Below are 288358 nucleotides of genomic sequence, written 5' to 3'. Positions count from 1 at the left end.
GGTGCTGATGGATTGAAGTGAGCCAACACAGGCGGACGGGTGAGGTGGGCAATAAGAGCGGCGAAGGCGGCCGAGTGTTCGTGGCCCCAGGAAAAGGAGACCTCTTTTTTCAGAAGCTGCGTGAGTGGACGGGCGATTTCCGCGAAGTTTGGTACAAATCGCCGGAAGTATGAGCAAAGTCCGAGGAAGCTACGCACGTCGCTGCTAGATTTCGGTGGAGGAAAACCACTTACAGCGTGAATTTTGTCGGGGTCCGGCTGTATGCCGTGGGTGTTCACCAAATGTCCGAGGATCTTGAGTTCCCGGCGACCAAAGCTACACTTCTTGGAGTTCAACTGAAGGCCAGCTCGTCGGAAGACGCCAAGAATAGCCGAAAGACGATGGAGGTGGCCCTCAAAGGTTGATGAAAATACGATGACGTCATCGAGGTAGCACAGACATGTGGTCCATTTGAACCCGCGTAGTAAGGAGTCCATCATGCGCTCGAAGGTCGCAGGGGCATTGCATAAGCCGAAAGGCATCACCTTGAATTGGTAGAGTCCATCCGGGGTGACAAAAGCCGTCTTCTCACGATCTCGTTCGTCAACAGAGATCTGCCAATATCCAGAACGGAGATCGATGGAGGAGAAGTAGTTGGCACCATGCAGGCAGTCGAGGGCGTCATCGATCCTAGGAAGAGGGTACACGTCTTTCTTTGTTATCTTGTTGAGGTGTCGATAATCTACGCAAAACCTCCAGCTGTTGTCTTTCTTTTTGACAAGTACTACCGGAGACGCCCAGGGGCTGCTCGATGGCTCAATAATGTTGCTGGCCAACATTTTGTCCACTTCTTCCTGAATGATATGGCGTTCTGAAAGAGCAACTCTGTAAGGCCGTCGGTGAACAGGGCGGGCATCTCCAGTATCTATGCGATGTGTGACGACGGACGTTTGGCCCAGGGATCCGTGACCGAAATCAAAAATGTCGCTGTACGACCGCAAAAGGCTGGCAAGGGCACTGGCATATTCGGGACGCAGGTCAGAGGCAACCATGGCTGAGATGCGGTCCTTCGGACTATGTGACGAGGCAGGCTGGGCAGGTACCTCGACGCGACGGTCGGACAGCACTGCAGAAATAGTAAATGTGGACAAAGGTGACAGCTCGGCAAGGCAAATGCCCTCCGGGAGAACTTGCAAGGACATGCTGAAGTTGAGTACGGGAATGTAGGTGAGGTTGTTCTCGACGTGTACAATGTTATGAGGTAGGGCGATGTTGTGCTGTAGAGTGACGTCGGTGATGGGGTTGACAACGTAGTCGCCGTCAGGAAGGGAGGGAAAAGGTGACATGGGCACGTATACTGCCGCCTCGGGAGGTAGGCGAGTAAATGTACTGGAGCGGAGGCGAGGCTGGGAATGGTCAGCACTAGGGTCGTGAACACAATGGGGCAGGGCTAGGCGCAGAAGTCCGGAGGAACAGTCGATGAGAGCGGAATGGGCTGTTAAAAAGTCTAGGCCTAAAATGACGTCTTGAGGACAAGTAGTAAGCACGGCGAATAGCACAGGTACGTGGTGGCCGGCGATGCTAACGCGCGCAGTGCACATTCCGATGATGGCAGCAGTGTTTCCGTCAGCAACACGAACTGTAGAGGTGTTAGCGGGCGTAAGAACTTTTTTGAGGCGCTGGCGGAACGACGAACTAAGGACTGAAATATGGGCTCCAGTGTCAATGAGAGCGGGCACAGGGACTCTATCTACGAGGACATTGATCAGGTTGCGGCGTGGTGCGATGGTCGAGACACAGTTGGCTGTCCGGGTCGGTAACGCAGCGTCACGTCCGGGCGCTGCGTCGCCTAGTTTCCCGAGTAGGGGTCTTGGTAAGTTGGGGACAAGCTGCGGCGAGGAGTAGGTGATCGGGAACGGTGGGCCTGTGGCGATGGCGAACGGCTAGGACGACGGACTTGCTCAATGTTTTCGGCACGATGCTGTGCTGGGGTGACAGAAACGCGCCGCGGTGCATAATAGTCATGACGGACAGGGCCGTAGTAGGGGTGAGAGGGGGGAGCCGGGCGGCTGCGACAATAGCGGGACGTATGGCCAGCCCGACAACAGACGAAGCAAATAGGCCTGTTGTCAGACGTGCGCCACTCCGCAGGATTGCGGGTGGTGTAGCGCGGTGTGTAGGGCGGTGTGTAGGGCGGGGTTGTCGTAGCAGCAGCAACCACTGGAACTGGCTGTGGTGCAGGGGGTGGCGTGGTAGGATTGCAAACGAGGCCCACATTCGCGAATTCTTGGCGGACAACAGCCTGTATCATAGCTATTGTTGCCTCTGCAGGAGGTGTTGTAAGTGGAACAGGAGTCAAGGCCTCGATTTCCCTGCGGACGATGGTAGTGGATTAAGGTGGGAGACATCACGTGTTTGATCGGTTTTTTCCCCCTTTAAGTGGGCGGTTTTTCTATAATGATAATGATGACGGTGTCCTCAGGCTTAATAGCACATACCCACGGCGGGGGATTGGCCAGGGTCTCTGGCCACGGGTACTCTGGCTTCTTTATCGTCGTCGCAGACATAAGCCTGCTCATTGATTTTAATGTTGTCGTACAGAAGTGATACTTTTTCACCCCTGTCTCTGTTGTCTTTGCTGCTATCCCAAAGTTTTTTTCGAATGCCACGCACACGTAAAGAAAAATCTTCGCCGACCAAAACACCGGAATTCTTTAGTTTGTAATAATTTTTCATTATATTTGCCTTGTCTCTGAAACTTTGCAACTTCAGAATAAGTGCTCGTGTGCTGTTTTCTGCTTTGGTGCCTAGGCGGTGCATTCTCTCTGTTCCCGAAATTCTGACACCAAGGGTACCGTTAAATTTCTTTGTGATTTTTGAATTGAGGTCTTCGGTTTTCTCGTCCTCTTCTTCCGTAATTCCGTAAAAAATTAAGTTTGATCTTCTACTTCTATTTTCAAGGTCATCAACCTGAAGAGCTAGTCTACTGAAGATATTTCCAAATGTCTCTATTTTATCCTCAACACCAGTGATTCTGCCTTCGAGGTGAACCAACGTGTCTAACATCATATGAATGCCTTCCAGAGATTCGTTTATAGCCTTGTTGTCATTTTTTAGTTGAGCTATTTCACCAGCCAGTTTGCGGATTTCAGTCAGGACTTCCTGCATGTTAGGCCCGGGGTTACTTTCCACATCCCAAGCAAGTACCTCAAAGAGGCTATGCTGTCGCAAATAATTGTATACACTTCGCCTGGGAAAAGCAGCACCACAAGAAAAATGTCGCTACTTCTGTAACATTTGCCAAACCACTTTCTCACCTGGAGCAAGAAGATGAAAGAATTACTCGACATGTTCACTGCGATGCCTCCATGCCCAATGCCGTTGTTGGTCGCATCGCGCATTTTATAGGTGTGTGGTGACGATGGCTATGGGAAAGCCGCTGTGCCTCCGAGCGGAGCGTAGACCAGTCGATCCAGCCGCCCAAGAAATGCAGCGGGACCCGGCTCGTTCAGCGGGGCTTTGCAGCACTCGGTACATTGCGGAGCAAGCGGTGCTGCTGCGGTATGGTTGATTGTCCGGGTGTCGTTCACGAAATGGTCGCAAGAAATGAGGAGACCAAGCGCCTGTGTCAAGAAGATGAAAGCATTACGCGACATGTTCACTGCGGTGCCACCATGCCCAATATACATGGGTGTACTTTAAAATACAAACATACATAGATTCGCAAGATTGCGTCTGAGAGCGTGGGACCAAGTTATAATTTCATTGAGCATGCGCTTCAGTGAGTGTGGTGCGGTGGTGATGTAAAGCACTCTGCAGGGTTCTGAACTGACCGAAGCGTGCTAAGTGAGTATGATTGATAAGGGCTCCAAATCGCCGATGTGTATTTCAGCAAGCACATGCTTCGTATGCCAATATTTTGATGTTAGAAGGTGTCTTGGCAAGTGATTTAATAAAACCGAGCGTGAATAAAGCGTCGGCCATGGGTTTTGTGATGCGATGAGCCCAAGTTAGTTTGTTACTCTAGTGATTCCAAGGCAGCGGTAAGATTGCACCTGCCAAACGCATTTTCAATATAAATACTACGGGCACGTTAAATTGGAATGCTTACATGAGACTTATATTAAGGCGGAAGCCTTTAATGTCTGATCGTTGTAAGCAGCAGTTGTCGACAGAAAATGTCACGCTTTTCAATTGGTGGAAACGGTAGTGACGTCACAGTGCGCGAATTTCAAACGGGGCCAATTGCACTTTGGCTAGTAACCATACAACCAATTGAAGGGATCGTATAGTGATGCTCCAAGTAAGTGGGACTGAGCTTAGTTAATTGCTTAATTACCCAATTAGCCTAATTAGCTTTACTAGTCAGGCCATATAAATAAATAAAAGCGATTAAGAAATTGGTCGAGCTCAGGAATCGAACCCCGGTCTTCGGCGTGAGAGACGAGCACGCTATCCACTCCGCCATGCCAGCTCTTTTTTTTTTGTCTTTATTGCCTGTTTTGACAGATTACAACAGATCATAAACAGATGTTTTGCGCTGCACACTCAAACAACAAGAACGGACATGTGTTTCACTCGTGTGAGAAAATCAAAACTTTCTCAGGGAACACAACTCTCCCATCAACTCGATAACTTCATCTCCAAAACATAGCTCCTTGTACACTTCACGTAGCTTAAATATGCTTTCTTTGAAGTAATCGCGGACAGAACGCGCATCTTCATCACAGTGTCGTACAGCCATCCTGCTTCGCCAAATACTGTGCAGGCCAAGCAGGAAAATTACATCATATTTATAAAGATCCGGCTCTATGTCCAGGAATCGTATCCCATACGGCGTTAGGGGTAAGTCTTTCTTTATTGTACGCTGGAGCACGTCCCAAAAGAGCAGCGCATCCCAGCAATCAATAAAAACGTGTTCTATTGACTCTGGTTTGCGACACAACAAGCAGTCAGCACCCCATGGTAGAAACAATCCCTTTTCCTCCATCCATGTTTTAACCGGCAACGTCCCAGTGTGTAACTTGAAGAAGAACGTCTTCACACCCGCTGGCACCAACATTTTTCGTACTCTTTTTAAAACATTTCCTGCTTGGCCTCCACTATACATAGATCGATAGATTGGCTCCGGGAAGACAGAGTCGAGCAAATCTTTTAACAATTTCTTACGCGTAACATTAGAAAGATATTCCAAACTGAAGCGCGCATTCAGAAACCGGAAAGCAAAGACCACTTCTTTCAAAAACCTACTTGCACTGTATCTCATCCCGTCCACACTGGAAATAACATAGTTTGGCAAAGCCGAAGAAAGCCTCACTTGAATAAATGTCCGCAGGAAAGGGTCGCGTTGATCTCGAAGAAACAGAAATCTTGACACCACCTGCCTCAGGTACAAGTGTGGCAAGGAAAGACCCCCTTTTCTCAAACGCAGAAATAAATTATCACGTTTAGTCCTCTCCCATGAGGACTGCCAAACAAAAACTGCGAAGAGACGATGAAACTTTTGAATGCTAAGTCGAGAGCATGAAAGGACCTGCAACAAATAGCACACTTTTGAAACCAGATATACATTGCATATGTTTGCGCGCGTGAATACAGACAGTTCCTTCCCCGACCATTTCTGTGCACGCGTGGAGAGTTCTTGAATTTTCTCCTTCCAAAAGTCATCGTTATCTCGATACTTGTCAAGAGGTACACCTAGGTATTTGGAAGGAACATGTGACCATTTTACACTTGCATGAAACAAAGGCGCTGATGCCCAATTCCCATGCCAAAGGCCCGTACACTTGTCCAGGTTAACAACGCTATTGGTTACATCACAAAATCTACGAACAACCGACATCGCATGTTCTATGCTGCTGTGGTCACTACAGAAAACTGCCACATCATCGGCATAAGCCAATACTTTAATTTCACATGCTTCCAGTTCGAAACCACGAATACAGCTGTTATTTATTACATTTCGGCAAAGTGGCTCCAGGTACAGAGCGAAAAGTAGCGGTGACATTGGGCAGCCTTGCCGCACGGATGCTCTAACGGCAATTCTGTCTGTGAGCTCTCGGTTAACAACCAGATTCGTGGTACAGTTGCTATAGGCCATTTTAACCCCTTTTAAAATAACTTCTCCAACACAGACATGTTCAAGGATTTTAAAAAGAATGTCATGACATACACGGTCAAATGCCTTCTCTAAATCAATTTGCAACATTGCGACTCGCCTAAAGTCAGCGTCACAGCATTCCAGTATACTCCGAGTGACATGAACATTCGTAAAGATGGTCCGCCCTTGAATTCCACACGTCTGGTGGGGGCCAACCAAGATGTCCATAACTGATTGTAAACGTTTGGCTAATACTTTCATAAAAATTTTATAATCAACATTAGTAAGCGTTATCGGCCGATAACCTGTAACTTGCTTAAGCTGAGCAGGATTGTCAGTTTTCGGTATAAGTACTGTATGTGCACGAGAAAACGACGGTGGTAAAATACCAGTTCTAAATGACTCTTCATAAACGCGTTGCAAAATGAGAGCAGTTTCACTTTTGAACGCCTTATAAAATTCTGCTGTTATCCCGTCAGTACCTGGCGATTTCCCCAAGTGAAGCTCATCAATAGCGCATTCCAATTCCGCTGTTGATAAGTCGGCAGACAGGATGTCAGTGTCTTCACTGGTCAGTCGGGGTAATAGACTTAAAAATTCATCCTGAAAGGCCTGTACATCTGCCGATTTGGAAGCGAACAAATCACGGTAATGCTCACTGAAAACCTCCCTTATCGCCTTGGGATTGTCTGTCAGAATGCCTTTGTTTTCAATTTCTACGATATCTTTTCTTCTAGCGTATCTTTTTTCTGTCGTCAAATTTCGCCTACTGGGCATATCATCTGCCAGCAAGCGATCTGCTCGTGCACGAATTGCAGCTCCCTGAAACAATGTCGCACCGATAACCTCAAGCTTTGCTTTAACTTCGCTGATAAGGTCACTGTATAGTCCCGGAGCTCTATTTTCCTCTGTAATTAATTCTTTCAACATCTGTTTTAGGTTCTTCTGTTTCGCTTTCTCAGCGTGCTTGATTTCTACGGACCTTTCAATAGCCCTCATTTTGACATCAATTTTGAATTCCTCCCACTTTTCTGCCCAACTTTTTGCATAATTCAACTGAACTTCTTCTAACACGTTCTTTGTTTCTAAAACAAACGAATCGTCCTTTAGTAACTTTGCATTCAGTTTCCACAAGTCCCAGCTGAATTTCGCTTGAGGTGTCACATTCCTGCCAATGGTGAATATGACACAACAGTGATCGCTAAACGTAACCGGTTCGACGATGTAGTTATCGCAAATAGCCGCCAGCTCAAGGGAAACGTAAGCTCTATCTAGCCTAGCATGACTACACCCTTGAAAATGTGTATAATGACGCCTCATTCCGCCCTTTGCAAACTGGGCTACGTCTTGAAGTGAATACTTTTCAATGTTTTCTTTCAAGAAAACAGCACTTTCGCTTTCGGTGACTGTTGAGCCTGATCGGTCATCTGCACTGAGAACACAATTGAAATCCCCTAAAAGAATGACAAGTCTATTGCATTCCAGATACGCACATAGTTCCTGGAAAAACAAAAGTCGTTCACGGGGTTTCGTAGGAGCATACACACAGATAACTCTCAAATATTCCTCCCCGTACAACAGATCACAGAGCACAAACCTTCCCCTCGTGCAATACACCACTGCTTGTTCCTCGATATTAAGACTGTTCTTAATTAACAGAACACAGCCCGCTGATGTCCCCACTGCATGACTAGCACGCACGTTATATCGCGGCTTGAACTGCGCAACCATAGCGTCTGTCGCGCTCGCACTCTCTACCTTTGTTTCTTGTACTGCAAGAATGTCCAGGTCTTTCTCATAGAGCAGGCGCCTTAGCTGACATTGTTTACGTCTAGCTGCTAGTCCACGCACGTTTAACGTGCCGCATTTTAAATTTGACGGAAGACAAGCCATGCTGAAATCCTGAGCACAAAAAGGTACAAGTCCCTTACCAGGCGTACGCCTTACCCTCCGAGAAGGGGCGATTAATCAGCGCTCCTTGCGCTGCGCACGGGAGACGCGGACGATGAACGACACTCAGGCACATACTTCCCCTTGGCCCCGGTGGGTCTGAGCCACTGGCGCTCAAGGCGTTGCGACCTGACCTCGGTGGAAGGTTGTGAAGGGGACGGCAACACCGTCTTGGCACGCTTAGCCGGACCGAAGGTGTCATGTGATGCCCTTTCATCCTCGACTGGCTCCGCTTCGGCGTTCATGGCAGACGCCTGGTCACTCATCGGCGGCGTTTCAGTCGCGTTGCTCAAAGCTCGTTGTTTGTTCGGCGTCTTGCTCGAAGTTTCCATGTTTCCGTTGGAGACGCTTCCCTGTTCCCCAGACGCACTCTTCTTTGGACGGTCATCAGGGGCCGCCGTTTCAGCTTCCTCAACCTCCATGATATCCTCTTTATCATCACAGTCCTCTGAGGCCGCCCCTATCACACTGGCGTACGTACGTATGCAGTCCTCACGGACATGACCAAAGGCTCGGCACTTAGTGCAGCGAGGCGTCTGGCAGTCGCGGCGGATATGCCCGCGTCTGCGACATCGGAGACAAACAGGCGCCCTACCGGGCACAACCACAAGGACGGAGCCCCCGTAGAATTTGAAAAGATGCGGTAGCTCCTCCGCCGCGACTCCCTCTTTAAGCACCATTCGAGCGACACGTGTTGTCTACTCCGCCGATTCAAATCCTGGAACACTCCATTCCTCATGCTGAATTTCCATCACTTCCCCAAACTCGCTCAGGGCCTTCCGTAGGGTCTCACTGGGTATGTGAAATGGCACCCAGTGAATCTTCACCTTGATCTCCTTTCGACAGGGATCAATAATGGCACAGTAACCGCCTTTCACACTCAGGCCCCCGGCCGCAAGTACAGTGTCCTTCGCCTCCTGGGTGCGGAACCTCACGAGCCAGAGGTGGCTCATCTGGTAAGCGCCAATGCCGCTGACATCCCTAAGGACGCCGGCATCTTCTAATGGTTGACGAAAGTCCTCTATTCGATACGGACGCTTCGAGGTATCACCGTGCAAGAAAACACACAAACGCATACCTTCGTCAGCCGGCAGTGACGGTAGCAGAAAGCGATAACCAGGAGGTGGTCCAGACACCGATTCATCCCGACCAACAAAGGCCGTTGCGACACCTCGCCTGGAGCGAGCCATTTCTGCGTCCGTCTAGCAGGGCAGCCAGAAGCAGAATCCCGCCATGCCAGCTCGATGGTTTGGAATGAACAAAGGCGCGTCTAGTGAATACGGTGTCTTCACTCACTCTCATCCTCCTCCATTCCCTTCCGGCGAGGTTTACGTGCCCACCGACAAATGACAAACAGATACATTTCCTTTCCTCAAAAGCCAATTTACCGACGAGCTAGGCGTAGAACCGAATGGGCGATGGCGTTCTATGGACTCCTTGGCAGCGTTGCAAGACGCTGTCGCGTTCCACTCTTAGGGGCGAAGCTTAACATCTTAACCACACCTCAGTGACCACACTTTAGGTCAAAAAAGTGCCCCCCTGAATTTTGACGGGTGTCCACCGAGATATGTGAGACAGTTCCTGCGTAATTTCCTTTCCTCAAATACAATTTTCGTTTTCTTCATTACGGCTCCTCTTTATCTTCTTTCACTCCCACCTCCCTTCCTCTACGGCGCGGTTCAGGTGTCCACCGAGATGACAGAGAATTACTGCGCCGTTTCCTTTCCTCAAAAAGCGTTGCGTTCAAAGGGCAAGGCATCGCGCCGAACGGGTGGTGGTGTTCCGTGGACTCCCTGGCAGCGCTACAACGCGCTGTCGCGTTCCACTCCTAAAGGCGAAGCTTAAGCGTCATTAATTAGCAGTTAATTAGTATTCAGGCATTAATCAGTAATTAACAATTAATTAGTGATTTGCCATCACTTAGTAATTAGTACTCAAATATATGTGACGCCACCAGTGCCACAGAAACAGCGAAGGTGGTGCGGAAAACGCTTCCGCCTCTACCCACTTTAGACAGTCAAAGTGCCCCCTGAATTTTTGTGTTACTTAGTATTCAGTTCCAACATCCACAATGCACACCAGTTTTGAAAGAGCTTTAGATTGGTTTGGAAGGCAGCTTCATCTTCTTTAGTACTTATACGCCGGTAAATAACGCAGACGTCGGCGAAGAGACGGTGGAGGATGAGATGTCAGAGGGGAGGTCATTAGTCAAAATCAATTCAATTCAAGTTTATTTGCATCTATACATGTACAGATGACGGGAGTGCAGACAAAAAGCCAAATGGATTTGGCTTGACGGGGTCTGTACCCCCTACAGAAATAGCACTATGCACAATAAAGAGAACGCAAAGATACAATAATGGATAAACGAAAAAAAAAAGTATTAGTGAACATTCTATAACATTATATGCTATAACAGAAATACATACGGCGAAAAAAAAAACAATGATAGAATGCTGAAAGGATTTAAAAAGCAGAAAGCATAAAGCATAAAATTATACAAATAAAATAGCTTTGAAATTCACAAACATAAATAATAAGTTACTAACAAGCAAAGAAAATTGGTTAGACATTCATGGCGTCAGTGTATACTACAGAAAAGCAAACAAAACAAAAAAACGAATCCACAATGAGCCCATAAAAGGAGAGCTACGTTGTTATTAAGTTTCTAATGAGTTTAACAAAGATGGCAGTGTGTGGCGTAACATTTGTTGACCGTAGTTAGTGCGCGTTTTAGGAACGTACCATGTTTCTCTGTGACGTGTGTTGTAAATGTTAGAACTCATTGTCAATAGAGATAAATGCTCGAAGAATTTGGTGTTCTGTTTTTTCGCTGTAGTGAAACGCTTGAGTAAAATACTACGATATATGGAGGTAACCGGCTGTAAGTTAAGGGCACTGAAAAGAGGCTGCGTATGAGCGTCATATGAGGAATTAGCGATAGCGCGCACTGCTTTCTTCTGCAAAAGATAAAGCTTTGTGATGTTAGACATTGTGGTGTTTCCCCACACTAAATGGCAGTAATTCAGATGGGACAGGAAGAGACAGTTGTAAAGCAGCTTTTTCACGCTCAAGGGAAGAAAAAATCGAAGTTTCGTTAGTATCCCCACAACACGAGCGATTTTGTTAGCAACTGAGTCTGTACAAAGATTCCAAAGTAAGTTCTCTTGAAATACGACCCCGAGGCACTTAATGGATGGCCCAATGTTGATAACTGAGGAACCCATTTGCAAATGGCCGTCAATGTGGACATTTTTGTTTTTAGGTTGAAAAAGTACAGCCTTTGTCTTGCTTTTATTTATAGACAGTGAATTCAATGAACTCCATCGATTGAGTTCGCTTAAAGCAGCGTTCGCAAGAGCCAACAGGTCCCTTGCACAACCAGATGTAAAAAACAGACTAGTGTCGTCAGCGTATATGATGAATTGGGCAGTGGTGTCAATATTTACTATGTCGTTAATGTAAATATTAAATAACAAAGGTCCAAGAATGCTTCCTTGAGGTACACCAGAATGAATGGGTAAGTTATCTGAAAGACAGTTATTTATTGAAACCCTCTGACACCTGAACTGCAGATAGCTTTTGATTAAGCTAAGGAATGGGCCCCTGAAACCATAAATTTCAAGTTTTGTTAGCAGTGTGGTGTGATTAATTGGGTCAAAGGCCTTTGAAAAATCGATGAAAATGCCTAGTGTCACAAAATTTTGCTCAAATGCTTGTAATATTAGTTCCTTTTGTGTTAGTAGAGCTAACTCTGTCGAACGACCCTTTCGGAAACCGAACTGACAGTCAGTAAGGATATTGTGTTTTTCGCAGAAAGCGGTCATTCTGAGTGTTATTAATTTTTCTAGGCATTTTGAAAATACAGGTAAAATGGATATTGGTCTGTAGTTAGACATGTTGTTTCTATCACCGGCTTTGAAGAGCACTGTAACCCTTGCGAGTTGCATGCGCTTAGGAAATATACTGTTTACAAAGCACAAATTATACACATGCTCAAGAACTGGACATATCAGATCTAAAACGTGTTTTACGGGGCGTATTTGCAGGTCATCAATATCGCAGCTTTTACTGTTTCGCAGAGCGGAGAACGTGAGACAAATTTCTTCGGCGCTAGTTGGATGCAGAAAAGCACTATCGCAAGTTTTGGAATTGACGTACTCTGCGGAGCGAGGATCGTGCAAACTATTCACTAGGGACACAAAATAATTATTAAAAGCGTTTGCTAAATGCGCGCCTGATGAAAGTTCCCCATTAATGATCAATTCTCGTACGCCCTCTGGATGCTGACGTCCAATGTTAAGCACTGCGCTAAGGTTTCTCCACGTGATGTCCGTCCGCTTTACAGCTTCAGGATCAAACAACCTATGAAGGTAATCTTTCTTAGCTTGTCTGAGGGTTGCAGTTAACTTATTCCGAAATTTCTTAAATTCGGATAGATGGCACGTGTCTCTTGTGTCCAAAAAACGTTTGAATAGAGCATCTTTTTGCTTGATTAGTTTCAGAAGTGCACTGGTTATCCAAGGTTTTCTAGCTTTTCTAGGCTTCAGTGTTTTAGGGTGAAAAGATTCCGAGTAAGCCTTTTTGAAAAGACACAGAAATGACTCGTACGCGGCGTCTGCGTCAGACTGATTGTACACGTCGAGCCAATTTATTTTTGATATTCTTGTATAGAAATCCTCGAGTGTAGCTGGATTAATATCTTGGATAGTGATCGGGGGACACTGCTTTGGCTCTTTACTCGAGACATACGATTCCAAGAGTAGAAATACTGGCAAATGATCGCTAATATGAGCGCTGATTACTCCGGAGTTAATAGTTCGAGATTCACTGTTTATAATGAAAACATCAAGCAAACTTTCACAGTCCTTGCTAATGCGAGTTGGAGCAGTAATTGTGTTGAAACATGCATTAGCTTCTAAAAGTCGAGTGAAATCAGTACTCAGCTGCGTTTCGTTCAACATGTTAATATTTATATCGCCGCCCAAGACGAGTTCATACCTGTTTTCATTTATCCAGGATAAGAAGTTTCCATAAATGTGAAAAAGTTTGCAACGTTCCCGCCTGGAGGGCGATATAAAACAGAAAATATGCTTTTGTTGTGAACGACAGTCAAGATTTCAAAGTCCGCTGTAACCGCCGTAAACTCGTCGATTTTTTCACACTGAAAATTCTCCCTGGCCATGAAAAGTACGCCTCCACCGTTCCTGACTGAGCGATTTAAATAGTGTCTTGTGTAACCTGGGATCTGTATAACTTCGTGGTCGTATCGGTACCATGTTTCACAAAGCATAATAACATCAAATGAAAAGCCAAAACATGAAAACAAGGCACACAGCTCATCAGACTTATTGCGCGCTGACTGAGTGTTCAACAGGAAGAAAGATTTGCATGGCTTTTCATGATAAATTTTAGTCACATCCGCAGGGTTCACCGATTTGCCAGCCATTGACGGGAATGGCTGTTGGCAAATTGCTCGGAATCCTAGTTCCTCACTTCATCTTATCGATGTCCGCAACGCAAGATATGCGCAGCACATTCGACGTGTCTGTCTTGCGCGCGAAAATTTTGCCGCCCTTTGTCCACGCGTACTTCCATTCTTTTGATTTCTTTCGCTCCACAACTTGTCCAAGAAGTTTCTTCAAGGCGGGGCAAAGGTGCTCATTAATAAATACCGGGGGAGAACTGGAACCATCAGCACTCTGGTAACCAAAATCAGAGGTATAAATTCGATTTTTCCTGGCCTTTTCAATCACCGCTTCCCGTTTCGCACGAGAGCGGAACTGCACGACAATGTTAGGGCATCCTTTGTCTTTCCTTGGCACACGATGACACATTTCTACATCGGAATCAGAAATGGGTTCGCTTATGACGTCTCCTAGTTTGCTCAAGATTGAAGGTACGTTCTCGTCGTCGCTGACCGGAACGCCTTTAATCTCAATGTTCCGGTTCCTCGAGTACTGTTCTTGGTTTGTCACCCGGTCTTCAAGATCAGATAGTTGTTGTTTCAGTCCTGTGCATTCCTGTGATAGCTCGGCATTTTCTTTCTTTAGCGCTGAGTTTTGCTTTTCTAGTTTTGCGCAGCGCTCAGCCAAAGCGTCAAACTGTTCACTAAAGAAATCAACGGATTTTTTCAGTTCTTTATATTCCTTTCGAAGCTCTTTCTCTAGTGCACTGCGCATATCTCGCATTTCCTGTTTAAAATCTTTCAACAGCTTTGTCACTTCAGTAGGCATTTCAAATTAGCAGTTCAGCAAACACGTACAAGAGCTTGGCAGCAGCGGCAGAAAGAAAAAAAAAAGAAAAATTGGTTACAAATGATTGCACAAACCTGTGTGTAAGATGCGCAGATTTAGGGAACCGGTCGGTACAGCCGCTGCTGCCAAATGACGATCAGCTGCGAGGTGCAGTCCTTTTGTAGTCGGTGCCTCTTTACGGCAGCCAATCCTGGTCCACGGCTCGCTGACGTCACACTGGAGGCCACGACAGTTTATAGATGAGCGGCGATACGTGCGATAGTCGGAGATGCGGCACGTGCAACGGTGATCCGCCGAAGATGCAGACCAAAGCCACCGGGAAAGCGGGTGGTGTCCTGTGTGTAAGATGCGCAGATTTAGGGAACCGGTCGGTACAGCCGCTGCTGCCAAATGACGATCAGCTGCGAGGTGCAGTCCTTTTGTAGTCGGTGCCTCTTTACGGCAGCCAATCCTGGTCCACGGCTCGCTGACGTCACACTGGAGGCCACGACAGTTTATAGATGAGCGGCGATACGTGCGACAGTCGGAGATGCGGCACGTGCAACGGTGATCCGCCGAAGATGCAGACCAAAGCCACCGGGAAAGCGGGTGGTGTCCTGTGTGTAAGATGCGCAGATTTAGGGAACTGGTCGGTACAGCCGCTGCTGCTGTCAAGAAAAGAAGAAGGCCTAGCACGGATCCCTGTAGTACTCTGCAAGTTAAGCGAGCAGTTTTGAATGAAGACCGCTTGTTACGGTGAAATAAGAGCGAGCGGTAAGGAAGTTGTTAATCCTGGCTAAAATATGTGAGCGCAGACAAAAATCTGAAAATTCCCACATGAGAAGTTCGTGAAAGACATGGTTGAACTATTTAAAAATCTATATAAATAACATCGGTTTATGCAAAGAGCAAGTTTTGTTGGCAAGTGCATGGTAAGCACAAATAATTGCGATCACATGAGTAACCCCGACGAAAGCCATGCTGTGATTCACATGAACAACTCTTGCGGAAGCAATGGTGACTCTTGAAGAAGGAGGAGTTAGAAATGAGGCAAGGTGCATTATGACAATCTGTCATATTTCCACGTACGCTTGGAGGACGACGAAGTGTTTTTAGAAAGACGATAACGCTGCGTTGCATCGTTGTGATATTTTCTTAGCGGTTCAGCTGTCTGAGGCCTTCAGAGATTGGCCTCGCTGAATTTCTTTGTCATTACTTACCAACTGGTGGAGGTACGGGGATCCATCGTCATCGAGGACCCTGGAGATTGCCGACTTCTGCACGTTTTGGTCGTCGGCCGTGGGGACCTGGAATCCACCGCCCGGTTGACCTGAACCGACCAGCCCGAACACAAAACACGACGACCAGGACCAGACGCGCTAGGACCCGATGACGACAAGAACCAAGACGGCACCCCTGCCCAAGCTGTCCGGTGAGTCCATAAGCCTTGATCTTCTGCTCTTGGAGACCGATTGCTGAACCTGAAGCTCCGGGCCAACCGTTCACCAGATCATCTCAGTCATCTTGATCGCAAGCCTTTCGTCTTCTATCCGTTAGGCCGCGCTCGCCGTCACGTCAACTTTGAAAATTCAAGCAATCGACGCGGACGATCGCTCGGTGGCCCAGGCTACTGTTATGAAGGAGACAAAACAACAGGCAGTGGCGCGGGACGGAGCGTTCATGCTTGGTCCCCAGCCATTAGAACTCATATTTCATCTTTCATCATGTCGTCCTGCTGCTTGGCTTGCCACCTCCTAGCACACCTTTTCCATCACGTAGCAGTAAGTTCAAGGAATGTACAGGAATACTGAAGGATATAATTCGGTTAATAGAGGGTCGCTCCGGTTGCCTGCTTTGTATACAGGAACAACTTTGTTTAGTTTCCAGTGATTAGGTATTGAGTCGTTAGGAAGAGATTGATGAAATTTAGTTTTTCAGGTGCGACGAGACATATTTTTTGTATCGTTCAGTATCTTGAGTGCTGATGTTGTCTGGCTCCTCGGCAGGACATGAATTAAGTTTGTCTCCCGGCATTGAGTGTCGTGCGGTGCGGTGCGAAATGCATCTCGCCGGCATTGTCGACGATGCAATTAAAAGGGTATCAAGCTCAATTGAGAGGAAATGCTAGACGGGCCGTCGACGCAGCGAAGAAAGAGATCGCCGAGAAACTTGGTACCTAGCTTTACAAGTAAACCTCCTAACGCAAAGATAATCCTTCAAAAACATTTCAATAATCCCGCAGAAAGCGAGCGCCTCTCCAAAATTCTCAGTACACCCCCTCACGTAGTCTACAGACAACCTAAAAACATTCCAAACATTCTAATACACTCAAAAACATATAACCACCTGAGGTTGGGGTGCCGACTGTGTGGAAAAAGTAGATTCCAGGCCTGCAAACATCAACAAACATCAAGCTGTGCAATAAGCACTGCTTCGGGCTCTAAGTAGATAGCCAATGGCAGCTTTCATTGTGATTCCTCTAACGTTATCTCCCTCCGAGAATGCTGTGTGTGCAGTTCATAGGGCAGACGGTTAACTCTCTACGCACTCACTTTAATAACCACCGCGTTCATACTATCTCTACCCAGCCACCCCATATCGAAACACATTAACGAGAAAAAAACACATTTGACGCATTTAAATTAACAGTCTTACAGGGTGGCTTCAACCATACCCGAGAACGGGAGCAGCGCGAGTCGTACTTTATAAGTTCGGAACAATAGCCCAAGCATTAACGAAAGCCTGGGCGTATTGTCTTTCATCCGCCTCTTGCAATGCTAGTGCTAATATTCCGAGTCCTGGCTTGACATGCCTCGGCCGTTCCTCCTCAGTCGAATCCTTTTCAAGCTCTCCCACACGTTTACACAGATTTCTTCATCCCACACCACACTCTTCCCTTTCCCAGCCGAACACCTTGACAAGCTCGGCACAATCAAGGAACGCTCGCTTAAACACAGTGGCCTAACTGTACTTTTCTGCCCTAAAGTCGCGTATGTTTCCGCTTTATTTGTTTGTGCAGGCCTGTGCGTGGGTGCACATTTAAAGCCCGCGTGTCTAGTTATAGTTATATTCTACTGTGCCGCCTCGACTCATTTTGCCGAAGGAGTTCTGTATGGCGGAGGAGCTCCACCGTTTCCATATTTGTTTTATTTTCTTTACTCGTTTACGTCAGCAACACGCGAGTGCATGTCAATATTCTGTGCTCCTGTCCCTCTCTGATTCCGTGCACGTTGCTGCCGCTGTGTCGCGACTCAGGTTGGCGTCCATTGTTACGTCCCGCTGCTCTTTTTTTCCTCCCTTTTTATTCTTTCTTTTCGCTTTGCTCGCGACCACTATGTGTGCGGCGGGCGTACATGCTTAATCTCCCCTCCTCGTTTTTTTATCTTCTGTTTTTTCTTTTTCTTTTGAGCCGTTCTTCTTTCCCGCATCGTTGCTTGTTGTTTTGGTTCATGTCTCGGACGCCTGAACAAATGCTAATTCCTTGAGAAGCAATAACCGTGTAAATCCAGTCTTGAGAAAGAACAGGCTCTGTCCGAAGTGTCGACTAGTAATAAATGTTTACATAAATCAAGCGGTTCCCCATTGCGCATATATATATATATATATATATATATATATATAGTCACCAGAAATTGAAAAACATAACAGGATTCATTTCACGACGTTTCGGCCGGAGGACAGCCTTTTTCGAGCGTGGTACTCCAGCCGGAACGTCGTGAATTAAATCCTGTTATATTTTTCAATTTCGAGTGACTTTATCATATATTGATCAATGAGCTGCCAAGAAATCAGTTTTGATTATATATATAGGAGGGGGTGAAGCTCGGATGGATCTGGTAGAACATAAACGTAATTGTTTGATTTGAAGCAGCGCAAGGCCAAAAGCCAAAGAAGAGAGCAGAGAAAGAAACGGACGACACAGCGCTGAACTAACAACTGACCTTTATTTGGCACGCGGCACGTATAAATACATTCAGGCACCAAAAAGAAAACAAAACAAAGAGCTCATTCATGCACTGGGATTCTGCACGCCAACACAAGCTAAGATGTGCGATTCAGAAAGCGAAGTTCTTTTTGAGATAAAGACACTGAAGGAGCGCTTACACAAGTGTCACCATACGTCTTGATGTTCGAATCCTCGATTATTTCACGGCACAGCTTGTCTCTGTTCCTATCCAAAACTCTGCAAGATTCAAACTGTGGGGTGCACTCGCACTCACGGCAGTGCATGCTGAGGTTACGGGACTCTTTATTATCAACATTGTTGCGGTGCTGCCTAAGCCTATCATTTAAGCACTGTCCTGTCTGACCAATATAAAACCTATTACAAGTGAGAGGAATAGAATACACGACATTTTTTTGACACTTCACGAATTTGCACTCATGATTCTTCGGGCAAACGGGGATAGTTTTACCTGGATTGTTGACACGCATGCACAAGCTTGATAACTTACTGGGGGCAGAAAAAACAACATCCACTCCGACTCTTTTTCCAACACTTTTCAAATTATGTGATATCTTGTGGATATAGGGGATGGCTGCTACTGGCTTACTTGTTTGACATTCAGGACTCGGGGAGCATTTCAGTTTCTTCAACAAAACATCGGCCACAGAAGAAAGAACATGAAGCGGATAGCCACAAGCAGTAAGCCTCTCTACCTGGTTACTAAAGCTGCGTGCGGTTTTATGTTGACAGGATTTTGTAAGTGCGCTCCTGAAGCTTGACATGACAATTCCTCTTTTAACAAGCTTCGAGTGCGCGGAACTATATGGTAGCAACGGTTTATTAGCCCTAGGCTCGAAAGACCAGCACACGCTGCAAGGTGAAAACTGCAGGCTCAAGTCTAGAAATCTGATTGTGTCCTCTACAGGAACTTCATGAGTTACTTCCAAAGGGGCAAGAACATCAGAAAATACACCTCGAACATTGGACACTTCCCTACTAAAGGCTTCGCGGTCACAGGTGAGCAAAACTAGATAGTCATCCACAAAGCGAGAAACTGCTGCAACAGCTGTGCCATTTAAGCGGTTATTTAGTTCTCTGTCATGCATAGCTAAAAAGAAATCACTCAAAATTGGGGCAATGAAGGAACCTATACAAATGCCCTTCTTCTGAATAAAAATTCGACCTTCCCACTCTGTATACGTGGATTCAAGGTAGGCTAATCACAATTTTAAAAAGTTCTCCACCGACATGCCGGCTGCGTTCTGAAAGCGAACGGCACCATAATTGTCACTGACGTCCCTGATGCACAAAAGGAGACTGTCATGCGGAATGGAGTAGTACAGGTCCTTTACGTCGATAGAAAAAGCACACAGTTGCTTGTCATGGTAGTAGTCTAGGGTGCTAATCACGTCAAGGGAATTATTAACCTGGAAGGGATCATCAACTGTAGTTTTGTTAGCTCTTCTTTCAGAAACTGTCCTAAACATTTTTGCCAAGAACCTTTCTCGGAAACAATAACGCGGAACGGCACGTCAGTTTTATGTGTCTTAACAGTAAAAAACATGGTCAAGCTGGGCTTTTTACAGTTATTTATAGACGTAAACAGCTTGTCTAAGTTATTCTGGTTACAAAACTTTTTTACCTTGCATTTAGACTTCGCAAGGCTTGTTTTTCTCCCCTCCTTACACACAGACTGGACGGCATCCATTCCTTTTCCGTTGAAACTATCCATAGACAGAACGACAAAACCCCCTTCCTTATCCGCTTGAGTGGCGCCCTGCTTCCGGCCCATGTACGTCAATTGCTCGATCTTGGCCCAAAGTTCGCCGTTGAGCCCCGAAAAAGTGCACCAGAGCTTCTTGCTATGGTAAGGCATATTTCCGGATATGCTCCACCTCCTGAGGTCAGCAGATGCATCTCAGAAGGTGTCGATGTTCTCTCCCGCCCTAGAAATCATTCTAAGAAGCTACCCATCAATAAGTCTGTGGACTACCTACGTGACAATTCTTTGGTCCTGCTCACTGCGGATAAGGAAGGGGGTTTTGTCGTTCTGTCTAAGGATAGTTTCAACGAAAAAGCAATGGATGCCGTCCAGTCTGTGTGTAAGGAGGGCAGAAAAACAAGTCTTGCGAAGTCTAAATGCAAGGTAAAAAAGTTGTGCAAGCAGAATAACTTAGACAAGCTGTTTACATCTATAAATAACTGTAAAAAGCCCAGCTTGACCATGTTTTTTACTGTTAAGACACATAAAACTGACGTGCCGTTCCGCGTTATTGTTTCCGAGAAAGGTTCTTGGCAAAAATGTTTAGGACAGTTTCTGAAAGAAAAGCTAACAAAACTACCAGTTGACGATCCCTTCCAGGTTAATAATTCCCTTGACGTGATTAGCACCCTAGACTACTACCATGACAAGCAACTGTGTACTTTTTCTATCGACGTAAAGGACCTGTACTACTCCATTCCGCATGACAGTCTCCTTTTGTGCATCAGGGACGTCATTGACAATTATGGTGCCGTTCGATTTCAGAACGCAGCCGGCATGTCGGTGGAGAACTTTTTAGAATTGTTATTAGCCTACCTTGAATCCACGTATAGAGAGTGGGAAGGTCGAATTTTTATTCAGAAGAAGGGCATTTGTATAGGTTCCTGCATTGCCCTAATTTTGAGTGATTTCGTTTTAGCTATGCATGACAGAGAACTAAATAACCGCTTAAATGGCACAGCTGTTGCAGCACTTTCTCGCTTTGTGGATGACTATCTAGTTTTGCTCACCTGTGACCGCGAAGCCTTTAGTAGGGAAGTGTCCAATATTCGAGGTGTATTTTCTGATGTTCTTGCCCCTTTGGAAGTAACTCATGAAGTTCCTGTAGAGGACACAATCAGATTTCTAGACTTGAGCCTGCAGTTTTCACCTTGCAGCGTGTGCTGGTCTTTCGAGCCTAGGGCTAATAAACCGTTGCTACCATATAGTTCCGCGCACTCGAAGCTTGTTAAAAGAGGAATTGTCATGTCAAGCTTCAGGAGCGCACTTACAAAATCCTGTCAACATAAAACCGCACGCAGCTTTAGTAACCAGGTAGAGAGGCTTACTGGTTGTGGCTATCCGCTTCATGTTCTTTCTTCTGTGGCCGATGTTTTGTTGAAGAAACTGAAATGCTCCCCGAGTCCTGAATGTCAAACAAGTAAGCCAGTAGCAGCCATTCCCTATATCCACAAGATATCACATAATTTGAAAAGTGTTGGAAAAAGAGTCGGAGTGGATGTTGTTTTTTCTGCCCCCAGTAAGTTATCAAGCTTGTGCATGCGTGTCAACAATCCAGGTAAAACTATCCCCGTTTGCCCGAAGAATCATGAGTGCAAATTCGTGAAGTGTCAAAAAAATGTCGTGTATTCTATTCCTCTCACTTGTAATAGGTTTTATATTGGTCAGACAGGACAGTGCTTAAATGATAGGCTTAGGCAGCACCGCAACAATGTTGATAATAAAGAGTCCCGTAACCTCAGCATGCACTGCCGTGAGTGCGAGTGCACCCCACAGTTTGAATCTTGCAGAGTTGTGGATAGGAACAGAGACAAGCTGTGCCGTGAAATAATCGAGGCTTCGAACATCAAGACGTATGGTGACACATGTGTAAGCGCTCCATCAGTGTCTTTATCTCAAAAAGAACTTCGCTTTCTGAATCGCACATCTTAGCTTGTGTTGGCGTGCAGAATCCCAGTGCATGAATGAGCTCTTTGCTTTGTTTTCTTTTTGGTGCCTGAATGTATTTATACGTGCAGCGTGCCAAATAAATGTCAGTTGTTAGTTCAGCGCTGTGTCGTCCGTTTCTTTCTCTGCTCTCTTCTTTGGCTTTTGGCCTTGCGCTGCTTCAAATCAAACAATGTATAACCAACTCGCCCATCAGCTTGTGCTTTCAAGCTTCATTTATAAACGTAATTGAGTTGATACACAGTAGAAAAACAACTGTCTTTATTCTAACGTTTCGACCAGGGTATGGCCTTCGTCAGAGTGATATAATAAAGGCAAAATACATGGTTTATTAGTGCACGTATGCTGGGAGGGAACCTTCTGGTTGGCGGCTCACAGCGGCAAACACCTCAGCATAAATCGGCAGCGAATGGTATATGCAATCAACTAAGCACAGTCAAATATGATTAAATGAACGTAGAGGATGACTGCAATCACATTGTGTAAAGAAATGGAGATTTTTGTTCATGCGCTTAAATGCACTAGAAAAGGCGATAAAACAAAAATAAAATAATCAGGCAGATGAGAGCATAGATGAATACCTTTTTGGATTAAACAACGCCTGTTGTGAACGGGTGTGGTACAAAGAGGTGATGCCGTTTCAGAGATAAGAAATACACTAAGAAAAGGCAGCGCTAACCGGACAAAAGTGGACAAAGATGATGAATGTAGATGAAACATGGCATGATACTATAAAGTATTGCGTTTATGACGATAGACAAGTTAGCTTCCCAACATTTTCATTCAGACGAGAAGCAACGGCATTAAAGTTGTGTATAAGGAATGATTCACGAATTTCGCGTCCATAGTGGGTCTCTTGATGTCTGATTCCAGTAAAGTTACTTTAATTTTTCCGAAAGGGTGCTTAGTTTTATTCACATTTTCAGAGATAGGAAGATTAGGCACTGCATTGCAATGAGCTTTGTGATTATTAAAACGATATCTGAAGGGTGTTTCTGTTTGGCCAATATACTGAATTTCGCAGACTGAACATTCAACCATGTAGATTACGTTGCTGGTATCACGTGAGTAGTTTGCCCGAATTTTCACCTTAAAGTTCGATGCAGAGCTGGAAGCCGTTACTGATGTCGTCATCTGCTCGCACACTTTGCAACACGATTTATTACATGGATGACAGCCCATTGATATATTTGGGCCTGTTTTAGAAGTAGTAAAAATGTCACTGAGGTTTTTGCCACGGCGGTAGACGACCCGGGGAGCTTCTTGAAAAATGTACTTGAGTCGATCACTTTGCATGAGAATGACATGGTGTTTTTTCAAAATGCCCGCGACGTTTGGATACGATGCTGAGTGGGTTAGTACCAGGTTGATTTGCAATTTATGGGATGGTTGGTTATCTCCTTTTACGAGTTCCTGACGGTCAAGAAGGCCTGCGCGTTCTATAGCATCGTTTATTAGCCGCGCTGGGTATTTCCGTTAAGTTAGGGCGTTTTGGAGGTTGGTACAGTTTCTTTCGAAGTCGAGCTCGTCAGAACATATTCGTTTAAAGCGGACGGCTTGTCCATATGGATGCTAGTCTTCCAGTGTTTAAGGTGGCTGCTTTCGAAATGTAAGTATTGAGGTCTATCGCTGGGTTTCCGGTATAAATCTAAGTTTGCCATTCTTTACTGAAACTGTCACATCCAGGAAACTAATTGTGGTTGGCGAGTAAGAATGCGAGAAATTGATGACCTCATGCGCGTTATTAAAACTAGAGATGAATCATAGAAAGCGTTAAAGTGTTCCGGTTTGTGGATGACTTTTTAGTGGTCTTTAATCACCTTGACGGTATTTATGACTCTGCTGTGCAAGAGCTACTTGCTGTTTTTAGTAAAACCCTTAACCCACTAATAATCACATATGAAGAAATGAACGAAGGCACGATACGCTTCCTCGATATCAAGCTGTCACTGGCGTCTGATGGGACATTTTGGATGTACCAGCCTAGAGGTAACAAAGGTTTGCTTCCGTTCAGCTCTGCACATTCAAAATTAGTGAAGAGGGCAATCGTGAGGTTATGTTTTCAAAATGCGTTGAAGAAATCTTGCCCAGAATTAGTCAAAGAAAGTTTTGAGCAGCAGGTGGTGAGGCTAAGGGAAGCAGGCTATCCGGATCAGGTTTTAGTGTCGGTGGCAAAAAGCATGCTCAAGAAATTTGGGAAAAAGGGTACGGTGCCTAGCAAGGAGGGAGAAAAACAAAAGGAGAAAACGGTGGTGATTCCGTACATTCATGGGGTGTCCCATAATCTTAAAAGAATTGGTTCGAAGGTAAAAACTAGGGTCGTTTTTTCAGCCCCGGACAAATTGGAAAACTTATGCAAAATAGTAACGTACCCAGAAAGAAAAACTAAGGGGTGTAAAAAGAAACACCAAGTCCCCATGGTCGCATGCGCAGAAGGAGTGGTATACAGGTTGCCGCTTACATGTGGCAAAGCATATGTAGGCCAAACGGGGCGATGTTTGAATGAGCGGCTCCGGGAACATCGGAAGAACATGGAACGGAAGGGCGATGGGAATTTGGTGGTTCATTGTCAAGAGTGTAAATGTGTACCTTCCTATAACGAGACGAAGATAGTAAGCAGGAACCGTGACCAAACGGCGCGTGAAATAATTGAAGCCATGAGCATAGCGGACAGTGGGGATGCATGCGTGAGTAGCACGTCCCTTTCACTACTATCAAAGGAAAGGGCATTTTTGCAAAAGGGAAGGTAGGACTGGACATGTGACGAGACAGTTTGTCGATTTTTTATCATCCGGGTGTTACCATCTTCCATTTTATCAGCTGCTGGTGTGCATAAAGAGCAGTGTTTCCCGAATAAAGATTCAGTTGTAAGTCCAGCGCTATGTGTGTGTGTCTATCTTTCAGTCCGTGTCTTTTAAGCGCAGGTATATTTCAATAGAATCATAGAAGTTCAGCTTCACCATGCAGCCAGATAAGAAACATGTCAATGAACCTTTTATAGTAGAAGGGTGTTAATAGATGTGTACCAAGGAACTGGCCTTCTGATACACCCTATAGATATGTTGGCATAGTTGGGACCAATCCGTGATGCCCATCGATGTCCCGTTTATCTTAGCATAGTGTGTACTATCAAATTCGAAGTTGTTAAGTTGGAGTATTAATTTCAAAAGCATGGCTAGCTTAGGACCATCAACGTTAGAACTAAAGTTTTGCTTCTCGTAAACCTGCACAGCTGCCCGGATGCCATCGAAGTGGGGGATTTTAGTATAAAGCGACGCAACATCAAGGGTTACAAGCAAGGCCCCATAAGGGATGTTGATGTCGGCTATATCAGACAGGAAATGTGTTGTGTCCTTTGTGAAGGACTGAAATGTAGCAGGAATTTTATTGATGAGGGTGTCCACGTAGCTTGACAGTCTTTCAGTTACGGTTCCCATTCCGGAAATGATTGGTCGGCCAGGGTTGTTAAGTTTGTAAACTTTGGGCAATAAGTAAAATCTCTCTGGTACAGGGCTCAGTGGAACTATTCAATTGACTGTTCTTTTATCAAGTTTATTACCCAGAATGAGACTGGATAAGCTTTCTTCCAAAACAATTTTAAACTGAGCAGTTGGATCGCTGTCTAGGAGCCGGTAAAATGAACTATCTGCGAGCTGCCTTTCGGCTTCAGCGACGTAATCAGTTTTGTTCATCACCACCATGGCACCAACCTTGTCAGTGGGCTTTATAACAATGTCAGTTTGAGAAGCTAGTCTTTTTATTGCTGCGGTTTCTTTTCCGGAAAGATTGAGACGAAAATTCTTTTTAGTATTATGTGCTTCTAGTCAAGGCAATTTTCTCTCTGAGTTGGGGGTGTCCAGTGATTTTGCGACGGCAAATTTTCATCTCGTTTGGGATCTTGTGGTCGGTCATAGAAGCACTGTAAGTCTTTAAACAGTTGAAACTCATTAAATCCACCGGACACGGGGCAGAAATTTAGGCCATGCGACAGTGCACTCTCGTCGTCAAGGGTCAAAGTGAAGTTTGAAAGATTGATAACTGAGTCTTGAAACTGGGTTGGCAGTGGCTCCGGAGGCTGTCAATGTGTGGAAAGAACAATTTTGTCACGCGAAAGCTTTCTGGATATGATAGCGTTTATCTCGGCGCACTTTTTGTCTTTGTAGACTTCAAGGGCGTTGAGTTCTTCGGAAGACGCATTAGAGTGGTTGAGCAATTGCTTTTCTCTATTAGTGAATTCAGGTTTGATTGGTGGTGATCGTATTCCAAAGCAGCCGTTGCTGAAATGCTTTCCCACCTTGCAGCGTTGCTGCTAGACAGTTTGGACGTTGTTGGTTTGACATTAACGCGGAGACCACGCGTAGCAGTGGAGGACACTGCATAACTTTTTAAAGCATTAGCTTGAAGTTGCGAATGAATACGTTTTTTACCACTTTTTCTAACGCGTAGAAATTTGTCCGAGAATGTGGGGCCAACAGTTGTGTCAAGAAGGGAATTTCTTAGTCAACAGACGGATTTTCTCACGGTGTTCGGGCGTTCATTTCGTAGGTTGTAGTTGTCCTCGGCCAACACGAGGTGGACTGGAGTAGGAACGGACATAGCGTTTGTTCTGGAAGCTTTTGCTCTAGAAGTGGAGGCTCAAGAGCCACGAGTATTGCGATCCTGAGGGTTCGAACACGGCGTAGTGTAGTCCCGAAAGCCAGGATGTTGGACATTGGAAACACTAGCACCTTGGTCCCGAGAACCGGAGCTTTGGGCGTCGAAAACTCGAGGGTTAGAAGCATGAGAGTCTTTAGCTGATTTGCTGGGAGCAGGAAGGGCACAATCGGATGGAAGCAGAGCTGCGTCGGCGGGGCCCGAGTAGCCAGAAGGATGGGCGTCATCAGCAGGAATGCCGCAAGATGAAGTGTCGGCAGCAGGAGCGTCAGGAACGGTGATGCCGAGAGCGCGAGCGTCCAAGGCAAGAGCATCGGTAGGCGGGACGTCGTGGGCTCGAGTTTCGAGAGCAGCAGCGCCGGGAACAGCAGCGTCGGAAGGAACAGCGCCGAGAGCAAGGACGTCGGCAAAAGAAACCTCAGGCACTGCGGGAAGAAGTACGCCAGGAGGGCGGTCGCACAGAACGCACAGAAATGGGACATCACACGCACTATGGCTAGAAGCTGGGCCACCAGCAGCAGGGACGTCGGCAATGGAGGCGCTGGCAGCACGAGCGTTAATAACGATACACGATTCAGCGAATTGGGGGCCCAAACGGCTTGGGGCCCCAAGAGAATTGCCGGCCACAAGTTCGCATGCGCAGAACCCAAGCCAATCTTGGGCTTTTGCGTTCGCGTTAACCCAAGTCACAAAAGTCGAAAACTAGCGTGGGCCCCCAAGACGTCTCGGGTCACCCTCGCGAGTGACGAGAAATCGCGAAATCACCGTACAGAACATGATCGCAGAACAAACGTGCTGTCCTTCGACTGCTTTTTGCCATTTTACACAGGTGAAGTCGCAGTTTTAAAGTGAATAACCAAAAAAACACTATTTACGAGCACTTGGCTGCCATTGGCTTTGCTTGACTTAAAATCGTTTCTGAATTCGTAGTACTAACAAAACGATTACGCTTATGAGATTTTGTCGCTCACTCTTCTTGCTCAAAAATGCATTCTGTTCGTTTTCACTTGCAAGAAAAGGTTATCTTTTTTATTCCTTTCGAGCACCTTTTTGTTTCCTTTTCAGGAGGACACAGGGGCACAATAAAAGACACAGACATAGAAGTAGACAAGGACGAGCGCTCGTCCCTGTCTACTTTTATGTCCGTGTCTTTTATTGCGCCCCTGTGTCCTCCTGAAAAGTTATGAAACAACACGCCCAAATGCAAGTAGTTCTGACCTTTTTATTTTACCCACTGCGGCGTAACGTAACGAGCGCTCCACCCAACGTTTGACTCAATTCTCAAAATCTGCTGCTCCTCTAAACCCAAGGGCAACAACGCAACGCGGCTTGGGGGCCCAGAGTCTTGGGTCCCCAATTCTAAAACTCTGTAATAACAAGCTCGGTGGTCCCGTTGAAGAAGTACTGCATGGGTGACAAAGTAACAAACTCTTCACTCCAGTTGCTTTTGCTCCATTAAAAAAATTCTCAGGAGACTCGTCCACCATTTTGACTTGAAAGCAGCCATACTAAATGCGTACCTACCTTCCAACAGGGCTTAAGAACTATCGGTATAATTACTGCTCTGAAATACCAGTCAGTACATATAGTTTTAAATTTAATCTAAAATTATAAGCAACTCGATGAATAACAAGCATTGAACAGGAATTAAAAACACCAGCATTTTTAAAAAATATACCTCAGAATAAACACGAGACATCCACTCTTCTCCAGCGGTTCTTGAGATTTGTGCAGCAGCAAACTAGGCTCTCTTTCAGGCACATTTGCACGCAGAAATTGGGTTTAACTTGATGTTTAAAAATCTTTTTGGGGTGCAAAAAGTGTGAGAAACCAGGTTTTACCCAAAAATGAAGGGTCCTATACATTGCATCACAAGCCCAGAAACGCGCTCTTAATTAATAAAGACTCCGGCCTCTTCCATAAACAAGACTGAATTATCGGCCTGATAGTATGGCATGCTGAAAAATTTTTGCCAGCCAACGAAGACGCAAACACAAGAGAGAACCGCACAGGACAAGGGCTGGTAAAAGCCTTAGTTCTGTGTGGTTCTGTCTTGCGTATGCTTCTTCTTTGATACGATTTCAGCAGCGCGAACACGGTTAGGAAAAGACAGAAGGCGGACAGGACAGAGCGCTGAATTATCAACTTTATTTTAAGAATGCCCAAGGCACCGCTCTTAAATACACACGCCACAGAACACGCCCACCTGGGGGATTTATCTAAGCACAACACAATCAGAGCGCGAACGAGTAAATTATCACTTTTTCCCCGGGTTATCAAGGAGACAACGAGCATGAGTGCTAACAAAGAAAAGACTAAAAACCAGTGAAAGACATGTAAAAAGCATGGAAGAACAGGGCTGAGGGTGCATGAAGGTTTGAAGAAAACACAAGCCTAAAAAAGCTAAAACAACACGATGGGATAACAAAGCCGAGGAAGCGGAGGTTGTTAGATGAAATGGCGAAAACAACTGCTAAAAAGGTTAACTAAGGATGAACGCCAACAACTAACACGGCTAAAACGTTAGAAACCATGTAAAGGATGCCACTAAAACCGGGTGAAATCAAATAAAACCAGAGAGAAAGGCGACTTCTTTTTCGGAAAGGGAGAATGAAGGAGTGCTAACACAACCTACCCTAGACTTCCTGATGTAGGCAGCCTCGACAATTTCGCGCGTCAACTGGTTTTTATGCTTTTTTAGCACAGATGTTTCTTTGAAACGGGGAACACATTTCTTTTTGCTATCACATCCCTGACAGTGGGCGGGTGGATTTCGTTGTGAGGAACCTGATAAATCGTTGCTGTGCTCCATTAACCTTTTGTTGAGGCATCTTCCCGTTTGGCCTATGTAGGCCTTGCCACAGGTCAACGGAATCCTATACACAACACCCTCTTCGCAAGCAACAAAGGGATTCCGGTGCCGTACAGCACAGCCTGTTCTCTTTTTTGTCTTGTTGACTTTGTTGCAGAGGCTCGAGAGGCGCGACGGGGCGGCAAAAACGACTTCTACGCCTGCTTTTTTACCGATTTTCTTGAGATTGTGCGACAATTGGTGAAGATATGGAATGACAGCAACCCTTTTTTCCCGGTGCTGCGTTTCGTCCGAGTTACTACGTCCGCACTTCAAGCTTTTCAGGAGTTTTTCCGCTACCGATGTGAGGAGGGGCTGCGGGTATCCCGAATGCGTTAGCCTAATAACTTGGCGGGAAAAACTGTCTGTCAAAAAGTGCTCACAGGATTTTGTGAGAGAACTTATGAAGGTTGATCTCACAATGTTTCTTTTTACCAGTTTCGAGTGAGCTGAATCGTAAGGGAGGATGGGCTTGTTGGCTCTTGGATCAAAAGACCAGCACACGTGATCTTTTGAGAAAACTAGCTGTAGCTCTAGAAACCGAATTGCGTTTTTTCCGGCCATTCATGCGTAAGTTCGAGGGGTGAAACCGTATCCGAAAAAACTTGAAGAACTTTGGCTGCTTCTGAAGTGAAAACATCACTGTTGCAATCTAACAAGACCAGGTAATCATCAACGTAACGGAAAATTTTAAGAGCACGTGAGTTTTAAAGCTTGTCATCTAAAAAAAATTCAGGACAAAGTTGATGACTTGGAAAATCGCTCAAGGCGGTCGAACCTGTTGTTTTTTGGCATCGATGATTCAGGTACATCTGAGACTTGGGAAGACTCTGAGCGGTAGGTTAGAGAATTTTGCACGGATAAACTTGGTATTACTGTCACTTCAGTTGCCAGAGCACACCGCTTAGGGCGTCTTTCGACGGACAAGAAACGTCCTATTATTGCCAAATTTTATAATGATAAAGAAGTCGAATCTGTCATTAGTCTTGGCTACAAACTAAAGAATACCAATTTTAGCATATCACGCGACTACTCTGAGGCTGTTCGTGATAAGCGCCGTAAACTGTGGCAGTTTTCCAAGACGATAAAGAAGGAGGGGGACCGGGTTCGTTTGTATTTTAATAAGCTTCATGTAAACGACGACGTTTATCTCTGGGACACTACTGGCAACCGGGCTGTGCGTCTAAGTGAGCCTTCTACCAATTGACAACATTCAAATCATCATGGTGCTTCCGATCGTGCACTGCCAATCTTGCCGGGACCGAAGTGTTTAGATAACATTTGCTTCCTGTATACTAACATCAGAAGCGTTACAGCGAAAAGTGATGCCCTCTCCTCCCTCATCGACTCCTCTGGAACCTCGTTAATAGCATTAACTGAAACGTGGCTAACCGATTATACCTCAGATGATGACATCGTTTCATGCGAATCATGCTTTAAATTTTTTCGGTGCGACAGGAAGAACAGAAGAGGAGGTGGTGTGCTTCTTGCGATTAAGCAACGGCTGATATCTATACCAATCGTTGCTTCTACTTTTCTCGAGTGTGTATTCGTATCCTTGAAATGTACTGCTACGAGCATTATTGCTGGTGTGTTGTATCGTCCACCCGACCTGTGTGATGGCTTTGCAGATGAATTTTTTCGCTTACTGGCCGATGTGTGCACGCGCTTTCCAAATTCTGTCCTAATAATGTCTAGCGACTTTAATTTCCCTGGTATCAATTGGGAAACACTATCTGTTTCTCCAAGTGATAAGAATGCGCATGCTTTTCTACAGACTTGTCTTGATTTTCACCTAACTCAGCTCATTACACAGCCCACGCGATCATCAGGTACCACTGCAAACATTCTCGACTTGATTACAACCAATAATCCCGATGCTTGTTCTAAAATAATTCACCTTAATGGTCTTTCTGACCATGATATTATTACTGGGTGCATCAATGGCAGAATTATCGAAAGAAAAACTACCACCAAGATAATCAGGTGTTAGAGCAGAGCTAATTTTGACCAAATGAACCATGAATTAACCTCTTTTTCTGGGCGGTTCTTGGCTGAATCTTCCTTCCGTTCCATTGAACAGAACTGGATAGTGTTTAAAACTACTCTAATTAACCTCATTACAAAATACATTCCGGTTATCACAATTAAGTGCAGCAAAAGTGCGCCCTGGTTCAGTGGGCGGCTGCGAAGAGCTAATAATAAGAAAAAACGTTTGTATAGGCAGGCAGTTGCTAACAACCAATTAAACACATGGAAAAAATACAAACAAAGTGATGAAAATTACCAAAAAATGCTTAAAGCTACCCGTCGCCAGTTTTATAGTGGTGTTTTGCCCACCATGCTATCAAATAACCCCCGTAGGTTTTGGAGCGTAATTAACTCTCATTCGCGTGCTGATTCTTTTTTGACAAATTCTAATGGCGCCCAGCTGGACGATGTCCATTCTGCTCAGCTCTTCAACAATGCCTTCTCATCTGTTTTCACTCAAGAAGTCATCACTACCTCTCCAGTTCTCGACCCATTTCATGATTATTCTATGCCCCCAATAGTCATTGGAGAACGTGGTATTCTTTCTTTGTTAAATAATCTTAAAATTACCACAAGCATGAATTCACTGGGCTTTAACAATATAATACTAAAAACATATCTCGCAGTATTTTCCAAGTTTTGTCTGCACTTTTATCTGTCTTTATCATCTGGCTCCATCCCTCACGACTGGCGTATAGCCAAAGTAATTCCAATTTTCAAATCTGGCGTCCGCTCTGATCCTCTAAACTATAGACCCATTTCATTGACTTGCACCTTCTCCAAGCTCCTTGAACACGTCCTACACACTCAGATCATTCATTATCTTGAAGATCATAACATCATCTTTAAATATTGTGGGAATCCTGGCTTTCCGCCGTTGCCTTTGCGCGGCTGTGCCGGCTTCCTGCGTTGTTTCTCCTCTTTCCCTTGCTCCCGCCTCAGGCGGTGGAGAGGCGCTGGGTGACTAATCACTGTCATTTGGCCACAGCTCCGCCCCGGCTCACCAACGTCCTTTGCCATTGGCGCCTTTTGGCGGGAATTCGGGACCCGCTACGGGCGGCCGGGCACTGCGCGACCGTCCGAGCGGGGCCCAGAGGGAGGGATCCCTCCGAGACAGCGTAAGGTGCGTACGCTACTGTTTGTCCGTGCCGGCCTTTGTTGTTCGGACCAGTGCTTACTCGAGCTCGCCCGCACGTGTCCTCTGACCTGCAGCGGCTCGAGCCTGTCCAGCGGGGTCCAGCGACCTCCGACAGGCGTACCTTGTGTTGTTTGCCCACTCTCTCTCGCAACCGGCCCAACGGCCGACACGAGAGCGAGATCACAGCACTGCCGCGGGGACATTCTCCTGCAGCGGCGTGCTAGCGGCGCGCATTGCTCGAGTCGCTTCGTGCGCGCAGCGGAGCCTTGCTCCTCGCGCGCCCCCGGGACGGGGTGACGATTGAGTGTGTGTGTACTGCTGAAGGACGACGTGAATAAATGTCTCCTTTGTGAACTTGGAGGCCTATTTCTTTGCGGCGAATCGCTCTCCTCCCAGCGGAGGTTGAGTGCGCCGCATCGGTGTCCCAGTGTGTGTGTGGTGACGGCTGATCGGGGCCCTTGGCTCGCGCGAAGCTCGAACCCGCGGTGGGTGGTGGCCTGTGTCCACGTAGAAACCCACAATATCAGCACGGTTTTCGCAAGGGCTTTTCTTGCGACACAGAGCTCGCCGCATTTACTAACGACTTATTTACTTCTTCGGATGCACCAATTCAAGTCGATGCTTTGTTTTTATATTTTTCAAAGGCATTCGATCGGGTTCCACACCATCGACTACTTCTCAAGCTATCGCATCTTAATATTCACCCTCAGGTACTAGCATGGATTAAAGACTTCCTTTCATCTCGCGTTCAGTTCACTTCTGTTAATGGTTCTAACTCTACATTGGCGCATGTCACTTCTGGTGTGCCCCAGGGAAGTGTGCTTGGTCCCCTTCTCTTTCTAATATTTATTAATGACTTACCAAATTGCATTTCTTCACAAATTAGACTGTTTGCTGACGACTGTGTTGTGTACCGAACCATTACAAACGACTCTGACCGACAATCTTTACAAACTGACCTCGATTCTATTAACACTTGGTGCCAGCAGTGGCTTATGACCCTAAATCCCTCTAAGACAAAGCTCGTCTCCTTTACTAGAAATTCTTATCGCATCCCAACCACATACCCTCTTAATGACATAACAGTTGAAACAACTTCCACTTACAAGTATCTAGGAGTTTACCTTCAATCAGACTTAACCTGGAACTATCATATTAACTTCATTCTAGCAGCTGCTAACCGTTCTCTTGGCCTTTTAAAACGTAACCTTCGAATGCTCCGGCACACGTGCGTAAACTTGATTATATTACACTAATTCGACCTAAAATTGAGTACGCTTCCGCCATATGGGACCCAGATCAAGCCTACATCAAAGATAACATAGAAGCCCTGCAAAACCGTGCTGCTCGTTTCATTTATTCCGACTACTCACGTTTTACTAGCGTCACGGCGTTAAAAGCTCGTGCTGGTCTTGACAGCCTTTCCCATCGTCGTAAACTTTCCCGGTTAACACTTTTTCACAAAATTTACCATCATCCTTTGCTTCACGACGATTTCTTTCACTTACCCACAGCAGTGTTTCCACGCCGTGACCATCCATTCAAGATCAAGCGCATCACATGTCACACTTCAAGTTTTGCCAAATCATTCATACCCAAAACCATTATTGATTGGAACCGGCTGCCTTCCACAATCGCAACTGAAACTAACGCGACATCATTTCATGAACTTTTAAAAAATCAAAGCGATGTGTAGTTTTCTTCTAGTTCTGTTCTGTTCACCGTAATGTGTTTGAGTTTCGCTTTTCGTTCTGTTTATTCCGATGTTTTTATTTTTTTGTTTTGTTTTTTTTGCGTCTTGTTGTTCCGCCACATTTCGATTGTTGCTGACTACCAGTTATTGCTCTCTTCTTGCTTCTTTTTTGCCCTGTTAATCATGTTAAATGTTCTTTTTATGTATACAATTTGTCCTTTTTACCACCCCCTATGTAATACCCTCGTAAAAGAGGGCCTTTAGGGGTATCTTGAAATAAATAAATGAGACCTGTCGTGCATAGCTAAGAAAAGATCGCTCAAAATGGGGGCAATGCATGAGCCTATACAGATCCCCTGCTTCTGGATAATCCGGGAGCCGTTCCACTCGGTTACTGTTGATTTCAGGTAGGTAAAAAGCAGCCCAAAACCGTCCACAGTAATGCCGAATGCATTTTGAAAGGATACCACGCCGTGACTGTCAATGGCGTCACGCACACATCTTATGAGGACGTCATGAGGTATGGAATAGAACAGGTCTTTAACATCGATGGAAAAGCCATTCAACGCCTTTGTCCTATTTTCATGCAGAAACCTAACAACCTCTTGGGCGTTTTTAGCACGGAGCGGGTCGCTGATCGGGAGCTTCTTGAGAAAGCCCTGAAGAAATTTGGCAACTTCTTTCTGCCAGGTCATCTTCTCCGACACCATCACACGCAAAGGGCAACCGGTCTTATGTGTTTTAGCTGTAAAGAAAATTTCCAGACTGCCATTCTTCTTTCCTTCTATTTTGCGTGAAAGGCTATCTAAACTAAGACTTTGACATAGCCTCCTTGCGTTATTCCTGAGTTTTGATTCGGAGACACTGCATATTTTAAAATTACTGTTAACAGCTTCTGCGGCCTTGCTCATAAACACGCGTTTCGGAAGAACGGCGAACCCTCCTTCATTATCGGCGGTTAGCAATGACAGATTTTTCTTCTGTAAGTAGGAAACGGTTTTCTTAATTCGGAATCTGTGCTTTTCGGTGCTGCAGCGCGTGACTAGGTCCACTCCGTCCGCGAGACAACGGTCCTCTTCCGCCTCTGGGGCTAGGCTGGAGACTTGCCTGACCATGGTCAGCATCTCTGGCGCTGTCCTCCTAGGTTCCATGGCGAACTTGGGTCCATGGCTAAGGAAACGCTGGACTTCCCCTGGGATGCTCGCACCTCCCACGAGGTGGACGGGATCCCCGGTCGTCTTCCTGCTTCGAGGCACGAGGGCGCGCAGGCTCGGAAGTACCTGCTGCCACATCCACTCTGTCGTGCTGCTGACCAGCGTCGCAACTTCTCTCCACCTCCTTGCTGCTGCTGCTGCTGCTGGGGATGACGGCGAAGCAAACGCCAAAAGCCGCAGGTGTTCCCTATGGAGGCTTGCCTGATGCTGCCATTCCGACCGCAAGATTTTGCACAGGCGGGAAGCGTGGCCGGCTGTGGGCTGGAAGCCACCGAACAGCTTCAGAAGTTCAGGCGGAAGAAACTTCCGTCTGATGCAGAAGCCGAGAGTCCTTGCCTGGCAGGAGGATGCCGCGGCGAGGTGTACAAGGTAGCTACGGTCAGCTTGAAGAAGGACAGGGCCCGTTGAACGAGAAATGAACGAGAAACGTTGAACGAGAAGCGAGAAACCGTGTTCGCGCTGCTCAAATCGTATGGATTCCCACCAACTAGCCCGCCAGATTGTGTTATTCTTCTTTGTTTGGCAAAAAAAAAATTCTTCCATAAGTATCTAATTTGCCTGTCCTCCATAAACTGCAGGGTCCCTATAAGGTACCAATAAAATTTCACTGCTCCATTTGGCTAGGCCTCCCACTGCCCTTCTCCAACTCTTCGAATCCTTTTGCACTAGCAGATCATCAGCTGCTGCTTGCATTACTTTCGCTTTAGCACCTCACTTTCCAGGCGAAAACAGCTGGATAGTGTATTTTAAAGAAATTTGTGCCGCATGGAAGTGGCTTGTAGCATGACGAATAGGTGTAAAAATTGCCTAGTGAATTTGCGATGCCACAACGACAGCTGCAGCTATCATTTCACGGAGCAGCACAACGTCCTTCATTTTTAAAGTGGCGAAGTGTTCAGCACACTGTTTAAAACAAGAGTGCAAAGAGAAGAGTGTTATGTTGCATGAAAAGAAAGAACTTACAAGCACACTGAACTTTGCAAGAATGACCAGTGGAAATTACAAAACCCTGCCATCATTGCTTTACAAAACCCTACAATTACAAAATTACAAAACAAAATTCCAAATTTACAATTACAAAACCCTGCCATCATCTTTGCCAGCTAACAAAATCCAGAAATCTTCAAATACTTTGGACGATTAACACCAGCTGCCATACATTTATCTGAAGACAGTGGATTTTACTTTAAGCCAAATTTGATTAAATCAGTATCTCACAATATTAGGCGAAAGTAATTGCAGTGAAGATTTACAGTGTATTGTAGTGAATCAGTGCCTCATACAGGCGGTTATGGAAACAAATGTGAGCTTATGAGGTTCGTATCCGCATGAGGTTGCCCAATGTATGTACGTAAGGGAAAAATTTGCCTTGAAAAGATTTTTACCGCTGCAGGTCACAGCACTTCTGCGCCAGGTAGCAGATTACATAAGGAGTCTGCATAGATAGGACAACAAGTAATGTCAGAATTTTTGAATACAGAACTTACTAGCCAGGCCATAGCTTTCCAAGCTTCAAATATCTGTGCACAATACTATACGGCAGATACAGCTAGCAAGGCAATCGAGAGAGACAAAGTTCTGTAATGAAATAAAAAACAATACTTTGCTGGCATTTAAAAACCCTCATCTGCTACTCAGCGTGGGGAAGGAAATAAGACGGAAATACGAAGAAAAAGAGGTGTAGAAAATTGTTAAACTTTAGAAAATAATTATAAATTTGCACAAATTTCAGAAACTGTTTAGTCATAATTTGGCTTGGTTTTATGGGGTTTGACGCCTCAAAGCAGTGCAGGTTATGCAGGACGTGTAAGTGAAGGACTCCGGACAGTTCGATCCCGAGGTTCTTTAAGCGTGCTACCATCAAGCAGTACCTGAGCCACTAGCATTTTATCTTCATCGAAATGCAACCACCATGGCTGGAATCGATCCTGCGTCTTTCGGGTCAGCAGCCGAGCACCATAACCACTCAGCCATTGCGACGGCTCGCATTTAGGCTGACATGCATCAATGTGATGACTAACGGGGTTGACAAAGTTCCTTCAGAGAGAGTGTGCATGGATGAGAAGGAGTTTTGTCTAGCTCAGCAATGCCATCTAATTAGACATAAAAATTCATTAGATATGGTGCCTATGGCATGTTAAGGGGCTTAAAAGAAAGCAATATGCCCATAAAATGAAGGCAAGAAGAGCCTGCTGTCGGCAACCACTCAACTACCCAAAATGACAGGCAGCTTCCTTTAAAAATGGATGTCCTGCCCATTTTCATTCATGACTTCAGCTGTCATTTTAATTCACATTGATTATTAACCCATCTCAGCATTAGCCGTACGTTTTTTTTTTCAGTGGTTCACTGCAATATTCTCAATTTTTAGCCTTATCGTGTACAACCCTTTGCCCGGCAGCTTTGCAGAGGCCAAGAAGTTTATAATTTTTCTTTTTGAGCATACTGAGAGGTGCTGTTCGTATCTTCTGCATGCCGTCCTAAAGTATAACACCCCATCCTTATTCTCCCAACCATTTCTCTCAAATGCTCTATGAGCATGAGCTGGCTAAGATGTACTCCGTTGCCACTTCCAGCAACCCACTGCCTATCGCAAAATGTTCTTCCCTCACCAGATTGATGAATATTCCTTTAGCTCTCTTCATTTCCGCACTGAGTATTTATGGTCTCAATCATGAACTGCACTTCCTCGCCGCTTATTCTATCACAATAACACGAAATCAAACGTACTAAGCTTCATAAGCCTTCGCACTTCCCAAATCAACCCACTGGTAGACAGAGAGGGTCACCTCATCTAGCATCGTCACATCTCATTCATTGTAGGTGCGCTTTGCAAAGTAACCAACCGTTTATTTCAGGTCACTGCGGCCAAAACTGCACTTGTGACTTGTTTCACAGGCTAGGATTTAAGAATTTGCTTTCTACAGTCATCATCACACAGAGTACTCACTAGGCCTTCTAGTCACGGAAGGAGGCTGGCATCGACTTCACTTTAAGGATGTGGTGGTTATCCCTCATCATTGTCGACGGGCGAACATGTGCACTGCAGTACATTCCTCTTTCTGCTCGACGTACAGATAAAGCAGAGAGAGGCGTCTCAGTTTGTCTTCTCATCGGTGAAATTTTTCGCTCGTCAACTGATCTGCCAAAGCCTGGCTGGGCGACTATCCAAGTCTCGTTGGTGTCACTCGTTAGAAAGCTTTTCACACCACTTAACACCTGGCCATCGTTAGCGCTGCTTAGCCAGTCTAGACTTACCACAGAGGGCTTCATAGCGTTAAAGACTGGGGCAAAGCAAACAGGTTCTGAAAAATAGCCCATTGTCCACATCGGCATCATCGGCAAACACTGACGGTCAACAGGTAATTTTGATCACGCTCTAGTCACTTAATACGGGAGAAAGGTTGAAGCGGTTCCTGGACCAACAGTTAAAATCATATGTTCCAGTCGGCACCTTTTACTGAAACTTGCTAGAATGTATCTGCTTATGGGCAGTAAAGAAACCAAAATTGTTAATTTTTAAATTTTTACGCCTCTGCTCCTTTAAATAGCGGCAACAGCAAAGCCACTTAGGCTGACAAGAGATAAAAAAAGATGCCGAGAAGAGATAAACAGTACCACAATAAAAAACAGGGTGGATTCCAAGAAGAGGTGAATGCATCAATGGGTGGCAGTCAGGTGGCCAAATGAGATTAGGAAATCTGTAGAGGAAGATTGGTAGCAGCTGGCACAGGAGAAGGTAAACTGCAGATCAGCTTGGAAAGCATTTTTCTGCATTGATTTTAACGGCAGGTCCCCACGACAAACAAAATCAACTCGAGGAGCGGGGCTGCGCTTCATGTGACACAATTAATAGCCACTGCGAATGGCACCAGCGCGGCGGACTGCGCTAGCGGAAATGGAGACACATTTTTCCTCATCGTTGAGAGGTAGTCTGCGGCACTTTTAACGAGCAAAGCCCTCAAGTACGACAACAATGGCGCTCTTAGTCTTACTGGCATGAGGGCCCTCGTGATTGTTCAAGTCCCATGTTTGTTTTGCGTCCAATGTGTTAATTGCGAGCTATGCTGCCTACAACGGGGGGGGGGGGGTCGCAATTAACATCGCCATTATTTCCTTGTGGCCGTTCAAACAGTACAGCGTACATTTTATAGCATGCTTAACGACTACGGCAAAAGCGTACTTTACCCCACTACTATCCGTTGCTACTTAATCAGTTTGACGTTGATAAAAGATCGCGGCTCTAGATGGGTACCACGCTGGCCATGGCGGCTGTATTTCATCGGAGAGGAAGTGCAAGGTAACCTAGCTGTAAAATATGAGTGCACGTTAAAAGGCCCCATGTGGTTGATTTTATTCCGCAGCACTTAACTGGGGACAAAAATTATCGCGGACCACCACCTGCTCATGGAAACTTTCTGGTAGCTTGCTTGATTCCTGAAGGTTTCAGTAAAGATCAAGATTTTGTGCTTGGTTTTATGAGGCTTAACTTTCCACATTGTCTCAGGCTGTGAGGGCCCCGTAGTGGAGAGCTCTGGATGAATTCGGCCACCTGAGGTTCTTTAACATGCACTGACACTGCACAGGATATAAGCCTCTAACATTTCGGCTCCATCGAAAGGAGACCGCCGCAGCCGAGACCTACGTGGATCATTCTAGTCAGCAGCCGAGCACTGCAACCAGTCAGCTATCTACTAGGCTGCAAGGGCATATGTCCTGTTATGTAAAGACTAGATAGATATACAAGCAAAGATAGCTACACAATGTGCAAATTAAGATGATTAAGCAAAGGCTGTATTTTAAGTGCAAAACCTTCAGGTGCGATATGGTACAGCATAGTAGACGGCTCTCCAATAATTTGTTCTTATTCAGATGATATGCTTACACTGCATGTGACGCAGTCATTTTTTGCCTTTAAACATAAATACTACTAGATGCAAGCGTGAGGTTGACTGTGCAATTGGGGAGCCACTTAGCTATGTTTCATACATTTCATTATGAAATCCCTGCATGAACTAGCAGTTCAAGAAAAAACATTACCATTTTCATGTGTGCTGAACGCCACCATTCCCTCAAGAAGCACTAAAATTCATGCCCAAAGTTTGGCATCAGGTTATTTCTGTCCTTTATTGAAAAAACAGGGCGAAGCGGTGTAACGGTGGTATTATTAACTTAGACAAAATTTTTACTTCGTGAGTACGAAATTGATAAGAAGCTTAAAAACTTCAGTGACAAGCTAATCTCGCCCAAAAAGCACTGTTTGAAAAAGTGACAAACTATTATCATCACTGGATATATTGGTAAACTTGACAAAACTGTTTGTGAAGGAAATTCACAAAGTTTTATTTGCCCATACGGCCAACAAGTTTTAAAATATGGACTCTGGTCCCTGTTTCAATCCTTCTGGGGATTGGCGCCATATAAGAGTCAAGTGTCACTTTAAAAAGTGTCACTTTAAAAAGTGACACTTGGTCCGGAAAACTCTGGTAGGCCAATCGGCATCTGGGTACGAAACACCTCTAACTCATAATGCGTCTAGTCTGTTTCTGGACCCGGCTGGGAACCTCAGGTGTGCCATAGCAACAGCCAACACACCACATCCACCATGTACAGCCTTTGTCAAAAGTAACCAGGCTGCATGGTTTGCTTCTAGCTTGTATATTGGAGCCCTTGTGGCATTCCTGAAGATCGAAACATGCTGGAAGGTAAGAAAACCCCGGTCCTAACCTTTAACGACCATTTCAGCTTCAGGGAAGGGCTCCACTGTACGAGTTAGAAGCAAACCATGCAGCCTGGTTACTTTTGACAAAGACTGTACATAAGCCGCGACGACAGTCCATGCTGTAGGACCGCTCCGCCACGTGCGTTTGCACAACGATCACTGCGGCTGGCCAAACCGCGACACAAAAAGTTAGTGCTGTTCGTCCACGCGGTGCCTGCCATAACATGGAAGCCGATAACCTAACGTCCGCACCTTGTGATGGACTCTGGCAACACAAAACACCGAGAAACAGCCTACAATGGCACCGAAACGCATGCAAACCGCTTAGCCGTCTCCGCAAGCGAATGGCCACTGCTACTCAGCGCCCCCGCGCCGCTGCGGTCGGGGTATGTACAAGAGGGCGAACACGATCTGGGCGCGCTCTCTGCCGCGGCGGGCGGGCAGTGTCAACACCTAAAATATTCTTACACCGCAACAAATCATCAGGGAACTTCAGCATCCTTCACAGTCCCCTACGGTTCTTGGACACTCTGACGAAAATGTCGAGACACAAATGCATAAGACGCAAGCACGATGGGCCTAAGCAGCGATTTCGCTCAGAAAAATAATGTTCTAGAGAAAGCAATCACGCAAGCTAGCCGTTCGTTTTCAACGACGGCCGAGAAGGAATGCCTTGCCGTAATCTGTGTGAAATCAAAATTTCGTGCATACTTGTTTCGATGACCACCATTGAAGGTTGTCAGCGACAGGCACAAACTGTGCTGTCTTGCCAGTTTGAAGGACCCCTCTGGCCGCCTCGCTCGTTGGGACCTGTCTCTCTAAGAGTTTGACGTCATCGTATTCCACAAGTTTGGCGGGCGGCACTGCGACGCACACTGCCTGTCACGAGTCCGCGTCGACGCGTCCCCGAAAGACGGCGATGGGGACGTGTTTCTGCAATCGTTAAGCGCCAGCGACTTCGCGCAACTGCAGCATTCGGACGCTGACTTTTCTAGAACCTGGAAGGCAAGACCACATATACCTCGGAGTGTTCCAATTGCCGTCCCTTTTACAATACGACGTGCTCGTGAAGAAGAACGGCGCACATAAGACCGCATACGTGGCTGTGCCTAAAAGCCTTCGGAACATTCAGCAAGCTTTCCACGAGGAGCCGACAGCAAAACCTCCGAGATCACACGCACGCTCCGCCGAAACCAAGACAAGTATTACTAGTCGCAGCTATGCGCTGGTGTCTCCCGTTACGTCCGGCCTTCAAGAAGCGCCCCTGCGTAGGGTGCTTCCGGAAGGTGAAGGCTTCGCACACTTACAAACAATAGGTTCCCTGTGGAAAGAGGACTATGCTGCTAACGCAGTTAAACAAACCCCGTTTACTCTTTTTCTTGCCGAGTTTGCCGACTTAAGGAGCATGGCATAAACGTAATCCATTACTTTTTATTTGGTTTTATTTTCAGCGCTGCGCAACGTGTCTCCGCACTATTGGCCACGACGGATGGATGGATGGATAGGAGCGCCCCCTTTGAAACGGGGTGGTGGCAACAGCCACCATGCTCAGCTTTTCTTTATTAAATTTTTGGTTTACTGTGTTGGTAATTCTCATTAAGATTCCCCATTATCTTTACCTACTGTTTCCTACAATTCTAACCTTATGCCACATCTCTGATTTTCAGCCACCAATCCTCCAATCACTTTTGCTACTTCCACTGCAGATTTATTTACATGACCATTGTTATCTTTAAACCCTAGGGCCTCAGAAAGAGTGACTGTGCGTGCATCAATATCCGGATGGATACCATCACATTTGATTATGAGGTGTTCAATTGTTTCCATAGATCTACCGCACACTGCACATGTGCCATCTTCTTCGTTACATTTCTTTTTGTAGCTGCGCGTTCTAAGACACCCTGACCTAGCTTCAATAAGCACGGCAATGCCTCTTGAGTTATCATAGAAAAATTCTTTCCTGATCTGCCTTTTCCAGTATCGATATAGTTCTACACTATGTTTCTTGTCCATTGAATTCATCCAATTTTAAGTTCTGGGTTTTTAACCTGTCGTTTAATGCTCTTTGTTTCTCCGTCCTCATGACCGGCATACTTACTGGTTAGTTTTCTAGTTCTTTTCCGCCACTGTGAGTCAACGCTCTTTCTGTATAAATATTTAAATACCTTAGCTGCCCGCCTGTTCTCGTCGAATTTCCTCAGGCGTCCTTCATATAATATTTTACTCTTAGCTTCCCGTGCTTCCAACGATGCCCAGCCCATATCCCCTTGTACTGCCTCGTTTGTGGTTTTGCCGTGGGCACCTAGTGCTAATCTTCCAACAGCTCTCTGATTTACGTCTCATCTCGACTGAACTTCTGCCCTTAGGCACAGAACCGGATTGCCGAAATTAAGTCCCGGCACCATTATTCCTTTTCAAATACCTCTTAGTACTTCATATTTCTTGTACCCCCATAATGCCCTATGTTTCATTATCGCGGCGTCTCTTCGTCCTTTTGCCCTTAGGGAACTGTTCATGCTTTTCCGTGTATATCTGCCCTTCGCTTAGCCATATCCCGAGGTATTTCTATTCGGCCACTTTGGGTATTTCGTGGCCTTGTATTGTAAGCACCTGATCAGTCGTATCGTTAAAAATCATCACAACTGATTTAGTTGCGCTAAAACTGAATCATAGAGCGTCTTCTTCGTCTCCACAGCAATTAGCCAAAGGTTGTAAGTCTTCCTGGCTCTCTGCTAACAGTACAATATCGTCCGCATACGGCGAAGTGGCCAGGCGACGATCGCTAACTATGCGACTTGTTTTCATCGTACAGGCGCTGTTCCTGTCCATCAGCGGAGCGCTATCACCGCCCCAGGCTTCTTCGTCGGCAGCAACTGACTTTATCGACAAGTATGCTGGGAATCTTACCATCACCACGAGCGCTACCATTCGTGCGACCAATCAAGGCTTCGTCACGTCATCGGGTACAAACTGTATAAAAGAAGCACCACACCCGACTTCAGTCAATGGGCACGGCGAAGTGGCCAGGCGACGATCGCTAACTATGCGACTTGTTTTCATCGTACAGGTCAGTTATAGCTTCTCAATCCGTAGTGATGATAGATTTTTTATTATTCTGCCGTGCCCTCACACCTGTTTAGAAATTGCATATGAGTGTTTTTGTTCTTGTAGACTTGTTCTGTGTGGGGATGTTGAGGAAAACCCGGGACCATCTGTCGAGGAAATGCTTCAGACGCTAGTGAATGGCCAACAGGCCATCAGAACTGATATTGCTGACTTCATAACTCGCCTTGAAACCACAGAAAAGAGGGTTACAAGCATTGAGGTTAGGCTGGCTAATCTGGAACAGAAATCCGAAATTATTCCTAACACGACCAGCACCACTTCTTATGTCCAAATTATTATTGATAAAATGCAAAAAACTCAACAGATAGAATACAAAAAGCTGGTCGACTTGGAAAATCGTAGCCGGAAGCCTAACCTTACTGTTTTTGGCGTTGAAGGCAGTTCTGATGAATCAGAATCGTCCTTGCGCAGTAAGGTTATGAAAGAAATATTTGAAGATAAGCTCAATGTAAAATGCACGTCCATTAGCCGCATTTACAGATTAGGGAAACCTTCACCCAAAAGACCGATTAGTGTGCGCTTTGAAGATTACAAGGAAAAAGAGGCTGTTCGACGTAATGCTCGAAAGCTAAAGGGATCAAGCATGTCGGTCCAAAATGACTACTGCACAGAGACGCTCCGAAAGCGGAAGCTTCTCTGGGAAAGCGCCAAGAGCGAAAAAGATAAAGGGAAGAAAGTGAACCTATTTTATAATAAACTTCGCGTTGACGACGTCTTCTATGTATGGGATGACAACACGATGTCCCGCCTGGCGCTACCGAAGAAGGCAGCTGCCTTGCCTGATAGCTAGGAAACAAAGTTGAGTGAGTTACGCATGGTTTCTTTGAACGCTAGAAGCATAGCAAACAAAACAGACGCTTTGGAGACACTTCTGATTTCGTGCGATCCCCATATTTGCGTGATCAAAGAGACCTGGCTGCACGACGATATAAATGATGAAATCGTACCACCGGGGTATCACCTGTATCGGCGTGATAGAGGCGCGCGTGGTGGCGGTGTAGCAGTTGTTACGAAGGAATGTGTTGATGTTACTGTCTGTGAACAAATTGCTGCGCACGAAAGTCTCTTGTTGAAACTTTGCCTTTTCGGAGTGAATTTTTTTCTGTGTGCGGTATATCGTGCTCCGGACGCTGATGAATTTTTCTTGGACCGTTTATACGACCACCTCCAAGGGTTTGGCGGAAGGAATGTTGTCATCACGGGGGATTTTAACCTACCATCGATTCACTGGAGCTCCTTGAATTATGGAATTTCTAGGTCAGCAGATGCAGTGCTAGATATGATGTTTTATTTGAACTCAGAACAGCGTGTTCGTGAATTCACTCGTGGCACTGCGATTCTCGATCTCTTATTCACCACTGAGTTGTTTCATAGTTCTGAGGTTTCAGTAGAAGAAGGAATTTCTGACCACAAGTTGATATTTTTGAGGTGGCTATCACAAAATCACACTCGGCAGAAAAAATACAATGAGTAGCAAAAGATTTTTCCAGGGCTGATGATGTTACAATCATTCCTTACTTGGATATCCAGTTTGACAACGTGGTCAATAATGTTGAATTTTCCTGGAAAAAGTTTTGCGGCCCCATCAAATTTTGCGTTAATAACTATGTACCCTCAAGAAATCTTCGTAGCCGACGCTTCACTCCCTGGATTACCCGTGACATTATCCATACCAAGCGTAAGATGAAGCGACTAAGGAGGCACCACTACACGACAGCTACACGCTTCCATGAACTAAGGCAAGAGTTATTGGCAAAGGTTAGGGAATGTAGAAGTAATTACTTTGGTCATCGTCTTACTGCCTTCATTAAGAGCGATGCCAGAAAATTCTGGGGTCACCTAAACGAAAGCAAAAAGGAAATTAAGAAAATTAAAATCTGAGATGCAACAATATCTGATCCCCCTGAAATCGCCGAACATTTCAACGGTTACTTCCAGAGTGTATTCACTGCCGCAGAAGAATTCAGGGTTCACAGTACACACTCAGCAGGCGCGGATGATCTCGTGGTTTCTAGGGAAGGGGTCCCAGCTATGCTTTTAAAACACGATACTAAAAAACCTTCTGGACCTGACGATATACCGAATTCTTTTCTGCGACGGTACGCGGAACAACTATCTCCATTCTTGACAGATATCTTCAACTTATCACTTGCCACAAGGGAAATACCACATGACTGGAGGAAAGCACGTGTGGTTCCCATTTACAAAAATGTTGATCGTTTATCTGTGTCAGATTACCGCCCCATTTCAATTACGTGTACGTGCTGTAAGCTCTTAGAACACGTCATTGCCACCTACATCAGATATTTCTTAGAAAGCCGCAACCTTCTATCACAGTATCAGTACGGTTTTGGGAAGCACATGCCAACTGTTACCGAACTTGTTTGTACTGTTCATGATTTCGCACAAGCTCTTGACATGAATGGCCAGCTAGATGTGCTGCTTTTAGACTTCTCGAAGGCCTTCGATAAAGTGCGGCATGGAAAGTTGCTGTACAAATTGGAATGCATTGGTCTTCCTTCCTGCGTTTTGCAGTGGATTTCCGCGTACCTTAGAGATAGGCAGCAGTTTGTTCAAATTATGAATTGCTCGTCAAAAACGCTGTCTGTGACTTCTGGTCTCCCCCGAGGCAGCGTCTTGGGGCCGCTATTGTTTTTGATATACATCAATGATTTGTCTGATGTCGTTCATGGTGGCGTTGCTATCCGATTGTTCGCGGATGATTGTGTGCTTTTTAAGAACATGACAGCACCAAATGACGATACAATATTACAAGCAAACCTAGAGGCTATTCATGAGTGGTGCATTCGATGGGGAATGCAACTAAATGCACAAAAAACAGTTCTGTTGCGAGTTACAAGTAAGAAAAATATCAGCACCTATTCTTACTTGCTTAACATCAATATTATAACAGAAGTGGACACACATAAATATCTTGGTGTGACGCTAACAAATAAACTAACTTGGTATCCGCACATATCCGCCATTTGTTCTTCCGCTATTAGTAAGCTGTGGTCCCTAAAGAGGAAACTTAAAGGTGCACCTGTCGAAGTTAAGCTATTAGCTTATTATGCCTGCATTAGAGCCAAGCTCGAATATGCCTCTACTGTATGGGATCCGCACAATAAGAAGGACATATTGCAGCTGGAGTGAGTCCAAAGAAAGGCTGTCCGGGTTATTTTTAGCAAATATAAAAGGCACGATTCTCTTTCCTTATTGATGCGGCAACATAGTATAGAAACATTGGAATCCCGTCGAATAATTAGTCGGCTCGCTTTTTTGCATAACTGCGTCTCAGGTACACTGAGGTTAAACATGCCAGACTGTGTTAAGCCACATTGCACCAGGAAAACTCGACACACACACCCTCACTCCTTGGCTCCAATTTTTGCACGAACCAATACCTATAAGCATAGTTTTTTTCCCAGGACTACCAGTGAATGGAATTCCCTGCCTTCGCACACTTTCGCAGCCAATGCCTTTGTTAAAGAACTGGAGCATCAATTCTTGCGCTGTTAATTGTACTTCGCTCGTTATGAATTTTTTGTGTGAAATTTGTTTCTGAACAGCTGTATCCTTGTTATATGTGTACTCATGTTTTTGCCGCGGATGCCCCTCCTGCCTGGGTCATGTATATGTATGGTCTGCAGTATCTGCAAATAAATAAATAAATAAAATAACCCGGGAGTCGCTTCTCAACTACATTTCCGCCTAATCTGGGCGACAGATTATAACCTAGATTACTTTCTTCTAGCCTTTTTTCAATATTTATCACGTAAAGCATGAACAGCAGCGGTAATAGAGGACAACTTCGCCTTAATCCTCTGTGCACCCCCACAGCTGTAGTACTTTTTTCCCTTCCCACGTAATTTCAACTTCAATATCTCGGTAGATTTCCTGTAGAAAATCAATTACCTCATGACCGATACCTAAATCTTTCAATATGCTCCACAGGAGTTCCCTGTTCACGTTGTCGTATGCACCGCTTATGTCCAGAAAGGCTAAAAACAGAGGTCTATTTTCCGCCTTAGCTATTTCTATGTATTGGGTAAGCACGAAAAGGCTATCATCTAAGCGCCTACTCCTTCTGAACCCATTCTGATGTTCTCCGAGTATCGATTACCTTATACCCATGACTGCATTTTTAATTTCACCACCTGCATTGCCAGCCTGTACATAATAGATGTTATCGTAATCGGACGGAAGGAATTTATGTTCATCTTATCTCCTTTCCCTTTATAAATCAAATTCATTTTACTCTGTCTCCAGCTCTGCGGAATTTGCTGATTTGTTATGGCTGTCTCCAATGCTTTTATCAGCGCTTCCTTGCTTCTTGGGCCAAGTTCATTAATCAGCTTAATTAGAATTTCGTCTAACCCTGCGGGTGTGGTTTTAGGAATATTCGCTTCCGCCTTTTCCCAGTTAAGACTAGTCTTGTTCTAAGCTGTTCTCTATTGTGCTGTCCTGTGTTGCCGCCTCACTTTGGGAGATTACCCCATTGTCGTTGCTAAAAGACGCAGCTATAAATGACGTAATGTAGTTCACAGCATCATCTCCCTCTAAACATTTTCCCTCAGCATCTATAATCTGTTCCTGCGTTCTTTGATTTGTTTTTCCCAACCAGCTTATATGGCTCCAGAATTTTCTTGGCCCCCTTTTATTTGTCTCGCGAACTTCAGCCAGCCATTTATCAGAGTACTGCTTCATTTTAGACTGGACGAGGACCTGAATTTGCTCTTTCTTTTCTCGATAAGATTCCCATTTTTCGCCTATTTCCTCTTCAGATAACTGCGCCCTCTTTGCTTCTCTGTGTTCCCTTGAAGCCACCCGTCGTTGTTCGGTTGGTTTGGTTTGGTTTATGGGGTTTAACGTCCCAAAGCGACTAAGGCTATGAGAGACGCCGTAGTGGAGGGCTGCGGAAATTTCGACCTCCTGGGGTTCTTTAACGTGCACTGACATCGCACAGTACACGGGCCTCTAGAATTTCTCCTCCAAAGAAATTCCAGCCGCCGCGGCCGGGATCGAACCCGCGTCTTTTGGGTCAGCAGCCGAGCACCATAGCCGCTGAGCCACCGCGGCGGCCCGTCGTTGTTCGATGACCTCCTTAATTTCCATATTCCACCAGCTTCGTGGCTTCCTCTTTCCTTTCGAGCGGTTTACTCCTTTCACATGTTTCATTTTTGTAGCGATGAGCAGTTCCAAGTGATTATAATCCCACTTTTCCATGGGGCGTTTCTCGATTACTTCTTCTATATCGGCTGATATTAGCGCTATTTGTTCATCGTTTAGTTTTGCTTTGTCTTTTTGACTTCGCTGCATTTATCTTTTGACTAGGGCTCCCAACTGTAGACTAATACGTTTATGATCACTTCCTAGGCTGTACTTCCCCTCTTCGTCTATTTTCATTATTGCGAGCTTGCTATAGATGCCCTGCGACATTAGACAGTAGTCAATGGTTGTTTGCCTGTTACGGGATTCCCACGTGATTTGTTCCTCACATTTAGTTTCTCTATCGACAACAACTAGGTTGTGCCGCTCACACAAGTCTAGCATTACCTTCCCGTTACAATCTGTGTATCCATCCTGATCCTCGATGTCTCCGTTCATGTCTCCAAGCAAAATAATATCGACACCGTCTCCAATCTGCTTTATATCGTCATTGAGGCACTTAACTAGATCCTTGTTTTTTTGCCTGCATTTGTCCCCGGTCCCTAAATAAACTACCCCTAGCCATGTCCTTTTGCCAGCAATTGTACCTGATACCCAGACATGTTCTTTGCAAGTTGATTTTATTCTTTGCCAATTTGTTCCTTGATGTATCAGCATACCTGCTCCTCCTCCCTTCTCCGTTGTTGTTCTGTCGCACCCTTCCCAGACATAGCCATCGATTAAATGTGGATGGCTAAAAAGCTCTCATCTGCTGTAGGTGCCTTATTTCGAACCCGTAACCTCCTTCCGATGTCCATTAGACTACAAGTTTACCACGCACTGTTCCGTTCACACCTTAACTATTGCTCACTAGTATGGGGAACGACTTCGTCTAGAAAAAAAAGCCATGCGTTGCATAAACAATGTGCCATATTTACATCCTTCAGCCGCGCTATTTCGTCAGCATCATGTCATTAATATTGAATCTCTTTATAGTTACCGCCTCCTCTACCACTTTTATTTTGCTAACGAAATGTATAAAGAATTCCTTCTCTCACTCTCAGGTGCAATGTTGCGCTTTAATATTTCGAAAACACGTGCCCCTGAAAAATGGCTGATTCCACACCACCGATCTAATTACCTTCTCCACTCATTAAGCTTTACAGTGCCAGTGTTACTAAATCAGATGAGTCTATCTAGTTTTAATAACGCTCGAATAACCCGTAAGGTTTTGCGTTCAATGTTTCTGGAGTGACCCGTGTTTGCTGTTTCTGGCGTAAAATGGTAACTTGCTCAATAAAAACATACACATGGTAGTTTAACCTCTCATATGTGCAATTATCGTTTTTTTTTGCAGTTTTGTGTGCATGTTAACCCTGGCTTTTGTATAACATCTCAATATCTTTTTTGATTCATTTACTTCACCTCTTATTTTTGTAAATCTGTGATAAAATGTGTGTGACCGTGTGTAATAGCAATCGATATCTTGTGTGTAATCTTTTTTGTACCGCTGTCACTGCAGTCTGCCGCCGGCTTCCAGGCCTCGTCAAGCTGTTACTACAGCTTTTTGCCTGGGAGACCGTCAACGTTGTAAAAATGTTGAAATAAAGGTGATTTGATCTTCTAGATCCCTCAAATGTGTCTCGCATAGAGCGTACACACATACTGCTTCGTCCTTTAACTGTTGTTCTATTTCTAGCCATTTCGCTCTCTTTCTACCCTTTCAATGTTTATGTAACTGGTCCCGGCGTTAAATTTCTTTTTCGTAGTTTTTTTTCTGGGCCTCCTAGTGACTATTTTGTTGGGCTCAGCCACCATTGTTACATTTACTACTTCGCTTCTACCTACCCCTACGCCCTAAGCCACCGTGGAGCCCCTAAAAAAGCTACCGCTCGGCCTCCCAGGCGCCAGCCTATCTCTTCTCCTACCCTTCCACTGAAATTGATGCCATCTCGTCCAAAGCCTCTGCCCAAACCTGCTCTGTGCACTTCCCTTGTTTATGCCTACCACCTCAAAGCCTTTCTCGAGGCCTAACTGCCTTATCTATCGATTAAGATTCACAACGCTGTTAGCAACCTCTACATTGCTTCCTTGTACCTCCGGCACTGTACACACCACGATCTGCGCTTGCCGTGCTATCGCCCTTATACCGTCAACTCCCTCAGCTCATCTTTTCCCTACTTTTGCGTCGTTACCATTCAGGACATCATTTAGCCCTGCCGCTACCACTACCAAGTTACGCCTTGCAACATTCTTGGAAAGTTCACTTTTTGTCGCTCTCAGAACATCGTCCAATGTCCTTCCTGGAAACACCCCCACTGCTACCCGTCTATCACCCTTCACACGGTCCAGAATAGCTCTTTTGCAGCGCCTCATGTCTGAGTCACCAGCGATAAGCACTAGCGTACTCTGCCCCTCCCTTCTATCTTCCGGATCTTGCTGCCTCTTATCAGCGACTGTGACCTCATTTCCTGGAATTAGCTCGTTCCCCTTCTCTCCCTCGCCTCTAGACTTCCTAGCTGCCACCTGTGTGCAGTTGTTCCTGTCTGAACATGTCTGGCTTACTTGCTTATCGCTGTCCATGCCACTGCAAGCCCCATCCACGTGACTGGCGCTAGAATGCCCGCCATTGTGGCTTCCAATGGCGGTGTCAGCCGTTTTTTTGCTCCAACTGACAAAGCTGTTCTTGAATCTTGCGCTTCTCTGCCCTCTCTATCTGTAACTCTGTTTCTAGAGCATCCATCCTTAGCACTAGTTTGCGGTTCGCCTGTTCAGCCCTGTCCAGGCGTCCACCTAATACGCAGAATTTGCGCATAAAATCGGCGCCTTCGGCTTCCTCCACTGAATCGAACCGCGTTTCTTTTAAATTCACCGACGCCTCACACTCCATACATCTAACCTTCAGTAGCTTAACCATCTTAGCAACACTTGATTATTGCTTCCACCAAATGCTAAGACAGGCTCAAGACAAAAACACATGAAAACACGTGCACAAATAAAATAAAATTCTGCCTACCGCGAGTGCCGATCGATCACTTAGAAAAAAAAAGCTATCTCTCTAAAAGTTAACGCACAAAAAAACACTGAAACAACTGCCGGTCAAATATTCCCGGCCGAATATAGGTCAGTGACCTAAATTCTATTCCTTAACCTGCACTTGCCCTAACAGCCTAAAAAAACTAAACACACTTTTAAAAATATTAAAGGAAAGTACTCATCTATTTTACGCAGTCGCTCTCGCAGTCGGTCCGGTCCCGGTCTCCACGCGTGATCCGAAGAGCACCTAAACCTACGTCCGCACAGCACGGCTCGAGCCCGAAATCGAGCAGAGTCGCCACCTCGCGGCGCAGTGACGAACCCTATATAGTGTGTACGCTCGCTCGCATCCTCTGTTAGCCAGCAGTGTTTACGTGCGCGCGTACGGCAGACATTCCTCGTGTCGTTTGTTTCGCGGTTTTAGTGCACTGCTATTTAAATGTATGCTTCTTAAGCTGTAATGAAGACAATAATTAGTTATATCCACAACGGAATGCCGTTTCACGACATCCTCCGTCAGCGGCACTGCAGGTTGCCGCGGGGCGTCTGAAACACAGTGACGATGACGTTAAGCTCCGTGTCGAACCACAACGAAAAGGTCGCTGCCATCCGTACAGCTTATCGCAACCACCCTGCAATTGTACATTGCCGTGAGCATGTTCGAACTGGCCATTTTATGTCCTCCGCCATCTGCATGATCAAGTTGTTTTCTCTGCTAGCTATGTTAATCGGTTTCGTAAGGCGTAAGACCGCGTGTTTTTTCAGGCAGCTGGGTCATGGCGGAAAGTACCTGCGCCCCTGCGTGGGCTCCGCAAATGCTAGCACAGCAACTGATGTGCCGTCCCGAAGTTCGTCGTGTCTCTGCCCAGTGGAGCGCCTCTCGTGGAAGGCAGGCACAGCGGCGTCGCCATTGGGATAGAGTGGAGGGAGTGGTGGTGGAAAACATTTATGTACAGGTATAATACAGGAGGTTATGCATGAGCTGACCCAGTGGGGCCAGCCCTTACAATTACTAGGTGGAGGTCCCTAGTTCGGGACCCCAGTGGCATCGGCCGCCGCCCAGGCTCGCCCGACCAAGGCCCGTTGGGCCTGCAGGTCAGAGCAGCCGAGCAGGGTCGCCTCCCAGTCCTCCCGGGTTGGGTTGGGGTGACGGGGGATAGCAGGGTTGGAGGTGCAGGCCCACACCATGTGGTAGATGTCCGAAGACTTCTCCGCACAGTGCGGACAGCTGTCCGAGAAAGAACGGTCGAAGTGTTTCAGAGCTGCCGGGCACAGCAAAGTATTAGTATACAGGCGGAGCAGAAGCCGCTCCTCCGCCTTTGACAGACCTTTACACGGGCGGGGATAAAGACCATGGCCAGATTGATAGAGTAAAACGATGTCTTTGAAGGTGTAAGCTGGAATAAATTCGAGTTCCTGATCGTCAGGGTCGGAGGGGAATGTCCGGTGAGAGAGCGCGCGGGCGGCGGCGTCAGCTGCCTCATTTCCCTCAAGGCCCATGTGAGCGGGAGCCCAAACGATACGCCGGTGCGCGGGGTCACCGGTGTAGACGCTGTTTTGAAGAATGCGGTAGGCTAGATACGGTATGTAGAAAACCAGCGAAAAGGACGCATTCACAAGGAGGAGAAGTACACAGGACAACGCTGGAAACACAACTGAAAATTCTTTACTTCGCCAACATCAGAACAGGGCGCACATGCGCGAGAGCACCACAAATGCTATCAAAACAGCAAAACACAAAACTGATTAAGCGAGCGAAGAAACATGTGGCAACCAATGTCCCATTCATGAAAGTGTACTTTTTTGCCGTGAACCTGACAGAGCTGTCGCTGACGCATTCAGTCCCTAACTGCTTGATTTTAAAAGCTTCTAAGATTTCTCGTTCTGTCTGTGTTTTGCCGTGACCGATGATTTTGACATTATGGAACAGAGGGGTGCAGTCTTTGCAGTGGTTGCAGTGTCTTGGAAGATTTGCTGTGTTGCCTGGCTGCAGCGAAGTGCGGTGCTGCCTCATACGGTCGTCCTCGCAATAGAAACGAGGACGTCCTCGTTTCTATTGCTGAGACCTTGACCAGTAAATTTAAGTCACAGTACAAAAGAGATGAAACGCCTAGTGAGGAATCCAGACCTGCTGTAATGCCATACCTGCATAAAGTCTCACATAACGTTAAGAAGGCAGCCAAGAAATACGGTGTTAAGGTAGTCTTTTCTGCGCCCACCAAACTATCGTAGCTTTGTTCACATATCTCAAAAATCAGCACAAAAAAGAAATGTAATGTTAAACACCAGAGCATGTTCACCAAATGCACAACCGATGTTGTTTACTCGCTCCCACTGTCCTGTGGTAAGGCCTACATAGGTCAAACGGGTCAATGCGTCAACGACCGTATGAGGCAGCACCGCACTTCGCTGCAGCCAGGCAACACAGCAAATCTTCCAAGACACTGCAACCACTGCAAAGACTGCACCCCTCTGTTCCATAATGTCAAAATCATCGGCCGCGGCAAAACACAGATAGAACGAGAAATCTTAGAAGCTTTTAAAATCAAGCAGTTAGGGACTGAATGCGTCAGCGACAGCTCTGTCAGGTTCACGGCAAAAGAGTACACCTTCACGAATGGGACATAGGTTGCCACATGTTTCTTCGCTCGCTTAATCAGTTTCGTGTTTTGCTGTTTTGATAGCATTTGTGGTGCTCTCGCGCATGTGCGCCCTGTTCTGATGTTGGCGAAGTAAAGAATTTTCAGTTGTGTTTCCAGCGTTGTCCTATGTACTTCTCCTCCTTGTGAATGCGTCCTTTTCGCTGGTTTTCTACATACCATGCACCAACTGGCCCAACAAGCTACGCTTCTTCAATGCTAGATACGGTACCCAGCCCTGCTCGACGTTCCGACATGCCTCTCGCGAGACGGAAATAATTGTTTTTGAATTGGAATCAGATGCAGCCAACGCAATGGCGACCTCCTCCGCGTGTGTTATGTCACGGGCTCGGAAAATAAGGCCGTTCACTGTTTTGGATTGGTGGATGACTGCGGCTGTGTACCATCCCCCATGGTGGGGGCCTGAGGCATCCACGCAGAATACGCCGGGTTTCGTGTGTTGCCACAGTGGCACTTCACGAGGCGAAATGCACCCGCTGACTGTCAGTCACCCTAAGTTTTCCTCTCTGACAGCCGCACAACATACCACGTCTGGGGCACAGCCACTGGCGCTCACAATGATTCAAAAAGGCAAAGGAAAACAAAACTGCTTTTAGGGAAATGTGGCGCAATAAATATATCACGTTCCTGACCGGGGTACATGAAACACGCGCAACAAAACGTGAGAAAATCACAAAATCGGGGTTATGTGGTTGCGTGGCAGTCCCGTTTTCGCGCTTCTTTTACGCAGCATTTGCCAATTTTACGCTTTTCTGTGCTCAATCGAAACATTGTAAGAATTATATCACTCACCCATTGCAGGGGGCACGTTTTCTTCGGCAGAAAACACTCTGTAAACTTGTAAGCGAATTATCGCGGGGTATTTTTCAGCGGGCGCCGATCTACACTATAGTGGAGCGACGGTGCCGTCACCAATAGGTCGATCTCGCGGATAATAAATCGGCATCAGTAGCATAGAGAAAGAAGAATAAAGAGAGGACACTATGCAAAAACTTACCTCAGGAAGTACGTCACGACTACGCAAGCGTCTAGTATTCTCACCAAACGCCAGAGTACGCAAACGTTATAAGCAATGTTCTCATTATCAAGCAGGCAAACTTATTCTTACTAAATAAATACCTTATCCTTCAACGCTACTCTTTCGACATGTATATTAAGATGCAATCTACTAAAAAACGTTCCGGAGTTTCTTTATTATTTTTTTTACCGCCGCCTGCCCGGTCATCTGTGCGTGATTGTGAGCATCGGCTACGTCGGCGTTGCTGTGTTTCAGAAACAACTTCTCTCGTGTTGGACAGCAGGTGATACATAATTCTTACAGAAGTTATGCTTGAAAGCACTGATATAAATAGTCACCACAAGCAACTGTTGTGTTTTTACATCGCAGTCAGCTGTTCACATACCGCGTAAGACGCGCGGTGGCCATGTGGGTGGTTTGTTTACAAAAGTAAGGGAGTGGTATAAGGGAGGCGTGGGAGCCCAGCGCACGAATAAATACAACATTGACTCATTGCGCAGTGCAGTTTTATGCTAAATTCCTACGCAGTCATCAAACCTTGGGCCTGTTTATTACTGTGACAAATGCTGATATATTGGTTTGCTCGTGTTGAAGCGAAGCGCATTGCACGCCGCATCCCGTATCCTTCCGCAGGCGTGACGTGGCGCGTATTTAAAATCCTTAAAGGGCTCGTATTTGTAGGTTTCGTATATAGAGTATTGCGCATTTTTATCGAGAAAATTTTCAAAATTTTCTTGCCTCAACCGCTGGCTCGTTTGCGGTGAAACTGCAGAGAAAGCTTGCGTATTATGCTAACTTTTGTATCGTAGCAAGTTTGAGAACAGTACTTGCTTCGTACCGCATAATAGTCTGCGTCGAGATCGGCGAACCGAAACCCACCAACACCAAGAGGGTTTCAGATTGGGCTAGTTGGTAGTTAACATGGTCACACAGAACTGCGCTTTTGAAAAGACTTTGGACAACACAGGCACGGTTGCGAACCAGTGTTTGTGTCGTCCCTGTGTCGTCTACAGTTGAACACCGAGTTTTTGATGGATGGATGGATGGATGGATGGATGGATGGATGGATGGATGGATGGATGGATGGATGGATGGATGGATGGATGGATGGATGGACGGATGGACGGATGGACGGATGGACGGATGGACGGATGGACGGATGGACGGACGGATGGATGGATGGATGGATGGATGGATGGATGGATCGATGGATGGACGGATGGACGGATGGACGGATGGACGGATGGACGGATGGATGGATGGATGGATGGATGGATGGATGGATGGATGGACGGATGGACGGATGGACGGATGGACGGATGGATGGATGGATGGATGGATGGATGGATGGATGGATGGATGGATGGATGGATGGATGGATGGATGGACGGATGGATGGATGGACGGATGGACGGATGGACGGATGGATGGATGGATGGATGGATGGATGGATGGATGGATGGATGGATGGATGGATGGATGGACGGACGGACGGACGGACGGACGGACGGACGGACGGATGGACGGATGGACGGACGGACGGACGGACGGACGGACGGATGGATGGATGCATGCATGGACGGACGGACGGACGGAATAGGAGCTCCCCCTTTGAAACAGGGTGGTGGCAATTGCCACCATGCTCAGCATTTCTTTCTTTATTTTTTTTAAGTATGTTGTCAATTCTCATTAAGATTCACCATCATCTTTACCTACGGTTTCCTACACTTCTAATCTTATGCCACATCTCTGCTTTCAAGCCACGAATCCTCCAATCGGTTTTTGCTAACTTCTACTGCAGGTTTATTTACATGACGTTTGTTATCTTTAAACCCCAGGGCCTCAGGAAGAGTGACTGTGCCTGCATCGACATCCGGATGCATACCATCACATTTGAGTATAAGGTGTTCAATTGTTTCCACAGATCTACCACACACTGCACATGTGTCATCTTCGTTAAATTTCTCTTTGCAGCAGCGCGTTCTAAGACACCCTGACCTACCTTCAAACAGTAGGGCACTGCCTCTTGAGTTGTCATAGAAAAATTCTTTCCTGATCTGCCTTTTCCAGTATCAATATAGTTCTACACTATGTTTCTTTTCCACTGAATTAATCCAATTTTTAACTTCCGCGTTTTTAACCTGTCGTTCAATGCTCTTTCTTCGTCCTCATGACCGGCATACTTACTGGTTAGTTTTCTAGTTCTTTTCCGCCACGGTGAATCAAGGCTCTTTCTGTATAAATATTTAAATACCTTAGCTGCCCACCTGTTACCGTCCAATTTGCTCAGGCGTTCTTCATATAGTATTTTGCTCTTAGCTTCCCGTGCTTCGAACGATGTCCAGCCCATATCCCCTTGTACTGCCTCGTTTGTGGTTTTGCGGTGGGTACCTAGTGCTAATCTCCCAACAGCTCTCTGATTTACGTCTCATCTCGACTGAACTTCTGCCCTTAAGCACAGAACCGCAATGCCGAAGGTAAGTCCCGGCACCATTATTTCTTTCCAAATGCCTCTTAGTACTTCATTTTTGTTGTACCCCCATAATGCCCTATGTTTCATTATCCCCCTGTCTCTTTGTCCTTTTGCCCTAATAGCCTGTTCATGCTTTTCCCTGTATATCTGCCCTTCGTTTAGCCATATCCCGAGGTATTTGTATTCGGCCACTTTGGGTATTTCGTGGCCTTGTATTTTAAGCACCGGATCAGTTGTATCGGTGAAAATCGTCTCCACAGCAATACTGAAAGGCGGCAGTAGCGCCATCTGTTTTCTGCAGTGGAAAGCGTCAGAAAGCGCCGAGGCGGACGTTGCAAGGAGCGCGGGCCCTTTGAATACACCGTTCCGGCATTTGCGTTGTCTTTAGTATTTACAAGTACAGCACAGTAAAACCAATTGCAGGTTCATCTGCCATCATTTACCCAATCAAAGCGATATACACACATTAGACCCGCAGAACAGCTGTTCCTCTCGCTGAACGTTCCGTGGTCGGAGAGCAAGGTGTAAGCTGTTGAAAGAAACATTAGTAATTTATTGGCACTGCACGACATTCGGTCTTGTGTACTTCCCTTCCTTGTGAACGTGTCTGCTTAGTGCTGTTATAAGAATTATCTGCCAAAAGTTGGCTTGTGCTTCTACATGGCTGATAAGAAAGCAAAAGATGTTCAGGGTGCAAGGCAATCATTCCTCAAAGTGGCCGCCTGCAGCGTCTATGCATCGCCTCAGGGTGCCGGTGTATTCGTTGAACACTGCAGCTCTCATGTCGTCGCTTATTGTGTCGAACTTCTATTATCCGTACCCCTAAAGACCCTCAAAAGTGCGAAGGCTTCCAGCCCTGCAGACGTGGGATGTGATATATCCCCATACGAAAAAATCGTATGGTGTCAAATCTGGGGATCGCGGTGGCCAAGGCATATTGGATGACCCCATCCACCGGCCCGGAAATTGCTCCTTGGGCCATTTCCTAACTGCGGCTGCGTAGTGTGCTGGGGCGTCATCTTGTTGGAAGGTGCCTACCTGCATACTGTACTGCAGCAGCTCCGGCAGAAATTTTTCTTTCAACAGGCGCTGATAGGAGTCGGCGGTCCTCAAAGAAGAACGGGCCGACCACTCCATTTCGTCAAATTGCAAACCAGACATCAGTGCGTGGTGAGTGCGGGTTGCTTTTCGCCCAGAAACACGTGCACTGTCGGTTCACTTGGTCGTCCAGGTGAAAAACAGCCTCGTCAATGAACAGAAAAAAATCGAGGCCCTGTGTCCTCCTGAAAAGTTATGAACCAACACGCCCAAATACAAGTACTTCTGAGGCCTCCAGAACCTGCTGCCACCCTCAGCTGCTCTTAGCGGCAGATTGAAAGCCGCTGGGCTTTGTCTGCGGGGCTTAAGTTCTAGTTTACGCGCACCCTGTACAGACGCCACCCTTGGTTTTTAAGTACTCGGCTCACCGTCGGTGGGGCTACGCCGAACATGAGCCCAGCGCGGGTGCAGGTCGTACGAGGGTTGGTTTCAAAGACTCCCTCAAGCCCGCATCACCGATTCCGCGCTGTGTCTATCTTTTCTTAGTTGCCTAGTCACGCATTCGGTGTCTTCAAACTCCTGGCGCCGTTTCCGAACGGCTGCATGAGACGGTGGCCGCCACCGAAACCTCGCCGTAAATTGTTTGCGGACATAGTGAATGGAGTTTGTCTCAATTAGCCACACCACTTCCGCCGCTTTCTCTTTTGCACTGTAAGTTGGCATACCGCACCTCAACACACCACAGCACAGTGAAACAGAGAGGTGAGAACAAGAGCGGAGAATAAAAAGTTTGCCCATCGTAACGATATTGAACAAGAAAAACACAGCTCAGGACTTCGCGACGTCGTCCTCCGATGCTTTAGGAGAGTCACGGGTTAATGACATCCTAGTCGAAATTAAGAGGAAGAAGTGGGCTTGGGCAGGGCATGTAATGCGAAGGCAAGATAACCGCTTGTCCTTAAGGGTAACGGAGTGGATTCCAAGGGAAGGCAAGCGTAGGAGGTGGCGGCAGAAAGTTAGGTGGGCGGATGAGATTAAGAAATTTGCGGTAATACAGTGGCAGCAACTGGCTAAAGAGATGGTTAACTGGAGAGACATGGGAGAGGCCTTTGCCCTGCAGTGGGCGTAGTCAGGCTGATCGTGATGATGACGAAAACAGACGATATAAGCTGAATTGGATAAACTCACTCGACCGAAAAAAAAAGAGGGCAAACAATGTTTTTTTTTTATGTAAAAGCCTCGTTAAAATAGTTGTTTCTGGCATTTTCCCCCGCTCAGTTGGCCTAAAATGTTCCAACCGCTTCAGTTGAACGAGATGAAACGGCTGGAACGGCGTATTCAAAGGGCCCGCGCTTAGTGATAAGCTGGCCTCGGCGCTCTCTGACGCTTTCCACTGTAGGAAACAGATGGCGGTACTGCCTCCCTTCCGCTAAAGCCCCTAAATAAACTAAAAGTAGCGACATCTCCTCCCTCCTCCTCCTATGTCGGCGCTCCTTCTCTCGGCTTCTCCCGGGCGCCGACGGTGGCGGCACCTAGGCCGGGAGCAGCTAGCAGACGCTCCCAACCGTCGCCTTTTGGCGCCCGGCAGACCGCGCGCCCAAATGAACTTTGTGTTGCGTTTTGTGACTTGGCTTCGGTCAAAATGACATCATGAAATGAGAGATTGAAAAGTCAGTTACTGTAATAACTGCCCAGACCAACGTTGGATTGCTTTTTAGAAACTTCTTGTTCTTCGATCGCTTTGACTGCGGAGCACACGTTGTAAGTGGCGCGCGCGAGCGAGTTCGCGGCACTAGAGCGACTACCATCGCTCGACGAGTGGCTTTCTCGTCGCTCGCGCTTTGGCGCGCAGCGATGATTTTTATTGCATTTTCTGCCTCCGATTCGGCCGCATTGAGGTTGTGGCGTGGGAGATACAAAGAACGAAAAAAAAATATAGAGCGGGACCTTTCATAGCTGAAAAAAGAGTACACAAATGTTAACACGTCACCACTCCGCATTAAAAGCCATGAGGAGCTTTTCCAATGTCCAACTTTGGAAATGGCTAGATCATTGCGCGCATCCCTGCGTTAGTGATTCCTTTGACACCACCTATCCACGTTACATAGCTCCACGCAGCGTGATTTTCGCAGGAATTCGCGGCAGCGACGATGGCCTAAACCCAAAATGGCTGAAACTATGTTTTACAGACGTCCTTGCTTGCATTCTCAAGAATTATCTACGCAGATATCGAGTATTCAAGCGACAGGTGCGTTAATGTGCCTAGGCACAGTAACGCCCGATTTCGGTTTAGAACCCTGCTTGAAAAATACGTTGAGCAATGCGCGCAACATGAAAGCTAGACCTTAATCGCAAGCAGCATGAGCAGCAGGAGCTTCAACAGCAAGTACCACACCATTGGTGTCGAGTTGGTGAGCGAAGGAGTGCAACTGTAACAAAACAAATACGTCTAGCGATGCGTTCAACATGAAAGCTAAACCTGCACCGCGAGCAGCATGAGCAGAGTAGGGTCAAACAGCGAGTACCACCCCTTTAGTATCGAGTTCGTGAGCCCAGGAGTCCAGCTGCAGCAACACAAATACGGCAAGCAATGCGCGCAACATCAAGCCTAGACCTGCATAGCGAGCAACGTAAACGGCGGGGCTCAAACAACATGCGAACGAGCCCCACTGAAACCAAGCCGACACGCCACGCAATGCGAGCAACATTAAACCTGCACTTCAGCAAAGCTTTCGTACCCGCTAGCGAGCGAGTCTATTTAAAATCATGCCAAACGGCATTTAGTGCGAAGAAAGACTGCAGCCGCTGGCGCTTCACACAAAATCATCCGAAAAAACACGACTGACAACTGAAAAACGAGCACTTATCTCACAAAGACGCGAATCCACAACATTATCGAAGTTTGCCCGGCCGATCCTGTGCAGCCAAACCTTTCGGCGAGCCGCGTTGCTTTTTCCGGAAGGAATTACAAAAAATCCTTTGCCACTGCCTCCTCGGTTGTTGCATCCATACGCGCAACAAAAGCTCGGCATCGCCGCAACACGTAGACGCCGTCAAAGATGAAAAAAAAACGCTTCCCGCCAAAACTGTTGCACAGAAAGAAAACGAAGCGCGACTCACAGCCCCGGCAATGGCGCCGGCGTCTGCTGCGGAGGCAAAAAGCGCGCGCTAACACGTGACTACGGCGCCTCGGCCAATGGGAGGCTCGATTCTCCGGCGGCGCGCCAGGAGAGGAGGAGTGTCGGAAAGTTCAAAGCTTTTCGCTACTTTTGTTTCATTTAGGGGCTTTACCTTCCGCGAAAAACCGGTGTTTTGGGTTTCGGTTCGCCGATCTCGACGCACAAGATCACGCTTTTGCATCATGCACGGCTCAACCAAGTACCGTTCTCAAATTTGCTACGATGCAAAAGTTACCATAATACGCAAGCTGTCTGTGCAAGTTCACCGCAAACGTATCAGCGGTTCAGGCAAGAACATTTTTGATAGTGTTCACGATAAAAATGCACAATACTATCGTTTAACTGCGCCTGCGTTCAACTAGTATTTAGACTCAAAATGTGCTGCGTGTATTTGTGTGGCGGCGATTTTGTATTTTGGCGCGATTTTCTGTTACATTGTGTAAGATCGTGCCTCGTACACGACCTCGCCGGCTCTCCCCTTTGTACTTCCCGCGTGGCTCGCACAGTGCAGCGAGCAACGGACGGACGGACGGACGGACGGACGGACGGACGGACGGACGGACGGACGGACGGACGGACGGACGGACGGACGGACGGACGGACGGACGGACGGACGGACGGACGGACGGACGGACGGACGGACGGACGGACGGACGGACGGACGGACGGACGGACGGACGGACGGACGGACGGACGGACGGACGGACGGACGGACGGACGGACGGACGGACGGACGGACGGACGGACGGACGGACGGACGGACGGACGGACGGACGGACGGACGGACGGACGGACGGACGGACGGACGGACGGACGGACGGACGGACGGACGGACGGACGGACGGACGGACGGACGGACGGACGGACGGACGGACGGACGGACGGACGGACGGACGGACGGACGGACGGACGGACGGACGGACGGACGGACGGACGGACGGACGGACGGACGGACGGACGGACGGACGGACGGACGGACGGACGGACGGACGGACGGACGGACGGACGGACGGACGGACGGACGGACGGACGGACGGACGGACGGACGGACGGACGGACGGACGGACGGACGGACGGACGGACGGACGGACGGACGGACGGACGGACGGACGGACGGACGGACGGACGGACGGACGGACGGACGGACGGACGGACGGACGGACGGACGGACGGACGGACGGACGGACGGACGGCCGGACGGACGGCCGGACGGACGGCCGGACGGACGGCCGGACGGAAGGATGGACGGAAGGATGGACGGAAGGATGGACGGAAGGATGGACGGAAGGATGGACGGAAGGATGGACGGAAGGATGGACGGAAGGATGGACGGAAGGATGGACGGAAGGATGGACGGAAGGATGGACGGAAGGATGGACGGAAGGATGGACGGAAGGATGGACGGAAGGATGGACGGAAGGATGGACGGAAGGATGGACGGAAGGATGGACGGAAGGATGGACGGAAGGATGGACGGAAGGATGGACGGAAGGATGGACGGAAGGATGGACGGAAGGATGGACGGAAGGATGGACGGAAGGATGGACGGAAGGATGGACGGAAGGATGGACGGAAGGATGGACGGAAGGATGGACGGAAGGATGGACGGAAGGATGGACGGAAGGATGGACGGAAGGATGGACGGAAGGATGGACGGAAGGATGGACGGACGGAAGGACGGACGGAAGGACGGACGGAAGGACGGACGGAAGGATGGACGGAAGGATGGACGGAAGGATGGACGGAAGGATGGACGGAAGGATGGACGGAAGGATGGACGGAAGGATGGACGGAAGGATGGACGGAAGGATGGACGGAAGGATGGACGGAAGGATGGACGGAAGGATGGACGGATGGATGGACGGATGGATGGACGGATGGATGGACGGATGGATGGACGGATGGATGGACGGACGGATGGACGGACGGACGGACGGACGGACGGACGGACGGACGGACGGACGGACGGACGGACGGACGGACGGACGGACGGACGGACGGATGGATAGGAGCGCCCCCTTTGAAACGGGGTGGTGGCAATTGCGTCTATGCCCAGCTTTTCTTTCTTTATTTTTTTTTGTTTACTGTGTTGGAAATTCTCATTAAGATTCGCCATCATCTTTACGTGCGGTTTCCTACAATTCTAACCTTACGCCACATCTCTGCTTTTCAGCCACCAATCCTCCAATCGCTTTTTGCTAACTTCCACTGCAGATTTATTTACATGACCATTGTTGTCTTTAAACCCTAGGGCCTCAGAAAGAGTGACTGTGCCTGCATCAATATCCGGATGGATACCATCACATTTGATTATGAGGTGTTCAATTGTTTCCACAGATCTACCGCACACTGCACATGTGCCATCTTCTTCGTTACATTTCTTTTTGTAGCTGCGCGTTCTAAGACACCCTGACCTAGCTTCAATAAGCACGGCAATGCCTCTTGAGTTATCATAGAAAAATTCTTTCCTGATCTGCCTTTTCCAGTATCGATATAGTTCTACACTATGTTTCTTTTCCATTGAATTCATCCAATTTTTAACTTCCGCGTTTTTAATCTGTCGTTTAATGCTATTTTTTCCTCCGTCGTCATGACCGGCATACTTACTGGTTAGTTTTCTAGTTCTTTTCCGCCACTGTGAGTCAACGCTCTTTCTGTATAAATATTTAAATACCTTAGCTGCCCACCTGTTATCGTCCAATTTCCTCAGGCGTTCTTCATATAGTTCTCTTAGCTTCCCGTGCTTCGAACGATGCCCAGCCCATATGCCCTTGTACTGCCTCGTTTGTGGTTTTGCCGTGTGTACCTAGTGCTAATCTCCCAACAGCTCTCTCATTTACGTCCAACATCGATTGAACTTCTGCCCTTAAGAACTGCATAGCCGAGAGTAAGTCCCGGCACCATTATTCCTTTCCAAATACCTCTTAGTACTTCATATTTGTTGTACCCCCATAATGCCCTATGTTTCATTTTCCACGCGTCTCTTCGTCCTTATCCCCTAAGAGCCTGTTCATGCTTTTCCGTGTATATCTGCCCTTCGTTTAGCCATATCCCGAGGTATTTGTATTCGGCCACTTTGGGTATTTCGTGGCCTTGTATTGTAAGCACCTGATCAGTTGTGTCGTTAAAAATCATCACACCTGATTTAGTTGCGCTAAAACTGAATCCTAGAGCGTGTCCTTCGTCTCGACAACAATTAACTAAAGTTTGTAAATCTTCCTGGCTATCTGCTAACAGTACAATATCGTCTGCGTACATTAAACCCGGGAGTCGCTGTTCAACTACATTTCCGCCTAATCTGTACGACAGATTACAACCTAGATTACTTTCTTCTAGCCTTAATTCTTTCCATATTTATCACGTAAAGCGTGAACAGCAGCTGTGATAGAGGACAATCTTGTTTTAATCATTTGTGCACCCCCACAGTTGTGGTACTTTTTTTTTTCCCATGTATTTTCAATTTCATTATCTCGGTAGATTTCCTGTAGAATATCAATTACCTCATGACCGATACCTAAATCTTTCAATATGCTCCACAGGAGTTCTCTGTTCACGTTATCGTATGCATCGCTTATGTCCAGAAAGGCTAAAAACAGAGGTCTGTTTTCCGTCTTAGCTATTTCTACGCATTGGGTAAGCATGAACATGCTATCATCTAAGCGCCTACCCCTTCTGAACTCATTCTGAAGTTCTCCGAGTATCCGAGTACCTTCTACCCATGACTACGTTTTTAATTTCACCGCCTGCATTGCCAGCCTGTACATAACAGATGTTATCGTAATCGGACGGAAGGATTTTATGTTCATCTTATCTCCTTTCCCTTTATAAATCAATTTCATTTTACTCTGTCTCCAGCTGTGCGGAATTTGCTGATTGGTTATGACTGTCTCCAAAGCTTTTATCAGCGCTTCCTTTCTTCTTGGGCCAAGTTCATTAATCAGCTTAATTGGAATTTCGTCTATCCCTACGGTTTTAGGAATATTCGCTTCCGCCTTTTCCCAGTTAAGACTAGTCAGTTTTACCTGTTCTCTATTGTGCTGTCCTGTACTGCCGCCTCACTTGGGGAGATTACCCCATTGTCGTTGCTAAAAGACGCAGCTATAAATGACGTAAGGTAGTTCACAGCATCGTCTCCCTCTAAACATCTTCCCTCAGCATCTATAATCTGTTCCTGCGTTCTTTGATTTGTTTTTCCCACCCAGCTTATATGGTTCCAAAACTTTCTTGACCCCCCCTTTATTTGCCTCGCGAACTTCAGCCAGCCATTTATCAGAGGACTGCTTCATTTTAGCCTGGACTAGGACCTGAACTACATTACCGGCATGGGGAGGACGTCCTCTGGAACGTAGATGTGACGCCTCGTGCAGAGGGCGCGCGTATGGCGTGGCCTTGCCGTCCCGAAAGGGGTGGTCTCCCCCCCACCGCGACGGATCACAGGACTGATCCGCTGACTGATACCGTTGTAGCCATGCGGGGAGGTAAAGAAAGGTCTTCCGGTCGGACGCAGCACGCGAGTGTGGCGGCCCCTGAGGCAGTTATGCACGTGCATGCACTTAGAGAGGAAAAGTGCATTCTTGGGGGAAGGCGAAGGTGTTGCGTGGAGGGCGTTTTATGAATGTTTTCTTGATTTGTTTGTTTTATTTATTCGAGCCCTGGTTTCGACCCTATGCCCAACCCACAGGTCCGTGGCTACTGCGAAATTAAGTAGCGATTGGTTGATCAAAGACTGGGGCGGGTCAAGAGAAATGACCGCCCCAGCGCCTTTGTTTATGTAAGTAATAAAAACGGGAGGAAAAGCCAGGAATAGCAGTCCCAACCAGGCTCCGTGCTTAGCACGTACAGAAAACTTCTAGGCTCTAACCGAGACCGCCGGTCGATGAGTAAGATTTTCCCGAAGTTGTATCTCTGTGTGAGATGAGTGCCTTCTAAGTTGCAGTACTTGAAACGTCTGTGTGACTTCATGCTTCTGTAACCGAGTTTGCCTTGTATATACTCTGTAAATATAATGTCTCGTTCGTACCTTCTGCTTCTGGACTCCTGTGCTTCAAACACCACCGAACTACTCACGTTTGGAGGAGGCTCAACCCCCCCCCCCCCCGAAGAAACGCAAACGAACCTGAAGAAAAGCAAAGAATTTACTTATTGAAAACAATTCTAGCGTACTTATGACACGCTATATTGGTTTGGTTATTCAGAATAGCGCATGCATGTATTACCATCCTTCAGAACATGGTGTCATGCCACCCAGCGGCCCTTCCTACGGCAGCTACTGCTCTGTGTTGTGGTGCCAGAACAACGGCAGAACACACAAGAAGCCAGGAACTAGTTTCTTCCCTATACCACGGGACAGCAGTTGCGATGAGTTTTCTTATGTATTGGATTTATTTACACTTACTATTTGCGCGGTAAGGGTGAAAACAAAAGTCCCCCGCCGCGGTGGCTCAGTGGTTACGGCGCTCGGCTGCTGTCCCGAAAGACGCGGGTTCGATCCCGGCTGCGGCGGTTGAATTTCTTGAAGGCGAAATTCTGGAGGTCCGTGTGCTGTGCGATGTCAGTGCACGTTAAAGAACCCCAGGTGTTCGAAATTTCCGGAGCCCTTCACTACGGCGTCTCTCATAGCCTCAGTCGCTTTGGGACGTTAAACCCCAATAAACCAAACCAAACTGAACCAAAAGTCGTTTATTCACATTTATAGCGCTAGCTTCATAAGAGAAAGGATTGGGCGAAACGGCTTCTTCATTTGAGTTTCAATTATCGTAAATTATTACCATTGCGAGTTACTAAATATTGTAACGATTATTTTAGAATGCTTGCAGAGGCCGAACGACTAACCAATTTTTCTTTAGATAAGCCTTAAAAGAAGTGGCGAAAAGGACAAGTAAGCAGGGCTCTCAATATTGACGTTGCTTGAGAGGTATTATTTCAATCGGTGCAGGTGCTCATTCAAGACAACCTCAAGGAAGCAAAGTTATGCTTTTTGGTCAGTGCCTGTCACGGTGTAAGAAATATTTCTTACACCGTGGTGCCTATCATAAGCTTGCTGCGGTCCCCGTAGTTATTTATTCCTTAAAGTGTGGCTGTATTAACTGCCTCTGGTACAAACATCTTGTGGAACCAAGTGCAAGAATATTATTCCAGCAATTACGCTTGCGCTAGGGACATCATCTCCATTGACGGATGACAGCAACTGTGCCGTACACTGGAAGAGCCGATCATCTGAGAAAGCCGGCCAGCCTACTGTATGCAACATACAGGGTTTGCAGTGACCATTTCACTGCTAAAAATTTCATGCATCGTGGCCACACAGAGCTCACAAAGCTGGGAGTGCCTAGTGTTTTCGCAGTTGCACAGTGCAAATGTTTGGCAGGAAATCAGTTCTCTGCAATGGCTGTAGCCTGTATAAAATAAGTTTCGACAGTTTGTTCTGAAGGTGTTCAGCCCACCGACTAACGACACTGGCTTTTAAAAAAATCCTCGATTTTATTCTGGGAGGGGGGCGGGGGCTGTTACATTTCTTGCAGCAAGGAATATCTATCATGACTTGAGCAGTGAACTTTAGCACCTTTACTGTGAAAGACTCTGCAGCGCTACCTCGCCTTTACCTGAAGACTGCCTGCACCTCACAGCACTCTAATATTTTACTTTCAGTTATTAAAAATCCCGCAAATTGCTTGTTTGGGAACTGGTGGTTTTCACTTTATTTTGTGGCAGCTACTAAGAAGAGCATGCGAAATCGAATTTTATTTTTTTATATATGAGCTATGGAATTTGCACAAACAAAAATATTTTCAGGTCTCTCTGGCGTGACTTGTCTTCTTCCCGTGACTGCAGAACTTGCATCTCGAGGTAGCTTCAGTTTTTTGTTTTATGACTGGCAATGACTAATTGCTGATGATTGCTTTCTGCAGGATTCCCAGAAGAGTCTTCGAGCGGCGGCTCCTACGTATTGGAATGCCCTGATGTCCACAGTGAGTGCAGATCTCAGATTTGTTTTTGTTTTTGTTTTTCGTAACAAAGTGAGAGATGATCAAACCTCTGTAGGCGGCAGCTCCTCCGTGACTGGTGAGGGGCCTTCTGCGGGCTTGCTGGAGGAATGCTTGTCCAGAAGTTCACCAGTGACAGAAGAGGTTTCTTTGATAGCTGAGTTCGTGGTGTTTACCTTTATTTCACAGATTTTACTGTGTGGCATATGCTATTGAGTGAATTGAGCTGCGCGCGTGTCACGGGCGCGCACCCGTTCGTTGCTTTGCGGCAGCCGCTATCGCCGCTCTCTCTCCGTCTCTTTCCCCCTTCCCCCACGTTTAGCACGCCTATAAGGAGGCACCCAGCTTTGTAAATAAACGAGGTTCGTCTTTCCTTGCTGACCAGCGTGGCTTCTGCACTTGGAGCGCCTCAGGGCCACCGTGGCGATGAAACATACTGCTGTAGTAACTTCTTCAGGCGGCGTGCAAGATTCTTCTGGCAGCAGTATTCAAGGGACTGAACAGACTACAGAGGACACCTTTCAGGACCAGTTCAGCAGCAGCTCCCTGAGAGAACGTCCTACTGCACATGGTAAATATGGATTTACTGTAGCTGTTTCTTATGCAATATTTTCCATTCGCAACAAGTAAATTAAGCTGTTTTTAAAAGGACTCTGCATGTTCAAGAACGCAAGGTCAGTAAGTGCTCTGAAGAATGCTTTCATTTAATTTGTGCTTTTCTCTCACAAGAGGAATGGTGTCGCATTTTTAATTATAATTACGCTTTTTTGCCTATAAAAAATGTGTATAGTGCTTCTTATTAGGAACCCTAAGCGGGAAAGGCTAGGGAAATGCACAAAAATTTCGTCACACCACAGGCACATGTGCAGTCATGTACAAATGTTTGCGCGATGCGAATTCGCGGAAAAAAATTTATGGCGGCGAGGTCAAACATAGTACATCACTGAAATGCAGGGGAACAACAGGAGACATGCGCGCTTCGTGAGCTGCAAAAATACAATCTGCCTGTCTAAGGAGGCAACGCAGAAATAATTTTGATTTTGTTTGAGAATCTGTATCCCGGGAAATTTTGGCCATAACTGTACTCTGGTCCTGCTCAGCGTTACTTTATGTGTTGCTTAGTCACTTTTGCGTGCCCACCGCTGGTTCAGGAAGGACCATGCGCACCTGAAATCACACTGTTATTGTAGAATTATCAACCATTGCTCTCCGATTGACTATGTGGCACTTCTTAACACCATTGAGTGACTATGCCCACAGCTCCTTTCAAATAGAGCAGATACAATGGAACTGCGCTTGCAATATTTAACATGAGTAGGCTTGTTTCAAAGCAGTGTCTACGACGAAGCTATTAAAACATCCTATATCCATTATACCCTTGATTTAGATTGGTCATAAATAATTCAGCGCAGTGCTCGTACGAGATGATTTGCTGTTCGCTCTTATATCATTATTTTTTTTCTGCTGCAGCACTTTCGATCATGCCTAAGACCAGTTCTCCATCAAAGAACACAAACGGACCATTAAACCTTTTTCAAGCCAAGATAGCAAGCCAGCGGAAAACTATCAGAATACTGAAGAGACAGTGGTGGAAGGCTCCGTCATCGGTCTTAAAAGCCCTTGGCGTTATCCAGCCGTACAAAGACTGTACAAATTTCTTTTCACCACCACCGAAATTATACTCCGGCTACTTATAAAGTTCACGATACTGCCATTATTTCCACTAACTCTTTTAAGTATCTTGGTGCTAACCTCACTAGTAGTTGAGTTTGCGGGCCGCCGGGCAGTGGGCCATCTGCGCATCGCCCCGGGCGCCGCTGACTTGTCCCATGTCTTCAGATTTTCGAAGCGGCTGTTCGCGTGGTCCTCACCCCGGCGAACGCCGCCTGGCCGTTCGAAAACAAACCGAGCAAACCCTCCGCTCAGAGGGCTGCCGACCCAAAAAGTAAAAGTAGCAACGGCAGCGAGAGGTGCCGGAATGGGACCTGCTCTGCGGACAGTGTGTGCTCGTCGCGCGCCCCGGCGCATTGTCTGGGTTAAGTTTTAGGGCGTTTCGAGAGCGGCGTCGAACAGTGTCAACGAAAGCTTCGAGGACACTTGAGGGGAAGCTTGCGTGGGAGGCAGCTGGGTGCACGTGCGAAAGGTCGTGCTGCTAGGTGGCGGGTAATGAGTTGTGCTCACTCTGCTTCTGGCCAGGGGGGTCAGATTCTACCCTGTATCTGTGTTTGGAGCCACAGCTGGTGGAAGTTGTGCTTTTGTGTATTTTGTTGTCTTGTCAGTGTGTTTTTAGGGTTTGTGGAAAAGCGCAAAAGCGCGATCGGCTTCTTGAAAGGAATGCGGCCCTCGAGAGCAAACAAGCTCCTGGGTACAGGCATGTCATTGATCTGTTCAATTGTAGAGAAAATTCTCCAATTGGTTCTAAGAAGCTCATTTCTGATTGGACACCAAAATGGTCCCCAGAATGCTGGGGAAATGGATTCAAGGAGGCGTTTTGGCGCCAAAAGGAGAGACTTGGGTAGAGGGCTCTTGGTGGAGAGCCGGAGTCGCAAGAGTACGGACAGGGCCAAGCTTCGCGCTGGCCACGTTCCGAAGAACGAGGAGCCGCTACGCGTAGCGCGCGTTAAGTCGGTCAGGCAGGACAGAGCTTTGTAGGGCCGAGCTTTGGCCTGACGTTCCTGATCGTTCTTGATGATAGCGACCACCCTGGTCGATCTGTATAAGTGTAAACAGTGCGTAAATAAACCAAACCGTATATTCCTGCAAAGAAGCCCGTCTACGTCGCATCTCCCTCCTGCAACGTGTCGCGCCCAAACGAACCCCCATCTCCACCACCTGAGAAGGACCTGAACTCAAGTCTAACTCTAGTGACTTATAATGGTCTTGCCCCATTAACAACATAATAAATCCATCTAATCGAGCAGTTGGCTATCTCCGTCGTAGCATGCGCATGGCACCTTCTTCATTAAAATTACTAACTTATAAAACACTTGTTCGACCTAAACGTGAATACGCTTGCGCAATATTTGACCCCCATCAGTCTAACCTTATCTCACCCCTTGAATCTGTTCAGAATCGCGCCACTCGCTTTGTTATTTCAAACGACTCGCGATACTCTAGCATATCCGCTTTAAAGTTCCAACTACTAATTCCTTCTCTCGCTTCCCTTCGCTGAATTTCACGTCTCTGCCTTTATCACAGGTTTTTCCACTGTTCGCCCCGTGACAGTCAGCTCATTCTATCAGTGCGTCGAACACCCCGCACAAGTCATCCTAAGAGTGCCATCCCGCATCCTGCCTGCACTACTACATTCCAAAAGTCATTTTTTGCGCACATAGTTTGTGACTGGAATGTCCTTCACTGCGGCTTACCGCTAATCCCTGATCCTGCCCATTTCAAAAATGCCATCGAGGTAGCCATGTCATCGTCATGATTACCACGTAACATTCATTGTTAACCGCCGTTCTTGTGCCCTCCCCTCATGTAATGTCCCGCCAGGGACCCTTGAGGTTGAAATAAAAAAATAAAATATATACGTGTGTCATTGAGGAAGTTTTCAAACTTCTCTCTGCACATGTTTGTTTGAGTCGAAAAAGGAAAAGCAAGCCGGTTCCACTGTGGTCAAAGAAATTTGCCCTGTACTTAAACTTTCGTGGCCCGCCAGCGCACCGATTTCTGGCTCCATATTTTTTCTCTTGTCACCCAGCGTTCATTAAGAAGATGGCTAGCTAATGTTCAGATACCAGGGATCATTCCTGCCATCATTCCTTCAATAGGAGCAAGTACTAAAACTTGGAACGAGCGTTACCAAGTTTGTTCCCTAATTTTTCACGAAATAGCGCTAAAAAATATATGCTATATTGTTATACAGGATGTTGTCCACGGTTTTACTGACGATGATATTGACCGCACTTCGACCATTGCTGACAGGGCTATGGTTGTTCTCCTCGATGGTGTTTCCAGAAGGTGGGTCCAGCTGGTAGCCTTTACTATAGGGCACACGTCAACACCATCATCTATCATACGCAGTGTGCTGGTGTCACTCATTTCGGAGCTTGAATAGTCAACTACAGTGAAAGCTGTAATTTGTGACCAAGGCCCTTCAAATTTCAGTCTCGCTAATCGGCTAGGTATTACTATTGAAAAGCCTTTTGTTGAAGTTGGCGGTAGATGGGCGTATTTCATCGTGAATGTACCACATTTAATAAAAACAACATGCAATAATGTCCAAGCACACAAGCTGCGCACCGGGGACGACATTGTTGACTGGTCACACATTGTCAGCCTTTACGAATCCACACATGAGTAGCGATTGTGGTTGGCTGCAAAGTGAACAGAAAGGCACATCCTTAATAGACCCTTTGCAAGTATGAAGGTCAGCAGAGCAGCGCAGGTTCTCAGTGTGTCGGTCTCCATTGCAATCATGGCGATGGTGCATTCAGATGAGCTCCCTGCTTCACCCATGGCTACGGCACAATTTTGTTACCGCATGGACCAGCTTTTCGATTCTCTGAATATCTTGAGTACGAAAAAAAATCCTGCAGAAGCTCCACCATGCAATTCAGAAGTTGGATTCCGAGTTGACTGACCTGCTTCGAGGCCAACTTCTTTGGATTGCATCATGGAAGTTTTACGGCAGACGTCAGCCGGAAACAATTATTTGTTCTCAGATTAAAATTGAGGCTGTTTGTCAGCTCTGGGATGACATCTAGAAAAGTGCGGCTTTGAATACCTGCTCACGCGTAGACTCCAACAGGATCCCCTTGAAAATATATTTGGTCACACCAGACAGAAACAAGGTTGTAACACAAACCCCAATGTGCCACAACTTATTTCCGGTCTGAATCATATCTGCATCAGAAAGCTGTTCAAGCTAACCGAACATGGAAATATGGAGGACGATGGTGTGACCTTCTTCATGAGCTTTCGCCATTCTCCCCCAATAGTGAATCTCTTGTTAGCAATGAGGAGCGTGCGCAGCCTGCACTTTCCCTCGTTGAACAACCTTTTTGAACTTGCAAGTGATGTTCATTCTCACATCATTGATGACTATGCAGCTTATTATGTGGGTGGTGTTCTGATGAAACTGTTTGTTGGGAACTCAGCTAACGCTTAAGTAGAAAGTGAGGCCACTGCGCATCTCCCAAAAGTCCCTGATGTTTTGTATCGCCATTTGTCGCAAGTTGGCGATTTTCACCCTGTTCTGCTGAGTGTCACCAGAGGTTTGCGAAAATGGTTTGCAGAGTCCTTTTGTGCTGGCATGTGCGTTTCGTACACCGAAACTTAGATAAGGTTCGGTTTCAATCTTCGGTTTCTTGTGCGCAACATGTCAAGTTTAAAGGTTAGAAAGTGCTTTGCACAAACATACACCTTCTCCGAAGAGCCAGAACACTACGGTGGTTTTCTTGAAGTGATTTTCATTACCTCGAAAATATTATACAACGCAAATCTTGTGTGCATTTTTTTAAATATGAAGCATTTACATGTGAACTGTGGGTATGTGGTGAATGTAGGTTGATCGCTATGTGCGCTTCAGCTCAAGTCACGCATTGCTGGCAAGGCCACTTGGGATGTTGGAATGTTTTCAGATGGATTATAAACAGCGTTGTCAGCATCATAATTTAATGTGGGCACGTTTCATCTAGTTACTATTCCCATGGTCGAGATTTGCGTCGACCTCGTAACTTATCGTCAAACTTTTTGAAATGATTCTCAAACTTGCAGCCTATAGTGGTGCTCTGGAGGTTGTCCCCTATTACGACTCATTGCTTAAGAAAGAGAACACAGTATACACAGCCTTTGTCAGAAGTAAAGAGCACAAAGAGTTGGCTTCTCAACCGTGAAGTGGCGTTCTTGTCGCATTAATTAAGATCCTAACTTTCCGGAGGTGTGAGCACTACAGTTCCTTTCGCCTTCATGATATATGCATCGCTGAAAATGACTGACAAGCCACACAATATTCTAAAGGGGGTACATAAGAGAGGCAAACACTCTGCCGGTGTTGTAGCCCCGTTTATTTTCACTTTGTGCGTCAGTTGCAAAGCACTACCATTTGAGGACATCCAGCTTTTTTTTCTGCAAGCACTAAATATGTGTTGACTATCTGCCTTTTGTCTTCTGTGTTAATACTTTCAGATTTGCCTATGTTAAGGAACGTGGTTTTTTCCTATCTAGCTTTTCTGTACCATGCTGGCCTCGATTTGCATCAAGACTTTATGTGCTCATGCTTTATTTTGGCCTCAAAAAGACAGTTTCCTCAACTAAATACTGCATGTTTAATGGCCACTTGCTCCCAACAGGAGACATGGGCACCAGACAGCAAGAGCCCTTGGTGGTTCATGAATCCATACCTGCCTGTTTTACTGTTCAGTTGTCTGTACAGCTTACAGTCAAATAATTTCGGTAAGATGAAATTCGCACAAGGGATTAAGCTGGACAGATCTGTCCACCTCGGGCCACAGCCAAACGTGGGTCGAAATTTGCGCCAGTGAAACCGAAACAAGAAGTGTGTGCCCGTTCCTTTCACCAACCGCTTGCTGCGCTAAAATCGATTGGGTGGCGCATAAGCAATTTTAAATTCTCTGCAGTGAAACCGATACAAGAAGTGTGGGCCAGTTGCTTCATCTAGCTGCTTTAGCTTCAGCCGGCGCTAGGTGCCTTGAAATGGTTTTAAGCACGCAAGCAATTCGAAATTCGCGCCAGCGTAACCGAAACAGGAAGTGTGGGCCAGTTGCTCTCACCAACAGCTAGGTGCGCTAGAATCGATTGGGCCGCTGGGGTCCGTGGGAGTGTCCTCTCTTATTCGCTCTTTCTCTATGCCAGCAGGTTTCAGTGGAGCCAACAGTAGGTTTCAATAAACCAAGGGGTGATTTTCAGTGCAGTAGCATACTACCCGCATTTAGCAAAAGCCCGATGTGTGAAGCCGAGAGGTTGCTCGGAAAAAGCAACCTCCAGTCCATTCATGGCCATCCAGTCCATGGCGCATCACTTAACTGCTGCACCAGGAGTGGTGTCAGGAATCCAGGAGGACAATAAATGCGAAGTAGAGAATGACTAATAGCGCACAATAGGGCATAACCGACTAACCCGCTATTGCCTAACTACGCAAGTCAACCGCCTTTTTTGTTGCTAAATTCATACTTGTGATGCCACGATCAAAAAGGAGTCAGTGATCATCATTTGAAGGTAAATTACGACACAACCCAGCCTCAGGGATCTGCCCGGAAAAGTGCCCTGATGCACGACAGATAGCTGGCGAACACGGTCGGTGGTTTCGACACCTGTTTTTCGTTTTACCTGCACTCACCGTGAGCCATCGCGTGGATGAGGTCTGTCCAAAGTCACCGATCGAAGTCACCAGGCGAGGAGTAATCAGAGAACGAAGTGAGCGGCCGCGATGCTTCGAAGAATGTCAGGAGGAGGGGAAATAAAGGTACGCTGACGTGGACATACAGACAGAAAGAAGGTCGAGAGAGCGCAGCAAAAATCCCCTCTGCTGGCGGCCGCCGAAACTAGAAAACCGAAAACTAGCACGTGCAGATGGCGCAGCAGCTACAGGGATAGGCAATGCGTAGCACTATGGTGAGGAGGACGCTCACAGAACTTTCGAGGCTTGAGGTCATCGTAAGACAAGAACCAGTTGTGCTCGTCTCCGAGCGAGAAGCTGAGAAGCCGTAAGGACGCCGCACAATCGTTTTTTGGGGCATATGCGAATGCACCCTGCACTCGCATGGCATCCCTGCATCTGCATGGGCCGAACAATGGGGCGGACGGCCGCATGCGTCTCGCGCACAGAGTGTGCACGAAACTGATGAACTTCAGCTTTCGGCCGTATGAACGCAGGCGACCGACGAGTAGTATTGTAGCTTTTGGCTGCTGACCTGTGACGTGCCAGGCCCATCCTTCTAAATTTTAGCTGTGGTAAACGGAGCGGGAAATCAGGCCTAGATGGTGGTAGCTATGTTGAGAGCGAATTCAAACATCGCCGCGTGCAAAAGCGGCGAACGACAGTTTCCCTCAAAGGTCTCGGTCTGCACTCATTTCATAGAGCGGCCTTCAAACCTACACGAAACGTACGCAATGGTGGTGTCACGATGTGTTTATTTGGAGCCATTTGTGACCGTGTTCTTAATTCCCGCGATGATTTTCACGATTAAAGAAGGAACTGTTCTCGGTCAATTTCCTGTGCATGTAGTGAGCTTCACAGCACAGCGACAAGTGTGACTGTGGTGTTTACCGTCGGAATTGGTGCTTTTTCGTCGAAGTTAGTGGAATCGACGGCATTTATATGTTACGTTCGAAAAAGTCACTGCGCCTGCATTTTTTTTTTTCCCGAATGCTGAAAGGAACCTCGATCTATACAACTCGTCGCATTTGTTGTGATGGCTGCAGTGATAGCGGAGGCAATAGGTCCTTCCTACGACGTATCCATCACCGATATGGATCGGGGTTCGTCTACTTACGGTGTTTTAGAAGTGCCGTAAGTGCGACAGGACCTTTCTGAAAGGTGTGTTTTGCGTGCGCGAAGTGATCTCCGCCGCAAAGTCAAATCCAGGCCCAGATATGACAGAAAAGGAAATGCTGCAGCAGCTACTCTTGGGCCAAAGCACCCTGGCGTCGTCTGTGAACGACATTCTGGCAAAACAGGGTTCTTTTGAAGAAAAGATCGATAGCTTTACAGATAGGATTAAAAGTCTTGAAAATGAGGTAGCAACGATCAATACTTTAAAAACGGAATTGCAGGATCTGTAGACGACTGTAACTAAAATGGAAGGCACCATTTGATACTTGTTAAATAAAACAGATGACCTGGAAAACAGGAGCCCTAGGAACAATCTACTTATTTTCGCAATAAAAGAAGAGAATGAAGAATCAGAAGCAGAGCTTAGGGAGAAAATAACAAAAGCAATTTTTGACGAGAAGTTAGGAGTGGCAATAAACAGTATAGAAAGGTGCCACAGAATAGGTATGAAATCAACAAAGAATTGCCATGTCATCATAAAATTGAGTGACTACCGAGAAAAGGCTTCAATAATGAAGGCATGCCCGAAGTTGAAAGGCACAGATTTTTCGGTTAGTGAAGACTTCTCAAAAAGAATTGACCCCGCCGCGCTGACTCAGTGGTTATGGTGCTCGGCTACTGAACCGAAAGACGCGGGTTCGATCCCGGCCGCGGCGGTTGAATTTCTTTGGAGGAGAAATTTTAGAGGCCCGTGTACTGTGCGATGTCAGTGCACGTTAAAGAACCCCAGGTGGTCGAAATTTGCGGAGCTCTCCACTACGGCGTCTCTCATAGCCTTAGTCGCTTTGAGACGGTAAACCCATAAACCAACCAAACCAACCAATCAAAAAGAATTCGTGACGTCAGAAAAAAGTTATGGGAAAGCGCATCTCGGGAAAAGAGCAATGGTGCCAAGGTTAAGCTTGTGTTTGACAAGCTTAACATTGACGGTAACATGTTCGGATGGGATAATGCAAGAAACACTCGGTATAAAATGCCGAGGAATAAAAAGTGACACCAACAAGGGAACAGTCCGGTTTTCAAAATTCTTAACATAAACTGTCGCAGCGTCGTAAACAAAGCTGAAGAACTTGAAGGCATGCTGTTCTCACATGACGCGGATGTTGCCATACTTACCGAGACCTGGCTAAGCAATGAAATATTTGACAGTGAATTTGAACATAAATATTATAAAGTTTTTCGTAGTGGCCATGACAGAAGAGGTGGAGGAGTGGCAATTTTAATGAAATCATCATTGCAACTTTTCAGGATGCCTTATGCTCAAGGCATTGAAGCCATATTTTGCAAAACATACATCAACAGGGTTCGCTTTGTTCTTGGTGTTTTTTACAGGCCTCCCAACTCTTCTGTTACGGTCTTTTAAAACTTAAGAGCATATTTACAATGCCATGTAAAAAAGAGACGATAGACTAACACTGGCTGGTGATTTGAACTTGCCTAATATTGACTGGCACATCTTTTCATCATACTCTGCCCATAATGCTGATACTGTAATGCCCGACATTATGTTCACATTTGACCTGCTGAACGTAGTAAATAATTTTACGAGAATGCAAGGAGTCGCGGGATCAATTCTAGATCTATTTTTTGTCAGTGGTGCCATCCGCAATTTCGTAGCCTGTGAAGTCACAAACGGAATATCCGATCACAAAGCTGTGCGGCTGAGCTTGTCAAATTTGTACCCAGATTGTCAAAGTAGCGTGCAATTTTTTCCCAATTTTTCGCGTGGGGAAGACGAATCTATTCTGGATATGCTTGATTCATTTTATGAGAATTTTAGGAATAGCACTCATAGTGTGAATGACCTATGGCTTACACTTAAATCGTCTCCCAGATTAGATCGTCTCCCATTGTATTGCCCGCTTCGTTCCCAAAATTGCAAAAAAGTGTGTGTACCGAAATCCTTGGATTTCTCGGGAGACGTTACGCTTGCAGCGAAGGCTTAAAAGGTTAAAAAGGAAATCAAGCAGAAATTCATCATTAAAACCAATTGTAGAAGCAATTTCAGAGGAACTTAAGCAGAAAATAATTTGCGACAAAGAAAAATATTACGGAACTCTCCTGCCCTCGTTTATTAAAACGTCTCCTGAGTGATTCTGGCGCCAAATCACGCCCAAATCTTCTTCCACGAACGACTTCATAGTAGACGGCAAATGTGTGCGTGATAAGGCTGTTTGTTCTGCGTTCAAGAAATTTTTTCAGTCAGTATTCACAGAGGACAATGGATGCCTGCCCAACTTTTCTGCGGCCCTCCCTGCCATATCTGATGTAATTTCAGAGGCTGGTGTTTGTAACTTGCTTTTGAACCTTGATGTCAAAAAATCAGCAGGTCCCGATAACATACCATACACTTTTTTGAAGCGCTATGCGTAGTGGTGCGCAAAGTATTTGGCAGTGATATTCAACAGATCTTTACATGACGGTTCTTTACTAGATGACTGGAGGACAGCCTTGATTAAACCTCTGCACAAAACCGGAAAAAAAGCACACATCGAGAATTACCGACCCATATCTCTAACGTCGACATCGTGTAAAATTTTAGAACATATAATTCATAAACATATATTAGGTTTCTTCGAAGAGCACAAAGTACTTACCGATTTCCAGCATGGTTGCAGGCGTGGGTTTTCTACAAGTACACAGTTAGTTGAAACTGTGCATGACTTTGCTCAGTCGATTAACCAGGGTAAGCAAACAGACGCAATATTCATGGATTTCCGCAAAGCATTCGATAAGGTGTCACATAACTAATTCATAAATTATGTTATTACATTAAAAACGACATGATACTTCCATGGACTACAGCTTATCTCTCGAACAGATGTCAGTTCGTCACTCTGAACAATATTTCTTCTAGCAGTGTCCGGGTTATGTCTGGCATCCCCCAGGGATCTGTTTTGGTACCACTCTTATTTCTTTTGTTTATTAATGACATTGTGGCAGATCATTGAGTCTGCGTGAAGCTGTACGCGAATAACTGTATCCTGTATCAAATGGTGTCTTCAGTTGACGACCAGGTGCGTCTAAATAATGACCTGGCGAAGGTGGTTGCGTGGTGCAACAAATGGCAGATGTGCATTAATTTTGAAAAAACCGCCTTCATGAAAATTACAAACAAGAAAATGCCTCTTCATTTTGTGTACGGTACTAACAGCATATCATTACTAGAAGTGACAGAGTATAAGTATTTGGGCCCATGGATTACTAACTACCTTTCATGGCCAAAACACATAGACGCTGTAGTAGCAAACTCAATGCGGAAACTACTTTTCTTGAGGCGCTCGCTAAAGTCATCCCCACCTAGTGTTCGTCTATTGGCGTATAATTACCTCATCCGTCCGTCACTACAATATGCCGTAATCATTTGGGACCCTTTCACCTCAACAAACATTCAGAAATTAGAGCGAATACGGCATAAAGTAGCTAGATTTGTTTTTAACTGATATGGCCGTGCATCTGTAAGTGAGCTCGAGAGGGGAAGTGGGTTACCCCCCCGTCGTTGAGCGGAATCGTGTTTATCGGTAAAAGTTATTCTTCCAGCTTATAAAAGGACATTATAAAGTTGATACCTCTAATTATTTTTCTTACTCCCAAGGTTATAACACGAGACAAAGGCATGCACTAACAATAACCCCTTTGAACGGGCGAAATAACTGCTTCAAATATTCTTTTTTTCCGAGGACAATTACTGATTGGAGCAAACTTAATAGCGAGACTGTTAATCAAAATTCTTTACTGCTGTTTGAAAAGTGCCTGCAAATGTTGTGATTTGTGTGTGTTTATATGCTTGTATTTTGTTTTGTCCCACCCTGCTATGATCTGTACAAGATCGCAGTATCTATAAATGAACAAATAAATAAATAAATAAATAAATAAATAAATAAATAAATAAATAAATAAATAAATAAATAAATAAATAAATAAATAAATAAATAAATAAATAAATAAATAAATAAAATTCCGCGACTACAGAAGCGGCGCCGCCATACTGCTGCTTGCTGCTCGATCCATAAAGTGCATTTTGCGATGGTGGGTCGGATTGCGGTGGTGTGCCGGTGGCACGATGTGACGTTATGAAAAAGATCTTTGAGCATGGCAGCTGCCACTTCAGATGCATCTGCTTTCTTTTATTTCCTACCGGCGATGCAGGCTTGCATCTGCAATAAATATTTGTGTGGAGAATTGGATGAACCTAACTTCCTTGCACTTGATCATTGGTTGAGCCAACCGTTTGGGGTGTGGCGTGCTATGAGAAGATGAGGAGCTCTGTGCACGAAGAATCATTATCGCCACTCCGTGAACGGTGTTCCATAATGTACAAAATACCTATGGGCCAACTCGGGCATCTATTTTTCATGAGCATTTCACTTGATGTGATGCCGAAGGAAAATAGTGGAGCTCGAAAGGGTTGAGATTTGGGCGAGTTGGTAGGAATTCAGACTGGTGTGGCACCACGACGACAGGGACGAAGACGGCAATGTGGCACCCGACAAGCTCTCAAAACTCCGCCACATTGTAAACAACAGCAATTAAAGGAAGGTAGGCTGTGATAAGAAGCACCAGAAAGGTTTTGTACCATGTAGCAGACACTGCTGTGTACAGGTTCCGCTATCATGTGGCAAGCATTACACGGGGCAGACCGGTCATTGCCTTAACGACCGGCTGCGGGAACATAGCAACAACGTGAGCAGCGCATCCCGTCACCTTGGCATTCATTGCAGAGACTGCACAGAAGAAAGCAAAAAGAACAAGCAAGTGCCGTGTTATCCAAATTTCAGTCAGTGCCGCGTGCTGTGAGATAATAGAACAAAAATCCCGCGTGAAATCATGAAGCCCATGAAATTCATACATACAAAGATGAACGCGTAAGTGCTGCCTTAATAGCTCTGCCTGCAAAAGAACGGCGTTTTCTTGATGACAGTAGAAAAGCGTGCGCAAATGGTCTTGTGTCACTGTAGCCCTTGCTCAGGAACTGTCATTCTCGATATTTTGTGTATCTGTGTTTTTCTCATTTGAGATTGGTTGCCACTGTATTTAAGAAATGAAAATCGCCTCAATAAAACCACTTGTAAGTTCAGCGCCGTGTCTGTTACCTCGTCTCGTCCTTTGTCCCTTGCGCTGCGAAAAATAACGTTGAAGAACTCCCGGTGGTCTAAATTAATCCGGAGCCTTCTACTACGGCGTCCCTCATTCTCCACGTATCGCTCCTCCTTTCAAAAGTCTGTGTTCTTACCAGCGGTTACAACCTTAGCAAGGGGCACAATCTGTTTTTTAATGGTTCCTTTTCTTGTCAGCTTAATTGCTTTGGTTGAATATTTGCTATGCTTTATGGAATAATTTCTGCAGAAGTTGGCGCGCTTAACAACTCTCTCAAGTAATTTAATTTTCGTTCAGCTGTGAAGCCAAGGTGCAACCGCATTACAAATGTGTTGAATTTTCAGGAGCGTTTGACCGGGACAGCTCTCGCGGCTCCACTCTGTTGTTGCTCTCCCTTTGTTCGATTCGGTTTTCACTCTACCATCTATGCTATTCTCTTGCGTATAAATTTTTTTTAGCCGCCGCGGTGGCTCAGTGGTTATGGTGCTCGGCTGCTGACCCGAAATACGCGGGTTCGATCCCGGCCAAGGCGGTTGAATTTTTTTGGAGGAGAAATTCTAGAGGCCCGTGTACTGTGCGATGTCAGTGCACGTTAAAGAACCCCAGGTGGTCGAAATTTCCGGAGCCCTCTACTACGGCGTCTCTCATAGCCTGAGTCGCTTTGGGACGTTAAACCCCATAAACCAAACCAAACCATAAAATTTTTTTTGTTTCTCCAAAGTCGTCATTATCCTTCGGGCTAATGACAATCAGAAGACCGGGCCCTAACGGCAACGAGACGGCCTGAGCTCGCTACGCAACAGCAAGCGAGAAGAAAAGTAAAAAAACCTCTAATGAGGGGTGACCGGTATGCGCGGTCAACTTTGTTGAGTCGGCCGGAGGGGGCGTTTTTCATTGGCGCCTGCAGCGCCCCCTTCCGAAGCTGCGGTCCCCTATAGCAGATGAAGCGGTAAGTCCAGCCTGGTCACCTTAGGCGAAGAGAATGCGTTCTGCCACTTGCAGAGACTTATCTTCAACTAGACAGTAATGAGCTTTGCAAAACAATGCCAGCTTGTGGGGCGGCATTAATTAGGAATCAGTGCTGAAGTCTCACCACACTAAAGGCAGGAGTAGAAAGCCCTTAATTTTCTCACTGATCACTGCGTATAAAGTTCGGTAATGAAGCGAAAGCAGCTGGGGGTGGAAGAAATGATAGTTTTTCGGGGTCGATCTTTATCTGTTTTAATGAATTCAAGGAACAATGTTCTTCTCAAGGTGTGGCTCGAAGGACACACATTGTCATTCATTTTTCTGGTTGCTTCCTCTTCTCTACCACCATGCAATGTGGCTGATGTCAGGAAGGATTTGACACGCAGCCAGCTCTGTAAGGATAGTCGCAAACCATATACTTTTCATTGAAATGCAAATTTGCAGGGCATTTTTTGACATATGGAACAGAGTTGGAACAGTGGACAAATAGGTTGCAGTTCTCAGGGTGCCGAAAAAGACCGAAGGTCGACTTGCACACGGGCGCTTTTGTTATTTCCTCTGCCTCGACTTGAGGGACGGACGTTGAGGGTTCAGTTTTAGCACTCGTCGTGGACGGTGGAAGCGAAATGCGGCGAGTATCGGCAATGCTACTTGAGGTGGCGGGCGGTGTTGAAACTGTTGACGCAATGGTCACGTCTTCTTCCAAATTTTTGTGTGTAGGAACGAGCAGCGCATCATGGTTTGTTAAATTTGAGGCGCGCTCACTGTGCGGCCTTGGAGAATTTCTTTTCAATTCCATCGTACTCGGTGCAGTAACATGCACTCGATGAGAGTGTTCAGAAATAACTGTAGTGCTTAAGTTCTTTCCCGTTCCTTCTGCCTCATTCCCAGGAGGCAGCTGAGACTGGTCTGTAGCTAACAGAAGCAGGGCATCAGTGACCTTCGATGAAGATGTTTTGCCGTCGCCCGATGAATAGGTTCCTCCATTAAGTGCAGTACCAAACCTCTGGGCGGCATTTGTTGATGTAACGTTCTCAATGCCTCCGAGCGAACTCGGCTGCGTGAAGGGACGAGTCTCATCCGGGCCAGATACCGAAGGCGGCAGGCTCAAGATATCTTCGGGTGCTGCAGAAGTTGTGGTTTGGTCACTAGAGGAGTCGTTCGATGGATGCATTTCCGAATGCGTTGCAGCGTTGGCCTGCTTGGACGACAGAGTGGATAAATGCATGGTAAGTAATGGGTTTCTGGCCAGGCTGCGCCCAGAAGACTTGGAAAGATGCAGTTCTAGTGACTGATGATTCAGCGACAAGTCATTGTCTCCAATAACTTCCTCTCTGTGTAAAGACGCATTATCATTTTGTAGCTCAGCTATGGTCCCGTGCAGAAGCTCTATTTCAGCTGTAGTGCTTGTCGCGAAGAGAGCACTCGCTTCTGTATAGTTACCGGAAACATAAGACGGTGCTTGTTTACTTGAGTTAATTTCTGAGGCGGGAAAAAATGAGGAATTGTTGGAATTAGAAATTTTTGCCGGTATTGTGGCAGAAAATTCTGTACTAGTAAAATTTTCGTAAACACCAGTCGATTCGTTGACCCTAACGTACTGGCCGAAATCTGCATCAGAGGGATGAGTTTGGTTCTTATGTGAAGGCAGTAACGTGTCTGGGGACGTTGCGGTAGAGAGCAGTTGAGCTGTATTCACGCCGTATGTCGGGAATCCAGCCACGTTAATTGAGGCTTCCTCATTAGATGGTGCGGTGAGGCTGGAGTCCTCAGTATGATTTTCGGGCAATGCGAATGTGGTTCCGTCTACGTGAGGCCACGAGGTATCAGTATTGCGAGCGCTGTCTGAACGTTCTACGCCTAATATCTGTGTAGAAAACCTGCCATCTAGTGAAAAAGTTTTTTGAGTGGCTTCGGTAACTCTGTCTGTTGCCTTCTCATCTAAAAACTGTTTTGTCACTTCTGAATCCTTTGGTGCTGTAAACTCTGTCTGGTCTACTGTATTTCGTTCAGAAAAAATTGGTTCGACTGATCCCTCGGTCAGAATAGTTAACGATGAACTGTCACTCGTCGAATATACCGCAGGTTTTACAGTCGAAACGATCAGGGAACTTAAGCTATGCACTTCAGTGTGCCTGTTGTGAACATTTTCTGTTGAACGGGAAACGGTTTCATGGGTGTCGCTAGCTGTAGTTTCTGTTTGTTTAGCTTGGCGGTCCTTTTCACGTTCCGCCTCTTTACGGGGAGCATTGCCCGGAAGCAGCAGCTCCGCTTCCATGCTGTCACTGATGTCAGTCGTCAAAGGTGCTTCCGGTTGCGGTAGGGAAGGGGTCGAGATCAAGGAAGGGAAGGGTTTGCTCACAGAAGTTAAGACTAGCGTAGCCACTGTGCCGGTTTCTGTTTGCGCAGATGGAAGATCTTTCAACCTCAGCTGAGTGGGTGGCGTCGCCTCGTGTTCCCAAATAGTGACATCTGTGGACGCTAAACTGACTTCATTTTGGGCAGCCAAGTCAATATAACTTGAAGGCGATGTGATTCCCTCAGTGAAGGACGCTGCTGTAGCGTGGGTATAAGATGAAGTTTCTTTGTGTTCAGTGTCACTGGCTTCTGTCGAGTACGAGGAAGGGTAGGCTTTGCTAACAGAAGTTAAAACTGGCGAAGGCAGCGTAGCTGTTTGTGCTTGCGTCAACGGAAGGTCTGCTGGCTCTTTCAACCGCTGCTGAGTGGGGGAAGTCGCTCCGTGGTTCAGAATTTTCATGTACGTGAATGCTAAGCCGGTTTCACTTCGGGCATCCAAGTCAGTGTAACTTGCAGGAGATGCGGTTGCCCCAGTAAAGGGCGCTACCGTGGCGTGAGTATACGATCCTTCCCAAGCGGAACTTGTTTCGGATGGAAGGTCGCCCACATCTGTCGATATAAAGGAAGGGAACGGTTTTCTAGGGGAAGTTAAAGCTGGCGAAGGCTCTGTAGCGATTTCCGTTTGCGCGACGGAAAGGTCCGCCCCCGCCAGCGTCTGCTTAGTAGGTGAGGTCGCCCCGTGCTCACTAACAGTCACGTACGCGGCCGCTAAATCGGTTTCATTTCTGGTAGCCAAGCGAGGATAACTTCCAGTAGAATTAGTTCTCTCGGTACTGGGGGGTAGCGTGGCGTGAGTGGCTTCTTGCACCCAAGAAGAACTTGTTTTGTATCCAAGGTCATTTGGATCTGTGAATGATGGAGAGTCCGGAGGGGTTGCTTGCAGTAAAGCTTCGCTTGCTTTGACGAATACCGTTGAGGACGCTAATGCAGGCGTGATCGGAAATGATCGAGACACGAGATCTGGGCCAGACGAACTGGTTTCCGTATTCATTTTCGCAGCCGTAGCTGTCCCTGAAGTGCTTTCTGGTGCCACAGATGACATCTTGTCAGCTATCATTGACGAACTTTTCGTTTGGGTTCGGAAAGTACCCAGCACTGTCAGCTTCTCAAGTAATTGTACAGTAGGCTGCGCGAGCTCAGGTGACGACGTTATCTCAGGCGCTTCATCATGGGGCTTTTTCAAGACTGTGGCCGAAGTGTATTCCTCGTTGGCATTAATAACTGGCGGCTGTACTGAGCTTGGGTTCAATAAATCGATAAGTGACCTTTCTTGCGAGCGCCCGTGTTCTGAAACCTGTGGAGCCGAGGAGAGTCTGAAATTTTGAACCGTTGTACCATGCTCTACTTTTACGTCGATGTTCTTGCCAAAAGATTCTTCGTGTTCTTCATCATCCTTGGGTGGCATCCAAAAGGCATTCTTTCTCTTCGTTGTACCTGTAGTGGAGAAAGGAAAAGAAGCATATGCGGCTCAGTTCTTGACATGGGACTCAAAAAGGCTGGTCCGACTGCGTACATTTTGCCCATTAAATTGCAACCATCCGTGCCGTTACGAAAAAAAAAAAACCATGGTGTTTTGAAAGGTAATAGCCAATTGTTATTTATCTGACGGCAGTCAAAAACTGACGCGATCCGAAAATATTTTTCTTACGTTAGCGGAAGTACTTCTTGCAGCTACTGAAATGATAATTTCAATGCAGCAGTCCGCACAAGCACCGTCTTCAAGCACAAGTATTGCTACGACGATCAAGCAAGGTTTTAGTTCCACTTTATCTTGAAGGACTTGGAATAGGGTAGCGACCACAGTTCCTCGATGTCTAATCTGCATAGAGTCGAATTTCAACCAGGCATCTCACGGCACCTCACGCTGATGGCGACTCGCAAGAATGAACACGCTAAACGTAGAAATGTGTACACAGACGACGGCAAACAGAGTGTGACTTCCATTCTACCTGTAATTTTAATTCGGCATAATGTGATGTTTGCCCAACCGAAGAATCATTCGATCTAAGCTTACCGGCTTCGCGCATAAGTCAGAGAAAGATGATTGCCATTAGCGGCCGAGAGGACTGGAGTGGTGGTGGTGAAAACATCTATTAGGCCATAAAGAGACCGGAGGTATTCTTGTATCAGAGCGTAAGGAGCCGGTCCTTACAAGCACTAGGTGGAGGCTCCTAGTTCGGGACCCCAGTGGCAGCGGCCGCCGCACTGGCACGCCCGACTAAGGCTTGTTGGGCCTGTAAGTCGTGGCAGCCGAGCATGATCGCCTCCCAATCCTCTCAGGAATGGGGGGGAATGGCCAGGTTTGAGGGGCAGGCCTACACCTTGTGATAGGCGTCCGAAGACACCACTACACAGTACGGGCAGCTGCCGCTAAAGCAGGGGTCAAAATGTTTTAGGGCTGTCGGGCAGAGGAAAATATTGGTGAGAAGGTGGAGAAAGAACCGCTAATCAACCTTCTTGAGGCCTTTAAATGGGCAGGAGTAAAGCCAATGACTCTATTGATAATACCTGAGCAGGGTGTGTTGCTGGGAAAGTTAGTTTGACATCTTGAACATGCAGCGCTGACAGACGAGGGACGAAGTAGAGACGACACACACACGGCGCTGAACTAACAACTTTAATTTCGAAGGAGGGCGATGAGCACGTTTTATACCGCACCCAAAACCCGTGATTCTAAGGCACATGTGCAAGTCAACGCAACTAACAATAAAACCAAAGAAAACAGGGTAAGCGCGCAGGCGCGCATTGACCCACACAGTACAGAGGCAAAAAAACCCAAGAAGGATTCAGTCATACTGGTCGCCCAGGTGCCAGGTACACCCCTGAGGACACAAACAGCAAAGATCGGCAGTGAAGGGGGCAGGGGGAAAGACATAATAACAACACTTGGTGAAAAAGAGAGCTTACACGGGCCGGGAGTCCTGTGCAGCTTGGTGATGACCGAGGTAAAAAGATAAAAACGATAAGATGCAAAAGGCAAGGACCCTACAGACGTGTAAAGACGCTCATAAAGGGAATGAAGTGAAAGGGTGGTTGAAAAGGGGGAAGAATTGATAGTCTAAAAGCATGCGATGAAAGCCAACCGAACAAACACGGCCTAGCAAGATGCGATGCAAGCCAACAAGGAAAACGGCTAAAACGTGGGGACGAGGGTAAACCATAAAATCGACCTAAAAGAACGAAGATGGCTAAGGCTAAGAGAGGAATGAAAGCTAGAATAAAAGTATAGAAGTAGTGTCCCCAAAAATTAAAAGAGAATTGGCGAAAGAGCTGGGGGGTGACAGTGACCCGTGTAAGGAACCAAGGCACCAAATTACAGTGACTGGGAAAGGAACGCAAACTCCTTTTCCAACAGCGCTACTGAGGGCATACTGACGCAAACGTCTTCTTGCTTGTTGATGAAACCTGCCTCAATTATTTCCCGAGTGAGTTGGTTGCTGCTCTTTGCGAGAATTTTTGTGTTTTTTAAACATCGGAGGGCGCTGGCGACAAGGACTGCAGTCACGAACGTGGACGGCTAAGTTGCTGGAATTAGCTTTGTGTTCGTGCAATCTCTTATTAATACATCGACCAGTCTGGCCGATGTATTCCCTGCCGCAAGACAAAGGGAAACGAGCGGATCGCCCTCCTTCGAAATTAAAGTTGTTAGTTCAGCGCCGTGTGTATGTCGTCTCTCCTTCGTCCCTCGTCTGTCAGCGCTGCATGTTCAGGACTGATAATGCGTTGTAACATCTTTGAAAGTATAGACCGGATTATAATCGGGCTTCTGATCGGGTGGGGCGGAGAAAACAGACCGGTGAGAGAGCGCGCGGACGGCTGCGTCTGCTGCCTCGTTTCCTGCCAACCCCTGATGACCAGGGGCCCATATAAGGTAACAGTGTGCGGGGTCCGTATCCCGTATGCAATTTTGATAGATTCGATAAGCTAGGAAGGGAGTGCAGCCTTGTCCGACGCTCCGACGGGCCCCTCGCGGTGCCGGTGATTATGTGTTTTGAACCGGAAAGTGAGGACGCGAGGGTGATCGCGGCCTCTTATGCGTATGTCGCACTGCGGCTTTCTAAAGGTGGGGTCGTTAATTGTGTTGTTGTGAACTACCGCGGCCGTGCACCATCCCCCGTGGGGAGGGCCAGAGGCGTCCACGCAGTATGCATCTGTTCTGTGGCCATAATGTCGGGCTAGGGCTTCCGTTCGTGCCAGGCGCCGACCATTATGGTCTTCGTCTGACATGTTGGCTGGAAGAGGCCGCACGTGGAGGGCGCGTCTGCACAGTTATGGGATGCGAAACCTGTCTTTCATTGGAGGGGTGTGTTGGATATGGAGTCGAGCAAGAAGGCGGCGACCCGACTCCGTTAGCGACAATATTAAAATACCGTTGGCAAATCACGGCTCTAACTAGGCCCAGAGTTCTCAATGAGTATCTGATATTGGCTGGACCACCCACTACCGCATCCAATGATGGTTCTAGTTGTCCGTGGCTTTTCCAGTACTGGCTGTGCCATCATAAAATCCTGGCTGTCATGGGCCATGTAACCAGAGTTCCCCCACTCTTTGCAAGAATTGGCTATGCTCTTTTAAGAAAGCTGTCTATATTGGCCTAGCGTTGTCATGACACATCGAGTGTTAAAAGTATGCTGGCAAACGACGGTCAACCTCCTGCCATTTGCTAAAATGACATGACAACTCTCAATATTGTTACAGCAGAGAGCTACAGTTTATATAATTTTTGGAACCCGTAAGAAGTGACTTGAGCTCTCTATAAGAGATGTGAGACGTGAATAAATATGTCCCATCTCAGCTTAATCATAATTGGCATGTATACGTTGCCAAAGTAATGTTTTACGTTGATCATCAAGATCAAAACTCGAGCGGTCAGTGGACTGTGCTTATTCCACCACAGAGAAACCGGTCTGTTGAATAAGACCGACGACGACACCATCCAGACCAACGACTCCGAGTAAAGAATTCTATCGATAATACTCGGTAACTAGGAGCGGCTGCACTAATCACTAAATTTTCCTTCAAGAGGCCCCGTAAATTTAGTAATTAAAGTGTGCAATGTCGTGACCCAGTGGTCATGATTCGTGTAATTAAATCTGGCCTATAGAAGCCAGTAATCAACAAAGTATATTCTTTGTTTGAGAAGGGCTTAGACAAAGCTCACGCTGTTGCCTTTGTCGGATTTCTGGGCATAATGGCCCGCCTCTTTTTCAACAAACATTATGCATTTGAAACCTTTTTTTGCACGCTTTCCTCGAGCGAATGTCTGGAAACCAGCCCAAAGGTGCCTTCCACAAATATCAAATAAGTTTTTTTGATTAATTTTTTAATTAAAAAAAAACACTTTTTTTATTCACTCTAGAAATTCACTGCCGCAGTGAGCAGCGGGATTCTGCTTCATGGAGATCGGCAAACAAACGTAATAGCTTAGTGCAAGTGCATTCGCTAAACCGCATTTGTGCGCAGTTTTAGCAACGTCCAGAAACGAAGCAGTCGCCTCGTAATTTAGAATACGTTGCGCACGTGCGAAATATTAGGCCGGATATTAGGCCGGAAAGCAATCCCGAAGCTCCATGTTTTTCACTTCAAAGTTCCTGGGCGCCGAACTTGATGCTTTTCCTGCGGATTCGTAACAATACTTTGACGCTTCCGCGTTTGACTCATTCTCCAAAACATTTCAAACCCCTTTCACATGTTATCGCCCCAGTCCCCTGTCCCCTTAAGTCCAATATCCCTCCACCTCTTCTCCGGGCCGCGCTCTTTTTCATGTAGTGCTCTAACCCCCACCCCGCGAAGCATTACTTTTTCTTTTTGATTTCACTCACTTTTTCGAAGCTGTTTTCATTCGCGCAGTTAGGCACTTCGCCGTTCGTTCATTCTCTCACGATCTCCACTTCTCCACCTCTCAGCTGGAGGCTTTTTCACGAGACTACAAAATCTGTGTAAATGATAATGACTCTTTTGACGTACATGTGGAACAGATGCTAGAACTTGTGCATTTTATTTGAATAAAAAAAGAGCTCGCAATTTAGAGATACGAGCTATGATATGAAAAGAAAAGAATAAATTAACTTGCTATCAATATTACATTATTTGCTTTCGTCGCATTAAATATGTTTACTGGGGGTGCGACACGGCGCAGTAAAATAAAAATGAACCATTTGGTACAAGGCAAGTTTGGTAAACTAAATTCCAGTTTAGCAAACAAGAGAGGGGGGATGAGGGGATCGTTATAAATATGAGAGAAGCCAACAGCCACAGAAACCAAGGGACAGGAGGAATTTTTAATTAATTTACTTATTTTGTGCTGTTGTTCGATTTAGAATATTACTGAATATGTACCGCTTAAAGGTAATTGATTAGAAAAGCAGAAGAAAAACAACCACATGCCGCCGGTGGGATCCGAACCCACGACCTCCGAATTTCGCGTCCGGTGCTCTACCGCTGGGCTACGGCGACGGCTGTCAATTCTTCTGCTTTCGGGGATATTTATGTTTTACAAATAACCTAACCTTCTAGAGTGTTCACCAGCGCCACCTACGCTCTTAAGTGGCAGACGTAGCACGTCCTGAGTTACCGCTGATGTGACGTATAACGTCATCGAACGGCGAGAGTGGAAGCTGTGTGAGAACCCTCTTATGCTTCCTATGGCCTCAAGGCTGCCAGAACCGAGACCCTTGCTAAGCAATTAAGCAAACAAGAGAGGGGGGATGAGGGGCTCGTTTTAAATATGAGAGAAGCCAACAGCCACAGAAACCAAGGGACAGGAGGAATTTTTAATTAATTTATTTATTTTGTGCTGTTGTTCGATTTAGAATATTACTGAATATGTATCGCTTAAAGGTAATTGATTAGAAAAGCTGAAGAAAAAACAACCACATGCCGCACAAATTCCAGTTTGTGCGACTAATGTGGTGTTAGTTCGTAAGCATAAATTAAAGTCTATCCTGCAAAATATGTTGCGGGTGTCTTCACGAAGACTGTGTGTCACAAAACTAAGTGTTATTTAATCATTTTTGTTTTTGTCTTGTGACGGCCATAATTAGGCTCATCATGACATCATGCATCTGTTTTCAGGGTCCACGCATCTCGAGGCCATTGTGCCAGAGCTGGACGAGGAACTTGTTTGAATGCAGTGCAACAATCGTCTTGCAAGAGGAGTGCAACTATTCCTTCCGATGTATGTCTTAGCCGTGCCGCAGCAGCTTGCCGAGCTGCGTTGTCCAACCTGAATAATAGGCAAGCAGCAAACCTGAAAATAAATGATTTTCGTACAGCCTCTGCCGCCATGTTCTTGAGCTCTCCTTTTCTTTGCTCCCCAGGATGGCTGGTGGTAGCGCAAGTCACCCTGTGTGCGCTAGAAGCGTGATCAGGGTGATGTCATCGGCGTGCAGGGCATACTGCATGCTGGTGACACCACTCAGCTGGGCCAGCAGGTGCATCATAGCCAGATTGAAGAGCAGCAGGGAAAGTGCCGCGCATTGGGGGTTCCCCGCCTGCCGAGTAGGTAAGGACCATGTTCTCTATCTTGGATATCAGGAGTGGCAGGCCCATTTTGTAGCGAGAGCTACACTACGCCAGCCTCTTCGCGAGGTCAGCGTGGCTGCGCGCTGAGCCGTGGCACCACGGGCAAGGCATCGCGCCTAACAGTCGATGACGTTCCTCCGTAAACTTGAAAATTGGTTTTTGAAGAAAGAGAATGCGCAGTAACTGTCTAATATATCTCTATGGACACCCGAAAGGCGCCACTGAGGAAGGGATAAACAGTGAGATCAAAGAAATGGTTTATGGTTTATGGGGGTTAAACGTCCCAAAGCGGCTCAGGCTATGGAGACGCCGTAGTGAAGGGCTCCGGCATATTAGACCACCTCGGGTTCTTTAACGTGCACTGACATCACACAGTACACGGGCATCTAGAATTTAGCCTCCATCGAAATTCTAGCCGCCCACCTCGTCAGTTGTGCGCATGCGCGTAGTGCCGTCTGAGATGCGGCGTGTATATACAGGGTGTTTCACCTAAGACTTTCTGCAATTTTAAAAAATAAGCTATTTGAATTAGATGCGCGCTTTTTCTGGCATAGCATTGTCAGTGGTGTAGTACATCATAATGCAGCTAAGACGTGCTAACTAGCAGGCTTGTTAACCAATATTTAATAGTTAACTTTTAAACTATTACCGTCGGGCTCCTTAATTATTGAGAGGCATGTAGCCCACCGTAAGTAATGTCCATATCCGTTTTTAGAATTTCGAAAACGCGGTTACTCTTGGCGCTGTGGCCCAACAAATTTCGCCTACATCGCGCCAAAATACATGCGGTTTGAGAAGCTTGCAGGCAAAGCAACCTCTCCAGTGAACCTAACTCGTCGAGATAGCCAAAATTTGTTGGGCCACAGCGCCGAGGATAATCGCGTTCTCGAAATTCTAAAAACGGATATGGACATTACTTACGGTGTGCTACATGCCTCTCAATAATTAAGGAGCCCAACGGTAATAGTTTAAAAGTTAACGATTAAATATTGATTAACAAGCCTGCTAGTTAGCACGTCTTAGCTGCATTATGATCTACTACACCACTGACAATGCTATGCAAGAAAAAGCGCGCATCTAATTAAAATAGCTTATTTTTTAAAATTGCAGAAAGTCTTAGGTGAAACACCCTGTATATCGCAACAAGACGGAGCCTGTGGCAGAAATGGACTGCTCGGAGCATGCTAGGGCTCGTCGTAAGAACGAATGCAAAAGGAGGCGGCGAGCCGAGCAGACCGAGAAAGAGCACGCTAAGTGTCTCGATAAGCGACGTAAGGACGACGCGGCTAGACGGGTCCGCTTAGCCGACGACAGTGCATCCGCGACTACAGTCGACGATGAATCGAGTTCTGCGTCTCTCAAAGAAGCTAGACTTAGGAACTGGAACGAATGCAAGAAGAAGCGGCGAGCTGATGAAAGTGCGGAAGAACGTGCTAAGAGTCTCGAAAAGAGGCGGAAGAGCGATATGGCTAGGAACGCACGCCTAGCCGCCGGTGGTGAATCCACGACGGCTCACTACTTCACTGACCACCGGAGCGTCTTCATTGATATAAAAACAATAAAGTTCAAGCCGTTACGTAAACCGTGTGTCTTACTTTCAAGCGAAACCTAAGCGTACCCGGGGGTATGTACTACCTCTCTCAACTCTCCCAGATTTAACGAGAGATAAACCAGAGCCAATTTTTGACGGTTCACAGTCGACTGCTCGGTTGTGAGCCTCACTGGACCATTTGGCCGCCTATGCTCTCACATGCGCACTCGGCCTTCTTCTGCTTGCGGCTTCGTGTTCGATCTCGTTCCAGGCACACTACAGGGACTTCAAGGCCCGCTTGCACGAATCAGATGGTGTAGTTTCTAGTGACGTCTTATTCGTTGTCCAAACCCTACTGACGGGTCATTCCACGAGAAATCAAACTGGCCAAATATTTGAGAATTTATAATATTCTTGATTATTTTATATGTTGTGGACACATTATTCAGCAGGCAAACGGTGAATTTGTTTCGTCAAAATGATAATATTTCAGGAGAAAAAAAATCATAAAGACATTAGGGCCGAGGCATCGGTTTCATGCAGAGCTCAATTTCGCAAATTGGCAATGACGTAATAACGTAGATATGAATGCCATGGTGCATCTATTTTTTGTTCTAAACGCACCGGTGAGACGGCATATGTGAGGCGTACTTCCGGCATTATGAGAACAAATAAAAACTGCGCAAAAAGGACGGGACATCGGGCAGAGTGGCCGCTGCGTCAATATTAGATTATTAGAGCATGCAAATTCCTTAGATGATTCAAGGGGGCAGCATCTGCCTAAGCATTGTAACACTTGCAAGCGTGATGACAAAGATTGTAATCCGCTTTTCGACAGGACGAAGGCTATCGGACGCTCGAGGGATAAGAAAGAACGGGAAATTATCGAAGCCTTGGAAATCGCGAGCTTAGGGCCTGAAAAATGTGTTAGCGATGTTTCAGTACCCCTGTACAGCAAGGAGTTGGAGTTAAGCAAAGCCGAGGTAAGCATTGTTACATCACGAGTTGGAGTTCTCTGATTTCACGAGATGAGTGTGGCTTTTGTTGTTGTGGTTGGTGCGCATGCGCTTTGCTGTTGAAGGAAAGAGGAGTTGGTGGAATAAATCAGTTGTTAGTCTGCGTTTGTCCCGTGTGGTTCTCTTTCTCTTCTCCCGTCCTTTTTGCGCAGTTATTATTTGTTCTCATAATGTCGTACGAACTAGCCCCTTACCGCACCCTTCTAGATTTTACTTCCGGCATTTTGTGGAGGTTGTCGCTTACTGGAAAAAATTTCGAATATCGCACAAGTCTCAAACGAAGCTATCTTCAATAATTTTTTCCTCCGCTAATATGAAGCATATCTCCTTCAAATTTTTCAGATAGATAAGCATTCAGGTGTTACAAAAGCGTACCGGCTTTCGTTGTTATGTAGTGCATGGAAGTACAAGAAGTATTACCCTAAATCTGTCATTTTTTAATTTTAAAGTGTATAGCAGTGTTTATCATAAATGAAAGGAAAGAAACACCATCCCCCATTTTTCTTAGAACTCCTGGGACAACGCTATAGAACGCAGCCAAAAAGATTATGAAAAACAATTGGCTGTGGTTTGACCAATGGCCATTCCGAGTAGCATTGCGGAAGCAACGGCGCGGCAATCGCAGCGGCGGCGGCACCTCTGAGTCACCCGCATAGCGGAGGAGTCGGCGGTAGTGATGCAAAACTATCGGAAAATTGACTATCGATAGTATCGGTAGTTTTTTTGGAACTATCGATAGTGTAAAAAACTATCGATAGTGCTACTATCGATAGACTATCGATATTATTATGATAGTCTACTATCGATAGTATTAATATCGATAGCGGTACTATCGATAGTACTACTATCGATAGTACCGCTATTGATAGCAAGACTATCCATAGTGAGACTGTCGATGGTAAGACGGTAACAACATTGATATTATGCATTTGTTGGCCAGCGATATAACCAAAACGTTTGCGATACTTGATTGGTTTCACGGTCCCAAACAGACTCAAGCTATAACGGGGGCTGCAGTGCAGGTCTCTGGGTAAATTTCAACCAGCTGTGGTTCTTAAACGTGCACTGGGACAGTTCGGAAAAATACCTGGAACTGCATCCCATGAAACAACAAACAGCACAAGTTGCGCTGGCTTACACGACACTTAATTTTAAAGTGTATAGCAGACTTTGGCAGCAGCAGCGGACACGCGCAAAAGCAATTGAAGCTACTATCTACCATTTTTCAGCACTTCCAGTGACGCATCGGCGCGTGTCATCGCGCGAGGATACCGGCTACGGGCGTGGCTGTCATCTGTGTACCGTGAGCGACACCTGGTCCGCTGTTTTCCTGTGGCTACGCAGAGCGTCTTTCCTGACACTTTGGCAGCAGCAGCGGACACGCGCACAAGCAATTGAAGCTACTATCTACCATTTTTCAGCACTTCCAGTGACGCATCGGCGCGTGTCATCGCGCGAGGATACCGGCTACGGGCGTGGCTGTCATCTGTGTACCGTGAGCGACACCTGGTCCGCTGTTTTCCTGTGGCTACGCAGAGCGTCTTTCCTGACACTTTGGCAGCAGCAGCGGACACGCGCACAAGCAATTGAAGCTACTATCTACCATTTTTCAGGTACTGGACGTTGGCCTCTGCCTATACTTGGTGGTCTTCCTGTGACCCTTTTCTACTGTACCTGCGGCTGCCTTGGCGCCGGCCCTACCTGTTTCCGGTCATCAAGCCTTCGTCTCTACACCACTTTTGCAACTTTCCGCAGCACTTCCAGTGACGCATCGGCGCGTGTCATCGCGCGAGGATACCGGCTACGGGCGTGGCTGTCATCTGTGTACCGTGAGCGACACCTGGTCCGCTGTTTTCCTGTGGCTACGCAGAGCGTCTTTCCTGACACTTTGGCAGCAGCAGCGGACACGCGCACAAGCAATTGAAGCTACTATCTACCATTTTTCAGGTACTGGACGTTGGCCTCTGCCTATACTTGGTGGTCTTCCTGTGACCCTTTTCTACTGTACCTGCGGCTGCCTTGGCGCCGGCCCTACCTGTTTCCGGTCATCAAGCCTTCGTCTCTACACCACTTTTGCAACTTTCCGCAGCACTTCCAGTGACGCATCGGCGCGTGTCATCGCGCGAGGATACCGGCTACGGGCGTGGCTGTCATCTGTGTACCGTGAGCGACACCTGGTCCGCTGTTTTCCTGTGGCTACGCAGAGCGTCTTTCCTGACACTTTGGCAGCAGCAGCGGACACGCGCACAAGCAATTGAAGCTACTATCTACCATTTTTCAGCACTTCCAGTGACGCATCGGCGCGTGTCATCGCGCGAGGATACCGGCTACGGGCGTGGCTGTCATCTGTGTACCGTGAGCGACACCTGGTCCGCTGTTTTCCTGTGGCTACGCAGAGCGTCTTTCCTGACACTTTGGCAGCAGCAGCGGACACGCGCACAAGCAATTGAAGCTACTATCTACCATTTTTCAGGTACTGGACGTTGGCCTCTGCCTATACTTGGTGGTCTTCCTGTGACCCTTTTCTACTGTACCTGCGGCTGCCTTGGCGCCGGCCCTACCTGTTTCCGGTCATCGAGCCTTCGTCTCTACACCACTTTTGCAACTTTCCGCAGCACTTCCAGTGACGCATCGGCGCGTGTCATCGCGCGAGGATACCGGCTACGGGCGTGGCTGTCATCTGTGTACCGTGAGCGACACCTGGTCCGCTGTTTTCCTGTGGCTACGCAGAGCGTCTTTCCTGACACTTTGGCAGCAGCAGCGGACACGCGCACAAGCAATTGAAGCTACTATCTACCATTTTTCAGGTTAGTCTTGACTGCATTTGTAGTACTTCTTTTCCGGTGTCTCTGCTGCTGCTGCCGAAGTGTTTGTGACATGCCAAATGCAGAACTACTAAAGGTTCTCAAAGAGTTTAAGCAAGAAGTTCGCGACTTGCTTAAAAGTGACTTGCAGGAACAATTTACTGACTTGCGTACCTCTCTCGAAAGAGAACTTCGAAAAGAGCATCGCGACCTGAAGCAGAGCCTTGAATTCCTCAATAAACAGTATGAGGAAATGGTAACGAAGTGCACACGGCTCGAGGTAGAAAATAATGAACTGAAGGCTCAGAATGAAATTCTAGTGGCTGAGCAAGAGGAGCTTAAAACACTGGCTGTTCAACATGAGAAGAGAACAACTGCCCTTGAGCAGTATTCACGTAACAAAAACATTGAACTGAAAAATGTCCCCAACTCTTCCGATGAAAAGCTAACAGAAGTCCTTGCAAAACTTGGTGAAGCAGTAGGCGAGCCGATAGAAGAAAGCGACATCGATATTTGTCATCGTGTTCCTGCCAGAGATGCCCCTTTCCCGCACATTGTAATACAATTCCACAACCGGTCTAAACGGGATGCTGTGTTGGAAAAGGCGCGGAAAATGCGTCTATCAGCTACCGACGTCGGCCTTTCAGAAACAACGCCCATCTACGTAAACGAACATCTCTGTCCGCAGTTAAAAAAGCTGCTCGGTATGACAGTGGCAAGGAAAAAAGAGATGAGCTGGCTGTATGCGTGGACGAAAGGCGGAAAAATATTTGCCCGTAAAACCGATAAATCCGGAGTTCTTCAGATAACGAGCAGCAGTGACCTTGAAAAGATTGTTTAGCACGCTTAATCGTATACCAGATGGCACCACAAGTATCAACCTTGCCGCTCTTTCCAGAGAAGTACAACATTTCTTGCTTACATATAAATGCTCAGTCAGCCAGAAACAAAGAAGACGAAATAACAACACTTTTTGACGGTTTTAAGTTTGATGCAGTGATGATAACAGAAACCTGGTACCGGGATGACTCGGAAGTGCTTCGTGTGCACGGCTGTCGAACCTACCACTTGAATCGAAGTGGTAAGACAGGCGGCGGCGTAATGTTATTAGTGAAAGATACATTTGTATGCGACATTGTTCACATTTTTTCTGTAATAACTGATGATTATGAAATGCTAACTTTGCAATGTAATATGACCATTTTTTCTGTGGCATACCGTCCGCCCAAAGGTAGCAATAGAGCTTTTCTTTCATTTCTTGACACTTTCTTAGGTTGGATCAACGAAAACGCCTACAAACTAATTCTAGGTGGAGACTTGAACATTGACCTCCTACACTCGTCCCCACAAAGTGAAGAATTGTGCTGTACTTTAGAAACTAATGCTTTTATTAATCTCATAGAACAACCAACTCGTATAGAGCGGGATACATCTACACTCATTGACATTTTTATCACCAATGCTACAAATGTGCCCATCAGTTCAGGTGTTCTTCAAACACACATTAGTGACCATTTACCTATATATTTAGTGCTTAGTCATAAAAAGTTCCAATTAAAAGACGCGAGACCGACTGTAAGTACATTCCGGGAGATAAATGAAGATACCCTGGGGTCTTTTTATAATTTAGTTTTAGGGATATCATGGGAGAGTGTTCTTTCAAGCGCTGATGCGGAGGAGGCTTATAACATCTTCATAGACAAATTTATAAAGGTATATAATGATTGCTTTCCCTTCAAAACTCGTAAGCGGCCACGAAAAGCACGCAAACCTTGGATTACAGCTGAATGTGTCAAAGCTATAAAGCTGAAAAATGTTCTTTATCAAAAGTTTTTAAAATCCAGAAACGAAAACGATTTAGGTGACTTCAAAAAACACAGAAACAGGACAAACAGCCTATTACGGAGAATTAAAAAAGAGTACTTTGAAAACCTTTTCATGCAGGACACGAAGCAAACTCCGGAAATAATTTGGAAAAGATTAAACACGCTCCTAAATCGGCACACTGGTGCAATTGATAGCCCGATGGAGATAAGTATGAATGGCACAACTCTTGCAGGAGAAGAATTAGCTAAAGCTTTTAATGATTTCTTCACATCTGTGGGAAATAGTCATCATGACCCAAGCTGCATGAACTTTATGCACCAACCAACAGAAGAGACTGCATTTTTATTCCCGGTAACTGCAGATGACGTTGTGTCTACAATCTTATCTCTAAACAATACTACCAGTACTGATGTAGATGGTTTGGAGATTCGGCCACTTAAACATGTTGCTACTATTATAGCCCCTGTTTTAGAGTACATCATTAATCAAATATTTTCATGCGGCCAATTTCCTCGCCGGCTCCAAGTGGCCAAAGTTACTGCCATATTTAAAGGTGGTGAGAAATGTAACATGTCTAACTACAGGCCAATTTCAATACTTCCTGTATTCTCCAAGGTCGTTGAGAAGCTAATACACGTACGAATGAGCTCATTTTTAACCAAGCATCAGATTATGACACCGTATCAGTTTGGGTTCACCAAAAAACGCTCTACAGAAAGCGCCTTGCTAGTGCAAAAAGAAATCATTCTTAACGCCTTTGAACGCCAATTGTATTCACTTGGAATTTTCATAGACTATTCAAAGGCATTTGACAAAATAAATCACGTTACACTATTAACAAAATTGGAATATTATGGTTTCAGAGGCTGTTTCCTTTCTCTTATTAAATCCTACCTACAATACCGCCAACAAAGGGTGCACATAAGTAACTCTTGCTCCAGCTTCAAACCATTGCTACATGGCGTTCCGCAGGGAAGTATTCTCGGGCCACTACTTTTCAACCTATATATTAATGACCTTGTTAACATAGATTTAAATACATCATTTGTTATTTATGCCGATGACACAAGCTTATTTTTCTCCCATCACAGTTTACCCCTGCTTGTAAAGAAAGCGAATGCAGTACTTGATGTATTGAACACTTGGTGTCTAAATAATTCCTTAACTATAAACGTCTCGAAGACAAAATCAGTTCTTTTTCGCCCTAAAAATAAACCAGTTAATTCAAATATTGCCCTGCAACTTGGTCTTTCAGTCATAGAGGTGGTACCAGTAATAAAAACCTTAGGTGTCCTTTTTCATGAGAATATGCAGTGGAACGCACATACTGACCTCGTTCACTCCAAACTATCCCGAATAGTTGGTATTCTTGCACGTTTTCGTAACTTTCTTCCTAAGCACATTAAATTACTTTTGTATAACTCCCTTTTCACATCCACATTATCGTATTGCTACTTGATATGGGGCACCACAACGTACACAAACTTGTCCAAAATCTATCGACTGCAGAAAAAAGCTGTAAGAATTATTTCAAATGAACCCAATGACGCCCACACAAAACCTCTTTTTGATGACCTTAGATTACAACCATTACCAAACCTGTTCAATGCACTTCTGTTAAAACGTCATCATGCCTTTCATCTAAATAATGACCCTTTCCTTGAAAACCTTGCGACCCTGTCTCCGTTTGCGAAAGCATATAGCACACGAAGCAGTCAGACATGGAAGATTCCTCACACCCGTACTAACTATGGCCGCCAAATGCTGATGTACACACTACCACATGCTCTTAACTCTTCTGATAACACCTCCAAGTCACCTCCAAGACATTAACACTTACAATTATGAACCCGCAATGTTAGCCCTATCACTTAACATGTTTTTATGATTATGTAAAGCCGTCGCCATATATATATTGCTTTTCTTTATATCGCTATCACTTTTTGTCCCCTGCTGTATTGCTTTGTGAACGGGGTGCTAGCCTTTGTCAAGCCGTTACAGGCTTTTTGCTAGCACCCCGTTGCATCACGAGTTTCTGTAACATCATTGTTGATGCTAAATAAAATTTGAATTTGACTATCGTGTACTGCAGACGTCGTCTTGCTGACGCAACCGCTGCAGAAATGCTTTTCGCGCACGTGCTCCGCAACTAGCACCTGCTTCGCAACTAGCATTTTATCCACCAACTTTACGTAAGAAACGTCTGCAAAGCTTGATGACGCATAGGCAGCGAAAAGGGGCGAGTCCTGTCAGTTACTCACACCATCACCTCCATGCCACACACTTGGAAAACCAAGTTTAGGTTGCAGTGGGTACGCGTGGTTTATTTTATGGAATCGATAGTACTATATATAACAAATAGTATCGATACGGCTTTCGATAGAACTATCGAAAGTACCAACTATCGATAGTAGTATCGATAGTGCGCTATGGATAGTACTATCGATAGTCTTTTTTACCATCGATAGTTCGATAGTGACAAAACTATCGATAGTATCAATAGTAGTATCGATAGTACTATCGATACTATCGATAGTTTTGTCACTATCGAACTATCGATGGTAAAAAAGACTATCGATAGTACTATCGATAGCTTTGCATCACTAGTCGGCGGTGGCCCCAGCGCCGCAGCTGTGCGCCGTGTGACGTCACTCACTCCTCGCGCATGCGCAGTTTGGGTTTTTCTGGGGCTCCGCGAAATCGCTCACACCTAGCGAAGTGTTGCTTCCGCAACAAAGCATGTTGCATTATTTCTTTTATAACAATGTTATCCAAGCTCGAACTTTGAAGCTCATGTCAAGAGACTGTGCAAACTCCTACGCTCGGAGCTTTGGCGGCAAGTCCGTCTTTACCAAGACTGGCTGTGGTCTGTGTGCCTTTCAGTTGACCCCGAATGGCTTGCTATTCGGAAGTTTCGTGCTTTCACACGCCTTGCTGCGCAACTTACGGAAGCTAGGTGGATGTGCATGTTGAAAGAACAGCGCCGGGCTAGCGCAAAGACAAGTTCCACTGAAAGAAACAATGTCAAGGTTCTTGGTAATATCAGTCTACCTGATAATGTAGCCCTTCTGCTAGAAAAAGGCCCGAAATTCAGTGCGCCTACTTCCCTCCCTGCTCATGAATGGGTCGCTCTCAACAGGTGTGTGGCCGCTAAGGCGAAGCAAGAAGACCGCGAACGTTGCCTACTTGAAGGAGTGGAGTGCTTGGAAAAGGCTGCACCGAAAAGGCCGTCTCGCCTTTTGGACAATCACGTGCGGCATGCGTTGTCCTTCTTGAAAGCAAACAATTTGCGTCTTTTGCAGGGCGATAAGACAGGTGGCTTTGCAGTTGTTGAAAAGGGCATTTTTGATGAAAAAGCGCTGCAGGGAGTGTCAAAAAACTTTGTCCCAGTCCGAAAAAGTGCAGTAAAAGTAAAAACTAAGTTTATAGAATTCTGCAAAAAACTTGAACTAACGACGCTCGCTCGGGACATAGATAATAGTAGAGGCCAGTGCTTATCGGTTTTCTTCACAGCAAAGACGCACAAGCCGGAAATACCTTTCAGAACCATAGTAAGTGAGTCTGGTTGTTGGCTGCACAATGTTAGCTTATTCTTGCAGAAGAGACAAGAATTGCTAAAGGTTAACGATCCGTTCAGGACTAAGAGTTCGGAAGATGTAGTGCGGTTTTTGGAAAGTAATACAAATGTCGGGTACGCTTTTTCAGTAGATGTAGAAGATTTGTTCTATTCAGTGCCACAGCGCGAGCTTTTGTATGCGGTGAAATCATGCATTGAGGAAAATGGTTTCCAGAACGCTACGGGACTTTCTGTGGGGAATTTTTTAAATCTTTTAGAATATTATCTTAAGGTCACTTTTATTGTTTTTAATGACCAGCCGTTTTTACAGCGCAACGGCATTTGTGTCGGGTCCTGTGTTGCTCCAGTTCTCTGTGAAATTTTTTTATTGAGTATTGACAAGTCTTTAGACTATGTTTTTAGCAAGAAAAAGGTTTTAAAACTGTTTAGGTACGTTGGCGACTTTTTAGTGTTTGTAGCGCGTGACTCTCCCAGCCAGGATGCGATTGATGAAGTTTTAGATGTTTTTAAGCAACACGGACAAGGTCTTGGTTTTACACACGAGTTACCCCACATGAGTGTTCTGCAGTTCCTGGACCTCAAACTAGAGTTCTGCTTGCGGCACGTATGTTGGTCTTACCAACCTCGTGCAAAAAAGGAACTTTTGCCGTACTAATCAGAGCATTCCAAAATTTTGAAAAGAGGCATTGCTTCTCTCTGCATGGAATCGGCTCTCAAAAGTCGTGTGTGCATCAATTGCAGGCACGTTTTGACAATCAGGTCCGCCGGCTTTCGGAAGCAGGTTTCCCTGTGTCGCTCTTGACGGCGGTTGCCGAGGCCCTGATACGAAAGATGAAGACCGGTACGCCAAGTATGAGAGGGACGAGTGAACGCGAAGCGTGCAGGCCTGTGGTGGTGCCATATCTGCATAAGGTGTCTCATCACCTCAAGAGAGTTGCAGGCAGGCATGGTGTCCCTCTGGCGTTTTCTGCGCCGAATAAACTGGCGAAGCTGTGCGCCCGCACGTGCGGTGATAGAAGGAGTGGATGCCTAATCAGGCACGGGACTACTTACATCCCTTGCGCCACCGGGGTGGTATACTCCTTCCCTCTTTCACGTGGTAAGACCTACATCGGGCAGACAGGGCGGTGCACAAACGAGCGACTCAAGGAGCACGCGAATAAAGTTAGGAACAACACAGACAAAGGGGCACACCTTGTGTCCCATCTTCGCTCTTGCCGCAATTGCGCACCGCGACTTGACGAGACTGTGATACTAGAAAAAAGCAAAAATGAACAAGCGCGGCTGGCTTTCGAAGCTTTTCACATAAAGGAAAACGCTGTAGACTGTATCAGTGACACGTCCGTGGTTCTGTACGTAGCCGAAATCAATTTTTTGCGTTCTCGTCTGCGTTAACAGCCCTTGGCATGACTATTGTGGTTAAAGATTGCATTTGAGCATGCGTGGCCAGGTGTATAAGTAAGCGTTCCCAGGAAGAAGTAAGCAGTTGTTAGTGCGCTTGTGTGTGTCTCTGTGTCTTTCTTCGTGGTTCGTCCCGTGGTTGCTCAACCTACACCTTCACAACATCGAACTTGTAACTTCTTGAGCATCAGCAGGAGCGCCTAAACAAGGGGGCGCAAGCAGGTAACACTCGCTCCGCTGCTCTAAATATTTATCTTGATAGGTTATGCTGGTAAATGCTAGATTGGTTGTAGCTATGCTCGAGTAGGCATTCCCGCAACTTGTGTACAATTTTCTTTAAGCTTTGCCTATCACAGAGATTCCAGAATGAGTAAACGAGGTCGTCATTCATTAATAATGACGGAATTTTCATTGACTACAGCAAAGCATTTGATCGCCTAAACCACGAAATATTACTAGACAAACTGTTCAGTTATGGTGTCCGAGGAGTTGGTTTCGCTTTACTTAAATCCTTTCTTTTGAATCGTCAGCAGCGCGTCTCTATCGCTGAAAGTGACTCATCACACAGATTACTAACTTCCGGCGTGCCACAAGGAAGCATTTTAGGGCCGTTTCTTTTCAACATCTATGTGAGCGATATCGTGCAAAAGGAAAGCAATGCAATATACGTGCTCTACGCAGATGACACGAGCATCTTTTTCACCGGTAAAAATGTAGACGAACTATTAATAGAGGCCAAAAAAGAGCTTGCAATAATTTGGGATTGGTCAAGTAAGAACTGTTTAAAAATAAATGGCAATAAATCTAAGGCCATATTATTCATGGCTGGAGGGAAGCAAGCACAGATAGAAGAAAGGTTGGTCCTTGGGGGTGCACCCATAGAAATTGTTAAGAAACATAAAATTCTTGGCGTGACCTTTGCTGCTGACATGTCGTGGAATCATCACATTCAATCATTATCAAGGACACTATCTACGTCAGTCGGAGCACTAGCACGGTGCCGTCATTTTCTTCCAGATAGAGCAAAACTTCAAATTTATCATGCACTGTTTTCCTCTCACATAAATTACTGTACACTGGTTTGGGCCACAACCACACAAACAAATATTCAAACACTGCTCCTTCTTCAAAAGAAAGCACTTCGTTGCATTGCAAATGTGTCCTATTTACATTCATCTGCACCATTGTTCACACGGTATAACATAATAAGCGTCGAAAAAATTTACGAGTTCCGTCTACTGTACTCACACTTATTTTCCGATGAAAAGTTTAAGAGCCTCATAAAATTCCTTTCGCATTTGCAGAAACAGAAAAGTGATTGTCGCACCCGTGGATCTGAGACATGGCTGATACCACGCAGACGTACAAATTATATGCTACAGTCGCTCACGCACAACTTGCCGTGCTTGCTTAACAAATTACTGTCAGCAAAGTTTGACTTAAGCGCATGTAATAGAAAACAGACACGTGAAATTTTTTTCTCATCCCAGTTTTTGTGCAGCTAATCGTATTCAATGTATTTTCATTGCCTTTATGTTTTTCGTACTGTATACTTTCTTGTGCTGTGTTTTGATGTGTTTGGAATGTGTTTCGATGAGTCAATTTATGTGAAAGTGTTCAGATTTTGTGTTGGCTATATGCTGCTGCCTTGTACGGGCATCAGGCACCCTCAAGCTGCCAATGGCAGCTTTTTTGCCTCATGACCCGCAACGAGTCGTTGGAAATAAAGTTTTGAATTGAATAAAAGACGATAAGAGCATATAGCACACAATGTGTGATTTGAAGAACGTCTCAGGCAAGCACATTCGGCGAGTTTTAAAGAAAAGGTTCTGAAGTGACATTCTATACTTCCACGTTCCTTTCTACGATGTACTCTGCGTTTTTTTATGAAATACAACCCTACAGGTGCACTGTGCAGTCAGAAAATGGCAATGAGAGCTTTCGTTTACAGGCACTCTTATGGGCCGCATTCCCAGTTCTTTCATCTTGAGAAAAAAGAGAGTTTGCAGACAAAGGACCAGAACAAGGACACACAACTGCGCAGTTGTGTGTCCTTCTTGTTCTGGTCCTTTGTCTGCAAGCGCTGTTTTTTCTCAAGATGAATCCTAACCAACTCGCCCAGCAACACACCTTTCCCAGTTCTTGCCCGCTCTCGGGGATAGCGGCGCCACTGAATCCTGCTTACGTCACAGAGTGGTGTTTGGCCATAAAAAGTAACTAGGTATGCTCTCTCTTCATGGAAAAGGTCTCAGTCTTGGAATCTGAGGAAAATTTAGACCAGCGGAGCGAGTGTTTGCCGCTTGCGCCCCTTCACTCAGGCGCTCCTGCGGATGCTCACGAAGCTTAAGGTTTGAGCTTGGGTGACATGGTTGGGAACAAAATAATGCTACATATTTCGCAGCAATAGCGCAAACAGGACAAGGGACAAAAGAACGAGTAGACACACACAGCGCTGTGTGTGTCTACTCGTTCTTTTGTCCCTTGTCCTGTTTGCGCTATTGCTCCGAAGCATGAACCAACAAGCCCGAATTTCAACGTTGCTACATATTTGTTCGTATTCTCTTTCGCCTCCTTCTATAGAGACTTGTGTGAGGAGTTTTAAGAAAAATTGGAGGTGGGGTAGTTTTTCTACGCTTTTTTAAAATACTAGCATATTCAAAAATGCCAGCTTTCGGGCAATGTTTTTTGCACTTCCCTATAATATATAGCAATAAAAGTCGACACACTTTTCAGCACTTTGATGCTTATATATCGCGCAAATTAGAATGAAATGTGCTCTATATTTGTGGTGGAAAAATTCTTGGAAATAGCCTCGTTTGAGACATGTGATGTTTTGAAATTTTTTCCGCCAAGTGACAACTTCGTCAAAATGACGGAAATAAGCATGACATATTCCTTCTCACCTGTACATTTACCACGAAAATACGCATCATGGTTTTAATTTCTAGATTCTTTCATAATCGCAAATTTGCGAAATTGAGCTGTCCTTAAAAACGATGCCCCTGACACGACGTTGTTTATATTTTTTTCTCCTCAAATAGTAGCACTTTGACAAAACAAAATTCACTGTTCGCCTACCGAACATTGTGCGCATAATATACAAAATAATCGAGAAAATTAAAAGTTTGCAAAATCTGGGCAGTTTCATCTCTCGTGGAATCATGCCTTGGTTAACGGACACCTTAATCACGCTTTAAGCTACGGGATGGTAGCGTACACCTAACGCGTTAAACGGCTGCTGTAGTACCCCTAAATTGCTCTTAATGAATGGCTTGTACAAAGCTATTACACCTTTCGCTGTACAAAAAAAAAACTTGCAACAAGAAGTAGGCTAACAATGCATCGCAAGGGACAGGAAGGTCGTGCGCCCTCTTCATCAGGGCAAAAGAATAGCTGGTTTTCGCGACTGAGCATAACACGGCTCGGTGACGCCATCGCTTGCCGGCCGATTTATTTTTCGCGGCCCAAGAATTTCGCGTTTTAAATCGATAGCGTAAAGGGCCCCGAGTCGCAGAAAAGCCGGTGTCGTCGTCGGCGGCGTTGGCCGTGCGCGAAAAATTTCAAAAGCATCAATAAAAAGTCTTTGGAGTCGTAGCTTGCTATAGTCTGCAAGGTTTTATCTCATGTAGTTTCCTGTCGTACGGAAATGCGGCTACCGCTTTCGCCGGGTGCCTCTGCAAGTTTCTCAGCATAAACAGGCGATCAGCCGTTCAAACTTGGCACACTGCTGCTTCAACCAGTTTCTTTCTCACACTCGCGCCCCACCGCCATGATATAAAGCACGCGTGAATGTCTCGGCCGTGTTTTAATTTCTATTTCCACTGTTCATCTGCTTCCTTGCGACCGAAGGCTAGCACTCCACGCTCGCGTATGATGCCTCACAACCCGCATATCTCTTACTCTGGGGCTAAGGTTAAAAAAACAACAAATGACATGACGGTCACTACGTGTCAACGCCATATTCACCGACAGCTGCTAATACGATATGTTGTGGTTGAGCGTATGAGAGGGACCTCTTGTCTGTGTACTTCTATGGCGCTCTTTTCAGTATCCCTCACCGAGTCGTTTACGCACCAGCGTATACAGCTCGTTCGGTCGAAAAGCCGTCGACATCATAGTTGTAGCGGCCGGCATCGCGCATCGGAAAAAAAAATGGCGGGGGCTTAGCTTTTGTTAAGCCTGGTAGGTTGCGAAAGCAGGTGTTTTATACTGCATATGCTGCGCCTCTAGTGGGAAGAGCGCGGCGCGCCGTGCCAAGCGGCCGCCGTTACCCGACGAGCCGAGTTGGTAGCCCGTCTCTCGCTCCTGGTATGACGTCACGCTGTGATGTCACTAGGCATAGCATGGCGTCAGGGGTCATTCTAAAGGTCAAACGTGGCAAGTGGCCGCCGCGACACGAAAGGCAGTTCTTGTGAGTAGTATTGCTTTCGCAATAAATGTCTATCATGCCAACTGTTTGCCGCAGAATGTTCCAGATGCTGTACCATTCAGCGTTTTGAGCACCATAAACTTACTTGCTGCAGAAATTCGAACCGGCTATCTATAATCGGGGCTACGTGTGTCCAGCGAGGTGTGTGAGACAGTTGCTGCAACTACCTTTCCTCAAACCCAATTTTCGTTTTCTTCATTACGGCACCTCTTTCTCTCTCTCTTCTGTCACTCTCACCTACCTCCCTTTCCTTACGGCGGGGTTAGAATGTCCACCGAGATGTGAGAGAATTACTGAGCCTCTTCCTCTCCTCAGAAATGCGTTGTGTTCAAAGCTGTTTCCAACGGGCAAGGCGTCGCGGTGAACGGGCGATGCATTTCCGTGCACTCCCTGGCAGCGCTGCAACACGCTGTCGAGTTCCACTCTTAAAGGCGAACCTTAGACGTCTTCCAATTTTACCTGGGCTGAATGTCTGGCGACTACACAGCGTTAAAAATTAATGAGCGCAGGCAGTCGCGACAATGAATCGCAAGGCGTCGTTGACGCGGTGATATCCTTATAGGCGGCGAAGAGCTAAGCACTGTTGCTGAAATTGACACTTGGCGTAGCATTGTCGGAAACTCTTACTTGGAACAAACATGTCCATGCACTCTGCAACAAACTTCATAAGGTTTGTGGGATATAAATAAACACCACAACTTCCGGCCAACAGCAGTTAGACGCTTCATTTATAACGCATTACTTTTTAATACAGTTAACTACTGCTATTTAATCTGCTCAACAACACGAAAGAAAACACAGATAGACTTAAAATCTGCCAGAAACGTGCCTTGCGTGCTATTTGCTAATACTACTTGTTATGTATGTACATACTTCTGATTACTTCTTGAACTAGAAGCTGCATCCCATGGAATCCATTAACCATTACCCTCAAACATATACACATGCCTCATCTGTTTATGCGTGTAATCACAGCATCCTGAATTTGATAAACCTTCGCCCAGGCACTTACGTCTACAATACGTGTCATAATGACGCATGAGTGGTGCCTAACTGTCGTACAGAGTACGATCACCAGTCCATTTCTTATCACGCTGCTATCTTTCTAAATAGCCTGGCGCTCATCCCGGACAAGTTGTCAATACGAGCAATACATGCACATTTCCTTACAGCAAACGTCCCATGATTTCTCGTATACTTGTGTTTGTACTTCTTCGTGTTGTTGGTGCCTCTATTATCTCACTCTTATTTTGATGCTGTGGTTTGGTTTGCTATAAAATGCTTTCCAATTATAATTAGCGTTAAAGGTGATGTTTCAACACTTTTAAGACAGAAGTTCATTAAAATGAATGTGTTTCAACCTGAATGTGTTGTCAGCTTTATTATACTCAAAACCTAATGTGTTTCAGGAAGAGTGTATTTCTAATCGACTCCTAATTGATCTCCTTTCAACTCAAGTGTTTTATTCTGTAGAATCCTAATGTTCAGTTCTGTAAACTAAAGTGTAAATTTGAATCAGGTATAATGTGTACTAGAACTACTATCCAACTGTACGTAGAGGGGGCCGGACTTTGTCAAGCCGCAGTTCTGCGGCTTTTACCCATCACGCCCTTTTCTCCTTGAGAGAGAAAAATAGAAAAAATAGACTAAATGGCACCCGTGCCGAGGAGCCTTCAAGAAATATCCACTCAGGCCAATGCAGCCAGCAACTACAGCAATACTAAAGCGATAACTTTAAAGCTCTTGCTCAGCGGAAATAGCGGCATCAAGTCGGCAGCGTCTGGTGTTGGGACGCAAAACTCCGGATAGGTCGGAAAGGTTTGGCGTCACACGTGGTGCGGCGGAATTGAAAAGAGATGAGAGTATTGCATAAAATGTGATTACATGTCGCAGCATGACTCAAACGTCATTACGTCATGCAGGTAGGTAAAGTATATAAATTGGGCTGAAAATAAAATGTCGGTAATCAGTGCGGGAACCGAACCCCTGAGCGAACACGCTGGCACATTCGTTTGGCTTAGGTAAAGTGGTTTTATATGCATGACGTGTGTCTTTCACATAATTTGTTGGCTTACGACTGTATGCCAAGGGGAATGTGTGTGATTAGAGAGACATTAAATAATGGAGAATTGATTAAACGATTACTAAGCCACTCAGGACAAGAACTGCAAAGCATCAATCAGTTAGACAGGCAGAGCAGAACGGTGGGGCTAAGAACTAACATGCAGAAAACCAAAGTAATGTTCAACAGCCTAGCAAGGGAACAGCAGTTCGCAATTGGTAGCGAGGTGCTGGAAGTACTAAGAGAATATGTCTACTTAGGGCAGGTAGTGACCGCAGATCTGGATAACGAGAGGGAAATAACTAAAAGAATAAGAATGGGGTGGAGCGCATATGGCAGGTTCTCTCAGATCATGAATGGTAGCTTACCAATATCCCTGAAGAGAAAAGTATACAACAGCTGTATCCTACCGGTACTCACCTATGGGGCAGAAACGTGGAGGCTAACAAAGAGGGTTCATCTTAAGTTAAGAACAACGCAGCGAGCTATGGAACGGAAAATGATAGATGTAACGTTAAGAGATCGAAAGCGGGCGGAGTGGGTGAGGGAACAAACACGGGTTAATGACATCTTAGTTGAAATCAAGAGGAAGAAATGGGCTTGGGCAGGGCATGTAATGCGAAGGCAAGATAACCGCTGGTCCTTAAGGGTAACGGCGTGGATTCCAAGAGAAAGCAAACGTAGCAGGGGACGGCAGAAAGTTAGGTGGGCGGATGAGATTAAGAAGTTTGCGGTGATACAGTGGCGGCAACTGACAAAGGACAGGGTTAATTGGAGAGACATGGGAGAGGCCTTTGCCCTGCAGTGGGTGTAGTCAGGCTGATGATGATGATGATTAAACGAGTTGCAAAGTGCATCTAGGTGAGAGGTGAACGTACGCGAACTACTGTATGCTTGTGCCACGGCCCATTCATGTGTCATGTATTTGTTACTAATATAGACCACGTGATCGGGTACTATGCTAATGCAATCAAATGGAGTCACTGACAGGGTCCATTAAAGCTTTCGCGTCATGCCCTCAAAAACGGAACTTAAGTGTCCCTCAGACTTTGTCACTTTTTTAGCCATTTTTAAACAACGCCTTTTGTGTGCACGTGAAATACACCTTGATATACGTTATCGTGACGGTGGCTGCACTTCTGATTTTGTAAGCTGTGTTGTTATTGGTAAAATCTTTTCGCACGCGAAATAGCTGAGGGGTAAGATACAAATCGCCTAGGCAGCACTTGTGAAAGTATGCCCTGACAGTTTCAGTGTTGGGAAAGGAAATCTTTTATCTGGTTCCTTAATACAGAGATGTTACCTTTTCGTTATTTTGTGTTGTTTTTGCAGTCTGTAAAGGCTTTTAATTTGCTTTGTGTGCCCTATATATTTTGCCAGCTCTTTGAAATAAACATTAATTAGAGGTAGCTTCTTCTTGTATTCTTCCGTTTGTACTATTCGAGCGTTCTGCTCACCACAGGTTGCCAACTAACCGAAATCGACCCGCTAAACAGGAAAGGAAGATGTGCGTAGGCTGACTCATATGAAATAAACGGACTCTGTGAAAACAGTTTGCCCATACAGCGAAGCATTATGGGACTCGCCGGCGGCGAGGCTCATTATAAAAACTGATGTGCTAAACTGTATCATGACAGAGGGTATTCCAAGCGACAGGCGTGAGCAGCTTAGAACTTCCGGAATCACAGACTGACGCCCCCATTCATTTGTTAGTGCGGCAATATGCACTACGAGTGCTGTATATTGCACAACGTAGTGTCGTACAACTGCACAACTGCACAACGTAGTGTCGTACGTTGTGCAGTTCAGTTGAGAGAATGCCAGAAATAGTTCTAAACCTTAATGACGTTGAGGAGACAACCAATTTACCATAAACTGCAGCGTAGTAAATGATACATAAATAGAAGGCAAGGAAGGATAAATCATGTAAGCTTACAAAAACCATACTCTTGATTCTCTTTTTATTCGAATTTCATTGGATAATCGTAAGTTTGGAAAATAATCAATCGAAAAAAATATTTATGCAGTCTACGCCTTTTGTGTGCATGGGAAATGTACCTTTCGATAGGTTATCGTGACGGTGGCTGCACTCCTGATTTTGTAAGCTGTGTTGTTATTGGTAGAATCTCCGACAAATAGCTGGACAAACAGTTCGATATATAGCCTATATTTTGCTACATTGATTGAGTAGCGCGTGCCTATCAGAAAGTATCAAATTTTTTTCTTAGAAATTGGGCGACACTTAGGCGAAAAAAAAAATGCGTTGACGCTTCTCTCGGTCACTATTTGTTTTCGACCCCAAAAAAATGGAGGGGACACTTAAGCTCCGCCTTAAGGGTACGACGCGATATGGTTAATGGGTTAGTGCTCATATACGCGGAATTGGTCATTCTCAACTTTACATTCACAGAATCCTGTGAGTCATACCCCTCCTGGCGCGATGCGTCACTGCCCTTGTATGGTAGGTGCTGCCACGTGCGGGGTTGTGTTGCCCAAATTCCTCTTCCGGATGAATCTCTAGCGACCACTCATTAATTAAACTGCCATCTGCCACTGTGGTCAGTTCGGACACAATCCGGTGGGAAGGTGGTGATGGCACCACAAGATCAGGTGACCTAGGTGGTCCAGCTAGTTTGCTCTTCGGCAATTTTTCGCTCACAGCACGAAGACCACACCGACGACGATGACGACTCCAGATGCTCTGCAGAACGAGAGCCTTAACGCTATCGCTTTGAAAATCAGAGGGCGGTTGCGAGTTGTACGAGAACAGTCCAGTGTTAGCTGGTCAGTGATCGCGACGATCCCGTGCTCCAATCACCGTATTGGCCGACGCCGTATTGCCCGTGCTGACCACGCCCGTCAGCGTGCACAACCCTGAATACTCGCCTCGCCGGCCTCCCAGCAAGAGTTTTACAATCTTCGTCACCGCATAGTCGCTCTCCCTCCTGGCTCATTTGTCTTTCTTTGACCCAGATCGGCGCGCCGGCCTCTCGGAAAACCTTTTGTCCCGCTATGTTGGCCAGTACTGTGGCCTGCACCAGGTCACTGCCGTCACTTACGAGATCGTGGACGCCACCTCCCGCCAACCTCAACGTGCGGTTGCCCACGCCCCTCGCCTGAAATCTTACGTCTCACCATGCCCAGCTGGGCCCTCAAGCACACCGTGACGGTGTTTTTCCGGCTGGGGGGTCGTGCAACGAATAACCCCTGGGAAGAGGACGTAGAAAAGTGCCTGGGTGGTGTACACGTTTCGTCTGGTGCTTTGTTCCTGCGACCTGTGCCCGGGCCACCCATACGCCTCACTAGCTTTCAGACAACGTAAAAATATCGAGACATCTTAGAACTGATTCTCTTACCACTCAGCCACCGCACCGGTGACCTGCGGTCGTTGTGGTCTCGCATTCGGAGGTTGCAGGGAGGTTCGGCAGATGCAGTTCTGAAGGTACTGTGGCCGTCGGTCGAGGGTAAATTTTTTTTGCCTGGTGGCGGTGGTGCAGCTTTACCCGTCGCTACCGTGCGGTGAGTTTGCGAGCGCCAACGCCAACGGTGCGAAATAGATGGGAGAGCTAAAAACAGCTAACGCTGTCACGCCTACGTCACCGCATTGAAGGACTAGGGTTTAGCGCATCCGCCTATTATGCAGGAGGTGCTCATAGGGAAATGCTGGACTCTCGGGCGGGAGAGGCGTTTTTGCCAGTAGCTTCCAGGCGTTGCACGAAGCAGACTCAGTCACCGGTGCTACATTTCTGAGGAACGATACAATAACAGCAAGCGCTGTGTAATACATTTCGTAAACAGTTACGGCAGTGGCTTAACGCGGCTTATTCTAGCGTAAAGCTCATTGCGGAAGGGCCTTCAGCTTGCTGTAGACGTCTGCATTAGCTTAGACGACGAATTAGGTTAGACCTGGAGAGGGAACGAAAAAAAATTAGTGAAGCGGAAGCCCAGTAACCGTTCATGATGAAGTTTAGCGCCAAGAACGAGGACAAAGAAGGAGTGAAGACACAACACGAGCGCTCGTGTTGTGTCTTCACTCCTTCTTTGTCCTCGTTTTTGGCGCTAAACTTCATCATGAATAAGATTCAACTCGCCCAACTTTCCACCTTACCAGTAACCGGTTAGCGGTAAGAGCGAAAGCAGAGGTATTCAGGATATTGCTCCAGAAACAGGTATTCGGCTCTACCTGAGGGAGGCGATCTTAGTGTTCGAACAATGAATTATTGCCTCAAAGCTATCATTACAAAGTGAGCAGCAAAAGTAGGCGGTGAGATGGTTTCGTAGGATATAGGCAAGCTATCGCAGGAGAAGAAAAAAGTGAATAAAAAACTCCAAAGACTGAAAGCGACTAAGCCTACGGGCAGAACAGAACGGGCAGTGCTATAAAAGATAATAAATAAGCGCTAGGTAGCGTACATAACCAGTTTAATATGGATTAAAATGGAGCATGCTGTAAAGAACGGACGCAGCCTAAAAGCGGTGAAGAATACACTAGGCATAGGTGAAAACCTGATGTATGCGTTAAGAGACAAAGAGGGCAATAATATTAGCATATGGATAAGATAATTAAAGCAGCTGAATAGTTCTACACAAATCTATACAGTAGCCAATGCATTCAGAACGTTAATAAGAGGGGCAGGAGCGCATAGCAATGGGTCATCCCGTCAGTAACGAAAGAGGAAGTAAAGAAAGCCTTAGAAGCAATGCTAAGGGGGAAACAGCTGGTGATGATTATGTAACAGCAGGTCTGTTGAAGGACGGAGGAGAGATTGTGCTAGAAAGACTATCCACCCTGTACACGAAATGCCTTGTGACCTCGAGCGTACCTGAAGCTTTGGAAGAACATTAGGATTATCTTAATTGATAAGAAAGAAGACGTCAAGGAATTGAAAAATTACAGATCGATAAGCTTAGTGTCTGTTGCCAACAAGGTATTTATTAGGGTAATCGCAAATAGAGCCAGAACAACCTCAGACTTCAATCAACCAAATGATCAGGCAGGCTTTCGCAAAGGATACTCCACAGTATACCACATTCACACTACCAGTCAAGTGATGGCGAAATGCCAAGAATATAACCAGCCCCTATATATATAGCGTTCATTGATTACGAGAAGTCATTTGACGCAGTGGAAAACTCAGCAGTCATGGAGGCATCACGGAATCAGGGCATAGAAGGGTTTTATGTGGAAATACTGGAAAATATCTATAACCACTGCACAGCTACCATAGCCTTTCATAAAGCTAGCAATAAAATTCCAGTAAGGAACGATATCAGGCAGCGAGGCACAGACTCGCTAATGCTATTCGCCGCCTGCTTACAAGAGGTGTTCCGAAGCCTGGATTAGCCACCGTTGGGGACAAGAGATCGCAATGTTAATAGACTGGAAGCGGGCGCAGTAGGTGAGCGAACAAACGTTGGTTAATAGCATCCTTGGTTAATGACATCAGAGGAAGAAATCGGCTTGGGCAGGGTATGTAATGCGAAGGAAAGGTAAGCGCTGGTCCTTAATGGTAACAGAGTGGATTCTAAGAGAAGGCAAGTATGGCAGAGGGAAGGAGAAAATTGGGTGGGCGGATGAGATTAAGCAGTTTGCGAGGATACGATGCCCGCAGCTGGCATAGGACAGGCTTGATAGACATGGCAGAGGCCTTTGCCCTCACTGAGTGTAGTCAGGCTGATGATGATAACTTGTTCAATGTTCTGCGTGGTGATTGTGGGCACAAGTAACGAGGAAGCGGCAAAACATTTTGCAGTTCTTCTTCGGGTGGCAGCTATGATTTTTCTCGCTGCGCTCTTTCTTGTCAGTGCACGTTAAAGAACCCCAGGTGGTTGAAATTTCCGGAGCCCTTCACTACGGCGTCCCTCATAGCCTCAGTCGCTTTGGGACGTTAAACCCCAATAAACCAAACCAATCTTTCTTGTACAGAGAAGCCCTGGAAACGTCATTTTTCACGTCGCCAAGATGTGGACGGCGCGTTCATTTTAGCAAGAAAACAATACGTTTCTTTGCCATCTCCACTTGGAACAACTTGCACCCTAAACTGAAGTCACCGATGTCATTGTACAGGCTAAAAAAAATGTTGAAACACCAAATGTTTGAATCTTTAGATATTTAATATGTTTTTGGCTTTAGAAAATTTATATCACATTAATCTGGAAAATTGCAGCGCAGTATGCAGAACCAACTGGCCAGTCACTATGTTTTAAGCACATTCATCTGCTGTACATGTATTTGTATTTTGTTGTTTCTGTCCTTTCTTTTTTCATCTCGGATTGCTGTGCATGCGCTGGTATACTATACTCTGTCCATGTTGCCATAGGAGGCCATATTTGCATTTTCGACTTTTGGGCCTCCTGCTGTACATATCTCCTATAACCATATACTGTACGGCACATATGAAATAAAAAAAAATTGAAATGTTAAAAAGAATGACGCCGCTTCCGGCGTTCTACGCTCCGCAAATCTCCTCCCTGAGCGCAAAGAAGGCGGAGAGGTGCGCAAGCTGTAGCCTTGTGCTCATGTTGGAACTAGCCGGCAAACTAGCCGTTAACAGCCTAGCCCCGCAAACCTTCATTCTGAGCCACAGGCACGTGAGGTGCGTCGTGCTCTGTGCGACGCACCTCTATTGGCAATCGTGGTTGGCTTTCCTATGACATATTTTGCCTTTAATGTGCAGTTCTCCGGATGCTTTTGGTACAGTTAGGGGCACGTAGCTAAAGTTCGCAACGCATCAATGCAATAAGCCAAACACCACGTCACACAGCTTCATGCGATACGTGAGTAGGAAAGAAGGCAAAATGCAGCTGTTATTGAAAGTCTTGCCACCATAAAACAAAGCGCAATATCTAATATAAAGGGGCTTTTTTTAGCTGTGGTGTGAAGTTCTGCATACTTGAACGAAAAAAGTATTTACAGTTACAAGCCGTTCAACGAACTAGCGCAGATTAAATGGGTTCTCATATTCCTCAGCGAAGTTAGCAAGATAGGTGTAGCATATCCAATGAAGGGCGCATGCAACGCGTAGTATAATTTTGTGGTTTAGAGGAGAGACTACAACTGGGACTGACATTTGTGATCAATAAGTATACAACTGGCAACACAGAGGAATTCCACATCGACGATAGGGTGCAAGTTATGGTAATACAGATTAAAAAGATGTCCAACTTAAAGGTGGTACACGCCTCTAAACTAACAACCAGTCATGGTGATGAGATAGTCGGGAGCTTCTTTCTGACGTGGTATTGGGAATGAATAAAATAAAGACTTAGTACACAGTGCTTATGGGCGAATTCAAACCCAATGAATCCAAGAAGCAGGCAGGAGGCCAGAAGGTGGGTGACTGTGGCTTGGGTTCTAGGAATATGGGGGGGGGGGGGGGGTCGGGTAATTAGTAGAGCTCACAGAAGAAAATGCCTAACGGATCATGAGTACCTTCTTTCGCAAACGGGGGAACTGGAAGTGGACATGGAAGGAACAGCAAAAATGAAGGAATTTAATATACAGTATAATAGATCCAAAATTGTACCCGCCTCCTGGTATTGTGGTCTATTAGAAGATGCAAGGTGAGATGTCGAGACCATAGGAGGATGAGGTCTCTAAATTAGCTACGACTTTAGGACGGAACGGAGGAAACTAGTAAGGAAGACGTCCATTGACGAGTGGTGGTAACAAGAAAATTGGACTACACAGTTAACAGGGCGAGTTAATAACATCCTACTCGAAATCAAGCAGAGGAAATAGACATGGCAGCGATGGATAATCGATGGTTGTACAGGGTAACGGAGTGGATTCCAAAAGAAGGCAATCGTATCAGGGGACGGTACAAAGTCAGATGGGCCGATGAGATCAGGAAGTTTTCGGATATAAGTTGGCCTGAGCTGGCTGAGAAGAAGGTAATTAGATATATAGGAATGAGGCAGTGTATCTGCGGTGGGCGTAGTCGGTCTGAAGATGATGATGACAAGTAACCAAAAAGTACTCTACTTCACTCCCTGGTTTTTTCTATGCAGTCGGATTATCCTGCGCTAGTGTTTGCTTTTTAGAGGCATAAAAAAACTGCTGCATTGTTCCGTATTGTGTCATCTTCTCAAGAGTTGCACATCCTGTGCACCTGCGCAGAGCTTCAACCCTCTGAATCTTTCCAATAGCCGTCATCCCATCGGACACAAATCTGGCGGCTGCATACAAATCCACAAAAAGCTTTCTGGTCCACTTATCTGACGTGCTGCGGGCATGTGCAAGTGAGTGAGGGCTATACAAGCCGTCAGAAATTTTTCCAAGAATTACACCTTGGAGTGTCATGCGGTGTACTTGGACAACTTTTTACAGCAGTGCTTTCTCAATATTCTTACCTGAGCCAACATTTGTTGTACCACGGAGGTCATCTTGGATGGTGGGCAGAGGGAGCGCACGGACAGTAAAGGTCGCAGTGCCTGTGTCCACGTATGGTCCCAGCGGAAAATACGGCGGAGTAATGCTGCTTTGTATAGGTTCCTCTGCGACTGCTTGAGCGGGACGGGTACTCTCTGATATGAGCGTCTTGTCAGTGTCCACTTTCGGTGGCGCCGTTGTTGACATTCCTTCTTTTCTATAGTGGGTAACCTGTTCATATCTCTCAGTTTTTGAAAGGAAGAGAACGTCATCGCCTTTGTCCAGCGTTGTGGTTCCTTCCTCTGCAGGACGCTTCGCGGGGCTGCTCGAGACGGGCGCCTGCTGTACTTGTAGCCTTGGAGGGGCAGTGAGGAATCTGCCGGGCTGTTTCGTTGAAAGCTTTCTCGGGAAGGGGTCCACCGCGGTGCTCCTACGGGAGCACTTTTTTCGTGTAGATTTAAAATTGGTCGGAGTCCGAGAGAAGGGAAACATTCCTAGCGATGCTCTCCCTAGTGGCCGCTCTTTGAAGGAGGTGCTGCCGCTCTGTCGTGGGTACTGTGTTGTCGGGGGTGACGCCCTCGGAACTCCCTTTCTTTGCGCAGGTGAAGTACCCTTACGTGAGTCGCTAGACCCATTCGGTGATATCTGCGATTGCTCTCTAGCCTCCTTGCCACCTTCGATGACTGGACGAGCACTTTCCCGGTGACAACTGATACATGTTGCAGGGGCTATCAGCGCATCTTCGGAGGGCACTCTGGGAATTTTCTGCCCTCGCTGCTTATGGAGAAAGCTGCGGCGGTCTTTCTCATTAACTCGACGTGCGAACTTCAGACTGAAGTAATCCCTGTTCCTTTTCTTGCCTCTCTTCGGACGGCTCTCATATGGCTCGCTACTCGCCGTTTCCAAATTCCTCCGCGGAATAAGTGGAGGTCCTGGGCCGGAAAGGGATGAGCTTACGGAACGGCGGGTGTATCTTGAATGTGTGCCTTGTGGTAGGAGGTGTTTTCGAGCTCCACCTGCGAAAGAATGCAAACTTTATTTAGGACTAATGCCACATTACCTTTATGTTATGCCTCTGAAAAGCTGCGCGGCTGAACGCTGAAAGGATATGCAACTTCGCTCTTTTAAAAGCCGAAAGCCATCGCTAAGTTCAGCCATAGAATTTATGCTAATTTGATGTAAATATCTCTAGTTCCTGCTCAGTTTGAAGCGTCGTTTGTTATATTTCTGCGAAACATTGCGTTTTTTTGTTTATTGCTGCTGTTTTTTTCTTTACCTCCGGTGGCGCGCGCAGTTAGCAATCTGCCGCATGAGGCGCAACGAGAGAGCGAAGAAGCAATGACGATCATCTGCCGCCGCATAGGTGCTCGTTTTTTTTGTTGTTGCGAAAGCAACACTACGCGAGTCGCCGAGCCATTTCGCGGAGTCGAGGAAAGGCCATACTGCGCATGCGCGAGGAGCAGCGACAGCTGGCGCGCCGTCGGAGCGAAGGTGACTCAGAGGTGCCGCCACCGCGCTAGCCAGCTGCGCATGCGCAGTAGCGGCGCGTAACTAGCGTGCCGGGGCCGCTTCCGCTGCCGTGCGCTCTCCATCGCCTCTCTCTCTCTCTTCGTTTCTTTCGCAATCCTCCAGGTTTAACCAATGCTAAGCCACTCCCAATTTTTCCGTGATGTAGGAACCTCCTCTGAAAACTTCGGTGCCGGCTTTAAATTGGATGCGTCCGAGAGCCACGGTAATTCCGTTTAGAGCGCCTGTTAAGTGGACTTGCTGCCATGCTTAAGGGAAATAAATAGCGCACAAGAGAAGACGGGGCAAGCGAGGAGACACAGACAAGCGCTAACTTTCAACAGACGGTTTATTGCAAAATCGGGAGCATATATACACATGTCCAGATAGGCAACATAGAACATGATCGAAGATGACGTCAACAAGACACACACCCCCTCGACAGCCATCTGCTTATCGTGCCAGATATGCAAGCTCTTTTTTCGACAAATTAACGGAAGGTTCGCTGACACAATCCGGTCCAAAGCGCACGATGTTCGACGCTTCAACAATCTCCCTGGTAAGTTGGTCGCGGTGATGATACAAGATCACAGTATCTTCAAAAATTGGACGGCAAGGAGGGTCACAGTCACATGTCTTACAATGCAAAGCCAAATGCCCGTCGACACCACCTCTGACTTTCTTCGCGTGCTCTTTTAGGCGTACGTTGAGGCATCTGCCCGTTTGCCCGATGTAGAATCTACCGCAGGACAAGGGGATCTTGTAGACTACCCCCAGCCGGCAATGGACGTAGGTCTGCCTATGTCTGATATTACAGTCGGGTCTACGCATTTTGATCCGGCAACTCAATCTGCACAATCTCCCCAGCCTCTCAGGAGCCGTGAACACGACCTTCACATGAGACCGTTGACCCACCTTCTTGAGGTTGTGTGATACCTTATGCATGTAAGGTATCACCGCCAACTTTTCTTTCTCTCTTCTATCCTTTTTCATTGTCGGCTGGGGGTAGTCTACAAGATCCCCTTGTCCTGCGGTAGATTCTACATCGGGCAAACGGGCAGATGCCTCGACGTACGCCTAAAAGAGCACGCGAAGAAAGTCAGAGGTGGTGTCGACGGGCATCTGGCATTGCATTGTAAGACATGTGACTGTGACCCTCCTTGCCGTCCAATTTTTGAAGATACTGTGATCTTGTATCATCACCGCGACCAACTTACCAGGGAGATTGTTGAAGCGTCGAACATCGTGCGCTTTGGACCGGATTGTGTCAGCGAACCTTCCGTTAATTTGTCGAAAAAAGAGCTTGCATATCTGGCACGATAAGCAGATGGCTGTCGAGGGGGTGTGTGTCTTGTTCATGTTATCTTCGATGATGTTCTTTGTTGCCTATCGGGACATGTGTATATATGCTTCCGATTTTGCAATAAACCGTCTGTTGAAAGTTAGCGCTTGTCTGTGTCTCCTCGCTTGTCCCGTCTTCTCTTGTGCGCTATTTATTTCCCTTAAGTATGTCATACCAACATGCCCAAGCCTCGTCTCTTCTGAATTGCTGCCATGGCCCCTCAACTGTGTTTTCACTGAGTTGAACCCTGCCACCTATTTCGATGCCGTCCGTAGAGAAGGAAGTAGTACTTTCTTGGGTTATCTATTGAGACTCCGCGTTTTTATACGGCTGCTCTGCGCATGCGCGCTTCTCCCCCTCAAACTGCACTGTCTGAAAACAAGTCGTCCGCTCCTACTGCGCATGCGCAGCTCATGTTTGCGGCAGGCGCTATCGACTGTTGGCAGCAGCTGCCAAGCACACATGCGTGGGGGGACAGGATCGCGCGTGCTTCTCCCACATGCGTTGTTTTGCAACCAGTTTTTGCCCACTCCCCACTCATGAAAAAGGACAATTTCCGGCCACTCCAAGGCCGACGGCTCCGGACGATCGATGACTCTTTTGCGCCAAAAGCAGTACGTGTCCAGACCTCCGTCGTGGTACCCATCGCCATCTACCTTGCACTTCGTGTCACCGCGCAGCAGCGCGATTAAAGTGTGGCCAGTATGTGGGCCACTTTTACGCGAGTATAGCAAGCAAAGAACCCGACATCAAAAGTCTTGGTCAGGGATCTCATGCATAAAGTTCTAAATTCATTCTAGCGAAGAAAGATTTTTTTTTACGACCTAATGAGCAGTCCTCTAAAAAATCTTAATGCTCGCAAATGCAAAATGTTCTAGAGGGTCACTTAATATAGGCCTCAAGCCAGCAAACTAGACACGGAAAGCTTCCAGGGTAGGCATGTACTACAACTTTGCAGGAAGCTTAAGTTTAAAAGGGATGCTTTAGACAGCATTGAGGCAGGGTAGTTGATTCGGTAGCATTTAGAAATACACAGCGCGATCCAAGGCAAAAGTTTATATCAGAAAAAAGAGAACACAAACAAGAATGCTCTTCATAGTATATACTAGACTTTGTTTTCCTTCTTCTGTATTTTTCTATTTTGGCAGCAACCGTGTACACAATTTCAATGAACTAAAATTTTGAGCCCTTCACCACATCTGGTGAAGCTAATCCTCTAGCCATGCGATTAACACGAGACTACAATGGACTCGATGTAAGTATACCAGCATATTTCGCCCAGTGCATCCTTCAAGAACCCCAGGTACGCATACCGCCGCCGTCGGAAAGCGAAGCAGGAAAAAGCGGTTACCGTGGTGAGCTACTCCAATAAGTGAAAGTTCCTTCCCGTGCTTACCGCAGTTGCGATGAGCGCCTTCGCCGAATGCTACTTGATTATGACCACGCAAGGCCGGTCTGTTTCGTTCGAATGAGAGGGCGGGGATGGCGCGGAGACGACGTGGCCCAAAGCAATAACTGGAAGCGGCCAAATATGTCGCACGTATATTTCCGATGTCTCCAGTACATAAACCACGGCCAGGAACCAAGCAGCACTTGCACTGGAATATCTTTAAGCCGGCTCCTTCGCTGGGTTTCGAACGCGCGCGCAGTCGAGCAGGCCAGCGGCACGAGCGAAGCTGCGGAGAAAAGTAAGAGCGCGCTCGGACAACATGGCGCCGAGCTCGTTTCCGGCTTCAAAAACTGGGACGTGACAGCCTTTCTTCTAAATTTCCCTTCCTGCATGACGCTACAAAACCCCAGGTCGTCGAAATTTCCGGAGCGCTTGACTACAGGGCTCTCACAGCGTGAGTCATTTTGGGACGTTAAACCCCGATAAACTGAACTGTTTCTATGAGGGGGGAGGAAGGGCGGCTGTCCCAGTCGCAGTTCTCCCCGCAGGGATCTGAGGCGTGAAACTTCGAGCACTCACTTTTCACATGTCATTCAAATCTGAGCCGCCCATCCGAAATTTTTTGTGGCACTGGTGGAGTACTGGTTGGTTGTACTTGGCCCTTATTGGGCTAGCCGGCATGAGCCCGCTCTTGTTGCGTTCAGAAAAGTTTATTTTAAAACGGAGATGGCTGCGCAGTGTGAACGGTTCTTGCATCTATTTCGAACTATAATGATTCAAGTGCGAGAATCATAGGTAGTCCGGTCTTTTCTGGTCAGATGGCACAGGTGATCCTGCGTATTGTCTGGCCATTTTGACGAGTGCAAGTCAAAAACAAGTAATCTTTAAAAATTAAATGAACAGGCTAAAAAAGAGCAGCGCACCCATTACGCTGAAGGCACGGAAGTGTGTTCAGCCCCACTACGGCTGATTTGGTTTCGCGCGTTCCTTTTTCTCCCCGAAAGAACCCGCAATACGGTACATTTTGACATAATGATTAGAACATATATATATAGCTTTGTGTATCTTCTTTCTACTTGATTTGTATCTCGGTTGATTATAAATGCGTTTCCTGTACATAAAAATTTTGAGCAGTTTCTTTTGTCCAATAATGTCGAGTGATAATAGAGGCATAACATCATGCAAATGTCAATGTATATATTTTGTGGCTGTATTTTCTTTTGTGCTTGTGAGTGCGCTCTTCCACTGCTGTTGTGATTAGCTGCCAGGCGATACCGCCGGCAGAGGGCGCAGGGTGGCCCTCAAGCTGCACCAACGCCGCTTTTTGCCTTGCGTCCTCTCTCCTCTGTTATTAATGTAACCTTGTGAGAGTTAATAAAGATGTATGTATGTATGTAAAAAAAACATCTGCCCTCGTGTACCCCATAAGGAAGCGATGTGGGAAGCATGCGGGCACGCCCCCTTTCCACCCCTTCCGCGGCCCATGCAAGCCTAAAGACGGTTTTGTGCAAGCAGCCCCATTTTGTATACCTTAGGTTTTTTTCCCCTCATAAAGCCCATGTTTACGTTGCATCTGTGCTCAAGTACCAAACAAAGGTGCGATGTTGGCCGGATATAAGAATTTGGGCTCAGTAAGCCCTTGCAACGCCTATATGGGACCACCTCAGGATGAACAGAACCAAGCGCAATTTAGACTTAACCACTTGTTTCTCACAGGGGGGTGACGTAGGTATTACAGGGGTTGTCGCCACCCCACTTGCGCATGTGGGACCCACAAAGGTCCGACATTGGGTGCTACTAGGGCACAGCTCTCGTGACTCCCAGATACTAAGCCATGCTGAACGCTATGGAAATATAATATTGGCGCCATTGAAGCGTGACATCAAAAATTACGGCCGTGCCTATCTGTTATGCGATGACTGTGCGTCAACAATAGGTCTTCTCCCTGCTCGCAATTCTTCTCCTCTACTTCTCTTCCCTTCAGACATATATCTTGTATTTTGCCACGTTTGTTTGTTCATCAAAGGCTCTTTGCTCAAAGATGCTCAGCAAATTGCTCAGCATCTTTGTCTGATATGTCGTAGTCATTTTTGTTTCTACTGCGTCATTAATGGTCATTATCGGTTAATATCACTTTCACCACACTAACAAAACGAACAAGGGAGGGGTAAGCATCACAGTACTTTTCAGCGTTTCGACAGGAGGATTCGTCTTCGCCTGGGCAAATCGTTCATCATTGGTAGGGTTTAAATAGGGTTATCCCCGTAAGGAGGAAGGCCCGGTGAGTGGGAGCAGGGCGGTGAAATAGGAACGGTGTTAGAATGGCGAGAGTGGACCTTGTCCAGGCATGATGGCTCGAGACGAAGACAAGTCTTGTCGAAACGTTCACAAGCGCCCTGAGGTTTTCCCCTTCCTTGTTCACTTTTTATTTTCAAGAAACCATCTGCGAACCCTCTTTCCAGCATGGACTCCCGTGCCAGCCAATTTGCTGTCTCTCGCCATTCACCCCTTCCAGTGGAGAGGAGGAGTACCCCTCTCCACTTTCACCTGCAAACCTTTGGAGGTGGCAAGCGTACACAACACTACGCCGCCGGGAACTTTTTTTAGGAGTATTCTAAACCTAACGAATCAGAAGAAGCAGGATATTAAAATATGTGCTGTCTTCAAACTGTCCTCCTGGGCTGCCCAAAACTGGCAATCAGCATTCTCTAGAGTTAGAGGCTGGGCAGACACACGTCCCCTCCGTGACCTGACTGTTCTGCAAGAAGTATCTTACTTGATATCTGTTCCTCGAGGTTCCTTGTCCGTAATACTTCAACAAGATCATGAAATTTTATCCCTCATAATGAATAAAAATGAAAATATAAACCTGATTATAATGCAGAGGTGACTATCTCAAGTTGCTAATTGCGCCTGGGTGGCTTTTAAATGGTCATTACGACGAGACGGTATTCTACAGTTCTTCGGCAGGCAATTTTCAGAGTACACATTTTAGCGACCATAACAAATGGAAGAACTTCAAAATGTGTCAGCAATACACGAAAAAACGCGGTTCAATAAAGAGGTAATATTAAGTAAATGGAAGCTTTGATCGAGTGCGCAACTTTGGTTCTGTACCGGGCTCCGATGTCTTGTGGGAGAGAGTACAAGAACGACAGGCACGTGTGTAAACGCACACAGCAAAAAGCGCGAGGCGTCCCACGACGCTAGCCAGGGAGGTCGTTTGGTGGGGACCCTTTCAGGCCCAGTAACTCCAATCGGAATCACCAAATTTAGGAGCAGCCAGTCTTGAAATGAGAGAAAACGTATTACTGCTTTCGCAGGAGCTGCGACATTCAGCAATTCATTGACAGGAACTAGCAGCCTTCCACTTTACTCCTAAAAAGTAAATTCTTACTGCAAACCCTACTGACAAGTGGTAAAAGATTTGACGACTACAGCGCGGTCGGAACACGAGCAAGAAAGATTGACACAAACCAAAAAGATGTGTATGTGTCAGTCTTTCTTTGACCAAATATTTAGGGGAATCCCCCAAGGTGGAGTAGATTTGTAATAAGGGAGTAATTTACTCATTGGCGTCCACCCGAGCGCAGCCATACGGCCACAAAGGAAAGCTATACAGCTTTCACAGAAACTTCGTAGTGAAAGAAAAGTTCGTCCTGGTCCGGGGTTCGAACCCGGGACCACCGCTACACCGGAGCAGTCGCTCTACCAATTGAGCTAACCGGGACGGCAAGCTTATGGTAGGGCGAGAGCGAATTGACCTATAACTCGAAGTGGGAACAGTGTTTGACCAAATATTTAGGGGAATCCCCCAAGGTGGAGTAGATTTGTAATAAGGGAGTAATTACTCATTGACGTCCACCTGAGCGCAGCCATACGGCCACAAAGGAAAGCTATACAGCTTTCACAGAAACTTCGTAGTTAAAGAAAAATTCGTCCTGGTCCGGGGTTCGAACCCGGGACCACCGCTACACCGAAACAGTCGCTCTACCAATTGAGCTAACCGGGACGGCAAGCTTATGGTAGTCAGTCTTTCTTGTTCGGGTTCCGACCGCGCTGTAGTCGTCAATATGTGTAACCAACAATAAACCACCACATGTTATGTCAAAATATTTCGCAAAAAAAACAATGATTCAAAACTGAGCCACTGCGACCTGGAGCCTCTGTATGTAGAATATAGAGAGGGCATGGCGACTGGCCTGCGGGCAGCATGACATGGAAGATACGTGGTGTGGGTGCGCAGATGTAGGGTTCCTGATGTAGCTAAGAGTAAAAGTGCTCACGAAACAAATATAAACAAGCAAAGTGCCGACGATGAGCAACGGTAGGTAGGCTGGGTTGCGATTTTAAAGACGATATGCTGATATCAAAAGAGTACGAGGAATGGATGAATCTAGTTGCTTGGTTTTGAACTGCTTCAATAAGTTATTGAGATATGCTTGTTTCGGCGATCAGATAGAAGATGCGTATTCTAATTTTGATCTAACTAGGGGTTTCAATGCGAGGATATTCACATGGTAAGGGGCAGTGCGGAGATGACGCTTTAAAAGTGTTTTGTTGGCGGATGACGCAATGTTTCAAATGTGCGTATTCGACGTTAAGGTCATAGCAAGGATGAACACCAAGATATTTGTATGATTGGACAAGGCCGACAGGAACGTTAGATATGCAACTGTGGAACAGGAAAGGGTAATGGCTACGGTGGAAAGGCATATATTTGCATTTACTTGTGTCATGTGTCGTTAGCCAGTCATTGCACCAGTTTTGTACTTAGGTTATTTTGAAGAGATTGTTGGTAAAAGGCGTTAGTCACTGTTTCGTAAATAAATCAATCGTCTTCAGAAATCCAATTATGGCAACCTGATTTATAGGTCGTTAATATGAATTGAAAACAGGAGTGGCCCGAGGACGGGTCCTTGGGGCATGCCTGAGGAGACTGGTAATAAGTTAGACATTCGTTTGCTGACTGCGACTGCTTGAGAGCGGTGAGTTAAGAGCTCTTTTATCCATGTTAGTTTGTCGGTATGAAAGTTTAAGCGGGAAAGTTTCAAAACAATTCGCTATGAGGTACATGTGTCAAATGCCTTAGCAAAGTCGAGGAAAATTGCGCCAGTTTGGTGGTTAGCATCAAGACTGGCTTGCACGTGTTGAACACAAAAAGCCAGTTAACATTCAAAGGAGTATCTCTTGCGAGTTCCGTGCTGCAAAGAGTGACGGAAACTGTTTAAATCCAAAAACTGCACGGTTAAAGAGTAAATGACTTGTTACATGAGATTTCGAGGTATGCTGGTGAGTGATATGGGTCGGTAATTAAGTGGTGAATCTTTGTTATCCGAGTTGTGGATCGGAACGACATTCCCCGCTTTCCACTCTTGGGCTATCACACCTCTAGAAAGATATTGAGAGAACATCAAGCATAAGAACTTCCAGAAGTGTGATTAATGTTTTTTAGTACCTTTTTACTGATTTCGTCAAAGCCGTTAACAGTTTTATTTTGTCTATGAGACATGATATGCCGGTTTCAGAGAAAGTAACGGCTGGCGTAACCTCATTTCTACCGCAATGGCTTATTACAACCTTGGCCTGATCACAAACCCCACCGTACCTACTCGCATTGGCACAAGTGTCACCCGCGATACCACACTCGATCTCACATGGGCCACACCGAACATAATCGCTAAATCTCACACGGTGCTCCAAGACAGACTTGCGAGTGACCACTTTCCAGTCTCCACTATTATTGCTTATGATTCCAAGATTTTCAACCCTCGTTCGCAGCTTCTCACTGACTGGCATAAATTGCGCCCATACCTGGCAGCTGATTCTACAGAACCCCGTACTGTCACTGACTGTACAGACCGTCTGGTGAAGGCCATCCAGGCGAACAGCAAAAGCATTAAAAATTTCTTACAGCACCGCAGGTTGATCCGCATCTGGCTCATCAATGGAAGGCCCGACATGGACTTCTTCAGCGACACAACCGTAAATTGAGACTCAGCATAGCCGCTCTCACTCGCGAGGCAGAAGAATACGCGAACACGCTAGCCCGCGCAAACTGGGCAACCTTTTGTAACGACCTCAAGGGTACATTAAGCACTAAACGCACGTGGTCCCTCCTACGCGCTCCCTTAGATCAAACAACCACTACATCTCAGACACAAGTAAACACACGTCGTCTAATACCACTAGAGCTCCAAAAGGGCACCTACGTAATTGGCCAACTACGGGACACTTATATACCCACATCCCTTCAGTCAGCAGATCTACCCAATCTACCTCCACCTAACTCAAAACTTGATGCCGACATCACCTTAAACGAAGTCCGCCGAGCACTCATTAGTATTCGCCGCTCTACGGCGCCGGGGCCGGATGGCATAACGTACAAGGCACTACTCAAACTGGATGAAGTGTCCCTCCAGGAACTCACGGAGCTCTTTAATAACCACTCTTAAAGGGATACTGAGGCGGTTTTCGAATCAGCTAACCTTCTAGGGTTTTGAAGTAGTGTCATTGCTGATCACGTATGTGAAATTATTTTTTTCGATTTTGGCTAAAACAGTGGCGCAATCACCAATTAAAAATGCGATGTTTAAATTTCCCGCGCCCCGCGCGAGCGCAGGAGACGGGAAAAGCGGAGAGGGAAACCTCGTCCATGTCGGCCAGCGTGACGTCATGTTGAGGAGCCGTGGATGCTTCGGCGCACCCGAGCGCGCTTTCAGCGCGCGTTGTTTCTCGTGCTGCATGCGTTGTTCCTCGTACTGCGTGCGTTGTGACGTACAAAGCGTGTCAGCCGACCTTGAGAATCAGATTCAACAGGTACTACTCTGCGTTCGTGTCCACGAACAACTACGGCCGCGACTGTGTCGTCTTCCACTGTTTTCCGCAAGATCACAAGCTCGCAGCGCAACCGTTCGCTGCTGTGACGAAGAATTCAAGCCAACTAAAGTAAGCTTACTCTGCTCGAAACACTTTCGTAAGAGCGGCTACAGGCAGAGCTTGTCCTAGTGTGATCTCTGGAGATTTCTGTCGAAAAGGCGCGGCTGAACCATGACAGAGTTCCATTGATTTCCTCGCTCCGAAGAAGCGCCTCTTTTAAAAGTAGAAACATGCTCACTTAGCCCCTGAAGAAACCTTATAGAGGCTTAAGCATGTGTCGCTCTCCTCAGCTTAGGTGCGGCGAGCCCGCCTGAGACGTGCTCAACAAGGCTCGGTTAGTGATTTTATACTCGGTTCGACGTGTCCAAGCAATCAATCAAGCAAGCAAGCAAGCAAGCAAGCAAGCAGAGCAAAGCACAATAAAGCAAAGCAAGCAAGCATCGAAGCTCTTCATATGCGGCATCTCGTTTAATCCTAGCTAAGCAATTAAAATGAAAGCGTTCGACGTTGATTTCGGATGCAAATTTATGAGAGAAATGAATGCCAACCGAGTTTTTGCAAAAAAACACCGCAACCTTACTCGGTTTCTTCATCAAGTTGTGGCAGCGGGCGAGTTGCAGCTAGCTTGGCTTTTAAACACACATATAGTTGGCAACTACTTCACTGAACCTAAACTGCAAATCTAGGAAGGGCGAACGTTTCCGAGGCAGCGATTAATATTTTCTGGCATCTGCTGAACGCGCCAGGAGTGAAGAGTATTTGTGCGCGTATTTGGCTTGGTTTCCAGCTCACCATGATTGCGTCACTATATATCTTGTGGTCACATGCCTCGCAGTGCTTGGCCACTGCGCTTCGCTAATTTTGACACCAACTTTGTGCTCCTTCATCGTTTCCTTGAAATACTTTCTTGCCCCAACCTGCAACGCCGGGTACTGAGAACAGGATTTTTTGTACACAGTGCTTTGGGCCTTTTCTTTAGGATGAGGGGGGGAAGACAAATAAGTTGTTCTTACTAGAACGTTGCCTTCACGCCTCTTCAGTTTTTTTGCAATTTGTGCTATAACCAGGGAGGCGCCGCTCCCTTTCACATACGGCGATGGAAGTGGATGCTCATGGGCCTCCCTTGGAACCCGGCGGGTCGGCAGCGGCCGCCCAGAGGAAGCGTCTCTACCATCTCAGTGACGCAAGTAACCAGGCCACCGAGGTGTACTCGGCGGCCAGTGAAGACTCTTCGACGGACGATGGGTTCGTACCAGTCATCAGCAAGAAGGCCAAGCGAAGACTGCGCCGACGTGAGGAGTCGTCCTCATCAAGCACGTCTACAGTCATTAAGACGCGAGGTCCCCCGACGCATACCATCTTGTTTGTGCCTGAAACGCCAACCGGGAACCTCAACCACCTGAACAGGCAAGCCACGTCTATGTTCCTTGAGGGCCTCGTGCCTGGGGGATTAAAGACGTGCGAGTCAACCCTTACAAAAACATTATCGCCATTGATGTCACGGAGCGCAGCGCACTGCAAAGTCTGTCCGCCGTTACCAAACTCGGCGACATCAGCGTACGCTCCCATGTCCTCCAAGACAGCGGCACTACAGCAGGCGTCATTTACAACGTCGACATTTCCATCGCTGACGCTGATTTGCCTATTTTAATCAAGCCAGCGTCCAACAGCATCTCTATAATGGCAGTTCAGCGCCTTGGAAGATCTCAGTGCATCAAGCTCACATTCCAGGGCGACTGCATACCGTCGTATGTGAAAGTTGGGCATTTTCGCCACCCAGTTCGACCTTTCGTGCCCAAGCCACTGCAATGTAGAAAGTGCATGAAGATCGGAGACGTGAGTGGCGTCTGCACGAACAACATCGTGTGCTCTAGGTGCTCTGATTCACATTGCGGCGACGTTTGCCGCGCGACTACCCTGAAGTGTGCCAACTGCCGTGGCCCTCACGATTCCTCTTCGAAAGACTGCCCACGCCTCAAGAATGAACGAGCAGTGTTGAAACAAATGGTTCGAGACCATTCCACGCACAGAGAGGCCGCTGCTAAGGTGCGACGACGTCGTTCGCGTCGTCGAAGGTCCTCTAAGAAAGCCGTCACTTTTGACAGAGAGGCCTCTAGCACTGCTGCATCTTGTCCTCCTCCTCCGCCTGCCGTACTACACCAAGGGAGCCCGACAGTTGATGAGGCCCGACTTGCTGCATCGGCCGTTACCTGGCCGTCACTCCCGAAACCTCCCACATCCACTGGGTCAGGAAAGTCAATGCCATCTCCAAGTTCGGCTCCTACTGTTGATCCGGAGAAAGGCCAAGATCTCAGCCGTGGCCAAGAACTACAGGTTATGGCAATGCTGAAGTCCATCCTGAGTGCCATCCGCGCTGTGCTGGCAGGCCTGCGTACGCCAGCGGCACAGAATGCGCTGCAAGTACTAGACGCGCTAACACCAGTCCTAGCGGCGTTACAGTAGCAGGAACAATGGCTCCCCCAGCATTAACATTTCAAAAGCAGCTGAGGAAAGCCTCCATTTTTCAATGGAATGCCCGCGGACTTCAGCCCCGAATTTTAGATATTCGGCAGTATGCTTACGTAAACAATTTCCCCATCCTTATAATTTGTGAGCCTAATGTGCCGAAGATATTGCGACTGTCAGGTTACGAGGCGTTTGCATCTCCCACGCACCGAGGGAACAGTAAAGTCATCATCTACATTCGGCGTGAACTTACATATGTGCTTCATCCAGTTCCCCCTAATAACGACAACCAGTACGTTTGTCTAACAGTGAAAAGCGTAATCTCACGTTTACGCTTGTGGGTGCGTATATGTCTCCATCAAGTCGATTTGACGCCGCACGACTGAGTGACCTGATCGCGGTTACACCCGGCCCTTGGATCGTCATGGGTGACTTTAACGCTCACCACACCATGTGGGGAGGCGTTAGAATGAACATTAGGGGACGGAAACTTGTGTCCTTCGCTTCTGACCATGATCTTCAGCGTTTAAATGACGGCTCCCCAACTTATATTCGGGGGACAACTTACAGTAGCTGCCTTGACTTGGCGTTCGTTTCTCGATGCCTTATCAGCAATGTACGGTGGTTTTCGGATATTGAAACCCGCGGCAGTGACCATATCCCTACATATCTGACCATTACTGGCCTTTCCACATGTACCTCTGCCACACGCATGCGACGCATCGATTGGTCAGTGTTTCAAGCACTTATGGAAGATGCATCAAGAGAAGGTTCATCCGCAAGTTTTGAAGGGAAAGTTAAGGAGGCCATGGAGAACGCGACACGGTTATTCACCCCAATTAAAAAGTACACGGAATTCGATATGGAATTGCAGCGCCTGCGATCACTGCGGCGTAGGGCCGAGCGTAGGTACCGACGCACAAAGTCGAGCCTTGACCTCAGAGATGCGAGGCGCATGCAAAAGAAAATTCAGCGCAGAATTCAAGCAGTACAGGCACAACGTTGGAGGTCATTCTGTGAAACGCTTGATCCACGGAAACCGTTGTCACGCATCTGGAATGTAGTTCGCGGCCTTCGAACATCCCCACACCAGCTGCACCCTTTCAAGTCTCTTGCACTCTTCCAACGACGTGGCGAGGTCGAGGTAGCTGAGGATTTCTGCGCTAGGGTAGCAGGACCATCTGCCCCATCTGTGACGCTGCATTGCAGCGATGTTCCTGCTTCTCGGGATCCTCGGGTGGACCTTCCCTTCTCCGTGGAGGAACTTGACGCCGCGCTGGCTTCTTGCAGACGATCATCATCGCCGGGACCCGACGGTGTGCCATACAGTGCACTTGCAAACCTTGGACAAGAAGCTCGGCGGATCCTTCTGGAGCATTACAACAAATCTTGGAATAAGGGCACAGTTCCAGACGATTGGAAGTCCAGTCGTCTAGTTCCCATCCTGAAACCAGGGAAATCGCCTCTTGAACTGACATCATACCGTCCAATTGCGCTGGCTAGTTGTGTTGGCAAAGTACTGGAAAGGATGGTACTTACACGCATTGAGTGGTACCTGGAGCGCTACCGCATATATCCGGATATAATGTCCAGGTTTCGACGTGGACGCTCTTCAATCGACAACGTGGTCGACCTAGTGTCATCCGTCCAGCGCCAAAAACATTTGAAGCGCTTGACCGCGGCATTGTTCCTGGATGTAAAGGGCGCATACGACAATGTAACCCACCAGGCTATTTTGGACGCTCTGGAAGCTGCCGAGCTTGGTGGCCGCGTATTCTGCTGGATACGTAGTTATTTATCCAACAGATCTCTCTTTGTGCAGACAGAGGAAGGCCCAACATCTTCTCATTTCACTTCCCGTGGAGTCCCGCAGGGTGGAGTGTTCAGCCCAACGCTGTTCAACCTTACACTTGTTGGGCTTGTCGACATACTACCACAGTCGGCGCAACTCTCAATATATGTGGATGACATCTGTATCTGGGCATCCGGAGTTACGCGCCCACAAGTTCGAGCGAGACTTCAAAAGGCGTCAAGTGTTCTTGCGGCCTACCTTCGCCAACAAGGCCTACAGATTTCAACCGAAAAGTGCTCGCTGGTTGCCTTTACACGAAAGAACATGTCTCCTTATACCGTATACATAAACGGCACAGCAATACCCTACGTAAAGAGCCATCGGTTTCTGGGAGTAATCATCGACCGAAATCTATCATGGACCCCTCATATCTCATACATGAAAAAGAGACTGACAGCGATTTCTCACGTTCTCGCCTTTCTTGGGGGAAAGTCGTGGGGAGCGTCGGTGCGGTCAATGATGCAGCTCTACAACGCCTTATTCATGGGATTTCTTCGCTACAGCCTCCCTGTACTTGGAAATGTTCGAAAAACAAACATACGAAGTCTGCAAAGCGCTCAAGCTCAAGCTCTCCGGACTTGCCTAGGATTGCCGAAATGCGCCTCTACGGCCGCATCTGTACTTATCGCCCAGGAGCATCCAATCCCTACCTACTTAACAGTTGACGCACTGAGGGCACATTTCCGGCACATTTCCCGGGTTCCCTCTCACCATCTTGCCAGTCTTCCTATTACCAGGCCGCGCACATCGTTTACACACATCATTGACGCACATCCCGCCATTCTGCCGTCCCAGTTTACACCCGCCTCTAGACCGTCCTCGCCACTTTGGAGCCTGCACCATCCCCGTGTGCTTCTTTCGATACCTGGCATCAGGAAGAAGATAGACTCATCGCCGACAGAACTACAACAAGTCACCCTTGAATATTTACATGAGCACCATGCAAACCGGGTGCACGTTTACACCGACGGCTCAGTCAACCCTATCTCTTCTTCTGGCTCCGTCGTCATACCCGCAAGCACTACAGAAATTAGAGTTAGGACAGGTCACCGCACTTCTTCGACGGGTGCAGAACTCACCGCTCTTCGTGTCGCCATTGAATACATCAGTCAGCAGCGCCCTCAGCGGTGGTCTATATTCACCGATTCGAAAGCTGCCCTCCATGGCTTACAAGCTGCTCTTCGCCGTGGAGCCCATGAACAACTTGTCGCAGAAATTCGACAGCTACATCACTCTGCCATCAACAAAGGACATGACATTATCTACCAATGGCTACCGGGGCGCGTGTTCGCCAAATGCAGCCGGTACAGCCAGCGATGACAGCGCCGCCCACCGGCAGGTAGCAGCCACATTAAGGCTGGTTATAAATATTCATTCAGAACGTCGTCTTGACATCGCCGCTATGGCGCAGTGGATTAGAGGCACGTGTCGCGTATGGAAGGTCGGCCGTTCGACTCCGCTCTCTGTACTGTAATTTTATTGTTTTTTTTTATTTCATTTTTTTTTCCAATTTTTCCCTTTTAGGTCGCAAATCGTGATGCTTAGTGGCATATAACGCCGTTTAAGAGGATTTATTATCCCTTTTAGGTAAGCCGTTGTGGCAATCTTCAATCACCGTGATCAATTCAGCGTGGTTTCAAGCCTTGTGGCTGTACAGGCTGCAGTTGGCGAATACGCTACCGGGGCACAGCGGCATAGCAGGTAATCACCGCGCGGATGAGGTCGCGCGAACTGCTCACGACGACGGCGATTTTGTGTCGATCCCCATTTCGAGATCGGATGCAGCGAGCTGGCTTCGCGCACTTGCGCGGGACATCACGCTTGCCGCGTGGAATTCCGGCCAATTTTGCAATTCCCGTTTACAATCCTTGGACCCAGATCTGAAGCTCCGGCTACCATCAGGCCTACCAAGACGAGAAGAAACTTTGCTGTGTCGCCTCTGGCTTGGTGTAGCTTTCACCAACCACTACTCATTCTTAATCGGTATGGCTGATAGTCCTGCATGTTCCATCTGCGGGCATGACGAGACCATAACCCACATTCTTTGTGACTGCCCTTCCTACACCACCGAAAGGCAGTCTCTCAGCCGTGCGCTGGAGCGCCTAGATACACGCCCTTTCATGGAAATGAAGATTCTCGGCCACTGGCCGCGGCGGTCGTCGGCGGAGAAGGACTGCAAGGCACTGCTCCGCTTCTTGAGAACTTCTGGCCTGCACGATAGGCTTTGACTTTAAGGAACAGTGACGTTTTAGAGTGACTTCAATTTTCTGTTACTCTCCTTTCTCTTTCATTTTTTTATCCCCTCACTCCTTCCCCCCGTGTAGGGTAGCAAACCGATTATTCTTTCGGTTAACCTCCCTGCCTTTCCTCTTCTATATCCTCCTCCTCCTCCTCCTCCTTCTTTAGGATGACGCTATTCCGGGCGAGCCAGGAGGCGTCCGGTGGTGGTAATTGACTTGAGTATTGTTCGCACCCCTTCCTTTCCGAGAATACGAGCCGAGGTTGTGCTGGCACCTTTTACGCATGGTCTGCATCGCGTCTTTGACGCTGGCGTATGCTTGGGCTAGGCATAGAATATTTTGCTTGTGTCTTTTTTGGTTTCAGGCGATACGTGGAATGAGCAAACTGTAGTATCCTTTTCTTCGGTAGTCAGTAAAAAAAAATACTCGCCGTATTCACTTTTACAACGACACGGAAAGCTGCGATCTGCCCTCAACGCAGCGCCGGATCCGCATCGGCAGCTTCTCCAGTCCTTAAAGTGACGTCACGACCTCTCTTGACCAATCACGGGCGGCGGCGCGCCGCGCGGCGTGCCCCGCGGCACAGGCCGCATATTTCGGCTAAAAAAGGCAATTCGCGTTTGTTTTTTGCCTTATTTGGATGCGATATTCCAGTATACAGCATGAAAAACTATAGGATGCCGCTGCCGGCCCGATTTTCAGAAAAAGTGCTTCAGTCTCCCTTTAAGCTGGGACGCTCCCGTCAGGCTGAACCCATGCCAGCATGCGATTTATACCCAAACCGGGCAAACCGCTCACCCTTCAAAATTTGTGCTCCATCTCCTTAACGAGCTGTGTGGGCAAGCTCTTAGAGCGTGTCATACTCAATCGCCTGCAACCGTTTCTAGAAACAACAGGCTTTCTCTCCAACGTTCAGTTCGGCTTCCGCCCAAACCTCTCGGCGCAAGACGTACTTCTCGCCCTTAACGAGTCCCTCTTTTGCACTAAGCGCCTACAGCCGGTACGCGAGCCATACTGGTTCTGGATATTCATAATTTCTGGATATTCATAATTTTCGACGCGGCAGAAAATTCGAAACCAGGATATTTCCCGGTAGTCGCAGCCTATGAAAACGGCACAGTGGGGGCCGCAGCCACTATCCAAACTAATTCGCCTGCAGAGGCGGAAGCAGCCGCCATCGCACTTGCTCTGGCCCACTCGACCATTGACAAAGACGTAACCGAAATTTGCACAGATTCCCAGGCCACGTACCACCACTACCCAAAGGCCGTGGCGACGCCGGCAACACATCATATTCTTGCCACAGCCACCTCTCTCGACCGAACGGTTACTCTCTCGTGGGTCCCTGGGCATGCCTCGATGCCCGGTAATGAGCGCGTTCATGCGCTTGCCCGAGAACTCTCCTCCCGGACCCCGGATGATAGGCACCCAACCCTGCCCAAGAGGCCCCATCGGTCCTCTCACATATCATCAAATCAACATATTCTACAAACTCAGCCGCATGACACTCCGTGAGGTGGGGACCAGGTGGGCCGCAATGTCCGCCGGGTTTCCAACAAACGCGGGGGGTTACGAAGTAAGGATGCCTTGCAGCTGGCAAACGCCTTTGTAACCAGTCGAATTCTCTATTCGACTCCTTATCTCCACCTACGGAAACAAGAGGAGGATGCGCCTGAGCTCATCCTTCGCAAAATTATCAAGCGTGCCCTTCACCTCCCCGTCACTACTTCAAACAACCGGTTTATGGCCCTTGGGGTGGCGAATACTTTCCGGGAGCTGCGGGAGGCGCAGCTTATAAACCAGTGCACAGGCTTGTCGCTAACGGAGTCGGGTCGCCGCCTTCTTGCTCGACTCCATATCCAACACTCCACTCTCATGGAAGACAGGTTTCATATCCCAGAACTGTGGAGACGTGCCCTCCACGTGCGGCTTCTTCCAGCCAACATGTCACACGAAGGCCATAATGGTCGGCGCCTGGCACGAGCGCAAGCCCTACCCCGACATTATGGCAACAAAACAGGTGTATGCTACATGGACGCCTCCGGCCCTCACCACGGGGGATGGTACACGGCCGCGGTAGTTCACAATAGCAACACAGTTAACGGCCTCACATTCAGAGCCCGCAGTGCGACACAAGCAGAAGAGGTCGAGTTTGCCCTCGCGGCCTCACATTCCGATTCAAAATACGTAATCACCGACTCACGAGGGGCCTGTCGGGACGTCGAACAAGGTTGCACTCCCTTCCTAGCCTTTCGAATCTATCAAAATTGCATACGGGATACGCACCCCGCACCTTATATGGGCCCCTGCTCATCAGGGGATGGCACGAAACGAGGCAGCAGATGCAGCCGCCGACGCGCTCTCTCACCGGGCTGTTTTCTCCTCCCCACCCGATCAGTAACCCGATCCTAATCCGATATTACAAGATATTGCAACCTATTATCAAGACAGACATCGCCTTTACCCTAGCCCATGTAAAGGCCTGAAGAAGGCGGATGAGCGGCTCTTTCTCCGCCTTCTCACCGATACATTTCTGTGCCCGGCAGTACTGAAACATTTTGACCCCTCCTTTAGCGGCAGCTGCCCACACTGTAGTGCAGTGCCTTCTGACACCTATCAAATGGTGTGGGCCTGCCCCTCCAACCCCGCTATTCCCCCTATCCCCAACCCAACCCGGGAGGACTGGGAGGCGACCCTGCTCGGCTGCCACGACTTGCAGGCCCAACAAGCCTTAGCCGGGCGCGCCCGGGCGGCGGCCACCGCCACTGGGGTCCCGTACTGGAGACGTCCACCTAGTGCTTGTAAGGATCAGTTCCTTACGGGCTGATCCAAACATACCTCCTGTCCCTTCTTAATAAAGGTTTTCACCACCACCCACGCTGCGAAACGCAGAAACGGGCGTCAAAGAGCTGCGCTCTAAAAAGTAAGTCCGGAATCTGTATCCTTTAACTTGGTGGACGATGTGTACGTAAAGACACATAATCAGGGTTGGCTACTGTCACAAAATTCAGCGCATTTTTGGAAAAAAAAAATAAGCAAAAACTGCGCCGCGCGGACGCCTCTCGCCAGAACGCGTCGTAAAACAGGGGAGAAGGAAACCCCGAAGGGCGACTGGCCTTGTGTGTGTGGCTGTCCCATCCACCACCGCTCGCCGGCGCGACGCCAAGATGATTCCGTCAGCCATCACGTCAACTTTCTGGAATGTACGAAACGTTTCTACTAGCGGTGCACAATTATCGGGAAATTGACTATTGATAGTACCGATAGTTTTTTATATCAATAGTGAAAAAAAACTATCGATAGTGCTGCTATCGCTAGACTGTCAATAGTTTTATCGAAAGCCCTATTGATAGTATTATCGATAGCACTATCCATAGAACTATTGATAGTACAATCGATAGCATTGCTATCGGTAGTACCGCTCTCGATCGCGACTACCTATAGTGAGACTGTCGATAGTTAAACTGTAGATAGTGAGGCTGCCGATAATAAGACTATCGATGGTAACACTATAGTAACAATGTTGATATTATGCATTTATTGGAGCGATATAGCTAAAACATATGCGACACGTGGTTGGCTTCACGGCCTTGAGACTCAACGTCCCAAAGAGACTCAAGCTATGAGGGATGCCGTACTGGACGTCTCCAGATAAATTTCGACCAGCTGTGGTTTTTAAAGTGCACTAACATCGCACAGTACACGGCTCGTTGGGCTTTCGCCTCCATCGAAACAGAGTCGTCGTGGCGCGGGACCGAACACGTGTCTTACTAGTTAGCAGCCAAGTACCATTACCCCCGGGCCACCACGACGACATTTGCAATAATTGACTAGCAGCAATGCTCAGTTAATGCATTTATGAAGTATTTTGTCCATGAATGAATTGTTTATTTCCGCAGTAAAGGTCACGGAGTATGTTCATGGATCCATTCATGCCCAAAAGTAAAGCTTTTCTCAAGTTGCACGACTTTGAACTGTCCGATCTTTGTTTACTGCGCTGACGCATCCTCATTGCAACATGGCAGTCTAGGATGTGCGCGGTCGTATCTACCTTGTGTTCAGTGCATGGAAATGTTGTGCGATGCTCATCAAACATATCGTCGATGATGACGTTGCAAGCGTGGCAGTGGTTTACCGGTCAAACCTTGGACGTATCTCTGATGGAATACTATATGAGATGGACATCTTTATACTCGAGCTATATAAAATATAAGTATCAGAACAAATCAGAGACTACCGGAAGTTGTACATAAATGTATATAGTTATGTATCACATCGTAACGAAGGCATTCGGCAACATGATGGCTGGAACAAGAAGAACGAACTTTAATTGCTGTGCATCTCTTGTAGGTTCGCGATAGCATGACATGTGCACTGCGCATGTCAGGTACCTTTTTCTTCTACACGCCGACCTGTATAAAAGTTAACCAATTTTAAAGATAACTGGCGGAGTTGTGTGAGCATACTAGAGTAAAAATAAAATGATTACGACTTTAGGTTTGGTTTATGCGGTTTAACGTCCCAAAGCGACTGAGGCTATGAGAGACGCCGTAGTGGAGGGCTCCGGAAATTTCGACCACCTTGGGGTTCTTTAACGTGCACTGACATCGCACAGTACACGGGCCTCTAGAATTTCTCCTCCAAAGAAATTCCAGCCGCCGCGGCCGGGATCGAACCCGCGTCTTTTGGGTCAGCAGGCGAGCACCATAACCGCTGAGCCACCGCGGCGGCATTACGACTTTAAACTCAGACGAAAAAGCGGGAGAGTTCAGTTTAAAAGGTAGCCAGGACAGTTCGGGAAAATGTCTGGAACTGCATCGGATGAAAGAACAAAGTATACAAAACAACTTGTGCTGGCTAACAGGAAACCATGCGCACTACAGGCGTCGTCTTGCTGACGTAACCGCTGCAGGAATGCTTTTCGCACACATGCTTCGCAACTAGGACAATCGGGACAGTAACACTTTACCCAGTAGCTTTACGTGGGGAACGTCTTCAGAGCCCAGTGACGCGTAAGCTGCGAAAGCGGGCTAGTCCTGTCAGTTACTCGTACCATCACCTTAATACCACACACTGGGAAATTAACTTTAGGATGCAGTGGATACGCGTGGTCGATTTAATAGAATGGACAGTGCTATATATACCATGTAGTATCGATACGGCTATCGATGGTACTATCGAAAGTACTATCGCTATTGCTATCGATAGAACAATTGAAAGCACTATCGATATTACTATTGATATTACATAGAAGTTTACCGTCCTTTTTTTTTATCAGATAGACGATCGAGAGCACCTTAAACTTCAAGACAACCTACCACTTCCCCTCGGCTCCGAAAGAAAAGGCAGGCACTGCCGAGCGTGTGCGGAGAAGACTCGGCCTGGGGCGCACCACCGTTGACGCAGAGCGCCGTCGACGCACTCCAGAAAGCGAGCGCCGCCCAGTGGGTGTTGACGGAGCGCTACGTCCGTGCAATCAGAACGAGGCGCCACAACACCGAGAAACCAGGTCCTTGCCAGTGGCCGCGCAGCGTTGGCTAGCGGCGTGACTGCAACAGAAAAATACGCACCCACCTTTAGCAACTGCACATTCACTGCTAAAATTGGGATGTCGACAAAGTTCAGGCAGCAGATTTGAAGAGATGCAAGCGATCTGAGCTCATTTTCACATCGATTTGGCCACCTTGATAACAAATCTAGTCTTCATTCTTTACAGGCAGATTAAGCCCTTGGGTCAAAAATGCTGAGTCCATATGTGCACGAAATGCTTAACTTCCTTCTCCCGATTCACTTACAAGAAAAATACTCTCAAAATCATGCCATAAACGGCCTGAACAATCTCGTCGCGTAGCACGTACCAGTTGGTAACGCCACTCGGATGGTGGTGCCAGAGCGGCCACTTCTCTTGCTTACTGCGGAAAATGGCAGCGTGGCCAGTATTTTATGTGCGTGATGACAGTGTGTTCTTCACTACAGCGATTAAAGGCGGGCCCAAAGCCAGCCACTTCTTATCAGTCGTGAAGGGTGAGGTGAAAGGTGAGTGGTATGATATTCACGGTGTGGTATGTATTGCAGGTGTGGTATGTATTCTGTTTGGGCCTGCACAAAACCACCCTGTGGAGTCCCACCCGTAAACCTCCCCACGCCTTCCTCTTGTGAAGGTGCTCTGTTAAGCATGGAGCCGGCCAGAGCCGACTCATCGAGCGTGCCGAGAGGATAGCGGTGGCAAACGGGGCCATGGACTCGGAGCCCTTCTTCTGGATACAACTCTGCCAGGAACGAACCGACAAGACCAGCGACAGCAGCTCTGGCGGGCTTGCAGGATCGCGGCGGCACAGAGAGCCCGCTAGTGAGGGCTTCACTCAAGAAGAAAAGCAAGCTACACTTTTGTAACAAAAGTTATCTTCCTCCTCCTCATGCTATAAAATAAGCTATACTTCTAAAGCAAGCTTCTATCTAAGCAGTACTTCTGATATAAGGAAATCACTGGCAAATAATTGTACTCAGAACGAAATGCAATTAGGCAAACCCTTTGACACGCCATTTTTGCTCAAGTCGAAGTTAAATATTTTTACACCTAGATAGTATATTCAGACCTTATAAAAATTTGTTAGTTTTCGAGCACAAATAGTAGCGGTTGATCTTTAGCAGGAATGTGCAAAATTCGTACAAAGTGCGGCAATTGATGAAAATAGCAAAAAAAATGACGCTACAGAACAGGCAGACACCGAAGGATCGTGCAAATCATTTCTATTTCGTTGGCGTACATTATGTTGAAAATTACAAAAAAAAAGTGCCGTGAATACTGCTGGCAGAAAGTCCCCACAAACATGACGGACGACTTGCTAACAAACTCACCTTTTCGTTAACTAATGTGTACCGGGTTCCCTATGTGGCATATAAACAGCTTATTGGAGGCATGAATGATATTAAATTCTCCTGAAACAAGGAAATGACTGCTAGGTGCAGTCCACGCTCAGAAAAAGCGCCGAGCGCGCTCTGTACAAAACTGTGTACACAGTGTACACAACTGTGCACGGAACAGTGGTGTCTGTGGTATCAGTCAGCGTAGTATTGTGAGATTGTGTGGATTTATCTGATGGAAAATTTTCGATGGTTGTTAGTCAACGTAGACGATATGTCCCGGTTGAAGAAGGTATGACGACTGGATTTAAGAAAAGCCAGGTAATCACTGTCACAGTGTTTATTGATCCTCGCTCATGATATCGTCAGCGTACGAACCAATCAGTGGCGCCGTACCGCGGCCGAACTGTTTTAGCTGCAACTTGTCATGCCTTGGGCATTCGAGGTGCTCGAAGATCCTCTTACTCGCTCGAGCTCCCTGCTGTCTGGAACGCCCATCTCGTCCTATTAAACCTGGGCTGTGTTCTTAAACCGTTTGTCGGTGACATATTTAGTGGAGCAGCTGCGTAGCGTCTCATGTACTCGGACTGCGAGGACACTCTTGATGCCTGTTCTCCACGCATGGACTCAACACCCGTGCACAAAGCGAGCCAGCGTCTGCGAGGCCTACAGCCGGAGTTCGGTCAACTGAGAGCGCCGCTAAGAGCGGTAACAGCCATGACTTCCACCGTGGTTAGCCAGACAACTCACCATTCCGGGAATGCCCAGCCATTCGTCATTCACGCACCTCGGTCACCGCCACTGTTCCACGGGGACAGGTTCGAGGACGTGTCGAAGACTGGTTGCCCAGCTTTGACCGAGTGGCGGAGTTCCACGAGTGGGACAGCGAGTGCAAATTGTGCAACGTCTGCTTTGCGCTGGAGGACTCGGCCAAAACATGGTTGGAGAATCGCGAAGCTTCCTTTACCACCTGGGAGGTTTTTCGTCGAGAGCTGCTAGCGACATTTACCACAAGCGAAAGAAAAGAAAAGGCTGAAATCGCCCTGCATTCCAGGTCACAGCAGTCATACGAAAGCGTCGGGATGTTCATCAAGGACATGACGCGACTGTTCAATCAGGCCGACCCTGCTATGCCCGAGGCCACGAAAGTACGCCACTTAATGCGCGGCGTAAAAGAGCAGCTGTTTGCCGGACTGGTCCATGACCCGCCAAGAACAGTGGCCGACTTCACAAGGGAGGCAACGAGTATCGAGCGCTCTCTGCAGGAACGAGGCGCGCACTACGCACGTCAGGCCACTGTAGCAGCCGCTTCCCAGTACACGCCTACATCATAAAGTGGCTGTTTGGGCTTGTTGGTCAGTGATCATGGTTAAATCATGGTGGAAAAAATAGCGCAAACCAAGACAGAAAACACAGAACAAGAGGGGAGACACTGTTTTTTCTGCTGTTTTTTCCCACGGCTGTTTTTTCCACCATGAATTCACACCAACTAGCCCAAATGTCTGCTTTGCTACAGTTAAGATGATGGTTAAAGACTGCAGCGCGAAAAGACAGCGCAAGTCCTGTCCACTTCTTCGTTTGTCCTTGTCTTTTCGCGCTGCATTCTTTAACTATGGCCAAAAGTACTACTGGCCGAGGGTTGCTGCAGCTGTACAGCGTTACGTCAGAACTTGCCGCGAGTGCCAACGTCGCAAGACGCCACCGACTAAGCCAGCCGGACTGCTGTAGCCTATTGATCCGCCAGAATTCCCCTTCCAACAAGTCGGCATGGACTTACTTGGCCTATTTCCGGAGTCCTCGCTGGGTAACCGCTACATTGTGGTCGCCACCGACTACCTCAGCCGGTACTGTGAAACTAAAGCTTTCCCTCGTGGTACCGCTGATGAAATTGGGAACTTTTTCGTTCAAAACATTGTGCTTCGTCACGGTGCACCGATCATCGTTGTAACTGACAGGGGAACGGCGTCCACCTCGGCCGTTACGCAGGAGATTACGCGCCTTAGCGGCACAAGTCACCGCAAAAAAACCGCTTACCACCCACAAAGGAACGGCCTCACCGAACGGCTCAACAAGACGATCGACGACATGATTGCCATGTATGTTGACGCAGACCACCGGAACTGGGATGCCATACTCCGTTAGTAACATTCGCCTATAATACTGCTCTACAAGAAACGACGCGCTTCACTCCATTTCGTTTAGTGCATGGTCGCGAAGCCACATCCATGCTGGACGCAATGTTGCTTCCGAATAGTACTCCCTCATCTGTTATGGGTGCTGCTCACTTCGTTCGTCACGCCGGGGCCGACCGCCAACTCGCTCGCCAGCGCATCCAGCACCAGCAAACCCACGACGCTCGCCGCTATAACCTCCGCCACAGAGCTGTTAGTTACCAGCCCGGCGAACAATTCTGGGTACAGATGAGGGAGTACTAGTCGCAAGCAACATTGCGTCCAGCATGGTTACGGCTTCGCGACCATGCACTAAACGAAATAGCGAGTTGGACAGTGTTTATTGATCCTCGCTCATGATATGTGTTTGTCGGCTTGCCTGAACAATTGCTTTTCTTTATTTTTAGACACGGAATTTGCCAGAAAAATTATGACGTCTAATTGCGGCTCCTTATGGTTGCGGATAGTATGTACTTGTGAACAAAGTCAGTCAACGTATTTTCGAACGTGATTAATTTTCATCAACTGTAAGGGAGTTGAAGCCATTAACAAACTGGCCTGCAAAAATGGACAATACTGCCTTCATTCCATCAAAGCTAGCTCTGCTATGACAATATTATTGTGCCAGTGGTCTTGCTAGTGTTAGGTGGATGATCAATATTTCCAACAAGTATATCGTGATCATAGAGCCCCTTTAAATGAAAGATCTTTGAGCAAATGTCACGCACATTGACCAGGATTAGTTAGAGAGACTGGAAGACGTGGCAACGCCGTCAGCATTTAGGGACAGTTTGTGAAAATCGGGCGAACCCGGTCACTTTTGTTTTTTATCGAATTTTCGAAGTTTTCGACGTCTATTATGCACAGAATGCCGCTCCACCCTGAAAGTTGCTTGATTTATGGTTTATGAGGATTTAAAGCTCCATGTATTAATGTAAACTGCCAATCGGCGAGAAACAAGAGAGCTGAACTTGTATTGATGTTAAGCAGCCCGTATCTTGAGTTTCATTTTATTATGCTGTCAGAAACTTGGTATAACCTGAGTTCGCTTTACTGGCGGCTTCTGAACGATGTTTTATTCGATTCATAAGTGCTTTTCGTGTTGGTGGCATCTGTATACTACTACTGCGAAACAGTTTCAACGTGAAATGTTTTGAGGAGTTTTCGTGTGTCACTAATGATTAGGAAGTGCTGTCTGTCTTACGAGTGGTACGGTTTACTGTATTTTTTATCGTCCACCAAATTGTAATACTGATTGTTTTTTGCATTTAATTCAAAGGCTTTTCGAGTACATTTCTGATTTTCAGAACACAATCATCATTGGTGGTAACTACAATATAGATCTTTGTCTTTGCACCGTTCTCACACGTGAATCTGAGCTGCTGTGGAACTCTTATGGCTGCCGTAGTGTCATCCAGTCCCCTACTAGAGTTACTTCCTATACTGCCACATGCCTTGATTTGTTCAGCACGAATTGCGGTCAGGCTGATATCAAATCTGGTGTTCTTTCATATCCTATCATGTCAGCGACTAGATACCAATTTTTTGAGCTTGAAACGTAAAGCAACATATAAAAATCGACAATCTCCTGTGTTTAAAACAACCATCAGCAATAACCTTGACTGTTTTCGTGAGGAACTGTGTAAAGTTGACGTAATGGTGTTTATGCTTCTCGATGCGCGGACAGTGCGTACGACCTGTTCATTGGCATTTTTAGTGCTTGTTACAAGAAACATTTTTGCTTAAGTTTCAGAAAGTCTGGCGCTGCCCCAATTCGTAAACGCGGATCACGAATGACCTATTTCAAGAAAAACGCAAGAAAAAGTATGCTTTTTAAAAGTTTTGCCAGTTCCAAAGATCCTGATGATTTGCGAATCTTTAGACACTTTCGAAACCGGCTTACAAAAGAGCTACGTTCGGCTCGAACTTCAGATTTTCAACGAACTTTTCAATATGCCAAAATGATAGCCGTAAAATATGGCACAACGTAAACACTTCAGTGAACCGAGAACGTTGCCAGATGCCTGAAATGCGCATATCCATGAACAGTGCGGTAATTTCTGGCGACGCTCTTCCCGGTTGTTTAACGACCATTTCACCAGCATCTGTCACCAAACTGTCAGCACGAACGCATGCTATTTCATGGTTGCTCGCTGCACAGAATCGATATTTTTGAACCCTACAAAATGAACTTGAAATAATACTGCATTTTCGTAAACGGAGTAACAGTGATGCTGATGGCCTGCAGATAAGACCCGTAAAGTGCGTGCTTGCCATTGTTTAACGTTTTTTCGGTCATCTTTAGAATATCTGTCTTCCAAAAGACCAATTTTCGAAAAGAATGCAGGTGGCAAAGATGCATGCTCTGTTCAAAAAAGGTTACAGAACAGAAATTTCCAACTACAGACCCATCTCCATACTCTTGATTTGCTCCAAAGGAGATTAGAAATTATTTTGTTGGAAGTTCTAGCTTTCTTGACAAACATAAATTGTTAATCGCGCATCAACATGCATTCCACAAGGGAATGTCGACCAAACTGGCACTCCTTAAGGTGAAAGAACTAATCCTAGAAAACTTTGAGGCACGGTTATTAACCCTCGGTGTGTTTGTCGACTTGCCCAAAGCCTTCGATCCTATTGATTATAAACTTCTGATTCTTAAATTGACTTATTTTGGCATTCGAGGTAGGGCGCTCGACTTACAAGAATCATACTTCAGTCACAGAAAGAAAATTGCGCATGTAAAGGACTTATAATCAAATGTCCTTCCTGTCCATGTAGGTGTTCCTCCAGGAAGCATCTTGTACTCTCTTTTGTGTATCATTTTCGTCAACGATCTTATTAACGCTGATCCATACACCACGTAGATTATGTATGCCGATGACACCACTCTTCTCTTTTCATCCAAATACCGAGATTTGGTGCTACAGGCTAACGGCGTGCTTTATAAATTATATCAGTGGTTTCTCGAAAACCGCCTAATAATCAAAAGCGAAAAAAATTCAAAGCCTTACACTTCAATCCAAAAAATAGGCGTGCCGCGTGAGCTGGAGATTTAGTGATCAGCACCTGGACAGTTAAACGATCATCAAATATATGGGTGCGCGCTTTGATCACCACACGTCCTGACACTCCCGTTTAAATTGCCTCGCTTGCAAACTGTCACGGGTGCTCGGTATTCTCCATTCGCTCAACCTCATTTCCTAGATATGCTTATTTATAAGGCTGTGCAGTTTTTCCTAGTAATCTTAATTTCTGCTTTCTCGTATGGGGCACAACTTCAAACACAGATTCATAGGTGGTTTGTTTTAGAGCGCAGCTCTTTGGCGTCCGTTCCTGGGTTTCGCGTCGTCGTCGGCCTCGTAACCAGCTCCGCCCCAAATTTCACGCTTTTCAATTGGTCGAAATGCTCGTGACGTCACAGTGCGCGAATTTCAAATGGGGCCAATTGTACTTTGGCTAGTAACCATGCAACCAATCAAAGGGATCATATAGTGATGCTGCAACTAAGTTGGACTGAGTTTAGTTAATTGCTTAATTAATCAATTAGCCTAATTAATATAGAGGAGATAGAAGAGGTCAGAAGAAAAGAAAAGAAAGACGCGCGCCGCAGCGACAACAGCGTCCGCGGAAGGAGACGCTGCTGAAAAAAAAACAGATAAGTACGAAGCCGCGTACCCTCCACCACCACGCACTTCCCCACTCAGTAAGACGTTGCTCGTTTCATATACGTTGTGTCGAACATCCTAGACAGTTCCAACAATTGACAGGTTAATGACAGAACACGATGGATAGAAATGCAAGAATATAAATATGAAATAGCCTAATTAACCTTTCTAGTGAGACCGCATAAATCAATAAAACCGAGAACGAAATTGGTCGAGTTGGGGAATCGAACCAGGGTCTCCGGAGTGCGATACGAGCACGCTAGCCACTCCGTAATGCCAGCTGAATGGTTTGGAATGAACAAAGGCGCGTCTAGCTAATACGGCGTCTTCGTTCACTCCCATCTTCCCCCTTTCCCTTACGGCGAGGTGCAGGTGTCCACCCAGATATGCGAGAGAGATACATTTCCTTTCCTCAAAAAATAAATTTACCGTCCAGCAAGGCGTACAGCCGAATTGGCGATGGCGTTCTGTGGACTCCCTGGCAGCGTTGCAAGACGCTGTCGCGTTCCACTCTTACAGGCGAAGCTTAGCATGTTAACCACACATCAGTAACACACGCAGACAGCCAATGGACGCGTCATTCGCTGGCAGCACTTCATTCATCATTCACAACCACATTCTTAACGTACGCTCCCTTGCCGCACATGCCAAGGACGTACACAACGATCACATTCTGCGCCATTCCTCTGTACTTTGCTTTGCTGAAACCTGGATGGATCCCGAAGAGCCTCTCGAAATCATAGATTTCCTATACTGCTGTGGTGCTCGCAGAGACCACAACAGAGCGGCGGGAGTCGCTATCTACTTGCGCACAGGTCTCTCTGCAATACCAGTCGAAATGTTTGGCACGTCACATGAAGTTGGCGAACTGTGCGCCGCAAAGTTGCCCAACGGCTTGCTGGTAGTAGCTGCCTACTTCGCCCCTACCGCACTCACGAAAGACGTCGTGCACTTCCTGCAACTTGCATTAACCGTCCATCGATCCACACCGATGTTAGTAGTGGGGGACTTTAATGTTGACATAAAGACAAACAGCAATTTCCTAACACTTATGCGGGAGAACATCCCGTTCCTCTCGCTCGTAACGCGTCCCACGGCTGTGACAACCTCGCGAGGCACTTGTATAGATCTCGTCTTTGAGAATCAAGGATTGGTGTACCAAGTCGAACATATATCAGTCTATTTCTCCGACCACAAAGCTTCCTTCATGACTGTCAAGAACTGTTAGTGGAGTCTTTGTTAAAGGAATACGTGTGAAAAAAAAAAAAATTCTGTGATAGCGCATACATGTGTTGCTCGATTTCTTTGCCTCAATCTATCGAAAAGGTGAAACAGCTTATTTGCTGCGCTGAAATTTCGCATTAGGAAGTAACGTAATCGTCGGTAATTTTTTATTGCAATATTTGGCTAAAAATTTCCTATTATGCCCTCACTATTCTATTTACAATACTCATCTCTGTACTGTGTCATCAAAGTAAATTTGGCGTTAATATATCTTTTAAGTAACACCCCTCCGTGGAGCCTTCACACCAAAAAGTCCAATAGTTCGGAGGTTGCTAGCATGGTGGAGTACATTTATCGCTATACCTATAACTTTTATCATGTATACCTCCATCGAACATTTTGCGACAGACTGCGCCCATACGACCTTTAATTTAATACAGTTTATTTCCATAAATAAATTAGGGGTTTTGCAGAACTGCAGTGTCTGTTTTACCTTAGTAGATATCATCGGACACCTACTAGTGCACTTGAAGTGTGGCATTGACGTTCTACTGGTACTCACCGTGGTGAATCAGTGGTTGGAGCGCTCGGCTATTGAGTCGGAGGACGCGGATTAAATACTCGGCCGCCGCGGCCTCGTTTCGGTGCAGCGACCGCACGTTAAAGAACCCCAGGTGGCCGAAATTAATCCGGAGTCGTGCACTGTACGGCGCACCTCGTAAGCCCTCCGCCAACTGGGGCGTTGAACGCAGCAATTTACAACAGTCTACAGCTCTCTACTTAAGGTAATATTTCGCTCTCTCTTTTCCATAATATGCACAGCCACCACCCCCATCTTAGACATACATATGTTCCTAGTCTCACCTTGGACCAATCACAGTAAAAAAGTTCCTGTTCTTCAATGTAAGATAAAAACCGGCTCGAATTCATTCCAGCCAAGATAGGAATCACCTCCTAAAGATATCTGCATACATCACCCAGCCTGCGCGCTTCAACACAAATTTAATTATTCTTTTAGCATTCCACTAACCATTATCTAGCATTGTTCTCCCATCCCTATAGTGCCATTCAGATGTTTCTCTTTTAAGCTATTGTGTTTTTTCTTGTGTACATCTGTTTTTCTTTTGTTCGACTTTTTTCTGTGTTTAGACATCTTCAAATTTACTCTTATAAGTCGCGCTCCCGCTGGTACTTTGTGTTTTATCTGTGGTGGCTCTTTTATTTACTGGTCCCGATCCCTCTGCAACGCGCAAGCCTTGAAGGTAAAATAAATTAAATTGAATGAAAGCCTCCACTTTTACCCGCTCGTCCCCTACTAGACTGGAACAGCTTGCCTGCATGTGGGTGGACCATCGCATTCCATATGTAACATAATCCACTGTTAAAATTTACCACCATGAGTTGCTCTGTTTTATAAATAGCGGTCGTGTTTTGCTTATGTAAAGATTTATTAAATTCTGCATGCAGTAAGTGTTGCCTTCATTGCATATTTTTTTTTGTTTTTTGCATTGACAGTCGCCTTTTCGTCTTGCTTCATGCATTAGTGGGGTGTCACAGTATTTTCTCGGCTTACTAATGCTCTGGCATTAAAGGGGTCAGACGAAGCGGATACGGCGACCGCCGGCTTTAGGTAGCCAGTGACAGGTGGCCCCCCTCACACGGCGGCCTGCCCGCCGGGCTACGTAAATACTACCTAGACAAACTAGTTATACAACCCCGGATATAAAGCCTTTTGGTGCGCTAACCTCGGATATAACGGACATTAGCATGCCACCTCGAACATAACGAAGTGTCTCTTGTGAACCTCGGATATAACACTTTCGTGGGTTAACCCCAAATAAAAATAGCTTCCATCTCTTCCCCAGGACATAAGGAACCAAAGTATGCCTCCTCGCATTTAACGAACTTTCGTGTGTGGGCCCTGGATGTAGAGAACTTAGTGTGCTGACTTCGGACATAACGAACTCAAGTGTACCACCTGGAATACAACGGACTTCAACGATGATAATACTGACTTCATTGCCTCGCTTATGCGCGACACCCGAGGCCTGCGCAAAAAGCTGCCACATATACGGCTTTACAACACCGCTGGCGCCCGCACTGGCAACATCGCGTTGCAGTCGCAACTGAACTTTTGAAATGTACTGCTGGGGACAAAAGACTCCAGGACACGCAACTGCAGTTCTTGGCGCAGAGGTGCAAAGTGTGTCAATGTTCCGCTGGTTTCACCAGCACACACCGGAGAACCCAAGAGCAACTTTCACCTCCGCAAGTGTGGCTAGAAACAACCGGCTGATAGCAAATCTATACGCGTTGGTTGCCCATCGAATATCCTAGACTCTTCTCCCCGATAGTACATGCAAAAATATGATTCTAGAATATTGATTCGTGCCAGGAAAGGAAAAGGAAATAATTGCATTTCAAGACACAATTTCACAAAGTGCAGAACGATAAAGTACTGTCATTTAGATTGGAAGACAGCCCCTTGCAAATTTTACCTTGAACATAAAAAAACATAGTAGGTGTTGTACAAACAAGGTAAAATAAATCAACACGAGAGCTGCAATCATTGAGATATTAACGGTGCTACTTCGTGGTATTGTTTATATATATTTTCTCTGCGTAATAAAGTAGCTGCGACTTGCGGTTTCTATGTAGCATATTGAATTTAAAAATCTTGACCTGTTTTTCTATTTTTCAATCATATGGGGATTTGCGGCCCCAGAGCATCGCACTAAGCTGTGTCTTTGGCTGTTGTAGTGGACGATTCACTGTAGCGACTCCTGCATCGCTTGCATGGCCTGATGTTGCGCACGTTGTCGTACCACGGTGGAATCTTCTCGTGGCTGTGACTCGTGGGTCTACTGCAGTCATCGTGGGAAGCTGGTGTCAACACATAGCTACGTCACGACCAGCTGACCGTGATCGACTGGACCGTTAACTACATCCGGTGGCTGGACTGTGCTAAAGAAACCCGTGCGCTCGTCGCAACGTTGGGATTTGCGGCCACAGAGCATTGCACTAAGCTGTGTCTTTGGCTGTTGTAGGGGACGATTCACTGTAGCGACTCCTGCATCTCTTGCATGGCCTGATGTCGCGCACGTTGTCGTACCACGGTGGAATCTTCTTGTGGCTGTGACTCGTGGGTCTACTGCAGTCATCGTGGGAAGCTGGTGTCAACGCATAGCTACGTCACGACCGGCTGACCGTGATCGACTGGACCGTTAACTACATCCGGTGGCTGGACTGTGCTATAGAAACCCGTGCGCTCGTCGCAACGTTGGGATTTGCGGCCACAGAGCATTGCACTAAGCTGTGTCTTTGGCTGTTGTAGGGTACGATTCACTGTAGCGACTCCTGCATCTCTTGCATGGCCTGATGTTGCGCACGTTGTCGTACCACGGTGGAATCTTCTTGTGGCTGTGACTCGTGGGTCTACTGCAGTCATCGTGGGAAGCTGGTGTCAACGCATAGCTACGTCACGACCGGCTGACCGTGATCGACTGGACCGTTAACTACATCCGGTGGCTGGACTGTGCTATAGAAACCCGTGCGCTCGTCGCAACGTTGGGATTTGCGGCCACAGAGCATTGCACTAAGCTTTGTCTTTCGCTTTTGTATGTTTGTATATGAGTGGCTCTTGCTAATAACGAGCCTATATTCGCCCCTTTTCTGGCGCAAATACCAATGCTGCGTGTGATTTTATGATTGATGCCTTATGTGTGACTGAAAGTGGGTATTGACATTGTTGCATACCGCATCCGTATAGGTAGCTTTGTCCAGCCGGTACTTAATGAACCGGCAGCGACACCACAATTTCACACAGGTGCCAGTCTTGTGAGGAGGTGTTGTCCCAGCATTAGGCTTATGGTAGTGCTGTTTTGGTGGCCCAGCTTTTGATTTACTGCGGCGACATAGAAAAGAACTCGTTCTGGAAGCGTTGAGGGTGGAGCACTATCACGCGAGAAGTTTCACAAGGATCTTCTCGAGAAACGATCGTCTAAGGTAGAAACAACATTAAATGGGCAAGTTGACAGCATTGAGGACGTATCGAACTTTAATGAATCAGTTCAAACCATCGAAACAGACCTGTAGAATCTGTTACAAAATGACGCCTCACAGGTTGCAGCAGTTGACCCCTAGATGACGTGAATAACCGCATGCAGCGCAAAAATTTAATGTTCAAATGCTTTCCGCAACACGACAAAGAAACCTTCGAAACCTCATTATCGTGGTTACTGTCCGCAAAGAGCACATAGGGATCCAGGACATTGAGCGAGCCCATTGGTCAGGCTCACGGAAAGCGAGCTCCAACCGCCAAATTATAGTTAAATTCCTGAGAAAAATACAATATCCAGCAGTCTCGATAATGCCTACAAGTTGAAAGACATGAAGCAAGCAAAAGTATGGTTTCAGGAAAATTTTTCACCGCGCATTGAGCACGCCCGCAAGAAACTCCGGGGTTTCGCGAAGTGAAATTGGCAACAAGAAGAGAAATGCAAACTGAGAAAGACAGATTTTGGGTGACAAACTGTTCCGTTATGACATGTACAGTGGCAAAGTGTACCAACTGCCATTCAGGCCTGACTGAAGTACACACGAAGCCAATACAGGCAACCAAAATACTGGGTGATTACTGGTGAGTTTTGCAACACAGAAGGAATAAAGACTGCTTTGCGGACTTGGAACGAAAACATGGCTCACTCCTGATATTCACATTTCTGAACCGTAAATGTCAAATCCTTTTCACGGTTACCACAAAAGCAGAATAGAAAGAAAAGGCGGTGGCGTTATGATAGCAATCAGAAATCATATTCGCGCAAAGTATTTGTTCATTTATAGCAGGCTTGAAACTTTGTCGGTGGCCCATTATCTGCCGCATGACACGCTGATTTTCAAGGTTTGCTACAGGGCCCCATATTGCGTACAATGGTTTGGTGATGACCTTTACAACGTCTTAACAGCACTTAAAGTGTATTTTTCTAACTGTCGTATTATTTTAGCAGGTGACCTCAGTTTCCCCGACTTATAATGGCCCCGATGCCCTCATATGATATACGCCGCACACACGATGCAACACAGTTTCTGAACCATCAGTTCTTTGAACTGTCGCCACTAGTTATGACTCCGACAGGTAGTGATGCCATCCTTGATTTGGTTGCTACAGTGCATCCTGAATAACAAGCATCCGTGTAGCATGCATCAGTGCATCAGCGACCACCACGTTGGCTACTGCTGTTCAATATCATTGCGCCAAAACAGCCTTTCCAGAAAAACAACTTTCTGATTTTGAAAGAGCGGATATAAAAGGTTTGAACCCTGATATCGGCCAATTCGTGCGCTCTTTCTGAAAGGTTGTCATAATAGATCTGCATCCGACAACTGGACCGCTTCGTGACGAACTTAAAAGGCTGCTAGAGAGGTACTTCACCATAAAGATTGATCTCGGAAAAAGTGATATTCAATGACGTACGCAGGACTGAAAACGTTTCCTCAAGGAGAAAAACGGCTGATATAACAAATGTACCTCACAAACATAGAAAGACATGTAATTTCCTGGTTTAGGAATATTTAACATGAGATGCCAATCTGTTGTTATCGATTGCTAGAGGACATCGCTTGGTCACGTGAAGAAAATTTAAACCGCGCCAGACAACAGGACCAGAAGGAGGAGGAGGAAAACACGGCGCTGTGTCGTGTTTGTCTCCCCCTCCTCCTTCTGGTCCTGTTGTCTGGCGCGGTTTGTATGTACTTGTCACCATGGAACACCAACTCTCCCACTCTGCCGTTGGTCATGTGATGTCTGGAGTCCCCCAGGACTCGGTTTTGAGGCCTATATTAATCTTAGCTAATATAATGACATTTCCACTAATGTGACGTCTACTCCGAGGCTCTTGTCTATCGCCACTTACATAATTACGCTAATTGATTGGAGTTGCAGCCTGATCTACAGAAATTGAAGGACTGGTGCCGAGCTTCGCAGATGACAATTAATGCAAAAAACTACGCTCATCAGATTTAGTAAAAGAGTTGAACTGTCGCATTGTAAGTACACGATTAACAGCGAAGTGATCGAATCAGTAAATTCTTAAAGTACTTGGGTGCCTACCTAACCCCGCCTTATCGTGGACTGCTCACATTGAAAACATACTGGCCAGCTCCTACATAACACTCGGATTCACACGTCGCTCCCTTCATCAAGTAAACAGGAACACCAAGCTTCGTTTTTTTATATTTAATTTGTCCGTTATAAAATAAACTATGATTCATATGGAGTTCCCATCACGTATATCTTATTAACAAGTACAAAATACAATCTGTACAAAATAAGTCTGCCCGGCTTATCTGGCGCCAATTTTGTTTAGAGCCAGTATCTCTAAAATCAAAGCGAACCTCAACCTTCTTTTTTCAGATAGCAGACGTAAAACAACCCGCTTTATGCTTTTTAATTGGATTTATTGCAATCCGACCCCCTACACTGCAGCACTTGTTCCAGCAGTATCTCGAATTTTCTCTCGTATTGACCAGAACTTTAAAGTTAAACCACCCTTCTCACGCAATGAGGTAAATCGCTGTTCATTTCTACACTTGGCCATCATCGATTGGAATTGGTTACCGAAATAGATCGCCGAGAATACAGACCATGGAAAATTCATTTCCCAATTTGAGGAATTTGTAGCAGCTGGCAGATGAAATATTATGTTTTCGTTTTTATTTCTGTGTTGACTGTTATGGCACTACGTTCTGCCAGATATGTGATGTCTAGCTTTGATATCTCTTCTGCTTCTTCAATTTATGTACTTGCGCAAAAGTGCGATTGCTCTTGTATTTTGTCATAATTTTTTTTATGTTGTGTGTTGTTGTTTTTCATCTGCGCTCTCTTGATGCCCTATTATGGGCCCTCAGGCTAAAGAAATGAAATGAAATATGTTGTCTTCTATGTACTCATGCCTTTTCTCTCATTGCGTCGAATGTTTAATGCGGTAAAGTGAATTCTTAAGTTTGATACCTGGCTAAATAAACGGGTATCAGAACGGACTAGTACAAGCAGCAGGTAATAGTGTATCAACCTCGAGTCTAACGAACGTTTAGCTGCTGACGCATTCAAACGGTTTGCCGAGGATCGCCTTCGTTATGCTCCGTTTTCCTTATGCTTCGTGCATTCTTGTGATGCCATAGCATTTACGCAGTTTATTCTATGTGTTCCACTCAAGCTTGGGCTGCCCTCCTACTGTACTCTTCAAAACCCTGCCCATAACAAATTCTTCAGACAGCGTCGCTTTTCAAGAAGACCTTTCACAAGTGCAACATTGGTGTAACACGTGGCTCATGTCTCTTAATATTTCAAAGACCTCACTGATTTCTTTTCACCGTCGCCCCAACTTCATCGCGCCAGTGTACACTATTAATAACTGCCAAATTTCTTCGGTCAATCATTACAAATACTTAGGCGTCCATATCTCTCGTGATCTAACTTGGACTCTCCATGTCACCAATATAACTAACCCCGGAAACAGTGTCCTTGGGTATCTTCGGCGCAACCTTGCTCTAGCACCAAGTTCTCTCAAATCGCTCGCTTACAAGGTTTTCGTCAGACCTAAACTTGAATATGCTAATTCTGTCTGGGATCCCCATCAGACTAACCTAATTAATACCATTGAGTCAGTTCAGAATCGTGCCGCGAGGTTCATCTCATCTGACTACTCCTATCATACCAGCATCTCAGGTCTGAAATCACGATTGTAATTGCCTACTCTAGTCACCCGTCGGAAAGCAGCACGTCTCTGCTTATTTCACAAGCTCTTCCACAACTTTCCCGAAGCCAACCGATTAATTCCACGCGTGCATCGCATTTCCCGCCATAACCACCCGAACGCTGTTTATCCTGAACGTGCACATACCAACACATTCCAGCAATCATTTTTCTTAAAGACTGCCCGTGACTGGAATGACCTCTCTGCTGAAGTGGCCGCCATGATGAATCATCGACTCTTCAAGACCACTATCGAGGAAGCGTACTCATCAACGTAATTTTTGTTCATTTTCTTATTAATGTATAATATTTTTTTTTGCCGTGTTGTCCCCACCCCTCATGTAATGTCCCGAAAGGAACCTTTGAGGAATAATAAATAAATAAATAAAAGAAGACACCAGAAAACAGACGGGGCTCAGTGCGAGGCGTATCCACGTACTCGCCGGTTTTCCGATGGTCACCAACTTTCACCTGGTCTGGTGCTGGGCTGCTCTGGGATGAAATGCTTGGGGAAAATTAGGTCTTTGCAATAAACTCGTGCAGACCAAACCAATTTTACTATGGCACTGAATGGCCAAGCTGCCATGAAAACCTCTAGGAAACGTTGAGGCGATGGTGCGGAACCCTCTCAGCCTGCGTGGAGAGTAGACGGAATCCTCACCAGGCACCAATAGTTCCAACTTATAATGAAAATTAAACTCAGCACTTATGAGACGGCTTGGTGCGATGTTTCCACACGCAGCCATCGAAGTTAACAAGTGAGCCCACAGCGAGGCGCGAGCTTGGCTCTGTTTGAAGAATGCTGCGCCTGCACTTCTGCTGTTTTTATTGAGTGCTGCCTTTCATTCCTGGTCATTTTTGCTGCATTTAATTGTCATTTCTTTCATCTAAAGTCATCATTCATATCGGAATGAACTGAAGCAGCAAATACTGCATGATCACATAAGTCCTTTTAGCAAACAAGGCAGTATCAGAAGGCCACTCTTGGAATTGCCATAGAATCAAGATCTGCCTGTACCCAACGCGTTAGTTATGCCGCTATCAGCACGATAAAGAAAGATAAATGTGAGGGAATTGCCCACTTAATAAATGCACCAGTACAAAATCTATGTCATCACGAACAAAGCAACTTTTCTTTTCAAAGGAAGATAATCGTGCAAACAATGAATTTTACTCGCATGAAGCGCAAGTTCTTTCTTTTTTTTTCAGGTATCAAGTACCTATAACCAAGAACACAAACTTCCTCTTCGAAAAATAATAGCCATTGTAATGTATTCAAACCTGCAATTCCTGAGGTATTTCACACAAAGGAAAACAACCGCAGGCCTTTGAGGTGATGCCAGTACGAAACACGCCAGACCAGGTCGCACCGATTTTAATGGGAGTAAAACTTTGATATATTAATGGACTAGTATTCTAGTGGACTAAAACAGCGAGTTCAATGACATTTTGCTCCCATTTTCAATACACAGTCTAGTAGCAGAATCTTTGAACGTATTAACTACAGTAGGCCTACATAAAGTCGCCAACTCTTAACTTGCGTACTTTAGTATTAATCACAATTATACCGAACTGAGGGCACCTTGTCGTCGCGCGTAGATGGAAAGAAATGCAAAGCATGACAGGCAATGATGGCTCAAAGTGATTACAACCACATGTGAAGTTTGAACATTCCTTATGATTCTGGCCTTAAATGTACAAAGATAGACGGTCATCTGGCTTATTCGCACGATGTGCAGAAACGGCTACATCCGAAATGTTATCGAACTGTTCGCACAGCAAGGTCCACAAAAGAAAATAACAACTAAAGGGCATTGAAATAAAGAGCGGCATGTCTCAGCACCTTCCAGCTTGTTTTCTAAACTTCCGGTATTGGAATTAAGTAAGGAAAGATATTTGGATACCGTTCTGTGCATAAGTTGGATATTTACGGTTTTCACGGCTTCGGGTCAGAGTAATTACGGTCATTTTTATTTTGTAGCGCCAACCCAAGCGCTGGCTTTGGAATAAAGGCGCGGTGTTTTGCACATTCAAGGCCCTCGGGCAGAGTCGAGGTGTTGTGAACTTGCTGCTGGCACTCACCCCGCTCCAACTCGTCGTCAAAGCATGTGGGATGCACTTCGCCACATTCTTACCGGGGTCTTCCTCGATGCACCCAACAAGCGGTCGACCCCTACCCCTCGTGTTCTCCACCCCTGTGTGCCGGCGTCTGCCTGTAGCCCTGCTCGTCTGGCCTCAGCTTTTTGACTTTGCAAGGCTCTTCATTGTCCTCACTCCACGCGTGCTACGTGACACTAGTGGCCGAGCTCTGGCGCGAGTTCATGTGCAACTGGCGAGAGATCAAGGAACGCCTTACAGAGCGTGTGTTGTGTATGGTTTCGGAAACCACATCATATTTCTCAACCATGGAGTTGGTGCAAATGTCTCTGCCACGCTCCTCAGTTTGCGAAGTTTTGCATGTTCATGCCATGAGTGGCGTTGCTATTTACTAAAAGTGCGTTTCTGGTCCCCTCTGGTAGAAACGTTTGAGCAAAGCAGGTACGTTGCAGCGTTTATTAATGCGTTAATATTAGAACGGCCTGTGGAAGCGGGAATGACGGGCTACGTGACGCGTGCGCAACGTGGCGTGAACCTTGTGATGTCATCACAACCTGCCCACCGCGGCAGGTGGCAACTTGCCCGCCGGACAGTGAGCTAACTGTCCACCATGGCAGCTAAACTAATCAGTGGTCGCGACAGGTTGCTCGCAGCGAGTAACATGGGTCTCACAAACCCCACCGGTGGTTATGTTTGAAAGAGTTACCTGCCGAGGCGATGATACATCACTTAACATCTGCACCACTACGCAGGAGTGGCATGAGGACACCGAGCGATCTATGAATTTAAAGTCGAGAATGACCAAGTTCGCACATATTGCCGTTAACCCGTTAGAGTCATCTTGTCATACCCTTAAAGTGTAGCTATAAGATAACCAGCAGCAAGAGAAAATACTAACCCATTCAAATGATTCACCGAGGATCTGCTAGATTCACTCAAGCTTCCATGATTTTTGATTTTGATCTTCCATGTGAAACGGTTAATGCTGCTTCTGACCTGGCTATCCGGCGCCGCTCATGAAATTATTTCCTGTGCAGGTGCTTAACTCTTGCTTGGATTTGGCATGTATTCGGCTACCAAATGACAAAAATTCCTTCCTTCGTATCATGAACATGCTTCTTTGTAAAGTAGAGCTTGCAATGAAGTGTTAAACTGCCATTTTTACGAGCTTTCGCAGTGCAAATGTGTCGATCGAGGTACGTGACGCAGACTAAATTGCCACGTGGCAAATACTTTTCTTATTATCGGCGCTCTCCTTTGAGAGCGAATGTCAGCACAGCAGAGTTTGTAGGTTTCCCTGCCCATTACTTTCCCCGAGACTCCACCCGTCGCACCAGTCGGCTCACATGCAGAGCACCTTGCGGCTTCAAGTAATCAGGAAAGTAAATAAAAATTACATAGGGTTCATAAAGCACGCAGTCACTTAGTTCACTAAAACTCCTCTCCGGGTATTTTAGATGTCAACGGTGTCGCCATAGTGCGAAAGTTTGCCGAAAAGACCAGCGCTGCAAGCGGTGCGGAGGCGCCGACGATTTTAAAGACTTCAAAGCAGATTTTGCTTGCGCTAACTGCAGTGGTCACCATCCAGCTAGTTTCGGTGATTGCCGCTTGTTTGTGAACACCCTAAAACGTAGAATGTCCTTCATTATTGGACCGTACACCCAGTCTACTGAGAAGCCTGTGCCTGGAAGTGACGAGTTTTCTCCTTTGGAGTAGGATGTTCGTGTCGCGGCAACAGGCCCTATTCATGAGAGACCTGATTGCAGCAAGACTCCTAAGTCCCCTGCGTGAAAATAGGTTCTCCAAGCTGTGTCAGCAAAAAGTGTCCATGTTCCTGGGCAACCAGACCTTAGACAGGCTTACTGGTCTATTTAGACTCTATTGGTGTTTCAGACACTCTAAACTGCCCAAACACTTGATCACCTCACTGTACGTGCAGAGAACTTGTCTTCGGTCTCATCCAATGAAGCTATCGTGCAGTGAACTCTTGCTTTGCAACCCCCTCCAATGGCCGCACTTCTATCTAGCAGCCTTCTTATATTTTTGCCCCTCTATTTCGTCCCCTATGCAGAACAACTTGCCAGCCAATATTTACGCTGGCTAAAATCTCCGCTTTTTCATTAAAAAGCCCTCTATCTACTTCAAAGCGAACTTCCATTGCTCTAATAAGGCTAATGTTCAACCTGACGGAACCTCACGGGGACCAAAAACGACTGAAAAGTACCGTTTTTAACGAAATAGAATTGTGCTGGGATTCACAGTCGATTACTACCTGAAGCAAAACTATTATTGAAAAAAACCAGTGTTCCAGTACTGACCCTCTCGGAAGCTTGACTTCCGAGTGCGAGATCTTTGGCTGGATATGTCGTCCATAAAAATAAAAACAGCAGCACAAAGTCCTTCCCTGCAAATTTTGCCGCACTTTATATGGCTGGGAGATCACACATGTTTATTTGAACGTCACCGATTTTTGCACGGATGGTTCGGGTTGCGTCTGTGAGGATACAGCACGGCTTTCGAACTCATTCTGTTGCATCTGTGTACGTGTCTCCGCGGGGGCAGCTAGCATTCGACAAGGTTCGCCATCAAAGGCTTCTACTTAAACTTTCAAGCTTACACATTAACCCCCTTGTATTAGATTGGATACGCAATTTTCTCACTAACCGGAAAAAATTTGTGTATGCTAATAAACTTTCGTCATCTTGCTCCCCAGTCCTTTCCGCTGTCCCCCAAGGCACTGTGCTTCGGCCTTTGCTTTTTTCTAATCTATATTAACGATCTGCCTAATAATATCACTTCTCATATCCGCCTATTTGCAGACGACTGTGTAATCTACCGCCCCATCCATAACACCTCTGACTCTCGCTGACTTCAAGACGACCTTAAACGTGTTGAAGCCTGGTGCAACACTTGGGTAATATCCTTAAGCACTAATAAAGCGTCAATGCTTTCTTTCCATCGGCGCCAAAACTATCAACCCTTAAAGTATGAAATAAGTGTATCTGAAATAGCATCTGTTCAATCGTATAAATATCTCGGCATCACATTTTATAACAGACTTAATTGGTCAGCGCACATAACAAACATAACAAACTAAGCCAATCGCACTCTTGGCGACCTCCGTAGGAACTTGCGACTCGCTTCTGTTTCAATTAAAACATTAACATACCTCACATTTGTCCGGCCGAAGTTTGAGTACGCATGCTCAGACTGGGACCCTCATCCATCTAACCTTCGAAACACCCTCGAATCAGTTCAGGATCGCGAAGCTAGACTTATTTTTTCGGACTACTCATATCACACCAGCGTCACTGCACTTAAATCTGAGGCTAATCTTACTAATCTCGAGTCCAGACGTTGCATCTTTAGGCTCTACCTCTTTCATAAAATTTTTCACAGCCAAGATGTTTCAGCTATCTTGCCAGCTCATCGTTTATCAAGCCGTACCAACCATCCCAAAGCAGTCTACCATCCCCCAGCACAGACTACAGCTCATCTGCGCTCATTTTGCGCGCAAACTGCTCGAGACTGGAACAGCCTGCCAATCGACTCCGTGCACCACTCCGATCCACTGTACTTCAAGGCTGCCATCCAATCACACATTAGTGAAACATTCAGACCATCCCTCATGCAATACCCCATTTCTGGGGCATTTGAGGTATTGATAATAACTAAAATAAATAAATAAATAAATAAATAAATAAATAAATAAATAAATAAACGAGAACCCAGGGCAGTGCTATCTCCTCAGTATTGATTTTGAGGACTTCTATTATTCAATGCAGCACTACAGATTGATGAGGTGCGTCAAGTCGTGTATAACAGAAAACAATGATGAAAGGGAGTTTATTGACAGATGTGGTAGGGCTTTTCAGGAGTGCTGTCGTTTTATTTGAAGTGCACTCTGATTAGCCATGACAACCTATATTATGTTCAGCGGGCAGGCCTGTGTATAGGTTCCAGAGTTGCTCCCGCTCTTTGTTGATTTTTTTTTGGGGGGGGGAGGGGGGCTGTGTGGATGAAGCAATAGCCCGGTGTTCGGAAGGCCTGGTCAGAAAGGCCTTACGATACGTAGATGACTATTTAATCTTTCTGAACGACTGCGAGAACTTCTCACGCAAAGTGACGGACGTACCGAAGCTTTGTAAGGACAGCTTGCTGGGATTGAATTTTACATGGGATGTTCCCAGCGAAGAGGAATTCTAGTTTTTTTATGTTAGGTTGTTAAAGAAGCAAAGGCATCTTTGTTGGCCATACTCTCTAAGGTTGGTAAAAGGTCTCTTAAATTTTGTTCCGGCTAACTCCAAGAATATTAAGGATGGAATGACTGCCTCCTGCCCGAAATCCGCTGCATCGAAGTCCTCTTATCATTCAGTAAAAAAAGCTTAAATTATCAGATTAACAGACTGGATCAAAGTGGCTACCCACGCCATGTGGTAAGAAGAGCTGGTGAGAACGTTGCCCGCTTGGAGACGTGTAATAATAGGAGCAAGAAGACGAAAGAACGCAGCAGTCCGGTAGTGACGCCAACATTTGACCGTCTGCCATATGGGATTAAGAAAGCTGCTAGTAGATATGGGGTTCTATCCATGTTTTCTTTTCCGAAAAAGTTATCAGCGTTATGCCCTGAGATTAAAAGTAAGTCAAAGCGGGGCTCAGCCGAAAAGAAGGGGGGGGGGGGGGTGTCAAGCACGTTTCACCGTACATTGATTGCAGGATAGGAGTAGCATACAGCGTTCCTTTGTCATGCGGTAGGAGGTATGCAGGACCGATTAGACTGCGTTTGAATGTATGGCTTTATAGGTCAAGCAATTAGGTGGCGCATTGTGTCACAAAGTCGTGCCTGCCTTGTAGTCTTTTACTTTTGCAGCATAGAAGGCACCTCTGTTTTTCAGAAACATGTCGCAGCGCGGCGGCGACGATTCCCCCCCCCCCCCCCCCCCGCGTGGACAGTTGACCCCTCGCGATGCTGGAGGGTCAAGGCACTGCGCCCCTACTAGTATTATCGCCGGCTAGCGAGCGCTTGCACGTTGTGGTGCTGAGGAGCTGTCGGTTGAATGCCCCGGCACCTTCCCGACCTTCGCAAGTTAGCATCGCTCTTCGTTAGGACTGTGGCCTTCATTCGCGTTCCTTCTCAGTTTCTTCTTGCCCCCTCCCCCCCCCCCCCTTGTAACGTCTGCAAATCGTTGGCGCACTGGGCCTTGAGGATTCGTTGTTTTTTTTTGTTTGCCATGAGAGCGCGGCGGCAGAAAAACCGCGAGCCGGGGAGTTGGTTTAGAGATTTCAGTGCGTGCGGACGTGTGTGAAGTAAGCCAGGGAAGTGGTCGGCAAGCTAGCCTAGGCGGGTGTCTGACGCGTACAGCGTGGCGACTGCGGCTCCGAAGAAGCGTGGATGAAGTTCGTCCGTATCCGCAACCCCCCGTCAGACCCGCGCGCATCCGCAGCCCGACGCTCTCTTCGACCGGACCTTGCCAACCCGCAGCTAAGCCCCCGTTTCTCCCTTCTCTTTCTCCCCACTCTTTCCTTTGTCCTGTCGCTGTTCCTTGTTCTATTTTTTTACAGCATTGCTTTCTTCTTGTAACGTTGTTTTATAGTTCTCGCCCTGATGTTTTCCTCTTGCTGTTAATAGTTGTTTGCGTCCTGACTTTGTGCTTGTCGTTCGCGTCGCCCCTGTGTATTTCCTCTATTTTGTTTGACTCGTTTTGTAGCATTTTGCGGTTCTTCTTTGCCCAAGTAATAGAATTTGTTAAGAAACTTGTCTGCGCCTCATGCCTCCGGTCAAGGGGGTAATCAGGCGTGGCCCCCATCGCCTGTTTGCACTCGAACCACATGTTTTGCACGTGGGGTGGAAATGTTTGTCGCTCTTCCTTCTCCAAATTTACGGAGAGTGCAGTGGTGGGCAGGTTGGCCTATTAAATACATCTACGGCGCCAACAACCATAAAGCCGCCCACAATAACCCTGACACATTGCCGAAACTGCAGCAACAAAGGGAAAAAAGGAACGCTCTCGGGTATTTTCGAGAACGAGCGTTCTGTTCCGTCACCGAGATTGACTAACACGAGATATAGCGGAAGCGTTTTTCATTGCCAAATACGGGACATCTTGTGTTAGTGATCCATCGGCCAGCCTCTCCAGAAGAGTCATAGGTTATTTAGATACATGGATAACGAACGCAAGATAATAGTTTCCCTTGCATTGGTCCACACGTGAGTGCTCTGGGTTGGGTGTGTGTGCGTGCGTGTGTATGTATGGAAGCTTCTTAATAAACCCTTCAGTTGCGAGTAAGCGCTGTGCGCCGCCGCGGTGGCTCAGCGTTTATGGTGCTCGGCTGCTGACCCGAAAGACGCGGGTTCGATCCCGGCCGCGGCGGCTGGAATTTGTAGGAGAAATTCTAGAGGCCCGTGTACTGTGCGATGTCAGTGCACGTTAAGGAACCCCAGGTGGTCGAAATTTCCGGAGCCCTTCACTACGGCGTCTCTCATAGCCTCAGTCGCTTTGGGACGTTAAACCCCATAAACCAAACTAGTAAGTGCTGTGTTCCCCCTTTTTTATGTTTTTGTAATGCTTGTGCTGTTCACAATGTATGATGGTGTCTTTCCGAGTTCAATGCTGAATAATTTGCAAGGTACAGTCGTACAGGGCCGTCTGCTAAGATCCGTTCACTCTTTCGACTGTGATCGTGCAGTTAGAATGCACTTAGAAAGTGCCGTAAGATCCGAAAGGTCTTTTATTGTGAGTTGTGCCTCAGGGAAGTATTCTTTCCCCCGCGCTTTTTTTAAGTTGTAATGGCTGCCCTCCTCGACTCACTCCAGAAAAATTGAAGGCATATGCGTATGTTGATATATGCAGACGACATTTGTCTTTGCTTTACGGACTACCAACACAAGCAATTAGGCTTGATAGCTCGACAGGCTCTACATTCGGTACACGATTACCTTCAAATGTTTGATTGTCTCCATAAGTCGAAAAATCTGGCTTCGTCCGTTTTTCATCTATAGAAAGACGTTGTGCGCGGTTGAAGATAGACCTTGGTCCTTCTTGCATTCGTCAGTTCACTCACACGCTTTTTTGGGCGTCATTGTTGACTCCCATCTACACGGGGAGGTGATGAAGAACATTTATCGTCTATTAAATTTTTTATGCGAACAGCTGACTGGGTTAAGGCCCTGTTGGCCCCATCTGCAGTTTCGACGAGCTGTGGTCTGGATTGTCTAGCCTCTACGCGTCTGAAAGCGAACCGTAGACTTCCAAGTGAGCAATTAGGAAACCACCCTTCCTCAATGGTCAGACTTCACGAAGCACTGGTGCTTAGTCGCATAATGCTCCAACTGCCTTGATTTCCCCCCCGGGTACCAAAGTTTCAACGTCTGAAATTTTGCACAGACAATGCCTAAGAAGAGTCCTTGGAGTTTTGCAGGAGGCAGCGAACAGTGCAGTTCTTCATGAGTCACAACAAAACCTGCTTAAGAGCCGCTCTTCAGAAATTATGCAAACACAAGGTGAACTTGAATGTTCATCAACAGGCTCTCCGCATGAGCGGCGCTGGCTACACAAACAGCACTCTCACTTCCGGTGCCGAGAGCCTTGTGAAAGAGGGAAGGCACGGACGTAAGTCAGCACGCCTCAGCAGTGATGGCCTCTCGGGACGGCCTGTGTCTGTGCCCCACATGCACAACCTGCCCCATCGCCTCAAAAAGGTGGCAGGAAAGTCTAGGATGTCCAGGACGTGCCGCATGGTGAACAACAAAAAGGAAGCGATAGCCTGCGGAACAAAGTTCGCAGGCCAAGCGGTTTGTAAACTGCATCATTGGAGTGGTCTACCTTATACCACTACGTCGTGGCAAGTGCTACATAGGCCAGTCGGGCCAGTGCCTGAAAGAAAGATTGCGGAAGCACCGAACAACAGTCGCAGCTCTGATGGGAGGTGGTCACTTGGCGGCCCATTGCCCCAAGTGCAAAATAAAAATGATTGCGAAGCAGAGGAGGAGGAGTGCACCTCTCTTTTTCGCAGCACTCGTGTGCTGAAGCGGCTCGACAAGCAGGTCGATAGGGAAATATTTGAGTCTTTTTGGATCAATAAAACAGAAGAGAACTGAGTCAGCATCCTTTCAATAGCCCTACGAATAAAGAAATTGCATACCTGGCAAAAACATGTGCTTCAACCTATTGTGAATTTGCGTTTCTTTTTTCGTACTCTCTGTTTCGGCGATGCCCTGCGATTGTGTCAATCAAAGATAAGACTTGCGTTTCAAGATGCGCAGATGCCCATAGTGATTTCTTCAGTTGCGTGTGCAATAGACGGCAGTTGAAGTCTAGCGTCTGTCCTCTGTGTTTCTGCTCGCTGTCCTTTGTGTGTATTTTAGCGCTGGTATTACGTCGCAGTCCGTGAATTTTCCATATGACTCCAATCCAATGAGTACTCTGACACATAGATGTGATACGCAACCAGGTAGCGGACAGCCTCGCCCATTAGACGCTGTAAGGTAATCCACCCTTTTCAGGTAAACCACCCTTTCACTTCATTCTCTTTACGTACGTCTTCACACCATATTCCGAGATATTAACGTATTTCGCGTCATTGCCTTATGCATTTTATTTTTATCTTTATATCTCTGTCATCACCAAGCCGCCCAGGAGGACCGGCGCGTGTAGATTTCCTTTTTACCAAGTGTTGTTGTCATGTCTTCCTCCTCTCCCTTGTACTGCCGCTGTTTGGTTTTTGTGTCCTCGGGGGGCGTGCATGATGGCTGGCCGACCAGAATGGGTTTTTTTTTGTTTCTGTGTAGTGTGGGTTTAATACGCGCCTGCGCGCTTCCCCTGTTTCTTCTGGTTTTAATGCTTTTTGCCTTGATTTGCGCATGTGCCCTACAATCACTGGCTTCTTGGGTACTATATAAATCGTGCGGACCTCCTTACTTTGATATTAAAGTTGTTAGTTCAGTGTCCTTTGTGTCTCGTCCTTAATTCGTTGCTCGTCTGCCAGCGCTACAATGTCCAGAATGTCAAACCAACTTGCCCAGCAACACACCCTACTCAGGTAGTGGACGTGAAAATAATTTAATGTAACAGTTTAGGAGGTTGTAGCGGTGGTTGGAGTAATCCATCAAGAAAAGTCGTTCAAGGGGCCAAGCGACTCTTCAGGGAATCGGTGCTGTTTCATTTCAATACCATATGGAGCTCATCGAACAAGCCATGTGAGACCAAATCACTAAAAAGATCCTAAAGCGCGGACTACATCGCATTCGCACAGGCTGCTGGCGCTGGCGCCACTGCGTGGGTGTATAAGATGGGCCTAGTGTCGTATGCGCTGTGCTGCATATCTGGTGAGGGTGGTGACAGAGAACATTATCTTCTGTGCTGTCCAGTGTACAACACGGGAAACTGTATCTTGTTCACTTCCGTCTAGAAGACATTAGCACCTCAATGTTCCCATGAGGGCACTGTTTAACCGCGCGGAAAGCAGCCATGTAGAAAGGAGGCTTAGAAGAAGGTTAATCTGGGCTAGATGATGCATTATTTGAGACAGAAATGGTAATAGCGCTACAGCAAGTCCTGTGTCAGTCTTTCTTGTGTACGTCTTGCTGTAGCGCTGTTACCATTTCTGTCTCAAAAAGAAAGGAGGCTGCAGGCCTTCTTTTAAAGTTCCTCCAAGACATGGATCTGGACTCCAGGTGGTGACAGAAGAAGTTCTCTTTTGGCTGCTAGGGGTGATCGTGTTTATAGTAAGTAGATCACTGAGGACTGTGGTATACCGGGAGTTTTTTTTAGAAGCTAGGTCCAAAATTTTGAAAGAAAGGTAAATTCCTTTAGATTTATTTTAACCCTGGCGCTATACTGAGGGCTACGGCGGACGCCAGGTAAGATGCAAACTACTTTAATTAGTTCGCTGACTAACTCAACACGTTAATTAAGTGTTATAATTTTTATTTTAGGGGATACGTTGTATTGGCAGAATTCGAGATCGTCTTCCATACAGTCCATCCAAGAAAAAAGTTTTAATGAAAAAATTTTTTGCGCGCGTTACGAAGCAAGAAAAATTCACCCTGGTAGGCAGCTTCACACTGTAACACACCGTCTGTGAGCACCTGTGACGTAGTTCGCTCCGCCCTGCGTTTGTGTCAGTGCGTTTTTGTTCCAACGCGGCATTGCGTGAGGTCGCGGAGCGAAGCGAAACAAGCAGCGATAGCGCAGACCGCCCGTCCGGGCTTCAGGTGACGTCAGCCGTGTGACGCAAAGCGCAGAGCGGAGCGAACTCCGTCAGAGGCGCTAACCGCCGCTGAGTTGCGGTGTGAAGATGCCTACCAGGGTGACTTTTTTGCGCCTCGTAACGCGCGTGAAAAATTTTGAATTAGAATTGTTTTTGCTCGGTTGGACTGTTTGGAGGACGGTCTCCAATTCTGCGAATACAATATACCCCTTAAAATAAAAATTAGAAAAGTTTATTAACATATTTAGTTAATCAGCGAACTAATATAAAGCAGTTTTCCTCTTGCCTGGCGCCCGCCATCGCCTCCAGTATAGCCCCAGTGCTAAAATAAATCTAAAGCAATTTACCTTTTTTTTTAAATTTTGCACCTAAGAACAAACACCCGGTATATGTGCCTGATATGTGGACGTAATTTAACATTTAAGTGTCGCTATGACGGAGCAATGGCCAGCAGAATCCTCACGGCTAACCCCACCTGTTGCTTGCAACAACCTCATCGTCTGAACCGCCTCAACCTTTACTTTTCTTATGCTTTTGACTGTTCAATTTCAATGGATGTACAGCGTGGCCACAGAAACCAATATTTCTACTGTGTAATTAATAAAGCACCTATTTCGGTGTTTATAAGCTTTAAACGCCGTCGGCATAATTGGCTCTACCGTTCAGAACTATATTACATATATTGGTTTCTTTACAGCATTCTGGTCATGTGCGTTGGTGCACTCTTTATTATACCACGCTTTCATGCAGTCATTTTATATGAATCCCCCTTATTTCTTGAGGTTGTTCCGAATTTACGTTCCTGTCCATCGTGCCTATTAATGCTCATTTATAAGCGTTCCATATCAGTGCGGTTATTTTTCACTTTTCCGTTATTCTAAGACATTCATATAGTTGTGACCGTTATTTACACCACTCTTTGTCTCTCTTTGTAACGTCCATGGTGCTTATCTAGGACTTTGAATGGTTTGTCCGGTCTTACATTTTTAATAATATTCCCAGGCAACAATGCAGGCAGCTCCACTGCATGCATGAGAAAGGTTTTCCTAATAAAAACATTAACAAAATGGTACACTTCGTCACTTTCACCATCATTAACTCAAAGCGATTGTTCCGGTGTTGATAATCACTTATTGCGAATTACTGGGAAAGAAAAACTACAGGTCTAACAGTGCTTATGACTGCTAACATTCTTTCTAAATTATGCATATGATACCATATGGAAGACTTCGTTGTGAAAAGTTCTAACAAATTAACAAACCCCATCCTTGCATCCAGTATGAACTCTAGCAAGTGGCCTACATGACAAGGAATTAGTAATAAAAGCGGTAAATATATAAGAAAATTGTGCCCATTACAAAAGAGCCCTAGTCCACGGCGAAAAAATGTTTAGGAGATGTTTAAAGCCGCCATCGCTGCTCATACAACGCCATACGCATTGAAAATTTCCGGCGAGCACACGCAGAACCAGGTAAAGGGCAGGACACGAATATGACGTCATGGAGCGAGCGGGAAGGCTTTCAGTTGTTCGTGGTGTTCCGTGGACTCGCCACCACAGACTTCTCCTAGCCAAAGCGAGTGCCGATAGTTCCACATTACTTTTCCGGAGCTGCCCGGCGTAGCGCCTTCCTGCGAGGAAAATCCGCCACAGTTGTTTCTTCTCCTAGAGAGCCATTTCTGCATCCACGGCGCAAGCCAGACCCTGCAGTACTTTCTGGCTAAGACGCACCTCGAAGGAGGCCTTTACGCTTTACGATGACGTTAAACGGCAGTCATTACTTTTTACGCCATGCCGCTCACACGCCCATCGCATTCCGGCCCTTTCACGACGGTGACGCGGTGCCTCTTCCTCCCGCGCCGTTGACTTTCGCTGCGATGCCTTCCGCAAGTTCTACTCTTCGTGGCCCGCGGCACCAGACTCGATATATTTGCTCGCCTTATTCCCGCTGCACAGTGCTCCTGTTTGTTTGTGCCGAAGGGAAATCCCTGTGTTTACATATTGTTTCCTTCTGCTCGTGACGTCACAGAGTAGCGGTTGAACGAGCGCACGCTCGTCGGAGGTGGCAGCTACACCGCCGCTCCTTCGCCAGACGTCTCGTTGCATTCGAGTGAGTGAGATGCATGGCTCCGAAGCAGCTCAGTGATTCCGCGCCAAGCGGTTCGGGGGGTGGTGGTGGTGGTGCAAACATATATTTAGAAGGGACAGGAGGTGTGTTTGGATCAGCCCGTAAGGGACCGATCATTACAAATATTAGGTGAAAGTAATGTAGAAGAACTTCTTGCTGGACGAGTCGGTGCATAGCTTTCTTGGGATGGATGGATAGCTTTCTCAGGTGAAAGGGGCAGCGGATTGACCTCAAGGCTTTCGCCAAGCACACTTTAGAATTTCCAAAGTGTCTTCGGTATTTTTTTTTGAGGAAAGGAAATGCGCAGTATCTGTCTCACACATCTCGGTGGACACCTGAACCAGAGGGAAGGCGCATAACTGCCCTCTTGGAACAGCGGACATCTCAATCGTCCCAATCGCACTCGTTCTGCTTGGGAGGCTTGTTTACGGACCGCTCAGCCTGGCGGCCAGAAATGGCTGGTGGATCGGGCTTTACGTGAAGCACAAGCCCATGGACTCCTGGACCAGTAGGAGAACAACCTGGAAGAATTTGTCTGTGTGTGTGTGTGTGTGTGTGTGCGCGTGCGTGCGTGCGCGCGTGTGTGTGTGTGTGCGTGTGCGTGTGCGTGTGCGTGCGCGTGCGCGTGCGCGTGCGCGTGCGAAAAACAGCGAGATGAAAAACAAGTTAATTAATGCTGTCACGTGTGTGAAAATCAACAGACAGAGCAGCCTAAGACGATGCTGATGGCATTAAACCTTCTGAGGACTGAAGGCTGCATGGAATCAAAACTAGTGAGTTGATAGATGAACACAGGCGCAAAAACCCAAGGCATGCTCGGCTGGACTGCTGACCCGAAAGACGCGGGTTCGGTCCCGGGCGCGGCGGTGAAATTTCGACAGAGGCAAAATTCTAGAGGCCCGAGTACTGTGCGATGTCAGTGCATGTTAAACGACCCCAGATGGTCGAAATTTCCGGAGCCCTTCACTGCGGCGTCCCTCATAGCCAGAGTCGCTTTGGGGTGTGAAACACCCATAAACCAAGCCAAGGTATGCTGAGAATGATATGGAGGCAGTGAGGAATGTTATCGTTTTTTCCAACAGGGAAACTGACAGCGTGCTAACGCACACACCATTTAGATTTTTTATGCTTGCTGCTTCTGTTACTTCACCGCTGGGTTCGTGCCTGTCCTTTGCCTAAATTTTAGTTTTTCGAAGTTAGGAGAGAGGCGACGAAAACGTACAGTCACAGCAGTGAATGGCCAAGTTTCCGGACTTCTTTTCTGTTGCGGTAGTATTGTGTTCCAGCAGCAGCCTATAGTCATTAACACGCTTACAAAGACCAGAAGTGCAGCTAGGAGCAGAGAAGATTACATCTACTTCTTCACTTCACTTCACTTCACTTTATTTCCTTAAAGACCCCACTTTGGGGGTATTACATAAGGGGTGGGAGTACAACTATAGGTTGAATATGATTGCTTACATGATATTTATGAAATGCATATTTAAATTGTTCACAAAACTTGATTGGCAGGTGATGGCATCAACGTCGTGGGGAAGGCCATTCCAGTCTTTAGCAGTGCGAAGAAAAAAGGATGCGGAAAAAGTGACGGTGCGGGCGCGTTGGCATGACACTTGCAGTGGATGGCCGGTGCGATGAGATATACGAGCGGGCGGTGTGATATAGGGTTGCTGTCCGAGGGAACTGTAAAAAAACTTATGAAACAGACTAAGAGAAGCAATGCGACGACGATGGGCAAGAGTTGATAAACCTGATTGTCGTTTAAGTGACGATACACTGATGTCGTATGAATAGGCAGAATGAATGAACCTCGTGGCGCGATTTTGGACAGATTCTAGTGAACTGATGAGATATGCTTGTTGCGGGCTCCAGATAGCAGATGCGTATTCTAGTTTTGGTCGAATGAGTGATTGGTAGGCGAGAAGTTTAATACTTTGAGGGGCGTGCCGTAGATGACGTTTCAAAAAACCCAATGACCGGTTAGCTGATGCGATGATGTTCGTTACATGAGAACGCCAGGAGAGATCCTGGCACAAGGTGACACCTAGGTACTTGTATGAGTATACAGATTCTAGTGGAACGTTAGCAACTGAGTAAGGGAAAATATGGGGGTTACGCCGGCGGTGAAAAGATACGAGTTTACATTTGTTACGATTAAGCGACATTAGCCAGTCATCACACCAGGCATGCACTGTGTCAATGTCGTTTTGGAGCTGTGATTGGTCAAAGGTGTTAGAAATCGTGTGGTAAATAACGCAGTCGTCTGCAAACAGACGAACATTGCAAACCAGGTTTGAGGGTAAGTCGTTAATATAGATTAAAAATAGGAGGGGAGCAAGTACAGAACCTTGGGGTACGCCTGATGTTACTGGAAGAGGGTTGGAACTCTGGCTGTTAACGAGAACAAACTGGGAGCGGTTAGAAAGGAATTCTTCGATCCACAATAAGACGTTAGGATGCAGTTTTAGCATGGTTAGTTTTAGCAGTAAACGCCTATGGGGAACTTTATCAAATGCTTTAGCAAAGTCTAGAAAAATAGCGTCAGTTTGTAAATTTAGGTCGAGGTTAGAGTGAACGTCATGAAGAAAGACGGCCAGTTGAGTTTCACATGACAAACCCTTGCGAAACCCGTGTTGTGAGGGATGAAAGAAGTTGTTAGCGTCAAGAAAGTCCATGATTTGAGAATAGATGACGTGTTCCATGATTTTGCAAGGTATGCTGGTTAATGATATCGGACGGTAATTTAAAGGAGAATCTTTGTTACCGGACTTAAAGACGGGAATGACCTTTCCCACTTTCCAGTCATCCGGAATGAAACCTGTAGAAAGCGACTGTGAAAATAATAACAATAAGTACATTGCAGAAATATTCTTAGTGTTGCGCAGTATTTTGGAGTTCATTTCGTCGACGCCGGCCGATGATGAAGTTTTAAGGTGTTCAATGAGCGAGGAAATGCCGGCTTCAGAAAACGCGATAGCAGGCATGCTGGACTCTATATTGACGGCGAAAGTTGCAGTTGGTGGGTGAATTTCATTAGTGAACACAGATGAAAAGGCGTTATTAAAAATGTCAGCACACTCAATGTCATCAGCTTCTTCTCCAGACTCTTTAGTTAGAGTGATGGTATGTGCCGGGTGTTCACTTATGACCTGCCAAAACTTTCTGGGATTGGAAGTCAACAATTTGGGGAGGTCGTTGTGAAGGAAAGAGTATTTTGCGTTGCGAATTGCTGATAGGTAGGTGTGTTCGGCTGTATAGTATTTTTCCTATGCGCACTCGTCGTATTGCTTTAATTTTGCCGCACGGAAAAGGCGCTTCTTTTTATTGTCGAGTCTTTTTATCGTTTTGGTATACCATGGCTTCTGGCGGTCCGAGTGGAAACTTATTTTGGGGATGTATCTATCGGTTAGTTCGCTAACCTTTTTCTTAAAACGGGACCAATTATCATTTACTGAATGATCGTGAAAAGATGCTTCAAATGTTGTGAGATATTGGTTTAATTCAAGACTAAAGGCTTCATAGTTTCCTTTGTCGTATAGGCGAATAGTTTTGTTTTGATTCTGGCGTCGTGATGGGTGGAACTCAAATGTGGCGTGGATTACTTTATGGTCGCTGATTTCGCGTAGATAAGTGATAGATGAGAGGGCTTCCGGGTGGGTAGTCAGGATTAGATCTAGGATGTTTGCAACGCGGGTCGGTTCAGATACCACTTGAGTTTAGTTGAAGTTTAGGCAGACCTCGATAAAATCATTCGCTTCCCTGTTGCCGACTGCTGTCTGTGTCTGCCAGTTGATTTCTGGAAAATTGAAGTCTCCAAAAAGAATGATATGCGCTTTTGGGTATTTCCTCGTTAATTGGCTGATCACGTCGTTAAGAATTCGAGAGAAATCGGAGTTGGTATTTGGCGCTCTATAACAAACGCCCAGCAGTACGGTTTGGGGCGCAGCGCGACAAAGTAGCCATAGTATCTCAAGGTCTGATGGAATATTAATAACTGTACACGAGAACTGATTGTTAACTGCGATGAAAACGCCTCCACCTCGAGCGGATGTGCGATCTTTGCGAAAAAGGTTAAAATTCGGTAAGTCAGCAAGAACTTCAGTATCGGTGATGCCATTAGTGAGCCATGTTTCGGTAAGTATCAGCAAGTTACTAGCAGATGAACACACAAGATTGGAGATGATTTCGCGTTTCGGAAGAAAACTACGTATGTTTGTGAAAATCGCCGAAAAGGAAAGATTAGGCTGGGGGGTGGCAGGTATATGAGCGGCTGGGGGCTGGCGGCGCAGCAACCGCTATGGTATCTCTTTTACAGATTGCGATGGTTCGTCGAAGATATATCGTCGGGAACCGATGAACAGGGTTTTGTATCGCAAAGAAAAACGGTTAGTCTTGCTTTTGGCAAATGTAACTAGGTGTTTGCGCACATTGCGAACGCGGCGTGAAAAATCTTCACCGACGGAGTAGTCAGTGTCCTTGAATTTGCGGCCATTAGCTAGAATTTCGTCCTTCGTTTTGAAAAGTGCGAATTTGGCAATTAACGGACGACAGCGATCAGGTTCGTGGCGCCCAAGACGGTGAGTGCGGTCTATTGTTTTGGGGTCGAGGGTGATGTCCAAAAATTCAGAGCAATGGCGAATTAGTAGCTTTTCAGAATCGGCCCACGTTTCAGATGGGTCAGGGTCCGGAATGTTGTAGAATATGAGGTTGTTTCTTCGTGATTGGTTTTCTGCTTCATCTATGCGATCCTCGAGATCACAGAGCTGGCGAGTTGCCTGGGCGGTGTGAGTAGTTAGGCCTTCAGTCTCTGTGTGTAGTGACTGTATGGTTTGGTAATGACCTTCAAGAGCGCTGATGCGCCTGCTTAGATCAGAAATAAGGTTGTCTGTTGTTAGTAACTGGTTTTTGAGGTCTGTAACTTCCGCGATTAATGTCGACTGACCGGCGGACAATTTTTTAAGTTCCGTAAGTACAGTTTCGAGTGAGGCAGGGCCGGGGTTAGTCTCTATGTCGCCGGACAACAAAAGCAAGGAAATAATGACATCAGAACACTCAGTGACAATGGCAAGGCAGCACTGCGGGCTCGGCAGCTGTATCAAAAAGTAATCACTAGATTTCTTAGCGTAAAGACAACATGGCTTACTAACCTGCATGGCGAGGCAGAACGGGTTAAGCGACCGCATTGTAGCACAGCCACCGAGCCCACAAAGCGACGCCGGTGGCCGAAGCTGCTTAAAAGCTGGAGCGGAAGAGGATGTTGATGGCGATGGTGTTTCCAACTGTCTGTCGAGGGTGCAGTGCACTGGTGAGGTCAGCGCACGATCGGGCGAAGCGGTGATGGCGCAAGGCTGGCACATATCGGGTCGGTTGAGAGCGGGCGTCCATTCCGGCGAGATGTCCGGTGGACAGGCAGCCAGAGGGGCGGGGAAAAGCATGGTAATCCAGAGGGGAGCGATCACCTGCATGGCGAGGCAGAACGGGTTAAGCGACCGCATTGTAGCACAGCCACCGAGCCCACAAAGCGACGCCGGTGGCCGAAGCTGCTTAAAAGCTGGAGCGGAAGAGGATGTTGATGGCGATGGTGTTTCCAACTGTCTGTCGAGGGTGCAGTGCACTGGTGAGGTCAGCGCACGATCGGGCGAAGCGGTGATGGCGCAAGGCTGGCACATATCGGGTCGGTTGAGAGCGGGCGTCCATTCCGGCGAGATGTCCGGTGGACAGGCAGCCAGAGGGGCGGGGAAAAGCATGGTAATCCAGAGGGGAGCGATCACCTGCATGGCGAGGCAGAACGGGTTAAGCGACCGCATTGTAGCACAGCCACCGAGCCCACTTGTATGGATTGTATGGATTGTATGGAGCAATTTTGTATGGAATATGGATGCATGTATGTATGAAATAACGGCCTGTTGTGTGTTGCGAACTCTTGGCAATACGGTTTTTGCCTTGCTTAGTCCTTTTTTTCGACCACAGATGACAGGAGTAGCGCTGGGTGTCCAGGTTTAAGCAGTCTCTGCGCTTGGTTTAAAAGACTACTCACAAGTCTGTGCTCACAGGATGTGAGTACCCTGTTGTTTAAGGTGGATTGAACTATGTTTATTTTGATACGGAGATGACACTACCATATATTTTTCTGGGAGCAGTATCGATCGTCCTAAATCCGGCCGTAATGTTTACTCGGTACGGAATAATATATTTTATTGATTTGGTTCTGTTTTACATTGCATATGCAAAACAAGATGCAGCAGGCAAAAATCTTTATAGAACATTGGACTCAGGCCTGCCCTCCTGGTTGAAAACATTGAGAGATTCAAAGCATTTGACAGCAGCTGCCAATTGTTAAAAAAACCACTGGAAATTTAATCATAGTACTATTTAGAAAGTTGCTAACAGTTCAGTGTTGCCACATTCCTGAACATTCTCGTGGCGCCGTCTCCTGGCCGAACTGCCTTAACCGCTATTCTGGCTAGCTTTAGCCATGGTGGCGGGCAGTACTTCTTCGTCTACTCTTCTTCGGGTTCCGCTTGGGAGTTCGCTGCTGCGTGGCGCTGCTCAGTAAAACGTGACCTGGCTGTCTCGACTGTCTATTCGTGAGATATTTGGTGGAGCCGGCTGGGTAACGTCCCATGTACACTGACTCTGAAGACACCTTTGAGGCCAGCTCTCAGTGCGTGGTCACAACCCCCATCCACAAAGCGAGCCCCCGCCTGCGAGGCCTACTGCCAGTGTTCAGCGGTCTGACAAAACCGGCAAGAGATATGACATCAACAACTAGTAGCCAGACCACTCAACGTTTTGGAGCTGACGCTCCGTTCGTACTCCACGCGCCCAGGTCACCGCCTTAGAAAGGGAGAGCAGTACTGTTGGTCTAAAAATTAATATCCAGAAAACCAAAGTAACGATGAACAGTCTCGGCAGGGCACCGCAGTTTCTAATTGATAGCGAGTTGCTAGAATTTGTAAGGAAATGCATCTGCTTGGCACAGGTAGTGATCGCTGATCGGCATCATGAGAGGGAAATAACTAGAAGAATAAGAATGGGGTAGAGAGCATATGGCAGGTTCTCTCCGATCATGAATGGCAGTTTACCAATATCCCTCAAGAGAAAAGTATAAAACAGCTGTATCTTACCGGTACTCACCTATGGGGCAGAAACGTGGAGCAGCCAGCTACGGAAAGAAAAATGATAGGCACAACGTTAAGAGACCGGAAGAGGGCGGAGTGTGTGAGGGATCAAGCGCGGGTTAATGACATCCTAGTCGAAATCAAGATGAAGAAATGGGCTTGGGCAAGGCAAGGGATGCGAAGGCAAGATAACCGACGGTCCCTAAGAGCAACAGACTGTATTCAAAGAAAAGTCAACTCTAGCAGGGGGCGCCAGAAATGAGGTGGGGGTACTCCGGCTCGTGGTAAGGCGCTCGTCTACCGAGCCGGAGTACCCGGGTTCGAACACGACCGCGGCGGCCGCATTTCGATGGAGGCGGAACGCTAGAGGCGCCCGTGTGCTGCGCGGTGTCAGTGCGCGTTAAAGATCCCCAGGGGGTCGAAATTATACCGGACACCTCCACTATGGCCTCTCTTTCTCTCTTTCTTCTTTCACCCCCTCCTTCCTTCCCTTACGGCGCGGTTCAGATGTCGAGATATGTGAGACAGATACAGCGCCATTTCCTTTCCTCAAAAACCAACTTAACCAATCTACCAATTTATGATATAAAAAGAGTTGCGGGGATGCGGTGGCAGTAGCTGGCCTAGGACAGGGATAATTGAAGTCATATTGAAGATGTCTTTCTCCTGTAGTGGGTGTAGTCAGGCTGATGATGATGATGAGCGTAACTATATTTACCTGAAATATTGTTGATCAGAAAGCAGGAGGAAAAGCTACCACATACCGGTAGCCACAACACAGCACCTCCAAATTTCGCGTCCGGAACTGCACGAACTGAGCTACGTCCAGGCTGTCCAATCTTCTTTTCGGGGTTATTTATAAATTGCGTGCAACGTAACCTTTGACGGACGGACGGACGGATGGATGGATGGAGGTTGGATGGATGGATGGATGGATGGATGGATGGATGGATGGATGGATGGATGGATGGATGGATGGATGGATGGATGGATGGATGGATGGATGGATGGATGGATGGACGGACGGACGGACGGACGGACGGACGGACGGACGGACGGACGGACGGACGGACGGACGGACGGACGGACGGATGGATGGATGGATGGATCGATGGGTGAATGGAGAAGTGTACGGACAGAGGGACAGACGGACGGAAGGAAGGAAGGAAGGAAGGAAAGAAGGAAGGAACGTCCCCTTTAGAAACTGGGTAATGGCCTTTGCCACCATGCTCGGCTTTTTCTTATATAACCAGGTCTATAAATTCGCCGTTCCGTTGAATTATACATTTTTAATCACACATTAATAACAATTAGGGGTGTGCGAATATTCGAAATTTTCGAATACAATTCGAATATTATATTTCTAGTATTCGTATTCGATTCGAACTCCAAGTATTCGTGTTGTTCCGAATATTCGACCCGACGCGAATATTCGTATTTAGCCGAATATTCTATTGCGAGCACCGGAAGGAAGGGAAAACTTTATTTACACTAATGGTTTTTCCTGCGGTTTGGAGGCATCTTCAGAGACGTCTTGGTTCTACCCCCAGGAGCCTTCTCTGTCGAAGTCGTCCGCCTCTAATCAGTGGTCGGTTGCCCTCAGTCCAGGGCCCCGCTGGCCACTGCCGCCCGTTGAGCTCGCTGTACCAGACCTTGTTGGTCTTCGCAGCGGTCGCTGGACAGCAGAGTCTCCCACTGCTCCGCACTCGGGTTTTGTATTTTGGGGACCACGTCTATGTTTTGGCAGGCCCATGTGATGTGGTATAGTGTAGGTTTTTCGTCGCACCAGGGACATTTGTTCGTGTATATCGTAGGGTGCATTTTGTTTAGTATATGTAGGTTTGGGAAAGAGCCTGTTTGTAATTGTCTCCAAGTGACAGCTTCCTCTCTGCTGAGAGAATTGTGCGGTGGGGGATATCGCATTCTTCTGCCTCTATAGTTTTGTAGTATGGCCGAGTATTCACTGGGTGCTGGCGCGAGTTCCGCGGTCTCGTCGGAAGCTCGGAAAGTAATGTATCCTCGAGCTATCCTGTCGGCCTCTCGGTTCCCTGCCACCCCCGTGTGCCCCGGTACCCACACAATTTTGTGTCGGATCTTGTCGTTTTGTTCTTCCCGGTTTTTAATTCTGTCACTCGCTGCGAGGAGTATACGGAGCGCGTGACGACCTATCCTGCCATTCATGTAATTTCGGCAGGCTGTTTGAGAGTCCGTAAGTATTGTTAGTGACCGCCCGGTTCTATAGCCCTCCGCCACCGCTAGAGCAACGGCTACTTCCTCGGACTCTGCAGCTGTGCAGCCTCGGAGAGACGCGCTGGTCATTTCGCGTAAAGACGAATCGACCACCGCCGCTACAGCGATTTTGGTATCTCCTCCTCTCCAAGACGCGTCTGTATACACGGTCGTGGCTTGAGGAGCGTATGTTTTCTCGATGAATTCGGCCCTCGCTTCTCTTCTGCCTCGATGGAGGTTGGGATCCATGTTTTTTGGTATTGGCGCTACCTTGAGGGTCTTGCGAAGCTCGTCGGGGATCGTTGCCGTCCTCGACATTTCTCGCATCTGCTCGCGGTATCCGAGCCTCTTCAGGAACGCTCTTCCTGTCGTTGTTTGCAACAGCCTGAGTTTTTGCGACTCAAGCTGCGCCTCTCGTAGCTCCTCAAAGGTGTTGTGTAATGCCAGGGCCATGAGTTTTTCTGTAGACGTGTTGCGTGGTAGTCGGAGCGCTGTCTTATACGCTTTGCGTAGCAGGGCATCCGCTTGTTGTATTTCATTTTTGTTGAGGCACTGGTAGGGTAGGCTGTACGTGATTCGGCTAACTACTAGGCTTCTGACTAGTTTTAGTGTGTCTTCTTCACACATGCCATGTCGCCTGTTGGTGATGCGGGTGATCATGCGTGCGACTTGTAGCGTTGTTGCTTTCAGTAGGGTAAAAGTGTGAGTACTGCGCTGGTTGGATTGAACCCACATGCCCAAAATTCTTATTGTTGTCTTTTCGGGTATGGGCGTCCCTTCTATGTAGACGTTGAGTTTTAGGTCCTCGTTGGTTGGGACGGTCCGGTTTTGCTTGCCTCTCCAGACTCTCAGCAGTTCCGATTTCTCGGTCGAGCATGAGAGTCCTCTTTCTGCGAGGTATTGCTCTACACAAGAGGCCGCTTGCTGTAGCCTTTCTTCCTTCTCTCTGAGACAGCCCGTGTCGGTCCAGACTGTTATATCGTCAGCATACATTGCATGCCTGATGCCTTCGATGTTCTCTAGTTTTCGAGCTAGGCCTATCATAGCTATGTTGAAGAGTAGGGGTGAGATAACTGACCCTTGGGGTGTTCCTTTATTTGGAGTGCGAATTTTTTCCGATCGAAGGTCTCCTATGCCGATGGTGGCAGTACTATCGGACAGGAAGGCTTTGACGAAGTCGTGGATTCTGCATCCGCAATCCAGGTTGTCTAGGCCCGTAAGGATCGCTTCGTGGCTGACGTTATCGAATGCCCCCTTGATGTCCAGGGCCATTATGACATTTTCTCCCGTCCGAGGTACGTTTCGCAGGACATCTTTTTGTATTTGGAGGAGAACGTCCTGCGTCGAGAGCTTCGCTCTGAAGCCGAACATGGTATGTGGTACACAGTCATTGTCTTCCATATAATTTTGCAGTCTGAAAATCACAACCCGTTCGTAAAGCTTGCCAAGGCACGACGTGAGTGATATAGGCCTGAGGTTTTCAATTTGTAGCTTTTTACCAGGTTTAGGTATCATTATTACTTCGGCGTGTTTCCAATCTTCGGGAACGGTCTCCGCCTCCCAATGTTTGTTAAGAAAGGTGACGAGCTCTTGTATGAGGTCGTCGCTCAGGTTGCGGATTAGGACGTTGTCGATTCTGTCCGCTCCGGCTGCCGTGTTTCTGGTGGTGTCACTAACTGGGTGGACCGGTGCAACGCGGCTGCTCGCCAGATGTCTGGCCGCAACACGTGGCGCCTGTTCCGCGCTCTCATCGATCCAATACAAACACGCACGGAAACCCAACGCCAATTACATAGGGCCTTGCACAACTTTACAGGAACGACAGAACAGCTAGCGCACACGCTCAGGGATCGATACCTGTGCACCACTAACGACCCCCGGCAGGCGGCGTTCTCGTATGCAGGCGAAGAGAACACGGAGCTGGACAAGCTTTTCCAACTCCACGACCTCCGGGCAGCCTTAAGCAAAATGAAGCGGGGCACTGCACCCGGGCGCGACAGGGTTACGGTCAAGCTCTTGGCCAACCTTCCCGACGCAGCCTACGCCGCGCTCCTCAAATACATCAATAGCATTTGGGACGGAGAGACTCCTCTCCCTCTCGATTGGAAATCGGCTCTCGTGACCTTTATTCCGAAGGCCGGAAAACCTATTGATGTGGAGAACATTCGCCCCATCTCCCTCACGTCTTGTGTCGGCAAGCTGATGGAGACGATGGTGCGCGACAGACTCTCCGATTTTCTCGAAACACAGCACACTTTCGCGGACACCATGTTCGGTTTTCGCCCTCACAAGTCAGCACAGGATATACTTCTGCAGCTTCACCACGACATCTTAGATCCTGTCGAATGTCCCCACAACGACAAGGTGGTCCTGGCCTTGGATCTTAAAGGCGCATTCGACAACGTCAAACACGAAGTAATCCTGGACCACCTCAGTAACACCAACTGTGGCCACAAAACATTCAACTACATAAAACAATTTCTTACAGACCGTCAAGCCTACATACGCATACAAGATACGGAACACGGGCCATACACCATCGGCTCGAGGGGAACACCTCAAGGCGCGGTCCTGTCTCCCCTCCTCTTCAATTTGGCAATGCTTCATCTTCCCTCCAAATTGTCTTCTTTGCCCGGGATACATCACGCTCTTTATGCGGATGACATTACTATCTGGGGCACGCAAGGTAACCTGGGGCACATGGAATCCTGCCTGCAAGCAGCGGCGACCCAAGTCGACGACTACGCGGCCTACTGCGGACTCCAGTGCGCCCCATCTAAATCAGAATTTGTGCACATACGTCCCTCCCCTCGGGACACAACACCGCTTTGCATCAGTCTCCCCTCGGGACCGATCCGGGAGTCCAAGGAGATCCGCGTCCTTGGTCTCTTCATACACCATCAACGCAGGGTCGACACTACCCTAGCCAAACTTCGCACAGTGGGAGACCAGGTGGGCCGCATGGTCCGCCGGGTCTCCAACAAGCGGGGCGGATTACGAAGCAAGGATGCACTGCGGCTTGCCCATGCTTTCGTGACGAGTAGAATCCTCTACTCAACCCCCTACTTGCACCTGCGCAAACATGATGATGACCAACTGGAGGTCATCCACCGGAAAGTCATCAAGCGGGCTCTCGACCTCCCGGTCACCACGTCCAACCAGCGACTTCTGGCTTTGGGCGTGGTGAACACATTCCGGGAGCTTCGAGAAGCCCACTTAGTCAACCAATACACACGTCTTGCACAGACCACGTCCGGTCGCCGCCTCTTGGACCGGCTACACATCAAACATAACTACCACATTGAGGAAAGGGGGAGAGTGCCAGAACCCTGGAGACGCGCCCTCCGGGTCCGACCCCTTCCCCGCAACATGTCCAGAGAAGACCATAGCGGTCGTCGCCAGGCGCGCGCGGAAGCGTTGGCGCGATACTATGGTAACCAAGAACACGTGTATTACGTGGACGCTACCGGCCCACACCACGGGGGGTGGTACACGGCCGCAGTCGTACACAACACAAACACAGTTAACGGGCTGACTTTCAAAGCCTACAACGCAACACACGCGGAGGAGATTGCCATTGCTCTGGCTCTCACGAATCCCAAGTCAAAACACATCATCACCGACTCGCGAGGGGCCTGTCGGAACTACGAGTTGGGCTGGGCTCCCCCGCTTGCCTGGCGCATATTGGAATATAGCTGCCGATGCGAAGATCCAACTCCACGCAACCTGATTTGGGCCCCCGGTCACCAGGGCCTACAGGGAAACGAACAGGCCGATCAGGCCGCCCGCGCACTCTCTCCCCGGGCTATCTCCCTGTCCTTGGAAGCCTACTCCCAATCAGACAATCTGGCCCTTACATTCAAACACATCACCGATTACTACAAGGAGGAGCACCGGCGCTACCCGGCCCCTTGTAAGGGACTGGATCGCGCTGACGAGCGCCTCCTCATCAAAATTCTTACTAACACTGTACTGTGCCCGGCGGTACTTAAACATTTCAACGAATCCTTTGATGGCACGTGCCAGTTCTGTGGGGAGGTGGCTGACACCTTCCACATGGTTTGGGCGTGTCAATCCAACCCATCTATCCCCCCCAACCCCAACCCCACCAGAGAGGACTGGGAGGCGGCCCTGCTCGGCTGTCAGGACCTAAAGACCCAAAAGGCCTTCGTTCACCGGACGCGGGCGGCGTTGCTTGCCAATGGGGCCCCGGAATAGGGGCTCCACCTAGTATTGTTAGGGGAAAGGGCCAATAGGGCCTACCCCAATCACCTCTCTGTAAATATTTATTGCGCTATAAATGTTTTTCATCATCATCATCTGGTGGTGTTTCTTATGGCCGCGTAAACCTCTTCCACAGTTATGGGGCGGTCGAGTTTCTCGTTTTCGGCTCCTCGATACGTTCCTTGGTATCGCGGGGGGTTGGTCCTCAAGTCCTATCGACAGAGACATAACAACATGGCGGCGCCCAGAACGTTGGGACATGCCGTAGCTGACTGCGCTGGTGAGCTTTGTGGCTATACCTGCGAAGCTGGTATAGTAAGAGCTGTGCACAAAGTACCTCGCAATACGTGCCAGTTCAGTGCCAAGTGAGAGGGCAATTTCTGTGGCTGGAGAAGTCGCTTCAGCTAGAAGAGAACTACTTCTGCCTGACCATGCGGAGCAGCTGGTTTTCCTTCTCGACAACCTTTTATGTTCATCCCAGCAACGCGCTTTTGTGCTTATGGCAAGCTAGCCTTAATCGATGCTCTGTACTATCCATCTTCTCTGATATTTGCACTCATCTAAGAATAATGTCCGAGACTTTGATACTTTTTGTGCAGTCACACACACCTTTTGTGTTAATTTAATCATTGATAGTTGTACTGTGATGTTCTTGGGTGCTGAAATAAATGTTTTGTATTGGTTAAATGCGTCTGTCCTTGATTATTTGATATTCGATTCGATATTCGGAACCAAGTATTCGTATTCGATTCGTATTCGAGAAATATGATATTCGCACACCCCTAATAACAATATATCAACTCTCTGCTTCCGAACCACTAATCTCCCGACTGCTTTTTGCTAACTGCCACGGCAGATTCATTCACATGTGGGACATTAAAACTTCCTGTTGGGCGAGTTGGTAGTTCATATTGAATTAGAAATATTATAGCGCAAGCAAAGACACGGACAAAAGAGAGAGGAAACATACACACAAGCGCTAACTGTCAGCTGAATTTATTCGGTGAAAGCCACACCTTTTATAGGCCGAAGGATAGTGAGAGAAAAAATGACAAAAAAAAACAAGGGTTGAGTCAGAGCCATTCAATCGCGAGCGCATGCGCGGGTAGACAAGGGCATCACACTTCGGCTTATCCTCCATCTAAGTAGCTGCATTAAAATAGTCAATCTCAGCCTGGAACAGAGATAAAGAAGGTTCGCCGATGCACTCGCTGCCGAGTTTCTGTATGTGGTAGGCTTCTAGGCTTATCCGTGCTGTCCTGTCTTTACTTTTGCCAAGAACCTTTGTCTCCTCAAACCGGGCCACGCATGCTCCACACTTACTTACATGTGCAACAAGATGCTTGTATTTATCGCTTTTATTTTCTAAATTTAGGGCGTGTTCCCCTAGGCGGTCGTTGACACAACGTCCAGTTTGGCCTACATAAAACTTTCCACAAGACAGGGGAATGGAATAAACCACTCCAGTGGAATACCTTACAAACGGTATTCCAAACGGTTGACACAACGTCCAGTTTGGCCTACATAAAACTTTCCACAAGACAGGGGAATGGAATAAACCACTCCAGTGGAATACCTTACAAACGGCTTCTGATGCTTTTTCAGGCACTCGCGCTTTTTTGCACTGCAAATGCGCGGACAGAGCTTTCCCAACTTGTTGGGAGCCGAGAACAAAACTGGTACTCCATGCCTGCCAGCGGTTTTTTTGAGGTTGTGCGAGATTTTGTGGAGGTAGGGCTCAACTTTTGGCCTAGGGGCTTTTTGAAGAGCATCAGCCGTTTTTTGTCTCGTTCCACGTTTGAACTTCTGAAGGATGGCCTCAGAGACTGCTGTCAGAACCGACCAGGGAAACCCTGCAGCCACAAGCCGGCTTAACTGATAATTAAAGCTCTGGAACATCTGATGCGGGCACGATTTTTGGAGAGAAGATTCCAAGCATAGCGACGCTATTCCTCTCTTGATAGTCTTGGAGTGCGCCGAGTCATACGGCAACAACTCCTTCTTTGCTCGTGGGTAATAGCCCCAGCAGACGTGTCCTTCACAGAACGTTAATTTAAGGTCTAAAAACTGTAAAACCGAAACTTCGGGCAGTTCATGGGCAGTTCATGGGACATGACCATTATTATCTCTAAACTCAACAGGGAGACTGATTGTGCCTCCATTGAAATCCGAATGGATACCATCAAATTCGAATATGTGGTGTTCAATTGCTTCTATATATTTACCACACAGTGCGCATGTGTCGGTTTCGTGGTTAGATTTGTTTTTGTAGCTGCGCGATCAAAGACGCCTTGATCTAGCATCAAAGCGGTAGGGCCCTGCAGTTTGATTGATCATAGAACGATTCCTTCCTGATCTTCCTTTTCAATTTGGATATTTCTCTAACCTCAGCTTCTTTTCCATTCAAATAATGCAGTTTTATTCTTCTGCATTTTATGCCTGACGATTAAAGCACTTTATATCTCCTTCCTTGTGTTCTGCATACTAACTGATTGGTTTTCTACTCCTTTTCCGCCATTGTGAGTCAAGGCTCTTTCTGCATAAGTATTTAATTATCTTAGCTCCCGACCTGCTATCGTTCAATCTCCTCAGGTATTCTCGATATAACAATGTACGCTGAGTTTCCCCTGCTTCGAGCGATGCCTAGCCCATATTAAGGCGAAAGCCTTTAATGTCTCATCGTTGTAAGCAGCAGTTGTCGACAGAAATGTCACGCTTTTCAATTGGTCGAAACGGTCGTGACGTCACAGTGCGCGAATTTCAAACGGGGCCAATTATCGTATAGTGATGGCCCAAGTAAGTGGGACAGAGCTTAGTTAATTGCTTAATTACTCAGTTAGCCTAATTAACTTTTCCAGTCAGCCATATAAATAAATAAAACCGAGTAAGAAATTGGTCGACCTCGGGAATCGAACCCCGGTCTTCGTAGTGTGAGACGAGCATGCTATCCACTCCGTCATGCCAGCTCGATGGTTTGGGAAGAACAAAGGTGCGTCTAATGAATACGGTGTCTTCGCTCACTCCCATCCTCCTCGCTTCCCTTCCGGCGAGGTTTAGGTGTCCACCGAGATATGAGAGACAGATACATTTCCTTTCCTCAAAAACCAATTTACCGACGAGCGAGGCATAGAACCGAATGGGCGATGGCGTTCTATGGACTCCTGGAAGCGTTGCAAGACGCTGTCGCGTTCCACTCTTAGAGGCGACGCTTAACATCTTATCCACACATCAGTGACCGCACTTAAGGTCAAAAAAGTGCCCCCCTGAATTTTGACGGGTGTCCACCGAGATATGTGAGACAGTTACTGCGTAATTTCCTTTCCTCAAATACAATTTTCATTTCCTTCCTTACGGCCATCTTTGTCTTTCTTCTTCCACTCCCACTTCCTCCCTTCCTCTACGCTGCGGTTCAAGTGTCCACCGAGATGACAGAGAATTACTGCACCATTTCCTTTCCTCAAAAAGCGTTCAAAGGGCAAGGCATTGCGCCGAACGGGTGGTTGCGTTCCGTGGACTCCCTGGCAGCGCTACAACACGCTGTCGCGCTCCACTCCTAAAGGAGAAGCTTAAGCGTCATTAATTAGCAGTTAATTAGTATTCAGGCACAAATCAGTAATTAACCATTAATTAGTGTTTTGTCGTCACTTAGTAATCAGTACTCAATTACATGTGACGCCACCAGTGCCACAGAAGCAGTCAATGTGGTGCGGAAAACGCTTTTGCCTCTACGCACTTCAGACAGTCAAAGTGCCCCCTGAATTTTTTTCCTTTGTGGCTTTGTCGCAGGTACCTAGTGCTAATCTTCCAACTGCTGTCTGATTTATTTCTAACTTCTGCCCTAAGACAAAAAACCGTATTCCCGAAAGGAAGCCCTGGCCTAATTATTCCTTTCTAAATACCTCTCAGTACTACATATATGTTGTACATCCATAATGCCGTTCTTGGTTATCTTGCAATCTCTTCATCTTTTTGTTCTTACAGACTGTTCTTGCTACTGAATGTTGATCTGTCCTGCGTTTGCCCATACCTCGAGATATTTTTACTCTGCAACTATAGATATTTCATGTCTTTATATTCTAAGCACCTGATCAGTTTAATCGTTGAAAATCATAGACCTGACATAATTGCGCTAAAACTGAAGCCCAGAGCTTCTCCTTCTCCACAAGAATAAACCAGAGTTAGCGAATGTTGCTGGCTACCTGCTGACAGTACCTTGACGATGTTCGCCAGTGTCCCTCACCCACAGTAGCGGATGTATTATGTGCGGTATTATCGCGAATGTCACGTGGGACGGGATCGAACGGGGAGGGCGAAAGCAGTGTGAGAATCCTGTTCTTCTACCTGTGGCATCAAGACTTCAAGACGGTCAGAACCGAGGCCCTCGTGAATATTTTATGCAGAAAATGGAATATAAATGAGGGGCGGGTTATGACAAACCTACAACGAAAGACAACAGTCACCGAAACCAAGGAGCGAAAGGAATTTTTTTTTATATTTTCTTTTAATTGTTCCGTAGCTCAGTTAGTAGAGTAATGTCCTCGAGACATGTTGCGGACTTAAATATTATTCTTGCTTTAAACAAAATTTATTACAGTGAAAAATTTCTAGATGACAAGCAAGGAAGCGGTCATGTGTTACAAGCCATCTCAAGTATTTTATCTGGGCAGCCTTGAAACTTATTTCAAAGGCCCGAATCTCGGCAAAAAGTTACTTTTTCCAAAAAAATTTTCAAAGAACTTTTGTAAAGAGGAAGATGAGCAGCGGCGGCCGCCGCTCCGCTAGCGCGCGGCGCGAGATCGCTGGCTGGATGACCGAAGCTCGGACCGGCATTTTGGCTAGCTGTCGTTAAGTTACTTTCCCCGGAAATCCTGCTACAATTTGGTGGAGGTGCTGGGTACCGATCCCAGTACCTCTCGATTGCTTGGTGATTGTTTGGGCGATCGGAAAGTTTCGCCCTTACGTTTATGGCCGCCCTTTCGATATCGTCACGGACCATCATTCCCTGTGCTGGCTGGCCTCCTTGAAAGACCCTACAGGCCGCCTCGCTCGCTGGGCCCTACGCCTACAGGAGTATGATACCCGTGTCATCTATCACTCTGGCCGAAAACATAACGACGCCGACGCTTTGTCCCGCTCTCCACTGCCGCCAGACGTTGTCTGCCACTCGCCAGCCGGTTGCGCTTCGCTGTCGTTTTCAACAGATACCATGGGCAGCGAGCAAAATAAGGACCCCTGGATATCTTCGCTTGTACGTTTTCTCTCAAATTCCTCGGCGGCACCCGTGCTTCGTGCCCTACGCCGCCAGGCTGCTCACTTCGCCATTCGTGATGGTCTCCTGTACCGCCGCAACTACGTCCCTACCGGCAGAAAGTGGTTGCTTGTCGTCCCTGCGCATCTGCGGTCGACATTCTGCGCCCTGTTTCACAACGACCCGCAGTCTGCTCATGCCGGCGCCTTTAAAACGTACACGCGACTCCGTCTCCGCTATTATTGGCGCGGTATGTCCACCTACGTCCGCAAATATGTCCGCTCGTGCCCTGACTGTCAACGTCGCAAGCCGACTCCTCACCACTCAGTCGGCCAGATGCAGCCTCTCCCTTGCCCTTCCCGTCGTTTTGACCGAGTTGGGATTGACCTCTACAGCCCCTTTCCTTACACTGCTGCTCGCAACCGCTGGGTTATTGTAGCCGTCGACCACCTCACTCGTTACGCCGAAACCGCGGCTCTTCCTGCTGCTACGGCACCACACGTTGCCTCTTTCATCTTGCATCACTTCATTCTTCGCCATGGAGCGCCCCGGGAACTGCTGAGTGACTGCGGGCGCGTCTTTATGTCCGAGGTCGTGGAATATCTCCTCAAACAGTCTAAGATCACTCACCATACCGCCACGGCCTACCATCCTCAGACTAACGGTTTGACGGAACGGTTCAACCGCACCTTGGGCGATATGCTGTCGATGTACGTGTCTTCCGACCACTCCGACAGGGACCAGATCCTGCCGTTCATCACCTACGCCTACATCACCGCCACGCAGCCCACCACCGGCTTCTCGCCGTTTTTTCTCCTCTACGGGCGGGAACCTTCCTCACCACTCGACACAGTACTTCCTTACCGTCCCGACGTGTCTGAGTGCACCACTATTTCGGAGGCTTCCAAGCATGCCGAGGAGTGCCGTCAGCTCGCTCGGTCGTTAACATCCGGCGAGCAGGGGCATCAAAAATTCCGTTTCGACAGAAGCCACACTGATGACAGTTTTCTACCCGGCTCTCTCGTCTGGCTTCACGTGCCGTCTACCTCACCTGGCCTTTCCTCCAAACTTCTCCGCAAGTACCACGGACCTTACCGCATCGCAGAGCGCACTTCCCCGGTCAACTACATTGTCGACCCGGTGACACCCTCCACAGATCAACGCCGACGCAGCCGCGAGACTGTTCATGTGTCACGCCTGAAGCCGTACTATGGCCCGTGTGTGTTGTCGTCTCCCTGACTCGCCAGGATGGCTTCGCCTTCAGCTCGGGGGTGATTGTAAAGAGGAAGATGAGCAGCGCGCGGCGCGAGATCGCTGGCTGGATGACCGAAGCTCGGACCGGCATTTTGGCTAGCTGTCGTTAAGTTACTTTCCCCGGGAATCCTGCTACACTTTCAAAGAAATTTTCATAAAACGTACACTGTCCAACAATGTTAAATTATTTTTAGCAAGAACTACAGTAATAGTTCACCTATTCACATTAAAGTTTATTACTAATAAAAATGGTGGCTAAGACATTGACGACACTTATGCAAAAAAAAAATGTTGCAGCGTCATATTTTTCGCTTCTTTAGGGAACCAAACAAAGTGTCGTGCTAGAATTTTTTCGGGTTCGGGCTCACGCCTTTCAAGTTAAGTTCCAGGTTTAGCTCCGGAGCGACATTCCATCCGATCACATTGGAACGGTTCAATGGAGTTCAGACCATAAAAATTCTGAACGCAGATAGTTTTTAATCAACCTTATTTTACTGTTTACATTCCTGTTTGATATCAATATATAAAATCTAAACTGCAAAGTTTGCTCAATGCGAGAAGTTCTGATTTTAATTTACTGTCCGCCGCAAAAATACATAAATTTACACCAAGAGTCGCGAAATTAAATGAACTCAAAATTAGCGTACATCAGCTATGTATACGCTAAAATCTATCTGATAAGGTACATAAGGAGAAAAACTGGTTTGCATTTATTAAACCCTTCAGCTTCACTAGTTTCGGAGGCCCCATCGCGCGAGTCTCAGATCTCTTCTGGCGCTTATGTCAGTCGGGAATAATAACTCTTGCGCTGAGTACTTCCGCGGGCACCGTCAGGGATGCCGCAAGAGCTCACTATGAGAGGAAGCTGTGGTGTATCGGCAGACGTATGCAGACATCTTTCCTTTACCACAAAACCGACTTGCCAGCCACAGCCCCCCTTCCCCACCCCGGCCGTGGCACACCTCAAGCATGCATCTCAAGAGCTTACCAAAAATGTCTTGCTTACATCAGCTGTTCTACCTTGCCTTTGGAACTCGCGTTATAATCTCTACCGCCAGCTGCTCATTTTCTTCAAAAATACAGCTAATTTTTAATAAAGGAGTAATTACTCATTGACGTCCACCCGAGCGCAGCCATACGGCCACAAAGGAAAGCTATACAGCTTTCACAGAAACTTCGTAGTTAAAGAAAAATTCGTCCTGGTCCGGGGTTCGAACCCGGGACCACCGCCACACCGGAGCAGTCGCTCTACCAATTGAGCTAACCGGGACGGCAAGCTCATGGTAGGGCGAGAGCGAATTGATCTATAACTCGAAGTGGGAACAGTGTTGACCAAATATTTAGGGGAAATATTTGGTCAAATACAGCTAATTGTGGCTTCTCGCTAGCACAGTACAAAATTACGACTATGCTGATGTCGTCGCCATTTCTTGCTATGATAAAAAGAATATGATAAAAAAAGCCGGTTTGGATTAGTTGGGAGCACTTTACGTAGGCAAGGACAAAAATTTGTGACATCGCTGCGACGTTGCGTTGTCACACTGTTGCAAGTGCTGCACTGTGTGATCAAGAACGTAAATGCGCTACATAGCATTTTTGTGACTTCTCCGAGGCGCTATAAAAGAGAGCCTATGCGTGAGCAGAATTTCTTTCTGCCTTGAGATAATGTGGCGAATCTGTCGTGCACTTTTTGCCCACCAACTTTTTCAGGATTTTTATTTTTCAGAGCTGAAAACCATCGCTTCCTTGCTACTGTGCTTATTAGGTGAAAAAATGCTCATCTGGATTTTCTGCTCATCGTCGTGAGAGAATTTTATGCTGATACAGCATATGTCGTGTGAAGACAACTTCGAATATTGAATTTGCGCGCCGGATGCATCTCTCCTGTTGCCGTAATTAAAGCGTCCAATTTTTGTTCCTGGGATGCCTCGTTCTTTTTTCTTTCTTGATATGCCACTAGCTGGATGCTGGAAAACACTTCCGGAATCTAAAATTCCAGCTGTCGCTTTGTGAGGAATGCCTCGTGTTCAAGTCGCTTCACTGTAGTCCTGCAGTCTTCAAGGTTGTCTCAGACGAAGGGACCTTAGAATCACCTGCTCGGCTTTGCAGGCAAGATTGAAACGAAGGTGAGCACTAAACGATGCAATTCTTGATGAGTTGCTTAAAACTGTCGGATTTTTCTAATGGCCGGTTGCCTATGAACTTGGCGAAGGCTGATGTAATCCAGGGTTTGACCGAACGCCATCTGGCAGCATGGTTGAAGAAGTCTTGGGCCACTGGCCAATTCTCAAAAAACAGTTAAAAAACCAACAGGTTCCCTTTCACAGTGAAGAATCGGCCAACTAAGAAGCAGCTTAAGAAGCTTTGAAAAGTCGACGTAATGACGCCGTTCCTTCAAACCCTGGATTACATACACTGGGATTGCGATGTCAACAATATATTAAGCAAATTATCAGCAGCAACACGTCCGGGGACTCAGCGGCGAAAGTTATTACCAGCATTATTACACAGTTATTACACAGTTATTACACAGTTGAATTGGGAAATGCCTATTTCGTCAAAATAAGATGCAAACGGTCCGCTCAAGATGGCCTCCAGCCCATGGCTAGCGGCGACCTTAGCTTCCCATACGGTGGCAAAGGCTTGAATGCTCTGGTCCGAGCTGACCAGAACGGCCGCCCAGAAAAGGAATTTGTACTAGATCTTACGGTGGAGGCTCTTCTTTAAATTGCCGTAATATGTGATTATACGTGGCTCTTTCGCTGCAGAACCTGCACTCAGGGTAAAAGTCATCTCAGTATATTTTTTCCAATAGATAGGGGCTATGAAAGGACCTCGTTTTGGAGTCTCGGTCTATTGCACCTTATCGAACGTTTTGTCACAAACAACTGCAATGTAGCTACTATACCAAGGCAGATAAAAAACCTACACCCCTCCCATAAAGATGCAATCAGGCAAGCGAGGAAGGATGTTTCGTTTTACTCAGTTCAAAAGGCGTTTTAAAGATATAGTAAATGTATACGTCAGTACCTTTACCACTTTCAAACCCGGAGGTCTTCTTGTTTGTCTTGTGACGCCTTTTAAAAGTTTTTACACCATATATATCGCCTTTAACGCCGTCCAAATAAGCCGTACTTAAGCGAAGTTTCAAAGCGTGCTTCATTCTACGGCTTAGCAAAAACTACTACGTTCGTATATTGTAGTGTAATTTACGTATTCCAAATAAATGCAAAATTCCACACTTCCAAGACGTTTGATTTCATTTGTAAATATCAAGTAGGGTGATTAAATTGTATGCAGCTGCAACTAGGTTCGTAGGCTACCTTTTGTGTGCTGGAGCAAGTTGTTGGCGTGGGTCCTCGACGTGCGACGACCTGGGGGTCCCTGGCCGCCGGCAGAAGCACGTCAAGCGACCTCCTCGGCGCTGTGCGCCGTATCAACGCCGACACGGAACATCACCGCCAGCTGAACTCCATGCTGCACTGATGGCAGCAACGCCAGCGGCGGGTCCAGCGGCCCCTGTAGTTGCGGCTACAGACCAGGGCCCGGCAAACAAGAGACTGCGCGACGACCAAGCCAGCAACGAGCCTCTGACCGACCATCCAGAGGACATGGACCAAGCATCATTTACAGTTGTATCGTACAAGAAAAAGAGAGCTACCGCTGTTCCTGTAGTCTTCAGGCCCACCGAGGAAGGAGGAAGCCTATGGAAAGCCAACCCCAACATTGTGGCTTCGGCGGTTGTAGCATCGGCTCAAGAAAAAGTCCTCAGCCATCGCATTCACAAGGATGGGAGCCTGATGGTTACAGTATCGACGCTGCCCGCCGCCAACCGTCTGCTCACGGTAACTAAGCTGGCTGGAGTGGCTGTAGAGGCCCGAGTCCCATACTCTTACATGGCAAGCTATGGCAAAATACAAGATGTACCTGTCATCTACACAGACGAAGATCTGCAGGAATTTTAACAGAGTACACTGTGGGGCCAGTTGGTCATACATAATCTGAACGAACAAACGTTGTCAAACGTTGTCAAATGTTATCAAACGTTATCAATCGTTAAACGTTATCACAGAGCGACACAGCTGGCAGGCACGTCTAGGCAGGTTCCTCCAGCGTCACCTGAACACCCCTTGTACTGTGGCCCCTTTTAAAGTCGCCTCCTCAGACGTCTTAGTTGACATCCTACGGAGTGACGTGTGGGGTGCAAACTCTGCATTTTCAGTGGATATAGACGAACTTTTCTACTCGGTGCCGCACGATGAACTGTTCATTGCTTTGAGAGAGTGTATTGAAGAGGCGGGTGAGGTGTCTTTTCAGAATTCATGTGGTGTTAGTATTGAATCATTTCTGGAACTCTTGGCCCTGTACCTCAATTCTACAACCATAAGCTACAAAGAACATTTATATGTCCAGAAACGTGGGATTTGCATTGGCTCAAGTGTCGCCCCTGTGCTATGTGAAATTTTTCTTGCCAAGTTTGGACGTTTGTTTCAGTCTCAGTTGAACGATGAGCGCGTTGTACGTGTCATTAGATATGTAGATGATTTCCTTGTTCTTCTCAACCTTTCGTCTAGAGATGACTTGAGTGTAGTTGCAGACTCGATTTTAACCCGATTCAAAGGTATCATGAAGTCACTGAATTTTTCCATAGAACTTCCGGCTCACGATTCCATCCGGTTTTTAGATATTCACCTGTATTTTAATTCTGTTGGTCATTTTTGCCGGGCTTACGAGCCACGGTGCAAGAAAGCGCTACTACCTTATGACTCTTCTCATTCGAAGTTCATTAAGCGAGGCATAGAAGCCACATGTCTCAGGTCGGCGCTCCTCAAGTCATGTCCGCACAAAGTTGGTAGTAGTTTTGACAACCAGGTTTGAAGGCTGTCGCAGAAACTCTAAAGAAAAAGTTGCACAAAGCAAGAGAACACATACAGTTATCTAAGATAAATGTACCCGGACAACAGAAAAGGAAGTTTGAAGTTATGCCCTATGTACACAGGCTCTCCCACAACTTCAAGAGAGTGGCAGCAAAATTTAGTATTGATGTGGTATTTTCAGCTCCCCTCAAGCTTGCAAAGCTTTGCGCTCTGGCAGATCATGAGAGCGTCAAGAATTCAGGGTGTAGCACGAAACACAAGAAGCCGCACGTCTCATGCGCCACAGATATTGTTTATCAGATCCCTCTACGCTGCGAAAGTGTGTACATTGGGCAGACGGGCAGATGCCTAAATGTGAGGCTGAGTGAACACGCATCTTCGCTTCGTCTGCAAACTGATGAGCACTTGCGAAAGCATTGCAAGAGCTGCCCAGGTTGCTTTCCCTCTTTGAACCGCACGAAGATTTTAGGAAGGGGTAAAGATCAATTGGCGAGGGAAATCCTGGAAGCTCATGAAATATCACAACGCGGTAGTGACACGTGCATTAGCACATCATCTATTTGAAAACTTTAAAAGGGCGCAAACACACACGACCACAAAGTACAAGAGACGAGACACAAGCGCTTGTGTCTCGTCTCTTGTACTTTGTGGTCGTGTGTGTTTGCGCCCTTTTAAAGTTTTCAAATATGAACCAACTTGCCCAAAAAGAAGTGTTAATGAAGTATCTTTCTAGTACAGTGGGCCCTTCATTTTGTGTTTCTTCACCTTCTTCTTTCACGGATCTTCTGCTCACCCACATCGTCAACGCAACGTGTCGGGCAAGACGTTACGCTTTCTGTCTCCGCCATGGACTCGTCCCGGAAGAAGTAAGTGCCCTTTTACGGCGCTTGTGTCTCCTCTCCTGTACTTTGTGGTCGTGCGTGTTTGCGCCCTTTTAAAGTTTTCAAATATGAACCAACTTGCCCAAAAAGAAGTGTTAATGAAACATCATCTATTTATCTAATGGAAAAAGAAAGAAACTTTCTAAGACGCACTTAATGTTTGTAAACAGTTTCATGACCGGTGGCTATTCCACTCCTTTTCGTCTCTTTTTCTTTTACTGGATTTTTCTTGTTTATCAAAGTTTTGTCATGCTTTCAAGTTTGCGCATGCGTGTCTTTGCTCGAGAAGGGATGTGTCTTTCGTTTATCGATTTTATTCAGTTGTAAGTTGTAGCCCCGTCCTGTCCTCATCTTTCTGTGTCCGGTTTAAACGCTATGTTTGTTCGTTCAGATTCTGCAGGAATACCTACGCGACCAAGGTGTCCTCTCAGCTAGGAGGCTAACCGCCTACACTCCAGGGATGGTGGAAAGATAAAAGAGGTACGCCGTCGCACAGTTATATTGGAATTCGCAAAAGATGCGCCGCTACCAAAACGAGTAACGCTGGGGTTCTGTAGTTACCCTGTAACTGAATACGTCGGAGCAGCAACTCAGTGCTATAAATTTCAGAGGCATGGCAACATACAAGACACTGTAACGGCCCCGTACGCTGCAAAGTGTGTGCTGACCCCCCCTCGCACAAAGAATGCACTTCGAGAGCGCAGCCTAAATGCGCTAACTGCGGTGGCCCACACCCTGCTTCCTATGGAGGGTGTTATAAAAAGAAAGCAGCCACAGTTGCTCGCACGGCAGAGCAAACACAAGGGAAACCCCTAAGCGCCATGAACCACCTAACCCCGACGTGGTTTTCACGACTACGGCAGCTCTTTCCGAGAATCAGTCAACGCAGCGTGGCAGAGCAGCTGACAAGACCTACGAAGATGCGGTAACAAAGAAGCGTGGGAAGTCCGTTGGTTCTTCTCCTTCATCAAAGCTGCTGCAACGCACTGCGCAAGACCCGACAAACAGCGTCGCTCGCTCTGAGCCTAAGGTGCCACGTCATGACAGGAAGATCAGCGGCAGGCAGCAAACCGGAAGCTCTGAACAAGATGTCACATGCCTACTGATTCCGATGCTGCTTGCAGCCATCAAAGCTCTTATCCGTGCAAACCCCTCGTCAGGAGGACTCCCAGAAGTAGAAGCTGTCCTTGCAATGGAGCCGTTGGTGTCGGTCTCCTACGCTCCGCAGGGGCGTAATACCACACTTCAGTAATCACGGCTTCCACAGCGAGAACTTCACCGCAGCTGACAATCCACAACATCTTTCGTACATGCACCATTTTCCAGTGGAACGCTCGCGGGCTACGCTCTAAGCTCTCAGATTTCCGACAGCTCGTGCGAGCGTACCGCTTCCCCTTCATAGTCATCTGTGAATCACACGTCGAGGAAACTTTCCGACTCAATGGATAATATTTCCATCATTCACAACGACCAAATAACGTCAGCAGATTGCTGATAGGCTTTCGCAAGGATATCCCGGCCTCACCGGTTGATGTCCCACCTCACAGCGACAATGAATACGTGTGCGCTGTCACAGTTATTGCCGGACAACAGTACACTCTGATTGGAGTATATCTTGAGCCAGGCATGCCATTTGATGCTTTGAGACTTGAAAATTTGATAGCAAGGACGCCCTCTCCCCATACTATTTGCGGAGACTTCAATGCTCATAATGAAATTTGGGGCAGCTCACATACATATGCCCGAGGTGCCAAGCTTGCAAAACTTTTCTCCGAGCATTCAGTTCAGCCATTAAATGACGGCACCATCACCTACCTCCGAGGCCCGACGACTACCAGCAGCATCGAAGTGACATTTGTCACAAGTTCATTCGCCCACAACTTTGGCTGGTGCGCTGATTTGGAGACACGCGGAAGCGACCATTACCCAATCCTCATATCGGCTTTCCATGCGCAGAGGAACCCAAAGAAATTCCTTATAAAATCTACAGACTGGGACGCATACAAGGACGCTGTAAGCAGAGGAGTTACTGCGGCAACTCGCAATGAGGAATTAGCATCGACAATGGCGTATTGCCTGAGAGCGAGTACACAAATTACAGCTAAAAATGATAACCTACCTTCAAATGATGACACATTGGAAAGGATTTGCGCTATACGCAGGCGAGCTGAAAGGAAAGCTCTGCGCACAAAAAGCCTCGATGACCTACGTGCATGCCGACGGGCACAACGTCACATTCGACGCTACATGGATAAACTCAGTCGGCAAAAGTGGCGTGACTTTTGTTCTACGCTGGATACGCGCAACCAATAACCAATATTTGGCGGATAGTTAGAGGTATGCGCACGCCACTTCAACAACTCCACCGCTTCGCTGCACTCTCCCTTCACGAACAAAAATCTATAAAAGAAGTCTCAGAAGAATACTGCGAGCTACTGTTGGCAGGGTCAGGGCATTCGACACTCTCCGTAGATGGTCAAACAGGCATCCCAAAGGCGGCAGTGCCAGCGTTAGACCTGCCTTTCACAATGGAAGAACTATCCACATATCCGCTGCTCCTAGGCGGACGATCGCTGCCATATGTACGATCTCAGCGATTCCTGGGTGTTGTAATCGACTATTATCTGTCATGGTCACCTCATATCAAAAAACTGCGCGAGAGGATTACTGCAGCATCGCAAGTGTTCAGGTTCATGGCGGGAACAAGGTGGGGTAGCAACTGCCGATCAATGCTTCTGCTTGAAAAAGCCTACGTTGAAGGAACCTTGCGCTACTTTCTACCAGTGCTTCAAAGATTATCTACATCAAGCAATAAAACTCTCAATGCCGCACGGAACAACTGCCTGCGAATATGTATTGGCCTCCCAAAGGGTTCCTCTGCATCAGGAACAGTAGCGGAGGCAGGATGTCTCCCACTAGAGGTGATTGCCGCCCAGGAAACTATGCGTACCCATCTCCGCCATGTCCTGCAAGGGAAGAAGCACTTCCTACACCGTGTCCACCTAACTCACAGCAACTCTAGCTTTGGCCAGGCAGTGCAGCTCCTGCCCCTTCCTACTATTAATCAGCCGCAGAAACTACTACCTCTGGCCTTTCATCCATGGACACTCTCTCCTCTAAAGGTGAAGCCTGTTTCAGGTGTGAATGCAAAGAGTCGCATGCCACAGGCAGCGCTTCTGCAAGCTACTCTCGCCTAATTAATCGAGGAATATACGCAGCACACTGATATCTTCACCGATGGTTCAACTACTAAAGCGACCTCTTCTTGTGGCCTTTATGTGCCTTCAACAGTCTATGCCCTTTCTTACCGGCTGCAGCGGAGGACATCCTCTACAACAGCTGAGCTTCACGGCATTAAGGAAGCTGTTTCTTCTATCCTGCGCCGAACCGCCGGCCGTTGGGTTATCTTCAGCGATTCAAAAGCATCTCTGCAGATCCTGGCCAACCTGCTGAAGAAAACGAATCACCAGCCAGTTTCCCTGGACATCGGGTATATACATCATTCAGCTATTGGCGCAGGCCACTGCATAACATTTCAGTGGGTACCTGCTCACTGTGGCATTCTGGCTAATGAAAAAGCAGATGAAGCGGCCCGTAAGGGCCATCAACATCAGAGATACATTCGAAGTTTTTTCACGAAATCTGATGCGTCCCAAATGGCTAAAAGTTTTTCTTACGAAGAAACGTATCGGCTTTGGAGTTTGCCGACACACCAGTACCAATTTCTTCACTCAATCGACCCACATCTTAGATCAAGACACTCACCCAGAATTCCTCGACAACTGAAAACACTTTATCACCGACTTCGTCTGAATGCTGCATATACAAACGGCTTGCGTTACCGTTTTGGACAAATGAACAGTCCGCATTGTGACAACTGTGCCTCGATAGAAACTGTGGAACATATCCTGCTTGAGTGCCCTGCGTATGCTAACGAGCGTGCGTACTATGAACATTGCATGCAGAAGCTCTGCCCAGTGGCCCTAACAATGGACAAAGTTTTAGGTCCCTTAGCCTGCTTCAGGCAACAGAGACTTGCAATGAACTTTCTATTTACATATTTAAAAAACATTGGACATCTCGATAAGCTCTAAATTCACTTGCACGTTACCTTCATGCATTGTTCATGCAGTGAACTGCGTCAGCCCATTTGTCGGACTATGCACTCCATCGTTCCATAGGTTACATCAATACTCGCCATTGCATCCTTAGTACACATTTCATGGCCCCATTTTATCTTTGTTTTTTTTTTCTTTCACCTCTTCACGCTGCTCTCCTTCAGTCTTTATCTCCCAAATTCTCCTCCCTACGCAGAGTAGCATGCCAGCGATATTGAAACGCCGGCTAAATTCTCTGTTTTTCATTAAAGAGTCTCTCTCTCTCTCTCTCAAGTTGTTTTTTATAGTCTAGTCCATGCTTCTTTTGTCTGTCATGTACAATTTGATGATATTTGCGTAATCTTAATTTTGTTACCCAGCTTTGCTTCCTTTACCCTTTCTTTACCAATGTAATCTTATACCCCGTTACACACAAAAGTTTGCATTGTGTAAGTTATGTTGCGGGGTCAATACTACGCATTCTTCCCGTGTTTTACTTCTCATTGAGTTCTGCTTCCGTCTTCCAAAAGACCGGGTTATCCGTATATGGCAAACTATTCCAAAAAATCTTAGTCGAGGGAGCCTTGCATGCAATTTCATGGACAATAAACTAATCAATTGAAATTAAAATATTTTTTGACTTCTCCAAAGCTTGTATTCGGTGGCGCAAGCCAATAATGCGCTTATCGTGAACCTTAGGGGTGGTGCTCAAGTGGCCGCATTCTTCTGACAGCCGTTCCCTCATTGCGCTCTGCAGTCTCTAATAAGCTCATAACTTCGTCGAACTTCGTCTCCATCATGTGCACGTGATTTCTTTCATTTATCCTAATCAGCTGAGCTGACAAATTTCTACGATAGCTGGAGGAATAACAGCGCCGCGTGCAATCATTTGAATTGGCACATAGTCTTGGTAGTTGCTTATGCGCCCTAGCACTTTAACCGCCAACCGCGAGCTGTACTCGTCGTGGGAGATCGTACCAAAATCACCAATCACGAGTGACACTCGTCCGGCCCGATATTGCGGCGCTGCCACCTAGAAAGACGGGTTACGGTCGTCAGTTGCATTGGTTGCGATTTGGAACACTAGAGGGTGGTAGTAGACCATAAAAACGCATTTTGCGCCTTTTCGCGTAATTGAAGGCTCAAAATAGTCATTTTACAATAGCGCCATCCATGAGGAATGCTGACGGTGGCAGCATTTCTGGCAATATGCAATTTGATTCTGAAAGTGACTCGGTCTTTGTGCACGTGCTGGAGTCGGCTTCAGATGACGCCGAAAGCGGCGACGACGACGAGGGTGAGTCGCTGCACGTGTATGGCAGCGTGTGAGCACGAAAAACCCGCGGCTCGCGCCTCCACGGTTCCATTTTCTTCAGTGACTGGGATCTTGCGGCAGTCAACTGACGAGCACGGCATTCTCTGCTGGTTTCAGGTATTTTTTGACTGGGACATCATTGACGTAATCGTCACGCAGACGAACCGCTATGCGGTAGAGGACTTTGCTGCTTGACGTTCTGCATAGAAACTGACAGACCGTGATCATGGCCTTTCTTGCACTGATAATATAGCAGGGTATTGTTAGTAAACCTCAAGTGGAATGTACTTGTCAGCAAAAGCAGTTTTGCAGACACCAGTGTTCATGAAGGCTATGAGCAGGAACCGCTTCAATGCGTTGATGCGCATTGAAGCGTGCTTTGTGCAACGCCGCGCAAAGTCGCCCTTTGCGCAACCCCGTGTTTCGAGATTTACCACACGAAGTTTGAATACTATGGAAGAACTCTTGTTCCATTTTAGGGCGAAGCAATGTCTCTGCCCTTTCTTGTGTTTTTTTTTATTTATGGGGTTTAACGTCCCAAAGCGACTAAGGCTATGAGAGACGCCGTAGTGGAGGGCTCCGGAAATTTCGACCACCTGGGGTTCTTTAACGTGCACTGACATCGCACAGTACCCGTGCCTCTAGAATTTTTCCTCCAAAGAAATTCAACCGCCGCGGCCGGGATCGAACCAGCGTCTTACGGGTCAGCAGCCGAGCGCCATAACAACTGAGCCACCGCGGCGGTTCTGCCCTTTCTTGCGTGTCAAAGCGTATAATAAGACAAAAATACGGCGTATTTCAGGCGTTCTACCCATTACTAGGGCATGTACTGTGGGAAAGCCACCCTCGTAAACTTTGTTAATTTTAACCAGAAACCATCTAAGTAATATATTTTCAGAAACAGAATCACATGGACAAAATTATGGTTTCTTAACAAAATTCATGATTTTCGTACCCTTTTCGGAAAATAAATTGGTGGTTAAAGGACTAGGCTTCGTATCATCACACCGTCGTCCGTTTGAGCAAGAGCGCGCAAGAACTTCTGAATCCTCTTTGGACTGGACAGCGATATGTTTATTGGGCAACCTTATATATAATACTACCAGGGCGAGACCATCACTTCAGCTTATCGTTGATGTCTGTTTTCTGATCCATCATGTGTCCGGCTCTTTCAGCAAAAGGAAAGTAGCGGTGCTACCCGCCCTCCCCTCTGTCCTGGACGTCATCCGCGCTCATTGAGCAACAATCGCATTCAGCGCTAGGCCTCCCCGTGACCACCTCCAACAAGCGCCTCCTGGGGCTAGGCATGGTGAACACATTTCGGGAGCTCCGGGAAGCCCATTTGACTAACGTCTCTCGAAGACAACGTCGGGTCGCCGCCTCCTTGCCTGACTACACATCCAACAAACCACTCTCATGGAAGAGCGCGTACGTATTCCATCCCAGTGGAGATGCGCCCTCCACGTGTGCCCTCTTCCCGCGAACATGAATCGTGAGGACCATAATGGCCGGCGCCTGGCGCGGGCGGAAGCCCTGGCCCGCCACTATGGATCGAAACCCGGCGTATTCTACGTGGATGCCTCAGGCCCCCACCGTGGGGGATGGTACACAGCCGCAGTCGTCCACCAATCCAAAACAGTGAACGGCCTTACTTTCCGAGCCAGTGACATAACACACATGGAGGAGGTCGCCATTGCGTTGGCTGCATCTGATTCCAATTCAAAAACAATTATTTCCGACTCGCGAGGGGCATGTCGGAACGTCGAGCAGGGCTGGGTAACGTATCTAGCCTACCGCAGTCTTCAAAACAGCGTCTACACCGGTGACCCCGCGGACCCGCGTATCGTTTGGGCTCCCGCTCACATGGGCCTTGAGGGAAATGAGGCAGCTGACGCCGCCGCCCGCGCGCTCTCTCACCGGACATTCCCCTCCGACCCTGACGATCAGGAACTCGAATTTATTCCAGCTTACACCTTCAAAGACATCGTTTTACTCTGTCAATCTGGCCATAGTCTTTATCCCCGCCCGTGTAAAGGTCTGTGAAAGGCGGAGGAGCGGCTTCTGCTCCGCCTGTATACTAATACTTTGCTGTGCCCGGCAGCTCTGAAACACTTCGACCCTTCTTTCTCGGGCAGCTGTCCGCACTGTGCGGAGAAGTCTTCGGACATCTACCACATGGTGTGGGCCTGCCCCTCCAACCCTGCTATCCCCCCTCACCACAACCCAACCCGGGAGGACTGGGAGGCACCCTGCTCGGCTTCTCTGACCTGCAGGCCCAACGGGCCTTGGTCGCGCGAGCCTGGGCGGCGGCCGATGCCACTGGGGTCCCGAACTAGGGACCTCCACCTAGTATTTGTAAGGGCTGGTCCCCTCTGGGTCAGCTCATGCATAACCTCCTGTATTATACCTGTACATAAATGTTTTCCACCACCACCACCCCGACACAAGCTGCAGTCAAATGCACAAGAAAGACGGTTAACAGCGCCGGCCGCGGGAAATCAAATCAAATCCTCAGTGGTTACGGCGCTCGGCTGCTGACCCGAAAGACGCGGGTTCGATCCCGGCAGCGGCGGCTGAATTTCGATGAAGGCGAAATTCTGGAGGCCCGTGTGCTGTGCGATGTCAGTGCACGTTAAAGAACCCCAGGTGGTCGAAATTTCCGGAGCCCTTCACTACGGCGTCTCTCATAGCCTCAGCCGCTTTGGGACGTTAAACCCCAATAAACCAAACCAAATCAAATCAAATTTATTTTCGAACAAGTGGATGGTCGCCTGGGCTAAAAGCTGTACAAACAGCTTGACAAAGTCCCAGGAAACCAGTACACAACATAGCAGGCGCAAACAGCAAATTCCAGAAACTCATTGACATGACATCCAAAAGTGTTATACACTGCATACGTCACTGTAGCACGATGAAAACAAAAAAAAAGTTGATCAATAATAAAACCAATGGAAAAAGCTCCACAAGTAGGAAAGTTTGTAAATGAGAGTATAATATTTAAAGTAAGAACTCAAGTATGGATAGATTATATGCACGAAGTAGGTTCTCAATTGCTTATGACTAAAACCAACAGTGTCTTTACATTTGTTGAGAAAAACGGGAATATTATGAGCCAAGGATTGTAAGCTGTAGTCTGTTCTAAATTGTGGTAGGGACCATGTGTCAGTGCATCTAGTGTTTACTATTGCAGTGCGGTGTTAAAGAGATGCAAGTTTTACCAAGAAATTACCCATACCTCCCAAACCGAAATAAGTTAATTGTAACAAGCGATATTCATAAATATTATCCACACGGATCATATTAAGTGATGTTATCATGGGTTGAATTTTTGCCGTTGCTTCTAAGTTCTAAATATGCTTGCCATTGCTAAGAATGTGGCCGTATGGCTGTCTTTACCGTCGCTGCCGTCAGACAGAGGATGTTAAAGGGGCAACATTAAGCAAGAGGACTATTGAGTGCGTCATTGTGGCTTCTGCATCGCTGCTAAGTACAAAGGTAGAACCAAAGCTAGCGTCAAGAGGATGCCAATTGGGTTCAGAGTGGCGCCATGGCACACGCATTTCCTTATCAAGCGAAAGTCAGCGCAGTCTGCTGGCTGCAATTCGTCCGCTCGTAAGCAGCAGCGGTGGTTTCCTATTTCTGGCACCCATCAACCGATGGACCATATTTTTTACCGACGCCTTCACAGCTATTCTCCGAGTGCCGCTTCGTCTGTTCACTGCGAAACCTGACCTAGCTTGGAAACTCACGTGACCCGTCGGGCTCTGTTTACCAGCCTCGCCTGCCCATCACCTCTACACGCGCAGCGGGATTCACTGCTTCGTCGGCCATGCTGTTCGAGCTTGAGCGCTAGACGCGAGTAAAGATGTGCCTTTTCTTGGCTGTCGCTACTCACCGCTTGCGGAGAGGGAGAAGAAGATTGCTAGCGTCCAAGTCAGCATAGCCGTTAATCCACTGAGCCCGGAACGCAACTCCTGGCGGCAGTCAGCGTGATGCGGTACGAGGGCCCCTATTTGCGTGCCACTACTATCTAGCGCCGGGGCAAATTCCACGCTCGGGAAAGCCTTGCCGCGGCGCTTCTCCCGCCTCGGCGGCGGTCGCCAGTTGTCACCTGTTGTCGTGGGAAGAGTCGCTGATAAAGCTGTCGAGTAATTGCCCTCGTGCCCATAAATGCCACCCCCGTACTGGTATCCGCCGGAAGGCAATGTGCTTGCGCCGAGGAAGGTTCCTTAAAGAAATTCTCTTTATCTCCAGACGTCAAAAAAGCAGTCGCGCGATGCGGCCGAACGTTACGCGCAATGGAGCTCTCCATCCGAGTAAACCATAAAACGACACATAGACATCAGCGAGATATTTACGCTGGACATTAGACACCTCCACTAGACATCCATTTTAGTACCGTTTACGAAAAATATTGTCACGACCAGAGGAGCCGTGAAGGTAGACGTCGAGAAGAACCCAAGACTGGGAGCCCTTTTTTAATTATGGAGCCAGCTTCCACGACACAGAACAGAACAGCGCGCCACGAGAGCCCACTGCCGCTTCGTCGTCGTCTTCGACTCAGCGCGGAGGCCACGCGGCGCGTTAGGCGCGTGGCATTATTCCGGCCCCCGCGAAAGCAAACATCGTCTCGATGTGGAATGGGGTATGTACAGTGAGGGGAGGAGGAATAAAAAAAAAAAGACTGGGGGTGAGGTGAATTATACAGTGCGCTCTAGATGACATGCAGGGAGAGTCAAGTTCACACGTGGGGTAAGGGGAAAAGGTACGAAACAGCGTGAACACAGCGCTCAGTCACGCGAAAAGTACGGCTTTAAGCGCACTACATGCACGATTTCAGGCCGTTGACGCTGAGGGCCGGCGACCACAGTTCCATGGGGGACAACTTCGTAGTTGACGCTGTTCAGGCGGCGCAGGACTCTGTACGGGCCAAAATACCTATTTAAAAGCTTTTCGCACAATCCCTTGCGGCGCACTGGTGTCCACACCCACACGTGGTCGCCCGGCTCGTAGTGCACGTCCCTGTGCCGAAGGTTATAGTGTCGGGCATCGGCGGATTGCTGGTCCTTGATGTGCAAGCGGGCCAGCTGACAGGCCTGCTCTGCTTGCTCCACGAAGTGGCCAGCTTCAGGGGGAAGCTCTGCGTCGCCGTACGGCAGCATGGCGTCTAGCGTCATGCGGACCTCCCTGCCATACACGAGACGGAACGGGGTGAACTGGGTGGTTTCCTGCGTCGCGGTATTATATGCGAAGGTGACGTACGGCATGACCTCATCCCAGGCTTTGTGTTCAACGTCGACGTACATCGAGATCATGTCCGCCAATGTTTTGTTGAGCCGTTCCGTTAGACCATTGGTTTGGGGATGATACGCTGTTGTCGGTCGATGAGCAGTATGGCTAAGCGCTAAGATGTCACGTAGGAGTCGGGCTGTAAACGCCTTGCCTCGGTCAGTAATGACGGCCGATGGGGCGCCGTGTCTAAGCACGATGTCGTGCATAAAGAAGTGGGCAACTTCGGCGGCAGTACCTCGCGCCAGGGCCTTCGTTTCAGCGTAGCGGGTCAAGTAGTCTGTGGCGACTACGATCCACTTGTGGCCGGAATACGAGAGAGGAAATGGCCCCAGAAGGTCCATGCCGACTCTGTCGAATGGTATTTGTGGCGGCTCGATGCACTGAAGCAGTCCAGGAGGCTTGAGCGCGGGTTTTTTTCGCCGCTGGCATTGCCGGCATGTCCGGACATAATGCTTGACACTTGAAGTTAGGTTGGGCCAGTAATAGTTCTGCCGGATTCGGGATAAGGTGCGGGTAACTCCAAGGTGGCCGGAAGTCGGTTCATCATGGCAGGCAAGGAGGACTTCATCCCGCAGATCAGACGGTATGACGAGCAGGTAAGTTGTCGGACTTGAAGTAGAGTTCTTTTTATAAAGCACCCCTCTCCGCAGGCAGAACGACGATAGTCCACGAGCTAGGTTTCGTGGTATCTCAGGGCACCCACCTTCGAGATGTTCGATGAGCAGACGGAGCTCGGCGTCGGCACGCTGTCTGGAAACGAGCTCAGATGTGCTGACCGCTCCAAGGAAGCTATCATCGTCGGTGGTGTCTTGCGGAGGAGGTTCGACGGGAGCGCGTGACAAGGTATCAGCGTCGGTGTGTTTCCGGCCTGACTTGTAGGTGACGGTGAAATCGAATTCCTGCAGGCGTAATGCCCAACGTGCTAGGCGGCCGCAAGGGTCCTTTAAATTTTTCAGCCAGCACAGCGAGTGGTGGTCGGTGACGATACGAAACGGTCTGCCATAGAGGTATGGGCGGAACTTGGCGGCGGCCCAGACTACCGCTAAACATTCTTTTTCCGTGGTAGAGTAGTTCAACTCAGCACGCGACAGCGCGCGGCTGGCGTAGGCAATTACTTTGTCGACACCGTTTTGCCGCTGAACTAGAACGGCGCCAAGACCGACGTTGCTCGCATCCGTGTGCACCTCCGTATCGGCATCTTCGTCGAAATGTGCCAGGATGGGCGGTGATTGGAGTAGGCGTCGTAACTCGTCGAAGGCAGTCTGTTGTTCGTTGCCCCAAGAAAATGACGTGTCATCACGGGTTAGGAGAGTCAGAGGGCTGGCGAGCTGGGCGAAGTTTCTAATGAAGCGGCGATAATAGGAGCACAGGCCCAGAAAACGTCGGACTGCTTTTTTGTGGGAGGGGACCGGAAAGGCAGCAACGGCAGCAAGCTTCTCTGGGTCAGCGCGGATTCCGTCAGCACTAATGACGTGCCCGAGGAACTTCAGTTCGGTGAACCCAAAGTGGCATTTTTCTGGCTTGAGGGAGAGGTTGGCGGATCGAACGGCTTTGAGGACAGTCCTGAGGCGGAGCAGATGTTCCGTGAACGTTGCGGAAAAAATGATGACATCGTCAAGATAAACAAGACAGGTCTGCCACTTCAAACCGGTGAGAACGGTGTCCATCATTCTTTGGAACGTGGCAGGAGCACAGCAGAGCCCGAATGGGAGGACGCGAAATTCATACAGCCCGTCCGGTGTAATGAATGCGGTTTTCTCACGGTCCCTCTCATCAACTTCTATCTGCCAATAACCACTTCTGAGGTCGACCGAAGAGAAGTACTTGGCTTGACGAAGTCGGTCGAGGGAGTCGTCGATACGCGGTAGCGGGTACACGTCTTTCTTGGTCACACTGTTCAGCTTCCTGTAGTCGACGCAGAACCGTAGTGTCCCGTCTTTCTTTTTCACGAGGACGACAGGAGACGACCACGGACTGCTTGACGGTTGGATGACGCCGTCTGTGAACATCTCTTCGACCTGTGTTTGAATAGCATCTCGCTCACGAGGGGACACACGATAGGGCTGCTGATGGATGGGTCGGGCTCCTTCATGCGTGATAATGCGGTGTTTAACGATCGACGTTTGGCGCACTTTGGACGACGACGTGAAACAGGCACCAAACTCCCGCAAGAGGTCCTGGAGTTGCCTCTTTTCAGTGGGTGGAAGGCCAGGATTTATGTCTACGCTGGTGACCGCTTCGGCGTCAGCTTCAGGTGTGTCCTCCGCACAAGCAAAGCATTCGGCCACTTCCTGAACATGGTCGACGTAAGCGATGGCTGTGCCACGGAACAGATGTCGATGTTCATTGCAGAAGTTGGTGACAAGGACCTCTGTACAACCTTCATGAAAGGATCCAAGGCCCCGTGCCACCGCAACCCCCTTAGTGAGTACGAGGGAGACATTAGGCTCGACAACCCGGAGTCCCCTATGTGGCTCGTCGCAGGTAACTCTCGTGAGAATGCTGGCACGTGGTGGCACCGTAACGTTATCGTCGGCGACTCGCAGGGCGGACCGAGAACCCTGGTGCGCTGGTTCTTCTGTGGCTCATGTAACAAGTGAAGGCGGGCTAGTTGGTGGTTGACAATGGAGTGCATATTGCAACCGCGCTAAAACGACGCAGGACAAGAAAGGAAAGCACAGGACAAGACGCGGAAACAACAATCCGCGTCTTGTCCTGTGCTTTCCTTTCTTGTCCTGCGTCGTTTTAGCGCGGTTGCAATATGCACTCCATTCTTCTGTGGCCATTGCGGTAGAAAACGTCACCAAGCGGTTCGGGAGGTCTATGATCGCACCGTGCTCGCGAAGAAAGTCGATGCCAAGGATGACATCGCGAGAACATTCGCGGAGAACGAGAAACATGGCAACGAATGTGCAGCCTCGAACCGTAACCCGGGCCGCACACATGCCGAGTGGTGCGACAAGATGTCCGCCTGCCGTGCGTATGTCGGGACCGTCCCAGGGTGTCGTCACTTTTTTCAGGGCCGTCGCAAGCCGTCCGCTAAGGATAGAGTAATCTGCGCCCGTATCGACCAACGCGCTAACCTCCTTTGTGTCGACGAGAACAGGGATATCCAAAGAGACCCTTCCTTCAGCGCGGCCCGTCGATGGCTGTTGTGGATGACTCAGTCGGTGCGGCGGCGGAAACTGGTCGGCGACTGGGGTTGCGTCGTCGGGTCGATTCAAGCGGCGGGTTGAGGGAAACTCTTCGGCGATGCGGCGTTCGGCGTCGGGGCGATTGGGTACGTGCGGCGGCGGAAGCGGGTCGGCGATTGGGGTTAGGGCATCGCGGCGAGTCGAAAGGCGCGTCGGGGAAAACTGCGCAGCGTTGCGGCATCCGACGTCGGGGCGATTAAGTTGCTGCGGCGGTGGAAGCTTTGCGTCGGAACGGCGTTCGGCGGCCTCGCCTCCAAAGGCCGCCGGAGCTAGTTTTCCCGACGAGGGCTCGAGGAACCACGTTGTCCTGAGGCGAAACGGGACCCAGAGGGCAAAGACCGGCGTGGAGAGGGCGATCGCGACTCGCGGCGCGGAGGAGATGGTGAACTACGCTGGCGGGTGACATACTCGGCGATGTCTTGAGGGCGCTCTCCAGGGCGTGGACGGGGGCTGTCGACAGAAAAACCGCGTAGTCCCATTGCGCGATAGGGGCACCGCCGGTAGAGATGGCCGGCCTCACCACAGTGGTAGCAGAGCGGGCGTTGATCCGGAGTGCGCCAGAGGTCAGTCTTCCGCGGTGCCTGGCGCCGATCCGCCCAGTAAGGAGTAGGCTGAGCAGAGTGCACCGCGACCAATGGTGCGGTGTAAGGCAAAGGCCCAGGAGATGGGGCCGCGCGGCGCACGACGTCCGCGTACGTGACTGGCTGGACCGGAGTCGGGTACAGCGCGGGATCGTATGGAGTCGGTTGCGGCGCCGGCACAACTGCAGCGTCTGGTGCTCTGAGGGCCTGCCGGACTTCCTCGCGGATGACGCTGGTGACGGAATCGACGCGAGGGGCAAAGGTTCCTTGAAGGTGCTGCAGCTCCTCGCGGACCACTGAACGGATGAGTTCGCGAAGGGAGTCCGGATTCGTCCTGGGATCATGGTCGAATCGGTCCAACGTTGACAGTGTCGACGACGGACGCAGTTGCCGGGCGTACTGTTGCGATCTCTGCTGCAGCAATTTCTCCATGTGGACGGCCTCGGCCAGAAACTCCGCGACGGTGTTGGGCGGGTTCCGCACGAGGCCGGAAAAGAGCTGGTCTTTCACGCCGCGCATGAGGTGCCGCAGCTTTTTTTCTTCAGGCATGGCCGGATCGGCGCGATGGCAAAGACGCGTCACATCCTCGACGTACATGGCAACACCCTCATTGGGAAGCTGAATTCTAGAGGACAGGGTACGCTCCGCGCTCTCCCGGCGGTCGCTGTTGGCGTACGTACTCAGGAGCTGACGTCGAAAGTCCTGCCACGTCGAGAAAGTAGCCTCACGGTTTTCGAACCAGGTACGTGCAGAGTCCTATAGGCTAAAGTACACGTTACGCAGCTTTGTAGCGGCGTCCCAGCAGTTGAAGGTCGCAACCCGTTCGTAGTGCGCCAACCAATCTTCTGCATCTTCAAACAGGTCACCGTGAAAGGGCTTAGGCGTTCGTGGGGTCTGAAGAGTGAGATAGGTAGGGCTGGCTGCAGGAACAGTCGGAGGCAGGGCGGGTATTGGCGTCGCCATGAGCGTAGGGGTAGTCGAGGGCTCACCGACAAAAGGGAGGGCCTCGGGGGACAAGCCTCGGATCCTCCGGCTGGCACGATGGACAGGGGTGGTCACAAGAGGCGGGCGTGTCGAGTCGTCCTCAGGAGTAGGGAGCATCGGCCGCACCTCCACCAGTGTCACGACCAGAGGAGCCGTGAAGGTAGACGTCGAGAAGAACCCAAGACTGGGAGCCCTTTTTTAATTATGGAGCCAGCTTCCACGACACAGAACAGAACAGCGCGCCACGAGAGCCCACTGCCGCTTCGTCGTCGTCTTCGACTCAGCGCGGAGGCCACGCGGCGCGTTAGGCGCGTGGCAATATACGTACCTACAACACGAAAATTGCGGTCCAGTCCACGTTATAAGTACGTACTGGGACATCCAGCTCAACATTTATCAGATATTTGTGAACATGTAAGTACGCCCAGTCTACGTAGTCCAGACGTCTATATAAAGAGAATATGACTATACATAGATCAATACCCAGGTGAAAATTTCTTACTCTCAAGCTGCATTGAAGCAGCTTTTTTCCCTGCGTCCTCTCTCTCCCAGTGATACCTGTACCACTAAGAGCGACAAATAAACTTCAACTTCAACTGGTTCCAATCCAACTGTTTTAAGGGACACATTTCCAGTTGTTGCAACTGTAAATTTGTTCCTTAAACCAGTTGCGACTGGAACCAGCTGCAATACGAGATGCAGCTGACACCTGTTACAATTCCAGATGGAACGGAGACCTACTGCATCCCAGCCACAGACTTCCCTATGGAGTCGTCGGGACGTCCAAGCACTCCAGCTAGCTCAAATACAGTTGAGTAAGCGAGTATATGGCACTCACGGGAGCCCAAAATACTGCAGATGACTTCCGAGTGCGTCAGTGTTTTATTGCGCTCGGCGCTTTCACTGAATCTTCTCGTTGAGCATAATCGTCAGGTTTCCAGCTGCGGTGGCATCAATACTCTTCTGCCGAGCCCAATAAGTCAGGGTTGCTGCAAAAGAAAGCATAATTGTTCACTTTTATAGGTGGCAAGAGAATAGCACAGCAACCACAACAAACAAACCCAGTAATTTATGCCACTTTTACCGACGCAAGTCTATGAAGCGTCAAAGGCTGCCCTTGCAGCACTAAAAGGCAGTCGTGTTGAGCGAAGTGTGCTTGCACACGCACTTCGGCACACCATTCGAACGCATGCCCACATTTCGGTAGTAGAGGCCAGTTGCATACATCACAAGCCTTTGTTTCAATACACAGCGATTTGGCAAAACAGCCAAACGAGTGCGCGTAAAAATGTAACGTGCCGATAAATGAGAAATGCGTTTTAATTTTTTCATTAAGAACGCAAAAATAGCACAAAATACACTTCAATGAGTAAACTGAGACTGAATGCAAATGCGTACCCGATTATAAGAACACGCGCATCCTGTTCCGACACGGCGATAAGGTCACACTCGAGATAATAGAGGCCTTTTATATTCACCAGAATTGCAGTTTATGTATCAGCAGCCCTTCCATCGCCTTATTCGATAGGGAATTGAGGTATCTGAACTCCCACGAGCCTTCCAGAAAGCGTCTGTGTGCTTGATAAGTGTTTCTATATATACCCCATCTGTTCTTCAATAAAAACTAGTTGATAGTCACCGCTTGTTGGTGTTACTCTTTCATCTTTTGTCTTTCCCGTTCTTGCTGCGCTGTGATCAAAATCATGAACTGAGACTGAGTACGCACCAGGAAAGGTCGCGATCCCGGCCGGTGAAAACGACTTGTAGTCCTAATTCGTACTGACGGGTCCACTTCGCCGAATAGTAAAAGCAAGCAAAATGTCTTCCTTCAGCTCCATCAAGGAAATAACTGTTGAACAATCTCGCCAGCAGTAATAAAGGAGTAATTAATTCTGTGTCGAGGCTCTTCAAACACAACGTTCCCACGGAACACGACAAATCGCGCACGCCGTGCGCTCTACCACTGCCGCCATGGCTGACCCTAGCCTCGTGCGGAGTGTGCGAAGCTCACACATATTTTGTATCGTCTCTTTTTTATACTCAGTAGTATGCTTGCTGTGGCACGAAAAATAAGTTAATAATTTTTAAATTGTAGCATATTACTTTTTTCACAGCTGCCATCGCCATGCGCAGTTTGCGCTATTACATATAAAATACGATACGAACTACAACGCGATGGCGGCGTAGGCAATTCACCGCGCTTTCCCCGCCGCCGCCTGTCCGCGGCATAGAACAGGCATATTGGCAGCGCATGTAGCATGAAGGCAAGATAACCAGTTATCATTAAGGTAACGGGCTGGATTCAGAGAGAATGCAAGCATAGCAGAGAAGATCAGGGCAGGTGGGCAGATGAGGTTGGGAAGTTTGCTGGGATAAGATGGCCGCCGCTGGCACAGGGTTAACTGGAGAAATTTTTGGCCTGCAGTGGACATGATGATAAAAAGCGGGACTCAAGAAGTTTATTCTCAAGAAATATGAGGTCACACATTCAGCTACACAAATGCCAAAGCTTTCCTCAGTTCATCATTACAATAGTTAGTTATTGCTAGCGCGATTAGCAGATTTAACACATTTTTGAGAAAAAATAACTCCCAAAAATTGAACTGAACCAATTTTTGTACTTTAAATAGTTGGATAAGTTGAATAAAACGTGCTTAATCAGAAAAAAATGGCTATTATAGTCCTGGCTGCTGAATAACAAAAAAGTTTTTCAGTGTGTCCTCACTTTTCAATGTGGATGAGATAGCTTGCATTGGCTGTAGCACAAGGTATAAATTGAATGTAAGAATAGTAATGAAATAACAGTGCAAATCCTGACCAAAGTTACTGGCATTTCAAACCAACTGCCTACTGTTGAGTAAGAAACCTGGTGCGTGTGCATTCAGATTTGTTTTTACTACTCCCCGTATTTTTCTTCTTTCTAGGTAGGATAATGTTGGCGTGAAGCGAGCACGAAAAAACACAAAAACACAGGCAGTGCTGGTCATGCCTCCAATTTGTAGTCAACAGCGATCTCCAACTTGAAATGCAGTAAGGCAACACGGAATATTGAAAGATTGAAAAATATGGAATTCTTAAATTATATCTCACATTCCCAGGACGTGACAACTAATATCTACGAGGAGTCCAGGTTAAGGCAGATATAATGTCGTGGGTACGTCTCCAGTTTTTCCACGAAAAAAGGTTGGTAAATAAGACGTCTGAGAGATCTTGTTTTGGTATATAGACGTTCAGACTTAATCTGGACATCTATGGGAGGTTTGTGGTTTGCTGGGATGCGTTGCTTTCTTACAACTGTACTATTCGCGTACAAACTCAACTTCCGGGGGCGCTGCAAAATCTGGCAACAGTGGGCAGGTGGAGGTCCTTGCCTAGCCCGTCGCTTACGAGTGCATTATCGTTCCTTGCGTGCTGTTTTCTAGTTGCGTCTTGACTTAATTTTGACCGGGGCCGCTGCGGTGTGGCTGCCGACACTCGCAGAATCACGCATGCAAGTCTTTCGCGAAAACTACTGTGGAGAAAGCCAAGTGTGTCGGCGATATCTCTGACACAAGTCGGCACCGTGTTTATCTATTACCGCAGGTGAGGACCTTGGCGACTTTGCCATTATTCAGCGAAAAAGCCGCGCCGCGCTTACCGGAGGTCCCTCCGGTCGTCGCGCATTCTTATCGGCCGCGTTTGTTGTCGCTAACTTCTTGGTAGCAGTCAGCAAGAGAACAAGCCGGCAAAAGTTTTGCGTGATCATTCGTGCCGGTTGTTTATCTCGGTGTCGTGAGTTTGCTAGTGCTGACGCTAACGCTGAAATGGCAAACCTTCAGAGGGAAGTTGAGAAAGCGGAGGGCCCGGCTCAGTGCTTATCGCTGATTGATGAAGCTTGGAATGTGCTTTTGCTTTTGCTGTCTGGGGAAGTGGAAGTTAATCCTGGGTCCCTGAGAGTGAGAAACCGTTAGAAGACATGCAAGAAGCCCTGCGGGCATCGATAAACACCGTTTCTGCTCCACGGTAACCTCTTGACAAAAAAAAATTCCCGACGATTACCTTCCTTCCTTATGCGAAATTTGACAACTGGGTCATTCCACACGAAATTAGATGCGCCAATTTTTTGGTATTCTTTATCGGCGTGAAAAAATTACCTTAGTTTAACACACGCACTACTACGGGAATACTAGTTTTATATTTTCCTCAAAACATTTTCTGTGACTGACGTCATGGCCGGAAGTTCGAGAAAATCCTTCACTCTGGGCAATTTCTTACTTTTCGTTAAAGCGTCTCTGCTCTCTCAGACACCTATCATGGCATATGAAAGCCCAAGAGGACGTTCTTTCTTACTGAAAAAGATGAACCTTGCATGACGGGATTTTTATGCAAAATAACGATACAAAGATTGCTGAATTCTTGCATTTTCACGAATTTTTTATTTGCACTCCAAAAAGCATTGCACCCACTATACTTTTGTAACGGGCTTTCAGGGACCCGGTTACGCTTCTTCAAATGTTGCAACTCCGGAATTCTTTAGCATTATTTTGTAAATAAATGACAGAGTCCTCAACTTGTGAAAACTGCCACATTGAGGTCCCGAAAACTCTATGTCGGCAACGGTCCCTGGCATTCTATAATAATTCAAACTTTAGGAGAATCCCTTCTGCTTAACATATAAAATATTTAGAAGAGTACTTTTTGTTGATGTAGAGAAATTATTTTTCAAACAGGAGTCGCCGCGGCGTGGACAACTGGTGCGCGCCCCGCGGGCAGCGCGCGCCGTCGTCTGCTATGGTCGCGTGCCGAGCGCTCTGCGCTCGGGTTGGATGTAGTCTGTCACTCTCTCTGTGTCGTCTGTTTCCTTTACTATAGCTTTTAAACATGCGTATTTCCTCTGAATAACAAAAAATAGTAATCTTTTATGCCTTCAGTGGCGTTTGAGTTTCCGGGCTTTTGACAATTTTGGGAGCGCGAGCACGCCTTAGTGCTAGCATACTACCCTTACAAAAATTTTTATCAAATTTTAATTAACTACTTACTGACTCCTGGCAATAAATTCTTTGATATTCAATTCACAGTTTATATACTTTTTGTGTCGAGTTACAGTTTAAAATTGGCCACCGTATTCCAATTAGCTGTTTATTAACTCAACTCGATAGACCGGCAATTCATATTTAGTTGCATGTTTATAAACTTTCAGTTCACATTTAATTGACAGTTTATTGATAATGTAAATGCATGCAGTCGAGAGTTTATTAACTCTCAGTTCACATTTAGTTGCGTGTTTATTAACTCTCAACACATATTTAATTCATCTGCAGTTCACATTTAATTGACAGTTTATTGATAATGTAAATGCATGCAGTCGAGAGTTTATTAACTCTCAGTTCACATTTTGTTGTGTGTTTATTAGTTCTCAATTCATATTTAATTGATCTGTAGTTCACACTTAATTGACTGTTTATTGATATTGTAAATGCATGCAGTCGAGAGTTTATTAACTCTCAGTTCACATTTTGTTGTGTGTTTATTAGTTCTCAATTCATATTGAATTGATCTGTAGTTCACACTTAATTGACTGTTTATTGATAGATGTAAATGCATGCAGTCGAGAGTTTATTAAATCTCAGATCGCATTTTGTTGAACGTTTGTTACCTCTCAATTCATATTTAATTTCCTGGGAGTTAAGATTTAATTGCCTCTTTATTACTTCCAATTTTTATTTAATTGACCTGCAGTTCACATTTAAATGACTGTTTATTGATAGACCTAAATACATTCAGTCGAGAGTTTATTAGGTGTTTATAAATTGTTCTGAGTTACATAGTGCATCCCCTATATGCATGTGCTGTGCTCAAAATCACAGTACAGTGGTACTTTTGTAAAAAAGAAAATTCGCAAAATTTGTTGGTCTTATGTGCACACCACTGCTGAAGATCACTTGCTGTGCAAATTTCACACAGCATTCATGCCCATAAAGCGTTTTTTTTCCGCGACTATACACTTGCTGATTGAGCACATTTTGCAAGCATAGCGAGTGAAATCTAGAAAGGTAAGCAAGAAACATTACAACACACTGCATCTGTAATAAATTACTAAAAAGTTTCCAATGAGGCAAACAAAGAATACAAGGAATGGACAACGTTGTAAAGGAAAATCACCTATCAGTTAGCAGACACAACCATAAAAGCATTTTTCTTTTATAGAACTCTGTAATATCAGTCAGAAATAAATAGAACAAAAGAAAACGTGACCCTTCATGTTCTACGATATTTAGTGAAAATTCGGGCAGCAAAAGCCATTCCATACACCGAAGTGCACATGTGGTACCATTTTAAATCTGAAAAGCACGAGGGAAATCATTTGCACATACCATGACAACACAAACAGCACATGATTGGGAAGAATGTCCACAGTGTATATCTAAGACTTGCTCACGATATTGGGTACCGTAAGATTTATGGAAATTTTATGTAGGATGCAATTTATACATTTAGCGCACATTTAGACCATAACCCCCAAATATAGCACTATATTTGGTTTGAGCATTTGTACATCTTTTTCTTGCTGAAAAATCACATGAACATCAGAATGCATAGAGGCATATGCCAATAGAATGCAACCATTATACCACTTTCATCAGTTTGTCCACCCAGAATTAGGTATCGTCAAAAGACAGATTTCGCAGTTGTAATTCCAACAGATGGGTCATCCCTCACAGGCAGCTAGTGCCATGAAGGTAAAGAAAGTGGCCTGACACAAAACATTTATTTAACTTAAAACATTTATTTCACTTCCCTCGCCAGCAGCGTTGCTATGCTGGTCTTCAGGCGAGCGGGATCGCATCCCTTGTATTCTTTTGCAGTGAAGCCTAAAAAAAATACAGGTTGGCATCCAATTACAAACCAATCCATGCCCTTAACAAACGCTTCAGTACACTGTTTCTATGAGGTTTATGGACAAGAATAAATTATATATGCAGCAGATTAGTTTTCAAATCATCACTGAATAATCCAGCAGCATGGTGTAAATGCCACAGATGTATAATTTAGGTAATTTTAACACAAATGCTATATCAGCAGTACGAATACTTTCTTTCCTGAAAACAAAATAAATGGAACAACCAAGTCATGTAGCTATCAACACCTACACATGCCCAAAAAGTGCTCCACAAGAGCTGCAATGGTAGTAAGTAGCTAAGGCTAATGATTGGTCAGTGGCAGTGCCACCGGCAAAAAGTGAATGCGTCTGAAACAAACTGATTTGTCAAAGAAAACATACACTTGTCAATGCTGCACAGAAAACAAAAGGAATTGATGCTTCGGCGCCCGTACGGGTGCCTTGATCACAGTGAAGCGAAGGATAGGAAGGGGAGCTATATATGTGCGATTTTTCGAAGGGTGCGCAGGTATATCTCTGGGAGATTGCCACAGGTCCGGTTAATTGTGTGTGGCGCTGGCTGAATGTACAATGATTCTATGAGAAGGCTTTTTGGCAATGATTTTTCCTTTGCAATCACACATGCTCCGTCCCAGCTGATGGTATGGCCAGTTTTCTGATGGTGTTGCACTAAACCATTTCAGTTAGTTTTACCTCTGACGACGTCATTTTGGTACTGTTTGAGCCTTGCCTTGAATTTTACTGCTTCTCCGATATCGGAAGCCTCACAATCACGACAAGTGATCTTGCAGATCACACCCGAATAGATATCGAGGTCAAGAGGGTCCTTGACTCGCAAGAGTCGTTGCTGAAGTTTGCATGAAGGAACGTGGGCCACTTGAACGTCATAATCTGAAAAGATCCGAGCAAGGTTCTCACTCACTCATGTGGGCATACGGAATCGGCACCCGCTTCTTTGCACATGCCACAGTTCGGATTGGCAGAGCAGAGGCGCGCGCGTTGTTCCTGTGATCAAAGTGTTTGGGCTGGATAACCGTTCCGTATCAGGTCTTGCCTGACCTGTTTTACTTCTGCTGCTCTGCACTTAGAACTTGAGGTTGAACAGAAATGCAGCGACTGAGCGCTTGTGCCCAATGGGATGGAATGACTGAAAGTTAGGTATCTTCCAGTGTGAGTGCGCTTATGATAGACGGTGGTTTGCAGAGAATGTGGTGAGCGTTCCACGAGGACGTCGAGGAAAGCGATGTGGCCACCCACCTCCTCCTCTAGGGTGAACTGAATGCTTTGCGTGTTGAGGTGAGCTAGAAACCTGTGTACGTCTGGCTGGTTGATGATACAGAAGCAGTCATCGACATAGCGTGCAAAAAACTGCGATGGAGGGTTGAATGAGGAAAGTGCTGCAGATTCTATTGATTCTAAGGCAAGGTTAGCACATACTACAGAAACAGAGGCACCCATGGCTGTTCCGAAAGTCTGTCTGTAGAAGTTCTCGTTGAAGGTGAAGTAAGTATTGGAGAGGCGGAATTCAACAGCGCTTTTAGGATATGCTCTAGTTCTAAGTGCAGAGCAGCAGAAATAAAACAGGTCAGGCAAAACCTGATACGGAACGGTTATGCAGCCCAAATACTACGATCACAGGAACGACGTGCATCTGCTTTGACAATCCCAACTGTGGCATGCGCAAAGAAGCAGGTGCCGATTCCTTATGCCCACAGCGTGAGTGAAAACACTGCTTGCATCTTTTAAGATTATGACGTTCAAGTGGCCCACGTTCCTTCATGCAAACTTCGGCAACGACTCTTGCGAGTCAAGGGGGTCCTTGACTCGTCAAGGACCCCCTTGACCTCGATATCTATTCAGGTGTGATCTACAAGACTCCCTGTCGTGATTGTGACGCTTCCGATATCGGAGAAATAGGAAAATTCAAGGCAAGACTCAAACAGTACCAAAATGACGTCGCCAGAGGTAAAACTAACTCAAATGGTTTAGTGCAACACCATCAGAAAAACTGGCCATACCATCGACTGGGACGCAGCATGTGTGATTGCAAAAGAAAAATTATTGCCTAAACGCCTTCTCATAGAAGCATTGTACATTCAATCAACGCAACACATGATTAACCGGACCCGTGGCAATCTCCCAGAGCTATACCTCACACCCTTCGAAAAATTACCCATATATAGCTCCCCTTCCCGTCCTTCGCTTCAATGTGATCAAGGCACCCATACGGCGCCGAAACGTCAATTGTTTTGTTGTCTGCGCATCAATGGCGAGTGTATGTTTTCTTTGACAAATCAGTATGAATTTCCCTCGCCAGACGGGATTCCGTCGAACCCTAGACTTCGTCTGAAACAAAGTGCACATCGTTGGCTTGGCATCGCTGTCTGAGAATTCTGCCAAACTGTGAACTACCTGAATAGCTTTTCCTGAGCAAACTTCCAATTAAAAATAGCACTTCCAATATTTCCCTCGCTTTATTACTGCTTTACTTTGTTTTCACTTACTGCTGCTACTCTAGCACCACCTGTCGGATATGGTCCCATACTCAACACTCATCCTCACTGAAATTAACGTTGTGGCAGTGGTGTATCTGGATGGCCACCGAAAATTCCAATGGAGAGTGGCTCAGTGGGAATTGAGATTGCCTGTGTGACAGGAATATACACACATGTGTAAACTAGAGGAGGGTCTGCCATGTCATCCACAATGAGAAAATCATGAGGCATGGATACCTGCTATTCCTGCTTGCATGCAGGCTACCTTAATTTTAGCTGTCCTCACCATTTATAAGGACTCAAAATCTCATTTTTGAAGTCTGCATACAAGTACGCCTAATGGCACCAACATTCAGTGCGCTGTGAAGGGAGTAAAACAACCTTTTTACAGAATGAATACTACTTGCTATACTCAACTGTAAGGCTAGTCTTCTTATATACTTTGACACAGCTTACCCTGCTTACATCATGCAGTTATTTGAGGACTGAAACATACCAAGAACAGCGCTCAGTCTGGCCGGATCCACGGCCTCCTTGGGCTCAAGGTCCTTTCGGACATTGCATTGACGCCCGTAAAGGGATTTGCCCTTCAGCTCTTCCGCTGAGAAGACGAGCCGGAGCAAACCACTGGCGAACTTTGAGGCGCTGCCAGGGCAGGTGCTCCGCAGCCGCTCCAGGGCACCCTCTTCCACCAGAACGCCCCCGCCAATGTCCACCTGTACAAATAAGTGAGGGAGTGGTGAAACGTGTTGACTTTCACATACACGTGTAAACCACAGTGTGCTAGGAAATGAAAAACGCAAAATGGGAGTAATCTTCTAACAAGCCATCATTACAGAATTAAAAAATTGCTTAAATGTTATCGGTTATGTTTACCCAAAGCTGATCAATAAAAAATGCACTAAATGTGTGCCTCACAATGTCGAGGAGAGCACTATACGCAATGGCCACAGAGGGACACAGAGGACAACTCTGTCATTTTTTTCGGTCACAAAATCCCATTGTTCGGCATTTCATGGCTTTGGTGTCATTAGTCCATTGCCAAAAGATGCAGTTATTGTTAAGAGACTTCAATTCGAAGTTGAAAAACTTTTCCCCACCACTCTTGATTCCAACTTGCCAATCTGTGATACCAATAGCCGAAAAGTGATGTAAACTGACACAAGCGTGGAATCCGTGATTACCGGTGGCAAGTGGTGCAGCCTAGCAGCAAATGAAATGAAATCTACTTCCGGCCAGACGTTGAAGGCCTTAACAGCCGTCACTTCATTTATGCTTGCACCAGAAATACAATGGATGCGTTCCTGACCCCGACAATAAAATTCTCACAAAAAGATCGTGCCAGCACTTCAGTGACCTTAACTCCACACAGCGTGTGATACTTCTGAGGGCTGAGGCAGCCAGTCTGGCAGGATAGCCCAAGCACCCAGGAATCGGATGCATTGACAGCAAGCCAGGCTACTGGTGCGGCAGCTGTCCCCGCCGAGCCACTGTCATGATTGATGAGTAGAGACTGGTATGTAAGGACATACTAGAAGAATTTTGTAATAATAGTCATCATAGTGCTCGTTATGCAGTCCAGTGTCTTGGTATGTTGACGAAGCAAATGTGCCGAGTGGTGCATCTCGTGTAACATCAGCTAGCCACACGTGTTTTCATTGCTGCAGGTGCATGCCGCGATATGAACTTCGCCTGAGGAGCACCTAAAGGGGCACTTCTAGTTCCTCTGCTGCTCCGTACTTGCAAATGAAGGCGTGTCAACACCAAAACAACAAGGACATGCAACGCACAAGAACATAGAGAAACTCAGCTGGTTGTGCAAAATGGTGCAAACGGCACAGCTAGACCACCACTGAACTGGACAGGGCAGCAGTCGGTCCTATCATGCAACAGAGGGTCCCAAGAATCACTGGATCCAAGCAGGCCGCCATTGGAAACAGCCTGGCAATGTTTAATGCAAAAACCTTGCTGGGTGAGGCAGGCTTAGCAGTAGCGTTTGACAAGCGATCAATTATTGAAGGAGATATCAGAGGGTTAGCAAAATTATGGGAACAGATGACACACGTACAGCAATAAGGAGTAGGCAAGTATTTTATCACTGTTTGCAGGAGAGTAGGGTTGTGTGAATAGTATGGAGCAGGCAAGTATTTTATCACTGCTTGCAGGAGAGTAGGGTTGTATGAATATAGTACTTTTTTCGGAACTGAATCGAATACAAATAGCGACGTCAAAATAAGAACCGAGTAGTGAAAGACCCAAATAGATTACGCATAAATTTATCATAAATTTATCTGTTTGGAGTGCAAGGTGGTGGAACACTTATATCTGCAGTTCAACCCAGCTGAAATTAACATGCATATCATTAAGCGCATAGACAAACTACCCAGCATGAATGCTTACTGATTTTCATGACGACATTGTTAAAGGACACAAGCTTCACAGAATTGGTCATGCATGCCTGCTTACATCTATGAACAGCTTTTACTTTCTCAACACATTGTATTTAAGTAGCAAGTCCTTACTGAAGTGGAAAAACAAATGCATTTTTTTTCTAGCCCCAGCCGGCGATAGGTTTACACGGCCAAACATGCAAACTGCTATGTTCGAGCTTAAAGAAATCTAATGGCATATTCACTAACAGGGTGAGAAAATAATGCATAATCAGCATGGAAAGCAGAAGCGTTCAGGTAGCACCTATGGTATCAATATTTAAAATCATTGCATGGGGACCAGCCCCAGAAATTGTAACCTGCAACACCACAGCAGAAGGAAAAGTTTGTTGCTGGGGCGCCATGTTGTGTCATACATGCAGAAAATGGGCCATCTGCCTGGAGCCGTTTGTGCCACTGCATTATAGTTCACTACAGCATAAACTAAAAATAACACACTGTACTAATTGGCTACTTCACGTCAAAGCTGGCATAGGGTCCGAAGTACCCTGGGGATGAGTTGCTACCACAATTTGCAGAATGATTAGTGAGTTTGCAGGTTAGCATGGCTGCAGCTAGTGCAAAACTGGGGTAATTGGTGATCAGCTGAAGAAGTCATCCTGAAGTGGATGCTGTTGGGCAGATAATGATAATACATTTCCGACATCCCTGCTGACAGAACTATTTTGATATCACTAAAGTCATGAGATGTGAATGAAAGCAAAATAAAACTTGATGCCACACCAAATCTCAAGACAGTTACGGAAGACAGATCTTTATATGACCGTAAGATTTCGAGCTAAGTGTTTTAGATGAGATGTTAAGGCAATAAATTACTTCGCCATGCTGATTTTCAACAAGGATTGCATTAAAAGCACACTGCAATCAAGAAAACAAAGAGAGAATGACAGAAAAAAGTGTTCAGGCTTACCGTGGGATGGGGCTGTGCCATAGCCTCCTTTGGTAATGCCTCCCTTTCGGTCTTATCTAGGATGGCCTTTAGCCGTTTCACCAGCTTTGATGATTCTGAAATTTGGCAGTAAAACAACCTCCTGACATGCAAGAAAAGCAACGTTCAAGTGTTCAGAAACATTACATGTGGACTGCAGCCACTTCAGTACCATAAAGAGACAGTTTGCTGGTGAAAGCTTGCACTGTTGACATAACTGAGCGTATTCTCTCTCACTGCCATATACACACGTCTTCCAGTAAGGAATGCATTCAGTATCATTCAATTTACAAAGATTTTACCATAACTACTTTGCTTTCATGTCATACCATGGCCATTTAGCACTCAAAAATCAGTGAAACAAAGAACCACTGCTGACTCACCCCGGAAATTCTCCATGCTGGCCAATTGTCGCTTCAGAGCTGCGTTTTCAATGCGAAGCAACTCATTCTCACTCTGCAGCTTCTCAACAATGGATGAAGTACTTGGAGGGTCGGGCTGCAGAAATATTTATCACATATGATGCTAAATCCACTGCTAAATCATCTCCACTGCCATATAGCACAACACAGAAAACTTAACCAAGGAGGAATGAAGTGCATGATAAACTCGCTGAAGCTGGGCTAGAAGAGTTATTCATGATGTGCAGAACAGCACAAAATTAGTCAAAGACAACATGAAGGTCAACGACTAGATATTTGTCCACTTTTCTTGCTCTCTGCTGCCCAGTCTCTTGCACATAAAAAAAAGTCAATCTTCTTGACACACAGGGCATAACTTGCTAGCTCTTCAATTCCAATTCAGGTGGGTTCACACCATGGACCATTTGCCCAAGGTGCTACATGATGTTTCATTGTGACAGGTGGCAGAAGCGGATCAGGCATGCACACAGTATTTCACTATATAACGTTAATGACCATCACGAGCCAAGTTAGAAGTTGAATGTCACATGATGCCTAGTCTGCAGGTCCATCATATGAATACACACTTAAAGTTGGTCACAACTGAAAATTTATGGTTTATGGGGGTTTAACATCCCAGAATGACTCAGGCTAAGAGACACGCCGTAGTGAAGGGCTCCGGAAATTTCCATCACCTGGGGTTCTTCAACGTGCACTGACATCGCACAGTACACGGGGCTCTAGAATTTTGGCTCCATCAAAATTCGACCACTGTGGCCGGGATCGAACCTGTGTCTTTCAGGTCAGCAGCAGAGCACCATAACCCTAGAGCCACCGCAGCGGCGCAAGTGAAAATTGACTGGTGGCACTAGTAGGGCAGTGACACAGTGGTATCACTGGGCTAAATAATGTGGTTTTGATCTTTGAGGCATTGCTCCACAAACTCAAACACCCAGGCAGATTAGGAGGCTCTATCTATCTCTTTGCCAAGTGTTACAGAAGCCAACAGCCACAGAAACCAAGGGGCACAGGGGATTTCTTTTAATTAATATATTTATTTTGTGGTGTTGATCAATTTAGAATATTATTAAATATGTTATCGCTTAAAGCTAATTGAGAGAAAACCAGAAGAAAAAACAACCACATGCCGCCGGTGGGATCCGAACCCACGACCTCCGAATTACGCGTCCGGTGCTCTACCTCTGAGCTACGGCGACGGCTGTCAAACCTTCTGCTTTCGCGGGTATTTATGTTTACGAGTAAACTAACCTTGAGAGTGTTCATCAGCGCCACCCACGTTCATAAGCGGCGGCCGTAGACTGTCCTGAGTTACCGCAGGTGTGACGTAGAACGTCATCGAACTGAGAGGGTGGAAGCTGCGTGAGAACCCTCTTATGCTTCCTATGGCGTCAAGGCTGCCAGAACCGAGGCCCTCGCTAAGCAATTAAGCAAAGAAGGGAAGCGGAATGAGGGGCCCATTATAAATATGACAGAAGCCAAAAGGCTAAATGTGTTGTCTGCTACCAGATTTATCACCATCTTCGGGCTGTCATTTGGTTAAGCAAATTTTTCCACGACATACAAAAGCACTGACAACTTTTGCAACCATAAAAAGCCACTGTCAACACAAAACTGTACATGAGTGTTCCAAAAATATACCATGTTCCGGTTTCCACGATAAGTCACCAGAAGTTCCTTTGCTGCCATCATCACACCAATCACATAACGCACAGCCCTCTTGTTCAACACAATGCAATAAGAACAAGGCAACAAAGTTTTTAAAACTGAACTTCCCCTATGCTTTTGATCACTACATGAAAACTTGACCCGTTCATTTTCACTTGTTTTGGGGCAGAAGGATTTCCTTTTTCAAGGATATCTTCGTGTGTTAATTAGCTGCTCATGCTCACAAAATGGCCAAGATAAACTCTACATCACTTTTGTCTGCTCAGGAACATCATATATTTCACTTATACAGAAAATTTTATTTACCAAAGAAAAAAGAATTTGTTTTCAAATTAAACAAAGTACCCCAAATTTTGAAAAAAAAATTGGAGAACGAGAAGCCCAATGCCTACATATAAGCATGCAGCTTTTTCAAAATACATGTTTTAGACAATTGTTAGAGTCGGCGCCCGAACTGAAATAAACAACTGGCTGCCCAGCTCACACTGCCTAGGGCACAATGGGCTACTTAATTCAGACAGTAGCAATGCACATAATGGTGTCAATACAATGAACCCATAGAAGACAACAGGTTGCATTAAAGGGACCATAATAGCTGCTGCAGTGGCTCAGTGGTTACGGTGCTAGGCTGCTGACCTGAAAAACACAGGTTCAATCCCAGCCGTGGCAGTCGCATTTCGATGGAGGCGAAATGCTAGAGGCCCGTGCACTGTGCTATGTCAGTGCAAATTAAAGAACCCCAGGTGGTCGAAAGAAAATATTTTGGCTACATCACAATAGCTACTATACAATAGGCTGCAACAAAACAACCACACATTTGACTGTCACTGGCATTGTCAACGAAGCAAACCAAGCAGTGCTTTTACTTCTATACATAGCTTGCACATGACATCACTTCCGCCTTCATCAAGCGCTGGCAGCAATGCTGCGGAACCATTTGGCCATCCCTGCCTGTTCGCCCTGTGATGCCCGAGTGCTCCTGGGATGCTTTGAATTATTTTCTTAAACTTTTCGGGCGTGATGCATACTCCACAGAGGAATGAGCCATTCAGTACAGCTACTGTTCTGAACTTATTCAATCGGTGCGCGTACGTTATGCAGACAAAGTGAATAATTCAGATATGGATCCGTGCGCTGCGACCGGGAGCCGACAAGACAATGAACGCTGATGTGTTCCCTACAGTGACCCACGGGGATATTGTGTACTCTTCCAGCTTTGGGATGTTGGAAGAAATGAAAGCCTTCAAATCATTGTAGTTCGTGTTAATCGTTCAAAGTTTGTGTTAATTGGCTTCTCCTTTCGCCTGGAGCTGTCGCTATGGTTGGAGCAGCCAAGAGTGGCACACAAAACCATATTGAAACTACGGATGGACGAGAACCAACACGATGCCAGCTGACAGAAACAATCCGGCAGTGTGGTTTGGCAGCATGGCCGACTGGCATCCCATGGGCGCTGGATGTGATATCGGTGCAAGCTATGTATATACCCTGCACTGCGAGTCAGCTAAACCGTGTCATTTCATTATATGCAGCCAGACTGTGACAATGATTCCGTACTTTTCTCTTCAGGTATCACATCTCATTCCACCAGACACTTAGCCATTGTCATTCTCAACTTAACACAGAGCACGTCAAGAATTAAAGTAAGGGAAACATCATATTTCAATATGGCCAACATAGCAGGCTCTCAATGTAATGCTTGATTAAGCAGTGAAATAATGCAACCTAGCTACTTTTGCTTAGAAGAGCTAGCTTTTTATGACGCACTACCATTTTCTGATACTTCATTTTTAAAGGCTTCCAGCTAGATTTTTGGTGCAAGTAGTGCATATGTCTCACTGGCCTTACAGGCACTAACATGCCAGTATATTGAATGCAGAACTTGGAGAAGTTCACTTAATTGCCAATCAAGTCTGACTAAAAAAAAATTTAAAATTCAGCTCAATTTTTTTTTCTGTCGACTACATGCGCACATCACCAAACCAAAATGAAAGATACAATGGCGCAGACAAACACACACACGAGAAGGCCCAGAAAGACAAGGGCGCGTGGCCCATCTAGCCCATCTACAAGTTTTGCTACAATGAAAGATGCCACTCAAATTTCTTACACTGCACTGCTCCGATTCAGCTCCGTCGGCCACTTGTGGTACCGAATCCTGTGACCCGGAACTCGCTGCAAGGCGTGCGCGCTTGCGCTCCAGTACCTTTTCCTTGCCTGCAAACAAACATATCTGATAGTCATCCGCGACGCACAAATTCATGCTCAGCAACATCCTACCCGCTCCCATAACAAAAAACACTACGACCATGTTTCCAAACGTGCGGAACCCGCGCACAAAACAACCGTTCAGACGCCTAAAATCTACTAATTCGCACAAACTGGGATGACAAATCAGAAAAGAGTTTACGTACCGACATCCAGCAGGAAGGCCGGCGCCGGCTCCTCTTCCCTCGACCAGTGCACATTGACGACGGTGCCCCTCAGTTCCTCCAGCGCGTGTTCGTCGCTCAGCAGCCTATAGCCTATCGACGCTTCTACTATACTTCTAACGGGATATGCGTCCCATTTTTTTTCCGACACCCACTCAACCAAAATGTGGGTCATTGTCACGGCGAGATGGATAATCACTGAGCAGTCAAAAAAAAGCAACCACGCCGCCACGCTTACAAAACACCAAGAAGGGCGCCAAAGGGCGCCAAGCACACCACGTGACACGCTAGAATATGACGATGATGATGATGATAGCCACGGCGGGGGATTTAGACAGTTTGTCCGCATTCGTTTTCTTTCACGTCATTTCGTATTTTGTTGATATTTTCGTCCTTTCGTGCTATCGTGTTTATTCGGCTTTTGTAGTAAGAACAATTAGATTGACTGACATGTTACATAACTGCCAGAAATAGCGCCAGAATGGGTAGCGTAAGGAGCACATCGCAGAAGTGGGGCAAATTTTTTTGGCGAGCGCCTTCGTTCCAATGCTCCTCATAAAGATCAATTAGCTCAGTCGTCGAACTTTTCGAGCATCGCACATTCGCTTACCAGCCACAACTGAATGCACGAACTAAGACATTTAAGGCAGGCTTAGAGGCTTTAGTGGTAAAAAGAGCAGAAACAAGCAGAGCTGGCTCGGTATGAGGTTTTAAATTTTTGATCAGGGCGCCTTGGTTGCATTAATGCTCCGCATAAAAATCTATGAGCTCGATCGTCGAGCTTCGCACATATTTATTGGTAAAAAAGAGCAGAAACCAACAGATGTTCTCAGTTCAGGTTCAGCAATGCATTGGTGCGTGCTCATTGGGGAGCCAAGTTAACCGCAGCCCACCTCTCCCTCCGAGGCCCCTGCGGTCCAAACGCAGTGCAAAGTCGAGGAATGATTGTAAAACATTCATTTCAATGCGATGGAATTGCAAAATGTACAGAGGATACTTAAGCTCCCACTCAAGGGTATGACGCAATAGCGTAGTGGGTTTAGGCTCCATTCTCAGCAGTTTGATACCTTTGAACGCATTTTTCAATATTTTTCAATTACTTCAAATAATTGATTAATTACACATTCTAAATTTCTTAATTCGCATAATTAAGCATTGGCTTTTCATTATGAGCATTTTGACAGCTTGCCTTTTCCAATCTTTTTATTTTATTTCTTAATTAATACTTTAATCAATTAACTGCAATGATTTCATTAACTCGTCATCTCCTCTCACACACCAATCAATCATCAATCTCTAAACCACATATTACCATGATACGATTTCTTTTACGCCAAACGCTGAATCGTGTGACACCACCCGGAACATTCTGCGACAAACGGTTTGCATGGTTCGATTTTTTTTTTTACACAGCCTCCGATTATTTCCGACACGCGATGCCGACTGCGCCGACGGCTTTTCGACCGAGCGAGCTGGGCTGCTCGTAATAAAGCTGTAGTTTTTACATCGACAAAGGAAGGCACTCCCTGCGCCGCTGATGCATCGATGTAGCGCTTCCGAAGGAGTTGTCATTGTCTCTAAACTACAGAAAATATGCGACACATCTGTATCTTGTTAACTGCAAGAAGAACCTGGAAAGAGTGCCTCAAAGTTAGCCAGCATGGGCCTGCCAACTGGCTCCAGCCGAGCCACCACCGCCGCCACGAGCAGATAGAGGAGAGTTAAAAGATCAGAGGAAAGAGAAAAAAAGAAAAGACGCGCGTCGCAGCAACAACCGCGTCCGCCGAAGCGGACGCTGGCTGAAAAAACAAGTGGCCGCAGCCCGAAGGCTGAACCGCCCGAGGTGGTGGTGGTGGTAGTGGGTTGTTTAAAAAGAAAATAAAAAGGTGAAGGAAACGAATATTGCCGGCCGCGGCAATTGCTATCCAATTAATATTTAAGCACCCGAGCTGGAGCCGGCCGAAGTGAAATGGAAAAGGAGAGGATAGAGCGATAGCAAGAAAGGACAAGGGAACTTTGTACACTATTTACAAAATACAAAAGTAATCAAGTTCAAGCCGCTCGCGCGAAAATGTTCAAGCTTTGTCCGCACTGTGTACTTTGCCCAATCACTTTTCAGAAGGTGAAGAGAGCTTTCTGAACTTCAAAAATAATTGGTGCATGCCGCTTTAATTCTGTATTAATGTTTTGGAGCACTCGATACAGTTACTTTTCTCCTATAGTGTGCGTACGCAACGGCATTGTTAAATGTGCTTATTGTGTCCTCTATTTTGTCTCCCTGTTTAAGTAATTAAGTCCATTGAATACTTATAAAATACCGTTTTGACTTTTCAGTGTTTCCTCTAACAGTATACTTAAAACCTATTGTACCGGACAAGTGCGTGCCATTGTTCCTGAAGACTGCCCCGCTCCTGGGCTCTGCCATACAAAATGTCATAGCTATAGGTATTAACAGTAACTAATAAACATTTATTATTGTTATCATCATTATAATAATAATTATTATTATTATTATTGCACTTGACTCATAAATTCATCTCCTCAGCAAGTGACGACGCCCTCGTGGAGTCGCGCCGCTCAGTAGATTTTTGGGGCTGACGCAGTCTTTTGTCGTCCTGGCGCTGAACTCAACGGACGGCAAGTGTTTGGGGTGTTGTGGGCGCAGGAAACTGTTCTGAAAAAAAAAAACGTTCTCGCCCTTGTCAAATCGTTTACGGCTTGCAGCTATCCGTTGTTTCGAAGCTTCGAGTTGGCCTGCTGCTTTTAGTGACGCCAGCAAATGGCTTCAAAGAGGAAGTACGGGAAATACGTGTGGGACAGAAGTACCGAAGTACCCATTCGATCGAAGCACAGGTTTAAGCTGAAGACAAACGCTATCAAAGAACGCAGAAATATCGCTGGACAAAAGAGTGCTGAATCCGCGATCCCGGGCGATAGATCAACAGATGCGCCAAACGCCGAAGTCTTTTCCAGTGGTCCTGCCGTTTTGACAGGACAGCCTGTGGAGTCCAGCGCTGACCACAGGCCGTCCGCTGACGACCAAAGCGGCATGGTTTCCGTGACATCATGTTCTCGCGACTCTCCAGATGAGCCAACTGAGGACGATGCTGACTCCACATCACCGGCTGACGACGACGCCTACTCCACAGATGGATCAAGTGAGGATGGCGCCGACTTGTCGGAAGCAGAGACAAATGTTAGCTCTACAGATGCACCACGGGGCGACAACAACGATCTTGTAAGTATGTTTACGCACAGCCTCGGAACAGCATCCCGCGGGCCTGTGAATTCACGTCTATGGATTCTCGAAAAGAGCAGATAGTTTGCCCGTTTACGGTTTGGCATTGCGCAGCTAGGTCACAAAACGCGATCGATCGTTCTGAACGTTAGTGCCGGTAAGCCAGATATTAAGAAGCCCGTGTCGCGGAAAAGCCGGCGTTTTCGTCGTCGTTGGGCGTGAGCAAAAATTCACTAAAAAAAAATTTAAGGACGATTGCGATACTTCCTAATGCGAAATTTGAGCGCAGCTCTGCAGGTGTTTTGTTTTTGCGGTATATTCCCCACCGCTGGCCTCTCTCCTGCCCCTGAGAAATCCGAGCTTCTCCTTCTCAACCGTTCCTCCTACCAGCGCTCACACAACCACTTCGTCTCTCTCCACCTTTCTGGCTCTCCCATTCCTGTCGTCACACAGTGCAAAGTTCTTGGCTTCCCTTTGCATGCGGCTAAGAATGTGCAATCCCTTCACCGCGCTGTCACCACCTGCCACTCTGTAACTCACCTCCTGCGGCGCGTGGTCACTCGACGCTCAGGTCTCCATGAGGCTCACGCGTGCCGAGTTGCCCACGCGCTGGCCCTCAACAAGGACCTGTACTTTGCACCCTACGCTTCCTTCACTCAGACTCAACTTAACGCTCTCGAGACTGCCCTTGTGGGCCTCTACAAGGCAGCTCTCAACCTCCCTATCACTACCTCTACCACTAAGCTCTTTGCCACAGGCCTCTTCCATCCTCTTCGTTTTCTTCTCAGTCTCCATCGTGACTCGCAGCTTGCCCCGCTTTCCCTTACCCGTCAGGGTCAGTGGTTATTGACTCAAGCGGGTATCTCGCGCATTCCAATCTCCCCGTTTACCTCTCCTATTCCCATCCCCGCCCCCAATCTTCGTATCCTTCCCCTCAAGACCAACATGTCCCCCGTCCTGCACGCCGGACGTCGTCATGCGGCCGCACAGCACCATTCCCCTCTCTTTGATACCCAGGGTGTAGCTTACACGGATGCCTCCTTCGTGGCTCCTCGAGGTTCCTGCGGCTACGCCCTGTACCATCCACACCTCCCTGCTCCTGAAACCCACACCAGCGGGCCGTATCTTCACCCTCCAGACGCATTGTCCCTCGAGGTCCTCGCCATTGTGCATGCCTTCCAGTCATTTTCCCTCCTTCCCTCTCTCCAAGAGTACACAGTCTATTCGGACTCACAAGCCGCTCTACACCACATACAGAAACGCACCCTGACCCCTTCTCTCCAACAGGAGGTCGAACGAGCGGTCTCCGCACTGCAGCCTTCCATCGTTTTCCTCCGCTGGGTCCTGGGCATTCAGGGATTGACGGCAATGAGCTGGCCCATCAGCTCGCCCGCGACACACTTTTCCGGGCACCGTTGATCCCCTGGCCCAAGCCCTCGGAGGACGGTGGGAGACTCACCCTTCGCCGCACCATAAAAAAGGTCTACCTTGAGCTCCGCCTCGACAAACGCCTTTACCCTCCCCCTCATCCATCACTCCCGGTGCCGGAGTCTCGCCTTCTTCGGCACATTCAGATGAATGCAGTTATCACCCCGTCCCGCCTCTTCCTCTATCGCTATCGATCGGACCCTTCCTGTCCCAACTGCCCCTGTATCTATGCGGACCTGGCCCATTGCCTCTTCTATTGCCCGGCTGCTCAGCAGTCGGGTTCCTTCCCCCCACCCTCTCTATCCATCACCACCTGGCTCGACTGGCTTGGCGCTGAAGGGGAAGAAGAACAGCGGCTTCTGGTCGCCCAGGCGGTCGAAATGCTCGGCCTGTAAATTATGGTCGATTAAAAGTCTTTTACTACTACTACTATTGAGGTAAAGAATTTGAAAGATTACAAAGCAATCTTTATTTTCCGCAATCTCTCTTTAAGACTTCTCTCCCAGTTTTTGTTTGACATGATGGTGGATTTGTGGTAGACGAAAGATGGAGATATTAACCTGCTGCACCAGTGCCTGCAGGGTTCATTAGCAGTCTGTTAATACTAGGAAGACAACGCTGTGAGTGGCGTGACCGACGCGGACAGTCTATCGCACGCTGCTCATTTGACAGCACCGCCCGCCAACGGAGCGGAGTGTGGCGCGACTGCGAGGAGGCAGCGCGCGGGTGCGCGCGCCGTCGCACGCACTTCCCTCCCCGAGCCACCCTACCTGATGGACGACGGGCGCACCACTCTGGCGCCATTATGAGCGAGCGCCGGTACTTTCGTTCGCTGGGCACAACCGGTCTCAAGCGCTGTCCTCCTCTCGCTCTCGGTTACACCGATGACAACGGGGCTCAACCAGCAAACGGGCGCCTGATAGCTACGCTCTAAAAATCCCCAGAGAAGCAATACAACTTAAAAAAACATCAGTTGCTAACACTGGGCCGCGCTGCGCGGCGTCCTGTATTACTCCGCTAGCCAATTGCAACTGTAAACGAAATCAGCTTTTTAATGTTTGACTATATCAAACAATAATCCACGTATCAAAATAATAGAGCTCATAATTCTTTTTCTTGTTATAAGCTTCTTGTTTTGGTAACAAGAAACGTTTAAGCAGCAGACTACTTTTTCATACTGCTGTGGCACCACAAAGACAGGGACAGAAACAGTGACAACAACACAAGTACTTTTTTGTCGTGGAGGAATTCTGTGTGCAGAGGCTGAATGTGGGTGGAGCTTCACTGCAGACTTAAGTTGTATCCGACTATAGCTATTGGTTAGGGTTGGGTGTCCAGGCGAGTTGCAGAATCTGCAGACGTTTGTGAACTCAGCAGATCATGTAGGACCCACTCAATTCGAATGGGTTACAGGATGCAAGCCATCAGGTGATGATGTATGTTCAGGCAGATTTCTGGGCTGCGAGGTACGGATGACAATGTGAACTGCAGAAAACAAGGTAACGGCAGCTACAGAGCAAAGTGTTTCTTGGATAGCAATTAGCACAGCACAGATGGAAGAAGGAGGTCTTTTTTACCTTCACAACTTTCTTTCTGCCCTGAGGCAACAAATAACGTACCGTCCACTGTATTCAGATCTCCAACACCGATGTGTGCACTTAGTGCTCTGCTTCCCGGGGCACAATGTTTGGAATATGGCCTTGTTCTCCCACCTTCTGTCAACAAAATACACCTTGTACCATTTGATGGTGTTTAGGCCGTTAAAATTATTCGCTATCACAAAAAAAGAAAAAAAGAAGAGGGTATTTAAGCTCTTCCTTAAGAGTGTGATGCATTAGCGTTAATGGCTTAATGCCCATATATGTGGAATTGTTCATTTCATACTTTGCAATCATAAATACCTGGGAGTCCTCATACCACTCCTGGCACAGTGATGCAGCGGCTAAGTGTTGTGCCACTGCCCTGCGATGGCTGCCAACTGCCTGGGGCTTGTGTGACCGACATTGTTCTTCCCGAGCAACATGTCGTGGCCAATCATAAATTTAACTGCCACCTGCCATGGTGGGCACTTCGCACATGATCCAGTGGGCAACCTGTGACGATGCCACAAGGTCATGCGACCTAGGTGGCCCACCTGCCACCTAGGTTTGTTTTTTTGATCATTATCAGATACCCTCTCCAATTTTTTTTAATGATAGCGAATACTTTTAATGGCCTAAACACCATCAAATGACACAAGGTGTATTTTGTTGACAGAAGGTGGGAGAACAAGGCCATATTCCAAACATTTTGCGCCAGGAAGCCGATCACTAAGTGCACACATCGGTGTTGGAGATCTGAATACGAGGTGGACGGTCTGTATACCCACCGGGGCACTACAGGCCCTGAGGGCTAGAATGGCTTATAAACAGGGTCACCATAACAGACTCGACCAAAAAAGTGGAAAGTTCCGGTTGCGCACGTTTTCTTGTTAGCGATGACGCATTCACGAGCAAAACTGTCCATGAAGTGAATAACAAGTTGTGAAGAAAAACCAAAAATGCTTAGAACACTTTTTGATTAAGGTATGCTTCTGGGCATACTGAGGCAAAAAACTACAAATAATAATGTCTTGGAACCTCAGGTGCATTCTTCTATCAACATTGTCTTTGAAATAATGTGTGGCAGATTGAAGTGCTTGGTGGTTCATGAGGTGCCTTATAATGCCTTATCATGGTGACATATAACCTACTGCTGCTGTTTGCAGCCTGCCTGTGAACCGCTAGCACGTATCAGTACTCTGTTGGCTGACGAATGTTGAATGCTGTTTTTAATACAACGCAAGCTACATAGCAGATGTTCTTCCCATAAATTCATGCTATTGGGTCACTGGTAAGGCGTGTCGACTGTGCGCCTTGGCACTGTAGAGCATGAAATCAGAAAATTAACGCCATCACTGAGGCATATGCACTTTTGCATAGTTTTTTGCTGATGTTCTGCTCTTAAAATACATGCATGGAAGGTTGGGGAAGCTAAGATTTCATCTGACTGGTGTCCATATTAGTGCAAAAAATTACATGGGCCCTAATATATGTTCTGTGCATTGCCACTCGATACATTATCTGGACAGTGGGTTTCAATATTAATGAGGAGTAAATACACCGGAAAAGTTTTGTGCAGGAAAGATTCGTCATAATTTGACTTGTTCCTATGACTGCGATTCAAATGAAACATGCAATTCAATTTTCCTTTTATGTTTATTTACTGCTTAGAAAATATGGTCTGTAGCTTCCCGGTAATCAATGCATATACATTGGTGCCATTAAGAAAAATTAGTATTATTTGGGAATATTAAAATGTTACTGAGTGCCATTGCAGCTGCAGTGATGACAAAGCCTACTTAGTTTATGAGGAATTGAGGTGTTACTTTGCCACTGTGTTCTCAATTCTTTCTGTTCAATTTAGGACCAGCTGATCTACCCTGATGCAAAAGTGACAAAAGGAGAGAGCATACTACTTATCATTGCACATAGCCTACGGCACGATTCTTCTAAAGAGGCAACCGAGAGTATGCTCAAGCTGATCGAAGCCCACCTGCCTGAGGGAACAGTGTTTCCCACGACCAAGTACTCTTTCTTCAAAATTTTTTTATCCATGCAAAGCTTGAGAAAGAGGCACTTTTAATGTAGTGAGTACATTGGTGAGGTTCATCAAAGAAGTGTTGTGACGTGCAAAAAATGCGGTGCCAAAGAAAATGTAGATGTCCTTCTTGAAAACTCGTCTTTTTTATACCGTTGATATTGCAGCACAATTACAACAAATGCTTGAGCAACTTGGGGATCTGCCACAGAAGCAGGCACAGTCGTATGATGTCTCTGACATCACTCAGAGTGCAGGATATCATGCATTGCCATTGCAACCAGATGATATAACACTCACATTTAATACTGATGGCTTTCCGCTTTTTGAGAGCTCAGGTTATTCAATCTGGCCACTACTGGCATTTGTTAATGAGCTCCCTTTCAAACAAAGGGTGCAAAGGGTTATTTTGGCTGGGGTATGGTTTGGTCCCCAAAACCAAAAATGAATACATTTCTTTTGCCCTTTGTGGAAACCATGAATGTCCTTTCGACAAAGGGAGTCCAGTGGACAGACTCCAGCCACAAAGAGAGGAGTTCAAAAGTGTTTCCGGGGCCATGTACTGTCGATAGTGTGGCCAGGGCTGAAGTAATCTGCATGACACAATTCAATAGAGAGTATGGTTGTGCTTGGTGCATGGAGAGAGGAGAAGTTGTGCAGAAAGGTAGGGGCCATTGCAGGGTGTACCCTCCACCGGTCTCTGCCCCCAAAATGCGAAGCCAGGACTCATTCCTGAAGCATGCCGAGAAAGCCAGAACTGAGCCACGAAGGTGAGCTGCGGTGTCAAGGCTGTTAGCGTTCTCACTATGCTCACTTTCTTTAGCTTCAGTTCTGGCTTTGTCGCAGACTATATGCATGCTGTTTGTTCTGGTATTGTAAAAGCAACAACACTTCTTTGGCTTGATTCAAAGAAATGCAGGGAATTTAGATTCAGAAAGAGTTTGCATGAATTGAATGCCAAGCTGATGGCCATGAAGCCAGCTTGGGAGTTGTCGCGTTTAACACGTCCGTTAACCGAAGTGAAGCATTGGAAATCACTAGAGTGGAGAAGCTGGCTTCTTTATTACTCTCTGGTAATATTGAAAGATTACCTGCCACCAAGGTACTACAAAACCTGGGTGGTTTTTGTGGACATTATGCACTGTAGGCTGGGCCCTTCAATCTCTCTTGAAAAAATAACTGAGGTGGAGAAGAAGATGCTATCCTTCTAGGTTGAATACCAAGACCTGTATGGAAAGAAGTACATGTCCTACAATGCGCACCTCCTCATTCATCTTGTTGACAGTGTGCGTGAATGGGGACCACTATGGGGGTTCTCACTGTTCCCATTTGAATCTATGAATGGGCAACTTGGTAAAATTGTCTCTGGCACAAGGCACGCTGGTGTGCAAATAATTGATAATTTTTTTATTTGTCAGGCTCTTCCAAAACTTTAGCAAAATGTCTCTCATGACAATGGAAGAAACTGTATTTCTGGGGCATTTTGGTACCTTTCAAAAGGATATTCATTGAAACAGAAGTGCATCAGGATTTGGAACATCATGCTGCTAGGAAAGGGAATCAGAAGGGACAACGCAACCCACTACATGAAGATGAGAATTGGGTCTTTCCGCTTTTGTGTGGCGACACTTGACAAATCGAGACGCTGCAATTCTTTTGTTTTTGCAGATGGAATTCTTGGTCGCATCTATGACATCTCTGTGGCCTTTTCAGATAATGGTACAGGTGGAGACAGGATTGTTACAGTTCATGTACAAGTTTTTCATAAAAGACGAAGCATCCTTGGCACCTTCTGTGACAACAGTGCAAGCTTATTTGTTGAGGTGGTACCAGCAGGGCAGACTGCTGCTGTCAGTGCTGCTTCATTGAGAAAGTGCATGGTTGTAAATGATGCCACAGCCAGTTATATTGTTTCCCTCCCAGAAGAAGTTGCTTTTGAGGCCACGTAACAACCGAAATGGCAGGCGAATGCTTCCTATCAGTGGTCATGGTTGTTTTGGTTTTTATGGCACATAAGCAGATCAAGTGGTAAAAGTTAGTTTGTTTAAAAATTGCCTTCCTTCAAAATCCAAAAACACATGACAAGTCTACAATTGTGTTTTCTCCTAAGAGTAAGAGGGGTGGAAGAGAATGAGTTCATTGTAAAATGTAGCAAATGCTTTTTTTGTAGTTCTCAGGTTTTGAGCATGTAAGTCGAATATGGTTTACCATGACAGTGCCTCCGCACACTTCACATGTAGATTCCACATGTAGGTGTTCACATGTAGGTTTCACATGTTCACATGTAGGTTTGAGAGTATAAAAGTGTGCATATGGTGGGTTTGTCCAATGCGAAGACGGCTTAAATTCACTTCTGCGAAGTGTTCCTGTTGTCTGTATGGTTTCCATTCACCAAGGATTGGCCTTAATGTGTATAGTCATTGCTTCACTGTCACAATTTGTCTGCTATTCACTAGTTCCCATATGTTCAGCTAACTCCCTGCTATCTTTGGAAGTTGTTTGCATTCTGGACTTCGCATTGGACATACACACCTTACACATAACTTCATACTCATGAAACAAGGAAACCCTCTTCGTGAACTATGTGGTGAAGTGTCGATAGTAAACCACATTTTATTTGCATGCTTAAAACTCGAACAGCTGGGAAAAAAGCTTTTCACAGTATTTTACGACAAACATGTCCCTTTCCACCTCAGCTTGCCCTTAGGAGAGAATCCAGTAGTATAGTTATTGCAAGTTGTTAGATTCCTAAAACAGGGAAATGGTTTGGTATGGTTTATCATGTTCAACGCTCCAAAGCTAATCAGGTTATGAGGGGCGCCTTAGTTGAGGGCTTCAGATAATATTCACCACCTGAGGTTCTTGGATGTGCATTGACATCTCGCAGTAGTATAGGTCCCTAGCATTTTGCCTCCATCGAAATGTAAGGGGTTTGGGGTCAGCAACCAGGCACCATAACCACTAAATCACCGCAGCGACCTAAAAAAGAAGGAAATGTCAACAGGAAGTTGTAAATCTTTTTGAAGCACTAGTACTCCTGCACAACAGTGACGTCTTACCAACCCTGTGTTTGGTGCATGACACTGACACTACATGACGAGCACTTTTGCATTGCACCTCCATTGAACTGTGTCTGCCACTACTCAGCCATTTATTGTATGTTGTTCTCTTGAGTGTTGCTGAGCTTAACTGACTGTTGTCGACTATACTTGTATGCCAATTTGTAAATGATACTTGTGCCAACTTGCAAATGGCTTTTCAGCCGACTTAAGGCATGTCTTGAAGATATAGCTGGCTTCAAGAGTTTTCGATGTGACACTCTGAATTGGGGAGTAACGAGAGGTGTCTAACTTCTGCACTGCACCCCAGCAAGACCTTCATAGCTTAGATGTTGGAAATGTATATTTCATTGTACGAAGGCTTGTGTGTGATAGAGTGAGTAAGCTGCTAATTCGTTTTGGTGTGACATTTATCAATGCTTTGGTATGTCTAGAAAACTTGAGAGCAGTGTATTACCAGCAGAGATCATTGGTATGGCACTTGAGGCATTATTTAAAGTTCACCCTTTCTCGTCATCTGTAGTGGTCCTAAGATTGTAGAAGTTCAGAATACAGCATGAAAGGTTTCTCTTGTAGCTGCTACAAAGTAAACACGTGGCTTTAATGAAAGTCAGGTAATGAAAAGATGGTGATGGTTTTTTAGGCTCAAGACTGTTCCCAATTCTTCCTCAGTGTTTGTATGTTAAAAAATACAGTACAAGTTATGTAATTCTGTCTTCTGTGGGGCCATACACCCATCCAGATGGACACTATGTGAATGTTGTTGCTATGAAGGAAAATACAAAGGTGGTTGGAAGCTCTCTACTTTCTCCTTTCAACAGTTTAGGGACTGCTACCTTTAGTTCAAGCTCAGTTCTAATGTTACAGCTCTCATACACATTTAAAGGAAAATGAAGTGGGCCATGATGCATGAATTTGAAAAAATGAACTTAAATATTTTAGATGGCACTGAAATGTGATTTTTGAAGTGCATTACTTGCAACTTACAAGTGACTTCATAATGTTAAGCTGATAAAGGCCACAGCTTTTATGCCTCTCAGGCCAGCAATGTTTCGGACTGAAACCTTTGAACCTATTATGCGCAGTTTGTACACACCTCATGTATTTGATACTTCAACATGTGTTCCTTCATAAATATATGTTAAGGTCTGCCAACTTTGTTTCGTTATGCTTTTGCCATCTACTCCCACTATGCTTTGGCCTGTAGCATGTGGTCTAGCATTATTTACACGTGTACAAATTGTATGTGACCACTGTGATAGCAAAATGTGCAATTTACTGCTTATGATCCTACTTAGTGTAATGCTTGTGTTGCACTGAATAAAATTTTGCGTATTATTGTGTTGAGACTTACTTTGCATGTCAGGCTCGTACAAATGGTTGGCTTTTCTCAACACTGCGGTTCATATGCGGCCTTCCATGTTTGCGATGAATTGCATGATGTCTCGACCTTAAAAAGCTGACATATATTTTGACATATATTTTGTAATCTTTGTGCACATAAGCCTTTCCTAACTCTGGCACCTGAGCCGCACCACGTGCTGAGATTACAGATTTTCATCTATGTACGACGTAAATCGATATTTTTCTCATTTTTTCTACTTTCTTCTTTCGGAAAACTGATGTGGCTATTACTAACGACCAGGTACAAATCTCTGATTGGAACTAGGCGTCTAACTCTACTGCTTAAAAAGTTATTTATTAAAAATTAGTAAACCAGCTTACTACTTACGACAATTCACCGTTTTTTTTGGTGTCCGCCAACACTGGTAATACTATGCCACACAAGCCGTATTTTTGCCCCCAAAAGCATATTTTTGAAAATTTTTGAAAGTGATTGCTGAAACACCTGGTATGCAGGGCTGCTAGCTACCTCCACACCATTGTGCTGTCACATTTATGAATCAGTAACACAAGTTAGCTTTCCCCTACATTGTGCAATTTAATACCAACCTGAGGAGAAAGTTTCATACCACAGTTCTCTCTCAGTACCAAAGAAGAATATTGTGTTAAGTTATATGCTAAATTTTACATTAAGCGATCGTGACCTCATGCGCTGTGTTTTTCGAGTCACAACCTACAACCAACTTCAACATCGTGACCTCTCCCATAGCCGATATAATATGAATAAAGGCTGTTCAGCTGAAATGGGAATCGTTTGAGCTGTGGTTGCGATTGAATCCATAATCGATGAGAAATCGGCTGTAAATTTAATTTTTGTTGCTAGAGTTTTAATTCACTTGTAGTCAATTATATTTATATTGGCTAATATCAGTCAATAACATATTGACTTTTTAATGACTAGTGAGAAATAGGCTGTAAATGGATTTTTTCTTGCTTGTGTTTTAATTCACTTGTAGTCAATTAAATTTATATTGGGTCATATCAGTCAATAACATATTGACTTTTTATTGACTCTTGAGAAATCGGCTGTAAATGGATTTTTTGTTGCTTGAGTTTTAATTCACTTGTAGTCAATTAAATTTATATTGGGTCATATAAGTCAAGAACTTATTGACTTTTTAATGACCAAGTGAGAAATCGGCTGTAAATTGATTTTTTGTTGCTTGAGTTTTAATTCAGTTCAAGTCAATTAAATTTATATTGGGTCATATCAGTCAAGAACTTATTGACTTTTTAATGACAGAGTGAGAAATCGGCTGTGAATTGATTTTTTGTCGCCTGAGTTTTAATTCACTTCTTGTCAATTAAATTTATATTCGGTCATATCAGTCAAGAACATATTGACTTTTTATAGACCAAACTCATTACAATTTGAGTATTAATAGACTTTTTATAGACTCAATAAATACTCTATAAAAAGTTAATTGTATGTCAGTGTGCATTTTCGTAAGGCGCATAAAACACTTTAGCAACTTATAGCGTGTGTCGACTGCTGCCATGAAGAAAGTGATTAGTCCACAGACCCATCAGCAATGAAGAACGGCGACAGTGAGGTGGTTGCTTGTGCCTTGCACAGGTATGCCAGTTTGTGTATTGTGAGTGCAAGTGGGAAGTATTTTGTGCATTGATAAAGAGCAGTACCTTCGTAGCAGCCGCAGCGGCCTTACGGAGCAGGAGCAGCACCAGCTGCCGAAGACGATGACGCCGAAGTTCCTCCGAATGGAGCTGGTCCCTCGTGCCGGCGCGATGCACCGTTCGGCTGCACCTCATCTTACATTCTAGATCTCCGGCCAGTAAATAAATAATTTCCTTCACCGTGACGGCCTCATAGTTTTCGGGTGCAACAAACTGGTGACTCCGGACATCCGCTGGAACACCCGCTCCCACCATGGCCAACGCCTCCGCCATGCCTGGTGACGGACCCTCCAGCGCAGTCCCTGCGCTTTCCCTTCGCCTTCCCCAGTTCGCGACCACCGATCCTTAGCTCTGTATCAAGCGTTAAAAAGACACAGGCTCTGGTCGCAGCAAGGTGCTACGCCCACCCACGGAAAGTGCGCTCGGCGGTTTATTTCGGACCTTTATCAAGACCACGGAACGAAAGGAGGGAAAGAAATTGGGAGGAGGAAAGGGGCAAGTTGCTTGGCTTCCGAGCTGATAAACTGCAATCTGATACATCTTCTCTTCACAATAAAAAAACTATGAAACTTGGTGAAAGTTGCTGTCATAATGAAGCCTTCGAGGTTCCGCACGTTGCCTGGTTGATCTTCGTAGGCTTGGTGAGTTGACTGAATGATCTGTGCCAGGCGTCGGAGTAGTGTGATCCACTGTGCTTGGTCTAGGCCTTTGCGATTGTTGAGGGCTGGCGGCAAACCGGCTTGATCCGTGAATTACGGGTGTCGGATCCACCATATTGCTACGACGAAGAGGAAGTGGAAGTCGAAGTGGTCTCTCGCGTGAAAAGGTCGCACGAAGAAGAAGAGGTTGCTGGTGCTTCCTGCTGGCGTTGGTGCTTCCTTATGCTCGCCGCTAGGAACTATTCACCGATTGCTTGTAAATAAATGTAAATAGTATTTCCCCGTAACAATATGTTGCTGGTGCGTGTCCGCGTGTCCCCCGCGACTGTCGATAATCTGGTCTTCACTTCCTTGAGACCATTTTGCAGGGCTGCCGACGTTTTTGGGAATGGGTAGTAGGTGTTGGTAGTAGGTGTTGGTAGTAGGTGTTGGTAGTTTTCGGGAATGGGTAGTAGGTCCGTCTCAGGAGCCGCTCGTCCTCCGTTTCCACCACGTACGACCTCGGTGCTGCTTTCTCGACTACCGTCGCCGTGCGTGCCCAGTTGTCGCCTTGGACACGAACTGAAATTTCTTCCTTGAGTGGAGACAGTACCTTGCCTACCGAGGACTGCCGATGCTTGAGCACTGCGACACTTGGCTGCTTGTTGTACAGAGGCAAGAAACTACGGAGGTGCGTGCCTTGTAGCAGTTCGCCAGGAGAACGGCCATCTTCCAGGGAGGAAGAGCGATACGCTAACAGACCCAACCAAAAGTCTCTGCGCGACTCATTGGTCTTCTTAAGGATGCGCTTAACTATTTGAACCTCCTTTTCCGCTAATCCATTAGACCTCGGGAATTCAGGACTCGACGTGATGTGGTGAAAGTCATACTTTTGCGCAAAGAGACGAAACTCTCTTGATGCGAACTGGGGCCCATTGTCTGTACAAACTTCTACAGGGATGCCGTGGCGCGAGAAAATGGCAGATATTTTCCCTATGACCTCTTTCGCCGTTGTTCCTCTTAGCTGCTCCACTTCAGGAAAATTCGAGTGGGCGTCATATACTACCACATAGGAGGCACCTCCGAACTGAAAGAGGTCAATTCCTACGCGATGCCACGGCCTATCAGGGGTAGGCTGCATGAGGAGAGGTTCACTCTGCTGCTTGTATGCATACTTTTGGCAAGTACCACACCCCCGAACGAGCGCATCAATAGCGCTGTTCAGCTCAGGCCAGAATACCAATCTCCGTGCTCTGGCCTTGCATTTGTTCAATCCGAGGTGCCCCTCGTGAACTCGTTGAAGGATTTCTTCTCTCGTAGCTTTAGGTATGACCACTTTACAGCCCTTCAGCAGTATTCCGTCCACCACAGACAGCTCTCCTGCAAATGGCTTGAGCTCATCGTCGATGGCCGCACCTTGCGAAATTCGCTTTCTCACCTCGCTTAAGTACGGGTCTTCGCTGCACTCCTTTTCTAGCCGCACTTTCATCGGTGTGCTTACGATGCTGGAAACGACCTGCATTGCATGCACGTCGCCGTCTGTTTTCCATGACCCACTCGACAACTGGCTTTCCACCGGTGCACGCGACAGCATATCCACCAGCAACAAGTCCGTGCCAGGCACGAACTGAAAAGTATAGTCATACTGTAGAAGCCTAATCAAAAACGCTGCAATCGTAGTGGCATGTCTCCAATGCTCTTCTGTGAAATGGCAAGCAGGGGTCTATGGTCAGTTTCGATCAGTATCTTTCGGCCATAAACAAAATGGTGGGACTTTTCGCATGCGAACGCTATCCCAAGCGTTTTCTTTTCAATTTGAGAGTAGCGTGTTTCGCAATCTGTTAGGGTTCACTGCCATGTCGTTGAAGTAGCGCAGCGCCTAAACCAGTCCCCGAAGCGTCCGCCGTAATCTTTGTTTCTTTTGCTTCGTCAAAAAGATCGAGTAACGGAGGGCTTGTTAATGCGTTGCAGATCTCTGCCCGCTCCCACCCATGCGCGGCCGTGCATTCAAACATGACGTTTTCTTTTACGAGGCTCCGCAGCAAGACTGTCTTATCACTGGCCGCATTTGTTTTTCCAGTCCCGGACTACTTGCTGGCAGGTCTCGGCTTCCGCTCGGACAGGAAAAGCGTCACGGTCACATGACCTACTTGTCATAGGCTGCTTTCGAACACGGCGCCAGAGTCGGGCTCCCCCTCGGTTACCGTACAAGGACGCTGTCATCTGCTAGCAGACGATGCAAGCCACGGCCACTACGACGCCGAAGCAACGCCGTGCGCTCGATCATGATACTGAGTCGATTTAAAGACTGTACTGTCAGCTTAGCGTAGGTGCGTTACAGAACTCAGCTTCGGAGGTATGCTCGCCGCTACTGCTTGCGGCGAAGTTCGCACAAAGTAGCCCAACTCGTTGCGGAAAGGCGGATAGACGAAAGCCTCCGCAAAAATGTTGACAACAAGCTCTATAGCTGCTCCAGTATACGAGTGGTTCACCTGCGATGCTTTCAGGTAAGCGTACAGACAGCATGTGGCAAAACAAGCGAACAAGAACCTCTTGACGACACGAGCAAACAATACGCGCTCGCAGCTCCGAACGCGCGTCCGTGTGGGGTGGATTTCAAGAAAATAAACGAAGATGCAAGAACAAAAAGTCTTGCGATGGCTCAGAGAGGAGCTACGGAGCTCATGTGAAGGTTTAACGCATGATACCGACCTCCAGGGACACGAAAAGCACTCAAAATGCACACGGAGTCTAACTTAATATGGCTGCGAGCGCGGCGCGCAGCTATCGTCTGCTGCCTTCTCAGCAGCCCCAAGCAGCCCGCGGACTGCCATAGGCTAAAAACGAACGCGTTGCTATGGCGATGCAAGCAGGTGGGCGGAGCTTTCGGGCTGCCCGAGAAAAACAAATACCGGACTCGAGTCCGCAAGTAGTCCCGGACAGTCCGGGACTGAAAAACAAATGCGCCCACTAAGGGACGGGACGTACTACTTTCTGAAGTAGTTAACAACGCCCATCATTCTGCGCACCGCATGCTTATCTCGCGGGGCCGACAGCGACAGGACACTGTCAACTAAGCTGCGACTCGGGCGTATGCCATGCTCACCTATTACGTACCGGGTAGCACCGAACATTAGAATAGTGTTATAAAAATGTTATGTAAGTTGGAGTAATGTTACATGCTGCATAGTAACATTACATTAACATTAAAAATTAACATATAACGTTATAAGTTACATTGGAAACGTTACTTTCACATTCAAAACAAACGTTGTTTTAATATGATCTTCTAAATTTTGTTACAATGTTAGAGTCGCAACTATAAAACAACATTGAAATATATTTCGAGCTCGGATTTCCAGACATTTTCTGACTGTTTTTAGAGTAAAGATGTTTTTCAACTAACAGTACCTTGTAACCACATCTCTTAGATAGTATACTCGCCATAGATTACATGCAGAGCCCCATTATTTTGTCACAAAACTTTAGTTATTACCCATTCCCCACTCTCGCTCATGGGACATGCCGCAGTAGCGAGTATATAAGCTCGGCGCGCATGATATCCGTTTGGAGGTGAGTGAATACGAGCTGCTGTGCTGTAGTGGTCGCTCTTGTTGTTGGTTCTTGCAAAGTGTTGTAAGTTGTGTGCCGTCACCACTGACAGGCCTGCATGCTTGTGCGGGGCTGCTTCACCATTTTCGAGAATGTTGCATTTATGTTGTTTACATGTTTCATGAATGTTTGGGGAAGGTTATTCGAACATTTATATGTACATGACAAAAACATTAGAAAAAAGGACATTAAGGACATTGAAATAACATTTGAGCGTAACAAAAATGTAACATTATCGCAACGTTTCGGTGCTACCTGGGGTGCCCAAAAATTCAATTTCTTTCGCTCCAAACATACTTCTGCACGTTAAATGTCAGCCCCGCTTGTTCTGCCCGCTTCAGTACGGCATGCAAGCGCTCGTTATGCTGCTGCTCACTGTCACCCCCCACTAGAATGTCGTCAGTGTGTATGCGGACGCCTGCCAATCCGTCGAAAATTTCTGTTAAGGTTTATTGAAAAACTTCGCATGCTGATGAAGTTCCAAAGGGAAGACGAAGAAAGCGGTAGCGTCCGAACGGTGTCGCAAACGTGCACACTCGAGATGTAGCTTCGTCCAGTGGGATTTGATGGAGCCTGCGTTCGCATCCAGGCGGAAAAAATACCTCGCACCCGAAAGCTCTGCCTCGATCTCTTCCCTTGTTGGCATGGGGTAGAGCTCACGCTTTATGTTTATGTTGATCTCTCTCGGATCCATGCAGACACGAAGCGCTCCATTCTTTTTACGCTCTATAACCAAAGTACTCGCCCATTTTGTGGGTTCATCCACCTCCTTGATCATGGAAGACTTTTCCATGCGCTCCAGCTCTTTTCTGAGAGGCTCCTTGAGAGCCAGAGGTACTCTCTGTGCTAGATGCACGACTGGAACAGCATCCGCTCGTAGAACCATCCGGTACCACCTTTCGACACAACCCGTGCCTAGGAACAAGTCTGGAAAAACCTTTTCCGGTGCTTGCTTAGTCCACTTCACCGAATCCACAGCTTTTGGAATTAACCCAAACTGCTGACATGCCTGCAGTCCTAATATGGCCTGGCGGCCTTTCTTCACCACGAAGAACGTACTTTGTTGGAGGCTCGGAGTTTTTTTGAGACGGCGGTAAACAATCTTAGGAATCATGTTCGCTTGCGAGCCTGTGTCCACCTTGAACCTGATTTCGTGGCCATGTGAACACCTACATGTGGAATCTACATGTGAAGTGTGCGGAGGCACTGTCATGGTAAACCATATTCGACTTACATGCTCAAAACCTGAGAACTACAAAAAAAAAGCATTTGCTACATTTTACAATCAACTCATTCTCTTCCACCCCTCTTACTCTTAGGAGAAAACACAATTGTAGACTTGTCATGTGTTTTTGGATTTTGAAGGAAGGCAATTTTTAAACAAACTAACTTTTACCACTTGATCTGCTTATGTGCCATAAAAACCAAAACAACCATGACCACTGATAGGAAGCATTCGCCTGCCATTTCGGTTGTTACGTGGCCTCCAAAGCAACTTCTTCTGGGAGGGAAACAATATAACTGGCTGTGGCATCATGTACAACCATGCACTTTCTCAATGAAGCAGCACTGACAGCAGCAGTCTGCCCTGCTGGTACCACCTTAACAAATAAGATTGCACTGTTGTCACAGAAGGTGCCAAGGATGCTTCGTCTTTTATGAAAAACTTGTACATGAACTGTAACAATCCTGTCTCCACCTGTACCATTATCTGAAAAGGCCACAGAGATGTCATAGATGCGACCAAGAATTCCATCTGCAAAAACAAAAGAATTGCAGCGTCTCGATTTGTCGAGTGTCGCCACACAAAAGCGGAAAGACCCAATTCTCATCTTCATGTAGTGGGTTGCGTTGTCCCTTCTGATTCCCTTTCCTAGCAGCATGATGTTCTCAATCCTGATGCACTTCTGTTTCAATGAATATCCTTTTGAAAGGTACCAAAATGCCCCAGAAATACAGTTTCTTCCATTGTCATGAGAGACATTTTGCTATAAATTTTTGGAAGAGCCTGACAAATAAAAAATTTATCAATTATTTGCACACCAGCGTGCCTTGTGCCAGAGACAAGTTTACCAAGTTGCCCATTCATAGTATCAAATGGGAACAGTGAGAACCCCCACAGTGGTCCCCACTCACGCACACTGTCAACAAGATGAATGAGGAGGTGCGCATTGTAGGACATGTATTTCTTTCCATACAGGTCTTGGTATTCAACCTAGAAGGATAGCATCTTCTTCTCCACCTCAGTTATTTTTTCAAGAGAGATTGAAGGGCCCAGCATACAGTGCATAATGTCCACAAAAACCATCCAGTTTTTGTAGTACCTTGGTGGCAGGTAATCTTTCAATATAACCGGAGAGTAATAAAGAAGCCAGCTTTTCCACTCTAGTGATTTCCAATGCTTCACTTCGGTTAACGGACGTGTTAAACGCGACAACTCCCAAGCTGGCTTCATGGCCATCAGCTTGACATTCAATTCATGCAAACTCTTTCTGAATCTAAATTCCCTGCATTTCTTCGAATCAAGCCAAAGAAGTGTTGTTGCTTTTACAAAGCCAGAACAAACAGCATGCATATAGTCTACGACAAAGCCAGAACTGAAGCTAAAGAAAGTGAGCATAGTGAGAACGCTAACAGCCTTGACACCGCAGCTCACCTTCGTTGGCTCAGTTCTGGCTTTCTCGGCATGCTTCAGGAATGAGTCCTGCCTTCGCATTTGGGGGGCAGAGACCGGTGGAGGGTACACCCTGCAATGACCCCTACCTTTCTGCACAACTTCTCCTCTCTCCATGCACCAAGCACAACCATACTCTCTATTGAATTGTGTCATGCAGATTACTTCAGCCCTGGCCACACTATCGACAGTACATGGCCCCGGAAACACTTTTGAACTCCTCTCTTTGTGGCTGGAGTCGGTCCACTGGACTCCCTTTGTCGAAAGGACATTCATGGTTTCCACAAAGGGCAAAAGAAATGTATTCATTTTTGGTTTTGGGGACCAAACCATACCCCAGCCAAAATAACCCTTTGCACCCTTTGTTTGAAAGGGAGCTCATTAACAAATGCCAGTAGTGGCCAGATTGAATAACCTGAGCTCTCAAAAAGCGGAAAGCCGTCACTATTAAATGTGAGTGTTATATCATCTGGTTGCAATGGCAATGCATGGTATCCTGCACTCTGAGTGATGTCAGAGACATCATACGACTCTGCCTGCTTTTGTGGCAGATCCCCAAGTTGCTCAATCATTTGTTGTAATTGTGCTGCAATATCAACGGTAAAAAAAAGACGAGTTTTCAAGAAGGACATCTACATTTTCTTTGGCACCGCATTTTTTGCACGTCACAACACTTCTTTGATGAACATCACCAATGTACTCACTACATTAAAAGTGCCTCTTTCTCAAGCTTTGCATGGATAAAATATTTTTGAAGAAAGAGTACTTGGTCGTGGGAAACACTGTTCCCTCAGGCAGGTGGGCGTCGATCAGCTTGAGCATACTCTCGGTTGCCTCTTTAGAAGAATCGTGCCGTAGGCTATGTGCAATGATAAGTAGTATGCTCTCTCCTTTTCTCACTTTTGCATCAGGGTAGATCAGCTGGTCCTAAATTGAACAGAAACAAGAATTGAGAACACAGTGGCAAAGTAACACCCCAATTGCTCATAAACAAAGTAGGCTTTGTCATCACTGCAGCTGCAATGGCACTCAGTAACATTTTAATATTCCCAAAATATACCAATTTTTCTTAATGGCACCAATGTATATGCATTGATTACCGGGAAGCTACAGACCATATTTTCTAAGCAGTAAATAAACATAAAAGGAAAATTGAATTGCATGTTTCATTTGAATCGCAGTCATAGGAACAAGTCAAATTATGACCAATCTTTCCTGCACAAAACTTTTCCGGTGTATTTACTCCTCATTAATATTGAAACCCACTGTCCAGATAATGTATCGAGTGGCAATGCACAGAACATATATTAGGGCCCATGTAATTTTTTGCACTAATATGGACACCAGTCAGATGAAATCTTAGCTTCCCCAACCTTCCATGCATGTATTTTAAGAGCAGAACATCAGCAAAAAACTATGCGAAAGTGCATATGCCTCAGTGATGGCGTTAATTTTCTGATTTCATGCTCTACAGTGCCAAGGTGCACAGTCGACACGCCTTACCAGTGACCCAATAGCATGAATTTATGGGAAGAACATCTGCTATATAGTTTGTTTCAAACATGCCGGCTACCAACCGACGAGGGCTTTTCACGGTTTTTCAGACTCCGGAAATATGTGTGATGAGTCCGGCCAGCAGAGGCTGCTACAGTACCCCCCCCCCCCCCCCCCCGGAAGTGAAGGAGCCCGGTGAAGCTGGGAGCCGGAACGATACTTTCCGCTGTTGAGAAGTAGCGGGGAAAGATGGCAGAGGAGGGCAGCCGGCCGGTTGGGGCAGAGAAACCTCACATATAAGCGCAGTGGGCGGGGCGTCTTGTGTGAAGGCTGGCTTCAAGCGGTCAATTGAAATGGTGTCAGTGCGCCCATCAATGTCCACGATGTAGAACCTCGGTGTTCTTCCGAGTACACGGACTGGGCCATCGTTGAGGCGCTGAAGCGGCTTGCAGACAGAGTCTCGGCGAAGAAAGACGTGTGTGCTAGTCGCTAGTTCGGATGGAACGTGTGAAGACGGCCGAGACTGGCGTGGGAGATGTGGCGCTCGGAGATGACAGCAACAACGGCGGTGCTGCGTCACGTAATCGTAGGTTCATGGACGAATCGGTGGATTCGAAAAATTGACTAGGAAGACGCAGGGGCGAACCGAAGACAAGCTCTGCTGGAGTGCAACGAAGATTTTGTTTTAGCGCAGCAAGGAGGCTGAGCAGAACCAGTGGTAGGGATGCAGTCCAGTGGGTAGTGTCGAGTTGGGCTTTGAGGGATGTTTTTAGCGAACGATGGAAAGGTTCGATCTTGCCGTTGGCGATGGGATGGTAAGCAGTAGTTCTGATTCGTGAAGTGCCAAGTAAATTGGTAAGGTTATTAAAAAATGGCTGAGGCTTAGCTAAGGTTAAGCCTAGTCAGATGCGAAGCATATTGATGGCTAGGCTTGATAATACATGGCTTTCTTTGGCTGAACACTTGGTCATTTTAATACAACCACTAGAAGTGTAGCAACACGTGACAACAATTTCCGAAATTGTCAACCTGCATCTCGCATGCTGCTGAGCCGCATATTGAGCACGCCGCTTAGCCAGACGTTCATCCCGCTCTTCATCGGTCTCTGTGGCACGCTGAAGCTTTCGCTTCTCGTTCAAATCAGCCCTGCTTCTAGGCGGCATCCCAACACCTGGCCGCCTCGTAAGTGCCCGGAGTTGTTGTTGTTGTTGTGACTGAGAGAAGGATGAAAAGGAAATTGCACGGGCCTGCTACTGGCTCGAGCCAAGCCACCACCGCTGCCACGTGCAGATAGAGGAGAGTTAAAAGATCAGAGGAAGGAGAGAGAGGAAAGGAAAGACGCGCGTCGCAGCAACAACTGCGTCCGCCGGAGCGGACGCTGTTCAAAAAACAGATGAGCGGCCGAAGCCGCGCTCGCCGAAGCTAAGTGCCCGGAGAGCGAGGTGAGCTCCCAACACCTTTAGCGTGACCACGTGACACCACGTGACAACATAACGTCACAGCAGAGGAGAGATGGGCTGCCGGCTCGCGCGGTCGGCCGCGGCGGTGGAGGCTCCACATCAGAGGCGCGGCGGCTGACCACGTGACAACATGACGTCACAGCAGAGGAGAGATGGGCTGCCGGCTCGCGCGGTCGGCCGCGGCGGTGTAGGCTCCACATCAGAGGTGCTGCAGCTGACCACGTGACGCTACAGCAGCGGTATAAAGCTGAGCTTCCCTCGCTCTAAGTGCCCGGAGAGCGAGGGAAGCTCAGCTTTATACCGCTGCTGTAGCGTCACGTGGTCAGCTGCAGCGGCTCTGATGTGGAACCTCCACCGCCGCGGCCGACCGCGCGAGCCGGCAGCCCATCTCTCCTCTGCTGTGACGTCATGTTGTCACGTGGTCAGCCGCCGCGCCTCTGATGTGGAGCCTCCACCGCCGCGGCCGACCGCGCGAGCCGGCAGCCCATCTCTCCTCTGCTGTGACGTTATGTTGTCACGTGGTGTCACGTGGTCACGCTAAAGGTCAATGGTAGCTCCACCGCCGCGCTCTACGGGCTGTAGTGTAGCTCTAGTAATATGCTTCGCATAAAAGGGAACATTCAAACTGGGCGCCATGGTCGGTGGTGATGGTCGAGGGAACCCCGTACCGGGAGACCCAACCAGAGGCGAATGTTCTGGCTATGGTGTCACTGGTGGCGTCAGGCAGAGGGAACGCTTCCGACCAGCGAGTAAACCGATCAATGCAAGTAAGAAGATATGAATGTCCCGCGGAAGGTGGCCAGGGACCCAAGATATCGATGTGGACGTTGTCAAACCGGGCTGACGGCAGAAGGAACGAGCCGAAGGGGACGTCGTGTGTCGCTGAGTTTTGGATTGCTGGCAAGCCAGGGAGCAACGGGCCCAGGCGCGCACATCCTTGTTGATGTCGGGCCAGACGTAACGTGTTGTGAGAAGATGCTGCGTGACGCGAATTCCGGGGTGGGAAAGGCCATGGAGGGCATCGAAAACAAGACGGCGAAAGGCGGATGGGACCAAAGGGTGCGGAATGCCGGGCGAAGTGTCGCAGATGAAGGGGACGGGGCACGAAGGGAGGAGAAATGCACGGAGAACCAGCGTGCCAGGGTCCTTGCTGTATCCGTGTTGGAAAGAGCGTGGCAACAGCATGATGTCCAGAACAAGAAGAGCGTGCGTTTATTGAAGCGTGCCGATTATATAGCCCGCAAGTGATAACAGGCAGCTCGCACCGCGCATGTCAGCGACAGAGACGCACCGTCACATACGTGCCTGATACGCTTGCGAAGGTCCATAACTTCCGAGTCATGTTGCTGTGTTTTTTGCGATGGCGGCAATGTCGATGTTCTGTGATGGAGCAGCAGAGGCGAGGGAAGCAGTAACACGCGACAGAGCGTCCGCCGGGGCATTGTCAAAACCCTGCATATGTCTGATGTCGGTCGTGAATTCTGCCACGTACGAAAGGTGACGAATTGCACGAGGCAAGAATTTAGCGCTCCCCGATTTTATGGCAAAAAGTGGTTTGGGGTCGGTGACGGTGTGGAAGTGCCGACCTTCTAGGAGGTGCTTGAAATGCCGCACGGACATGTACATGGCAAGAAGTTCATGGCCGAAAGTACTGTAGCGGCTTTCGACAGCGGAAAACTTGCGGGAGAAAAAAGATAGAGGGCTCTAAGCGCCATCCACGAGCTGGTGCCGCCCTGCTCCAACGCCGGAGTCGGAGTCGTCGGCCATGAGGCGTAGGGGTGCATCAGGGCGCGGATGGGCAAGGAAGGCGAGGTCGGAGAGTTTCGCTTTGGCGGCCTCGAAAGAATCCACAGGAGCTGAAGACCATGTGAGTTGTGCGGAGTTTGTTTTCTTGCCTTGAAGTATGTCTCTCAATGGTTTGAAGAGTGCAGCGCAGTGAAGGATGAAACGGTGATAAAAATTGATAAGGCCGAGAAATTCGCGGAGCTTGCGGATTGAGGCAGGCTGCAGAAAGTCTCGAATGGCCTGGACTTTTGATGGGAGAGGCCGGATGCCGGAGCGGTTGACACGGTGACCAAGGAAGTCAAGCTCCGACTTGCCGTTATGAGGAGGTCGCAGATTTCGGCGGTAATCTCAGGTGGTAGCGACGCAGCGACGGGATGAAACTTCTGCGCCTGGCTAGTGATGCGGCCAATATTGAACTGGCTGTTGACCTTAGCGAGCCAGAGCTTGTATCAGATTGCAGTTTATCAGCTCGGAAGCAAAGCAACTTTCCCCTTTCCTCCTCCCAATTCCTTTCCCTCCTTTCGTTCCGTGGTCTTGATAAAGGCCCGAAATAAACCGCCGAGGGCACTTTTCGTGGGTCGGCGTTGCACGTTGCTGCAGCCAGAGCGTGTGTCTTTTTAACGCTTGATACATGGTGTCAGAATTGGGATACAAGCCGCGCCAGAATGGATGTTGTCAAGCCTCCAGAACCGCTACACCTGGCAGGAAACTTACGAAGAAACTGGCAAATGTTCAAGCAAAAACTGGAGCTTTTTTTCACGGCAATGCCTACCACGCCAACCAGGACGGAAACCGCAAAGACCGCAATCCTTCTCAGTGTCGCTGGGGAAGAGGACCTCGACATCTATAACAACTTCTCCTTTGCACAAGGTGAGAATAGTGAAGACTACTAGACCGTACTGCGAAAGTTTGAGGAGTAGTGTGCTGATGAGGGGAACGAGGTGTATGAAAGACACGTTTTTCGGCTTCGTATGCAGGGTGAAGGAGAGCCATTTGAGCAATTTCTGCGGCATTTAAAGAAGTAGGCGAAGCTGTGTGAATTTGGCGTGCTGGAAGAATTCATGATACGATATCAGGTTGTTTTTGGTACTAACGATCCGAAGATGAGGGAAAAAATGCTGCGAGAAAAAGACCTAACGTTGCAGAAGGCACAGGAAATGTGTAAAGAGGCCGAGGTGTCAGCGCAGCAGAATGCCGTTTGGTCGAAAGATACCCTACAGGTAGACTACACCCACAAATCTGAGCAGAAGCGGAAAGCTTTTCGTTGTCGGCAATGCAACAGAATGCATGCAGAGAAGGAGTGCCTGGCGTATGGAAAGACATGCTTTGCCTGCAAGAAACCAAACCACTTTGCGGTATGCTGCACGCGTCGCCCGAGCCGACGGATAGATCAGGTTGAAGAAGATAAGGCAGAGGACGGGTTCGACATTTTAGATATCGGTGTTTGTGGCATCGAAAAAGGGGCCGGTGCAGAATGGACGGTTAGCTGAAATATACGTGGCCACGAAATCAGGTTCAAGGTGGACACAGGCTCGCAAGCGAACATGATTCCTAAGATTGTTTACCGCCGTCTCAAAAAAACTCCGAGGCTCCAACAAAGTACGTTATTCGTGGTGAAGAAAGGGCGCCAGGCCATATTAGGACTGCAGGCATATCAGCAGTTTGGGTTAATTCCAAAAGCTGTGGATTCGGTGAAGTGGACTAAGCAAGCACCGGAAAAGGTTTTTCCAGACTTGTTCCTAGGCACGGGTTGTGTCGAAAGGTGGTACCGGATGGTTCTACGAGCGGATGCTGTTCCAGTCGTGCATCTAGCACAGAGAGTACCTCTGGCTCTCAAGGAGCCTCTCAGAAAAGAGCTGGAGCGCATGGAAAAGTCTTCCATGATCAAGGAGGTGGATGAACCCACAAAATGGGCGAGTGCTTTTGTTATAGAGCGTAAAAACAATGGAGCGCTTCGTGTCTGCATAGATCCGAGAGAGATCAACATAAACATAAAGCGTGAGCTCTACCCCATGCCAACAAGGGAAGAGATCGAGGCAGAGCTTTCGGGTGCGAGGTATTTTTTCCGCCTGGATGCGAACGCAGGCTCCATCAAATCCCACTGGACGAAGCTACATCTCGAGTGTGCACGTTTGCGACACCGTTCGGACGCTACCGCTTTCTTCGTCTTCCCTTTGGAACTTCATCAGCATGCGAAGTTTTTCAATAAACCTTAATAGAAATTTTCGACGGATTGGCAGGCGTCCGCATACACACTGACGACATTCTAGTGGGGGGTGACAGTGAGCAGCAGCATAACGAGCGCTTGCATGCCGTACTGAAGCGGGCAGAACAAGCGGGGCTGACATTTAACGTGCAGAAGTATGTTTTGGAGCGAAAGAAATTGAATTTTTGGGCACCCCAGGTAGCACCGAAACGTTGCGATAATGTTACATTTTTGTTACGCTCAAATGTTATTTCAATGTCCTTAATGTCCTTTTTTCTAATGTTTTTGTCATGTACATATAAATGTTCGAATAACCTTCCACAAACATTCATGAAACATGTAAACAACATAAATGCAACATTCTCGAAAGTGGTGAAGCAGCCCCGCACAAGCATGCAGGCCTGTCAGTGGTGACGGCACACAACTTACAACACTTTGCAAGAACCAACAACAAGAGCGACCACTACAGCACAGCAGCTCGTATTCACTCACCTCCAAACGGATATCATGCGCGCCGAGCTTATATACTCGCTACTGCGGCATGTCCCATGAGCGAGAGTGGGGAATGGGTAATAACTAAAGTTTTGTGACAAAATAATGGGGCTCTGCATGTAATCTATGGCGAGTATACTATCTAAGAGATGTGGTTACAAGGTACTGTTAGTTGAAAAACATCTTTACTCTAAAAACAGTCAGAAAATGTCTGGAAATCTGAGCTCGAAATATATTTCAATGTTGTTTTATAGTTGCGACTCTAACATTGTAACAAAATTTAGAAGATCATATTAAAACAACGTTTGTTTTGAATGTGAAAGTAACGTTTCCAATGTAACTTATAACGTTATATGTTAATTTTTAATGTTAATGTAATGTTACTATGCAGCATGTAACATTACTCCAACTTACATAACATTTTTATAACACTATTCTAATGTTCGGTGCTACCCGGTACGTAATAGGTGAGCATGGCATACGCCCGAGTCGCAGGTTAGTTGACAGTGTCCTGTCGCTGTCGGCCCCGCGAGATAAGCATGCGGTGCGCAGAATGATGGGCGTTGTTAACTACTTCAGAAAGTAGTACGTCCCGTCCCTTAGTGATAAGACAGTCTTGCTGCGGAGCCTCGTAAAAGAAAACGTCATGTTTGAATGCACGGCCGCGCATGGGTGGGAGCGGGCAGAGATCTGCAACGCATTAACAAGCCCTCCGTTACTCGATCTTTTTGACGAAGCAAAAGAAACAAAGATTACGGCGGACGCTTCGGGGACTGGTTTAGGCGCTGCGCTACTTCAACGACATGGCAGTGAACCCTAACAGATTGCGAAACACGCTACTCTCAAATTGAAAAGAAAACGCTTGGGATAGCGTTCGCATGCGAAAAGTTCCGCCATTTTGTTTATGGCCGAAAGATACTGATCGAAACTGACCATAGACCCCTGCTTGCCATTTCACAGAAGAGCATTGGAGACATGCCACCACGATTGCAGCGTTTTTGATTAGGCTTCTACAGTATGACTATACTTTTCAGTTCGTGCCTGGCACGGACTTGTTGCTGGTGGATATGCTGTCGCGTGCACCAGTGGAAAGCCAGTTGTCGAGTGGGTCATGGAAAACAGACGGCGATGTGCATGCAATGCAGGTCGTTTCCAGCATCGTAAGCACACCGATGAAAGTGCGGCTAGAAAAGGAGTGCAGCGAAGACCCGTACTTAAGCGAGGTGAGAAAGCGAATTTCGCAAGGTGCGGCCATCGACGATGAGCTCAAGCCATTTGCAGGAGAGCTGTCTGTGGTGGACGGAATACTGCTGAAGGGCTGTAAAGTGGTCATACCTAAAGCTACGAGAGAAGAAATCCTTCAACGAGTTCACGAGGGGCACCTCGGATTGAACAAATGCAAGGCCAGAGCACGGAGATTGGTATTCTGGCCTGAGCTGAACAGCGCTATTGATGCGCTCGTTCGGGGGTGTGGTACTTGCCAAAAGTATGCATACAAGCAGCAGAGTGAACCTTTCCTCATGCAGCCTACCTTTATAGGCCGTGGCATCGCGTAGGAATTGACCTCTTTCAGTTCGGAGGTGCCTCCTGTGTGGTAGTATTTGACGCCCACTCGAATTTTCCTGAAGTGGAGCAGCTAAGAGGAACAACGGCGAAAGAGGTCATAGGGAAAATATCTGCCATTTTCTCGCGCCACGGCATCCCTGTAGAAGTTTGTACAGACAATGGGCCCCAGTTCGCATCAAGAGAGTTTCGTCTCTTTGCGCAAAAGTATGACTTTCACCACATCACGTCGAGTCCTGAATTCCCGAGGTCTAATGGATTAGCGGAAAAGGAGGTTCAAATAGTCAAGCGCATCCTTAAGAAGACCAATGAGTCGCGCAGTGACTTTTGGTTGGGTCTGTTAGCGTATCGCTCTTCCTCCCTGGAAGATAGCCGTTCTCCTGGCGAACTGCTACAAGGCACGCATCTCCGTAGTTTCCTGCCTCTGTACAACAAGCAGCCAAGTGTCGCAGTGCTCAAGCATCGGCAGTCCTCGGTAGGCAAGGTACTGTCTCCACTCAAGGAAGAAATTTCAGTTCGTGTCCAAGGTGACAACTGGGCACGCACGGCGACGGTAGTCGGGAAAGCAGCACCAAGGTCGTACGTGGTGGAAACGGAGGACGAGCGGCTCCTGAGACGGAACAGGCAACACCTACTACCCATTCCCGAAAACGTCGGCAGCCCTGCAAAATGGTCTCAAGGAAGTGAAGACCAGATTATCGACAGTCGCGGGATACACGCGGACACGGACCAGCAACATATTGTTACGGGGAAATACTATTTACATTTATTTACAAGCAATCGGTGAATAGTTCCTAGCGGCGAGCATAAGGAAGCACCAACGCCAGCAGGAAGCACCAGCAACCTCTTCTTCTTCGTGCGACCCTTTCACGCGAGAGACCAATTCAACTTCCACTTCCTCTTCGTCGTAGCATGACCCCCGGCGGCAGGAGCGCCGTCCCGGCGTTAGGCCGGTGATAAAGGAGCGGCGTTGTAGGGTTTGAGGCGCATAACGTGAACAATGTCGGTGGGTGGTGGACATGAAGAGGATGCAGGTGTATGAGGAGCAACTTCATACGTGACATCGGTGACCTGACGCACAACACGATAAGGACCATGGTAGGGAGACAAAAGTTTTTCAGAGAGACCGACGCGACGGGAAGGAGACCACAGAAGAACGAGCGACCCCGGTTCGTAGGTGACATGACGATGGCGATTATCGTACAATGACTTCTGCGCTTGTTGGGACGCTTGGAGCCGAGTTCGGGCGATTTGGCGAGCGTCTTCAGCTTGAGCAATGGCGTCCCGGGCGAAGGCGGTGACGGGACGGTCAGCGGATGGCACGAGTGTGTCCAATGGCAGGACGGCGTGTCTGCCGTATAAGAGATAGAACGGAGAGTAACCAGTTGTGTCATGCCTGGAGGTGTTGTAAGCGAACGTCACATACGGCAAGGCGAGATCCCAGTCTTTGTGGTCGGGGGAGACGTACATAGACAACATGTCTGTTAATGTTCGATTCAAACGCTCGGTTAGCCCGTTTGTCTGTGGGTGGTATGCTGTGGCAATCTTATGCTTGGTAGAACACGAACGCAGGATGTCGTCGACAACTCTGGACAGGAAATAGCGTCCGCGGTCTGTGAGTAATTGACGAGGGACACCATGTTGTAGAATAAGACTGTGCAAAAGAAAGTCAGCGACATCGGTCGCGCAGCTCGTAGGCAGCGCACGGGTGATCGCATACCGAGTGGCATAGTCTGTGGCTACTGCGATCCACCTATTTCCGGAATCCGAGGTCGGGAATGGTCCGAGGAGATCGAGCCCTACACGGTGGAACGGCTCCACAGGCACGTCTGTAGGATGCAGAAGACCAGGAGGTGGTCCCGAAGGCTTCTTTCTGCGCTGACAAAGGTCGCAATTGGTGACGTAATGCCGGACTGTACGGTATAATCCAGGCCAAAAGAAACGGCGCCGTATGCGGTCGTAAGTTCGGGCCACACCAAGGTGGCCAGCTGCAGGCAGGTCATGGAGTTCTGCAATTATAGAAGACCGCAGCTGCTGGGGAATGACTAGAAGGAGTGAGGGCCCGTCAGGACGGGAGTCGCGGCGATAGAGAATGTCATTTTGAGTAACGAAGAGCTGCAGGGAGCGCTTCAAGCTTCCAGAGCTGAGACCCTCGATGATGGTTTGCAAATATGGGTCTTTGCGCTGCTCCTCGGCGATGTTGTGTAGATCAGAAATGCCAAACAGGGAAGGGATATCGTCAGTGTCACTGAGAGCAGGTGGCTCGACAGGGTACCGAGACAGGCAATCAGCGTCTTGATGGAGACGTCCAGACTTGTACACGACAGTGTACGAATATTCCTGAAGGCGTAGCGCCCAGCGGCCAAGACGCCCAGAAGGGTCTTTCAGCGAGGACAGCCAGCATAGGGCGTGGTGGTCCGTGACAACAGAAAAAACACGCCCGAACAAGTACGGCCGGAATTTAGCTACAGCCCAAACCAGAGCGAGGCACTCACGTTCCGTAATGGAGTAGTTTCGCTCGGCAGGTGAAAGCAGACGGCTAGCATACGCAACCACGTGGTGTGGGCCCCGGGAGCGTTGAGCCAGCACGGCTCCGATCCCGTAGCCACAGGCGTCCGTGCGGAGTTCAGTAGGGGCCGCGGGATCAAAATGTGCCAGAATCGGGGATGATGTCAGCAGCCGGACATGCGTGGAAAACGCATTTTGTTGATCAGAGCCCCAGGTAAAGTCTGTGTCCGTCTTCAGGAGGTCAGTGAGGGGACGAGCGATAAGGGCAAAATCTTGAATAAAACGGCGAAAGTAGGAGCACAGCCCAAGAAAACTGCGCACGTCTTTCTGAGAATTTGGGCGAGGGAACTGTTGCACCGCTGCAATTTTAGCTGGATCAGGACGTACACCGGAGGCATCGACGAGATGTCCCAGAATGGTGAGTTGCCGGCGGCCGAATTGGCATTTGGACGAGTTGAGCTGGAGCCCAGCCGTACGAAAGACAGTCAGGATACTCTTGAGACGTTCAAGGTGCGAGGCAAATGTGGGCGAGAAGACAACAACATCGTCAAGGTAGCAAAGACACGTAGTCCACTTAAATCCGCGAAGGAGTGAGTCCATCATCCGTTCAAAAGTAGCTGGTGCATTACAAAGTCCGAACGGCATCACTTTGAACTGGTATAAACCGTCAGGTGTGACGAAAGCTGTCTTTTCGCGGTCTTGCTCGTCAACGGCGATTTGCCAATAACCGGAACGAAGGTCAATGGAAGAAACGTATTGAGATCCGTGGAGACAGTCGAGAGCGTCATCGATCCTGGGGAGTGGGTAGACGTCTCTTCTTGTTATGCGGTTCAGGTGGCGGTAGTCGACGCAGAAACGCCAACTGCCGTCTTTCTTTTTAACAAGGACGACTGGAGAGGCCCAAGGACTGGACGACGGTTCGATTATGTCCTTAGCGAGCATCTTTTCGACTTCCTGTTGTATCACTTGGCGTTCGGAACTGGACACCCTATAAGGCCGGCGGTGCAGAGGAGTGGCGTCACCAGTGTTGATACGATGCTTCACAATAGTCGTACGAGCTAAAGGGCGGTCATTGAAGTCAAATATGTTCTGAAAAGATGTCAGAAGATGGGTAAGCGCCTCGGCTTGCTCGGCAGAGAGATCTGAAGCGATCATATTGGCAAAGTGGTCAGGTCTCGAAAGAGCTGTGACATGATCGTCCGGAGAGGACGATACACAATTTGTGACTGCAGAGATCACGTATTCATCGGTAGGAGACAGCGTGGCGAGGCACATGCCTTGAGGAAGCGTCTGGACGTGCGTACTGAAGTTGAGAATAGGTAACCACGCGCTGTTTGCCGAGACTGCGACAACCGTATGGGCAAGGGCAACATTCTTTGTGACGGGCAAATCAAGGACAGGGGTGATGATATACTGGCCGTTAGGAAGAGGTTGAACAGATTTAAACAATACGTAAGTAGCGGCTTCAGGTGGTAAGCGGGTGAACTCGGCAGTACAGAGACGGTGCACAACTGGGGCAGGTGGTTCTGAGAGGTACGGTAGGTCCAACTCAACAACACTTGTAGCACAGTCAATAAGGGCTGCGTGCTCACTAAGGAAATCAAGGCCGAGTATGATGTCATGAGGGCACTGATTCAGAACGGTAAAGAGCACGGTGGTTTGGCGGTCAGAAATCGTCACACGAGCAGCACACAGGCCGAGGACTGGGGACGTTGTGCCATCGGCAACTCGAACAACGGCTGTAGGAGCAGGCGTCAGTACTTTGCGGAGGCGGCGTCGTAGGTCGGAACTCATCACAGAAATGTGGGCGCCCGTGTCAACCAGAGCAGAGACGGCCACGCCATCGACTTGTATGGTCAGTAAATTGCGCGGGGCACGAAGAACTAAACGAGGATTTTGGAGCCGGGTCGTATCTGCAGCATCACCTCTGGACGCTGCAGAAACTAGTTTTCCGCCTGTGATCGTCCGTAGGGGCCGGGAGAGGAAGCGCGCGGTCGTTGCGGCGAACGGGACTGGCGGCGCTGTGGAGATGGTGAGCGGCTGAAGCGGGGCGGCGGGACGTCGGTGGTGGGTCTTGACGTGTCCAAGGGTCGCGAGAAAGAGCTTGAGTCTGCAGCGTCGGGGCGATAAGGTGGGGTCGAGTAACGGGTCCGCTGGGAGGAGTACCATCGACTACGGCAATGACGGGCGATGTGGCCGACACGGGAACAGTTGAAACAGATAGGCCTGTCGTCGGGCGTACGCCACTCGGAGGGGTTGCGCGGTCGAGGAGCGGCGTAAACAGGCCGGACAGGGTATAGTGGAGGGACTTCGGGCACTTGGGAGGTACGAGGGGGTACCCAAAAGAAACCGGACTAAATTTTTTGGTCGGCAAAGCTTCTGTGGTACCGCGTTTTGCCACTAGGAGCGCATAGAACGAACATTCCAGAGTCAGTAAGCCGAGTGCCGTCGTCGAAGGAGGTCAGACTAGTTTAGGCAGAGCTTTAGAGTGACGACTGTTTTGTGTGAATGTCGTTTTTGCAATGGCTGATTTTCGTGAACAGAGTGCGCCGGTGAAATTCTGATTTTCGCTCGGAAAAAGTTGAATGGAAACTCTTGAAATATTAAGAAAGACGTACAAGGACGATGCTATGGGGACAACTCAAGTGTTCCTGAATCGAATCCTGAATCAAAGCAACAATCATGCCAATGGAAAACTTCAAATTCACCTCGCCTCAAGAAAGCTCGTCAGGTGAAACCAAACCTCAAAACAATGCTGATTTGTTTTTTCGACGTGAGAGGAGTCGTCCATTGAGAATTTGTTCCGCAGGGTCAGACAGTTAGCCAGGCTTTCTACTTGGATGTTTTGAAAAGATTGGGCAACAGTGTGCGGTGGAAGCGGCCAGATTTGTGGCGGTCGGGTAACTGGTTTTTCCATCATGGCAATGCCCCTGCTCACACAGCCCTGTCTCTACGACAATTTTGGACCAAAAATGGCAGGACCCCTATTCCTCAACCCTCATACTCTCCCGACCTTGCCCCGTGCTACTTTCTTTGTTTCCTAGAATGAAAAAATTGGTGAATGGAAAGCGTTTCGCTGATGTTGCTGAGGTGAAGAAAAAAACGACGGAGGCACTGTCAAGCATCACAAAAGATGAATTTAAAAAATGTTTTGAAAAATGGAATGAAAGATTCGACAAGCGTATCATTGCAAGTGGGGAATACTTTGAACTATATTGAAGGTCTGTGCTTAAAATGTGAACAAATAAGTTCAAACAAAAATAAGTCCGGTTTCTTTTGGGTACCCCCTCGTATGAAGAGCGGCGACAGAGGTCAAACCCAAATTAGCAATTTCCTGGCGCACGACGGCTTGAATAAGTGGAAGGGGCAGGGGCTGGTTGGCTGCAGGTGTTGCTAAGGAGGCCGGAGCAATGGCTTCAAGCTCACGGCGTACGATACGGGTCACGTTCTCTGGTGAGGTCGGCTGGTTCCGTGGGCAAAGATCTTGGCAGGACGAAGACGCAGCCGTGTTGGGCAGGCGTGCGATATGCTGGGTGATCCGTCGGCTTTTGGCGTCCTCGAAGCGGCGGCATTCTTTTACGATCTCGTCAATCTTGTCGCAGTTCTTATAAACGAGCAGATTGAAGGCATCGTCTGCAATGCCCTTCAGCACATGTCCGACTTTGTCAGCCTCGCTCATCTCCTTATCGACCGTGTAGCACAAAGTCAACACATCCTGAATATAGGACACGTAGGACTCCGTGGATGACTGGGCGCGACTGGCAAGATCTCTTTTAGCGGCAAGCTGCCGGCCGAGTGGTTTGCCGAAAAGGTCAATAAGTTTCTGCTTACAGTTATCCCAACTGGTTAATGTCTCTTCGTTACTATCATACCACTTCAGCGCCGTGCCCTTAAGGTAAAAAACCACGTTCGCAAGCATGAAAGTTTGGTCCCACCGGTTGTTAGCGCTGCACCGTTCATACTTGCGAAGCCAGGTCTCAACGTCAGCGTCGTCGTCCCCAGAGAAGGGCCCAGGATCCCGAGGGTGAGTGAGGACCACCGAGGACACTGATGCTGCCGAATCTGGAGGAGCGGCTTCCGTCATTGTAAGCCGTGGAAGGTAGCGGCGGCGTGAAAGGTACGTCGGGGATGGAAGGTAGCGTCCGCTGCGTAGTTCCGTCTTGCCGCACCTCCACCAAGATGTTACGGGGAAATACTATTTACATTTATTTACAAGCAATCGGTGAATAGTTCCTAGCGGCGAGCATAAGGAAGCACCAACGCCAGCAGGAAGCACCAGCAACCTCTTCTTCTTCGTGCGACCCTTTCACGCGAGAGACCACTTCGACTTCCACTTCCTCTTCGTCGTAGCAATATGGTGGATCCGACACCCGTAATTCACGGATCAAGCCGGTTTGCCGCCAGCCCTCAACAATCGCAAAGGCCTAGACCAAGCACAGTGGATCACACTACTCCGACGCCTGGCACAGATCATTCAGTCAACTCACCAAGCCTACGAAGATCAACCAGGCAACGTGCGGAACCTCGAAGGCTTCATTATGACAGCAACTTTCACCAAGTTTCATAGTTTTTTTATTGTGAAGAGAAGATGTATCAGATTGCAGTTTATCAGCTCGGAAGCCAAGCAACTTGCCCCTTTCCTCCTCCCAATTTCTTTCCCTCCTTTCGTTCCGTGGTCTTGATAAAGGTCCGAAATAAACCGCCGAGCGCACTTTCCGTGGGTGGGCGTAGCACCTTGCTGCGACCAGAGCCTGTGTCTTTTTAACGCTTGATACAGAGCTGAGGATCGGTGGTCGCGAACTGGGGAAGGCGAAGGGAAAGCGCAGGGACTGCGCTGGAGGGTCCGTCAACAGGCATGGCGGAGGCGTTGGCCATGGTGGGAGCGGGTGTTCCAGCGGATGTCCGGAGTCACCAGTTTGTTGCACCCGAAAACTATGAGGCCGTCACGGTGAAGGAAATTATTTACTTACTGGCCGGAGATCTAGAATGTAAGATGATGTGCAGCCGAACGGTGCATCGCGCCGGCACGAGGGACCAGCTCCATTCGGAGGAACTTCGGCGTCATCGTCTTCGGCAGCTGGTGCTGCTCCTGCTCCGTAAGGCCGCTGCGGCTGCTACGCAGGCACTGCTCTTTATCAATGCACAAAATACTTCCCACTTGCACTCACAATACACAAACTGGCATACCTGTGCAAGGCACAAGCAACCACCTCACTGCCGCCGTTCTTCATTGCTGATGGGTCTGTGGACTAATCACTTTCTTCATGGCAGCAGTCGACACACGCTATAAGTTACTAAAGTGTTTTATGCGCCTTACGAAAATGCACACTGACATGCAATTAACTTTTTATAGAGTATTTATTGAGTCTATAAAAAGTCTATTAATACTCAAATTGTAATGAGTTTGGTCTATAAAAAGTCAATATGTTCTTGACTGATATGACCGAATATAAATTTAATTGACAAGAAGTGAATTAAAACTCAGGCGACAAAAAATCAATTCACAGCCGATTTCTCACTCTGTCATTAAAAAGTCAATAAGTTCTTGACTGATATGACCCAATATAAATTTAATTGACTTGAACTGAATTAAAACTCAAGCAACAAAAAATCAATTTACAGCCGATTTCTCACTTGGTCATTAAAAAGTCAATAAGTTCTTGACTTATATGACCCAATATAAATTTAATTGACTACAAGTGAATTAAAACTCAAGCAACAAAAAATCCATTTACAGCCGATTTCTCAAGAGTCAATAAAAAGTCAATATGTTATTGACTGATATGACCCAATATAAATTTAATTGACTACAAGTGAATTAAAACACAAGCAAGAAAAAATCCATTTACAGCCTATTTCTCACTAGTCATTAAAAAGTCAATATGTTATTGACTGATATTAGCCAATATAAATATAATTGACTACAAGTGAATTAAAACTCTAGCAACAAAAATTAAATTTACAGCCGATTTCTCATCGATTATGGATTCAATCGCAACCACAGCTCAAACGATTCCCATTTCAGCTGAACAGCCTTTATTCATATTATATCGGCTATGGGAGAGGTCACGATGTTGAAGTTGGTTGTAGGTTGTGACTCGAAAAACACAGCGCATGAGGTCACGATCGCTTAATGTAAAATTTAGCATATAACTTAACACAATATTCTTCTTTGGTACTGAGAGAGAACTGTGGTATGAAACTTTCTCCTCAGGTTGGTATTAAATTGCACAATGTAGGGGAAAGCTAACTTGTGTTACTGATTCATAAATGTGACAGCACAATGGTGTGGAGGTAGCTAGCAGCCCTGCATACCAGGTGTTTCAGCAATCACTTTCAAAAATTTTCAAAAATATGCTTTTGGGGGCAAAAATACGGCTTGTGTGGCATAGTATTACCAGTGTTGGCGGACACCAAAAAAAACGGTGAATTGTCGTAAGTAGTAAGCTGGTTTACTAATTTTTAATAAATAACTTTTTAAGCAGTAGAGTTAGACGCCTAGTTCCAATCAGAGATTTGTACCTGGTCGTTAGTAATAGCCACATCAGTTTTCCGAAAGAAGAAAGTAGAAGAAAAAATGAGAAAAATATCGATTTACGTCGTACATAGATGAAAATCTGTAATCTCAGCACGTGGTGCGGCTCAGGTGCCAGAGTTAGGAAAGGCTTATGTGCACAAAGATTACAAAATATATGTCAAAATATATGTCAGCTTTTTAAGGTCGAGACATCATGCAATTCATCGCAAACATGGAAGGCCGCATATGAACCGCAGTGTTGAGAAAAGCCAACCATTTGTACGAGCCTGACATGCAAAGTAAGTCTCAACACAATAATACGCAAAATTTTATTCAGTGCAACACAAGCATTACACTAAGTAGGATCATAAGCAGTAAATTGCACATTTTGCTATCACAGTGGTCACATACAATTTGTACACGTGTAAATAATGCTAGACCACATGCTACAGGCCAAAGCATAGTGGGAGTAGATGGCAAAAGCATAACGAAACAAAGTTGGCAGACCTTAACATATATTTATGAAGGAACACATGTTGAAGTATCAAATACATGAGGTGTGTACAAACTGCGCATAATAGGTTCAAAGGTTTCAGTCCGAAACATTGCATGCCTGAGAGGCATAAAAGCTGTGGCCTTTATCAGCTTAACATTCTGAAGTCACTTGTAAGTTGCAAGTAATGCACTTCAAAAATCACATTTCAGTGCCATCTAAAATATTTAAGTTCATTTTTTCAAATTCATGCATCATGGCCCACTCCATTTTCCTTTAAATGTGTATGAGAGCTGTAACATTAGAACTGAGATTGTACTAAAGGTAGCAGTCCCTAAACTGTTGAAAGGAAAAAGTAGAGAGCTTCCAACCACCTTTGTATTTTCCTTCATAGCAACAACATTCACATAGTGTGCATCTGGATGGGTGTATGGCCCCACAGAAGACAGAATTACATAACTTGTACTGTATTTTTTAACATACAAACACTGAGGAAGAATTGGGAACAGTCTTGAGCCTAAAAAACCATCACCATCTTTTCATTACCTGACTTTCATTAAAGCCACGTGTTTACTTTGTAGCAGCTACAAGGGAAGCCTTTCATGCTGTATTCTGAACTTCTACAATCTTAGGACCACTACAGATGACGAGAAAGGGTGAACATTAAATAATGCCTCAAGTGCCATACCAATGATCTCTGCTGGTAATACACTGCTCTCAAGTTTTCTAGACATACCAAAGCCTTAATAAATGTCACACCAAAACGAATTAGCAGCTTACTCACTCTATCACACACAAGCCTTCGTACAATGAAATATACATTTCCAACATCTAAGCTATGAAGGTCTTGCTGGGGTGCAGTGCAGAAGTTAGACACCTCTCGTTACTCCCCAATTCAGAGTGTCACATCGAAAACTCTTGAAGCCAGCTATATCTTCAAGACATGCCTTAAGTCGGCTGAAAAGCCATTTGCAAGTTGGCACAAGTATCATTTACAAATTGGCATACAAGTATAGTCGACAACAGTCAGTTAAGCTCAGCAACACTCAAGAGAACAACATACAATAAATGGCTGAGTAGTGGCAGACACAGTTCAATGGAGGTGCAATGCAAAAGTGCTCGTCATGTAGTGTCAGTGTCATGCACCAAACACAGGGTTGGTAAGACGTCACTGTTGTGCAGGAGTACTAGTGCTTCAAAAAGATTTACAACTTCCTGTTGACATTTCCTTCTTTTTTAGGTCGCTGCGGTGATTTAGTGGTTATGGTGCCTGGTTGCTGACCCCAAACCCGTTACATTTCGATGGAGGCAAAATGCTAGGGACCTATACTACTGCGAGATGTCAATGCACATCCAAGAACGTCAGGTGGTGAATATTATCTTAAGCCCTCAACTAAGGCGCCCCTCATAACCTGATTAGCTTTGGAGCGTTGAACATGATAAACCATACCAAACCATTTCCCTGTTTTAGGAATCTAACAACTTGCAATAACTATACTACTGGATTCTCTCCTAAGGGCAAGCTGAGGTGGAAAGGGACATGTTTGTCGTAAAATACTGTGAAAAGCATTTTTCCCAGCTGTTCGAGTTTTAAGCATGCAAATAAAATGTGGTTTACTATCGACACTTCACCACATAGTTCACGAAGAGGGTTTCCTTGTTTCATGAGTATGAAGTTATGTGTAAGGTGTGTATGTCCAATGCGAAGTCCAGAATGCAAACAACTTTCAAAGATAGCAGGGAGTTAGCTGAACAAATGGGAACTAGTGAATAGCAGACAAATTGTGACAGTGAAGCAATGACTGTACACATTAAGGCCAATCCTTGGTGAATGGAAACCATACAGACAACAGGAACACTTCACAGAAGTGAATTTAAGCCGTCTTCGCATTGGACAAACCCACCATATGCACACTTTTATACTCTCAAACCTACATGTGAACATGTAAAACTTACATGTGAACACCTACATGTGGAATCTACATGTGAAGTGTACGGAGGCACTGTCATGGTAAACCATATTCGACTTACATGCTCAAAACCTGAGAACTACAAAAGAAAGCATTTGCTACATTTTACAATCAACTCATTCTCTTCCACCCCTCTTACTCTTAGGAGAAAACACAATTGTAGACTTGTCATGTGTTTTTGGATTTTGAAGGAAGGCACTTTTTTAAACAAACTAACTTTTACCACTTGATCTGCTTATGTGCCATAAAAACCAAAACAACCATGACCACTGATAGGAAGCATTCGCCTGCCATTTCGGTTGTTACGTGGCCTCCAAAGCAACTTCTTCTGGGAGGGAAACAATATAACTGGCTGTGGCATCATATACAACCATGCACTTTCTCAATGAAGCAGCACTGACAGCAGCAGTCTGCCCTGCTGGTACCACCTCAACAAATAAGATTGCACTGTTGTCACAGAAGGTGCAAAGGATGCTTCGTCTTTTATGAAAAACTTGTACATGAACTGTAACAATCCTGTCTCCACCTGTACCATTATCTGAAAAGGCCACAGAGATGTCATAGATGCGACCAAGAATTCCATCTGCAAAAACAAAAGAATTGCAGCGTCTCGATTTGTCGAGTGTCGCCACACAAAAGCGGAAAGACCCAATTCTCATCTTCATGTAGTGGGTTGCGTTGTCCCTTCTGATTCCCTTTCCTAGCAGCATGATGTTCTCAATCCTGATGCACTTCTGTTTCAATGAATATCCTTATGAAAGGTACCAAAATGCCCCAGAAATACAGTTTCTTCCATTGTCATGAGAGACATTTTGCTAAAGTTTTGGAAGAGCCTGACAAATAAAAAATGTATCAATTATTTGCACACCAGCGTGCCTTGTGCCAGACACAAGTTTACCAAGTTGCCCATTCATAGATTCAAATGGGAACAGTGAGAACCCCCACAGTGGTCCCCACTCACGCACACTGTCAACAAGATGAATGAGAAGGTGCGCATTGTAGGACATGTATTTCTTTCCATACAGGTCTTGGTATTCAACCTAGAAGGATAGCATCTTCTTCTCCACCTCAGTTATTTTTTCAAGAGAGATTGAAGGGCCCAGCATACAGTGCATAATGTCCACAAAAACCATCCAGTTTTTATAGTACCTTGGTGGCAGGTAATCTTTCAATATAACCGGAGAGTAATAAAGAAGCCAGCTTTTCCACTCTAGTGATTTCCAATGCTTCACTTCGGTTAACGGACGTGTTAAACGCGACAACTCCCAAGCTGGCTTCATGGCCATCAGCTTGGCATTCAATTCATGCAAACTCTTTCTGAATCTAAATTCCCTGCATTTCTTTGAATCAAGCCAAAGAAGTGTTGTTGCTTTTACAAAGCCAGAACAAACAGCATGCATATAGTCTACGACAAAGCCAGAACTGAAGCTAAAGAAAGTGAGCATAGTGAGAACGCTAACAGCCTTGACACCGCAGCTCACCTTCGTTGGCTCAGTTCTGGCTTTCTCGGCATGCTTCAGGAATGAGTCCTGGCTTCGCATTTTGGGGGCAGAGACCGGTGGAGGGTACACCCTGCAATGGCCCCTACCTTTCTGCACAACTTCTCCTCTCTCCATGCACCAAGCACAACCATACTCTCTATTGAATTGTGTCATGCACATTACTTCAGCCCTGGCCACACTATCGACAGTACATGGCCCCGGAAACACTTTTGAACTCCTCTCTTTGTGGCTGGAGTCTGTCCACTGGACTCCCTTTGTCGAAAGGACATTCATGGTTTCCACAAAGGGCAAAAGAAATGTATTCATTTTTGGTTTTGGGGACCAAACCATAACCCAGCCAAAATAACCCTTTGCACCCTTTGTTCGAAAGGGAGCTCATTAACAAATGCCAGTAGTGGCCAGATTGAATAACCTGAGCTCTCAAAAAGCGGAAAGCCATCAGTATTAAATGTGAGTGTTATATCATCTGGTTGCAATGGCAATGCATGATATCCTGCACTCTCAGTGATGTCAGAGACATCATACGACTGTGCCTGCTTCTGTGGCAGATCCCCAAGTTGCTCAAGCATTTGTTGTAATGGTGCTGCAATATCAACGGTAAAAAAAAGACGAGTTTTCAAGAAGGACAGCTACATTTTCTTTGGCACCGCATTTTTTGCACGTCACAACACTTCTTTGATGAACCTCACCAATGTACTCACTACATTAAAAGTGCCTCTTTCTCAAGCTTTGCATGGATAAAATATTTTTGAAGAAAGAGTATTTGGTCGTGGGAAACACTGTTCCCTCAGGCAGGTGGGCGTCGATCAGCTTGAGCATACTCTCGGTTGCCTCTTTAGAAGAATCGTGCCGTAGGCTATGTGCAATGATAAGTAGTATGCTCTCTCCTTTTCTCACTTTTGCATCAGGGTAGATCAGCTGGTCCTAAATTGAACAGAAACAAGAATTGAGAACACAGTGGCAAAGTAACACCCCAATTCCTCATAAACTAAGTAGGCTTTGTCATCACTGCAGCTGCAATGGCACTCAGTAACATTTTAATATTCCCAAATAATACTAATTTTTCTTAATGGCACCAATGTATATGCATTGATTACCGGGAAGCTACAGACCATATTTTCTAAGCAGTAAATAAACATAAAAGGAAAATTGAATTGCATGTTTCATTTGTATCGCAGTCATAGGAACAAGTCAAATTATGACCAATCTTTCCTGCACAAAACTTTTCCGGAGTATTTACTCCGCATTAATATTGTCACCAGTGTCAGTGTCTTTTAATTCTAGAGCCAGCTTCCACGACACCAAACAGAACAAGCGCGCTGCGAGAGTCCACCGCCGCTTCGTCGTCGTCTTCGATTCAGCGCGGAGGCCGCGCGGCGCGTTAGGCGCGTGGCATTATTCCCCCCCCCCCCCCCCCCCCCGCGAAAGGAAACATCGTCTCGATGTGGAATGGGGTATGTACAGTGAGAGGAGGAGGAGCAAAAACAAGAAGAATAGGGGTGAGGTGAACTATACAACTTGCGCTAAATGAAATGCGGCGAGAGTCAAGGTCACACGTGGGGTAAGGGGAAAAAGGTAAGAAACACAGCGTGTACGCAGCGCTCAGTCACGCGAAAAGTACGGCTTTAAGCGCACTACATGCACAATTTCAGGCCGTTGACGCTGAGGGCCGACGATCACAGTTCCATGGGGTACAACTTCGTAGTTGACGCTGTTCCAACGGCGCAGGACTCTGTACGGGCCAAAGTACCTATTTATAAACTTTTCGCACAATCCCTTGCGGCGCACGGGTGTCCACACCCACACGTGGTCGCCGGGCTCGTAGTGCACGTTCCTGTGCCGAAGGTTATAGTGTCGGGCATCGGCGGATTGCTGGTCCTTGATGTGCAAGCGGGCCAGCTGACGGGCCTGCTCTGCTTGCTCCACTAAGTGGCCAGCTTCAGGGGGAAGCTCTGTGTCGCCGTACGGCAGCATGGCGTCTAGCATCATGCGGACCTCTCTGCCATACACGAGACGAAACGGGGTGAACTGGGTGGTTTCCTGCGTCGCGGTATTATATGCGAAGGTGACGTACGGCAAGACCTCATCCCAGGTTTTGTGTTCAACGTCGACGTACATCGAGATCATGTCCGCCAATGTTTTGTTGAGCCGTTCCGTTAGACCATTGGTTTGGGGATGATACGCTGTTGTTGGTCGATGAGCAGTATGGCTAAGCGCTAAGATGTCACGTAGTAGTCGGGCTGTAAACGCCTTGCCTCGGTCAGTAATGATGGCCGATGGGGCGCCGTGTCTAAGCACGATGTCGTGCATAAAGAAGTGGGCAACTTCGGCGGCAGTACCTCGCGCAAGGGCCTTCGTTTCAGCGTAGCGGGTCAAGTAGTCTGTGGCGACTACGATCCACTTGTGGCCGGTAGACGAGAGAGGAAATGGCCCCAGAAGGTACATGCCGACTTTGTCGAATGGTATTTGTGGCGGCTCGATGCACTGAAGCAGTCCAGGAGGCTTGAGCGCGGGTTTTTTTCGCCGCTGGCATTGCCGGCATGTCCGGACATAATGCTTGACACTTGAAGTTAGGTTGGGCCAGTAATAGTTCTGCCGGATTCGGGATAAGGTGCGGGTAACTCCAAGGTGGCCGGAAGTCGGTTCATCATGGCAGGCAAGGAGGACTTCATCCCGCAGATCAGACGGTATGACGAGCAGGTAAGTTGTCGGACTTGAAGTAGAGTTCTTTTTATAAAGCACCCCTCTCCGCAGGCAAAACGACGATAGTCCACGAGCTAGGTATCGTGGTATTTCAGGGCAACCACCTTCGAGATGTTCGATGAGCAGACGGAGCTCAGTGTCGGCACGCTGTCTGGAAACGAGCTCAGATGTGCTGACCGCTCCAAGGAAGCTATCATCGTCGGTGGTGTCTTGCGGAGGAGGTTCGACGGGAGCGCGTGACAAGGTATCAGCGTCGGTGTGTTTCCGGCCTGACTTGTAGGTGACGGTGAAATCGAATTCTTGCAGGCGTAATGCCCAACGTGCTAGGCGGCCGCAAGGGTCCTTTAAATTTTTCAGCCAGCACAGCGAGTGGTGGTCGGTGACGATACAAAACGGTCTGCCATAGAGGTATGGGCGGAACTTGGCGGCGGCCCAGACTACCGCTAAACATTCTTTTTCCGTGGTAGAGTAGTTCAACTCAGCACGCGACAGTGCGCGGCTGACGTAGGCAATTACTTTGTCGACACCGTTTTGCCGCTGAACTAGAACGGCGCCAAGACCGACGTTGCTCGCATCCGTGTGCACCTCCGTGTCGGCATCTTCGTCGAAATGTGCCAGGATGGGCGGTGATTGGAGTAGGCGTCGTAACTCGTCGAAGGCAGTCTGTTGTTCGTTGCCCCAGGAAAATGACGTGTCATCACGGGTTAGGAGCGTCAGAGGGCTGGCGAGCTGGGCGAAGTTTCTAATGAAGCGGCGATAATAGGAGCACAGGCCCAGAAAACGTCGGACTGCTTTTTTGTGGCAGGGGATCGGAAAGGCAGCAACGGCAGCAAGCTTCTCTGGGTCAGCGCGGATTCCGTCAGCACTAATGACGTGCCCGAGGAACTTCAATTCGGTGAACCCAAAGTGGCATTTTTCTGGTTTGAGGGAGAGGTTGGCGGATCCAACGGCTTTGAGGACAGTCCTGAGGCGGTGCAGATGTTCCGTGAACGTTGCGGAAAAAATGATGACATCGTCAAGATAAACAAGACAGGTCTGCCACTTCAAACCGGTGAGACCGGTGTCCATCATTCTTTGGAACGTGGCAGGAGCACAGCAGAGCCCGAAAGGGAGGACGCGAAATTCATACAGCCTTCCGGTGTAATGAAGGCGGTTTTCTCACGGTCCCTCTCATCAACTTCTATCTGCCAATAACCACTTCTGAGGTCGACCGAAGAGAAGTACTTGGCTTGACGAAGTCGGTCGAGGGAGTCGTCGATACGCGGGAGCGGGTACACGTCTTTCTTGGTCACACTGTTCAGCTTCCTGTAGTCGACGCAGAACCGTAGTGTCCCGTCTTTCTTTTTCACGAGGACGACAGGAGACGACCACGGACTGCTTGGCGTGTGTCTTTTAATTCTAGAGCCAGCTTCCACGACACCAAACAGAACAAGCGCGCCGCGAGAGTACACCGCCGCTTCGTCGTCGTCTTCGATTCAGCGCGGAGGCCGCGCGGCGCGTTCGGCGCGTGGCAATATTGAAACCCACTGTCCAGATAATGTATCGAGTGGCAATGCACAGAACATATATTAGGGCCCATGTAATTTTTTGCACTAATATGGACACCAGTCAGATGAAATCTTAGCTTCCCCAACCTTCCATGCATGTATTTTAAGAGCAGAACATCAGCAAAAAACTATGCAAAAGTGCATATGCCTCAGTGATGGCGTCAAATTTCTGATTTCATGCTCTACAGTGCCAAGGTGCACAGTCGACACGCCTTACCAGTGACCCAATAGCATGAATTTATGGGAAGAACATCTGCTATGTAGTTTGTTTCAAACATGCCGGCTACCAACCGACGAGGGCTTTTCACGGTTTTTCAGACTCCGGAAATATGTGTGATGAGTCCGGCCAGCAGAGGCTGCTACAGTACCCCCCCCCCCCCCCCCCCCCGGAAGTGAAGGAGTCCGGTGAAGCTGGGAGCCGGAACGATACTTTCCGCTGTTGAGAAGTAGCGGGGAAAGATGGCAGAGGAGGGCAGCCGGCCGGTTGGGGCAGAGAAACCTCACATATAGGCACAGTGGGCGGGGCGTCTTGTGTGAAGGCTGGCTTCAAGCGGTCAATTGAAATGGTGTCAGTGCGCCCATCAATGTCCACGATGTAGAACTTCGGTGTTCTTCCGAGTACACGGACTGGGCCATCGTTGAGGCGCTGAAGCGGCTTGCAGACAGAGTCTCGGCGAAGAAAGACGTGTGTGCAAGTCGCTAGTTCGGATGGAACGTGTGAAGACGGCCGAGACTGGCGTGGGAGATGTGGCGCTCGGAGATGACAGCAACAACGGCGGTGCTGCGTCACGTAATCGGTAGGTTCATGGACGAATCGGTGGATTCGAAAAATTGACTAGGAAGACGCAGGGGCGAACCGAAGACAAGCTCTGCTGGAGTGCAACGAAGATTTTGTTTTAGCGCAGCAAGGAGGCTGAGCAGAACCAGTGGTAGGGACGCAGTCCAGTGGGTAGTGTCGAATTGGGCTTTGAGGGATGTTTTTAGCGAACGATGGAAAGGTTCGATCTTGCCGTTGGCGATGGGATGGTAAGCAGTAGTTCTGATTCGTGAAGTGCCAAGTAAATTGGTAAGGTTATTAAAAAATGGCTGAGGCTTAGCTAAGGTTAAGCCTAGTCAGATACGAAGCATATTGATGGCTAGGCTTGATAATACATGGCTTTCTTTGGCTGAACACTTGGTCATTTTAATACAACCACTAGAAGTGTAGCAACACGTGACAACAATTTCCGAAATTGTCAACCTGCATCTCGCATGCTGCCGAGCCGCATATTGAGCACGCCGCTTAGCCAGACGTTCATCCCGCTCTTCATCGGTCTCGGTGGCACGCTGAAGCTTTCGCTTCTCGTTCAAATAAGCCCTGCTTCTAGGCGGCATCCCAACACCTGGCCGCCTCGTAAGTGCCCGGAGTTGTTGTTGTTGTTGTTGTGACTGAGAGAAGGATGAAAAGGAAATTGCACGGGCCTGCTACTGGCTCGAGACAAGCCACCACCGCTGCCACGTGCAGATAGAGGAGAGTTAAAAGATCAGAGGAAGGAGAGAGAGGAAAGGAAAGACGCGCGTCGCAGCAACAACTGCGTCCGCCGGAGCGGACGCTGTTGAAAAAACAGATGAGCGGCCGAAGCCGCGCTCGCCGAAGCTAAGTGCCCGGAGAGCGAGGTGAGCTACCATTGACCTTTAGCGTGACCACGTGACACCCCGTGACAACATAACGTCACAGCAGAGGAGAGATGGGCTGCCGGCTCGCGCGGTCGGCCGCGGCGGTGGAGGCTCCACATCAGAGGCGCGGCGGCTGACCACGTGACAACATGACGTCACAGCAGAGGAGAGATGGGCTGCCGGCTCGCGCGGTCGGCCGCGGCGGTGGAGGCTCCACATCAGAGGCGCTGCAGCTGACCACGTGACGCTACAGCAGCGGTATAAAGCTGAGCTTCCCTCGCTCTCCGGGCACTTAGAGCGAGGGAAGCTCAGCTTTATACCGCTGCTGTAGCGTCACGTGGTCAGCTGCAGCGCCTCTGATGTGGAGCCTCCACCGCCGCGGCCGACCGCGCGAGCCGGCAGCCCATCTCTCCTCTGCTGTGACGTCATGTTGTCACGTGGTCAGCCGCCGCGCCTCTGATGTGGAGCCTCCACCGCCGCGGCCGACCGCGCGAGCCGGCAGCCCATCTCTCCTCTGCTGTGACGTTATGTTGTCACGTGGTGTCACGTGGTCACGCTAAAGGTCAATGGTAGCTCCACCGCCACGCTCGACGGGCTGTAGTGTAGCTCTAGTAATATGCTTCGCGTAAAAGGGAACATTCAAACTGGGCGCCATGGTCGGTGGTGATGGTCGAGGGAACCCCGTACCGGGAGACCCAACCAGAGGCGAATGTTCTGGCTATGGTGTCACTGGTGGCGTCAGGCAGAGGGAACGCTTCCGACCAGCGAGTAAACCGATCGATGCAAGTAAGAAGATATGAATGTCCCGCGGAAGGTGGCCAGGGACCCAAGATATCGATGTGGACGTTGTCAAACCGGGCTGACGGCGGAGGGAACGAGCCGAAGGGGACGTCGTGTGTCGCTGAGTTTTAGATTGCTGGCAAGCCAGGCAGGCACGGGCCCAGGCGCGCACATCCTTGTTAATGTCGGGCCAGACGTAACGTGTTGTGAGAAGATGCTGCGTGACGCGAATTCCGGGGTAGGAAAGGCCATGGAGGGCATCGAAAACAAGACGGCGAAAGGCGGATGGGACCAAAGGGTGCGGAATGCCGGGCGAAGTGTCGCAGATGAAGGGGACGGGGCACGAAGGGAGGAGAAATGCACGGAGAACCAGCGTGCCAGGGTCCTTGCTGTATCCGTGTTGGAAAGAACGTGGCAACAGCATGATGTCCAGAACAAGAAGAGCGTGCGCTTATTGAAGCGTGCCGATTATATAGCCCGCAAGTGATAACAGGCAGCTCGCACCGCGCATGTCAGCGACAGAGACGCACCGTCATATACGTGCCTGATACATCTTTTCGCGGGAACAAAGAAAAACAGTTGCAGCAACAGCGCACTGATTAAATTCCTCGTCATAGCAAAGGCGTTGCGGGGCCCTCCTTGTCCGGTACGATCTCCTTATCGCTGGTGGCTGCACGGCACCCGGAAGCGAGCTTCCCGCTGTATTGGCCGTGCACGGTGGTTCCCCAGCAGTCCTTTGTGGCCCTCCCGAGGCCTGCGATGCGAGGCAGGTACCAGGTGACGAAGGCGAGGCAGGTACCCGGGGGTTGTCGATTGGCCTACTTGTGTCGCCACCGTCGTCACTGCTCATCTCGGCATACCGCTCTCGCGTCTCTACGAGATGTCGCCGGTTACGTCGCAGAATTTGTCCATCTTCCGTTAGAAGCTGGTACGACCTTGGAGCCGGAGCGCTTACTACCCTCGCCTTCCGGGCCCACGTTGTAGTTCCTCGCAGCCTTACCACGTCGCCTCGAGAAAGCTTCGGCAACGGTTTGCCCTGCGTTTTCTGGCGATGCTTCTCTACCTTGCTGCGCGGCACTTCTTCAAAGTCGGGAAGGTTGGCTCGCAGGCGTCTCCCTTGCAAAAGTTCCCCCGGGGATCGGCCGTCTTCGAGTGGTGTTGATCGATAGGCCAGCAGGCTTTGCCAGAAATCGTCCCCGGAATCCTGGGTTTTCTTCAAGATGCGTTTGACCACATGCACACCTTCTTCAGCCAGACCATTTGACTGAGGATAATGGGGACTCGAAGTCACATGTGTAAAGTCATAGTTTTGTGCAAACACGGCTAACTCCTGGCTCGAAAATTGAGGACCATTGTCCGTGCACACTTCTAGTGGCACGCCATACTTGCGAAGATAGCGCTGAGTGCAGCAATTGTAGCCATTGCACTAGTGTCCTGAAGTTGCTGCACCTCTGGGAAGTTAGAAAATGCATCGGAAGCAACCAGGTACGAGTCAGCAGCAAAGAAAAAAATGTCCACTCCCACCCGGTACCATGCACATCGGGGAGTTGGCCGCATGAAGAGGGGTTCATTTGCGTGCGCGTAAGCAAATTTCCTGCAGGTTGGACAGCGAGCTGCCAGAGAAACAATCTCACTGTTAAGGCCCGGCCAGAAAACAAGACGACGTGCCCTCTCTTTACATTTTTGCATGCCAAGGTGTCCTGCATGAGTTCTAGACAGAATTTTCCTTCGCATGCTCTTTGGTACGACCACTTTGGAGCCTTTAAAAAGTATTCCATTAACCACAGAAAGGTCTTGTGTAAAGGGCTTCAGTTCACCCTCCACTGGTTGGCCCCTTGACAGACTTTGCACCACGGCTTGCAGACAGTCGTCGCACGCCCTTTCTCTCTGCAGTTCGCGCTGCGTCGTTGGCGTCACCATATAACCCAGGCATTCGACAGCGTGAATTTCCACTTCATCCATGCCAGTGTCTTGCCGGCTGCTGCTGTTGCCATCAGCCGTGGATCGTGATAACATATCTGCTAGAACCAAGTTCTTGCCGGGAATGAACTGCAAACAGAAGTCATACATAAACAAGCGCAAAAAAAATCTTTGCAGTCGAGGTGGCATGTCATCGATTGCCTTTTCCGCAATTGATAAGATAGATAGATAGATAGATAGATAGAACTTTTATTCACGTCAATTGCCAGACAACATAAATCATGACCATAAGAGTGGCTTATGGTCAGTTTCTATTAGCAGTTGTCGCCCGTAGACAAACTGATGGAACTTTTCGCAACCAAAGCTAATGCCAAGGGCCTCCTTTTCAATTTGAGCATACCTCTGCTCTGCTTGTGTTAAAACACGGGACGCGTATGCCACGGGTCGCCATTCATCAGAATGACGTTGCAGAAGGGCCGCCCCTACCCCGTTCCGCGAAGCGTCGCATGTAATCTTCGTGTCCCTTCGAGCGTCAAAGATTGCGAGCACGGGAGCGGTAGTCAAAACTTGCGTTACGCTTTTCCACTCTCTAGCGTGGTTTTCAGTCCACTGAAAATCGGAGCGACATTTGATAAGATCCCTTAATAACGCCGTTCTTTCCGAGAGCCGCGGCACGAACTTCCCAAAATAGTTGAGGACACCCAGCATACGATGAACCTCCGCTTTGCTTGTTGGTTCTGGCATGTCAATCATTCTTTTAACGAGCCGTGCGTCAGGAGATATGCCATTTCCGGTTATTATGTCGCCGAGGAACTTTACTTCGGTCACACTGAACTTGCACTTCTGCGCATTGAAAGTCAACCCCGCTTTTTCGACCGCTTTCAGGACAGCTACTAGTCGGTCATCGTGCTCTTGTCTCTTTGAGCCCCACACCAGAATGTCATCAATATATATACTAGCACGCCTGGCAGCCTGTCTAGAACTTGCGTCATTGTTTGGTGAAACACTTCCGGTGCAGATGAGATTCCAAACGGCAACCTCAAAAATCGGTACTTCCCAAAAGGTGACGAGAAAGTACACATCTTTGATGTTTTTTCGTCTAGCGGTATCCGGTGGTACCCCGAGTTAGCATCCAAGCAACTGAAGTACTTCGCGCCCGCCAACTTAGCTTCCAAGTCTTCTCGTCTCGGGAGGGGAAAATGCTGCCTCTTAATGTGCCGATTGATCTGCCTGGGATCCAAACAAACTCGCAAACCACCATCTTTTTTCTTGACGACAACCAGTGGACTTACCCAGTCAGTAGGCTCATTCACTTTGTCAATGATGTTGGCTCGTTCCATTCTTTCGAGTTCCTTTTTGAGAGGCTCCTCCAGCGCCAAAGGCACCCGGCGGGCTGGCTGCACGACCTGTACTGCTCCAGGTTCCAGGACCATGTGATATGGCTGCTTCAAGCAACCAAGCGCTTCGAAAATATGCCTATAATTCTTGAGAGAACCATGAGAAAACAACATTGAAATATATTTCGAGCTCGGATTTCCAGACATTTTCTGACTGTTTTTAGAGTAAAGATGTTTTTCAACTAACAGTACCTTGTAACCACATCTCTTAGATAGTATACTCGCCATAGATTACATGCAGAGTCCCATTATTTTGTCACAAAACATTAGTTATTACCCATTCCCCACTCTCGCTCATGGGACATGCCGCAGTAGCGAGTCTATAAGCTCGGCGCGCATGATATCCGTTTGGAGGTGAGTGAATACGAGCTGCTGTGCTGTAGTGGTCGCTCTTGTTGTTGGTTCTTGCAAAGTGTTGTAAGTTGTGTGCCGTCACCACTGACAGGCCTGCATGCTTGTGCGGGGCTGCTTCACCATTTTCGAGAATGTTGCATTTATGTTGTTTACACGTTTCATGAATGTTTGGGGAAGGTTATTCGAACATTTATATGTACATTACAAAACCATTAGAAAAAAGGACATGAAGGACATTGAAATAACATTTGAGCGTAACAAAAATGTAACATTATCGCAACGTTTCGGTGCTACCTGGGATGCCCAAAAATTCAATTTCTTTCGCTCCAAAACATACTTCTGCACGTTAAATGTCAGCCCCGCTTGTTCTGCCCGCTTCAGTACGGCATGCAAGCGCTCGTTACGCTGCTGCTCACTGTCACCCCCCACTAGAATGTCGTCAGTGTGTATGCGGACGCCTGCCAATCCGTCGAAAATTTCTGTTAAGGTTTATTGAAAAACTTCGCATGCTGATGAAGTTCCAAAGGGAAGACGAAGATAGCCGTAGCGTCCGAACGGTGTCGCAAACGTGCACACTCGAGATGTAGCTTCGTCCAGTGGGATTTGATGGAGCCTGCGTTCGCATCCAGGCGGAAAAAATACCTCGCACCCGAAAGCTCTGCCTCGATCTCTTCCCTTGTTGGCATGGGGTAGAGCTCACGCTTTATGTTTATGTTGATCTCTCTCGGATCCATGCAGACACGAAGCGCTCCATTGTTTTTACGCTCTATAACCAAAGTACTCGCCCATTTTGTGGGTTCATCCACCTCCTTGATCATGGAAGACTTTTCCATGCGCTCCAGCTCTTTTCTGAGAGGCTCCTTGAGAGCCAGAGGTACTCTCTGTGCTAGATGCACGACTGGAACAGCATCCGCTCGTAGAACCATCCGGTACCACCTTTCGACACAACCCGTGCCTAGGAACAAGTCTGGAAAAACGTTTT

General features: G+C 47.2%; 2 protein-coding genes, 2 long non-coding RNA genes, 1 other non-coding gene and 3 pseudogenes across 5 annotated transcripts; 2 read left to right on the top strand and 6 right to left on the bottom strand.

Moving 5' to 3' along the window:
- Positions 1 to 4439: 4439 nt before the first annotated feature.
- On the bottom strand, positions 4440 to 9319 carry LOC149345299 (uncharacterized). Its single transcript, XR_016283271.1, has 2 exons — positions 8011 to 9319; positions 4440 to 5512 (listed from the first exon to the last, which is right to left on the bottom strand). It is a non-coding gene; the product is annotated as an uncharacterized LOC149345299 (long non-coding RNA).
- A 58049-nt stretch (positions 9320 to 67368) lies between these two features.
- LOC149345298 (uncharacterized) lies at positions 67369 to 73939 on the top strand (annotated as a pseudogene).
- Positions 73940 to 87523: 13584 nt separating this feature from the next.
- Positions 87524 to 210514, bottom strand: LOC149345295 (uncharacterized). Its single transcript, XR_016283270.1, has 4 exons — positions 210296 to 210514; positions 144361 to 144591; positions 121349 to 122383; positions 87524 to 88259 (listed from the first exon to the last, which is right to left on the bottom strand). It is a non-coding gene; the product is annotated as an uncharacterized LOC149345295 (long non-coding RNA).
- Positions 93210 to 93281, bottom strand: TRNAS-CGA (transfer RNA serine (anticodon CGA)). Its single transcript has one exon. It is a non-coding gene; the product is annotated as a tRNA-Ser (tRNA).
- On the bottom strand, positions 178398 to 181035 carry LOC149345296 (uncharacterized). Its single transcript, XM_089546568.1, has one exon. The coding sequence runs from the start codon at positions 180959 to 180961 to the stop codon at positions 179450 to 179452; it is 1512 nt and encodes a 503-aa protein (XP_089402694.1). The 5' UTR covers positions 180962 to 181035; the 3' UTR covers positions 178398 to 179449.
- Positions 210515 to 223216: 12702 nt separating the features above from the next.
- On the bottom strand, positions 223217 to 233632 carry LOC149345294 (uncharacterized). Its single transcript, XM_089547398.1, has 5 exons — positions 233402 to 233632; positions 229588 to 229702; positions 229187 to 229281; positions 226323 to 226542; positions 223217 to 223302 (listed from the first exon to the last, which is right to left on the bottom strand). Exons 1-5 carry the CDS (start codon positions 233600 to 233602, stop codon positions 223217 to 223219), a joined length of 717 nt encoding a protein of 238 aa, XP_089403524.1. The 5' UTR covers positions 233603 to 233632.
- A 15651-nt stretch (positions 233633 to 249283) lies between these two features.
- LOC149345293 (uncharacterized) lies at positions 249284 to 253241 on the bottom strand (annotated as a pseudogene).
- An 8299-nt stretch (positions 253242 to 261540) lies between these two features.
- Positions 261541 to 264586, top strand: LOC149345292 (uncharacterized; annotated as a pseudogene).
- The last annotated feature ends 23772 nt before the right edge of the window (positions 264587 to 288358 follow it).

The sequence above is a fragment of the Amblyomma mixtum genome, chromosome 5 (genome assembly GCF_055824585.1).
Source record: "Amblyomma mixtum isolate Tamu chromosome 5, ASM5582458v1, whole genome shotgun sequence".
In the NCBI taxonomy this organism is placed as follows: Eukaryota; Metazoa; Arthropoda; class Arachnida; order Ixodida; family Ixodidae; genus Amblyomma; species Amblyomma mixtum.
Note: the sequence above shows the minus strand (reverse complement) of the source record. Positions and strands in the feature narration are given on the sequence as shown.

Bases quoted from the DNA above. Each gene is read 5' to 3' on its own strand.
- LOC149345294 (XM_089547398.1), bottom strand. From the start codon at position 233,602: ATGGTCGTAGTGTTTTTTGTTATGGGAGCGGGTAGGATGTTGCTGAGC. The intron at 229,282-229,587 runs GTGAGTCAGCAG...GCCAAATTTCAG, and splicing joins CAGCATGGAGAATTTCCGGG to AATCATCAAAGCTGGTGAAA. The intron at 226,543-229,186 runs GTAAGCCTGAAC...TTATTTGTACAG, and splicing joins TGGCACAGCCCCATCCCACG to GTGGACATTGGCGGGGGCGT.
- LOC149345296 (XM_089546568.1), bottom strand. From the start codon at position 180,961: ATGCGGTCGCTTAACCCGTTCTGCCTCGCCATGCAGGTGATCGCTCCC.